Source organism: Patiria miniata, unplaced genomic scaffold, assembly GCF_015706575.1.
Source record: "Patiria miniata isolate m_02_andy unplaced genomic scaffold, ASM1570657v1 HiC_scaffold_3, whole genome shotgun sequence".
In the NCBI taxonomy this organism is placed as follows: domain Eukaryota; kingdom Metazoa; phylum Echinodermata; class Asteroidea; order Valvatida; family Asterinidae; genus Patiria; species Patiria miniata.
The window spans coordinates 6178920-6437169 of NW_024037069.1; the positions used below are offsets into that span (position 1 = coordinate 6178920).

Consider the following 258250-nt stretch of genomic DNA (forward strand, 5'->3'; position numbering starts at 1 on the left):
AAAGCTTAGAAATAATTATAAAAAAAACAACGGAAACCTGTTGCTTATTTGCTTTTGTTATTATGATCACGAGCACAAAATTAGATCGCGTTCAACAAAACTAGATATTCTATGGATAAAGAATAAGGTCACAGACATAAAATACCTTTTATGTTGGTGACTCAAGTTTGTATCGTGTGCCTGTGAATGGAAAGTTTACAGTTTTGCGACTCCCCCCCCCCCTCCCCCCCCCCCCCCTCCAAAACAAAATAGAGACTCAGGCATAATTGAAAATCAGGAAAATCAGATTGAATTTGAATTAAAAAGAAAAAAAGTTATGCCTTTCACTTGTTCTTCTTGCATCCTGTATTCTGCTTCCTTTGACCATGCCTGTACCTAAGAAAGTACTCTTCAATTTAAAAAAAAATGGCGGTAAATGACAATGACAATTCTCTTGCTCTTCATACGTGCACAAAAAAAACCCCTTAAAATTTAAGCTATTAGGAACAGCAAGTTAAGATCGTGTGGCCTACGTGCTGCAAGTGGTATGTGACTGCCAATTTCCGCATGGGCGCACGTACAATGTGTACTGCATGTGCAATGCGTCTGTGTAGTTCCGGGTACGTACGTATGGCAGGCAGGGTGACCGTAAGGTTATAGCCAAATCCTGCTAAATGCGATTCAAAAATCTGTCAGATTTGTCACAAATCTGCCAAATTCCCCAGTATTACTCGAAATACACTATAAACACTTAAAATCACATGCAGATGTTGTAGTATTGCCTTGATTAAGGTTCAAAGTAAATTATAAACAGCTATAGTCACATAAAGATGTTATAAAATTGAGTAAATTTCAGGCAAAACGCGGTTGCATCACAACAAAGTCCGGTTCCCAGTGAACCTCAGCGCCTAGACCAGCCAATTATGCAAGGGTTTGTTTGAAAAGATTGAAGCTTTTAAAAAAAAGAGTACCATTTTTTTTTCGAATATGCTATGTTTTTTGGGTCAAATAACCATTTTTGCAGAATTCAGCTAGAAATTTGCTCCCCCCCGAAAAAAATCCGTTCTGTCAATTTTGTTGTCAAATTCGTTAAAAAAAAACCTGTCAAAGTTAGCCGAAAATCGGCTAAAACGGTCACCCTGGCCGCCCAGGGTACGGAAATAGTGGACACTATATAACTGCCGGGACTCGATCGTCGTGTAATTCCAGTAGCCGCAATTCCCGAAAAATAGGTGTCATTAATCCGGAGATAAAACGATGCCGATCACTTCTTTCACTTCATCCAAGTGTCAACAATGGCCACGCAGTCACGTGCAGCAAACAAAAGTGTGAATCGCTTGAGACAAAAGTTTGAGGAGAAAGATGCTGCCCATCAACCGACGGCCGGCGGGAGTGCGCCGAACTCGCCGCAGATGTGCCGCCCGGGGAGATTCGTACAGGCCAAGAGGATTGGACAAAAGTCCGGGGAGAGTTCGCAGATTCATCGGCGGTCGTCCGAGTCAGCAGCACTGCTGGTGAGCCGCAGGAACATTTCGTCTTCTTCGCAAGGAACAAGTGGTTCCGTTGCTGTAAAAAATGGGAAAAGTACTTTCCAGCCTCAGAAAGAATCTCCTCTGATGAGTCGTCGATACAACAGACAGTTGTCAGAGAATGCAGCAAATAGCAGAGACGCACAGGGAGTTTTCAAAGGAAACAAGTTCCCAGGACCAAAGCCGGCCTTGCCCGCAAAGCCGACCTTGCCCGCAAAACCGACGTATTTAACGGTCATAAAGCGTGGGAAGAGTGTAGAAAATCTTGTCGAAACACAACCGATAAGAAAAGAGAAAAGCAATGTTAAAAATGGTGAGTATGGATATTTGGATATTGATATTAATTTATTAATTTTTACGATTTTGCGACGGATTTTAAAATGTCTTGTTTAAACATATTGTTTAAATTTGATAAAGGGTTTACACCCCATATGAATTAATCTCCTCTAACGAAGTGTTTTGACTCTTAATTAAGCTATCACGGTAGAATCCCGTCCACACAGCTTGTGAAATATTGTCCAATATGGCATGATAGTTGATACAAATAAATGGACGCGGAGTGCGCAAAATCTGAGACAAACATAACTTGACGTACAAAATTGTCTAAGGGGCATGGCTAACTTGCAAACAGCGATAGGTCAATTCTGAAAAGAAGTGGTTTGACTTTGAGAATGGTTTTAACATTTTGGACAGTGCTGGTACACATTAATTTTTTTGGTTCCTAAATGTTGTATTATGGAGTTCTTACAAGTTGTAAAAGTTGACCCACGGTTGACTGAATGACATCGCATTGCAAAGCCGAGGGAACGTGTTACTGTTAGTCAGTTTCAATTTTCATGTCTCTTCAACAAGCAAGTACATATAAGTAACTCTACACACATAAGCCATACACTTAAAATTTGGCAAGTTTATTGCTCAAGGGGTCACACACACATTGCATTGTACATGTAGCTTGTATGGTGTTTAGGACTTTGCAAAGGGTTGCAGAGGAACTTCTCATTACAAGTTAATAAAGAATGCTTAAAGGCTTTAAGTCAGTTTTATTGCCTCAACAATGGTGAAAACATAAGGTGGGTCTAAGTGGGAAATACAAGGCGTATCTCGTGCCTGGAGAGATGATGTCATGCAAGCACAGTGTGTGGCCTCGTTGGCCGGCCTGGAACATTGGATTCGTGATCTGCGGAACCAGTAATTCTGCAAGTTGTGGGTTCGAGTCCTGCCTGGGGTTGTGGAGCGTGTGCCCTTGGGCAAGGCACTGTGTCACTCATTGCTTCTCCCCACCCAGGAGTAAATGGGTACCTGTGAGGGCAGAGATGGTTATTGTGATTGATTTTAGCTGCTCTGCGCCGAAATGACAGCATCGAGCTGTATACTCCCCAGGGAGCTGAGATGGTAGGCTATTTGGAATGTTTCATAGGGCCTATTGGCCCAATAAATACACATTATTAAACTTTAAAAACCCAATAACTAGCAAATTGCCCGCCTACTAAATGAATCTTCTTAATTTGAGCAAACTGCATTTGTCTACTTCTTTTTTCCTTTTCTTTAATGTGATATTTTGTCAAAGATCCATTTGATTAATTGATGGTTTACCGGTTATTGAACTAAGATCTCTAGTTTGCATTTTGTGGTTTGCTTATCAGGCCACTCTTCAACTCGAGCAGGAAATACTTTGAAAAAAATATCGGCCCATTAAAAAAGATATCCTGTTATATTTCCAGACCTCCATTGCATGCCAAAGAAATCTGATCCCTTTGAAATGTTACCAAGTCTGATTCAAGCTGAATTTCTTTGGTTTTATATACCATACAAATATGCATTGGACTTGGAAAGTTACTTCCTGGTATTTCCTGTACTTGTCACAGTTTTTGCAGCAAGGTGAGGCCCATCCTGGGCCCTATACAGACCTTGCATTATGTATGAAGCCCGACGAATAGCCCCATTGACTTTAAATACCAGTGAAGTAAACTGTTGACCCGGAAAATGTGAACCAAGTGACGCTGCATGGCACAGCAAACCCCAAAAATGTCCAAAAATCAACCACTTGTTGACGAATACTTTGGTTTGCGTTTTGTACTGATTAAGTGATACAATAAACTTGTGGACAAGTTTTAAACACGCCCTGTGCAAAGTTCCATCAGGTAAAAAAATATGTAAAAATTGTATTTTCCCTTGAGCTTCTTTTGGGTTTGGCAGGAAAAAAAATGTCTCCCCCTTTTCCCCGAGCCTCGCCCAGCTGTGAACTCATGAGATTGTTCTACAGGCACCAGGGTATTTCTATCTCCCGATAAAAGTGCCTCAGCAGAAAAGCATTTCCATCTAAAATGCGTGAGATTTAGTGCATGGTTTTGATGCGAGTCGTACTTTCCATGTAATTGGGGCAGACAGAAGTTGAACTGGTGTTAGGCCATTACGCCCCATCTCAGTTTGGATAGTCCGGGACTACGGTATAGTTAGTGACAGTCCTACAGCATTTGCCTTGTGCTGTGGAGAATAAAGGTCATTCAAAGACCAAATCTGGTTGTTCGTAACAATAAACAACCCAAAGAGTATATTTGTATATGTTCAACAATTGTAAACAACTGCATTTTTATGTTACCTGGAACTATACTTGTTAACCTTTCTTTAGAACATAATTTGCGCCAGGAGTGTCATATTGACAGATATGGCGCGGTATAAATGTTCACTATTATTATTATTATTATTATCTGACAAAGTCCAATATATTTTACAGACCATACCACCCACCTACATGTACGGTACTTGTATTGTACAGTTGACGTCATGCCTATCATGTTTTTTATTTTGTATTTTTTTATGATGTCAACATTTTTATACTCGCCCATTTCAAGTGATAATCAATATTGTTTTCCTTCCGTTTCATAGTGAAAGTTAGTGGTGCGTGACCACAGCATGGCTTTTTCTCGTAAACAAGTGGGATGTGGTCTACATGTAGAGTGTACAGTCTAATAATAATTCAGTCAACCTTGTAAACGTCCATGAAACCAATTCCTCATCCACCCCTTCAAAAAAGAAATTGACCAGTTAAAGTAATAATGAAATTTCACTCTGATCTGTAAGGCCAAAAAAAAAAGTCTCCGATTTCTGGTATGGAGCTTGCCCCAAAAGTGGTGCGGCAACGCGTTTTTTTTTTTTTTAACTTTTTTTTCTTAAAATGTCGGCTGATGACTGCAAATTGTGTCCGACTAAATTTAGTGCGAAATATATGGGAGTCCAGAGAGGCCACATAAAGCTTATACTCGATTGTAACCCCATCTAAAAACACGTTAAAATTGTGCAGCAGCAGGATTTCAATCAAACCAGTGAGTTTGGCAGTTTTTAGACATTGAGACAAAAGTTTTACATTGAAAAAAACAAAACTTTTTCATTTTGCCGACACGCACGGCTACGGCGACGTGTGCGCATACCAGAAACCGGAGACTTTTTTTTGGCCTAATGGGGTGTGCATTTACAGGTTGTATGGGAACCAGGTACCCGATTGCAAAAAAACCCCATGGGTAACGAGGTACCCGTTCAAGAAGTTGCTGTTCAGATTATTCACAAAGGTCCGCATCTGTGTGTCAATACAGCAAGTATACAAGTGTGTAGTGAGCTTATAGCTTTACGTGTAAACTGCAACTGTCGTGAATGTTATAAACGTGAAATATGTTTTGTTTTACCGTGGATGTAGCCTGGTTTTCATTTTCAAAATCCCCCGCAAATGACGTTCAAAACCATTCTTTTTCATTGTCTGAGAAATTATTAAGTAATTTGTAAAGTTGTTTACGTGTGCCTGGAAATCGGTTCCTGACATCAGCGGTCGGGTACTTGTGAACCTGATTCCGATGCACACAGCTCCAATCAGTAGTGTAGACCATGTAACAATATAGGTTGGCAGTGCACTGGGATAGGTGGAGATCAGACATGCTCCAGAGCACATAACCTTCACCACGCATTGAACTTTTACCCCACCAATTAATACAACAATCTTAGTAATTGTTGCATGTAGAGTTGTTTTGGACAAACTGTTGAAAAAAACCCATCAAGTTTTGTGGTTTTAATAAGATTATTTGTCCATCCTTTTTTTTCTGCAGCACTTTTGCAGTCTTTGAAAAAGTAATTTTCAAGAGAATTGTATCGTCTAATCTAGACTGATTTTTTTTTAAAGTGTTTGTGGGAGACAGGTTTTTTTGGCAGTATTTTCCTCACCTTCCATTCTGTAACTGGGGTTCACATCCCACCAAAATCAAACAAGCTGAATGAGTTTTATATCCCTGCCTGATTCTTTTTGTTCCCTGGGAATATCACTCCAAATTTTGTCCTCCCACCTGTAAATTTGATTTCTTCATTTTATTTCATAGGTTTCTTTTGTTTCCAAGTTTCAGTTCCTGTGGCACTTTGGAAGGAGTCGTTGGCTTAGGTCAATCGATTGCCAATATCTCGACTCCCGTGTTTTGGGCAGAGAGAGAATGTGTTTCACAATTTAATCCATTAGTTCTTTTACTGCCCAAAACCGCCTCAGCACTTGGTTTTTATTCACAAGGGAATAAATACAATGTATACTTGTGCTGATGTGTTAACCACTGATCTACATAATAATGATAATATCGGAGTCTTATATAGCGCACGTATCTACAACAATTAGGTACTCAAGGCGCTGGAAATTATGTCTATTATTAAAGAAAGGTAAATAAAGTTTATGAGAAATATGAGACCCATTATGTAGCACCTTATAATGGTTTACAAGGTGCTGCGGCCACTGCCAGAAACACCGGGGCAAACCCCTTCTCTTAATAGCGATAAGTGTTACTGGGTTCTTTAACGTACATTACACAACACACGGGACCTACGGCTTTACGTCCCATCCGAAGGAGGAAGCAATAATGGTAAAGTGCCTTGCTCAAGAGCACAAGCACCATGTTCCCACGGTCAGAATTCGAACCCATGTACCACGGCACACGAGTCGAACACCGTAACCATTGGACCACAGCACCCCACAATGTAAACATCTGGATAGCCCATTAGCTGTTACAACTTAGAAGTGAAGTCAGCGTCTACCATATTGCCGCTCCAAGAACTTGATAGATTTGTAAAAAAGAAATAAAATTTAATCAACATGTAGGCATACACTTTTTCCCCAGCGAATTATTATCAAAATCAAAATTAAAAATGTAAATCAAAACGGTAATACATTTTTTTTTTTTTATAAAATGTCCCTTTAGAAAATGAAAACATTTCATATACTTTTAGACGACTCTGTTTAAATTATTTTGAACAATGGGAGTGGCTGGGGCTGGTTCCCTCCCTGCTTTCAAATGGAGGGATCGGGAACCAGTGCGTAGCTTCACATTTTATACAGCTTGGAATGGCCAATGAACTATCCAGATTTTTACGTGGAGATCAGTGGTTATAGCCAAACTCTTTTCCATTTCCCTGTCGATGCTTACAGATTCTGAGACTGGTTCCCAGACTCCAGAGGAGGGGAAACCATCCAGCGTAGCAGAGAGGGCCCGACTCTTCTCGGCCGAGGAGCCCAGGGCTGGCGCCATCCGTCAGCGCAAGCAGTCACCTGCCGGTGCCGGTGCCCTGACATTCAAAGCATGGGAAGAGAGCGGGGACCAGGGAGATGACGAAGACAATCTCTGCGACAGTAAGTCAACTTTTAAAAGTTCGCTGGGAATTTTGTTTTTTTCTTTTTGGCTGCAGCAGCTTTTGTGACATTGGAACTTATTGCTCAATTTGCGCTTTTCAGTGCTTTCAGCTTGAGTGCGGGGGCGTCCAACTTTTTTCCAGTGTTTCAGTCGAGGTGCTTGTGCTGGATCACAAGTGAATCACAAGTGAATCACAAGTAAATCACAAGTGAATCACAAGTCATTCACAAGTCATTCACAAGTCAATCACAAGTCATTCACAAGTCCATCACAAGTCAATCACAAGTCAATCACAAGTCCATCACAAGTCAGTCACAAGTCAATCACAAGTCAATCACGACTCTATCACAAGTCAATCATGACTCTATCACAAGTCAATCACGAGTCATTCACAAGTCGATCACAAGTCAATCCCAAGTCAATCACAAGTCAATTGCAAGTCAATCACAAGTCAATCACAAGTCAATCGCAAGTCAATCACAAGTCAATCACAAGTCAATCACAAGTCAATCGCAAGTCAATCACAAGTCAATCACAAGTCAATCACAAGTCAATCACAAGTCAATCCCAACCCTATCACAAGTCAATCACAAGTCATTCACAGGTCATTCCCAAGTCAATCCCAAGTCAATCCCAAGTCAATCACAAGTCAATCGCAAGTCAATCCCAAGTCAATCCCAAGTCAATCACAAGTCAATCACAAGTCAATCACAAGTCAATCGCAAGTCAATCACAAGTCAATCACAAGTCAATCACAAGTCAATCACAAGTCAATCCCAACCCTATCACAAGTCAATCACAAGTCATTCACAGGTCATTCCCAAGTCAATCCCAAGTCAATCCCAAGTCAATCACAAGTCAATCGCAAGTCAATCCCAAGTCAATCCCAAGTCAATCACAAGTCAATCACAAGTCAATCACAAGTCAATCACAAGTCAATCACAAGTCAATCACAAGTCAATCCCAACCCTATCACAAGTCAATCACAAGTCATTCACAGGTCATTCACAAGTCAATCCCAAGTCAATCCCAAGTCAATCCCAAGTCAATCGCAAGTCAATCCCAAGTCAATCCCAAGTCAATCCCAAGTCAATCCCAAGTCAATCGCAAGTCAATCACAAGTCAATCACAAGTCAATCACAAGTCAATCACAAGTCAATCCAGTCTAAGTCAACTCACAAGCTACATATATGTTCAAATAAACTGGGACAAAGACATTTTCTTTTTTGCTTTTCATCCCCTGTTTCTTGTGACTGTACTTTTGAAGGGACTTGTGATTAACTTGTGACCTATTTGTGATGTTCTTGTGTTGCATCACCAGTGCCTCAATGACAACCTGCTTTGTTTCAGATCTCAAGTGTTGGACAATTCATGACTTTTTTTTATCATTGTACTTATCAACAATTCTGGGCAAAAATCATTGAAACACTTTGTATTTTTGTTATATATAATATAAAAACACATTTTTCAGGAAATCCCCCAAGTTTGGTCGTGAACATTTTGAACTTTAGTAGCAATTTATTAAACCCTTGATTAATTATTTAGAAAATAGTAAGCTATTAAATAACAAGCTGCAAAGTGGTTGTTAAGTACCCAAAAAATCCCAATCTTGCAGCTGGACTTTGAAATATGTCAAGTAGTCTGATGTCCATAAACTAAATAAGTGAACAAGGAACTAATCGTTTTGAAATATGCGAGCCTCATTTCCTTTTTTCCTTGACAAACACTGTCATTTCTACACCCGCAAAGTGTTTAATACCTGGAAATGTCACCTCACTGGGTTCAATGGGAAATCCGTGAAAAGTTGGGTTTTTCCCTATATCGCGGACAGATACTCTCTTTATTTGTCGAACCTAAAACTGCTACGCCATGAATTCCCTAGCCGCAATTTATCAGCAGATACGGTACATTCTTGGTCTGAAATTTTCCTGCTTATATTTGAAACTGCAATATCATGGATTTTGTAATATCATGCATTCTTGCCTTAGTTGAATCAGCAGATAAAATGATATGCTTGACTTACAATTTACAAAGTTCTTGATCAGTTTATGTAATCACGCAACCTTTTCAGGTGGATCGTTCCAATGCATGCCAGCCAGTAATACTAGGGTGCCTGGCTGTCTAATGGACAGTAGTTTACTTTGTTATAAAAATGTGTGATTTGCACGTTATGTAAAAAAATATTTTTAAATTGAACTTTTTCCGGTTTACATGTAACAAATTGTGACACCAACCTGTATTTCAACTTCTGGCTAGAACCTAAAATCAGCTCAACCAAAAACCACAAATACTTTCTTGATGTATGACCCGATGTCAGTTGGCTGGTGTGTACCGGTAGCTTTGCCTTTATGCAAACACACTGGATCAAATAATACGTTCATGAAATGCCTGGATGTATGAACTCTTCTTTGTTGTATGTGCACGAACGTGTGAAGGTATGGCACCAGGAAGTTTAACGAAAAAAAAATATTCTGTACTCCAGTTCCCAGTATTTTCCCAAGAATATTTCTCCATTGCCATACTTTTAAACATACATTTGAAATCGTTTTGAGAAGATCTGAGAAGTTGTAAAGCTGTTTTGGTCGGAATATTGAAATCAATTTCAAGTAAAACTTTCAACATACATGTACTCTTAGGCTTATGAAGAAAATTACATTTTCTGTCCCACACAGCAGCTGTAAAAGCACTGCATTTGCTTACATGGATGTTATCATTAATAGGTTCTAGTATGCAATGCATTCAAGAAGCAAAATTCATTTGTTAGGACAAAAATTTCCGGTACATACTCTGTGTGGGCAGGTCATTCTCACCATTATGACTTCAAACTATTTTTCGTTTGGTAGAAGTTTGCTATTCATAATCACTAACTGAGGATGACTGCATGCATTAAGGAGTTTATAATCAGAATTATAAAATCACAGATCTGAGAAGTTGGATTAAGATTTTGTGTTTTGGAATTTTGTTCGCATTTCTTGACTAAAGTCCATTTAAAAAGGGATTTCTTATTATGGTTCCTTGATCAACAAGACAAACATATGAGAAATAAACAAATTTGGGGGAGAAACAGATCAGATTTTTGGTTTCCTTCCCTCAAACTCTGCATATTTTGTATCGACCTAGGGCAGGTGGAATTGCATGGATTATCTATCTTTTGCTCAGAATTTTTTTTACAAACCAACATTGTAAAATACTACAAGAAAACACAAATGTATGAACTCGACTGATTGCTTAATTGTTCAGCTACATAAATGTTAATATTAAAGTAGCTTTTCCAGTGCTATTATCAAGCCTCACCCCCCTCCCCCTCCAAAAATAAAAAAGTTTGCTTTGGAATTGCTATTTTATAACAGTACAAAAGTTATTCATCACTTAAATGAGACATCAAACAAAAAATTTCGCCTACGTTTAGCTTTGGAATATTTAGGCCTACATGCACTATACAAATTTTGAATGATTTGTGGGCGGACAATAAAATTCAGGCATTTCTTTTGTGCTTGTGGGCAAAACAACCCCCCCTTTCCCCTCCCCCCCAAAAAAGCTTATAATTATAATATGTTCAGAGGATTGAAAACATTTGAAATAGGGGAAAAAAAAGACTTTTTTTGTGTGAAAATATAAAAACATTACAGATTGAGAAAAATTTTGGATAAAAAAAATTGAACATGTTGAAGAGCAGGGGTAGAGCAACTTTAAAATGAATAATAAGTTGATTTCCGGCTTTGGATTTGATATGGAATATTCCATGGAAAAGTACACTTGCACTTGTACACATGTACGTAATGACAATAACTAAAGCCTTTTATTCAAAATCTTTGAATAAAAGATATTCTGCACATTGTACTCGGAGGCGGAAGTACCGGTATATGTGCATGTACATGCAGACTCTGTAGTATTTGTATTCCATATTGCATGGCTTAGGCCAAAAAATATTGTGGTAACCAACCGTACCGGTACCTGTGTTTTTTGGCAACCAAATTGCCCACCTCTAACTTGTTAACATTTGTCCAAAAATTGAACACAAAAAGTAGCTGAAAATAAAAAAGTCTTCCCTATGCAAGTTTTATTATTGATTAAACATTAAAACAGGTTAATTATACAAAATAATGTGGAATGCCCTAAAGTAAACAAGTTAAGTTAAATGAATGACCGAAAAACATAAAAAAGTTTCCAAATAAAATTGATTTTCTACCTCGATAATTTTTAAAGCGTTGCTGTAAGCACACAATATTTTTGGACCTTATACAAGATGCATTTCGCCCCTTTTTTTACTATCCTGGTATATGAGCAGCAAGCTAGGCCATGATTGATGTTTTGCACCAACATTTGTAAATTTGGGCGAATGCGAACGTGCCAAAAAATTTTTAAAAAAGATTTCAGATTTTAACTTCCAAAACTTAAACATATGAACCGCTTTCTCTGAAAATATAGCCATTGTAACCCATGGAACAGTACACACAGCTCATATAAATGATGTTTTTGATTTCTGCACACTTTCATGATTTCATATACTGTAGTCCAAAATTCCTGTGCCCAACTACATTTTGTGTACATCCCACAGTTTTTGTATAGCCCCCTCTTGTGATTATTGTCCTGTATGACATCTGTTCTGTCCCATATGTCATATAATTTTTTTGGTTCGGAAAGGAAAGTAGTTCACAGCAGAATATCACTGACAATTCTCTTACCACATGAACCGGTACATGTACATGTACGTGCATAGTGTCAATTTCACGATAAATATACGAGTGGTAGTGGTGCGAATATTGGGTTTTGCCCTTCACCGACATATTTTTTTTTATAAACCATGTAGGCCTACCGTATACTCAATGTTGTCCCGAATGATTGTGGGAAAAAAATCACTGGGGTAGGCTCGAACCCACGACCTATTACTTACTATCGCAGACATCTTTAAGACCACTGAGCTTGTCGGAGTTAAGGCTGGCTGGTTTGAATCTGATGCATGTACTGGTATATGGTGGGCAAGTGGTAAGACGTCTGCAATAGTAATTAAGAGGTCGTGGGTTTGAGTCCCACCGGAGTGATTGTCTTCTCACAATCATTCGGGACAACACTGAGTATACAGTGTTTATAAAAAGAAATACGTCGGTGAAGGCAAACCCAATATTGAATTTACATCACCCCAACGCAAATTCCATCGTATGAATTGTAGAAAAATGGTCCGAAATTACTTCATGCGTACACATTGAAGCAGGTGGTAATGTGTACAGCACAGCAGTATCATGGTTTGAATTTCTGAAGTATTGAATCCTTAGTTGCTTTGAAACCTTCACATGACAAAAATCCAGATTTCGAAATACTGACTGTAACTGTGGTGTTTCTACATTAGAACCATAAAAAAACAGCTGAAATTCTATTATCATCCTAAGAACAGTAGAAATAAAACAAGTATAGTCGCGTAAATTTCATCATGTTGTGTCAAGTACATGTATGCGGAGAATTAAAGAAAAGGACCCTGAAATGGCTATAAATCTCAAATTGTGCATTTGTTGGACATCAGCAGGTTCATTCAATTTGTTATGTTACATTGCCGTGGATAAGCAACTTTGCCCAGCCTAGAAAATCTAAAAAAAAAAAATGTTGTGCAATGTGGTTTCCCTGCATTTTTTTCCCAAGGGTACACTTTTCAAAATACAAAATTAGCTACATGTAGTTGCTTGTAATTAATTTGCTTGCATGGTTACTACCTTTGACCAATTTGGTAATTTGTTATTTCATTGAATGTTTGTAAATTAAATTCCACAAATTACTGGTGTGTTTCTGCATGCACCTGTACTTGTGTGCATGTTTGCATGACTAACTAGCAACTTTGTCCATGCATGCTTGTATCTGAATTTTTAGAGCCCACCCCTGCTTCGGCAGGCCCCATTGGGAATAGAAAAAAGAGAAATCTCTTTGGGAACCAACCAGAGGCGGGTAGCTCCGCACAGCCATTAAAGAGTGGGAAGAATCAGCAGGGGCAGGATACCAGTCTACCGTCAGCTCCGAAGGGCCTGCAGAAGATAATCCCGAGATGGTTTTGGAGGAGTCGGTTCAAGTCGGGTGGTCGGAAGGATGCTAACACTGCCGGGCAGTGTCAAGGGTCTTTGTCAGATGGAAAGGCAGAGGTATTGGAGAGTACGAGTGCAGACTTGTGTCCTGGTTTGTCTCAGCCGGATGCTTCCATGAAATCTTTAAATACGTTGTCCAAATCCACTGGTTGTGTAGCAGCATCCAGTCATTCTTCGTGTCGTTCTGAGTTAACGGAAGATTTGTCACAAAAGAGTGCCTCGCAGAAAAATTTGGATAAAGCTAAAAGATTTGGGACTTTTGTTGCCAATTCAAGCTCTGTAATGTCGTTGGAGGTTCAGCATCCGGGTGATGCGTCCCCACAGCTCTTAATTCCAGAAATGTCTTGGCCATCTCAGCGACCTCCAAATGCTTCAAAAGCCAGACAAGTATCCTCTGAATCTGAAAACAAACAGGAATGTTCGACATCAGGGAAACAACACAAAATTCTTCCAGACCTTCCCTCGAAGGAAGCGGCCTTCCTGAGTGCTCTTCCAGAAGTAAAACCAGCAATCCAAGAACGGCACCAAGAGCCTGTCAGACAAGAACATCAAAGGGCTGCTAGGCCTTTACCCACAGTTCCCAAGGAAGAGTCTGGAGTGTCCGGGATGGTGGAAGCTCTCAATCAGACACCTCAAATCTCTCACCGGGAAAGAAATGAGTCTGTAACATCAGTTTGGAAAGTCACCAAGCCTGTACCCATGGCTCCAATCAGAGAAATCCCCTCCAGAACTGCCTGCGTGAGACAGGAGGAGCCATCAGCTAAAAGAACCAAGCCTGCAAAGGGTCTTATCCCACAAGTGTCTTCTCAAAAGGCGGAAGTAAATCTTGTCAGTCAGCTGAAGGAGAAAAGTGCCTCAGAAGCCGATGCGCAAAAAACAAAGGGGTCCTGTTCCCAGGCTTCTGCGTCTACTGAGAGGGACCTCTCCCAACCCAGCCCCTCCAAGTTGTCGAAGCCTCTCCCAGAGGTCCCCAGAGATTGTGGGGATAGCATGGTTACCTCAGAGACCAAGGAAGCTCAAAAGGTTTTGCCAGAAGTTGACCAGAATACTGAGGGACATCGCTGCCAATTAACGGGAGATTTGGGTCGTTCTAAGTCAAGCAACTTGAAAGCTCTTCCAGATATTCCTCAGTCCAGTATCTCCTCAGAAACTATAGGGATCAAGAAGGCAACGAAGCCAGCTGTAGTCCCTCGTCAAGCGAGGAGACTACATGTAGCTGTCACGCTTGTGGATGGGCACTTCTTAAAACCCCTGCCAAATGTCCCTGAGGAGGGAGCAGAGGAGGAGGAGGAAAAGCCGGCAACTCCAAGCACTCCGAAACCTCTCCCAAGAGTTCCCCGGCAGCAAAATCTTTGCCTGGCATCACGGAAGGAAAGTCCTGGCGCAGCGGATCCAGACTCCAAATTGTCAAAAGAGAATCCGGACATTGTGAGTGAAGACCCAGCTATCAGCGATGAAACTCTTAGTTCTGATCATTTGGGCAAAATGGCTGAGCTCGCCACCAAGGAACAAGACACCGTCTTGACATCCAACAAAACAGTCACAGAAGGTAGACATTCTGGATTTGAAAACAAGCAAAAAACACAGCAAATGAGTTCATAGTTTTTTCTGCATTTTCTATTTTTTTTTTTTAAATTGAAGCAGAACACCTATTAACCTTCTTAGGGAAAATTGAAGACTTTTTGTTTATCACAAAAGAATTAGAAACAATTCTGTTTTGCACAAACTGCACCTTTGGTTTTCATTTTTGTTTTTATAATTTGTATAAAACTGCAGATCTATGCAAATGTTTTTTGTAAGTTGTGGTTTGATTTTTGACTGAAAGAAAATGAAATTGTCTGAAATAACGGAAACAGACCCTGTGCTTGAGGAAGTTTAAAACCAAAATGATTTTCGTTGAATCCACAGTGGGATTAAATTCCCTTCACTTCCTTCTGACTTTGTTTGGTTATCATGAACCTGGACTGTCAGTGACATAAACTGTTTCTTTGTTTGCGTGTTGTCTAAGATAAAAAACCAACAGTTCAATGACTGACAACATGATAATTTTATGAACTCGGAGTTGATATCCTGAAATCTGCGATTAAAGATTTGATTGTATTACTTGAAAAAGGAACGAAGAATACTGGAAGATTTTAAATTAATTTGGAAGAAAGTTCCGTCATGAATTAACTAACTTTGTAATCTTAGCTCTTTTAGAAAGTTAATTAAGCTAATAGATGTGCAAAGAATATTGATGTACTATTGCAAATCTACATTCATTTATAGTTTGAAGTGCTGCATCACTTGCCATTATTTTGAAAAAGAGAAGTAGCTTTAGATGTTGATGTAGAAAAATAGAATTAGTAAAAATCTGAAATGGTTACATAGAATAGTCTACAAAGCAAATTTAGCGTTGGAATAAGTGTTGTAGTATTGTCATGCAAATAAAAAGTACAAAGCTATTTTATGCATTAGCAGGTTTACTTTACCGTGTGTGCCAACAATAACAGGTTTATTCTAATTGACTTGGTATAATGTTGCATGCTTGTATTTGTTCATTTATTTATTTATTTATTTTTTACTTCTGCAAAAGAGTTTACACCTGTATTTACACGTGTTCTGAGCTCCCTTCTGCCCTGCACCGAATTCACCTTTGTATTTAAAACTTCAGGAAAGGTGGTTTTCACATTCTAATGATTTTAACACTTTTCATTTCATTAACTAACAAATATGATCTAACCTTTAAGTTAAATTTTGATAATGATTACGTTGGTCAGACTCTACATTTGGAATGTCCCTGGTCTGTTAAAAAAAACGAGTACGGTTCAAAACATATATGTACTGTGTTTCAAGTTGGAACGAACCATCAGTTCAAATAGTCTTGGTTTTGCCATAAACAGTATTTTACATACCAGAACGCTTCAATTTCTGATACTGTTTTCAGTGAGGACAACTTGTGCTCACTTGAAAATGGTGGTATTCTCAACAAAATGTTTGAAGCCTTCCAAATTATGAGTCTCCCACTTGCTCTAACCACTCCAAAACATTTATTTATGTTGAGTTTTGTTTTATCACCATTTTTTGTTTGTTTGTTTTCATTGCATGCACTCACAGGTACTAATCAGAAACAGGATGTTGAGCAACCCAAGTTGTTAGAAACGAGGGTTGCTGATACCGAAAGAGGCGGTAATATTAGCTCGTCAACAAAGAAAGTTTTGGCGGAATTTAGTGAAAGTCTCGACTCTGATAACGAGCATGGATCATATAATGTGTGGGAAGGTAGGAATAAAAGTGTGACCTGTCATGGTCAAATTTCAATTGTCCTTTGCAGTCAACTCTGGAATTTCTTCTGGTCTAGCCATAAGTCACCGAGGTCAACACTCTGGTCAAGTCTTAAGTCACTTGGGTCAAGTCTCAAGTCACTCTGGTCAAGTCTCAAGTCTCTCTAGTCAAGTCTCAAGTCACTCTGTTCAAGTCTTAAAGCACTCTGGTCACGTCTCAAGTCACTCTAGTCAAGTCTCAAGTCTCTCTGGTCAAGTCTCAAGTCACTCTGTTCACGTCTCAAGTCTCTGTGGTCAAGTCTCAAGTCACTCTAGTCAAGTCTCAAGTCACTCTGGTCAAGTCTCAAGTCTCTCTGGTCAAGTCTCAAGTCACTCTGTTCAAGTCTCAAGTCTCTCTGGTCAAGTCTGAAGTCTCTCTGGTCAAGTCTCAAGTCACTGTGGTCAAGTCTCAAGTCTCTCTGGTCAAGTCTCAAGTCACTCTGTTTAAGTCTCAAGTCACTCTGTTCAAGTCTCTCTGGTCAAGTCTCAAGTCACTCTAGTCAAGTCTCAGGTCACTCTGGTCAAGTCTCAAGTCTCTCTGGTCAAGTCTCAAGTCACTCTGTTTAAGTCTCAAGTCTCTCTGGTCAAGTCTCAAGTCACTCTAGTCAAGTCTCAAGTCACTGCACTGGTTAAGTCTCAAGTCGCCCTGGTCAAGTCACTGCACTGGTTAAGTCTCAAGTCACTCTGGTCAAGTGTAAAGTCACCTTGGTCAAGTCGAAATTTAGTCACCCTGGTCAAGTCTTAAGTCATTCTGGTCAAGTGACTGTGGTCAAGTCTCATGTCACTCTGGTTTAATTTGCTTAACATTTTAGTGACAACTGTACAGAAAAAAAAATGAGAACAGAACCTAGAAAAAACACAAAGTTGACACCACTTTCCTGTTTTATGATTTATTTTATTCTTTCACATCCTGTATGCATAGAGCAGTGTGTTCTGCTTTTGCCTTTTGGATTGGTATAAACTAGTCTGCCAGATAGTCTAAAATCAACAGTGGTTTTCCGTTACAACAATTTCCTGATTTTTGGCACCATATATTTTTACTTGAAGCACACTATTTTTTTTGTTTTGTGCACACACTTGTGATTGCACTGCCGCGTGTTTTCAATCCATCGAAGTCAGTCCTCAGACAAAATACTCATCGATGGTGCGATTTGGAACATAACATTACAACACAAGGAACCACAAACTAATCCATAATGTTCACGTTTCCCAACGTGTGGTCATACCCAGGGTCCGACGGCGAGGCAAGGGTCATCCCGCTGCGACCCAACAAGCTGCTGCAGAGTGAGTTTGCACCGACGACCGGTCGCAGCGATCTGCGACGCGCCAGTTCCTTAGAAGACTTGCCCACCATCTCGGTATCCTTCAGCAACGCCCGGGGCTTGTTCCAACAGGCCCAGTTTATGAAGTCCTGCGAAACGGTGGATACAAGTAAGCAACTTGAGATATTTAGTCATCGTTTTTTTTAGGAGTGGTCCAGTTGTTTTTAACGTACTTGCTGGACTCCTTGTATGAATGGTAGATGGTGGTTTGTGACAACTCGGGAAAGCTACATGGGAGGGACGTATGGGGTGCATGCAGGGGAACAGCGCGTACATGTTCGAAGCAAAGTATTTACAATCAATTTGATTCTGAACGTTCACAAACCCATATCGTCTTCATGTGAGCGCCAGGCACACAGTGGCAATGTCTTCAAATCTCTACTACGTTAACTCCCTTCGTAAGTGAGTGAGGGAGGAGTTGTGTATCGATTATTCCGGATTATGGGTTGAAGTTGTGATTCGTAATGTCACTCCGATTGGCTGGCGCGCGGGGTTGAATAAAATTGATCAGACCTTTGTTCGTGTGGCTCGATCTGCACCGTGAATGTGTGATCTTCAGACTACTTGTATTCAGGGTTAGCACAGAATTTGAGAGCTACTGTACTGTAACAAAGGAGCGATGAATGTGTATTGTGCAGAATTCCGCGGTTAGCAAAGCAGTGAAATTTGACACAGGTCTTTCATGACCTTTACTTTTGAATTTCAGTTTTCTAAGGTGTACTGTACAAAGTTTTGGTAATCCTTGTGTAAGCATTCATAACTTACATGTAATGCATATTAGTTATACTTCCTGGTTTGGTGCACTTGGAGCTGCCAGTGCTGCGCTCAAGTTGAACGTCATGAAAACTTTGTTACGAGGAAGCTAAATGCAAACGAGAATATGCTCTGTACATTGCACATTAAAGGCACATTTCTGTTTTGTTTGGCCAAATGTGAATTCCAATTGCGAATCTCAAAGCATATATGGCCAAAGTTCATTATATTGGAGCACACAGTATGTAGCCTGTACGTACAATGGTAAGTTTCCTCCTTGTAGCTCTTGGTTTTTTTTTTGGTTTTTTTTAAAGCAGCCCAGACATTATCAAAATTCAATGTAGGAAAATTGGCATCTTCATCTCACTTACACCTTTTCCCTCTGAGACTGTTAATTTTTTTACCCTAACAGTCCCGAATCCTCCAATTTTAATATTTTATTTGGTTATTTCTCATTTTAACTGGGTCAGTGGAATCCACTGGTCGCCCATGGGGCCCAGTAAAGAGATGACAATATGTGACGAAATTACAGTTTTAGAGGTGGGAGGAAAACCCTTGGAATATTCTGAGGAAAACCCACGGAATCAAGTAGGGACTGATAGCCCAATCCACATATCGGCCCAGGCAGGAATTTAACCCGGGTCACAGCGGTGGAAGGCGAGGAAAGTACCGCTACGCCAACCTGACTCCTGATATAATTTTTCGCGCACACCCTATGTGAAGGGAGTTGGGTTAATGTGTATAGGGTACTGTGGTGATTCTGGTTATTGTTTAAACATGTCCGACAAAAACAATGAAAAAAGAAAGAAAAGGTTATCCTACTTCTCAACAGAAATTCTACCTGTTGCTAAGTAGTTGACAGAACTCTAAAACTTGGCAGCACTAGGTATAGTGTGTACCGGTACATATACATATGTACACAGGTACCGTTGAGCAAATAGGCACGTTAGACTAAAGCTGATTATGTCATTGGTTATTTGACTTGCATATTGTACAAAGGGGATAAGCATTGTAAAAGTGACTGATAATAACCCGCACACCATCATTTCGTCAGCTTCAAAGTTTTGGAATGTTGTATTTCTTCTGGCGTCTCTTCCGAGCTGAAAGCTTTCAAATGGTTTCTGTAGTTAGGGAACAATTTGAGGATCACTGAGGAAGCATTTTGTGCAGTAGCATGCATCAGTATGTTATAACGGTAAGTGCACATGTGTGCCCTTGATATGAGATGCGCAATGTGAAGATGCTTGATAGCAACATGATGTGAATACGTCATGTGCTGCAATAGATACTGAATACATTAAGATACATGTAAGTTATACTTTAACAAAACTGGCCCTAATCAGGTCCAAAGTTCAGCTAACTGAGGTTTTTTTTAAGCTGAGGTTATGCATAAGAAAGAGAGTTGAGATAAAACATACGTTCTATCTGAACAAATAGGGCCTACTTACTTTGAAAAAGGCATAGAAATGTAAGTCAGGAGAATAATGAAAGTAGCTTTGTTTTAAAAAATAAAGTTGAAAATTGTTTGACCTTCAATTCTGCAATCAGTCAAGAAAATATTTAACATATATAATGTAGACGATCATGAAAACATTTTACACAATATTTTTTTGTTAAATATCACAGTATCCGAACTGCTGTGCATTATTGGCCAGTTTTGAAACGAATACTCTTCCCTTATCAGCTTTATAATCATTCAGACGCTTTGTCGGGAAAAAAAAACATTTCAGATGTTTCTGGTTCCTTGTGAGGGTACTTGGATTCCCATGTAATACACTTGTTTTTGTCTGAGCCAATTGATAAAAGTAAAACCCCAAACAAACAGACAAACACTGTTATAATTGTGCTGCCCTATACTTAATTGTCAATGTGGAGTAACCATCCTCATTTCTGCCATTTGCTTTCAACCTCCCCCTTCCGTGTCCGGTACCTCCCTCTTCCCAGCACCCATATCAAGGGTCTCTTACGGTTTGGACCTACGGTCTCCACTCTGAGTCCTTGCTCTAGTCCACAGTAATGATGTGCGCCGGGTCGGGTTGACCAGGCCAAACCGACCTGAAGACATAAACCGAATCCGAACCGAAACCGATCTTAACTCCCTCAAACCGACCCGACCCGACCCGACAAAAAATAACGTAAAACCGACCCGAACCGACCCGACCCGAAAAAACCTGAAAAAACCCGAATACCTGGCTTGGACAAAGTGATCACTTTTTTGTGGCTGTCCTTACCCACGTGGCATGAATTCTTTTGCAAAACCATCGTCTCTCTCTCTGTCACACTCAGTGGGTTGATCGAGAGTAAGTCCGCTTATTGAACAAACGCATGGTCACCATGCGGTATCATGAAAACGTTACAATGTATCTATTTCGCTGTCAGTCCGGACCCGACCAAAGAGAAATTAATACCGTGGGAACTTGATACCACTCGGTGGCCACATCACACACAATGGGCTGCGGTCACAGTGACTGTCAATAATATTGTATCACCTGAATTTTTCAACTGATTCGGTTTATTTCGGTGTATGTCGGTTTTTTCAAAAATGGCTAAACCGACCCGACCCGACCCGAAAATGTAAATGCATAACCGAAACCGACCCGACCCGACTGAAAAGATGGACAAACCGACCCGACCCGACCCAAAGTTGGTTTCGGGTCGGGTCGGTTTCGGTTTCGGGTTGGGTTTGCACACCATCAGTCCACAGTCTGTCAAAATGTCGAGAAAAAAACTTGCAGGGCGGAGGGACGGGATGTATAGCCTCAGATTCCTCTAGTTAGCCTGAAGATTAGGAATGTATGACTAATGCGTATTGCAGACAACGACAAGATCCTTGTACACACTAGGCCCTTCCAACTTGTGAATCATCGACATCCATAGGGTTTGTCGCACACTCAATCCAGTGCCTAGCTCACACTTGTCCGGTAAGAGTGGGAGCGTGCCAGTTCCTAGCTCTGCTGGCTCCGTAGCGTAAGATCCTCTCAGCCCGTGGATTTATCATTTGACGGCTTTCAAAATGGCACAGCCAAAAGTCAGATTTCCGGCATGTAAGTACATTTTCATTAGAAGAACATTTGCCCAAGGCTTTTTTTTGGGTGTGTATCGTAAAGAAATTTAGGATTGTCTTTGAATTTGTGCTACATGTAGGGTAGGTGTCACACAGTTCCTCGTTCATGGTCATTGAGTCACAGTGTGTGTCCTTGAATCATACTGCGTGATATTTTAAAAAGATCAAGACTTTCTTAAAATAGGCGTTGGATTCTTGGGACTGTGCCCATATTGGGACTTTCGCCCTTTCATGTGATGTGGGTGGTACAATGACAATCATGTGTTTTGTTAATGATATGTCTACCAACTAGACTATTCGTTTTGTGAAAATGTACTTAAAATGTAGGAATTCCACCATTTTTGTGGGCATGTTTTAGGAATTAAGTGCAGTTTTTTATTAGGCTTGCAGTGCCAGTTATGTTTTATACTGACAGTGTTGGTTTGCACAACATGATAAGTTTTAGGCGATTCGTTCGAAGTAGAAACTAATTTTTAGTTGAAAATGATTTGTTAATTTTAGAAAAATGACTATTAATGTAAAGCCTTAATTCAAATTGAGAATTGAGCACTTTTATAATTGCAGATGTCCTTAGATATTTAAAAATTAAAAATAATGAAAATACTGACAGTTGAAGTAGTTGACGACACACATTGGCAGATGTTTAACAGATTGGAATGGGAAAAATTCTCCCGAAATAGATTTGGTATTGCAAGCTGCAGTATGTGAAATGTGAGCATGGCATTCTCCTTGCTGAATCAATGCATATGGATCTCATCGCTGCTACCGGTACATTCATCAAACGTCCGGCCATGTCTGAATACTAAGCTAAGGCTGTGTTTCGGCGTTTGACATTCAAGGGGCATTTGGCCTGAAATCCCCAACAATTTCATGTTTTAGATTGTTTACTAATATACCATTTAAAAGGTCTTGTTGAAAAGAAACTAACCTAATGTCTTAACGTTCCTGAGAAAAGATGAAAGAAAACCTGGTTGTTTACATTGGACATAACGGAGTATGTATACGTGCGATACACGTTGTGTGTGTCACATAAATTACACACAGTACCGGTACCAATACACAAATGTTGTTTCTTACACGTCCGCAGAAGTTGACCACTATGCCACTAGCATTAGAACTAGCACTGGAACAGAGCGATTTTTCAGGATGAAATTGTGACCCCCGAAATTCATTCTCGCTCTTTTTTCGCAAGAAAAACACAAAAAAAAACCAGTTTTAAAGGATGGTTGTGTGGATGATGCTCTTTCTACGTAATGTCAGTTAGTGATACCGCCTACATTGACCTGCCCACTTCACACAATACCCTGTTTAATATTTTTGTGGTAGGACTCTAATAGCTAAAACTTACTCATACAAGAAACATATATGGCTGTAGAAAGTTTTAATAGTGAGGTTTTTGGAGATAAATGAGGCTGCAATTTAGTTTTATGTCAAAGAAGGTACTGGTTGTTTTTACCCCGAGACCCCTGATTTTGCCCGGGGTAAAAACGCCCACTCAAAAAACATTATTAAGCAAATATAAAAATAGATTTAATTATTTTAATCATTTGTGATTATGTAATTAACCCCTCTTAACATATATCAACTAAAGACTAAAAAAAAAATTAAATCCTTTTTTTTTTATAAAATAATGTTAAGCGATATAGGCTAAACCTTCGACGGTCATTTTTTAAAACTTTTTTTTTTTCAAAAATGTTTTCAACAGCACATACGTACCTTTCAAATATGTTAATGATTTTAATTCTTTTTATTATTATTTGCATTGTACTTATTAGAAATATATTCCATTTAATAATTCACCCCATGGGCATTTTACCCCAGTTTACCCTATTTTATAATTTTTTTTGGGGGGGGGGGGTCGCATGGAAAAATCACAAGGCGTGGGCAAATAAATGAGTCACAGGGCTGAAACTTCAACATGTTATCGTTTCGGTTTGCGGTAACACCATGTGGTAATAACTACTGCTTAGAAGATATTAGTTCTGAGAAGAACTTGTCCTGCTTATTATATCAACTTTGCTAAGTAGTTTTTTGTTCTGTTTAGAACAGTCCTGCTGTAAGTTCTAAAAGAACTTGTCTTTGGTCTCAACGTTTTGAGAACAAACAGAACAAAAAACTACTTAGCAAAGTTGATAATAAGCAGGACAAGTTCTTCTCAGAACTAATATCTTCTAAGCAGTAGTTATTACCACATGGTGTTACCGCAAACCGAAACGATACCGATACCCCACCATGCAAAGCCTCAAATCTTATTTCAACATGTTAGTTGTAAGGCTCCCCAATTTAGATTTTGACTGCACTTTTGTTGTTTCAAACGAAAACATTTTTTTTTTTTTTTTTTTTAAATATTCAAGCAAATGATCCCAAGTACATTACCTTAATTTGAAAAGGATTTGTCTCATGCATCTACAGTAGGACATTTATGCAATGGATATGTGCACCAAGGGGGTTAAAAATGACACATATCCTACATCACAGCAGTCAACAATTGTTATATTATGCCAATAAGTCACAAAGATAAATGGTTGTAACTTGCTGTGCGAGAAAAAAAAATCAAATCACTGCGATGTAACCTTTGATAACTGCAGGCGTTCCTGCCAGAAACAAGACTTAGTGGTCGCTTAGTCGCGAGCGCGCGGGCAGGTTCTAGTGCGTACACAATGCGCGCAATGAGCGCAGTGTCTACATGTAGGCCTACATGTATACATATTTTTTATAGACTGGACGCATTGTCGTTCTAGACCAATGAAATTAGAGTGTCCAAGCACGATACAAGCACTGTAATGTACCGGTATGGTAGGCAGATAAGAGTGTCATCAAAAGTACATTTGTAAAATTTACATGTAGTTTAGGAATAGGATGTCGTGTATAGTGCTGTGTGAAACATTCAGAACTACTTCCCTTTTCAGCTGAAGAGCTCCTACTAAAATGTTACGTTCTTTCTCCTTTCTGAAAACAACCATGTACATATACATATGTACCGATAGTCCTAAATCTATCAGAACCTTTGACCATTGCTTTGGCATTCTGGGAACAAAGGTAGCATTTCAAGGAAAGTGATGGATAAGATATTGCTGTGCCCAACATTTTCAATCATTTGACAAAAATTTACTTACTAAAGTGCTCCGGGAGAGCTTTTGAAACAACCAGATCTACCGGTACCTGTAGTTGGCATACTTCCAAGGCAGCTACATGTAGGTACAATATCATGGAGTACTTCGTTTATTTACTAATTCATGGAATTTTACAGCACAAATGACACCAACATATTTTAGGAGTTAGGGTGGACGAGTTGGCCGTAGTTACTAGTAAAGGATGTCAGTATGCCAGTGAGATATATATGCAGACCTGTACATATTGTTGACACAAAAACTGACTGCTTTTGTTCGTGGTTTACAAGATGTACACGTACGTATAGTTCACATCAGTGCAAAGAAAATATTTCTGCAATTGGGCATTTCCAGTGTTATGGAAGAAAATATAAAGTGTGTGACAGAGCCAATTATCTAATTAATGATTCAGAGATATGATCCCAAACTCCTACTCTGTAATCCCCTTGGTCATTACTAGATGATATGTATAAGATTTGAAAATACATTTTCAGGTTAATTCACTGAGCTCTTAAAGTACAACAGAGGAGTCTGATTTGTAATGTTTGTGATGCTGGAATATTGCCCAATTGCATGTCAACCTGGATTTGAACATTGATAACAGTTGAGTTTTTTAATTAACCACATTTGAGAATTTGTAATAAAAAGCCGTATCCTCTCTGAGTGATCCCCGTTTGCTATTTCCCGGGACCCAATTTCATAGCGCTGCTTAACAGCCGACTTTGTGCTTACCGAGCATCCATCTATTTCATAGGGACCGTTAAGCAGTAAGCACAGCAAAAGCACGCTTAACCCCAGAAGAAAACTTTGCTTAAATCAGTGACGTAACAATAGAAATCTCCATGCGCGCGCAACCGTTAGCATGAAATAGTGCTTAAGCAGCAGCATGATTTTCTGCTATAGTAAGCACAACTTTTCTGCTTACTGTTAAGCAGTGCTATGAAATTGGGCCCTGGTCTGCATCGTGACTTTGGGCGTGATGCCTGGCTGCATGGCATAATAGGTTCATGGCTTCTGACTAGCGCCCCTTGAACAAAGATATTAACAAATTGGGGAACCGCCAACGTAGGGCTGGATAGCTCAGTTGGTAGAGCACCGGAACGTTAATCCGGAGGTCGCAGGTTCAAACCCCGCTCCAGACAATTTCTTTGTTCAACTATTTAAAAGTAGTTGGGTTTTTGATCTTTAAAAAAGTAGACTGAAGTAGAGAAGTTTATGCCAACTACTTGCAGACTCCCATGTGTGTGTCTCACTGTACGGCACAGTCATAGAACTTCGCGGAAGCTAATTAATTTCTTCCCGTCACAGGGTGACGAAAAGTACGTTTGACAAGACGATTATGTGAGAGTATACGGACATGGGATTTTATTTCCCTGTTCACTTTGAGTATTAAAAGACCGCATCTTCCGAGATTGTAGCGGACACGGACTGCGCCAAGTCAGGGTTCAGAGAACCTTTCTGAAGGGAGTTGTATGTTAATTCAACATATTTTTGGCTTTACAACGCGGTGACATTTGAAATAATTTACCCACGTTAGTGTAGTTTCACTACCGTTTTGGTTTTCAATCTACGTGCAGGTCATATGGTGTGACTCGATCAATTCAATTCAATTTAAATTTCAATGTATTTATTCCCATGATGTAAAACATAAAACTCGACTTCTCATTCTGCATTAAAATTTACATTAATTTAATTTCACAATTTCACATTCACATTTAAATTTCACATAAAAAGCATTTCCATATATAAATAAAAAAACAAAAAGTGCGGTGGCTATACATGAAATACAAACAATATAACAAAATATAAATGCATGCATTTGAAGCAACAAAAGTGCTCAAAATCTAAAAAGGGGTGCTTTAAAACAACTAACCTGATGAATTTTTGCTAAGTGAATGCTGTATATTCCGAGAAAAAAATATTCTAGGATCTACATTTCAATTCAAAAGTTGCCAAGTCATGTTTTGAATTATGCCCGAAATCAGCGTCTGGGACGTGTTCTTATTCAGCCGATTGCAGCTATACGATGTCACGCACTGAACCAATAAATTGTAGCAAGTGCATGTGCGTGTGCATCGTGTCAACGCTTGCATGCACCAGTCACCGAATTAAATACGAAGCACTAGCGGGAATTTCACAAAAGGCGTCTTTAGACGCATCGTTAGAAATGACCGCTTATTGTTTTCTTCAAAATGACAGCATGCCAGAAAGAATCATTTCACAGGGAGTTTAGTGCCATTACTATCTTTAAACCAAACTTTTCAACAGTAATTTTGTCAGTTACTTTTTGGATAGCTGCAAATGATGTACCGGGTACTCTACATACCTAGGTTGACAGAGCGATCATGAACAGAATGCCAGTGGGATAGGGATGGGAAAGGGAATAATGGCAAGACAGTTGGGGGAAAATAAAAGAGTGGAGAAAAGGAACAGGGTCGGGCTTCAAGCAGGGAGAAAGGGAACAATGAAAAGATTGGGGTAGAACAAAGCAGGGAGAAGTGACAGGACAAAGATTGGAATTTAGGCCTATGAGAGATATGGAATTTTAGAAGCTACATGTAATATTTGGTATATCAGCAACCAAATATCCGAATAGAATTTGGAAAATGTAGGCCTAAGCGGTCTTGAAGAGATAATGAAGAATGTCCACAATAATATTTTAATCATATGGTATAAGTCGTGTGGTTTTATTGTTTGTCAATTGCCACACTTTTGTCAAAAGTCAATTTGCCGCATGATATGAGAGAGCTTCCATAAGCAAAAATTTCTTGTTTAGAATTGAGCAAATAACAGCTATTCTGCTACCTATTCTGTGTATAATCTAAATACATGTGAGCTCTTTATCAGTTTTGAAAAGCGCAAGCTCACAAAAATCCCACGTGTTAAACTTGAACAGCGCATTTTGAAATCAAACATTCAAATATTCAATCAAGTCCAATTTGGAATAATTAAATACTAAATTATTTGAAAATGCCTGAAATCTGGCAGTAGTGCCTGAAATCTAAAATTCATACATACGTTCCCACTCATTAGATGTCACAGGGAATTTCTGACATCTCATAAAAAAATACAGAGATTTGAGACATTTTTCGATTAATTTTTTTTGAGCATTGTTGGCAAGAGACTGACAGCAGGAGGATAGATGGGGGAAAATTGGGGGCCGCCAAGGGGCCTATTTATAGTCTTGTTCTCGTTATAGAGGAAGTGACATCTTCCGAGAATGAAATACTGTAACCCTCCCCACCCTCCTTTGCCTCTGAGGTCATTTTACCCTGGATCAAATGAAGGCGTGAATCACTGGGGACGATAATGGAAATCACTCACTGGTGCAGCCAGTATGTTTTGGACGGTTTGTTTTGGACGGTTTGGTAGTGGAGACCTTTCGTGACCTCTTAATTTTGATCAAGTATGGACATTTTCAGAGACAAAAAATAAGTGAAATACATGTGTAAATAGTCTTTACATAGTACATGTACCGGTACACGTGTAGATCATCATTATTTGATGTAGTAATACTAGTTAACTATTTAGTTGCTGTTTAATACTGCCCTCCTCTTTACTCCTTGTAGCGTCTGAAACTGCCTGATCACCTTTTTATCAGGGTCAAGATTTTTTTTCAGAATTTTCCTGATTTCATGTTTTTGTTTTGCAGGATTTTGCCTGAGTTCATGATATTAAAGAATCCCTTTTTGAAATCTGGAATCCCTGAGGTTTTAACGAAAGAGCGTTTTTACCTTTAAAGGGGAAAGAACAAATGAAATGCATATTGTGAGGAGTGCCTTAAAGGCAAATATAAAAATATAATATGTGTGCTCTAGCGACCCAAAAACCATCCACCGATTATTTCAGGGATTTTTAATTTTCCCCCACTCTCAACATTGCTTTATAGATTGACCAGCGAAGTAATCATACATGTGTACTGAAGTTTTTAACATGTCTAATGGGTTAATTGTGAGGTGAATAAGATTAAGATTGCCTCCTGAGATTAACGTACAGGGTCTTAGCTGGTGTAATATAGTCAGTATATATAATTTTTTACTTCTTTCTTGCAGCTGCGAAGCCTCCGATTCCCAACAAGCCTCCAGTTTTCAAGAAACCTGCTTTGAGCAGCAGTCAGGATGGTTTAAACAGCAAACCTGGCGTACCCCCCAAAAAAGCAATCGGCAGTCCACCGAGAACGACGCCCAAGCCTAAAATCGCCCTCAAACCCTCCGAACAGTCCAGAATGGATAACATCTACGATGAAGTTTACCATGAGGGGATGGAGGGGTCTGAACCAACTGGGATCAGAAATGACAGGGCACCTTCTAAGAAACTGGAGAAGTTTTTTGGTCCAGATTTTGTTGCCGGCAAGCAGGCTGGGTCTGGGGACGAAAAGAGTACGAAAACTGGGAAGGGTGAGAAACCTGTAGTGGATATCAGATTCAGGAAGATCTCTGCCCCAGCCCGGTCAAAGACAGTCGACAGGGAAGGGCCGTACGCCGTGACACCACTCCCGGATGCAGACAAGACTGAGTCCAAGAAGACCAAGAACCCAGCCGAGCAGAAGACTCGAGAGATCTCGGACGGGAACGGCAACAAAGTGGTGTTGCGGAACTCCGGCGGCATGTCGAGCGGCGACTCGGGGATCGCGGGATTGCACCTGGAGGCTTCCGGGATGAAGAGGATCATGAGCAAGAGGGAGAGACGCATGTCACGCCGGCTGCTCAGGCAGAAGATCAAGTCCATGGACTCGGATTTCACGGAGGATTCGGACGATGAACCGATCGGTGCCGACTCGGACTTTGACTCGGATAGCTCTCTGGAAGAGCCAAATGTGTTCCTGGATGACACCCACCAAAAAGCCTTTGAGGTGCTCACGACGGAACGGACATATGTAGGCACTCTACATCTCATAAGTGAAGTAAGTTCATGATCATTTCCAGGTATGCTGTACTCAGTTCAACAGAGGGAAGTTTAAAATGGAACTTGGATGTAGACCTAGGTTAAGTGCGTAACAGTTGTGATTATTAGTTACCCAGGCTGACAAGAAAATCTTACTGGTCAGAAGGCTAGAGAGTTTGGGAAGTATGGGACCAAAGTGTGAACTCTACATGAGTTACCTAGCTTCAATAGACCTCATGGCATTTAACAAGGTGAAATGAGAGGGCAATGGTTTTCTGTCTCTGGGATGAAACCTTTTATGTAACCATTGTTAAGAAATTTAAACAAAAACATCAACTGAGACACCCACAACGCTTAAGGTCTATAGAAGGGGGAGTTCTAGTCTTATCCTTAAAAGCCAGTCACAAGTCAATTAAAACGAGCCAAGTGAGAAGCTATTGATGTACACTGCGACACAGGTATTCCTTTTGCCCTTGTTCATCCCATGTTACCAGTGACCTTACTCATACTATTGACCCAAGAGTGACTGGTGATCTTTCTTGCGCTTTGACTTGTGATTTACATACATATATACGGTACATGTATGACTGACTTGTGATTAAGATTTTTGATTGGCTTTTGATTAACTTTACTATGATTGACTTGTGACAGATTTTTGATTGGCTTGTGTTGACTTGCGATTGACTTGTGATTGATTTGTGGTAGACCTGTGATAGACTTACATGTATGATTAACTTTTGACAGACTTTTGATTGACATGTGTTGTGACTTATGATTGACCTAGCTTGGATGGACTTGTGATTGACTTGTGATTGATTTGTGGTAAACTTGTGATAGACTTATGATTGACTTTTGACAGACTTTTGATTGACTTGTGTTGTGACTTATGATTGACCTTGGATGGACTTGTGATTGACTTGTGATCGACTTGTGACAGATTTTTGAGTGACGTGTGTTGTGACTAATGATTGACCTTGGATGAACTTGGGATTGACTTGTGATTGGTTTTGGAGAAACTTGTGATGGAATTGTGATAGACGTTTGACTAATTTTGATGAACTTTTCATTTGACTTGTGTTCTGACTTGTGATTTGACTAGTGCTTTGAGTTTGACGAGTAATAGCCCAGAACACAGCCATGGTAGTTCCAGGTTGACTGATGGTATTCCTACGTTTATGATTATTATTGCCTCGTTCATTTCTCGCCAGATATTTATGAAACGGATTGAAGAAGAGAACAAGGAGAAGGCCTGGTTCAATCATTCGTTTATCAATGAAATCTTCTCCAACATAGCATCCATCTACCAGCTTCATTCGGCCGTGCTGCTACCGGATCTGGAACAGACGTTAAAAAATTGGTAAGCCCCACTGACCTCTAAGTTAGGAGCAAGTTCAAGCGAGAACCGGGGTGGCATGGGTCGCGCAGTGCGTAAAGTGCTCGCCTCTCACCGCTGTGCATGGCCCGGGTTCGATTCCCGGCTCAGGTCATACGTGAGTAGAGTTGTTCCTTGATTCTCTCCTGTGCCACTAGAGTTTTTCTGCGAGTTCCCTGGTTTTCCTCCCTCCGCGAATATCAGCACTAAGGCACCTTTACATGCCTGACCATGCTCGAGACCATGGATGGAAATACATGTAGGTCAACAGCCGAAGACACAATTTTATCACTAAAAATGGAAACAGGGGTGGGGGAAAGGGGGAGTGGAGGGGGAGGGGGCCAGCTAATAGGGGGTTTAGTAGGGGGTAGGTGGGTGGGAGGGTGTGCATCCTATTTAGGTCATGTTTTTAACTCCTCCAGACACCACAGGTCTAGGGCTTGCTTGCATCTCTAGGGGCATGGGGGAAATCAAACTTACTAATCTAGTTAGGAAGCAGACACCTGAAGTGCCTTGAACTGGCTCAAGTGACTTGTCTGTGTTCAATCAAGTAGCCTTTATAGAGGCCATTTATGTCTACCGGTACATGTACCTGTGTAAATTTGTCAAATTATCAGTAGTCCAGAACTTTCTTCACATTTTTGAGACCTTTTTCATCTGAGAAAAAAAAAAGCTGACTAAAAGCCTGGCTTTTCATCTTACCGGTACCACTTCTTCAACAGACGATTGTTTGTTCTATTTTGTACATAAAAGTGGGAAGAACACATAGAGTCATTTCAGTTCATATACGGTTTGTGATTTGGCCAGACTCTGAAATGGGTCAAATTGATTTATAGATTGCTGTATCATGAAGTAATTTGTCTGATTTGGATTTTGATCAGGGAGAAGAATCCGTGTCTGGGGGAGGTGCTGAAGAAGAACGCTCCGTTCCTCAAGCTCTACTCGGACTACGTCAGTAACTTTGATCATGCCATGAAGCAGCTGAAAGATTTGACGTCCAAAGCGCCCAAATTTGCCGCCAAGCTTGTGGAATTGCAGGTGGGTTTCTAGTGCCACGTTAGGGGACACCAACAATGGATTCTGAAAGTTCACCCCCGGTGGCGCGCTTCTGGAACCCTTGAAGAGGAAAATGAATGTGCAAAAATTCTAAAATTTGCAATTATTTTGGATGCATTGATTTATTAAGAAAATCACCCTTGAAAAAGGCCATTGTAAACTTGTTACTAGCATTTCAACCTATGGAAACTGAAAAATCACCTGACGTGAAAGAGACAAATCGTACCAAAAATCTATAACTTCCGAAAATCTCAATTACATGTGGACTAGTGGAACACAGTGTACTCGTACAAAGATGAAAATTTATGAAATAATTTTGTGGTGATCATTGGGTGAAAACTGAAAGTGAAATACCGGCAGGAGACTAAGATGTATTTTACCCGGTAGGTTATACAACTTTTTTGAATAAACTTGAAGGATTCATTAGCATTTACATACAAAATCTAAAGCGACCGCTGATAAGGACTGCATTCAAACCAGCCCGACTAAATCTAGAACCCATCGGCTGTAGGTAGGTAAATTTTTCGTTCTCATGCAAATACGCGATGTAAAAACAAAACTCGAAGGAACAAGGAGACCTAGGAACAAAAGTGCCGGATGTGAAAGGTCGTTTTTACCGATCTCCAAGTGATTTCTCATTTTGTCTTGAGGAATACCAAGGTAAAATTAAAACATGAGTGTTTCTTGGGGTGATTACGGTTAGACATCATTCTGTCAAAAATTATGGCAACAGAAAGGGCAACCCAGTGTTAAAGCGCATAGGCAGGCCACGCGAGGGTTCGTGAAGCTCGCCTCGTGACCTTTTACTTCTGGCTCTATTATCCACAACCGTATATTCCCTGTTTGCATTAACAACCATATTGTTTGATGAATGATAACATTTCACTTTCAGTTCTACGTATTGATACAAACTTATTATTTTTTTTCAACAGCAACATGAACTGTGTGGAAATCTTGCGCTTCAACACCACATGCTCACCCCAATACAGAGGATACCCAGATATGAACTTCTCCTAAAAGGTAATGTTGAAAATCAAATGTGATTATACTCAAGAGACATCCACGGAAAGCATTAGGGCGTCCCTTTGTAATACGACAGTTCTCATTTCCGACCGACCCTTTTTTTGGCTCCTGACCGAAGAAAAAAACCTCTTTTTTATGTCTTGAATTTCTTACCTAAAGAAAAAAATGAAGAAATATGGATGATCTGTCCAATTTCGTGGCAAAAACGCCCAACAGTTTGGCGTGGTAAGGATTGAGCTGAGGTACGGTGCCAGCAACAGGCTTTGTTGTTAGCACTATGTACGATGTTCGCTGGTCCTCATTACCCTGTTGTACGCGTCAGTTTGCGTCATTTTATTTAGCCTTTTGATGTCCTATTGTTTGTACCCCATTTTTTTTCTTTCGACCGACCGACCCTCTTTCAGGGCCAAAAAAATATGAGATCCATAGAATTACAGAGGGACGCCCTTATATAAGAATAAAGAGGATTAACAGAAATGATCGGATCTGAAATAACTAAATATCTATTCACCAATATGGGGCTCCATGGACTGGTTGAGTCATAAAGAAAGTGACCTGGAATAATGATAATCGTTTCCCCCTTAAAAAGCAATTAAATGTTTGACACACCAACGAAGCATATATTATTAAACGAGCATGCTCTTCCACTCATTTGAAAAAAGGAATTACCGAAATCGATCCATGCTATGAGAATTTATGCGTATTTTACTGAAAGAGTCCATTTTCACAGCTGTCCATGGTACGCCATTTGAAGCTATTGAGCTGAGTGAGAACCAGGGATTACGCACAGGCATTCAAATACAAATATAATTTTTGTCAAGACTGAAACATTATTTTTACTGTCAGATTTTGTGTTTTGAATATGAGGAATGTTTTTTTCTGAAATAATAATGTTGATTTTTGTCTATTTCCTGTGCTAATGTTCGTTCACTCATGAAGGCAGGAAAATGCCCTCGTTTCATTGTACTTGCATGGTAAATAATGTTTGTATTAAACTAGACATAACTGTGAACATAGTGTGCAAATTCCGTGAAATTTTCACAATTACTGGTAAAAATGTACCACATTTTTTTAAAAATATTCTTTTTTTATTACATGTAGGTCACTTTCTTTTTGACTCGCTCTGTAGAATGGTTTTCTCTACCAACTGAGCTATCCATAAGCCCGCCTGTGGCCGATAATTATGATAATTACAAGCCACCACTTGTTTGTGATGTTTTTATCTTTCTTTTTTGGTTCTCTTTCTACCCAGAGTACTTAAGAAAACTGCCAGATGAATCTAAGGACAAGGCAGATGCAGAAAGTAAGATGTCCTTTTTATTTCGGGTTATTTAATCATCCTTTTTGTGGAGAAATTCAGATATTTACTTATAACTTTAATAACTGAGTGTTTTATACATGTACATGTATACATGTATGTACCTGAAAATGTTAACTATTTTGGGGGGTAAATAAAAAAGTACAAATGAAATTTGCCGCTGAAATATTTCAAAACTGCAGTGCTGTAACCCAACTACATTTTAACCAAATTTGAGTCTAAATATAAATTATTTAACAAATAAATAATATAATATTAAATTAAATAATCAAATATTCAAAGTCTTCTTTTAAGCAAATGACATCTCACATTTCCCGGCCGTTCTGGAATGTCAAGAAATTTGAAAATAAATCTTTTTTGAAAACAAAATTTCTATAACCTTCTTTAATCTTTGTATTGTGTTTTTATCATTTGCAGAGGCTCTGGTTATCATATCGGGGGCAGCACAACATTCCAACGACATGATGAAATCCATGGTAAGCATTTAAGCAAATTTGAGCACTAATTGAACAAAGAAATTGACTGCTATGGCATTTGAACCTGCGACCTCCTGATTACCGTTCCGGCAGTCCAACAACTGAGCTATCCAGCCCTATGTTGGTGGTTCCCATTTTGTCAGTGTCTTTGTTCAAGGGGCGCTAGTCAGAAGCCATAAACTTGTAATATGCCATGTAGCCAGGGATCACACCCAAAGTCACGATGCTAGCCAATGCTGCAAACCTGAGAAATAGCAAACAATAAAACTAATTATTTGCTATTTCCCAGGTTGGCAGCATTGTTGCCAGCATCGTGACTTTGGGCGTGATCCCTGGCTACATAGCATATACAGGTTTATGGCTTCTATAACTAGCGCCCCTTGAGCAAAGACATTGACAAAATGGGAAACCAGTTGGTGGAGTCCCAGAACGGCAATCCGGGGTCACAGGTTCAAAATCCGCCCCAGTCAATTTCTTTTTTTCAACTTTCAAATGATTACTTTGCACCTAGTCAGTTTCCCTTTGTGGTTTATTTGTGAATTGGAGCAACTTGGATTCAGGAAATCGTGGTTAAGCACGACTCCGCTGACTTTCATGGAATGCAGGCTAGTCAACGATGGTTCAGACCAGGTTATTGATGTTGGACTCATTCCTAGTTATCAATAGATGTCAAGCAGTGTCTAGCAAGCAGTGAATTAGTCGAGTCCGTCACAAGTCCTGTCCATGGATATAGGACTTTAAAATAAGCACCTTGATAATTTCTCTTGATACATGATGACCTCATCATGACGTCACATATTTTTTAAGTCTTTAACATGCCCCTGTCTATGTACATACCAAGTTCCATTACCAAGTTCCAAGTTGATATGCCAATGTCTCCCTAATGTCACAGCTCCTATTTAGAGGCAAATTGTTACTGTCGTATATAGGCTAGATCGATTAGTCGTGGTCCAAAATATAAATATACCAAAATTTGTGGGGTAGGATAAGGTAAAATTAGGGTTAGGGGTCATAAAATTTGGGAAAAAAATTGTGCACAAATCTATGAGAATGACTCCCTAGTGACCCATTATCGGTTATGTTTATTATTAAATATTATATATTTCCGGTAATGAAACCAAGGATTCCTAAAAAATGCCTTAGGCACTGTAGTTCGCAAGCCTGAAGAAACCTGTAGAGAGAAGACAATGAGAAGAAGTTACAGTTTTTAGAGGTGGGAGGAAAACCCCAGAAGAATATTCTGGGGAAAACCCACGGAATCTTGTAGGGACTGAAAACCCAATCCACATGTAGGCCAGGGCAGGAATCGAACCAGGGCCATAGCGGTGGAAGGCAAGGAAAGTAACCACTGCGCCAACCTGACTCCCCTCCAAAAAAAGGCATCACAAATATATAACAATGGCTCTTTGTTCACAATTTGGAAAAAGGATGTAAAAAATCGGATAGATACATGTACGACGTTTGGTAAGAAAAAAAAAACGTGGAAAAATCCCATAGGCCTTATTTCAGTGTTACTGTGGAATGAGCTATCGCGCGTGGATTATTCAATGCATCTTGAGCATATATGACTCACAACAGCTTCCTAAACTCAGTACATCCTCACACCACACTGTGGCAGGTTTGCGGCAGATGCACACGAAGAGAGACGAGAACTTCCCTCCTGTTCGGGGTACTATTTAGTGGTCGCATGGTACGCAGTTTGGACTCCGGAGGGTTCCTGAGCTAAATCAGTCTCGGTTGTAAGACTGCAACGTTCACCCTTCACCCTAAAATGCGAATGCGAAGGGAAATTGAAGTCACAAAATATTTTGGTAAAACTGAATGAGTTGAAATGTGTTCACTTCTTTCCACAATGTCACAACTTCGCATTTCTTTTCATGCCAAGCGTGAATTGGGCTTTAACCAGTTGACGCCAGAGGACGTGTAAACGAGATCTGGCCCATCAGGTCGACGTAGGACTGGGTAGCTTAGCGTGGTAGTATCGCAATCTGAAGGTTGCTGGTTCGACTCTCAGTCATAACTTTCCTTTGTTCATTCCAAAATTGATATCAACTTGTGGTAGGCATGCTCTAACAAACACATAATTCATGACTCAAATATTATGTTGTTGATAAACAAAGGATGCTTATTTAATTTCTGGATTCGGGAAGATCAAAATACATCAGCTGTCTGAGATTTATACCATTTTGATCGGTACATTTTGTAAATGCCACTCACTACTGCAATTAAATGTGGATAATTGACTTGTTCCATTACCGTTCTTATTGAAATCACTCATTTTCAGTTTGCCTGTTTGCTTTGACGACGGTATTTCCCAATAAGATTGGGCACCCAGAGATGTGTGTGAGCCCAATTGGAAATGATATCATAGTTTTCACAATGCTGTTGTTTACTTGGGCAAATAAAGGCTAATATTTTCCTCGTTCGTTTGGCTCACCCTGTGCTTTTGGGATTAAACATTATTTGGTTGGGGGGAGGAATGCAAGAGAAGAAAGGGAGGCAAGATTGTTTGGAAACTTCAGACCAAGAATTCTGATGAATGGATACAAAACAAAACGTTGTTACTTCTGTGTGTAACACAAGGGAGTAATTTCAGTTCCCAAATGTGTGCATCAGACAGCCATTGCCGTCGCTTCCTAATACAGCATGATGACTCACTTGAGCAGGCCCGAGATGAGGCTATATTTAGCGATCTAGCCAAAAGACCCCTATATGGTCCTCTGACCTTGATACCCCACTGCATGTCAAACTTAGTGAGACAGAGGGAAGGGGGCAGGGGAAGGGGTGTTAATGTCACTAAAACATAACAGCACCTCCCTTGGTGGGTAGGGGATACGATTTCTTCCCGCAGATTTTTTCCTCAACCTGTAAAATCCACTCATGTCCTGACTCCTGAGAAATGGAATACTGGTGATTTATTTTTACAAGATTACTACCGCCGTGTCTCAGGCACTGACTACGTGTCTTTAGAGGCAGGAAAAGCGGAATTTCCTCGACAAATTGTGACCTTCCTGGCTGGTGTGGTCGTGCCTCTTGACATTACTTCGCTGTCCCCAAAAGGAGAGAGGGGGAGAAACCGTAACCCCGCTGGATTGGGTAACGATCCCCCGTGAAGGCTATATCTAGCCGGGGTATTTTCTGTCTGCGAGATATGCTGCATCGGGAACTACGTTTCCTGCTGTTTTTTTTTTCCTTTTTCGTCGATTTGCCTACAACTGTAGAAAGTGACAGACCTACTGTAAGGTGTTCAAAAGGTCGTTTCCAATTTTATTTTTGTCCTTTTGGAAAGTGTAATCATTTGGTCCGGACTGATTTATAAATGAGTTTGATATTTGGCACCGACTTGATGTTGTGAGTAACATTTAATCAATTTCCTCTGATTTCAAAGTTCCCAACAACTGAAGTTCATTTCTTTTTATTAATAGGCATCGATGCAAAAGTTCATGAACTTTTGAGCTCACGATAGGGCAAACTATTTAGTGGATATGCGGTCACCTTTGATGGTTACTCATGAAAATGCACACACAGTCAGTGTGAATACCATGAACAAAATTTTACTAAGAGTCAAGGTACATAATTATCCAGTCAACTTTTGGTAACATCATTTTTAAGACCACTCTAACCTAACAAAATCAATAGTTTTTGTCGGTAGTTATATTACTTTTCCTTTATTTGTGTATAATCTTGCAATGTGTTGTGTACTATTCACCGTTACTGTTTAACTTTAGAATATATTTTCACATTTTTTTTTCGGGGGGGGGGGGGGTCTACTAGAAAGAAGCGTTTAATCTCTGAATGCTTAACTTGAAGTTAATGTACGTAATTCAAACACATGAAATTAGTCCAGAAAACCTCCATGTAGGAGATTGATTTCTTAATCTTTCGTACAGGATTTTTTTTTAAAAGGAGGAGGTGGTGTCCCCGTTTTTTTCCATGATAGCAGATTTTCCAAGATGGATTCTTCCACTTTGATTTTCAACTCTTTTGCCAATACTTTTGCCAAATTCAGGAGCAGTTTGAGAAGCTGTTGAAGATAAATGAGAAGATCGACGAAGTCAATGTCATTGACCCAACGAGGCATCTCCTGAAGGAAGGCAAGATGACCATGATAGTGGCAAAGAACAAGGAGGACCGATACATCTTCCTGGTAAGTATTACAGTGGCGTTACTCCGTCCTTCTGATTTGCAGGCGTGCAACTGTTCCTCGGATCTGCTGATTTCCTCATTTTGTACTTCTCATGAATGCCATTACAAATTGAAAACTACTGTGCAAAGTCTTGTGTGATTCGAAGTTTCCTCAGTTTTTCTAAATTCTCAGTTGCATGCCTGAATTTGAAAATCACAGGCGTGTGGAAAAGGGCACACCTGTTGTTTTCTAGGCGTGTGATTTTTCCAGGCGTGTGATTTTTCTAGGCGTGTGATTCTTCTAGGCGTGTGATTTTTCTAGGCGTGTGATTTTTCTAGGCGTGTGATTTTTCTAGGCGTGTGATTTTTCTAGGCGTGTGATTTTTCTAGGCGTGCGATTTTTTCTAGGCGTGTGATTTTTCTAGGCGTGTGATTTTTCTAGGCGTGTGATTTTTCTAGGCGTGTGATTTTTCTAGGCGTGCGATTTTTTCTAGGCGTGTGATTCTGTGGACCAAACTCGGACTGAACAATCTGGTTTTTTTTTCATTTTCTAATATTCATCTTGGTTTAAAGAGCTCACAGATGTATAATTACGCTGTAAATGTATGCCGAGGTGTGAGGGATCAGAGGGATTCAGGCGTGCGATTCACACTTCTGGGGGGGGGGGTGGGATGGGGGGGGGGGCCCTTTTGAGGGCAGCACACCTCCCCCTTTCTTGTGTACCCTTCTCAGAATTTGGGGCAAGGCAAAAATGAGCCTTCTAATAGTTTTGAAAACCTCTTGAGTGCCCCCTCTAGCAGATGAGCCCCCCCCCCCCTCCATTGGATCTCAAGGTTGCACAGAGCTATTGCATGTAACTCAGACTTTGAAAAATTTCTATTCGCAGTTCAACGACATTCTCCTGTGCTGTGAAAAGAAGCGTTTACTGACCTCCACGACCTACAAGGTCAAGTTAAAGATGGAAGTGGACGACGAGATGAAGGTGAGCGTGAGTACAAATTTCTGCATTTCTTTTTCCCCCAATTTTTTTTTTGGAAGAAAATTGCGCAAAAAAACCCAGAATATTTGCTAAACTGCTAAACAAAATCTGGCATAACTTGTAAGCCCAGTATTTTATTTCTAATTCCGCTTTGAATGCGTAATTCAATTATTTTTGCACTGGAAATTTCACAGAAATTAATTTTGAAGAATATTGCGCAAAAAAAATCAACAGAATTTTTGCTAAACTGCTAAAAAAAACTGGTTTCAGTTTTAAGCCCAGTGTTACTTTGAATGCGTAATTCAATTATTTTTGCACTGGAAATTTCACTAGCGCTCCAGTAACGATATTGTTGTAAAAAAATATCAAATATTCACATTTCTTTTGCTCAATTTTTTTCAAGCTGTGAAGATTGGTCGTTAAGTTCAATTGCACCGATTCTGCAATTTAACATTAATTTTCAAATTTGAAAGGCGTGGGGAGGTAATGCTGTTGTTGGCAACAGCTTCACCAACAAACTCCCAATCTTTTGATATTTTAGCTCCTATTTTGATGTTATTTTAAGTGGATTGATTTAAATGCATGTCCAATTAACTTTAGTTTATCCCCTTTTTTGTTTGCCCAAGAAAATCCGGCTGAAAGGACGCTCGGCAGCAATTGATCAATATCTGCCAGAGGTTGGAGTGTCCCTTTAAGTTGGAATATCATGAAAAACATACCTGTAACTGCAAGTTACTGGTCCTAAAATAATTAACCATATAAAAAATAAGACACTGAAGAGCATTAAAAACGTTTGTTCCGTCGGTGAAGAGAATGGACAAAAATCAAGTTTAGATAATAGTTTTAAAAATTATCATAATCTGAAAGAATTCCGACCAAAAGTGACTGTTTTTTTGTCTGTGAGTTCAAAAGTGTTTTTTTTTAAAACTGCTCATTTGTTTTGCTCAAATTGACAAATTGACAAAAAAGGTGGCCGTTATCAAATTCAGTCCAACAGTAGATATTGATCAATAATGATGGCTCTGCATGCAGTTGTCATGGAATCAGGGAAGATCGGCCATGTTTTTTTTCCCAACAGCATCAGTAATGTACACACGGATTCATTGTTTTGTGTTAGCACTTCAATAAATTACTCTTAACAGTTAGCAGAAAAGTTGTGCTTAATACACTGTATTGCAGAAACTTGCGCTAACCTTAAGCACTATTTCATGGCATGGATGAACGGTTGCGTTCGCATGAATATTTCTCTTGTTACGTCACTGATGCCTAGCATCTTTTCCTCTGCTTACTGCTTACAGTCTCCATGAAATAGACAGAGGCCCTGTGAGCAGAAAATGGTGTGCTTAGCAGCGGCATGAAATAAGCCTCTGTGCTGATGATGTCACACTTTGTTTACACGTGTGCTTTCTTATTGGAGCCTGGTGGGGACGACAGTATCGTAGCCCCATAGAAAAGCGCACAAGTAAACAAAGTGATGTCATCAGTACAGGTAGGCTGATATTGGGCCCAGGTATGCAGAAACCGTTTTGTGACCTGTTCGCGCTAGCCAAATTTTCCAGCCAACTTCTGATATACAGCCAAATGCCACAAATACTGATTCCCAAGAGTCATTTCAACAGTATTTGAACGATATTTCTTGCCAAAACCTCATGTTTCAATACTCCGGGGTGTGCACTGGCAGACTTGAGCGTAAATTGTAAAACAATAGGCTGTGCACAACGGCCAATTCAAGATCAACACACGGTCTGCCTCCACAGACTTCACGGTTTTTGTGTGTGTACAAAAGGCATGAGGGATTAGCGTGTTTAGCCAGCACCCGGAGGCAAGTAGAGGCAATCTTGACATCTTAACCCGCCAGCCGTGCCTGTGTATAAAAACAGCCAGTGCATGTTATCATGTCCTCCGACGCGAACTGGTTAACAGTGCCGTTAACTCAGGTTACATTATCCCCAACCCGGTTAATAATGCCGGTTAATCGCCTGGTTAATCCTGTGCAGGTACTGGACAGTGACAGCTGCGGGTTCATTGTCGTGAGCAAGACCAAGAGCATTCAGTTCAAGACCAACTCGGAAGAAGACAGGGAGGAATGGATGAGAGTAAGCTGAGTTTTCATTTTTAGTATTAGAGCAAGTTTGGTATTTCACTGTGCATATCCGGCTCGTTAGTAAAAACGTCATACACGCGCACGCACCACTGATTACTAGCGCCCATTGGCTGCAAACGCTCGAACTGCGTTAACTTCCGGTTCCAAACGGTGCAGAAAGTGCTGGAGGTGACGTCACACTAACGAACCGGATACACATCAAGATGTTCCTTTTCGGGAAAAACCAATCCAATGTTTTGCATGCAAAATCTTAGTGTAAAAAAAGTCTGTCCTGAGCCAATGTGGCCCATCAGGCCGGCGTTTATCTCCGGTTTCAGTGGCATAAAACGACTGAGAATATTTCTTTTCACCCTGAATGGGATGCCAGTCCATTGCAGGCTTCTTCCCAGCTAATGCCGGTTCCCATTTATACTCCTGGTTCGAGAGAGGCAAATGAAAGTGTATTGATTGAACGAAACCAGTCCCATTCTGTGTCCTTGGGCAGGACCTTTTTCACTTATTGCTTCTCCGTTGGGTACCTGTGAGGGCAGAGATGTTTTGGCTGAAATGGCAGCACTAGGCCGTATACTCGGGGTGGATCTAGTTTTCAAGAAATGGGAGGGGGGTTGTGTACATGTATGGCTTTACAATAGAGGAGAGACACACAAAGAGTGAACAAAAGATCTTTTCAGTCCTCGAGCATTGGGTCTTTTCTCGATCGTACGGTTATGTGCTTAGTCTATGGGAGAGTGTTATATTACAGGGACAAAGGGAAACACAAAGCATTGTCCTCGGGTATATAGAAATTCATGACTGTGTGTGTGTTATATGAAGTAGGCATTGAGTGAAGGCGTGCCCGGCTGGGGGGGGGGGGCAACACCAACAGAAAGTTTTGAAATCTACGATGCTTTCTCCTGCATTGTAAGCCACTTTGAGAATAAATTTAGGAACTTCGGCATTCATTGTATTGTTTTTTGATCCCATTTTAATAGTATCATAACATTAGTCAGTGGCTGAACCCCCTTGGCCAACCCCTCCCCCTCCCCCCGCATTCACCACTGGAGCTGAGATTGTCTTTGGAACATATTATGGGCTCAGTGAGCAGAGGGAATATGGATGTAGCGCCTTGAGCCACTCATAGAGGATATGTGAGATATTTTACCCTATTCCTACTATATTTTTCTGTGGAAATGTCTTGTGCCTTGTAGGTGCTGTTATCAGCCATTCAGGAGATGGTTCGGAAGATGGATACTTTCAGGACAAACAACGCCGCCGCACGGAATTTGAAGGTACATTATTGATACTACTGTCAACCTATTTTTGGTGTGTTGTTGTCCCAGTTATAACCGATCAGACCATTGGTGCTTGGTACTTGGTTGGTTGTTCTGCTGAAGACTCCACAGGGAGTTTTAACTGGAGGCAAGAAACACAGGGGCAAACCCCTTCTCTTAGTGATAAGTGTTACTGGGTTCTTTTACCTGCATGCATTACACAACACACGGGACCTAGGGCTTTACGTCCCACCTGAAGGACGAAGCAATAATGGTTAAGTGCCTTGCTTAAGGGCACAAGTGTCCAGACCCGGGCTCGAACCCACATTCTGCTGCCTCTGAAACACCAGAGCATGAGTTCGGTGTGATGCGTTTAACCGCTAGGCCCTGACACTCCATGGCAAACTTGGAGAAGTCTATACAGCGAACAATACAAAACAAGAAGACTTTTTGACGTAGACAATTTGTGTTCATTGAGGTGTTTTATATTATTTTAATAAATAGAAATGATGAATGCACAAGTGTTCTGCTCATGCGTGTCCCCGTGAAACAAAAGCTCACACTTCATTTAGAAGGAACTATCACAACAAAAAGTATTCAAGTTCACTCAACTGGAGGAACAAAAGTCAAGCAGTGACCTTACAGTTTGTGGATGTATCCCCCCCCCCCCCAGGACCAGTTTATACCAGGGAAAACGGAGCCCCAATGGATTAAAGATGACGAGACATCCATGTGCATGAGGTGTGGAACGGACTTCAAGCTGACCAAACGGAGACACCACTGCAGAGCGTGCGGTGCGGTGAGTGTTTGCTCCATGCATGAACATATCCTTTATCAGAGTCAATCCTAGACAACTTTTTATGAGATTTTTTTTTTTTTTGAATGAAAAGAGCACTGAATTGTTGATTTCTAACTCTTCATTCTCGCGGTCTGCTACCCAGGTTGCGTGTCACAAGTGTTGCAGCTTTGAAGCCGAACTAGAGTTTGATGGCAACAGAGTCTGCAAAGTATGCGTCAAATGCTCCGACGCCATAAATGGAAAAAAACGACGAATCGGAGAGAATCAGTAGTACTATAAGACAGGTAAGTATCACAATACATGTTTTGTTTTTTAATGTTCATCCTTGCATTAACACCAAAAACACTCTGATGCCAGACTGTGTTTTTCCTAACTTGCATAACTGTCCGATCCGTGCAGGTTCAATTCCCAACACAGTCAAATTCTTTGAATTCGAAGAGGGTGTTTCCAGGATTGCAGGAAAAATCAACCGGTTTAGCTTTGCAAATCACCTTCTTTGTATGACACCTTGATATGGAGAAAAGGAATAATATACATATTTGTTTCATCCCCATCTGTGTGGCAGTCGTTGATCGATATAGATGAAGACAACTCATTTGGGAGTTTCCTGTATCTCCACCAGAGAGGGGCGTGGACTAAGTTTTGGGTGGTGGTCACGGAGGAGAACTTGTTTGTACTTAAAGCGCCCAAGGTTAGTGTCGTGTCAGTTGCATGTTACAGGCAGCATAAAAGAAAAACAAAGAGCATTGAGCTCTTGGCATGAACTGTAGGTAGTGCTATGGTCGATCACGAGTAAGCAGATTGCTTGGTTCAGGCAAGGACTTTTTGTCATCTAGTGGTGCGACAATACAGCAAGATACAAGTGTGTACAGTAAGCATAGCCTTACAGTGTAAACTGCAACTTTCCTGAGCGCCAGAAACGTGAAATATGTTTTCCCACGTTGCCTGGTTTTCATTTTCAAAATTCAAATTAGGTTTTGCCCTTCACCGACGTATAAACACTGTGTACTCAGTGTGTTACCTCCCGAGTGAAAGTTGGAAAAAAATCACTCGGGTGGGACTCGAACCCACGACCTCCTGCTTTCTAGTGCAGATGTCTTACCACTCGACCACCGAGCTAACGGGATCGGTTGGCTGGTTCGAATCTGATGTACATAGCAGCGGGTACCGCATTAAGTATTTATAAGATAAAATGTTTGCGTCAGGTTGATGTAAATCAAATTAGGTTTTTGCCCTTTATACGTCGGTGAAGGGCAAAAACCTAATTTGATTTACATCACCCTGACGCAAAAAAAACTCATCTTATTTTCAAAATTCCCCACAAACGATGCTCAATACCTTGCCTTTTCATTGTCGGAGAAGTTACTAGGTAAATTGTAAAGTTGGTTACGATTACCCAATCCCTTGATCTGGAACCAGTTCCTGACATCAACGGTAAGGTTCTCCGGTACCTGGTTCCGTTGCACAGCCATATGTGGGATATAAGTTATGGATGCCTTGTTGTCGAATTGAACCCCGCTTTCGAGTATTAATTTCCCATGTTTTTTTCTTCTTTTCTGTCTGGCAGGACGTACGGGCTGTGATTACCGTTCCTATCAAGCGGTACTCCATCAAAAGCCTTTCAGACACCGATTCCGATAGGGCCCATGTATTCAGACTCAGTTGCAGTGAAGCAAGAACGGAGAAATACACATTGTCAGCTGAATCCAAAGAACTCAAAAGAAGGTGTGTGTGTGTGTCCAGTTTTGCAAACTTTTGAATGGAATGTTTTGTTGGGGGGGGGGATGTTGTTTGAACGACATCGAACAGGGATGCGATACGAGAAATATGTCAAGAAGTTGGCGGGGGCTGGACATTAGTGTATACTTGGGATCACTGTAAGGAGGAGCATTTTTTTTTAAGTTAGGGGAGGCAAATTTTCTTGCTTTGTGAAGGATTCCATACTTTTCTTATATGTAAGGAGAGAATAAATATTCTTGGTTGTTCCATGATAAATGCTAACATCTTGGGCAGAATTTACTCCTTGCTGAGCTCGTAAATATTAAGGATTCAACAATCTGATTTCTTATCCTGTTGTGAATCATGTTGAACTTGTAAAAATGATTAGAAAGTTTGTGCAATTGAAGAATAAGGCCCGGTTCATACTCCACGCGAATGCGAAGCGAATTTGACGGTATGAAACGTTTGCTGCGAAATTCGCCCGTGTTGAAATGTGCTCAACTTTTACGAATTCGCAGCGCGAATACTTGCCATGACGTCACAAATTTGCGTTCGCTTTGGCGCTGAGTGTGAACCGGGCTTTAGAGCTACAGATTGTTTTTATTTTTCAAACCTGTTGTAAGTTCTCAATGATCTTAAGAGGGTTTGGATCAGGGATATTGAGTTCAGCAATATGACAATGATGTTTCTGGTAGGTTAGTTGCTTACAAGTGTCACTGGTAGGAATCACACACAGCTCGGCCAGGAGTCGAACCATGCACCACCAGTCTGCAAGTTTAATCCCCTCTGGTTTTCCCCACAGATGGATGGCCGTTCTGACTCAGGGCGTTCAGGAAATATCCAAAACAATGACGTTCTAACAATCTGCCTGCATCATGCCAATGAACCCACCCCACGAGGCCACACTCAAAGGAGGGCCACGCCCAAAGGAGGGCCACGCCCAAAGGAGGGCCACGCCCAGTTCAACCCATCCTAAAGGGGTCCTCGCACTGATGCCCAAAGTGACCACGCCTCCGTAAGCCTGTTTAAACCGGGTCCACCTGGATTGAGCTGTCACAAAAGGGGGCTGCCCTCGGTTAGACCTGCCCAAAGAGACCACACCCAAAGAGACCACGCCTTGAATGACATCTTAAGCACCACACTATTGTAAACCTGTTCGAAGGTCCAACTGGAATGAGCTGTCACAAAGGGAGGGGGGGGCGCCCTTTAGTAAGACCCGCCCAAAGGGAGCCCGCCTTGAATGGACACGCCCTAAGGCTAAGGGGCATTGCCTTATCGGTCCGTTTTAGAGACCACATCTGCAAAAGGAGCCTCCTGCATAAGCTCGACTCCGCCCTGAAGAGACTGCACCCTGATGGAGATATCACCGGAGCCACGCCCTTGACACGCCCTTGACACGCCCGTACCCATTGTTGCCTATGTTCAGATAGACCGTCAGTTTTGGGCGTACCAAACATCTTCTAGGAGCTATTTCACTGTGGCACGCCCAGTCATCAGATTGCCTCATACACTTTCTTTTCTTAAATACCAAGTTATCAAAAGCATAAACTAAAAACATTGAAAGAGCCGAGACTAAGTAATGCAAAAAGCTTTAAAAAATTGTAAGAACACTTGACCACTCTTGACAAAAATTGAGATAATAGTGTGAAATCACACTTTTTTTTTTTTTACCGTAACCCCATTGTTTCATGAGATACTTTTATGGAGGTCACGTTGTTTTATCAACACCTTCTGATGTAAATATGTTTTTTTGAATGATTTCATTAGCAATGCGAGTCCAGTATGTCTGTGTATATTGATGGAAATATCTTATGTACATACATTTTTGTATCTATATATTTGTGTATCCATATATAAAAAAAATTATCGATGTTTTCATTTTACAGAACTATGCAGACTTTTGAGAATATGCAGATAGAAAGAAATTATTTATAAACTATTTTTAACATATGTACCCTTTTTTAGAGTAAAAATTTGTACAGAGATCGTCATTTTGTTGTAATGTCAAAAGGGTTTTCTTTCTTATTTGCGAATATACATGTATACATGTACACAATATGAAGTTTTAAGAATAAAGCTTTGTTCTATGTGACAAGTTTTTTGCGGAGGAATTTGCAGAGTTGTAACCACAATTATCCGTGTTTGACATCCGAGATGGGACCCTGTCTTTATCATGAAGACACCACAAAGGTTTCTTAAATTGAGACAAAATCTTGGATAATGAGTTTTACAATCCAAACACATCCTCCAGGGCTTGACGAGGTTTTATAATATAAAACTGATTTTTTGTTTAGTTGTAAATAACAAACTATAGATCAGGGAAAAAATGAGATAATAATTTGCAGAAGAAAAACATTGTAGATTTGTTTTGTGATTTGGTTTTTAAGTATGATTTGCCCAAGTCAAGCTATGCCACGTTAAACTGTTTTGGTTTTTTTTGGGGTACCGATCATAACAATTACACTTTCACAGTTTAAAAAAAATTAAAGTATTTTAAAGGGAATATACAACATTTGCTTTTGCTGTAATTTTCAGAAATGGATGGATTTGGGGGATTAGCATTTTATAGCAAATATTGTTACACTGACTTGGTTCGCAGATGCTGGAAAAACCAAAGAACAAATAAAAACAATCATGTTCTTGTAGTCTGGTTCCCTGGCTCCACTTAAGATGAAACGGAGTAATTTATAGACGTCGGGGAATTGTAAGGTCAGGGAACCAGTGTAGCTGGATTGTACCCGTTCACAGGTGTGTGATCAATTGCAAAGAAAATGCGGACTAACTAAATTTGATAAATTGGGAGCAGTATTTGAAAAACACACCATTGTTTTCAAATGCTGGTCGGCCGACCAGCATTGGAAATTGATACGAAAATACCACTTTTCTTGAAAATGTCAGCACACCAGGTACCAGGATTTTACAGGATGCTTCACTGTCATTCACTAAACAGTCCAGTAAGGTATTTCGTGATAATTTGGTAGTTTTTTTTTATGTTTGCAAATGTTGTATAATCCCTTTAAAGCCTTGAATTTCCTCATGTTTGTGACTATCAATTACTAATTAATATCTTCTTGCCTTTAAGAATTCAATTTATGCAACTCACATAAAGCCCATCAGAAACTATTAGTAAATTATTAGGTTTATTTTTTAGCTCCCTGTAACTTATTTCACATCATCTAGAAGAAGCAATATTTTCTGTCACTTAATATTTTCAAGGGACTTTGAATATTATTTCTACAGGGTTTAAACCAATACTTTTTTTAAGTGTAACATGTACAGTTGTAACATGTGAAATAACTTCAGTCTGTTTCACCCATCAGAGGAGCATATGGAATAAAAAAATATAAACATAGAACAAGCCTTTATCAAGAATATAGTTTCAAAAGAATGCAGTATCCAGATGCCACTTTTTTTAAAACATATTTAACCTCAATGATGGTTATTAACAACAATTTTAAGGAAAAAGAAATTTTAAATGAAAATTATTTCTTAAAATTATTAAGAAAATGTTTAGGACTCTCTATAGACTTTGTAAACAACTACCAAAGTGGTTTTGCGGATTCTACATTCTTTCCTTTATTTTTCTTCACATATTTGCTGTTTTGTTTCTTAAAAATGGGAACATCTGAATACTAGAGAGACAATCAGCAGGGTTTTGTATATGATATTTCAAATATTTGTTGTGGTATTTTTTTTGGGGGGGGGGGTTGGGGGGTTGGAAAAACTTTGTGAAAAGCTAACCCTGAAGTTGAAATGAATGTTTTAAATGGAATATGAGTCTCTAACTGGATTCTAAATAACTCCATGAGTTTTCTCAATGGACAAAACAAATGTCCCCATATTTGCCATGAGAATGATTTCTAAAGATAAAAATCATCACTTTCGTACCTTGTATTTATTTAGTATTTTTTTTTTTTGTAAAATTGAAATGACTGGTGCATCTACTTTTATTAATTTTTATATCTAATTTTTTTGATCAAATCGATTTGAGAAACAATTTTATATTTAATTTTTAATTAAATGTTTATGCAAGAAACAACAGGAAATGATTAATGTGTAAGCAGGTCACTGCTCAGTCAGTATGCCGTGGTACAGTGATTTTGAGAAAAAAAAATCAACTACCATTTCTTACAAAAAAGAACTTTATTCAAATTTATTTAGTCATTTTAATCACAAGATGTATTAGCAGAGTAGTTTTCCATTTACAGACCTAAAAAGAAAATAAGTCATGGAAAAAAACCATGGTAGCATATTGTGAAGAAACAAATTTGAAAGTCATGTGTAGCTACTCAAATGCACTCAAAGATTGACAACAGGGGAAAAAAATATTGCCCCCCCCCCCCAAAAATTGTATCAAATAAATGCGAGGCGTTTTGGCAAAACGAGACAAAAATTGAGGTCGAAATGAGGGTTTGCGGGTATAGGAAAGTGTAAAATTCTCCTTGTAATACTGTTTGTTCCACTTCAATCGGACATTTCGTCGACAAATTATGGCTATTTAAAGTTGCACTTGTCAAAAAAGTAAAATGTCAAAAAGTAAAATGCTGAGAAAAGGGCCTTAAAAGTTTTGTAGTCGTGCAAATGAAAGAAGCCAATTGGTTTTCCTTAAACACGCTTTCACTCCACAATTTTTATACTATTCTTTAATATATGTGTGGTAGACATATCAAAGGTTGTTAATATCAACAGATTGGAAAATCGAAAAAATAAATCAACCGCATTCAGGTTTTTTCCCCTTTTTTTCCCACTACATGGCCTGTGCCCAGTTTCATCTCATTTTGCCAGAGGGCCTCACAAATATGCCTGGTGTACATTCGTAGCTTTGTACATGTAAAACATGAATTGACAAAAGCTGTTTGTTTATTTTGTCCTCAGAAAAATCATGCATAGCTGGTTTATTACAGGGCCGATTATAATACATGGAGTTTCTTTGTTTTTGGCATATTTTACATTTTAAGCAGAAAAAACTATTTTTTGTCCAAATGTTTTAAAAATGTTATCGAAAACCTGTACACAGTCTTACATTTCTTTGTACAAATTTTGTAATATTCAGCTGTACAAGTGGTATATGTGTGGAAATAAAACGGCCATTGTTTGGCTGACTTCGTACATAAAGGAACTTGATGAAAGTGCCTTGCCTATTTTCTATGTGTAGAATGACAGCGTCAAATAAACACACCATGCAAGTGGCTTGGTGTTCTATTGGTTCAATAGGCCTTATTCACGTGTCGGCCACATTAAATTGAAAGCGAGATAATATCTTTATTTTTGGAACTTAAGAACAGAAATGAAAGTAATGAAATAAGATAATTACAAATTAATACCAGTCTGCTCTGATGGATAATTCAAAATTGATGATTAATGATACGCTAATGTTTGAAGCCAAATTATAAAAGAAATTAAAAGTGAGGCTTGGAACGCATAGTTAGTCTGGCACCATCCCATTCAACAGTTTACAAGGCCAAATTACGACTATGTCGGGCAGCAATGTCGCACACGCGTGCTTGTAAACGAACCAATACACGATATGATGCGAGATTTTTAAAAATTATTGGCGTGATAAGTCGTACGACTTTGTCACGTAAATGTAAACGCGCTCATTGATTAATGCGTGTATATATACATGCGATATATACGTGCGACATTATCGTGCGAAAAAATCACGTATGTGTAAATAAAATTCAGGGAACTCGATCAAAAATGGCTTCATCGTGAACAAGGTATATAGACTCTGTGCATGAACAGCTGATGGTGTTTTGTGACCACTTTAAAGATCCCTACTGGGAGGACACATCGCGTGTGCGCACAGTCGTGTTTTACATAACTCTCGAGGACAAGGCATTGTCTTTCCTCTGTCCTTATAATATAGCACTCTCCCATAGACTAAGCACACAAAAGACCGTTTGCAACACAAGATGAACCCTCAAGGACAACAAAGAATCTGTTGTTCTCCCTTTGTTTGTCTGTCCTCGGATGTACGTAATTCACGTACACTGGTTCACAGGTATATGGCGCAGACTAAGTGCTTCTAATGTTATCCTGAATACGAACAAAACCCATAACATCTTCAGATGCATCAGGCACTGTCAGCAATGCGTTCTAATGTCTCTCCCAGTGCACGGTCTCCCCAACCTCTCCATCTGTTACCGAGTCACATCAATGTCTTGCTTTAAAAGAGCAGGAAAAATAGAATCCAAAATGCGAATGTTACACCATACATCAACTCGCCTCTAAAAGCGGGAGCTAGTTGCTATGGCAACAAGTTGGTGACCTCTAAGTGAGGTCATAGCATCAAAATGCAAATGTAACAAAAGTTGAGTATAAAAAAAGAGAAAGATATATGTAAAATACAAAGCAAGCAAACAGCTTTACTCCTTTTTTTTGTAAGAAAAGCTTTGGAAATATACAATCTCTCTGCCAGAAATATATGCAGTTATGAATAGGAATTCGGAATTTGTAAAAGTTTTTATTGTCAAAAACTAGCATTATCTCTCTGTCTGTTAATTAATGCCTAGGAACTCATCCGGCCATTTGCACTGTCACACAATCAGTGTGACAGCCATGTTGACTGGCCAATAATCCATTTTCTGTGCCACCCCCCCCCCCCCTCCCCAGCAGGCTTAGCCATTAAGCCTAGTATGGTTCCTAGATCAAACGTTGCTGACGACTCTAACAAATCAGGTAGCCACGACGGGTACAAATTAAACATGACCAAAATGTCCAAAAAGTTTACTGAATTCATTTCACTGACAATCAAATATGTTCGCAATAGCTTGAGTATCTCTGGGCGTAAAGTAGTTTTTAGTTACCTACAAAATACTTGTCGTGCTTGTAATCAGTTTTTAAAAAAGTGCTAATGCACAATAAGCTCTGGCCGTGCTGCAAGAAGTTTTGCACGACAGTCTTGTATGAAATTGATCAAAATGATCACTGCCAGAGATAAAAAACGTGATGCCGAAAAATGCGACATTGATGGCACATATGGAACACCATACTTTTGGTCAATTTTCGGGGACAGGCAGACAGACAGGCCGACAGACCGACCACCAAGTAACATGTAGAAGCTCCTGCCAGAGCTTAAGAATTTGAGTTCATAAATTCATTGCTAGCATCTAAAAATGTCAATATCTGCATTAATGTAACACTGTAGACGTTGTGCCTCAAGTATCACTCCAACGAGGCTCGGGCTTTCTGTGTCATCATGCCCTATTTTTTAACGTGAGGGCTACCAGACCTAAAATTTGTCGGAATCTTTTGGTCTGGGAACCGGAATACATTCAGCCTCACCCAGTGATGTTTTGACCAATTACGGTCGTTATTGCTCGACCAGATGTGTCCCAGATATGGGAGTTGAACCTCTAAACAGAAAAACAAAGCCTACCCTACCCCCAGAGCAAGTGCAATGTCAAACAGCTGGTACTTGACCATCTTGATACCTCCGAGGTTAACCAGTTTAGGAATCGAACCTCTAACCAGGAAATTATACACTGCTCTACATCTGATACTTGATGATATCAGTAATTCCAAAATTGAGCCATCAGGGATTCGAACCTCTAACCAGTAAACCAAACCCTACTCTACGTCCACAGCAAGTGTGGTGTCGAACAACTCGAACTTGATGATCTCCCTACTTTAGAGGTAGACGAATTAGGGATTCTGACCTCTAACCAGAAAACCAAATTCTACTCTACCTCCAGGGCTAGTGTGGTGTCGAACATCTCATACTTCATGATCCCGTACTTCAGAGGTTGACCCATCCGGGATTCGAACCTCTAATACCAGAAAAACCAAATTCTACTGTACATCCATACTGAGTGTTGTGTCGAACAACTCGTACTTGATGATCTCTGTACTTCCAAAGATGACCGTTTAGGAATCGAACCTCTAACCAGGGAACCAAACCTTACTCTACGTCCAGAGCGAGTGTGGTGTCAAACATGTGATACTTGATGATCTCTGTCCCTCCGAGGTTGTCCGGGTATGACATGATGCAGCAGTCCAGCCAGGGGTGGCTGGTCAGATCGTGGACGGACGTCGTCCCGTCGCTGGACTGGGAATCGAACCCTGTACCGGCCGGGTAAGGACACAGTGTGGCCATGGCTTCCTCGAGTTTGTATCTGGCTTTAAGGGAAGTATGGAGGTTGGTGGCTCGGATACCCTGGAAAAAGGTTTGCTAGGAGAAAGGAGGGGGGGGGGGGAGACAAGAAGGAATCTCAGTCAAGTCTAAAATGATTAAAGTTTCAATCTGGCCAAAAAAATAAAATTTACTTCTGTTTCCAGTTATCCAACTGACCCTATTGTTATGGCCCAACCATACACGTGAAGAGTTTATTTAAAGAATATAAACAGTGTAACAGCTGTTTCTACACTTCATTTTTCGCTTTATTGTATTCTTAAATTGTGTTTAACTATACAACAGCTGTCGAGACTGATTTTAGGCAGCCAGGAGAGAGTGGGATTCTAAAAGGGAACAAAATGGCGTATAATGCACTTTGGAAATAAACTCTTCCTTTTTTATTGGCAAATTAAAAAAATATTCTACATAAAAATGCGTTCACGGCGTCAATCATTCTGTCTCTCCATACCCAATATGGTTCTCAACAACCCTTTTACATCTAAAATCATAAAATATTTCTGCTGTCCATCTTTTTAACATTTGCTCATCGATGAATGCCAAAAGTCATTCCTCGAATGAAAAATCCAACTGCTATTAAATTGAATCATTTTTTAGAGAATGAGAGTAAGTTGAACATATTCTGATTGTTACCTCTCCAAAAGTATTGTCACATTCCGATTTCAAAAAGGCATGGGGCTGAAATGAAATTATGAAATTTCTATTTATAACAGAGATGTTTCATTTAGATCAATAGCAATTATGATGAATTGATCATATTTGAACATTAATTCTGTACTGCACGCGCACAAAATGCGTGTAAAAACATTAACGCGTGATTCAGCCCGTGAACCAACACGCTCGCGTACTCCATTCGTTTGCACTACACTTTCTGGTTCTTAATGACGTCATACTTTGGTACTCTATGCCAGATGGAATGTTAAGTTTGACGAGTTATTGAACATTTTACAGACAGATACATACTGCGTTTTGCCTGTCAAGTATGACCTCAATGCGGCCGGTGCCATCGTCCAGACAGAGCTTCAAGCAGTACTTGTACTGAAGGAGAGGGGCATCGTCTGAAAGGAAATACTAACAATTATAACAACTGACCACGCCAATAAACAATAGTATTGTTTTATTGTTGTTGGTAAGCAAATGTGAAACGTTAGTTCATTTGTCCTGTAATTTGACATGGCGCTCGCACTTACTCTAGAGGGAGTATAAAATAACGTAATCCAAACAGATTCAGTCAGTATGTTAAAATGCTGGGCTTGAACATTGTCACTGTGGTTTCATATGCAAGGGTGGTTCACCAGCTTTTCGCTGATACCTTACTTGCACCCCTACAGTATTGGATGACTGAGCACCGCTGATTTCAAAACATCATTTCAAAACCTTTAGCCAAGTTGCTCCGATTTATTGATAGTGTGAGCTGGCTAAACAATGCACACCCCTGTGAACTTTATGGGCTCCCCTTTCCAACACACAGCTCACAGAGACGGTAATTGTTCGGGCAGCTCATCTCACTGCTCAGAATCGGCCAAGTTTGACAAAAGACAGTTTTTGTCCTTCGGTTAAAATTAAGGGTTCTCAGTCGTTGATGAGTGCAGGATGCAAGTAGGACATCAATGGCAAGCTGACACACCACCCTTTAAGATGCACCCACACTGACAGTGTTCACATACCTAATACATGTAATAAGTAAAGTCTGTCCCGAGCCAATGTGGCTCATCATCAGGCCGGCGTTTATCTCCGGTTTCAGTAGCATGAAACGACTGAGAATATTTCTACTCCCCCTGGATGGGATGCTAGTCCATCGCAGGTTACTCCCCAGCTAATGCCGGTACCCATTTATACTCCTGGGTGGAGAGGGGCAAGTGGGGGTGAAGTGCCTTGCCCAAGGACACAATATATGACCAGCGGCTGGATTCGAACCCCAGACCCTCTGATCATGAGTCACGAACCCTAACCACTAGGCCACACACTCCCTTCACATATGTAATACTAACCCATTATTTTGAATTACCTTTTTTCATAAGGCATTTTGTTGAATACAAGTTAAAATTTAATTTAGCACCCTTGGCGAAGCCCAGGGAGATCGGTACACAATATGACGGAATTGTTCATTTGATGATAAAAGCATGACATTTGGCACACAGAGTATGTCATGGAAAAGATATTTGGCTATAGGGCCATCTCAGATTTGTCCTTTGACAAAAATATCATAGAATTACATGCAATGGCCGCCATTTGGAAAATTTAGAAAATTGCTTGCTATTCTCTGGTATTTTTTTCAAAGGAGAAATCTGCGATTGCTCTATAGCCACATATCTTTCCCATGACATACTCTGACTGTGTGCCAAATGCCATGCTTTTATCATCAAATTGAACAATCTTATCACCAATCTGCTGTACTTAGGGTGCTGTGTGCCCGGCCCAGTGAGAGTCAAAAAATGACATATCCCACATCGCAGCAGTCAACCATTGCTTTGTTATATCGTGCCAGTATTAAGATCAAGGGTTTTAACATACTGTTCAAGAAACATATCAAATCATGGCAGTGTAACCTTTGACAGTGAGCTTTCCTGCCAGACATGATATTGAGAGGTTCAAGTTCTCTGTTGCGAGGCGGGCGTGCCCTACACATGCACCCTTCACGCGCGCGCAATAATATGCAACGCAGTGTCATCAGATAATTTACATGCAAGGCGGTGTATACATGTACGAGATGCAACGCAGTGTATATATGGAATCATTCAGTCATAACCAGTGTTCTAGCCAGGGTGAAATTATAGCGTAGGGGTAATTTTGGTTCGGCGACTAATGCGAGCGCGGAGCCCTTACGGCGTGGGGTCCGGGGCCCGCTTAAGAGCCCCCAAAAAATTTTGGACTCTAGATGCTCTGTGGTGCAATCTGAGGCAATTCCCTGCCACTTTCCCCTGATTTTTTTTAGCAGAAGTGTTTAAAATTATAAGAAATTTTGTTTTATTTGTTTCAATGATTAATAATACTCTTGCTCCTGTAAAGTTTCTTCTGTTTTCAAATTTTAGATTACGTTTACAATGTATAAGTTGTTCCAAGATCCATGCTTTCTGATGTTTAACCATTTTTAATAGTTCCTCAATGTTTTATAAAAAATTGGGATTTACTTTGTCAATATAAAGTGTGAGAACAAATCGCATGAACATTTCATATTTCAAGAAGCCTTGTGTTGTGTAGCACTGCCGTAGTAGCAGTAGTTCCGATTTTAAATTTGTAAATAAAACCATCCGATCGGCAGGGAGAGAAATTGTAAAACCATGGAGGTCTCAGACATAAAAAGTCGTCGGCGATTGCAATTTCAATATGCTACAACACAATGTGAAGGAGAAATCTCATTTTTGTTATGTTAAAAAATATAATTGTAGATAATGACGATGAGAAATAATCACCGGGAATTGCTTCCTATCCCGGCCGTGGCCGGCCCCGGCCGGCCCGGCGTGCGGGCGCGGCGCAAGCCAGCCCACACCGGCTACGCAGGCGAACTACGCCGCGAGGCTGAGTACGTGACCAAATTTCCCTCAGCATTTGAGAAAGCTACGCATTCGTGGAGCGCTAAAAAACTTGTTTTGTTGCAATACTTGCTGATTGGTTTTGTCCTAAGAACAAACAGATCCGTTTTTACTACCAAACTTATTGAACTGTTATTATCAGCAACGAGTAGTGTAGTCAAAAATCCAAATTTTCGACAGCGACATTCTTCGAGAAGAATTCTTCACGTGCGGCCATCTTTGGGGACGGATCCATTGATATCGTAGGGGTGCTTAACCTTTCTTTGGACATCGTTTCTCTAATAAATCCTTTACGAAAATTATGTTCCGACGTTTGAAGGACTTATTTTCAAACAGTTATATGTTTCGGACTTGATAAAAAGTCTTTTTTATAATTTTAAAACAGTTGAAATGCTTGTAAATATTGACCTCAGGAAAGCACACCCGATAGCGCAAAATGGTGTGGTCCACGTACGTCCGTACGGAGCGCTGTATCTACGCAGCACAAAACAGCACGTGCTTATTGCTATCATAGCGAATGCGTGTGGTGCAGCATCACGGTAGGGGTATCGTACGGGGTACGTGCGGTGGGATCGTTGTTTATTTTTCGCTGTGTCGTACGGCCAGTGCGCAATGCTCAAAGTCGCTGTGCTTGTATACGAACAAACGGCAGATATTTTTTTATCGCAACCAAAATTTATAGCGTAGCGGTAGCGTAGCGGCGCGATTTAAGCGTAGCGCTTATTTCCGAAAGCGTAGCGGGTGCTAGCGCTATTTGATGCCTGGCTAGAACACTGGTCATAACTGTCATTTTTATAGACTGGGCATGTGTCCGTTCTAGACCAATGATATTACAGCATCCAAGACATGATCTAACATAACAAAAACGATTTATGGAAAAGTACCGTCGGGGTCACAAACGTATACCTTGGACAGCCTGCGAATCACCAACTGTTGAACACCGAGGGCAGAGGTAAAACACCTGACCGTCAGGAGACTGATGATTGGCTCCCCGAATGGTCAGGTGACCATTACTGGTCGGCACGTCAGCGTGGTGGATGAGTCTCATTCCAAGGCGTACCATCAACAGTGCTTCCATGGGTGTCAAGCCTGTGGAATAATTTTTCATGAAATTGTCTATTTTTAGTAATTTTCTAACTGGATGATGAAATCAATTTCGGGTACATTGCACGGATATATCGCGTGCTACGTGTCACTGTGAAACACACAGTATATGTTAAGAGTTCTGGCAAAAAGAGGCAGAACTGGGCAAGAGTTCAAAATGAGGGTTTGCGGGTATTAGGAAGGAGAACAAAATTCTCCTTACAATACTGTTTGCTGTACTTCCATTGGACATTCAGTTGACAAGTTATGGCAGTTTAAAGTTTGCACTTATTGATATGTTTAAAAGTAAAATACTAAGAAGGCGGCCTTTAAAGTTTCAAGTTTTATAGATGTTCAAATGAAAGGTGCCATTTGGTTTTCCTTAAAAACACTTTTATTCCACGATTTTAATACCATTTCTTTATAACATGTGTAGTAGATATACCGTAGGTTATAAATATCAAAAATTCTGAAATTTGAAAAAAATATGCCCATTTGTTTTTTTGCATTTTTCTCCACTATGGCCTATGCCCAATTCCGTCTCATTTTTTCCAGAACGCCTCAAACATTGTCAATTTTTACCCTCTTTGTTGTTAATTTATTTAATCACGTACGATTTACTTGAAAGAGGATCAATGTTGTGAATTACTACTTATAATGGTAACAGTTCTGATAACTATGCGAACACGATGTGAAACAATGAATTGACCGATAATGGTATAGCTAAATGTCTCCAATGATGCTAAACAAGGATTTTTTTCAAGAATGTAATAAATTTGTGTTCGTACCTTTACCAGCTGTTTGTGAACAATGTTAGAAATATCACTCAGAGCCTTTATTGATTTATATTGCAGACAGCAGTTATACTCACTGTCCACATCCACCTTGATCTTCCGTCTCCTCCTCAAATTAACTCCCAACGCCACCCCCTCTACCGCCGCCTCCTCACCGCTACTCTGCACCACTGCCGTGATGCTCCGTCCGTAGACGTCGGTCTCTGTCAACCTCTTCCCCAGATCCTCGGGTGCTGCCTCACTGATCTCGCCAGCATCCTGCTTGCTGCTGTCCACAACCTCTATCCCACCGTCCTCTCTCGCCGGCGGAGCCGTCCCTTGGTCCGACACGGCGGCCATCTTTGAGGTCCCCCGGCGGTTCTTTCGGGGCCTGGAGTTGGTTGGGCCTTCGTCCTCAGACACCCCGGCAGTCGCAGGACGCTTCCTCAGAGTCAAGAACCTCCCAGGTGAACTTTCCTCAGCTGATGAGCCTCCTGACGCTGGGGGCTTGCTGGGCCGTCTTTGGGCAGGGCTCTCGATACCGGCCCTTCTCCTTGGACTGTCTTTTTGGGTCCTCTGCGCGGCGCTCCTGGTGCAAACCCCTTGGGTCGTCTCTTGTTTCTTGGCCTCTGCTTCCTTGGAGGTGTTGCTCCTCAGGTTGTACTCGTTTTTCCTCACCGCATCTTTCGTTGGTGAAGCTGGCTTTGCAGAGCTAGCTTTCTTGGGAGTACCAGCTTTTTCTGGCGTTTCGGGTTTTTGGGATGGGGGTACTCTACATCTGGATGGGGAAGCAGTAAATCACAATTGTACTCTTTATAATGTCTTGAGTAGTCACAAGTCATCACTAGTCAATTACAAGTCATCTGAAGTTATCACTAGTCAATCACAAGTGCTCACAAGTTATCACAAGTCATCGTAAGTCAATCACAAGACATCACAAGTCAATTACAAGTCAATTACAAGTCAATCACAAGTCACCACAAGTCATCACAAGTCAACTACAAGGTAATCACAAGTCAATCACAAGTCAATCACAAGTCAATCACAAGTCAATCACAAGTCATCACAAGTCAATCACAAGTCAATCATAAGTCAATCATAAGTCATCACAAGTCAATCACAAGTCATCACAAGTCAAGCACAAGTCAAGCACAAGTCATGCACAAGTCGATCAAAAGTCAATCACAAGTCAATCACAAGTCAATCACAAGTCAACCACAAGTCAATCACAAGTCATCACAAGTCAAGCACAAGTCAATCACAAGTCAATCACAAGTCAATCACAAGTCAATCATAAGTCAATCACAAGACATCACAAGTCAAGCACAAGTCAAGCACAAGTCAATCACAAGTCAATCAAAAGTCAATCACAAGTCAATCACAACTCAATCACAACTTAATTACAAGGTCATCACAAGTTATTCAGTCCGAAGTCGGTCCCAAAGTGAAACTAATAAAATTTTGTCTTCCGGTGAATCAGAAAAATCAGCACCTGAATTTGCACTTGGAGCAGTAGAGATGAATGATGTCGAGGATATTGTTAGGCAGATAGTCCACGACTTTGGCTCGGAGACGAAACTTGTTGGGTGCATCGCTGCTGATGACATCTGCGATGTGAGATGTCCTCTGATGGAAATGATCAGTTATCACTGTTGGGGGTGGGGTGGAATGGGGGGGGGGGGGGGGGGTTAACATGAACAATGAACAATGTTATTAATTCACCCCAAAACAATATTTGCATTAAAAAAAGCATCACATAAACAAATTACAATGACAAATGTAGCAATAACAAGCAATTATGGAGTATTTCAAAATTTTTTAACTTGCTACCATTCAGTCATAAATCCCACTTTACCTGCAGTGCATTGTGGGAAATATTAACATCCATGTGTAGATGGTAAGGCTGTCCATTTCCGAATAAATTAGTGTTTGATTTTTCGAAACTGCATTCAACCATATATTCAAATATTTGAAATCAAGTTTTACATTTACCAGCTGCAACAGCATGCTGCGCTGTTCAAAGTTGTACGCAAAGCCTGCTGCGCTGTTCAAAGTTGTACGCAAAGCGTGCCGCGCCGTTCAAAGTTGTACACAATGCATGCTGCGCCGTTCAAAGTTGTACGCAAAGCGTGCTGCACCATTCAAAGTTGTACACAATGCATGCTGCGCCGTTCACAGTTGTACGCAAAGCATGCTGCGCCGTTCACAGTTGTACGCAAAGCATGCTGCGCCGTTCACAGTTGTATGCAAAGCATGCTGCGCCGTTCGAAGTTGTACGCAATGCGTGCTGCGCCGTTCAAAGTTGTACACAAAGCATGCTGCGCCGTTCACAGTTGTACGCAAAGCATGCTGCGCCGTTCACAGTTGTATGCAAAGCATGCTGCGCCGTTCGAAGTTGTACGCAATGCGTGCTGCGCCGTTCAAAGTTGTACGCAAGGGTGCTGCTCCGTTCAAAGTTGTACGCAAAGTATGCTGTGCCGTTCAAAGCTGTATGCAAAGCGTGCTGCGCCGTTCAAAGTTGTATGCAAAGCGCGACAGTTAAACATTGTGTGCTGCATGGATATTATGTTTTTGCAGTAGGCCTAAGCATGTGAGCTGTCAAAAGCTTTAACCTGCTAAAAGGATGGGAGCAATGAACCTTTTTTGACAAAAAAAGTAACCGTCGCCAAAAACGTGGCATCTGACAATATAGCACCGCAACTTTACAATTAAAACAACATCAGTCTTGTGTGTACGTGCATAGATTGTTTTGTTTTTTTTCAAGAAGATTTGAATCTCTCACCTGATGCGGATCGTTGCATGCACCTGCTGGGCGTGCCTGCTGCGCCGCCATTGGTCGATTGCAGACCCCTTCCAGTTCCATCTGTTGCTTGATTGGCCGATGGGGACCCTGCTTGATTCTGATTGGCTGTTCCGCTGGTGCTTGGAGCATGGTTGACCAATAGTGACCCTGCTGGATTCTGATTGGCTGTTGCACTGGTGCTTGGAGCAATTTGAACTACGTCCTCCATACGTCTGGGATTGAGAGGACGAAAATTGGGTTTTCAAAAAATGGCTTTAATGTAAAGCACAATATTCTGATGTTTTTTTAATAAGATTAGTTACATTTGTGATAAGTGGAGATTTATAAATACATTTGTTTTTAATGAAGTTTGTAATTTTTGTATTTTGCTTAAGTTTGATTACATTTAATAAAACTGTTTGACACTCCAACGTTGTCACAGAGAGACACATTTTGTGAATAAGAACAAAAACTATTAGTTTACTGGCAGCACATGCCGAATCTTGTTGATGATTAGCTCAAAAATGCAGTTACGACTCTCCAACCTTGCCCTTTTTTTTTTTTCCCCCATTTTTAATAAGGGAATAACAGTGTGAGGAGCCGGTCTTCACTGCGTGATAATGACCGGGTGTGGGGGTGACCGCTGTTAATGGACCGAGACGAAGTTGAGGTCCATTAACAGTGGTCACCCCCACACCCGGTCATTATCACGCAGTGAAGACCGGATCCTCACACTGTTATTCCCATTAATAAATACCTTTATAACGAAATAAATAGTGAAAATGCTCCAATTTTGTGACTTTTTTCCGGCGATATTTCCAGACTTTTTTGTGTTCATGTTCATGGGCCATATTAGCTTAACAGCTATAACGACGTAAACTCAACAGAAACTGCTGCCGTAGCGAAACAAATTACAACAATGTTTTCATATCTTTACCTGATGGAGGAAGCTGAAATCTCGTTTACACATTCCTTGAGTCCGGAATTACAAAGATGCTTGGTTTAGGAAAGGTAAATATGTCGGTGGGTGAAGTGTTTCAAAGAAAATAAATCGTAGATCTACGCTTTCGTCGTAAACATCCTCAGTATATCCGGTTCGTTAGTATGACGTCACCATGCGTACTTCACACGGTGTAGCATAGCACGAATGGAACCGGAAGTTAACGCACCTCGAACGTTTATCCAATGGGCGCTAGTTATCAGTGGTGCGCGTGCGTGTGTGACGTTTTTACTAACGAACCGGATACTGCACTGCTGTACGATGTCGTTTCAAAACTTCCTTACGCGCGCGCACGCACGCATCCCTAGCAACTGTGTTGCGTACGCGCGCGTCTCACGCGATGGGGGTTGAGTGCATGTGCAGTGCTCAATTGTTACAAGCTACCGCAGGACTGTTACTATATTTTGACCAATCATTGGCTTGCATGGGGCTGAATGGGGCTGGATCAATGCTGGTTCAGGGGCCATTTATTCGCTTGATCTTTGAAGCCGGTCCATTATCACCGTTAATGACCGGCCACGTGATTGAGTCTCGACCAATCAGAAACCATCGACTCTCCAAGGTATTTATTAATACGATTTCTTTTTGTTACATGAGAAGTCAGTTGTTACAAAGAAACAAAAATTCAATTGGTAAAAAGAAATTTGAAAAGCAAATCTTGCAAAAAAAAAACACTCCAATTCGTATATATTCATGTTGAACCGATGTGGAATGGAACCCCAGTAACTTCAATAGAAAGCACTCGAGTTTACGTTACAGAATTTCAAAACTTTTTTTTTTTTTTTTTTTGGTAGAAAGACAAAGATATCTCACTTGATCATATCTTTGACCCCTTGTTCCCATTCCTTCAGCGCAATGATGCCTCGGCCGTACGATGTCCCATGATGCAACACAAGTTCCACCATCTCCGCGGTGTTGTCTGGCCTCCCAGGCAGCAGAAACTTGGCCACGTGCAGGTTGCAGATTTTGATGAACTGACCAGGCTGGACAAAAATTACTAAAATTAAAATACTAACCCCCAAAATCCATCCATTTCTGAAAATTACAGAAAAAGCAAATCTTGTATATGACCTTTATAGACTGGGTTGATGTTGTTGTGACTAAGTTGTTGCTGATTGTGAAATTGGCTTATTCTTGTTTCACGTTTTCGGCTTGTAGATGCTGGAAAAACCAAAAAAACTTATCATGTTCTTGTAGTCTGGTTCCTTGACCCCACTTAAGATGAATCGGAGCAATTAATACACTTTGGGGAATTGTAAGGTCAGAGAATCAGTCTAGCAGGCTTGTACCCCTTCACAGGGTAATCAATTGCAAAGAAAAGGCAGAATAACTAAATATGATAAAATAGGAACAGTTTTTGAAAAAAGCCAGTTTTCTCCAACGCTGGTCGGCCGACCAGCGTTGGAAAAATACAGTTTTTCTTGAAAATGTCAGCATACCAGGAGCTACAGTTTTACAGGATGCTTTAGAATGTCAGTCCCTAACAATTGAGGTATTTTGTGATAATTTGATCATTTCGTTTTTTTGATGTTTGATGATAAATTAGAGGGCATACCTTTAGTTTGGCACCAGTCTCCATGTGGTTGTCATACAATGACACGTCGTAAGCCAGGCCACCAGACTTCCTGACAAGCTCATCATTGCATTGATTGTTGACACTGGCACTGGTATCCATCACGCGCACAGGTCTAAAAATGAAACAAGAACAAACGGCTCACAAGTAATGCTAACAAAGAAATGTGGATCATTCCATAAACTAATGGTCATTTTTCCCATCCCTGCTACCTTGGTACTTTGTAGATGTAAGTAACCATTGTAGTATTATCACTAAGAATGACTTCACACAGTTTTATTTGTTGGGTAGGTAGTTTGCTATTCACAATCACTCTTGGAGGATGACTGCATTAAGGAGTACATCAGAATTATAAAATCATAGATGTCAGATGTAACAGGGACGGGACAAAAAGAGGACCCCAGTTTTATAGAATGACCCATAACAGAACAATTTGTCACTTTTGATATGTTGCTTGTCTACCAACTCGCTGACCCAGGTTTGAACCTCACCCAGGCCGACATGTGGATTGAATTGTTCAGTCTCTATAATATTCCCGAGGCTTCCGAGCTACAGTGCCTGTGCACTTTCCAGGAATCATTCACTAGTAGAGAAAATTAAATTAACTTAATTTTGAAGCATTCTGTCAAACCAGACAACCAAAGGAAAAAATGTTTTCAATGTTATCTTGTATTTTTTTTAAAACAAAACTGTTATCCTGTCAGGCAATAACGTTGCTTCTAACGGTGATTATTGGATGACGTCAAAAGGCGATTCCCCTGTTTTCACCTTTATAATAATGGCATAGTTTTGCCAATGAAAGTCTGTTTTCAAAACTTTAATCCTCATTGTATGAACAGGGACAAACTTATATCACCGCTACAATACAAACTGCAAAGGGTGTACAAGCTTTCACTGTGTGGACTTCTGAACAAAAGAGGTGCACATAAACCAGGTAGCAGTGACGTTGCTTGGACTTGCCCACGTCCTCACAGTGTTTCCCCCTCTCTAGACAACAGGTTTAGAGGCATTTTTGGGTTAGGTTTATCCGTGGTAAAATTAAGAGAAACACTCAAGGGAATCACAGAAAACAAATTGGGTTGAATCATTTTTCAGTGTGAGTAAAATGATTTTTTTCACAGGTTTTTCTCAACTACACGAAAACAAAGGAATGTCCACACTAGGTATATGACGTAAACATGTATGGGTGTATGTTTGTGTGTTCACAAGTTGTTCATAAGTTGCTCGTGCGCTTCGGGTGCTATCACCTGTTAAGTGGGCAACCTGCACCAAAGCTGTCTCCCCTGCGAAGCAGGCGAGGCAAAGCCTTGTTTTAACAATATTTGAACAACTTATTTTCAACCAGCTGCCCAGGAGAGTCTGTTCTGGCAGAATGCATCACAATTTGGAAAATTGGGTTAGGGTTAGGGTTAGGGTTAGGGTTGGGGTCAGAGTTTAGATTTAGCGTTAGGGTTTGGGTAACAGTTTTGATTTACGGTTTTGGTCAGGCTTGGGATAAGGTTAAGGGTCGAGGTAAAGGTTAGGATAAGGGTTAATATTAAGGTTAGGGTTGAGGCTAGAATAACGGTTATTTGACAAAATTTCTCTTGATGGGCTTACCCTCTGTATTTGGTCCCATCCCAGACTCGGATCACTGCACACTTCTCTGCCGGCAACACAGCCACTGACACCACCTGGCATGTCAGATCAAGGTACTGCCCTGCGTACATCTTGGATAGGGAACAGCCCCGGTTGTCTAAGGCAAGTTGAGTCCGACGACTCGACCACAATCTCAGCTCCTTGACCTTAGGGTCAGACGTCACAGGTAAGAATACAAATGTAAATTAGCAGAAAACAGGGACTGGCCTGCAAGCTAGGATGTTCACCAGGACAACTGGAACCCCAACTCTTCCGAACCCTTACAAATCCACCAGGAAGTTTTTGAAGATGAACCAAACCTTCCTCATACTTTACATCAGAACCCAATTTCAGTATCGCACTTTTGCCCTTCACCGACGTATTTTATAAACACTGTGTATTCAGTGATTATGAAATAAATTCACAAACTACACGGGTGGGACTCAAACCCACAACCTCCTGCTTACTAGTGCAGATGTCTGACCATTCGACAACCAAGGTGGCCAGGGTCAGCTGGCCGGTTCAAATATGATATCGAATCAGGTACCGCAACCAAACTATTTCTTAGATGGACACAAATTCCATCTTCTCTAGTTTTATGCCAACGAAAGGACCCACTAATCACAATCCTGTGCTGACTGTGCCAACATAGAAACCCTGAATTAACCAGTAAGCACAGAATACATGTTTAGTTATACAGGGTGTCCCCCCCCCCCCCCCCCTTTCACAGCTTTTTAGAAATTACATCGCAAATGTCGATACATATTTGGAGAGTATAGTTCATGAGCTTTTCAACAGCAAAAAAATCTTTCCAATCGGGTAAACATTTATTGAGCTATGGCCTCTTTTACGGATGCCAGTTTCAGCCCGTGTTCTTAGTGCGGAAATCAAATATCAGTCCCCATGGACAAAATGAAAAAAGCAACATTTGTTTTCAATTGCCCATAACTCAATAAATATTTAGCTGATTGGAAATATTTTTTCGTTTTTGAAAAGCTAATGAACTACACTTTCCAAATATGTATCGACATTTGTGATGTTTTTTTTTTTTTGAGCTGTGAAATAGAGGGGGCTTTGAGGGAGCACTGCAATGTCTCATCAAGTTTAGTGGTGGGATTGAAATCCGGATTCGTTTTAAATTCGGTTTGAATTCCACTATTCGGTTTAGATTTTGGAAACCGGATATTGGAAACCAATTTTAAAAAATCAGGCCTTCCATTTTTTTGTGACAAAAGCTAAAGAAACACAACTGGAACATTCCCCAATATGCTCCATGGTCTCTGATTGTAACTGCATTCACTCGCTATAGCGGTCTTCTTGGTATATGAACAGCCGGGCTATTTAGCCTGATCAGCGAGTTCCCACCCCTTTTTTTTCCAACATAACATCTCTGGAGTCTTTTTTCTGGTAAAGGCCAAGTGGTCATTGAATCCCGCAAACTATACCAAATCGTTGCGGACAGAAGTCCATGTGACACCTCACTCATTGGCATGACTGTGAACTGAATAGGAACTTCCGGTGAAACGGATAACCGTTATTCGGTTTGAAACAAAGTAGACTTTGAAATCTCCGATTTCTCCCACCACTAATCAAGATGATGCAATTCTACATACCCTTCGTTTGTCATCATCAGTCAGCGTGTAATTGGGGCTGGAGGATCTCGGCTCCATAGAGGCGTCTACCGCTCCCTCAAACACAAGACAATGGAAGCCGTTCCCCTTCTGTCCCTGTATGGCATCATTGAACAGGCTGATCTGTTGTAAGAAAAAAAAAAGCCATTCCAACCATTTTGAACCATTCAGAGAAGTTGTGCATTACCATGTGAAATGGTGACTCTAAAAGAGAAAGTGTGTATCTATGAAGAACCATAAGTTTTAAAGGTACGGTAGATCATTTGTCATTTGTGCATTTTTTGTTTGAAGCAGCAAAAGTGCTCAAAATCTAAAGGTGGGTGCTAATTAACAACTACCCTGATGAAGTTTGGCTCTGTGAATGCTGTATATTCCTAGAAAACAATATGCTAGGATCTCAATTTCAATCCCAATGTTGGCAAGTCATATATTGAATTGCGATTGAAAACAGCATCCTGGACACTTTCTCATTCTGCTGATTGCAGCCACACCGTAGTCACGCACTGAACCGATGAAAAATAGCAACCGCACGCATGTGTGCGTCGCGGCAACGCCTGGGCGAAACCATACACGGATTTGCCGAATTACAAACCAACTAACTATGGAAATTTCCAAAATGCGTCACTTGACACATCTTTGGAAATGACCTTCTTTTCTTCGAAATTTCGTTTCAAATCATTCGTTGGTTTAGTGCATGACATCGCGTAGCTGCAATCAGCTGAATGAGATCGTGTTCTGGATGCTGATTTCGGGCGCAATTCAAAACTTGACTCGGCAACTTTTGAATTGAAATTGAGATCCTAGAATATTGTTTTCTCGGAATATACAGCATTCACTGAGCCAAAACTTCATCAGGTTTGTTGTTAAGCATCCGTCTCTAGATTTCGAGTACTTTTGTTGCTTCAAATGAAAAAAAAAATGAACAAATGACAAATGATCTGCCCTACCTTTAATTTGGACTTTTGTCTACGAAATGTATGTCAATCGAATTAAATAAATCATATCAGATTAAATAAATGAGGAGATTCCTAAATAGTCTCGAAGCATGTTAAATATTAATTTGAACCTCTATACAATTGAAACAATTGTATATTACAAACTCGTACCTTCAAACGATGAAAGCGAACAATATCTCCTATGGCGTGTACTTGGGGTAGCGCCATGATGTCATCACGGAACAGTTGACATCGAAGCCCACGATGGTCGGGGTCAAGGGTCGGGTCAATCAAGGTCACCGTCATGCAATAATCTGTCGGTGATGAAAAAAGGTCTCGACCTGAATTATCGTCCACATTGTTCATTTATTCATAGCATAGAAAGTATGCAATTGGGGTAAAAGTTCCAAAATGCGTTCCATGGAAGTGTCTGATAATACAAAAATATTAGCTTATTTATGTTTTCACGTACTGGCCATTTCTGAATCAGCTAATTGACTTTACAATGAATTCAACTGCAGACGTTTATTGTTAACTTTGGGGCTATTTCAAAAGTTTCTTTTCGGGGGACGTTGCATTGGTGATCAATTATTAATTACAGGCTAGAATTTTTCCCCTTGACACCTGCAGTATATTATGCATCAGAAACCTCCTGTTTCTGCTTTTTTTGGTCAAAACCTCTAAACTACAGTGTTTTGAATGTTCACATTCTCTTTTTTTTTAGGGGGGGGGGGTTGAGAAGGGGGGTTGGGGATAGGAGAATGGGGCCAGATTTCATTGAGCTGAAATACTGCTTAGAAAATGTATGTGTTAAGCAAAAATCAGCATGGAGCCAGTCATGGACAATGATACACTGCATCACATTCTGGTCGGTAACCTGCATCTAATAAGCAAATATTTTCAGTGCTTAGTACATTCTTCTTCTCACCTGGTCCCCTGGTCTTGTATGGAGGCTTGAAGAATTTGACGACCCCAAAGACGTTGACTTGGGCGGCTGCCTTCAGGTCCTTGAGGGGAGTGTAAGTGTAACTTCTCTGGAACAAGTGAGGAAAACAGGCAATAAAGGTTTTTTTTAAAAGAAAATCAGGTTGTCTGACAGTGCAACAAAGTGGGGCGGGGGGGGGGGGGGGGGAGGGTCCAAACTTTCTCTGACTTTGGCTTCATTGTTTGGTTTCTTCCTTAGTGGGTGAGAACACTTACCTCAGTGGGTGAGACGTGTTCCCTTAGTGGGTGGGATGTATTACCTAAGAGGGTGAGACGGTCTTAGTGGTTGCGACGTCTTACCTTAGTGGGTGAGACGTCTTACCTTAGTGGGTGAGACATCTTACCTTAGTGGGCGAGACGTCTTACCTTATTGGGTGAGACGTCTTACCTTATTGGCGAGACGTCTTACCTTAGTGGGTGAGACATCTTACCTTAGTGGGTGAGACGTCTTACCTTAGTGGGTGAGACGTCTTACCTTACTGGCGAGACGTCTTACCTTAGTGGGTGAGACATCTTACCTTATTGGCGAGACGTCTTACCTTAGTGGGTGAGACGTTTTACCTTAGTGGGTGAGACGTCTTACCTTAGTGGGTGAGACGGTCTTACCTTAGTGGGTGACAGGCTGACATCGGGGATCGTCCACGCGTCCATGGGGTGGCCTGAGGTGGTGACGGCGTTATCACTCCACGGCGTGTCTCTGTTTGGACCCGCTGCCTTTCTGCTGCTTGTTGATGGAACTGTCGACGCAGCGCTAGTTGACGGACCGACTTCTGGATCAGACCTCACCCCTTCATTGCTACCATCAGAAGCATTCCGTCCCACAGCAGGAATCTGTCCATGGGCTGCGGTTGAGGAGCTTGCGGCGCCCGTGGACGCAGGTCTGGGAATGGCAGATGAAGCAGCAGTGTTTTGTCTGGCTGCTTTTGTCGTCTGACTTTTTTTCTTGGCTGGTATCACCTGAGAAGCAATCGTCGTTGAAGAAAAAAAGTTTACATTCCGCTGACACATGGCAATAATAAGAACCAGAATGGATGTGGAGAGAATTGTACCCAAATCTGAATCAAGTATCTAATATCAAGCATAACTTATGAACTTGGCACAGTTATATTTAGTTAGCTTCTACATGTATTCAGTGTTCCCAACTCTCCATGCAACAGGGCTTGAACCTCGGACGAAATTCCTTTTCTTTGAATCTATTATTTACATATGTCCCAAATATAAAGGGGAGTCCATATTTCACTTGAATGTCAAAACAAAGCAAATATCATGATGTCAACAGTACAAGTTTAATTGATAGGTTTTCTCATGATAAATTTGCTTCATTACCAAACAAGGTCACTATGGATCTTCCTTTGTTCTGGCTCACAACAATGCTGAACTCATTCAAAAAATCTTAGTTGCTTCAAAATCTCCAAGGAGTTTTTTTTTAATTTTTTTTTTTTAGAATTTTGCAGTATTAAGCCCTTTTTTATCAGTCACAGACAGTCAGAAATTCAATCCTGTTTCCCTGCCTTGCCTTTTACACAGGCTAGTCACCAACAGTCGGACCATATTTCTTTTAAGTACCTTGACAGTCAAATTCCATCTACACACAAAAGCAAGTAACTGGTAGGCACAGCTGACTTATCAATCGTCTACAGTCAAAACATTGCTGTATCAAGTTTCATAACAGTCACAGCCAGTCAATCTGAATGAGCCATTTTCGGTTCCTGCAAAGGGGAATATCTTGGAAGATTCACGTAGGTCCCTTTCAAAGAATATATCTCGCCAAGTTTTCTTAGCCTAAAGTTCCTGTTGCTGATGATTTCTCACAACAAAGGACCATTCACACCAATGGCATTTACTCACCCAGACTGATGGTCTAGATCGCGTCTTCTCAACTAGGATGTTACACGGATGGATGGAGTCTTTGACGAAAGACGGCGACTTCTCAATCAACGCCTCACTGATAATTACCATATCCTTCAATGAAAATATAAACCAAAGACATTATCCCTAACCCTGCCAGACGCAACAAAGTGCATCTGGTGTAAAGGTCTGTGGAACCTTGCTGCATTGAGCCATCAACACCAGTGCATAAACAGCCAATTCTGAAACAATGAGAGCTAGTCCCATTGAACAATGCCACAGTTGTATCCTGCTGCATTCAGTGACCACAGACTCTGAGGTAGTCTGGCCTTGAGAGTTTTGACCTGATCGATCTTGCTACACTGGGCAGGCTTGTCATTGAGACAAGTGTTACATGTTGCTGCGTTCAGCAGGGTTTCTAGCCCAAAATACCCTGGAGGGTTAGGGTCGTTGGGTAATCACGGCAATTGTTGACAAAACAATCAAAATTTGGTTTCTTTGCACATCTCAATTATACAAAGTTCTATTCAGAAACTATATTATTGATCCCAACTAGTTTTTATGCTTCAAACCCTTCAAGTTTTGCCTGTACACTTTTGCCCAAAGAGTTACTACACACCATATACAATCCTTCAAAAAGATCCTCTATCTAGTATGCAGTGCTCTTCAAAAACCTTTTACATTGTTTTGTGGACATACATTGTGGATCTGTTGTCATGAGCTGCAGAGCATTCAACATGTCAAATACTCATTGTATCTCTATAAAATAAATACACAGTAAACTAACAGTTCAAGACCTTTTACAAGAAGGTTTTCAAAAGCTTAACATATTACATGCTTCAAGAGCCAATCATAGTACTTGCCCCGACAGAAAACTGAATGAACTCCTCTGCAAAATCTCCCATGAGGAAGACGATAATCCTACTTGGGGGCGGGGCATCGTTGGCAGCCGCCTCCTCCCCCTCCTCAAGAATCGTCTTCATCCACTTGTTCTTGCCGGCGGAATGAAGGGGCCACATCTTAGCAATCCTTCCCTGCAACAGCAACCAAGGAAAACAATGAAACGATATGGGTTCACAGATTATTTTCAATAAACCACACCAGATTTAACAAAGGATGGTATTTTGCCAAAACGCACTAATAAGCCTAGGTTGGAGTGCATACTGAGTTGCAGTGTTGTCGTCAAGTCCATCACAAGTCCATCACAAGTCCATCATAAGTCGGTCAAAGTCTATCACAAGCCTGTCACAGGTCCAACACAAGTCGATCCTAATTCTATCACAAATCAGTCACAAGTCAGTCAAAAGGCCATCACAAGTTAATCACAAGTTAATCACAATTACATCACAAGTCTGTCACAAGTCTATCACAAGTCTGTCACAAGTCATCACAAGTCCATCACAAGTCAATCACAAGTCTGTCAGAAGTTCCATCACAAGTCCATCTTAATTCTATCTCAAGTCCATCACAAGTCCATCATAAGTCTGTCACAAGTCTGTCACAAGTCTGTCACAAGTCCATCAGAAGTTCATCACAAGTTTATCACAAGTCTATCACAAGTCAATCTCAAGTCCATTATAAGTCTATCACAACTCTGTCACAAGTCTGTCAGAAGGTCCATCACAAGTCCATCCTAATTCTATCTCAAGTCCATCACAAGTCTATCACAAGTCTGCCAAAAGTCATCACAAGTCAATCACAAGTCAATCTCAAGTCCATAACAAGTCTGTCACAAGTCTATCACAAGTCTGCCAAAAGTCAATCTCAAGTCAATCTCAAGTCCATAATAAGTCCATCGCAAGTTCATCACAAGTCTGTCACAAGTCCATCACAAGTCTGTCACAAGTCATCACAAGTTACTCACAAGTCCATGATAAGTCATCACAGGTCCACCACAAGTCTGTCACAAGTCCATCACAAGTCATCCAGTCTCAAGTCAAGTCACAAGCCACTCACATGAATTTTGACAAAAGCATTCCTTTGGCATTGTTCACCCAATTACTTGTGACTGGACTTGTGAAAGGACCTGGATTTACTCTTGACAGGACTTGTGATGTGATGGACTCGACTACTACAATGCATGCCGAGTTATTTTTTTTAGATGCAAGGATAAGTTTTGAAAAATGTACAAAACCTCTGTCATCCAAATAGAACACTCATAAGTCTTCTAAAAAATAAGCTGGAACCTACCTCAATGTACTTAAAATTGAAGGAGGAACCGAGCTGAACGTCAGCCAAGGATAACTGCTGCATCTTTGATAAACTTGGTGGCCGACAAGAACATACTGTGACTGCCCTTGAAGCCATCTTGTCTGCCTGAAAGAAAAGGGAAGAATTTGGTAACTGCCTAATAAATTGCTCTTCCAAGCACCCACAAGTTGTACTTTTATTCACTCAAAATGGTATGGATTTGTGGATACCTCCCTCATACTCTGCTACACATTGGTCAATAGCGCAAACATTAGCTGATGTTGTGATGGAGTAGGATCCTAGGCCTTTGGCAATATAAGTGATCATCCAGGACAATCAACCAGATTTTACAAGTGGGATCAACCAAAAACAATAGTTTGTATGGCCGGCCGCGCCGCACGCCCGACAACACGATGTCATGAACTGTACAATGCATATTCATAACCTTGCCCAAGCGCGCCCGCATCAATGCATACATAAACAACGAGCAAAACCAGTCCACCATTTTGAAATCCCATGGAGGAACATTTGTGAGATGATATTTGTGGGAGCTGCAGGCTGATCATCATTTCTTAGCCAGATGGATGAAGATTTTTAGATATAGGAATTTGTTTAGAAAAGATACAAGTTCTTCTACGAGCAGGTACCCTAACTTTGGAAATCTCTGTCCTGGATGAGAAGATAATCTTGCTCAAAGTTGGTAGCAAATTTGCTACATGACCGTATGTTTTTGCCTAGTTACGGATCGCGCGTGCACTTACGTGCTTTCGTGCCGTTGCCCTGCAGATAAACGTTTCAAAATCATTTACATGTTTCTCTTTTATCAATTTGCTGGAATTCTCTAAAATGAACTTCTTTGGGAGAATTAAATAATACTTTATCAGAAATGTGCTTGTTCGGGGTTTTTCTGGCTAAAAAATGATTTTCTTGCGTGATTTTTTGAAACAGTGTTTGATCGATTTGGAACTGGTTGAACCAATCCGGAACTAGGAAAAAGGGCATTGGTACGGTACTTTTGACGTCATAAAGTCAAATTAAAAGGAGCTTAAATTTGGAAAATTATTGTGTAGTATCTCCATCACTCAAGGTAAACTTTTTAATCAATGTCACTCGAGTTCAAGGAGTAGTTGAGCTGAAAGCTGCCTGAGTGATGTTTGCTATTCGGAACTAGGAAAACGACTGTAACTGACTACACGATCGCCCAATATTATTGTTGTCGAGCACTATTTGAGACTCCCGCGCAAGTTCGTGCACCGAAGTTTAAACTTGTGCGTGCATTAATTTCCTTGCTACAAATTGCGCAGGCAAGTTTAAACTTGCACACTACACACATTTTCCCTATGCATGCAAAGCCGCTAAACTAATTTTTTTCCGGGTAAACTCATGCAGATATGTAACATCATTTTTAAATCAGATTTTTCTCCCATTAATAGCACCACTGTGCTTCCTGAGACCATGGAGGAATAAGAACACTCGTCCATGGTCAGACAATACCTAAATGCCTTTTTTGAGACATTTTATTAACAGTATTATGCTAATGAGGTTGACTGTGTAGAGAGATGCGAACAATTTATGCACTTTGCATCATGATGATTATTATTGTTTATGGCTCATTAGAATTTTTGTTTAATAAACTATCCCTACCCATCCCTACTCCAACCCCATAAAACTAAAAGATCAAACCAGAAGAACATGCACATAAGTACCGTACACACATGAATGCTCCCCCAAAATGCATAGTGGATATATGTTATACCTGTAGGTATATACATGCACATGTTCTCCCACTATACATACATTTTAACAATTAAAAACTGTAACATTTTCCTTAATCAAAATTCCTCAATAAAATCATAAAATTAACTGCAATGAAATGAACCTAATTGTAAGTTACAGAGATGATACATATGTAAACTGTATTTTATTTACCAAGTTAGCTAGAACCAAAAACTTCAACAGACGGAAGGAAATTGGTATTACAAAGGCTCGCATCTGCTTCGCAGCTCGCCAAAAATGCGGAAAAGCCTGTGTTCTGTTAATCGAACTGGCATAGCTCTATTTTTTTTCTTTTTCAGTCATTTTGCCCATAGCATTTGTAAACGTTTTTTTGTTACCGGCTCTTTGGGCACTAAAATTATACTCGGCACACACTTAGACCAGCATCTGAAGTTGTGCGCCAAACATTGACCTCATCATGACGTCATCATGACGTCATCACGAGTCACGTGGCGTCACATTATATGCGATTTTTCTGAATTCTGAATTCGGCTAGATCTGACAGATTGGGCTACATGTATATCTCCAGAACTACAGGGCCGATTGGGTTGAAAGTTGGTATGTACCTGGACTGGGATGTCTCATAGATTAAAATCAACTTGACGTCATGATGACGTCATCATGTGACATATGACGTCATATAAAATAAACATATTTTGAAGGCCTTTATCTCCTGAACTACAGGTCCGATGGGGTTGAAAGTTGGTATGTACCCATACCAGGATTTGTTATAGATGAAAATTAAAGTGACGTCATGATGACATCATCACACAACATGACGTCATCGTAAAAATACATATTTTGAAGGCCGGTATTACAAGAACTACAGGTCCGATTGGGTTCAAAGTTGGAATATACTTAGACTAGGATATCTTATAAACAAAAAAAAATTTATGTCATGATGACGTTATCAGGTGACATATGACGTCATAGTCAATAAACATATTTTGAAGGCATATATCTCCTGAACTACATGACTGATTGGGTTAAAAGTTGGTATATGTAGCGAGACCGGGATGCGTTATAGATGAACATTGTAGTGGCGTCATGATGACGTCATCACGTGACATATGAAGTCATAGTAAAGTTGCATATTTTGGAGGCTAAATTGAAAAAATGGTTTCGCAAAATTGTGCACAATTTCTGTTGATATGACTACATGCGACAAGTTCCATTCGGTTGACAAATATAGATTGCCTTTATACCTGACACACACTTAGACCACCACCCACAGATGTGCGCCGAACATTGACGTCACCATGACGTCATTACGAGTCACGTGACGTCACAATATAGGTGCATATTTTGAAGGCCCATATCTCCATAACGACAGGTCCAGTTGGGTTGAATCTTGATATGTACCTAAAGCGGGATGTGTTATAGATGAAAATTTAAGTGACGTCACGATGACGTCATCACGTAACAAGTGACATCATATTAAAAGTGCATACTTTGAAGGCCTATATCTACAGAGCGACAGGTCCGATTGGGTTGAAAGTTGGTATGTGCTGTTACGTGCGGGGAACGCACGGCAGAAAGAAATAAGTAATAAAAACGGGAATCATGACTTTTGAAACAAAGGCAAAAAAGAGACCAAGATATGATTAATCAACAAAATTTAATTAATTCTCCCAAATCAATCAACAGGTCAATGTGTGATACAACAAACATTCTCAGTTAGTCTGTAACTTTAAACTTCATGTAAGAACCCCAAAGCATTAGATACAGGCAAAGCAAAATAAATTACGAAGATATTAGCAAAGCAGCAAATTATACAAACAGGCAAAATACAGTAAAGAGCAAGCCAGCAAAATAGAGTCAATAAGCAAAACAACAAAGGCAAATGGTATTCGGCCGAATATAATTACTTATAAAGAACCAGTAGCAGGAACAGGCCCCGCCCAGCCAGTGCCCACAACGGTATTAGTGTAGCCGTCGAACCAAGCATCTCCGCACCCAGCCGTGGATCAGCCAAGCCACAGGTTAGTCGGCATTGAACCCCGAAAAGTCAGCCACATCAGGCGGGCCACGACAGTCCAGGTCTCTGTCCGGTAGCACCATCAGCCTCGGCCACGATCCAGCATTGAGGGGTACATAGCTCGGTAGGAACGGCGGGAGATGCTGGCTCAACGACGTGCTAATGGAAATCGCACATAATGGTTGTACATGGGCACCAACTGAGACCGAATAAAAGCCAGTCAGTGCTTATATAGGGTGTTTACCAGCGCATAGCCACCATAACAAACATTCATTAAATACCAAAAATTCTAGTGTGGGAGCAAACCCTACTAAACAATTACAGTGGGTAAGTGGGTTTGTAACAGTACCTTGACCGGGATGTGTTATAGATGAAAATTTAAGTGATGTCACGATGACGTCATCACGTGACATGTGACGTCATATTACAAGTGCATATTTGAAGGCCAATATCTACAGAACTACGGGTTGAAACTTGGTATGCACCAAAACCGGGATATGTTATACAAATTTGAGTGACGTCACCATGACATCATCACATGACATGTGAAGTCATTTAAAAGTGCGTATTTTGAAGGCCTATATCACCAGAACTACATGTTTGATTCGAGTGAAACTTGGTATGTACCTAGATTAAGATGTGTTATAGAAGAAACTTGAAGTGATGTTACAATGACATCATCACGTGACATGTGACGTCATATTAAATATGCATATTTCGAAGGCATTTATCCAGAACTACGCATCCGATTGGGTTGAAACTTGGTACACAATGTATGTAACTAGACCAGGATGTGTTACAGATGACAAATGAACTGACCCCACGATGACGTCATCACATGACATGTGACGTCACATTAGAGTTGCATTTTTAATCCTATATCGACGGACCTATTGGCCCTGATCATTCTGCATTTTTTTACTGCATTTTTTTATCAGTCTATATCGTGACATTTAAGGCAGTTGTGTAGTGTAGGGCCCGGTTCCTATAAGGGAACAAAATCCACTTTAAAATAATTGGACCAACCAAACTAGTTGGCGACATTCTCAATAAACAGGTATGCCATACTCATAGATAGAGGGCAGGGTTTTGATTTTTTTGAGGGAAAGTTGGGGGTAAAATGACGACATAGACGAAAATAAAGATGGCGATCACCGCCCGATGTACCGTGAGCACGCACGGCGCACTGAATCGCAAGGCACAAACCGCGCAGGATAATCGTGATTTCTACCCCAAGAATCTGTTCAAAATTGCAAAACAGGTGTCACTAGAATTAAGAAAAGACTGCTTTTGATTGTAAACATGATTTTTGAGCAAAATTTTTGACTCTAATTTGATCAAAAGAAAAGGGATCCTAAAGGAAAGGATTACCAATTCATGCCATATAGATAGTGGATATTTTGCCGGAGGTAATGACGGCAAACTAACGATTACTAAAGGTTTGCCGGCGGCAATCCATATCAACAGAGGGCGCTGTACTCTTTAAAATAGGGCTGAATTATAAGATGTATTAAATTCCCACCAAAACTTGTGTAGCACGTTTGGTGTAATGGTTAAGTAAAGGCTCTAGTAAGCGGGATGACTCGCATTCGATTCCGACCGCACCACGTTTTAAAGAGTTTTTTTTCTCATCCCCAAAATAAATAAGAACATTCTTCTTTTAATAAAAGTTTTATTATTTTAACATGTCTCAAACATTTTTTGCAGAGTATTACATTTTCTTTTTTCAGATTTGTGGCTCTGGAGGATTTGTTTTAAAAGGGAAATAAAGTCCGAAATTATAAAATGGTCTGAATCCCATCTTGTGAATACGAGGTAACAACGATAATTTTGGCATGGAGCCAGACTAAAACTTGTCACCGGAAAATGTTTTAGTACAAACAAACCAGTAACTGCGCATGTTCAGCATGTTCAGTGCATATCCAATGTCACGGTCTCACTTCTCCGGCGTGCTAGCTTCTCCGGGTCGATTTGGTGGATAACTGAGCACGTTACAGTGCACGTTACATGAGCACGATTCATGCTCATGTGTCCGCTGTGCTTACTTTTCCTCGGGTTGTTTTCTGAAGTCTACCAAGCCCATTACAGTGAGGGACACCCAAGAATGTGTTATGTAACGCTTCCTGTGGGTCAAGTCATTCCATGGTCTTGCAAGCATTCTGATTTGTGTTCCCAGCGTCATGCATGTGTGTGTTCATGGAGGAATAATTAAGAACGAACTCCTTGGTCCGTGTTCCTTGGTCGTTCGTGGTCCATTTTGTCCTTATTTTTGCAACCACGGCTTAAAATAAATGTGCATTTCAAATTCAAGTCTTTAATATTGGGAGTTAATAGTGCGCGCCACGAAAATTCTATGCATACAAATATCTTACCATGGAGGTCCTACCTCCATGATCTTACGTACACAAGTACAGCCCCGAAAAACTCAGCACACTAATACAGTGACGAAAATGTACACTACTGCGCAATTTTGTGCATGCGTGTTGAAGCGAAATTTCCGTTTTGGAGAAGCTAGCACGCCGGAGAAGTGAGACCGTGACACCGGCAAACTAACGTTTACTAAACATGCTAAAGGTTTGCCGTCTCCGGCAACATATACACTGCCTAATATATAATATTTTTAAATTGTCACTTTACTGCCAATAGTGCCATTATAAGTTTTACAAACATAAACTCGTAAACAAACCTTTCAACGCGATCGCGAGGCGGGCAACAGGCAAAATGACACTTGACAGGAAATGCTGAAACGTAAACGAGAGCGTTTGACAGTTTTGAAAAGTGCGCCCTCACTGCTCGCCCCACTATAATAATAGAGATCAAACATACATAACCAGAGTGAACCTGGCCGCGTATTCGGCCAGATACCACAGCCGCGTATTCAGCCGTGTATTCAGCCGCGTATTCATCAAGTACGGAGGCCAATAAACAACATTATTGATGTGATAAATTTTATATATTTAATGCGGATTTCATCGAGGAGTGTACCGAAAATGAAGGACGTCAGTTTTATGTTTGATGGTCAGTTATTGAGGACTAGAGGCTTCCTATCAATTATTTTGGTTTCATATCTAGGGCAGCTATGAATAACGTGATACTCGTCCTGATAAAAATCGTACTTTAATAGCATTTTGCGGTTGTACAACATTAAACTTTAACTTAAACTTCGAGACAAAGTGTACCAAACAGTGAAGGAGAAAATCGCCGATGTCATCTTAAAGAGTGGTGTCCCGCCTACACTTTATTTTGGTTTCGGGTGTATGGGATGTGTCTGTCACGTGACAGTGGCATAACTTAATGGGCTTTCACCGCCAAATTTACTTTTTTTTAATATATTTAATGCGGATTTCAGGAAAAAGTGTACCGAAAATGCAAAATGTCCGAATTATGTTTGATGGTCAGTTATTGAGGACTAGAGGCTTCCTATAAATTATTTTGGTTTCAGATCTAGGGCAGCTATGAATCACGTGATACTCGTCCTGAGGAAAATCGTCCTTTAATAGCATTTTGCGGTAACGTTGTACAACATTAAACTTAAGTTAAACTTCGAGACAAAGTGTACCAAACAGTGAAGAAGAAAAAGTCAAATCGCCGATGTCATCTTAAAGAGTGGTGTCCCGCCTACACTTTATTTTGGTTTCAGGTGTATGGGATGTGTCTGTCACGTGACAGTGGCATAGCATATTGGGCTTTCACCGCCAAATTTTCTTTTTTTATTATTTAATGCGGATTTCAGGAAAAAGTGTACCGAAAATGCAACATGTCCGAATTATGTTTGATGGTCAGTTATTGAGGACTAGAGGCTTCCTATGAATTATTTTGGTTTCAGATCTAGGGCAGCTATGAATCACGTGATACTCGTCCTGAGGAAAATCGTTTTTTTAATAGCATTTTGCGGTAACGTTGTACAACATTAAATTTAAACTTCGAGACAAAGTGTACCAAACAGTGAAGAAGAAAAAGTCAAATCGCCGATGTCATCTGAAAGAGTGGTATCCCGCCTACACTTTATTTTGGTTTCAGGTGTATGGGATGTGTCTGTCACGTGACAGTGGCATAACATAATGGGCTTTCACCGCCAAATTTACTTTTTTTTATATTTAATGCGGATTTCAGGAAAAAGTGTACCGAAAATGCAACATGTCCGAATTATGTTTGATGGTCAGTTATTGAGGACTAGAGGCTTCCTATAAATTATTTTGGTTTCAGATCTAGGGTAGCTATGAATCACGTGATACTCGTCCTGAGGAAAATCGTACTTTAATAGCATTTTGCGGTTGTACAACATTAAACTTAAACTTCGAGACAAAGTGTACCAAACAGTGAAGAAGAAAAAGTCAAATCGCCGATGTCATCTGAAAGAGTGGTATCCCGCCTACACTTTATTTTGGTTTCAGGTGTATGGGATGTGTCTGTCACGTGACAGTGGCATAACTTAATGGGCTTTCATCGCCAAATTTACTTTTTTTATATATTTAATGCGGATTTCAGGAGAAAGTGTACCGAAAATGCAACATGTCCGAATTATGTTTGATGGTCAGTTATTGAGGACTAGAGGCTTCCTATAAATTATTTTGGTTTCAGATCTAGGGCAGCTATGAATCACGTGATACTCGTCCTGAGAAAAGTCGTACTAAACTAGCATTTTGCGGTAACGTTGTACATTTAACTTAAGTTAAACTTCGAGACAAAGTGTACCAAACAGTGAAGGAGAAAAAGTCAAATCGCCGATGTTATCTTAAAGAGTGGTGTCCCGCCTACACTCTATTTTGGTTTCAGGTGTGTGGGGTGTATCTGTCACGTGACAATGTCATAACATAATAGGCTTTCACCGCAAAATTTACTTTAAAAATAAATTAATTTATTTATATATTTAATACGGATTTCAGGAAAAAGTGTACCGAAAATGCAACATGTTCAAATTATGTTTGATGGTCAGTTATTGAGGACTAGAGGCTTCCTATGAATTATATTGGTTTCAGATCTAGGGCAGCTATGAATCACGTGATACTCGTCCTGAGAAAAATCGGACTAAAATAGCATTTTGCGGTTGTACAACATTACACTTTAACTTCGAGACAAAGTGTACCAAACAGTGAAGGAGAAAAAGTCAAATCGCCGATGACATCTTATAGAGTGGTGGCCCACCTACACTCTATTTTGGTTTCAGGTGTGTGGGATGTATCTGTCACGTGACAATGGCATAACAAAAATGGGCTTTCACCGCCAAATTTACTTTATTTTATGTTTAATGCGGATCTCAGGAAAAAGTGTACCGATAATGCAACATGTCCGGATTATGTTTGATGGCCAGTTATTGAGGACTAGAGGCTTCCTATAAATTATTTTGGTTTCAGATCTAGGGCAGCTATAATTCACGTGATACTCGTCCTGAGAAAAGTCGTACTAAAATAGCATTTGGCGGTAACGTTGTACATTTAACTTTAAGTTAAACTTCGAGACAAAGTGTACCAAACAGTGTAGGAGTAAAAGTCAAATCGCCGATGACATCTGATAGAGTGGTGTCCCGCCTACACTCTATTTTGGTTTCAGGTGTGTGGGGTGTATCTGTCACGTGACAATGGCATAACAAAATGCGCCTTTACCGCCAAATTAACTTTATTTTATAAATTTAATGCGAATTTCAGGAAAATGTGTACCGAAAATGCAACATGTCCAGATTATGTTTGATGGTCAGTTTATATTGAGGACTAGAGGCTTCCTATGAATTATTTTGGTTTCAGATCTAGGGCAGCTATGAGTCACGTGATACTCGTCCTGGGAAAATTCGTACTAAAAAATAGCAGTTTGCGGTTAAATATTATTATGCCCAACTTTGAGACAAAGTGTACCAAATAGTACCTGGCTCATTTTGTCAAGGTTACCGCGGATTCGGCCTGATTTTAGCCGCGTATTCAACCGCGTATTCAGCCGCGCATTCACCAAAGTAAAAAAATCTATAATATATGCTGCAAAAGGTGATCTATATGCTGATAGATAATTTATTTTATTCAACGAATTTTTCAAAATAAACGACAAAATATCAATATTTTTCTACGCTGTATCACAGTTCACAATATAAGCAACCATGTCGTCAACGAGTTTTGAAAATTTGATGCAATAATTACTTAGAAATTAACTGCTTAATGGGAATCATCACATTTAACGTAATTTTCGAACGCTTTTAGAGATGTTGAAAAGTAAATGCATCATTTAAAACAAAGTGTACCTCACATGTTGTCGAAAACTCATAATTTTATTGCATAATCTACGAGATTATGTGACTGGGCACGCTTAATTTTGGTATTGGCTTCAGCCGAGCACTAATTAGTGCCTAATTAGCCCCTTAAAGTGACCCCATTTTCCAGGCACTATGAGAATGCATTCTTTTCAACTGCGTATATCACTGCTTCTTTAAAACAAAGTGTGCCTCACAAATTGTCAAAAACTCATAATTGTATTGCTTAATCTACGAGATCATGTGACTGGGCACACTTAATTTTGGTATCGGCTCGGGCCGAAAACTAATTAGTGCCTAATTAGCCCGTTAAAGCGACGCTTTTTTACTGCACTATTGTAATGCGTTCGTTTCTGCTGCGTATATCACTGCTTATTTAAAACAAAGTGTACCTTACATGTTGCCAAAAACACGCAGTTTTATTTCATAATCTACGAGATCATATCGCTGGGTACACTTTATTTTGGTATTGGCTTCATCCAAGCACTAATTAATGCCTAATTAGCCCCTTAAATTGACCCAATTTTCAAGGCACTATCAGCATTCATTTCAACTGCATACATCACTGGTCCTTTAAAACAAAGTGTACCTCACATGTTGTCAAAAACTCATAATTTTATTGCATAATCTACGAGATAATATCACTGGGCAAACTCAATTTTGGTATTGACTTCAATCAGCCAAACACTAATTAGTGCCTAATTGGCCCCTTAAAGTGACCCCATTTTCCCAGCACTATCAGATTGCATTCTTTTCAACTGCGTATATCACTGCTCCTTTAAAACAAAGTGTACCTCACATGTTGTCAAAAACTCATCATTTTTTTTGCATAGTCTACGAGGTCATGTGACCGGGCACACCTAATTTTGGTATTGGCTTCATCCAAGCACTCATTGGTGCCTAATTGGCCTCTTAAATTGACCCCATTTTACCGGCACAAAATGCATTCTTTTCAACTGCGCGTATATCACTGCTCCTTAAAACAAAGTGTACTTCACATTTTGTGAAAAACTCATAATTTTATTGCATAATCTACGGGATCATGTCACCGGGCACACTTAATTTTGGTATTGGCTTCATCCTTGGACTAATTAGTGCATAATTAGCCCCTTAAAGTGACCCCATTTTCGCGGCACTTTCAGAATGCATTCTTTTCAACTGCGTATATCACTGCTCCTTTAAAACAAAGTGTACCTCACATGTTGTCAAAAACTCATAATTTTATTGCATAATCTACGAGATCATATCACCGGGCACACTTAATTTGTATTGGCTTTATCCAAGCACTAATGATTGCTTAATTGGTCCTTTAAAGTGGCCCAATTTCCCCGGCACTATCAGCATGCATTCTTTTCAACTGCGTACATCACTGCTCCTTTAAAACAAAGTGTACTTCACATGTTGTGAAAAACTCATAATTTTATTGCATAATCTACGAGATCATGTGACTGGGCACGCTTAATTTTGTTTAAAAGGAGCAGTGATGTATGCAGTTGAAAAGAATGCATGATGATAGTGCTGGGAAAATAGGGTCACTTTAATAAGGGGCCAATTAGTCACTAATTAGTCCTTGAATGAAGCCAATACCAAAATTAAGTGTGCCTGGTCACATGATCTCGTAGATTATGCAATAAAAAGATGAGTTTTTGACAACATGTGAGGTACACTTTTTTTTAAAGGAGCAGTGATATACGCAGTTGAAAAAATGCTTCTGATAGTGCCGGGAAAATTGGGTCACTTTAAGGGGCCAATTAGGCACTAATTAGTGTTCGGCTGAAGCCAATACCAAAATTGAGTGTGCCCAGTGATATGATCTCGTAGATTATGCAATAAAATTATGAGTTTTTGACAACATGTGAGGTACACTTTGTTTTAAAGGAGCAGTGATGTATGCAGTTGAAAAGAATGCATGCTGATATTGCCGGGAAAATTGGGTCACTTTAAGGGGCCAATTAGGCAGCACTAATTAGTCCTTGGATGAAGCCAATACCAAAATTAAGTGTGTCCAGTGATATGATCTCGTAGATTATGAAATAAAACTGCAAGTTTTTGGCAACATAATATGAGGTACACTTTGTTTTAAAGAAGCAGTGATATACGCAGTTGAAAAGAATGCATTCTCATAGTGCCTGGAAAATGGGGTCACTTTAAGAGGCTAATTAGGCACTAATTAGTGCTCGGCTGAAGCCAATACCAAAATTAAGCGTGCCCAGTCACATGATCTCGTAGATTATGCAATAAAATTATGAGTTTTTGACAACATGTGAGGTACACTTTGTTTTAAATGATGCATTTATTTTTCAACATCTCTAAAAGCGTTCGAAAATTACGTTAAATGTGATGATTCGCATTAGGGAGTTAATTTCTAAGTAATTATTGCATCAAATTTTCAAAACTCGTTGACGACATGGTTGCTTATATTGTGAACTCTGATACACCATAGAAAAAAATTGATATTTGTCGTTTATTTTGAAAACTTCGTTGAATAACATAAATTATCTATCTGGAAAACAGATCACCTTTTGCAGCATGTATAACATTTATAGGACGCCTCTATGATCTAGTCCTCAATAACTGAACATCAAACATATTAATTCGGACATGTTGCATTTTCGGTACACTTTTTCCTGAAATCCGCATTAAATATATCAAATAATTGTAAATTTGGCGGTGAAAGCCCATTTTGTTATGCCATTGTCACGTGACAGATACACCCCACACACCTGAAACCAAAATAGAGTGTAGGCGGGACACCACTCTTTAAGATGACATCGCCGATTCGACTTTTTCTCCTACACTGTTTGGTACACTTTGTCTCAAAGTTTATTAAGTTTAATGTTGTACAACCGCAAAATGCTATTTTAGTACGATTTTTCTCAGGACGAGTATCACGTGATTCATAGCTGCCCTAGATCTGAAACCAAAATAAATCATAGGAAGCCTCTAGTCCTCAATAACTGACTATCAAACATAATCTGGACATGTTGCATTTTCGGTACACTTTTTCCTGAAATCCGCATTAAATATAATAAAATAATAAAAGTTAATTTGGCGGTAAAGGCGCATTTTGTTATGTCATTGTCACGTGACAAATACACCCCACACACCTGAAACCAAAATAGAGTGTAGGCGGGACACCACTCTATAAGATGTCATCGGCGATTTGACTTTTACTCCTACACTGTTTGGTACACTTTGTCTCGAAGTTCACTTTTAAGTTAAATGTACAACGTTATCGCAAAATGCTAGTTTAGTACGACTTTACTCAGGACGAGTATCACGTGATTCATAGCTGCCCTATATCTGAAACCAAAATAATTTATAGGAAGCCTCTAGTCCTCAATAACTGACCATCAACTTAATTTGAACATGTTGCATTTTCGGTACACTTTTTCCTTAAATCCGCTTTAAATATATAAATAAAGTAAATGTGGCGGTGAAAGCGCATTATGTTATGTCATTGTCACGTGACAAATACACCCCACACACCTGAAACCAAAATAGAGTGTAGGCGGGACACCACTCTATCAGATGTCATCGGCGATTTGACTTTTACTCCTACACTGTTTGGTACACTTTTTCTCGAAGTTCAACTTTAAGTTAAATGTACAACGTTATCGCAAAATGCTAGTTTAGTACGACTTTTCTCAGGACGAGTATCACGTGATTCATAGCTGCCCTATATCTGAAACCAAAATAATTTATAGGAAGCCTCTAGTCCTCAATAACTGACCATCAAACATAATTCGGACATGTTGCATTTTCGGTACACTTTTTCCTGAAATCCGCATTAAATATATAAATAAAAGTAAATTTGGGGGTGAAAGCCCATTATGTTATGTCATTGTCACGTGACAGATACACCCCACACACCTGAAACCAAAATAGAGTGTAGGCGGGACACCACTCTTTAAGATGACATCGGCGATTTGACTTTTACTCCTACACTGTGTGGTACACTTTGTCTCGAAGTATGACTTAAGTTAAATGTACAACGTTACCGCAAAATGCTATTTTAGTACGACTTTTCTCAGGACGAGGCACGTGATTCATAGCTGCCCTAGATCTGAAACCAAAATAATTCATAGGAAGCCTCTAGTCCTCAATAACTGACCATCAAACATAATTCGGACATGTTGTATTTTCGTTACACTTTTTCCTGAAATCCGCATTAAACATATAAAATAAAGTAAATTTTCCGGTGAAAGCCCATTTTGTTATGCCATTGTCACGTGACAGATACACCCCACACACCTGAAACCAAAATAGAGTGTAGGCGGGACACCACTTTTTAGGATGTCATCGGCGATTTGACTTTTTCTCCTTCACTGTTTGGTACACTTTGTCTCGAAGTTTAACTTAAGTGTAATGTTGTACAACCGCAAAATGCTATTTTAGTACCATTTTTCTCAGGACGAGTATCACGTGATTCATAGCTGCCCTAGATCTGAAACCAAAATAAAAATCATAGGAAGCCTCTAGTCCTCATACAATAACTGACCATCAAACATAATTCGGACATGTTGCATTTTCGGTACACTTTTTCCTGAAATCCGCATTAAACATTTAAAGTAAATTTGGCGGTGAAAGCCCAATATGTTATGCCACTGTCACGTGACAGACACATCCCATACACCTGAAACCAAAATAGAGTGTAGGCGGGACACCACTCTTTAAGATGACATCGGCGGTTTGACTTTTTTTCCTTCACTGTTTGGTACACTTTGTCTCGAAGTAGTTTAATGTTGTTCAACCGCAAAATGCTATTTTAGTACGATTTTTCTCAGGACGAGTATCACGTGATTCATAGGTGCCCTAGATCTGAAACCAAAATAATTTATAGGAAGCCTCTAGTCCTCAATAACTGACCATCAAACATAATTCGGACATGTTGCATTTTCGGTACACTTTTTCCTGAAATCCGCATTAAATATATAAATAAAAGTAAATTTGGGGGTGAAAGCCCATTATGTTATGTCATTGTCACGTGACAGATACACCCCACACACCTGAAACCAAAATAGAGTGTAGGCGGGACACCACTCTTTAAGATGACATCGGCGATTTGACTTTTACTCCTACACTGTGTGGTACACTTTGTCTCGAAGTATAACTTAAGTTAAATGTACAACGTTACCGCAAAATGCTATTTTAGTACGACTTTTCTCAGGACGAGGCACGTGATTCATAGCTGCCCTAGATCTGAAACCAAAATAATTCATAGGAAGCCTCTAGTCCTCAATAACTGACCATCAAACATAATTCGGACATGTTGTATTTTCGTTACACTTTTTCCTGAGATCCGCATTAAACATATAAAATAAAGTAAATTTTCCGGTGAAAGCCCATTTTGTTATGCCATTGTCACGTGACAGATACACCCCACACACCTGAAACCAAAATAGAGTGTAGGCGGGACACCACTTTTTAAGATGTCATCGGCGATTTGACTTTTTCTCCTTCACTGTTTGGTACACTTTGTCTCGAAGTTTAACTTAAGTGTAATGTTGTACAACCGCAAAATGCTATTTTAGTACCATTTTTCTCAGGACGAGTATCACGTGATTCATAGCTGCCCTAGATCTGAAACCAAAATAAAAATCATAGGAAGCCTCTAGTCCTCAATAACTGACCATCAAACATAATTCGGACATGTTGCATTTTCGGTACACTTTTTCCTGAAATCCGCATTAAACATTTAAAGTAAATTTGGCGGTGAAAGCCCAATATGTTATGCCACTGTCACGTGACAGACACATCCCATACACCTGAAACCAAAATAAAGTGTAGGCGGGACACCACTCTTTAAGATGACATCGGCGGTTTGACTTTTTTTCCTTCACTGTTTGGTACACTTTGTCTCGAAGTAGTTTAATGTTGTTCAACCGCAAAATGCTATTTTAGTACGATTTTTCTCAGGACGAGTATCACGTGATTCATAGTTGCCCTAGATCTGAAACCAAAATAATTTATAGGAAGCCACGAGACCTAAATAACTGACCATCAAACATAATACTGACATCTTTCATTTTCGGTACACTCCTCGATGAAATCCGCATTAAATTAAAAAATTATCACATCAGTAATGTTGTTTATTGGCCTCCGTACTTGATGAATACGCGGCTGAATACACGGCTGAATACGCGGCTGTGGTATCTGGCCGAATACGCGGCCAGGTTCACTCAGGTACATACATAAGGATTTTATGGGATGACAAGTCAAGTACTCAGTCTTGCTTGTGCATGAAATCAATTTAGAAGAGCAAAGGGTGCCATACTTTATTTCTGCTTGTCCTCTATCATCTATGGCGTGTGAAACGTTGCAATATTCAATGTTTTACAATATATATGTTAGATGTTCAATATGTGTGTTATCTTTTACATTAATGTGCGATGTTCAATATAAGTGTGCGATGATTTTTATGATATGTGCGATGTTTAATATATGTGTGCGATGTTTTACAATATACGTGTGCGATGTTTTACATTTATGTGCGATTTTCAATATGTGCGAGGTTTAACGATATATATGTGCGATGTTTTCAATATATGTTCGACGTTTTACATTTTTGTGCGATGTTTTTCGATACAATTGTGTGCGATGTTTCACAACATATTTGCGATATTCTCAAGTATGAGAGACATGTTTTACAAATATATGTTTGATATTTCGATTTTCGAGCAATACATATTTGATGTCTCATCGGTATCTATTCGATCTCTTGATGTTTCACTTTACATTTGATGTTTCATTAAGAGTCACAGTCTGGTTAGTAGACCGCGAAAGTCTGACTATTTTGCCTAAAGTCAGTGTATGAGACGCCAGGGGATCGCGTAAGTGATTAGAGCCAGACCTAAGCAGTAAAAAACGGAATTGTGGGTAAGCGTGCGCTATGCATTCATCATTGTTTGGGCACTACCCCCAGCAGCTGTGCTTGTACTATTATATAGTGCTATGTACATTATCCAAGCTACTACGTATATGTTATGTATGCATTGAGGAGTGCATGACACATGGAAGCTCCAAGGCCAAGTGTCCACCTGTCCCATTTAATGATCCAGTTACATGATAATTTGTTTACATAAGCTGATAGGCGACCAACAGAGTTACGTAATTCATTGGCTTATGTGGCACACGATGGAAGTTCACGGTGTGACATTTTGGCCGAAGATATTTTCTTTTTAAAACTTGACTATTAATATTCAGTGCAAGTAGTGAAGTACCAATTTAGACTTATTCTCAAGTTGCACTCTTTTTTATAGTACAAAATGTCGAATCCGATGAGCGTTGTAAAGTCGAGTCGGGGAGCGGCGCCGAGAGGGATTTAGACCATGATATAATACGGCCGATACCGACTACAACCACACAAAAAAGTTAAAAAGTCTGAAAAATTTTACCACTAATATGATTGCTCAGGCTTACATCCTAGAGCAAGGGGCTCTGTGCTTATCGGCGAAATGGGTGCGTTTTGGGCGAGCACTGTGTTCGGGTACAAACCCCGGTCCGTTTGCTATTTTTGCAATATTTTGCCATCCAAACCAATAGCTGAACCCGATATCGGCCGCGCAATGGCGTAGCCAGAAATTGTTGGGGGGGGGGGGCGCTGGGGGGCTGGAACATTTCATGGGGGCGTCATGTAGATCAATGATAATTTTTTTAGAAACTCAAAATCTCAGTGGGGGCACTGGGGGGCGACTGGGAGGGCTGTCGCCCCCCCCCCCCCCCCGTGGCTACGTCACTGCGGCCGCGGCTGCTTCATCGGACCTCAACGGTGTGCGGGGCGCAACGAACGGCACGTGCACTCCCATCCGCGGACCGCGCCTGCCAGCACCGGCCGGACACTCTCGATCTCCGGGCCCTCGGCCTCAGAACGTGGCCCTTCCCGACCCGATTGCACTGTGGATTTGAGGGAATTGCAAAAGGTCAGATCTCCGTTTTTAAATTAAATTAATTGGGCTGGGCTTGCCAGTGTGTCGATTTTCTCGGGGCAGAATTCTATTTCATTAATTCCCCCTTTCGTAAGATGATTTAACAAACAAAAAAAACCCCCAAATTTGTCTCATGGAGCAAATTCATTTCAAAGCATGGAAATCCGTAATTCTGATGAACCATGTATGTTTATAATGTTTTGCCTGGAAACCTCAATGTGAAATTAGTTGGGCTGGCGCGCAGCGCCAAAATCGCTCCACGTCTGTGGAAAAATGAGGAGGGTGTCTTCCGCCGGGTCGGACACTTTTCGTCCTAATTTTCCGGTACAGACCGGCGATCCGTTTCGTCGATTTTTCGTGACTGCATTTTGCACAGGAATTTGCCGTCGTGTGCGCTTTCACGTTGACTGCGAGTCTAGACTGTGCGAGGTTAGCGGCTTCAACGTAGGGGTTCCGTTTACGTGTTCTACTTGGCCGTTCTGCAAAAGTGTTCACCAAACGGTTGTATGGGGTGACCTTGGCAAAATATTTTTTGTCCATGGTGCGTGGCCACCAAGTGTCCCTATTCTTTCATATGCTTTGCTTGCCGCCCCTGCGCTGAGTACACATTAGTATGCCTTGCGCGGTCTGACCAATCGAAAGTCTACACTGCGTAGTACCAAAGATACTATGCGTAATTTAACCGTCGATGGCAACGCGCACTGCAGCCTACTCCACACCCTGGAAACGAGGTTGGGTCTACGGTGCTCGCTATTTGAAGAGCAAGCATGTGACGTGATATAGTGATAGAGTGCTCTGTTGTGGCCGAAACAGCGGTGTGCGTCCACCAAGGCTGAGCGTTGTGAGTTCGCTGCCCGCCACTCATAATTCAGTGTCACACTATAATTTCGGGGCCTGCTTGGGATCAACGAAGGATCCATGCATTGTCACAAAAAACATCGACGAAAAAGTGTCCGACCCCGCGGAAGACACCCTTCACATTTTTCCACGGACGTGGAGCCATTTTGGCGTCGCCGGAGACCGCGGTCTCAGATCCTTTCAGGAGCAAACATTTCTCGGAGGCCGAGTAAAACTTGCTCTTCAAGATGGTTGAATTAACTTGAATAAAAGTTGAATCGACTTGTTCCTCGCAGACGGTCTCGCAAATTGTAAAAAGTTCAAGTTTACGTTTGTTGAAGAGTCCAACACTGAAACTTAATTATGACCTTCCTCCAGCGGATTCAGACCGTTTGTAATTTTTATGGTAACACTAAAAAATTTCGTTTCAAATGACACCTTCACGTTTTTTTTTATTGCATAATGATTTATTGTCAAAACTGTACAATCAGCCTTCGCCTGTGTACTACAGTAACCTTTTCACTGCGTTTTCCAAATGCGACTGCCTCACAAAATGCCAATTTAACAGACCAACGGGAACATTTACAGACAGTTGCCATGGTACATAATTATCACGTGCGTAAATCGACAGGGGACAGGGCCCCCCCCCCACATTTTAAAGCGGGGGACATTGTTTGGTCCTCCCCACTTTTTCTTCCCCGAATACAAATTGTAGCCTACAATAATTATTCTATTGCTCAGAATACATGTAGCTGATTCATTACTCAAAACTCAAAACTTTAAAAGATGATCTTTTGCTCAAATTGGTTTTAGTGGTCAGAAATTGCCTCAGATCACACCACAGAAATTGATTTTCTATGACTGCATGTCTCCCCAACTATATCCCCCATTTACATTTAACTCCCCACAATTTCATCCCCAACACTAAGCCCTACCCGATAAATCAGCTTGTCACATATAAATGTAAAAGATAACACACAAATGTTGAACATCGAACATATATATTGTAAAACATTGAATTTTGCAACGTTTGGCACGCCATAGACCTCGTGGGTGCAGCGGTGCATTTGATGCGTAAAACACAGCTGTGTAAATAGTGTAATATGTAAATTTCGTGGAAATTGCTGGAATTTATCGCCGGTATGTCCTTATCGATCATGATCCGTCACCATTTTGTTTGGCCGAAGGCAATTATCTGATGTATTGTAACTAGTGTAAGCAAATAATGCACCTTTCTCCATTGGCATTGAGTCTTTGGGATCTTTGGAAAATCCAGGTAAGTTACGACGACTACGAGCACAAAATCTTGAAGATTTAAGGGCCTAGACAATAAAATTAATTATGCCAATTTATTTGTGGTGTTTTTCGGGTAATCCTTACTTTTAGTTTTAGGACACCTCTATTTTGTACGACTACGAGTTCTGTCATGTCTGTCAGTCTGTCCAAAACTGACTTTCGCAGATGACTGTCCAACAGTACCAAAGTGACTTTTGCAGGCTACAGCAGTCTTTTTACTTCAGATAAACTCATGTTGGTTGTAATTTTGAAAGCACTTTCAACATGTTCATATAGAAATATAGAATGTCACTTTTGAGTAGTCAGCTGTTTTAGTGAGTCTTTTAACCTTAGGCGAAGTAAATAAAAACCCTAACTTTCTCGTCCCCGCCCGCTTCCTTTTTGGAGGCCCGCCTGGATTTTTATATTATTTTTTATTTTTGAAAAATGTAGCCAAAAAACACAGAAAAAGTCCACAAATTCATCGGAAAACAATACCAATACAACTCTAAATGACACTGTGGGAAAAATTCCATACTGGGCCATGACTTTACCTGCCGCTAAACACATCAGTGTTCACCTCACCTTGTGCATTCACCCAAGAGGAATCCAGGAAGCTGTGTTAATGCGAAAAAAAATTAGGCAAAACGTGTTTTTAGAGCCCATTTTGGATGTGTTGTGCCCATTCTTGAAAATCACGCATTCTCGAGAATGGGCATGCACATTCTTGAGAATGTGCAACTGGATCCTTGCTCAATCTTGGCAAAAAAATACCGGGAAAATATAGGAGACATAATAATACTAGTGCAAAGAATTCTGATTTTTGGGATAATAAAAGGGGGGGGGGGGGGGGGGGGGGGGACGTAAGAATGAAGAATGTGAAGAATGAGAATGAATACTGCTACATCCCATAGTGCTAATGCTATTTCCCATTTAAATTGCCACCAATTTATTTTTCACATCCCACCATAACGTCGCAGAGCTGGATTCTATCTAGTCAAAAGAGCAATTTTGGCAGCTTTCTGGACATCGTTTTTTTTCGCATAATTATGATACATGCAGGGACTTGTAACTTGTCTAGCCTAAACAAAGCACTTCCCAGACTAGTTCCCAGTCCTCCGTTATTACAAAACTTCCCATAGTGGGCAGAAAAAAGCAATAATAACAGGTTTAATTTGATTCAAATTATCGTAGTTATACGAGTACAGAAGCATAGCACATTTTCTTTCCTCTTTATATGAATTGTTTACCCTTTAACCGCTATACAATTCATTTAACATAATTATGTCGTGCAATGTTTGTTAAGATTGGGCAAAATTCATAAATTGTGCACGTGATATTCCCACCCAATCTTAAGAATGAGCGCTCATTCTTAAGAACGCGTGCTCGTTCTTAAGAATGGGCGCTCATTCTTAAGAATGCGCGCCCATTCTCGAGAATGTGCATGCCCATTCTCGAGAATGCGTGATTTTCAAGAATGGGCACAACAGATGCACACGTCATGCGGAACTAAGTTGAACTTAGCAGCTGGTCAAAACTGATTGAAGTGTGGCTGACAGACAGCGGTACGCATGACGCATGACATCGACAACCATGACGTCGCATGAGCCGGCCAATGATAGTGCAATACGTCATTATGAATATTTAAATATTCATAATATTCATAATATTCATAATTTTTCCGACTGTAAATATGTTCAGTTCTCTTGTCCAACTTGTCTTTTATTTTAAAAGTCTCTTTGAACAGTTGTCACAACCAACGGTTGCAGGAAATGTTAAAATGGCGGCCATCTTGAAAAAAATTAAAAATTAAAAAATAAAAGGCCCCGCTTTCTCCCTTTTTTAAAAAACCCCGGACAAGAAACTTTTTTTTTTTACTTCGCCTTATATAGGAAAGGGATCCTCGTGTCCTAAAGGTAAGGATTACCGTTTTTCGGTTGGCAGTGTATATTTTGCCAGAGACGGCAAACCTTTAGGGTGCAGTGATCTAGGCCTAATTTAAGTGAGAATTTCTAAGCTAGCCGATTAGCATAAAAAGCGACTAAACAGTTTCTTTTGAAAACGGAGACTTTTGGCTTTAAAAACGGTGGAATTGTGTACCGGTAAATGTAGCCAACGATAAACTCCCTGGTTTTTGGGCTTCCATCTGAGGGCAGGCTTGATAAAATTACGGTTGAAAAATGGGTCCTATTTGCCTGAGAAAGTGGAAGGATGCCACTTGTAAAACGGCTACATGCAGTTTTCGGGAGGTGATTTTGTTTTGTGTGAATTTTTCAAAAATGTTATCGGCTAATCCTACCCAAAATTGAAAATTTGGCCCTGAACTTTGTTGATTTTACACTGTTTTCAATGGGGCTTGAATTGGTTCAGTGCAGCAGGGAGATGGGCAGGTACTATTCCAAAACCCCAATATCTCCCTCTGTCTCGGCCTCAGACCAAAACCCCCAATATCTCTCCCCTCTCTCTGTCTCTGAGTTGTTATATTATAAGGGGCGGGTACGGTGCCAAAACCCCAATATCTCTCTGTCTTAAAGATGATAAACATTTTGGTTTTATTTAAAAAAAAATTAAATAATTATTTTTTTATCTAGTCCATATTTGAAGAGATAATATCTCTATATATTAAATGAAGACCAACTCAAAACCATCACCTAAAGGGTATTCGTGGTGGGTCAAGGCTGCATTGAAGAGTTACATTGATCAAAATAATATAGTGATCGATGAACGAGAAAATTATACTCGTCGAGACTATATTCAGGCTATAAGGGCTGAAGAGAGTAAATATAAAAACTTGAGTAAAAAGACACTAGATGAACTCAAACTAATTGTAGACGAACAAAATCTAGAATACGTACCGACGGGTTATAAAGGTCGTTTTTTAAAAAAGGATCTTATCTCAGCAATCAAGAGATTTAAATCTCCCGAAGATTTTTAAGAGGCTGACTTCAGAGGTACCAGAAGGTTTAGTAATAACTTTCGAAACTGGGAACTGATTCCAGTTTAATAATGACGTTGAACTGTTTTTTCACACTCACGCGCGGCAGATCGAAAGCAAAGTCGTATCAGAACTGAGAGAACTCACTAATATGAAGCTTCAAATTGCGATAATAGTGAGGTACGTTAAAAATGTACCTGATGGAGAACGGGTGACTGCTGAATTTACCTTTATCAGTAACAATGTGGTTATTTTGAGGGAGAGTCAGGTAAAGCAAATTCTTAAAGAAGCGATCGATCAAGTAAAAGAAAAACACGCGAGTCATACAAATCCAGGATCAGGTTGGGTAGTCGATAAAATACTCGCGTTTTACATTAACGTAAACCGTTATGCTCAAGCAGGAGGAAGTTCTTACATAGAGCTACCTGACTACCGGTATCTCAAAAATAAAAAGGCGATTATCAACATACAAAACAAAGACAACGAATGTTTGAGATGGTGTTTGAGAGCCGCTCTTCGGACAAAGTAAAAAAGCGAATCAAAAACAACCCAAGATATCAGGTCCACGAAGAGAGAACTACGATATACAACACGAACGATGGATTGAAATTCGAAAATATAGACTTTCCCACACCAGTGGATCAAATGTCTAGGGTAGAAAGACAAAATAATCTATCGATAAACGTTTTTGGTTATACTGAACAAGAGAACATGTATTGGCATTATCTAAAAACACAGATCTCACCGTTGAGGCTATCGATCTGTTGTTATTTTCCAACGGTGATAAGAGTCACTACTGTTGGATAAAACAATTTTCTAGATTATTTTATACCGTAACGGCAGTTCAACATAAGGAATATTTCCGTCGAAGATGTCTGTCACACTACAGAATGCAAGAAAAACTATGGATGGACACAAACAAGATTGTGAGGGAATAGACAAGCCTCCGTCTAAAATCGTTTTTCCTGAGAACAACGTATTAAAATTTAAAAACCACAGATTTGTACAGGAAGCACCATTTGTCATTTACGCAGACTTTGAATCGGTACTAGAAAAAACTCTGCACGATATAAAGGAAAAAACGCAAAAGACAAACATTCACAAAGCAAACGGTTATTCATTGGTAGTCGTTAGATGGGGAAAATATGTATCGAGAAACTTACAGGGGCAAAGACGCCACAACTAAGTTTGTAAAGAAGATGTTACAATTACAACGCGATATTAATTGCATATTTGACGATCCCATACTGTACCCATGGAATTTACTGAGCGAGATAAAAAAATCATGAAAAAACAAACGCGTGTTGGATTTGCGAAGAACCAATTTATCTCAATTACTCGAGCAACTGTCAGTGCCAGAAACCCAAAGAACCACGACAAAACAAATAAAAGAATATCAGTACGAAAATAGTAAGGGATTTATCGAGTCTAAATGTCTCGACTGCAAAAAGAAGATTAACAAATTTAGAAAGGAGAGAGATCACTGCCACGTCACTGGTAAATATAGAGGTACCGCACATGCCTACTGTAACACCAAGCTAAGGGTTAAACCTGGTTGTACTCCGATACCGGTCATATTACACAATTTACAAAATTACGATGCGCATTTGATCATGCAAGGCATTTCTGTTTGCAAAGGCAAAATAAATTGTATCCATAGAAATTCAGAAAAGTATATTTCGTTTTTAATCGGAAATCTACGATTTATAGACTCGTTTAATTTTATGGCGTCATCGCTTGACAACTTAGTTAAAGCTTGTCCAAAAGAGTCCTTTACTTTACTGAGAGAACATTTTAAAAATTCAGAGAGTTTAGACCTTTTACTACGAAAAGGAGTTTATCCTTACGAATATATGGACTCGTTTGATAAATTTGAAGAGACCAATCTACCACCAATCGAAAAGTTTTACAGCAGTCTAAAAGACGAAGGGATATGGCGTGAAGACTATGACAGAGCTCGACGAGAAAGAGTTCAAGGTCAAAAAACTTGGGCGAATATCACGACTTGTAAGTGACTACCGACACATTATTACTAGCCGGCGTGTTTGAGAATTTTAGACGTGTGTGTAAAAAGAATTATAAGTTAGATCCGGCTAATTATTTTACCGCACCCGGGTTATCGTGGGATGCGCTGTTAAAACACTTTCAGATAGAACTCGAACTATTGCAAGACGTAGACAAACATTTATTTTTTGAGAGAGCGAAACGAGGAGGCATGTCAAGCGTCGGTAGCGCGAGATATCACAAAGCAAACAATAAATATCTGCCCGACCAATGAGTTATGTGACGTATCTAGACGCTAATAACCTATACGGTTGGGCTATGAGTCAGTACCTGCCGTACAAAGATTTTAAGTGGTTAAAGCCTAAGGAATTTAATAGCGAGTATATCATGTCGATCGAGAAAACGTCAGAAATGGGCTATTTTTTAAAGGTAGATCTAGATTATCCAGCTGCTCTTCACGATTGGCACAACCATTACTCGTTAGCATCGGAAAACACAGTCATACCCGAGACCGACCTGTCGGAGTATCAAAGAAATCTGTTGTCGACAGAACCTACATGTAGTAGCAAAGTACCCAAATTAACCGGCAAGCTAAAACCCAAATGCAAGTACATTTTGTACTACATCACATTACAGCTTTATATCGAGCTCGGATTAAAACTCAAAAAAGTACATCGCGTCTTAGGGTTTAAACAGAAGCCTTGGATGAAGTCGAACATCGATCAAAACACTCAACTCAGAACTAAAGCGACCTTTAACTTAGCAAAAGATTTTTTTAAACTCGTGAATTATAGCATTTTTGGAAAAATGATGGAAGACGTTAGAAATAGAATGGACGCAAAGCTACTCAGAGAGGATGAGCATAACAGATATGAAATGATAGTGTCTAAACCAAACTTCAAACAGACATTGATCTTTAAAGAATGCGAGCTGTCATTTGTCGAAATGTACAAGACTAAAACCGTGTTAAACAAACCGATCTACTGCGGAGTGAGTATCTTGGATCTCTCAAAGACGCTGATATACGATTTTTATTACAACCATTTGAAAGACAAGTACAAAGACAAAATCAGGTTGATGTACACAGATACAGACAGTTTGGTACTAGTAGTGCACACGGACGACATATACAAAGATATGCAGCAAAACGAACAACAATACGACCTTTCGAATTATCCGACGGATCATCCTTTGTACGACCCAACCAATAAGAAAGTGATTGGTAAATTTAAAGACGAGTTTGGAGGTAAAATAATCAAAGAAGTTGTTTGCATAAGGCCTAAAATGTACTCATAGGAAGCTGATTTCATCTTCCCCACCGCACTTTTTGCATGGTTTATGGGACAGGGCATCAGCCTTCTGATGGACTTGGCCAGGTCTGTGTTCCATTGTGAAGTCATATTCACTAAGAACCTCTTACCATCTTGCCAGTTAACTCTCTGGATTACGGAAGTTTGTCAAACAGCGAAGCGCTCCATGGTCAGATCGGATTGTAAACTTCTGTTCATACAGATACTGTTAAAAGGGTTTCACGTACACCACCACAGCCAGCAACTCGCGACTTTGTGACGCAGTAGTTGCGTTCAGGCTTTGTCAAGGTACGTCTGGCATATATGCCACTACCCTCTCTCTTCCATCCTCCTGCTTTTGGGAGAGAACAGCTCCGATTCCTACGTTACTTGCGTCTGTGTCTACGATGAACTCACCCTCCGCCTTGGGGTATGCGAGCTTTTCCTCGAGTCCCGCAAAAGCCTGGTCACATTCCTCCATCCAGATGAAAGCCCGATTCTTTTTTGTTATTCTGTGAAGAGGTTTTGCGATGTCAGCAAAGCCCTTGATGTACCGGTACCGTCGATAAGAAAGCCCCGTACACCCTTCACGGACTTCATGGTTGGCCACTCGAATACCGCCGAGACTTTCTCTGGGTCTGTGGAGACTCCTTCTTTCGTCATGATGTGACCCAAATAGGTCACTTGTTGCTTGAACAGACAGCACTTCTTGGGCTTGAGTTTCAGGGCAGCCATCCGGAGTCTTCAGAACACTTCCCCAAGCCTCTCCACTTCTTCCTCCACACTCCCAGCAAAGACCATTACATGTACATGTATGTCGTCTAAGTACAACAGCATCACATCCAAATGCAATCCGACGAACACCCTCTCCATTAACCTTTCAAAGGTTGCAGACGCATTACATTCGGCATGACGTTCTATTGGAACAGCCTAGCCCTTGTCACAAAAGCTGATTTCACCTTTGCATGTTCATCCAGCTCTACCTGCCAGTAGCGGCTAGCCAGGTCAAGAGTCGAAAACCATTCAGCCCCACCAAGGAATCCAAACTGTCGTCTATACGAGGTATGGGGTAGGCATCCTTTAGTGTGCACTCATTCAGAGCTTGGTAATCAATGCAAAACCAGGTGGATACGTCTTTCTTTGTAACCAGAACCAGCGGTGATTCCCACGGACTACTGAAGGGTTCAATGGTACCTCTTTCTAGCAACTGTTGCACCTGTATTGCAGCCTCGGCCCTTTGCCAGATAGTGCCCTGCTCCGCCCGACTCAATCTTGTGCTTCACCAGGTCAGTTTTTCCCAGGTCATCGTTGTCCTTTGAAAATACGCCTTTCAAGTCCTTCAAAAGTTTCTTGACTTGCTGGTGTTGTTCCTCCAGTAAGTTCTCTATGCTCCTGGCATACAAATATACTAGATGTCATGGCAGTTCATTCTGCTCCACCCCATCATGCCGTTCAATACCTGCCATGCTACCGCCACTCCCCTGCGTCTTGATCTCCTGGTCGTCTATCGGTACAAAGAGACCTGCTGTAGTCCCCTTGTAAATTGTGACCACCCTGTCTCCAGGGATGAACACTCTCACCGGGTATAGGTAGGCCACTGCCCTTACCAAGGTGCTTGCAACTACCAATCCCTTTTTCCCGAGCTGAGACTTGTTACTTGGTTCGACGATGCCCCATCCACTCAGTTTCTCTTTTTGCCTCACTACTCCTGTAAGGACAGCCTCGTGTCCCGGGGAACCTGTACCATGTTCTTCATCACCACCCGGCAGAAAAACGAGCTGGAGATATTGCCATTGCATGGAATGGTTTGGTCGCCTATTCTAAGCTGTAGCTGATCTAGATCCAAGATGCTACCCGACGTTAGCAGAAAGTTCATCCCCAGAATGCCTTGATGGTTTATGGACCACACAATGACTTGACAATGACCCTGGCGCAGTGTCCCCCAATCTTCACCTTCATGACTGCACTTCCTTCCACCGGCAAAGGAGTGCCATCGGCCTGACAAATGATTTCTGTCATAGGCTGCAGGTCAGGTCTTCTGGTCCCTTCTTTTCTTTTGAATTCCGTGGTAGAAATTAGTGTTTTGGTGGAACCGGTATCTACCGGTATCAGGAATTTAATAGTATGTTCTCCTATTTGCCCTTGGACGTACACCTTCTGCACTGGATTCCCTCTGTCTATTGGTAGGAATTGTGGCCTTCCCCCTTCTACTTTGCTTTTGCTATGTCGCTGTCTTTCTTGGGGTCTGTCTGTGTCGACCTCCCCACGACCCTCTGGGTTGGTCCAGTGGCGCTTCCCGAAACCCATGTTCCAAACCTCTGCAGTTGTGGCAGGCCTCATCTTCCCGTGATTTCCTGCCTCTCTCCTGCTGACTCCATTTCTTGTTAGCCACAGTTGCTTCGCTCCTTGCAGCTGTGGTTCCACTCCGCATGGCTTTTTCTAGACCAGCCATCATCCCATGTAATGCGGTGAGCTGCTCCGAAATAGCTTGTATCTGCCGGTTGAATTCCTCCCTGGAGACAGCTTCCACGTACCGATGGGCCCTTGGATTTCTGTCCTGCCGACCACCTTGGCCCCGCTGTCTCTGCCTCTTGGAGTTGAGGAACGATTCTGTTTCAATCGCTGCCTGTATTGCTTCATCTAAGGACTTTGGGTGGGCCCTTAAGATTCCCACATGCACCTCTGTGTCTGGGATGGCATCCATGAAATGCCTCCGGGTGAGTCTTTCCTGCGAATCTCTGGGGAGCTCGGGTTAGGCCAATCCCGTTATCCGCCGGATGCTGTGGCCGAGTGCTGACTCCCCTTGTTGTGCCCCTCAATTCCGCCAGGAATCTCTCAGCCTGCTCCCCAGGACCAAATCTTCTTTCCAACCTTGTAGTAACGTCGTCCTAGCTCGTTTGCTCGCCCTGGACCCCGTCTCCAAGCACTTGCTGGGCCTGCCTTCAGGCTTGCCGCCAAGAAAAATGCTTTCTCTGCAAACGTCCATGTATTGATTGTGGCACAAGACTCAAAATGAGCATTGTAATCCCTCCAAGGAATGTCCCCTGTAAATCTGTCTGGAACAAAACTTGGCTTTCATTGTGCCCTGTGAATCTTCTCATCCCCTCCACCTGTCTTTTTCTCTTGTTCCGCCATGGGCCCCTCTGGTCGCTTACTTCCAATCTTCACTCCCTCCAACCCTTACTCCAGTCCCTCCACCTTCACCAGTGAGGAAACCTTTGGTAGCTGTGGTTGACTCAACTCCATCTTGGTAGCAAAAACTGGACCCCCTGTGCTTGGCCGTTCACTCAAAATTAGTACATACTCGCTTCCAACTCTCCATTGTGCTCCATCATAAGGTCTCCCTTGAGTAGAGGCCATACTCATGCTTGCTCCTCTTGCGGACTGCCCGGCTGCTGCTGTGTACCCTGGGGATGTCTGCATTTCTGCTGTCATGGTGCTGAACACCATTTTGTAAGTTTTAAGCCACGATGGACACACTGAATCACTTTACTCACATCTGCCTCTTATCACATTTTTTTCTTGAGTATTGAACATGTAGTAACGATATACAAGATTCACATAAGTTTGATGATCACGAGCTACTCACAATATCGATAGTCTACCTGCGTTCACAATGTTTGGTCACAAAGATCACAAAAGGTTCACAAATTTCACATTGTTCTTAGGGCTCCTGAAGCTCACTAAGTTCCCGAAGGTTTGTCCATTGTTCACAGGTAAATATCCACTGGTAAATTGGCCTCAATCCATCCGCCGAGCTCATGAATAAAAGTTATAACCTCAAAATATTCTATAGGATTAAGGAGAGTTCTGAGAGCCATAACATTGTGAAATTGAAGACAAGGGCGGATCCAGGGGGGGGGGCCAAAGGGGGCCATGGCCCCCCCCCAAAACGAAACCAATTTTTTTTTTTTAATGTGACATCGCAATAAAGGCAGGCAATGAGTACACCACCATCTTTTCCTCAAAAAAAATTGGTTAAAGTGGTCAGAAATTGCCTCAGATCGCACCACAGAGCATCTAGAATCCAAAAAATTTTCGGGGCCCTCACGGGCCCCGAACCCCACGCCGTAATTTTTTAGACCCACTTTTTTTGGGGGGGACCAAATTTTTTTTTGGCCCCCCCAAAAATTGTGTTCTGGATCCGCCCTTGATTGAAGAGATATATGGCAATGAACCTCTGGCCCGGACTTGGGGCTTCCGATTCTAAGCATTTTGGATGCTGTTGGGCTCAAAAGTGGCACTTTTTTGCCATGTTGTGGAGGGATCGTTTTTTCAAGATGGCTACCGTTCCACTTTGGGGAAAATAGGGGTCGTCTTCTTTGGGGGAGATTTTCTCGAAAAGTTAATGGTCAGCTCACCCCAAAATGAAAAGACAATGAAATAGTATCATGTTGATCATCTTTTTTTCTGTGCAGCTTAAAAACCTGTGAGAGTTCCGAGTATTTTTGAAAGAATTTTGAAGTACATGTATGGGCATTTAGCACTTGTGTCTAAGGGAATTTTATGCAGGTGTGCACCTACAGTAGAATTGTGCACTTTTCCTCACAATTGTGTTTCTGAAAGCATTATGAAGGGAAAGTTTTGTTTTATTTACAAAACTCATGCCTGTTTTTGAACTTTATGAATGTAAAAATAGTAGATAATTTGTTCACATTCATACTAATGGTATGTACTGTGAAGCTGCAAAATTTGGCCAAATATATTATTGGGCCATTTTTTTTAAAAAAGTACTCATTTTTGGTCCACAATATGATTTTTTAGATGTTGGTACCGGTATATTGGTACAATGTATGTATCTGAGGGAAAATCCTCATCCATGGAGGCAAGTTTTAGATCAAATTGAGGCTCCATTAATTCACAATAACCATTGTAAGATAACAAAATGTACAGTTAATATGCAATATTTAGTAAAAATGTGATTCTTCAAAATCGTGTTCGTAAAGGCAACGCAACTGGTGAAATTTAGCTATTTAGCAAAATCATGCCTTTTTCTTGTAAGCAAAGCAAATGTGAAAATGGTTGACAGATCATTTGCACCAGAATTTGAGTGCAGCTGAGTGCATTTTATGGCCATTTGATTTAATAGTTGAAGACATCTTTAGAGCAAGTCCTATCCATGGAAGCAAGTTTTACAGCTACTGGTAAATGTATATGATCTCCCATAAATTCACTACAGGAAAGTGGGGTGCTGTGGTCCAATGGTTACGGTGTTCGACTTGTGTGCCGTGGTACATGGGTTCAAATCCTGACCATGGGAACATGGTGCTTATGCTCTTGAGCCAGGCACTTTACCGTTATTGCTTCGTCCTTCGGATGGGACGTAAAGCCGTAGGTCCAGTGTGTTGTGTAATGCACGTTAAAGAACCCAGTAACACTTACCGCTAAGAGAAGGGGTTTGCCCCGGTGTTTCTGGCAGTGGCTGCAATATGCGCCGCAGCACCTTGTAAACCCTTATAAGGTGCTACATAATGGGTCTCATATTTCTCATAAACTTTATTTACCTTTCTTTAATAATAGACATATCTCCAGCGCCTCGAGTACCTAATAGTTGTTAGATACGTGCGCTATATATACATGTAAGACTCCGATATTACTATATTATTATTACTAAATGTACATTAACTATAGGCACTATTGAGTCAAAGTGGTTTTTCTCAAAATCGTATTCTAAAAGCAAAATAAAAGTACCACTGCTCAAATGTTTTATTTAGGCATGAGATGGAACTGATGAGTGAAATTATTTTGACAAGAATATAATTTTGATTAGATATGATATTTTTTTCTAGCATAAACTCTTATCAGTGCTGGAGGTTTCTCTGATATAAATCTAAAACAGTCCCTAACTTGTAGCAGTGTTGAAGATGTGGCAGGTCTGTTTAGTTCACAAGACAGAAGAAGATGATACAAGAATGTGTCTGCATGTTTCATCCTCGAATGCAGCTCGGTACCAAGGAGTGAAAGGATATGTGGCCATCAAGTCCCTTGACACATGGTTCTCGCAGCCAACTACTTTCCCAGAATGGAATCACTGGATTCTAACTTGTTATACATGCCACTCCTGAGTTCAAGTGGCATTTAGAAAAAAAAGCTGGCTGCCATCTTGAAAAATATTCCGGTCGGGCGACCATATTGTAAGGAAAAAAAAAAGGGCCTCCTTCCTTTGTTCAAAAAGGCAGGATGCTAAACTTTTTCATTTTTTATTTGGCCTTACTACACATTTTTCCATAGAGTGGTCAGTCCTTTCAAATAGTTGGACCATGGTTGGACAGTACCAGTAGACTTTAGCCTCATTTTGAAATCACTTGAATTCCCTCTCATGTGCAAAATATTGAAGAAAAGTCTCCTTTAAGAATTGAATTGAGTCTTCAAACTTGGTTGGTGAAAAACTGAGGACCTTTTCTTTGCCAAATTTTGGTGAAATTTGCTGGCTTAAGAGTGAGTAAAGTTGGCCTGATTTAGTTTTGCACGTTTCAGAACACTCTAGGTCTCAGTCTGCTTTTACCCTTGACTAGGCCTACACGCAGACACCTCCATAATGATCGTTCACCAAAAAAAATTGGGGAAAAAAGTCCCTACCTACATGTACCTTTCAAATGCCATGTTACATGTACATGTATAAGTCGGAAGCAGAACTATTTGTTTTGGCCTAAACTGTGGATTGCTAGAGTGTTACTCCGGTAAAGTGTTTGTTCCATTGACTCCATAGTCCATTGTTATTTTGAATAATTTGTCCCTTTATTGCATTTACATAATGCGTAAACAAACCTTTCTTTCAGCTTCACTCTCAGCTGTACCTACGCTGACTCCATGTCAGAGGTGGCAGCAAGTCATTTCTTGCAAGTCCAAGTCACGTCACAAGTCATTGTTTGCAAGTCCAAGTCAAGTCACAAGTCATTAGGTCCAGTCACAAGTCAAGTCACAAGTCATTAGGTCCAGTCACAAGTCAAGTCACAAGTCATTTGGTCTTAACACAAGTCAAGTCACAAGTATCTTTGTCCAAGAACACGTCAAGTTGCACATTGTAATAAGTTACAGCTGTAATAAGCTAAAAGAATTAATCTGGCGTCAACTTACGAGTTATTTTAAACATGCCTCCTTAATTCCCCTTTTTCAATGTGTTGCAATTACATGTACTTTTCTTGTAGTTTATCACATATCTGTCGGATATTAGCCCTTTGTATACTTTAGGCCCTAATAAATTTACTTTACATTTTAGAAATAAATGTTGAGATGACCGTGAAAAAAAGACTTCACTCACTCGATTAAATATAGTATACTAACACTTTATTGTTCAATTTTCATGTATAAACGCCTACCAATGGGTTAGGCTATCCGGTATTTTACGTGCAATTGACAAAGGCCTGCTTTCTTTTCATGAAAGGTTCCTTTCAAAGTTTGTTCAACCAGTACATTAAGCAAGAGACAATTGGTCATTGAAAACTGTAGTTTGTTGTGACAGTCTTATTGAAAACTTTTGAAACTAGTGGGAACTATTCATTTTACTGGATTCAGTCACTGAGGTCTATTTTCTGGAATGAAAAAGCTAATTAAAAGTATAATAGCTTGATTAAAGTGTATTGGGTCGCTCGAGTAGCGTCTGACTTGGGTTGGTTACAAGTCATTTTTTGCAATCCCAAGTCAAGTCACAAGTCATTGTTTGCAAGTCCAAGTCAAGTCACAAGTCAAAGCTTGTATATACAAGTCAAGTCACAAGTCACAAAAATAGCGACTCGAGTCCGACTCGAGTCCAAGTCACATGACTCGAGTCAGCAACTCTGCTCCATGTTGTGCTGTGCAGTTTACTGAATAACATATTGCTGTATGTTCACCGCCCATGGTACAACTGTGAGCCAGTACATGCGCACTGCTGTATTGTAACAAGCTACCATAGGAGTGTTGTGTTATTATGAGTGTTGGTTTTTTATGCCCCGCGGCGAAGCCGAAGGGGCATACTGTTTCCGCCTTGTCCTTCCGTGGGTGGGTGTGTGGGTGGGTGGGTGGGTGGTTTGAAGTTCAACATATGAACTTCAAATTTGGTTTGTGGATTGTCCTTGGTAATCCTAAGAAGCCTTTTGCATTTGGGGCCGAAAGGTCAAGGGTCAAGGTCACAGTGGCTGAAACAATAGAAATTTTGTCAGCGCGATAACTTGAGAAATACTTTACATATGAACTTCAAATTTGGTTTGTGGATTGTCCTTGGCAATCCTAAGAAGCCTTTTGCATTTGGGGCCAAAAGGTCAAGGTCACAGTGGCAAAAATAAAAGAAATTTTATCAGCACGATAACTTGAGATATACTTTACATATGAACTTCAAATTTGGCTTGTGGATTGTCCTTGGCAATCCAGAGAAGCATTGGTTCGATCGCATTGGGGGTCGAAAGGTCAAGGTCACAGTGGCTTAAACAATAGAAATCTTGTATTTATTCTGAGATCATAGGGATTAGGGATTAATTCATATAAAACCTACAGAAGACACTAATGCTGTCAATGAACGTTCCATGTGACCAAGGTACATGTAAGTTGATGTTAGAGTGGTGTTATGTCATGGAAACAGTCACGGTTGCGGGGCATTTGTGTTTGTAAACACACCTGACTTGTTTTATAATAAGCCAATCATTGCTGTTGTATGAGGCGCGTAAGCATACGCACACGCGCATACGCAGAGCGCGTCTGCACTGTGCCTTTAAATATGACTGATTTTCAATTATTTGGGTTCTGTTTTCTCTTGGAGCAGACCACGCAAGACCTCAAGGCATGCAAATACTCGTTTTTTTTTACCAGTTTTAATGCAGCATAAAAGAATACAAGAAATGAGGCCATCGAACGCAACCAATGCTACCACTGAATTGCTCATATTTTATTGAAATCTCAACTTAAAGGGAATGTACAACATTTGCTTTTGCTGCAAGTTTCAGAAATAATTGGATTTGGAGGATTAGTATGTTATAGCAAATATTGTTAAACTGACTTGCTTCACGTTTTGGGTTCGGAGGTGCTGGAAAATCCAAGAAAACCAACCATGTTCTTGTAGTCTGGTTCCCTAAGATGAAACGGAACAATTGATAGACTTAAGGGAATTGTAAGGTCAAAGAATCCGTCTAGCAGGTTTGTACCCCTTCACAGGTGTGTAATCAATTGCAAAGAAAATATGGAATAACTAAATATGAAAATTTAGGAGCAGTTTTTGAAAAAAGCTAGTTTTCTCCAACGCTGGTCGGCTGACCAGCATTGGAAAAAATACAAGTTTTCTTGAAAATGTCAGCACACCAGGAGCCACGATTTTATAGGATGCTTTGAACTATCATTCCTAACAATCCAGTAAGATATTTTGTGGTAATTTGATCATTTCGTTTTTAGATGTTTGCAAATGTTGTTTCTTCCCTTTAAAAGATAGGGCATTCTGTTAAAGATTGTGCGGTTTATTTGAGAACCAGAATAAAAGTTCTTTTTTAAGAGTTGATTGGTAAAAGACTTTTATTTATTTTTTTTAGATATCTTTCTTCTTTTGTTCTTCCTGCATTTAATCTCATTGATCGAAAACTCAACTCAAGCTTCTTGCAGACAACTGGGACCATCTTGGGTTTTTAGACCAGATTAGCTGTATAGGCATTGCCGGAATCGTTACAATATCAAGCGCATTGTTGTTATTTAGTCAACCAGTTACCTTTAAACAGTGATGTAGCCAGGAATTTTTCAGTGGGGGGCGCTGGGGGGGGGGGGGGAGGGGGGGGGCTGGAACATTTCATGGAGGGGCGTCATGTAGATCAATGATAATTTTTTCAGAAACTCGAAATCTCAATGGGGGGCGACAAGGTTTCATGGGGGGGCTGTCGCATCGTTGGAAATTTCCGTCAGTAGTTCTTTTTTTATTCAGCAATGTGCGCGCAAGCGTTGACACGACGTACACGCGCGCACGGTTGCTTTAATTCGTCGGATCAGCTGCAATCGGCTCAGTGAGAATGTGTCTCGGACCCTGAATTCAGGCCCAATTCAAAACATGATTCAGCAACTTTTGATTTGAAATTGACATCCTAGAATGCTGTTACAGCTGAAGCTGAGCTGAAACTTCATCAGGTTAGTTGTTCAGCACCCTTCTTCAGATTTTGAGCACGTTTGTTGCTTCAAACGAACAAAATGCACAAATTATAAATGATGGACTGACCTTTAAAGCATTTTAAAGAACGGATGTCGTCGAGCTACCACAGTAGCCTAGTGGATAGCGTGATGAGCTATGGATACAAAGATCATCCCTGGTTCCAATCCACGTCGTCGCTGCTCATTTTCATCAACTATTTTTCTTCTCTGAATTTATCGTTGAGATAATTTTATTTTAAGGGAAAAAAGAGAACGAGAACCTATAAGTGTCTTGCAACGATTCAAAGGAAAACTGAATTATGCATGACATTTGAGCAACCCTGGCCTACGGAAAAAGTGTGCCGTCATCTCAATTCAACCATGCGTACTTCACACGGTGTAGTAAAGCACGAATGGAACTGGAAGTTAACGCACTCGAGTGTTTATCAAATGAGCGCTAGTAGTCAGTGGTGCGCACGCGTATGACTTTTTACTAATGAACCCATTGATCTCCATTAGTAAGTCTTATAGCCCCTAATGGAGTAGTCTGGTTCCCAGACCAAAAGATTCTGACTATTCCTGATGAAGGTTCCTGATGAAGATTCTGACCAACCTCGTCCCTTGGGCAGTACGCGCCCACCACTACCCATTGGAAACGAGGTTGGAAATAAAGTAAGCACTGGGGATGAAGTTGGATTCTGACTATTCCTGATAATCTTAGGTCAGGTAGCCATCTAAAGCACCGAGTACAGGTACATTCAAGGCTGAGTACTGGGCTGAGTCGGAGTACCTAAGAAATATCTGCATAGGATTGTTGCCTTATTATTGGCAGTATCTATTTTTTGTTTAATTTCTTTCCAGCAGTGACGCTTTCCACCATGATCCAAGCACACAAAGCAGACCTGTGGATGGTTCTACTTCTAGGTAAGTGGCATCCATTGCGTGCTTCAGTCATGCAGGCGATACGAATGTGCAATTGTATGCGCCAGTTACTCAAAATTTGAACTATATTGTCAATTTTTGAAACAAAACAAAGCCTTTTTTTTATTTAATGGATCCCGGATACTCCTAGAACTATGAGGCTCCACGTCATAGGTTCAGAACCCCGCAAAATTGTTGTCAGCACAAAACACTAATTAAGTACAAAAACGTCCATCCCAACCAAGCCGTTTCCCACAGAACCGCTGCACAGTTTGCCCCTAAACTCCGTACAATACCTCATGACATACTCACGTTATGTGCACCGAACAAACATCGGTGGATTCTGTCTGTTTTCGGCAAAAATGATGAAAAATATGCCCTTTCCGCACTGAGCCAACCTAACACTTGAAACGAGCACGCGCACAGAATGATCGCAGTCATTTTCGGGTTCGATCGCTCGGAGCGCGCCGCGGGGGGTACGTACTTGCACTTGTACGCATGCGCATACTATCGTTCCGCTCCTACACCATACCCCCCGCGGCGCGCTCCGAGCGATCGAACCGAAAATGACTGCGATCATTCTGCGCGCGTGCTCTTTCCAAGTGTTAGGTTGGCTCAGTGCGGAAAGGGCATATTTTTCATCATTTTTGCCGAAAACAGACAGAATCCACCGATGTTTGTTCGGTGCACATAACGTGAGTATGTCATGATGTATTGTTCGGTGCACATAACGTGAGTATGTCATGAGGTATTGTACGGAGTTTAGGGGCAAACTGTGCAGCAGTTCTGTGGGAAAAAGCTTGGTTGGGATGGACGTTTTTGTACTTAATTAGTGTTTTGTGCTGACAACAATTTTGCGGGGTTCTGAACCTATGAGGCTCCACTACGTGGAGCCTCATAGTTCTAGGAGTAGATCCCGGAGACATAAAAAAAGAGAGATCATTACGACTTATGAAAATGCTCTACTTCCCCGATACAACTAAAGTTCCATTTTCTATAAGTTTCAGTCAAACGGAGTCTTATGGGGTAGATTGCATTAATCTGTTACGTTAATTTTACACCATCAGTAATCTTTAAATAAAATATGACTTATTTAATAATATCAGTTGGTATACTTTCCCCATTATAGTCATTATTGTGGTGGTGACTCGCATCCAAGCAAGTAGTAACGAGGATGGAACCATCTTCCTGGAGCGAGGCAACCCTGGCATCCTGTCCTGCCCTCCCGTCGCATCCGGACGAATCCCACTGGGTCAGATCATCGCCATGTACTGGTACTTCCCCCGAGTACGAGATGAAGACATCTTGATCTCCTACTTCTTTGGGAATGTCGGTCCACAAAACGGCATTCCAGAGGGCGTGTATGACATCAATGGAAACTTCTCTCTGGTTATTGAGAACGTCACCGACTCAGACGAAGGGACCTACTACTGTAGGGTCAAACCGAGGTTGAGAATGATGGTTGATGGGCACGTGGCAATGCGTGTCAAAGGTGAGTGGGTTGTTGTCAAATTATTTCTATTTTTTTTATGTCTCGTTTTTATGCCAGAGTTTTTTGTTCGTTTCGTTTCGTGTTTCCTTTATCTTTCACTCAACCCCGAATTCACGCAGTTTATCACACTTCGATCTATATACTTACGCAACAGTTTTTAAAGAGGTTGTGGAATGCTCGAAGACATTTCCGTCATTTTTCGGGTAAATGTAGCCTAAGGTGTGATGAAATAAAAACGACTATTGTTTCTGTCATGAAATGAGTACAAAAGGTATTTTTGAGAGCTGTTTTTCAGGTCCAGTTTCGACCCGAACATGCAACTGTGTAAAAGTCGTCGTTGCGGGCAGCAAACAAAACACAGTAAATCGTGACGTAATAAACAGGACTCCCGATGCACAGTAGCATACACGAGTCCTGTTTATTACGTCACGATTTACTGTGTTTTGTTTGCTGCCCGCAACGACGACTTTTACACAGTTGCATGTTCGGGTCGAAACTGGACCTGAAAAACAGCTCTCAAAAGTACCTTTTGTACTCATTTCATGACAGAAACAATAGTGGTTTTTATTTCATCACACCTTAGGCTACATATACCCGAAAAATGACGGAAATGTCTTCGAGCATTCCACAACCTCTTTAAACACGATGTCTTCATGGAATACGCACCTGATTGGTAGCACAGTCCAATTATCTCTTTTATTCGACGGTACCAGTAGGAATACGCCCCTTGTAGAAAATGGTTATGGTAATTTACTGGCCCTTTCCATGGTAATTTGTTGTATTTTATATGTTCTTGGAAGTCCAGGTGAAAGCACATTTTTTTTTAACGTGGTATAAATTTGAAGCGTAAGGTAGAGTGTGGGAGAGAACCATTTGTGCGTTTGGGAGAGAGAGGTGTCAAGGAGTTACTGTGTGAAGTTTTGTTGGGTCGTCGCCACCTGTAACCAGCAGGCGAGTGGAAGCAGCCACCGCAGGTACCGGGCCGGCCAACTTAAACTGTTGAGGCCGAGAGCCACGTATAGTCAGAAGTACATGTAAAAGTACTTGCTTGACACTCTCTTCATCTGTATGACCAGACGCCACACGGCAGTAGCCTGACCCCAAGAGTACATGTACACTCTCCAAGAATTACTGTACCAGTAAGTTCCTGATTTTTGAGTCATGTTTGGTTGTAATCTGAATCCACTAGTTTAGACACCATGTGAGATCAATTTGTATTTTCATGTGTGATTCCAAAAGAACCAAGATTTGTAGTGTTTTTGGTTATTTTACATTTCACAGATAACCATTTTCCCTGGTGGGAACAACCAACCCTATTCCTATACTGTGAGACCAATCTGTAAAATGGCAGGGACCCCACTGTAGCCAGGCGGTGACTGATCAACACACTGATCGAGGCAGAGACGACAATCCAGTCAACGCTAGTGTCACCCACCTGAGCCTATTTACCTGCCATTTTACAATTCTGTATCTGGGGAAGGTTGCAAATATCTTAAACATAATCTAGAATCTGGAATCTAAAACCCACAAATTGGCTTTGATTTAAATTGTAATTTGTAAAACTTAAAGACCGGTTGCTTTGTTTTCTTTACTTTGTTTCTTTTAATGTAACAACTAAGTTGGCTTTATTTGAAGATTTGGATTGATATTTCTGTATTCATTTCTTGGCTGGATCAGCAAATTTTCCGTTAATATTTGTTAAAACTCAGATGAGAAATTGCTGAATTATTTTGTTGGATTGAGCTTTCATATTTTTGTGTTGTTGCAAAGTTGCTAATTTGTATGCCGTGCTTAAGTTAACCTGCTAAGTTAACCCGTGCTAATTCAACCTGTTGTGACAAATCACGAACTACACTTTTTATATTAGTCTCCCTTATCTCAACTGTATGAGCCAAATAGCACTGTTAAGTGGGTGTGTCTTTAGTCACCTACTGAAATCTGATTGGTCAAATCCTTTTGTATTGAGTAAAGCACACGTGTACAAGATTATAGGGATGTTGGCCTATAAAAGGCAGAGCTGATGAAATAAAACTCACTTCCTGATCAGGTGGGGCCGAAGAAGTCAAACCAATCTCCTGTGCCTAATTTATTGTTGATTGTCTAATTAATTATACTCGGTTAAAGGGTGTGGTCCACAGTGATCCACATTAAATCCACCCGTGATCCACCCAAATCCACCCGAATCCACCCAATCCACAGTGATCCACCCAATCCACTAGGTCACCCCGCCCCCAAATCAAACCACAAGTAATCCACACTACCACTGAGGCATAGAAGGGCTCAACAAGAAGTATCCCGGAGCTGTGGCATTCAACCGCAGGTGCTGACGTCATTAGACCTGGCAGGGCTAGGGAAACCGATTGGCTACGCACGTTACATTGGTGGCAGCGGTGGGATGACAAAGGATGTCCAGTTGGACAAGAGGTCACAGGAACTTCCCCCACAGGTCGCAGGAGGGGCATCATCAGTAATCTACCCATCATTATCGTCTCCTTGGCCGGGGTATATGTCCACACCAGTGGATCCGGGACCAAGGCGGGTGGAGGCGCCGGCTTATCAAGGTTTTGTGGGTCGGTCCCAAACCGAATCCGAGCCGAGCAGTGCATCCTGGCAGAGACAAGCTGGCCCATTGCTACAAGATGGTTTTGCAGGTTCAGCTTACAGTATGACTACAACTCCGAGCGGCAATCCGTTTTTGACGGATGAGGTGAGATGTAATTTGCAGCACCAGTTTCACGGAACACCACAACAGCCTTCGGTTACCGCACCGACAAGGACGCTAGCGGGAATCATGAGCACGGGGTTGCAGCAGCAAAGTCAGCCAGCGATTTGGCAAGGAGCAGCAGGGCTCTCATGGAACCCTCCTGACAAGGTCCCAACGGTGTCGCAGGGGGTGGAGCTACCCAAATCAGCTGTGGGTGCCAAGGTGGAAGGCAGAGTCCACCGCAAACCAAGCATGGTTCCTGACCGATTCGCGGGGGCTATCCCATGGAGAGACTACAGGGCCCATTTTGAGTCTTGTGCGGTCATCAATGGCTGGTCGGCTGAAGAAAAGGCATATTTCCTAGCAGCTAGTCTGAAGAGTCAAGCTCAACAGGTGTTGGGAGACAGGGTCTCCGGTGATGTGTTGAGCTATTCGGAGCTCACAGAGAGACTGGAGAGGAGATACGGGCCTGGTGAGCAAGCCGAAACGTTTTTAGCGGAGCTGCGAAGCAGAACAAGAAAAACAGGGAAAGGTTTGCAGGAGCTTGGGCAGGGCATACGTCGACTGACAGAGCTGGCGTATCCAGAGCTCCCGAGAGACAGCAGAGAGCGCCTGGCACGAGGGCACTTAGTGGATGCCATACCGAATGCAGAAATTCGAGCTGGAATATTTAGGGCTCACCCCAAGACACTGGACGAGGCTGTTAGAGCAGCATTGGAAACGGAGTCATTTCTAAATGCGGAGAGACAGCGGCAACAAGCCCAGGGTGGACGGTTAGATAGAAATCCCAGAACAACAAGACAAGTGGAAATCGTCTCGAGAGAGGAGTTTGAACAGCAAACAAGGGTAATGTCGGAACAGTTACAGACATTGCATCAGTTGATGTCGAGATTGACTGAAGCGATGAAGCAAGAGGCTCCCCAACGTGTCAAGTGGGAGGGGGAGCCACGACGGAGGCTAAGCTGTTTCAATTGTGGAGAAATTGGGCACTTTCGGGAAACGATGCAGGACCAACCCAGCGGGTCATGGGGAGGTCACTAGCAGAACCAGACCCAAACAAGGTGGTGGTCGTGGAGGCAAAGAAAAATTAGGGATTGACGAGGATGGTTCGGATGGAGAAACGGTTCAATCGCATCCAAAAGAAATAGGAGCACTTCATGGGGTGTATGTGGAAGGGCAAATCGGCCAACACTCGTTGCCATTTCTGATCGACACAGGATCTTCAGAGACACTGATTAGTATCACAGAGTATAACTCGATGATCAGAGGAGTTCGTCCCAGTTTGGTGCCGATTAGTGATGTAATCCGCCAGGCGGATGGTAAGCCACTAACTGCCAAGGGGAGTACAAATAGGAGCCCTGATGGGGGTACAAATAGGAGGATACCGTGCTGAAGTGGACGTTATTGTCGCGCCAATTAGAAATAGGGGCATACTTGGAATGAATTTTCTGCTGACCACTGCCTGTACCCTGGACCTGAAAGAACTTCAACTCAGAATAGCAGAGCACACCGTGCCCCTTTGTGATGGCAAGAGAACCAGTTCATCTTGTTATAAGGTCCGTGCCGAAAAGACATCCCGGATTCCACCAGGACATGAAGCCATCATCACGGGAGTCCTGGAACAACCGATGGAACTCCAAGGTTTGGGAATGATTGAGCCCACTGACAGGAACGTCTTGTCCGAAAGAGGGTTACTGGTCGCCAGAGTGCTGGTGGATGCGGGAGTTGACAGCTACCCAATTCGAGTGTTTAACCCAGGTGCAAGCGTAGCGACAGTCAGTGGAGGATGTATAGTAGGGACACTCACAGCCATACATGAGGAAGACGTAGAATCCCCTGGGGTGTCAGTAACAATAATGGAGAGGGCAGACAAGGGATCAAGGGAAGTACCGGAACATCTTGTTGAACTTTACCAGCAGAGTGTAAGCCAACTGTCGGATGATGCCGACAGAGAACGAGTCAAGAAACTACTGATAGATTATCAAAACATATTTTCCAAGGGTTTGGGTGACCTGGGCAAGACAGATATTGTCCACCATAGCATCCGGGTTGATGAAACGATGCCAATTCGTCAACGAGCAAGGCAACTTCCCATCTGGCAGAGGGTGGAAGCAGATGAGCAAGTTCGGGAAATGGTGCAGAAGGGGATAATTGAGCCGTCTAGCAGCGTGTGGGCATCACCGGTCGTACTGGTAAAGAAAAAAAACGGCTCTACCCGGTTTTGTGTGGATTATAGATCCCTCAATGCTCACACCCTGAAAGACGCTTACCCCATACCTCGGGTTGACGACAGTTTGGATTCACTTGCTGGTTCCCAGTGGTTCTCAACGCTTGACCTGGCAAGTGGATACTGGCAGGTGCAGCTGGACCATGATGCCAAGGCGAAGGCGGCTTTTGTGACTAGATCTGGGCTTTATCAGTGGAACGTAATGCCATTCGGCTTATGTAACGCCCCTGCTACTTTCGAACGGCTGATGGAGAGGATTTTTGCTGGTCTCCAGTGGAGGACCCTTCTCTTGTACCTGGATGACATAATAGTCTTTGCCGAGAGTGTGGACGATGAAGTAGACCGACTGTGGGAGGTGTTCCAAAGGCTCAGGGAGGCCAATCTTAAGTTGAAGCCCAAGAAGTGCAGCCTTTTTCAGCAGTCAGTCACCTATCTTGGCCATATTATATCCAGAAACGGGGTATCCACAGATCCGGGGAAAGTCAGAGCGGTGGAGGAGTGGTCAGTGCCTCAGTCTACCAGGGATGTGAGGAGCTTCATTGGGTTGGCATCCTACTATAGACGCTATATAAAAGGCTTCGCCAAAATAGCTCAACCATTGCACCGGCTGATGGAGAAGAATCGGGTCTTCCAGTGGACAGAAGATTGTGATGAGGCCTTCCAGACACTGAAACGATCACTGACAACTGCACCCATCCTTGCGTACCCTAAGGAAGTAGGGGAGTTTATCCTAGATACTGACGCAAGCAGCACTGGTATCGGAGCAGTTCTCTCCCAAAGGCAGGATGGAGAAGAAAAAGTCATTGCATACGCCAGCCGCACGATGTCAAAACCTGAAAGAAACTACTGTGTGACCAGAAGGGAGCTTTTGGCGGTTGTCAGGTATGTAAAGCATTTCCGCCATTATCTCTACGGACGGAGGTTCGTTATCCGGACTGACCATGGTGCATTACGATGGTTAATTAATTTCCGCAATCCAGAAGGGCAGCTTGCAAGGTGGATGGAGATTCTAAGCGAATATGACCTTGTCATCCAACATCGAGCTGGGCGTGTGCACCAGAATGCAGATGCATGATCTCGTAAGCCGTGTACCCAATGTGGCAGAACCGGCACTGAGTCAGATGAACTCCAAGCGGAGGAAACCCCAGGTGAGAAAGAGTCTGAGGAGCATCTCGACCATGGCACCAGAATGGTCACCATCACACTAAAGTGGACTTTGCAGCAACTACGAGAAAAGCAGTTAGAAGACTCCACAATTAGACCTATACTGAGGGCCAAAGAGGATGGTGACAACAGACCGAAATGGGAGGGGTATCTACTGACTCAGCGCCGAGCAAAACATATTGGGCACAGTGGGAGCAGCTCAAAGTTCGTGAAGGAGTCCTGTGTAGGCGACATGAGTCGGACGATGGAAGACGGTTCAAATGGCAAGTCATCCTACCAACAGACCTCAGAGAGGATGTCCTCGCGGAACTTCATGACAGCAAAACCGCACGACACCAAGGGGTCCGCATGACCCTTGTAAAAGTTCAGAAAAGGTACTACTGGTCAGGGATGTCAGCCGACGTGCGTTCCAAGATCCGTAAATGCACAACATGTGCCAGAAGAAAATCGCCAGGAAAGAAATCCCGGGCCCCACTTCAGCAGTACACCGTGGGGGCAACAATGGAAAGAATCGCCCTCGATATTATGGGCCCTCTACCCAGGAGTGAGCGGGGCAATGCATATGTGCTCGTAGTAGGTGACCCGTTCACGAAGTGGATTGAGGCTTACGCCCTGCCGGACCAGAAAGCTACAACTGTGGCGGTATGGTTGCCCGAAGGAAATCCACAGCGACCAGGGGACAAACTTCCAGTCAGCTGTATTCAGAGAGGTCTGCAGACTGCTAGGAATGGATCAAACAAGAACCTGCCCTTACAATCTCAAGTCAGACGGCTTCATCGAAAGATTCAATCGGAGCCTCATCAATCTGGTTGCCCCATTCATAAGACAAGATCAGCGAGACTGGGATGCCAACATGGCGTATTCGATGATGGCATATAGGAGTGCTGTTCAAGAAAGTACGGGGGAATCACCATGCTTCATGCTCATGGGACGTGATATATCCTTACCTCTTGATGCACTGACCAAGCTTTCCAACGATTGTGATGACCATTTGTCAACAGATTATGCACAGAATCTTCGGCAGAGGATGACCCAAGCCCATGACCGAGCGCGAGAGCATGAAAACTAACCTACGACCGCAAAAGCGCAACTACGATCGCCATGTGGCCGGCCATAAAATAAATGTTGGGGAATTGGTGTGGCTGCATAACACATCACGCAAGAAGGGGTTGTCTCCAAAGCTTCAATTTAAGTGGCTGGGACCATACCTGGTGATAAAACAACTATCTGACGTGACTTTCAGAGTACAGGAGAAGCCGAGGTCGAAGCCAAAGGTCGTGCACTACGACAAGCTAAAGGCTTACACGGGTCCACCGCGGCAAGCATGGCAAGTTGAACAGAGGACGACGAGCCCCACGGAGGAGAACGACGAGGAAAAAGAGGATGTTACTGGCGAGATGGATCAAGAGAACGATCTACAAGTCATACCCACAGAAAGCGCAAATAATAAACCCACGGATGGTGATTCCCCAGCACTTGCTACCGGTACTCCGGTCAATCAGCCAGAATCAACCCCAGTAAAAGCAGCCGACAGTGCCAAGGTGACGACGGAAGGGGAGCCTGAAAATCCTCCAAGTTTCGAGGAATCACAGCGCCGATATCCGCAGCGGCGACGTAGACAACCGGCTGGATTACAAGACTACGAGGTTTACGGCTGTGAGATGCAGCCATTAATCATCACGGGCGCCCTCAGTGGGCGAAACAATGCTAGTATCCACATTTCGTCTAGCCCCCAACCCTTGGCACGTATTGTGTAATGGTAATCGTGCGAAGTATCTATCTACACTACCTTGTGCAAGCATGATGCGTACGCGCTGGCATAGTTACGCTGAACATATCGCACCAGTTAGTTTTTGATCATCGTTCGGTAACATCATCGTTTTGAGTCTTCTCCAAAGCCAGCGTCATCCACTCATCCACTTATCCACTCAGCCACCTTCTGCGATCCACCTGTGGATTAAGTCTCAGCGGATTAATCGGAATTTGACATTTCGGTAGTCATACGTTCCTTACATCACCATGCCGAAGGAGGGGAGCGACCGTCATCGTGACCAGGGCAGGTCATCGAAAAAGCACACCGACCGTGGCGATAAGAGAAAGAGGCCGGATGACAGCGGACACTACAAGCACACGAAACAAACAAAGGAACAGAACGACCGCCGCCCAAGTGCTACCACCAGCCAAGACCGGCCCCAACATCAGCACCAGCGCCAGCGGACCAAGGAGCAACCGTCAGCCACCAGCAGTGGACAGACTCAAAAGCACACCTGCCCGGTTCCCGACTGCGGAAAAGAGTTCTCCCTGAAAGGCAACCTGGTAAGGCATGCAAAGGAGGCCCATCATCGGGGCGACGGTTCCTCAGGATTCACCTGTAAAACCTGCGGCGAAGCATTCACCCGGAACGCCAGCCTTCACCGTCATGAAGAACATCACGACACCGGCCGCAGGCCCCTCCCTCATCCATATCCAGTCTCCATGCCAGCTGCTCCCCCCACCGAACCCAGCGACCTCCCTCTACCACCGGAACCCACCCTGGAGCTCCTTCCACCCCCTTGCACACCCCCATCGACCGCAACATCCGGTGGTCATCCCAAGACAGGGGGGAAATCATTAAAGTTGCTGCGGCAACTGCAAACAGAGAGCACAAGAATCAGCTCGTCGACTGAGAGTGAGGAGCCGGAGGAGGGGGAGGGGATCGAGGCAACTACCACCATCAAGGTATTCCGCGGTGGCATCCTCTTCCACCAAAAACAGTCCAAGACCGTTGTGGACATGTAATTAAACCCTAGTTATTTAAGTTGAAAAGTTTACCCTTGAGAAAGTTTTTGTTAAAGCTGACCATAGAATTTTGGTAGTCAAAAACAAAGAAAAAAAGGAAAGTGATATTCAAAGATTTGTTGAAATATAAGGATCAAAAGGCCATGAGCTATGTTTTCGTATTTATTGATGTAAGAACATATTGGAAAAAGAGAAGAATTGTTCAAACCTTTATAAGTTTAACGTTAAAAGTTAGTGTAACCGAGTTTAAATTTTAAAGTTGTAACTTGTTCGATGTGTTTAGTATTAACCAAGTTTATACTCAAAGTTATGACGGCATACATGTACAATTTTAATAATCCACTGAATCAGCTAAAGCGATTGTTAGGCGTACAAAACAAAGGATGTAACTGGAATAGGAACATTTTCTGTTTTTAGTTTTCATTTGAAGCAAAGTGAATAACATTGTAAAATTAACAATTTCAGGGACTGAAAAGTCTGGGGGAGGGTCATGTGACAAATCACGAACTACACGTTTTATATTAGTCTCCCTTATCTCAACTGTATGAGCCAAATAGCACTGTTAAGTGGGTGTGTCTTTAGTCACCTACTGAAATCTGATGGGTCAAATCCTTTTGTATTGAGTAAAGCACACGTGTACAAGATTATAGGGATGTTGGCCTATAAAAGGCAGAGCTGATGAAATAAAACTCACTTCCTGATCAGGTGGGGCCGAAGAAGTCAAACCAATCTCCTGTGCCTAATTTATTGTTGATTGTCTAATTAATTATACTCGGTTAAAGGGTGTGGTCCACAGTGATCCACATTAAATCCACCCGTGATCCACCCAAATCCACCCGAATCCACCCAATCCACAGTGATCCACCCAATCCACTAGGTCACCCCGCCCCCAAATCAAACCGCAAGTAATCCACACTACCACTGAGGCAGAGAAGGGCTCAACAAGAAGTATCCCGGAGCTGTGGCATTCAACCGCAGGTGCTGACGTCATTAGACCTGGCAGGGCTAGGGAAACCGATTGGCTACGCACGTTACACTGTGATTTAATTTGCTTGATTTGAGAAGTTTCTTTTGATTTGCCTAAGTCAAATTCTGTTTTGTCATCTTCAGAGAAACCCTGAATTCTTTGGATCGTTCTTAAGTTGAGTTCTTGAATTGTGGAAGATCCTCTGATTTAATTTGATTATTTTGTAGATATTCTTGTAAATATTCCTCTTCTTTTTTTCATTTGATTTTTCTTTAAAATAAAATTGTGCTTTTGCTCTTGAAGTTAAAATCAAATCCGTTTATGTTTGCCTTATTTACTGAGTTGAAGACAGAACTATCCCATTTATCTAAGGTCTTGAGAAAATACTTGACAGTTGGTGATTAGTACATTATGTCATCCATGAGCTGCACAAAAGCAATGTTGCAGTTTGTTAGACTCGGTTATAGGTTGGACAGAAACGTTTTTGTAATGATTGCTTTTTTTTTGTTTAGCCGACAGCACAGTGATGCTTAAAAGTGCAAAGTTTGACCAACTTTCTGAAAAAGGCGGGGAAAATCATGCCACTCATAAGCGTGCAACTGTGCATGTACCTGTGCTTGGCTGGGGATTTTCATTTTATAATTTAAGTTGAGGAGCTGTGAGATCAATATTTTCATATTGATCTCACGGTTCTTATAGACAGTTTTTTTTATTGATTGTCCCCCTTTTAACCAAGTTTTTCACGCAAAAAAAACCTTCCACAAGAAGTAGTAAACATTTTTATGAATAATAAGGAAGTTTGAAAGCTTTCTTATATTTTCCAAGCAGTTTTTTTTCAAGGACTTAACAACTTTCTGTGAATGAAACCTGTTAAACGTTTTCCATGAGACTGAAATATAGTTGTCTTAAAATAGTTTTACCTATATAGTACCGAAGTGTAGTGCAAATGAATGGAGTACGTACGCGTGTTGGTTCATGGGCTGAATCACACGCTAATGTCTTTTACACACAAATTTTGCTTGTGATGTATTCACTTCGGTACTCTATAAATGGTGGTTAATGACTGTCAGAGTTGCCTGTATTTCTAGTCCTAGTCTTATTCCTCCATGGTGGAAATAGGAAAGTCTGCGGTTGTTACATAAGCCATGGTCGGAATGTGAAAAGGGTGTGTGCTCTTTGTTATGCATGAGTGATTTTCTTTGTTGCATGAGTGTGTGAGCTAGGAGGAGGAAAAGCGCGCGTTTCAGACAGACACGAGATCCGTGTGGTGAAAGCAACATCAGCGCCGGGTGGATTACCGTTTCGTCACAGTACCACCTTCGGTGTGTTGCGAGCCGTATTTTCTATGTAGAAAATCAAAAGCCTGTTTTGCTGACCGTAAGTTTTTCCCTTAATTATTGTGAATATATATATTCTCTGATGTTTTCAATAAGGAAAAGAAGGTAGAATTATCCTCATGGTGTTTTCATGCCTGAAGTTAACACTCACAGTTATGTATGTTAGCATTCCAGTTTCAAGTGGGCCTTTTAAAGCTAAGTTGGGTATTTATATTGATCTGGCAACGGAATACTTTAATTCTTGTTGCATAGATGGCTTTTTGGAGCAGGGTTTGACCATACCCACTTCAAGTGCACTAGAGGTGCTAAAGAGTGGCCAAGAGAGGGCGCTATTGACGGTCACAGGACAAAATGGCGCAGACGCTACCTGGACCATACTGATTGCGTGAAGCAAGTGTGAAGCGACCCTGGGCCCTAGCGGAGTTGTGGTTTCCAAGCTCAGTCACCGCTGTATTACTACCCCAGTCCTGAAGATTGTAGCTAGACGGTGGGACCAAGCACTAGGTTGGTGTGGGAGTAGAACTCCCCCCATATCCTTCGGGAGTACAGAGACTGAACACTTCAACCGCAAGAATGATCAGCTGATCAAGAGATCAGAAGAGATCAGATATGACATGTACTGTTGATTAAAAGTGGGCAAATATTTACCTGGTGGTGGGTTTCAAAAGCAGTAAATTGTTGTAGGCCTGAAGGACGGTTGAACCCTAAAAGCTTACTTTTCTGCAAATTCTATAATTGTGATTGTACTATAACATTTAACTTGTAAGTTGTTTCATATATTCGCCAGGAACCAGTGTATTACTAGGCTGAAATCCAAGGTATGTACCTGACTGGAGTCACTCAAGCTGACCTGCATGTGCATGTACTATTTACTTGATTTGTGTATAATTACTGTTTGTGATAATTAACTTGGAGTTAATAGATTTTGCTTTATTTGTTCTGTTGCTTAATTTTAAGACTTGCATGGTGCATGCTTGGTTGAGAGTTGTTTTTGCATAATTCAAGATTTTGCATGGTTGCATGAAAGTTACTTGGTGGACATGGGCGTCGCCAGGATTTTTTCTAGAGGGGGGCAAAAAGGCAAAAAATTGTTTGCCAAAAAATGCTTGTATTTCTCAACACATTTTCGATTTATCAGTTTTAGAGGGGAGCAGGGACATTTTGCCCCCCCCCCCAACTCATTAAATTTACACCACTTTGTCTTCGCGCCTCTTTGTCTTTTCTTTTTCTTGTTTTTTCTTCCTTTATTTTGGTTTTTTTTTGCTTTTCCAGGGGGGGGGGGGGCAAGTGCCCCCCCCCTTGCCCCTCCTCGCGACGCCCATGTTGGTGGACTTTCATTGAAGTTATTATTTGGTTGATTGGTTTTTGTGTATACCTATATTTTGGTCTTGGTTACTTGTATATATATATTTTTTGTTATTTTTTTTTCTAGTTCATTGTAATAAATAAGTGCATATTTGTTATTTATTTAATCCTTTTGTCTGGTGTGGAATAATTGTGTGCATCACCTTGGGTGGGCTAACGACCCTTGTTTAAATTATTTTTTCTTTTTTTCCTTTGCTTGCTGCATTCGCCCATGACAATGACAGTGGTGCCTCCAGGATTTGGCTGTGGGAGGGGGCTCACAATTTTTTGTTACAAGTTAAAAAAATTTCAAAAAATGTTGCCGAAAATTTTTGGCCGCAGAAAATATATTTAGTTTGATTATTTTTTTTTGGGGGGGGACTGACTATTTATTTTGATGTTGGTGGTGCCATTGACACCCCTGTTATACTACTCGAAAATATGCCCCACATACATATCACCACTTGACCAAAAAAATTGGCCTAAAAGAAACATAAATAAATAAATAAATTGATAACCCCCCTGAGGACCCCTTGGGTGCACCACTGGTTAATGAATCTATGCTAGAATCTAAAGCAGTGTCGCCAGTTGTGCAAAAATTGTGGTGATATACTTTGAAGATTCGTATCCTATTTTTTTTCAACAAAATTATTTTTGTTGATATGTTGTGTAGTATCTCCTAAAGAGCCATTTCCCGATGTAACTCAATGCACTGAACGTATCTCCGAGACTGCGTGCGAAGCAGTCTTGCCGAATGACATCGAGAAACCAATGCTGACCTGCATCGTACGGGATGCCAAGCCTGCCGTGGCTCTCCGATGGCTGCTGGAGAATAGTGATGGCGGCACACAACTCATCAGCGACAGGTTCACCGTACAACCGAGTAAGTACAGGGTTGCTGGATCAGAGGGTGTCCCACTCCCTGGTCCCCGTAACATGGGAATGTATAACATAAGCCGGCTGTAAATTCTTGTTGCATGTGTTTGAATTGAAAAACTTTGCACAAGCCATTTTCTTCATAATTATGTCACGGGGCTTATATCGATCTCCTTTCATTTGGTTTCATATGAAAGTGTGATACCAAGGTTAAGGCCCGATTTCACGAAGCTGTATAAGTTAAGGGAAAAACTTTCTCAAGATTTTCTGTACATGTAAGACATTTTCCAAGCATGGTCTACATGGCTCTCAAAATGTCCTGATTTGGCTCATAGTTGCTGTTTGCCTGTCATTCGCTGCCAATGTTGGTTTGGTAATTGCTGTGTGCAAGGTAAATTGGGGCTCGGGCCATCTATGTACCCGTATCTGTATTTTTGAAACATTTCTTGCTTAGCAAGCTCATGCAATTGGCTTCTGATCTTAGCTAGAGAAATAATAACCACTGCTTTTTCTGGTGTATTTTAGGTGAGTATTCAGTGAACACCTTCACCACTTCAGCATCAATCCCAATTGTAGCGAGTGACGTGGACACAATGTACAGATGTCAGGCATACGGGGAGGCGCTGGGCGCCAGGAATGGTAGCCACGTGACGGTGACTGTCACCACAGCTCACCGTACCCTGCAAACACCACGTGAGCATGGATATTTATTGTTCCAGTCTAATTCTACAAATCTGTTTGGTAGAAATTCTGCTGTCCCTGCTCTACACGCCTAGACTCATAGAACACCCTTTGTAGTTTCCTATACTATCCGCCAAATTATCTGCCCAAAAATGACTGCTGTCAATGACATATTTATTTTTTTATAAAACAAATAAATACATTTTCCCTGATATTTCCTTTCCTGAATTACCCCTATTTTTCTCCCTGACAAGTAAAATCAATCCGTTCAAATTTTTCTTTCTCTTTTAACTTTTTGTTTTCTAATCTATTGCATGCATATATAGTGCTTATAATGTACGATGGGATTTGAAATAATATTCATGGAAGTACAAGTAGCTTGTGTGGTACACAGCCTTTGTTTGACATTTCAAATCATTGTTCTATTCATTAATAGTTTTGGTTAAAATGCTTCGGAATGCTATGGCTTTTCTAAAACAAATCCCATTGTAACGAATGGTGGCGCGGTTAATGCTTTGTAATTAAAAAAGAAGAAGTATTTTTTTCACTTGCCTATGCCGCATAATTGATGCCATGCAAGATTAATGATTTTTTATGGTATCATTCAGGTGCTTTAGTAAAAATATGCCTTCATAAGAACTTTTTAAGACCAATGTGGGACTGACCCAAAGTTCCTGTTCTATCAAATGGAGGTCTTATGGGGTAAACTTACATTGCCAAAACTGCCCTACGAGTTGTACTGGACAACGACCATATTTAAGGGTAATATGCAACAATTACTCTTTTGCTTTATACATTTGTTCCGCGGTTAATTTCCACCATTGTGTTCTCTAGAACGTGAGGACTGATTCATAGCTTTTAATAAAATCCACTGGTATATATTATCCCAATCATAGTTGTTTCTGTGGTGGCTACTGGCATCCAAGCAAGTAGTAACGAGGGTGGAACCATCTTCCTGGAGCGAGGCAACCCTGGCATTCTGTCCTGTGCGCCTGTCGCATCCGGGCAAATCCCGCTGAATCAGATCGACGGCATGCGCTGGTACTTCCGCCAAATACGAGAAGAAAACCTCTTGATCTCCTACTTCCTAAAAAAAGTCACTTTACAAAACGGCATCCCGGAGGGCGTGTATGGCATCAACGGAAACTTCTCTCTGGTTATTGAGAATGTCACCGACTCAGATGAAGGGACCTACTACTGTAAGGTCACTGATAGGGGGAAAAAAGCGCTAGTCAATGGGAACGTGACTATGCATGTCAAAGGTGAGTGGGTTGGTGATTAGTGAATAAATTTATGGACAAAAGCAATTTTGCACTTCGTTTGACTCAGTTATAGCTCCAGTTTTTTAACCAATTTTCTGAAGTGTGGAAACATTCAACGAAATGATAATTTCTTTTAACCTCACAGCCCAGTTGGTGTTTAGAAGTCAACTCTTGACAAATTCTTGGAAAAAAGCTGTGCCTTTGCATGTGCTTGGCTCGGAATTTTCTTTTAATTTGTTTCAATTCAAATAATGATCAGTTATTTCCATATTGATCTCACGGTTCTTGTAAACTGTTATTTGTTATTGTCCCATTTTCTATAAGTGTTATGCACACAAAAACAAAATACAATGCAAATGAATGATTAAAAGAATAACAAAGTCTGAAAACTATGTTTTTTATTTGTATTATCAAAGATTGTTTTTTAGAACTAGTAGCTTTCGCCCATGAAAAGCTTTAAAGTTTTCCATGACAGCGGTATAATAGTTGTTGGTTGATAATGGTTTTAAATTTAACTACTGCTGGTTGATGAACTACATTTATGTTAGAATCTGAAGTAAGAAATGGTGCTAGCAGTATCAACAGTTGTTATCTTATGAAAGATTGCGATGACACTTTGAAGCTTCGTATCCTAATTTTTTTCAGCAATTTTATTTGTGTTGATATGTTGTGTAGTATCCCCCAAAGAGCAGTTTCCCGACATAACTCAATGCACCCAACGTATCTCCGAGACTGCGTGCGAGGCTGAGTTGCCGAACGACATCAAGAAACCAAGGTTGACTTGTATCGTACGGGATACCAAGCCTGCCGTGGCTCTCCGATGGCTGCTGGAGTATAGTGACGGCGACACACACCTCATCAGCGACAGGTTCACCGTACAACCGAGTAAATATAGGGTTACTGAATCTCAGGTGCCCCACTCCCCCATAAGATGGGAATGTAACATAAGCCGGCTATGAATTCTTGCAGCATGTGTTTGAATTGAAACATCTTTGCACGAGCCATTTTCTTCATATGTCACCTATCAGGGCCCCCCCCCTCAACTTTTTCCGCGATAGACTTGAAAAAAAAAAATTGTTTGCGACCCGAGCTGTTTTGACTTTTTAGCCTCGATGCTTGCGCATCTTTTGGTACCAAAAACATAACATTTGGACCACGGGTTGCTGCGCTTCGAAAAATTTGCAGGTGCTATGCGCCATGAAAACTGAATTTCCCCATATACGTACACAATGCAGAATTACCAATCATGATAAGATGTTCATGATAGATGTTTTATACATGTACAGAGTTCATAATTTTTCGTCACTTGATGGCCGAGATCTTAGGCCCTCTCCCCCCCTGTGAGATGGTCAAAATAACCCGGCCCTTTTAGGGTTAAAGGGAATATACAACATTTGCTTATGTTGTAATTTTCAGAAATAGTTGGATTTGGGGTTTAGTATTTAATAGGAAATATTGTTACACTGACTTGTTTGAAGTTTTGTGCTCGTAGATGCTGGAAAAACCAAGAAAAAATAAAAAGTTCTTGTCTGGTTCCCTGACCCCACTTAAGATGAAACGGAGCAATTTATAGACGTCGGGGAATTATAGGGGAACCAGTCTAGCTGGCTTGTGCCCGTTCATATATGTGTAATCAATTGGAAACAAAAAGCGGACTAACTAAATATGGTAAATTGGGGGCATTATTTGTAAAAAGCCGACCAGCGTCGGCCAACCAGCATTGCAAATTGATACAAAAATACCACTTTTCTTGGAAATGTCAGCAAACCAGGTGCAACGATTTAACAGGATGCTTAAGACTGTCATTCACTAACAGTCAAGTAAGGTATTTCGTAATAATTTGGTAGTTTTGTTTTTGTTTTCTGCATATGTTGTATATTCCCTTTAAAGATCTCCTTTCGTTTGGCCACATATGAAAGTATGATACCAAGGTTAAGGCCCCGATTTCACGGAGCTGCTTAAGTTAAGGGGAAAACTTTATCAAGATTTTCTGTACTGGTAAGACATTTTCCAAGCATGGTCTACATAGCTTTCTGTATTTTTGAAACATTTCTTGCTTAGCAAGCTCATGCAATTGGCTTCTGATCTTAGCCAGAGAAATAATAACAGCTCTGTTATTATGTGTTTCAGGTGAGTATTCAGCAAACACCTTCACCACTTCAGCATCAATCCCAATTATAGCGAGTCCTGTGGACACGATGTACAGATGTCAGGCATACGGGGAGGCTCTGGGCGCCAGGAGTGGTAGCTACGTGACGGTGACTGTCACCACAACTCATCATACACCACGTGAGCATGGATATTTATTGTTCCAGTCTAATTCTACAAATTTGTCTGGTAGAAATTCTTCTGTCCCTGCTCTACATGCCTTGACTGTAGAACACCCTTTGTAGTCCTACCATCCACCAACATAATCTGCTCCAAAAATTTCTGCTGTAAATGACAATTTGAAAAGAATGTAGTGTCCAGACACCACTTCTTTGTCTGTGTACAAAGTCTGTGAAGAGTCGAGTAAATTCAAAGTATTTCCTAACAAAATTGGAAATGTTTCTCAGTCCCAGATCCCTGTCGTATCAACATTTTTACAATGACTGACCTTCACTGAGGTAATATATTATGAAAAAAGTGGTGTCAGGATGCAACATTCTTCACTTCACATTTTTGGCGAGCTGCGAAGCAGATGCGAGCCTATGTAATACCAATTTCCGTCCGTCTGTCCGGGCGCCCGTCTGTCCGTTCTGACCATACCACCCTTGTGGGGTGATGTTCCTTTCAGGACACATCACCCCACTTTTTTCACAATAGAAAAACATCACCCCAGAAGAGAATCTTTAGAAAAAGGGATAATGGGAACACAATGCTATCACCCCACAATTCCGTCTGGCTGGAATGTCCGTCCGCATTCAGATAAAAATGTTGAAGTTTTTGGTTCTAGTTAACTTGGGGAAAAAAATTAAATGCAGTTGTCATGTATCATAGCTTCAGTTAGGTTCATATCATTGCAGTAAATTTTATGATTTTATTGAGGAATTTTAATTCAAGGAAATGTTAAAGTTTTTAATTGTTACATGTACATGTATACTGGTATAACATGTACGTGTGTGTATACCGGTATAACATGTACATGTACACTATGCATTTTGGGGATGTGCATGAGCTTCTGGTTTGATCTTTTAGTTTATGGGGTTGGAGTAGGGATGGGGTAGGGGAGGGTGGGGTGGGGTGGGTTGGGGGATAGGGTTGGAGTTAGGGTTTGTGTGAGTAGGATGAGTAGGGGAGCTAGGATGGGTGGGGCGGGGTGGGTTGGGGTGGGGAGAGGGTTTGGAATACTGGGTTTGGGTGGGGTGGGGATTTGTATAGGGGTGGGGTGGGAACAGGTAGGGAGAGACAGGTAGGGGGAGACAGGTAGGGAGAGGATGGGCATGGATGTAGGGGTTGGGTTAGGAGGGGGTTGGGCAGGGGGCGGGATATAGGATTGGAGTAGGGGTTGGGTTGGGGATGTGTAGGGGTTGGATAAGGGGAGGGGGCAGTATATAGGGATCGGAGTAGGGGTTACATGGGGTCAGGTGGGGATGTATGGGTAGGGGAATGGGGTGGGCGGGATATTGGAATTCGAGTAAGGGTTAGGATGGGGATGTGTAGGGTGGGTAAGGACAGATAAGGGAAGATAGGGTAGGTGGGTGTAGGGGTTTTGGGTAGGGGAGGGTACGGGTCAGGGGAGGGGGAAGGAGATAGGGATTGGAGTTTGGGTGGGGTTGGGATGTGTAGGTGATAGGGTGGGGATGGTTAGGGGAGGATGGAATGGGTGTGGGTAGGGGGTTGGGTGGGAGAGGGGGCGGGTTGGGGATGGGGTAAGGTTTTGGGATGGGGTAAGGTTTGGGGGAGGTGGTGATGGTGCTGTGTCTACATGTACATGTATACCCATTCTTGTTATGCATTTGTGGCGACTACAAAAGAGTTTTCCCATGGTAATACAAGTATGGGGACCAGAAGACACTGTTGGGGCTGCAAAAATCCACAACTGGGTCCTAATTACCCTAACAATAGAAAACTCCCCCATAATACAGTGACGGCTAACCTAGATATACATATGTATTTATTAGGTAATCTGTTAACTTTTGATGTTGACATTTAAAAACTGACCCCAACACCTAGGCACATCAACAAGAATCCTGATCCCCTTCCATCATTCCCATCCTCAACCCTACCTTCAGCCTCCCTTCCTGCCTTGGACAGCGAGCCATGACGGCTTCGCCGTTCTAGTTTTTAACAAATAAAAGCATTTCCCTAATATTTCGCTACATAATCGAATGATGACTCCTCTTTTTCTCGCACAAGTACAATCCCCCCCCCCCCTTTATTTGTTTGTAATCAGTTACATGTAAGTGCTTATAATGTACGATGCAATTTGAAATATATAAATAGCTGTTGTGGTACACAGCCTTTGTGTGAGATTTACACTATGTTCCCGGCGGCAACCACATTTCTGGCCACCGTGGACAAAACTGTATGGACGTGAGACAACGCGGGGGAACGGGATGGGCAAACGTGACAGTCTGTGATTGCCGTGGATGCCGGGCCAGATTTTTTAACTCAAAAAAATTGCCGGGGCAGTCACGGTACGGATGACAAACCTAGTAGGCCGTAGTAAAACGGGGTAAACGCAACAAAACGTGAAAGTACGCGTGAAAGGCCGTAACAAAACTTGGAGACAGTCCGTAGTGGGACGGGAAGCATGTGCATTCCCCGGCATCTCACCGGTCCTTTCAAGTTTTGTCACGTTCTGCCACGTTTAGCGTGCGTTTTGTCACGGTTGCCTTGGTTTTGTCCCGTTTTGGCAAGCTAGTGTGTACGGTAGCCGTTTCGTCGCGTTCAATCACGGCGTGTCCAAATGTGTGACGGTTTACAGGCCCGGTGCGATGCGGCGCGATGCAGCACGTTGCGTTCTACTATGGTCTGATACGGCAAGCGCGGTCTGGGAGGGGGTATAAAAGCATACAATGATTGCTATTGCTTGGGAGGCCTTCTTTTCATACCGTGGGCACAAACTTGCTCCGAAGCTGCCCGGCGTACAAGTTTCATCCGTAGAAAGCCTTGGCAGATCGCGAAAAACATGTCAGACTTTGATTAGAACGTGAGGAACGTGAGGGACCCCAGAGGGACCCCATCAGAACGTGACAGGCCGGGAGGGAACGTACTGGCATCCGTGGTAGTGCGCCTTTGAGCCTCCGGGACTCGGCAGCCCCTTTCCCCCACAGCCCATCACAGATACCGTGATAGACCGTGAGAAAACTTATCAGGACCTAACAAAACTTGACTACGGAGAAAAAATTGCCAAAATCCCACGGCGCACTACATTTCGGGCAAACAGGGCTGCCGTGACCCCCGGGAACATAGTGTAAACCTAGTCTTACACTTTCCTATGTCAAAAGCAATATGACAGTAAGTATCAGTCAGGTGTTTTAATTAAAATATGTCTACATAAGAGCTTTAAAGCCCCCCTTTATTCGATTTTGAGTTTTGCCGGCCAATTATTGCATTTGACAAAAGGAAGAATTTGGCTGAGTTTCAAAGCGAAATATTGTTTACTTTTGTAGTTATCGTAAACAAACATTTGACAAAATGCCTAAATTCCATGTTTTTCTGTTTTCACGAAGTGACACAAACTTACCTCGTTAGCAGGGCCAGAGGAATAAAGCATTTCTCTACACACACTTTGGGATGGGATTGGACGCGCACGCTGTTAACGATGTTGATAAGGCCCCCCCCCCAAAAAAAGTCTCCGGTTTCTGGTATGGAGCTTGCCCAAAAAGTGGTGCGGCGACGCGGCTTTGTTTTTTTTTTACCTGTTTTTTTTGCTTCAAATGTCGGCTGATGACTGCAAATGGTGCCCGACTAAACCTAGTGCAAATATATGGGAGTCTGGAGAGGCCACATAAAGCTTATTCTCGATCATAACCCCATCTAAAAACACATTAAATTGTGCAGCAGCAGGATTCCAGTCAAACCAGTTTTTTTTTTTTTGCCGACGCGCATTGTTACGGCGACGCGCACGCATACCAGAAACCAGAGACTTTTTTTTTTGGCCTAAAGAACAGACGCCGCGCGCTTCAGTGAGTCAGATGCGCAAACGTTTTATTTTTTCACGAAGTGACACAGAGTGTGTACAACCTAATGGGACAAAATAGTGAGGCCTCTGTGTTTTGCTGTTTTCACGAACTGAACAAAACTTTTATTGATCTTTATTAATGAATTACAGCTTAATTAAGAGAGACTTCTAATAAACAACTTTGAATTGGCACAGAACAAAGCATACGTTACTTGACAATGCAAGAATTTCTGAAATCCATAACTAAAAACTAGTCGAAAAGGTGTTTTGAAAAAATGATCAACTTCAACGGTGATTATCTCGGAATGACTTTTTTGCATGATATTGAGGTTTTTGTCACTTCGTGAAAACACCGACGAAATTTCAAAACTGTATTTGCAGAGTTCCCACCAGTTGCACCTAGCTCAGCTGTAACGATTAAGGAGGCTCCATGTACTTTGCACAATGCGGTGATTGGGCCTGCAGACACTCCAGATGGCTATGGATATGCCTTTATTGGGACTGCAGTTTTCCTTTGCCTTGTCATCGTTGGTTTGGTTATTGTTTTGTGCAAGGTAAGTTGGGGCATGCGCCCGATCACACAACATGTTCTTTAAAACACATGGACACTCTCAAGTAATCAATTATAAAGTAAATACTTTGTAGCCAATATCCATATCCTTGCACAAATGGAGTTTTAATATGTACAGAAGCAAGATATGTGCGCTATTGTCTGAGGTGTCATAAGTGTACAGCTTGGGTATCAAACTTGAATCACAAAAGTTTGTAATGACACATTTTGAGAATGGCACAACTCAGAGTATTGCAACATATGTCTAGGCAAGAAATGTGGTACAAATACTGTTGAAGTGACTCTTGTGAATCAGTATTTGTGGTGCTTGGCTGGATATCAGAAGTTGTCTGGAAAATGTTGCCTTTTGAAAATTTCGAAATTCAACGTGTTTGCAGACTTTCTTGGAGACAACTTTATCGGGATCGGGAAAAATAAGCCGCACTGTGGACCTCTGGGAAAACAAAAGGGAAATTCATCCAATAGGAAAATTTGTTGCGTGCCATCGCCACGCATGCAAGAAGTCCATAGAATACCGATTGCTGCCAATTCTGTGCAAGATTGATTTCACATCAAAAAGAGATACTAAGTTTATTTTCATTTGGATATCTTCATGAAGAAACAATGTAAGGAACTGCATGGCCTTCTGTGTGGCAAAACTAGGGGGATAGAATAACCTGGAGGGGGACAGAATAAACAGGCTGGGGGGGGGGGGGACACCACTTCTGCCAAGGTAATTCTGTTCCCTCAGACAGTTTTACCAGGGAACAGAATTACCCTCTACACGGGCCTCTGTGGGCAGTTTTATTTGAGATACTGTTGCGTTCCCTAATAGCAGTTCGTGAAACATTTATTAGAGTCAACAATAATTCAATAAGTTGGAGGGAAACAGAGCTTTGGGGTGACAGTCACAGTCACACATGTCAATACACTGATTTATTCATCTCTTCACTTTACATAACTTTGTTAGATTTCATCAACCTATAGGGTTTCTCATTTTGGTAGTCTTTGGTAGCGTTATAGAGATAACAGGTTGGCGTCTACAAAGTCTATACATGTACTATGTACAATGGCAAAACCATGTCAACCAATACGAACTGAGTGGGCACCGGCACGGTACGGGTTATCGACGGTCAGACCAAAGCGGGAGCGGTCCGCTGCGGTGACCGGGGAGGCAACGGTAACTGGACGGGGCCAGCAAGTGTACCAGGCCGCACTACAGTTCGAACCAAAGTGTGCATGTGGCGTATCGGGTATCCAAGGTCAATCGAGGCACTATGCACCAAGGATAGTGTTTATGACAAGACCGGGCTAGCATAGCTGAACTACGGGGGAAATGGCTACAAGGAGCCGGCTGGCCACAGCGGGAGCGGTCCGCTGTGGTGACGGGGATGAACTAGCTCTGGCTGGGCTAGAACACCAGACAACCGCACAACATGTTCAAGCTAAGACTAGCAGTCCAATGGCCATTCGAAACCGCACAGCACCATTGGGACTAGTGTATTACTATTTCACCAGCTTCTACACACTCCTCGAGGGATCTAGGAGAAGGATGCTTCATAATAACACTAGTACTAATGATTGCACTATTACTTCACCGCGCCTCAACCACTAAGGGAGGCCGATACTTCGTAGTGACAAGAGTCGCACAACAATCGGTCTGTCAGAGTCGGGTTCGCCGCACATCATACGATTTACCGCACAACATATAAGTTCGCCGCACAACTTTGGGTTTAGGGTTCGTTCGCACTACATTGGTTTCGTGGTTCGCCGCACTGCCGAAAGTAAGGAAAACCTCCGGTATTTATAGGCAGTAGAAGTCTCGGGATTAAATAATGCATGAGCACTGATTTAGGAATTAACCAATAGCAATCTTCCATGTCTAAGGGTCACATGACTAGTCACACGGCTTACTAAGAGTGCCTAGTGCAAGAGACTAGAAACGTGTGCATTTACATAAGGAAAAACATGGAGAGAGAAGTGTGCAAATACAGAGATAGATGTGTGCAAATAGTTAGATCAGAGTGCAAAAGTGTTTACGCAACATCTCGAGCAACCTTGATGGAGTGAGTGACAAGCTAAAAGGTTACTGTGTCACAGGTTATTGACACCGCAGGATGTCTTACCACGCCCAGCTACGCGACCACGCAAGGGTAACATTCCATTCCCTCGAGCTAAGTACGGGACTGGAAAACTGGACCGAGAACTCCAGTTAGTGTTCATGGGTAACACACGGGGGAGAGAAACGCTCCGTGCTGCTGAGCAGTCTCTCGGAGAACGCCAAAGCACGCATGCTATGGGGAAAGGAACTTAGCTCGCTGGGGCGAAGGGAGGTGTGGTCAGTCGCGCACATGTACATCGCTACATGAATAATGCATACAGTAGCGCGCGTGGTATTGCATCATGCGCTGTGCTTGGTAAGAGACCCTGGGAATAAAAGTGCAAGTTGGCAATTGACGATAATTAGGTAAAATAAGGAACTATAAAAGACAACAAGAAGATTGTGTACTTCATGGACAGAGTGATCCAGAGGGCGCTAGATTTCCATAATCAAGCATTCTGGGTTCGTAACAATACTTTATATATTGTTTTGCTTCCAAAGTGAGCATTTTAACCTTGATGGGAATAACAATTCAAATGTATATCGCCTGAACTGAAAGAGGTTGATAACCCAGGATCAATGAATGCATTGAATGACTTTTGCTATTCTCTCTTTTTCTATTTAATACTTACAGAAGCACAGTAAGGCGGATAATAGCAGAGAAAATGGTGCAGCAGAAATGCAGGTATGAGAAGTTGACGGCAGGTCACAAGCTTTAAAGTGTCACTTTCATAACTGGAAAAGAATGATTCCAGTTTTCAAAAAGCTCGATGGTAGGATACATAGATGCCGGGAGGCAATCCAAGCCTCTCTGAAGTAAAGACTCAATGCAAAGTAACAGTTCACACTGCCGGGAATTGATGCATTTTAAATTTCCAACTTTCGCAAAATTTCAGAACTTTCCATCATGAAGAATGATGCGTGAACAAATTACAAGATTCTTTAAAATTTAATCACGAAGCTTTCTTTTGCAGGATCCAAGGGTGAACTCTGGGAAATGGACCTGGATTCGGAAGTCCTGGAGCCACTTAACCAGAACGGACATGGTGTAAATTGATTTACAACACGAGTACTAAGCCAATTGTGCCTATGAAAATTGCAATATAAATGATGAAATTTGTACATGTAGTTATACACATGTGCATTGTAATTATTTTTTTTTACATTGTAAATTTTTTTTGTACATTGTACCTTAATAAAACATATTTTATTGAAATTTTATTTTTTTTATTGTAGGGTGATTGTTATTGTAGAATGACTTATAAATTGGTTGAATTGGTTAGTGGAATTTGCCTGTGATACAAAGAAACTAAAGAGTAAACATTTATAAACAGTAATCAACAGTAATCTAGTTTCATGCTGAATAACATGAAACTAGTTTTATCAATATTAAAGGGAATGTACAACATTTGCTTTAGCTGCAATTTTCAGAAATAAATGGATTTGGAGGATTAGTATGTTATTGCAAATATTGTTACACTGACTTGTTTCACGTTTTGGGTTTGAATATGCTTGAAAAACCAAGAAAACCAATCATATTCTTGTAGTCTGGTTCCCTGACCCCACTTAAGATGAAACGGAGCAATTTATAGACTTTGGGGAATTGTAAGATCAAATAATCAGTCTAGCAGGCCTGTAGTCTTCACAGGTGTGTAATCAATTGCGAAGAAAATGCAGATGAACTAAATATAAAAAATTAGGAGCACTTTTTGAAAAAAAGCCAGTTTCTCCAACGCTGGTTGGCCGACCAGCGTTCAAAAAATACATTTTTTCTTGAAAATTCCAGCATACCAGAAGCCACAACTTTACAGGATGCTTGAGACTGTCCTTCCCTAACAATCCAGAAAGATATTTCGTGATAATTTGATCATTTTGTTTTTTTGATGTTTGCAAATGTTGTATCTTCCCTTTAATAGACAACTTATTAGCTTTAATCCAGTTTGAAACATGAGTGAGCTCCCGGTTAACTTTATCAATGAGATTGTCTACGTTTTTATGGGAATAAAATAAATTTGAATCATCAGCAAAAAGTATAAAGGAAAGAATCTCAGAAAATTTATCAAAATCATTAATATAAATAGAAAACAACAAAGATGCCAGTGGGGACCCCTGTGGTACTCCACACGTTAATTCTTTAAGGTTAGATTTCTTGTCATCAATACAAACAAACTGTTGACGATTAGTAAGATAATTCCTGAACCACTTCAAGGCAATACCTCTAATTCCATAAAAGTTAAGTTTCGATAAGAGAATTTCATGATCAACAGTATCAAATGCCTTGTAGAGGTCCAGGAAAATTCCCAGAGTATGGCAAGACTGTCCGCGTCCTGTGGTAATTTTGTCAATTACAGTCGACTCTCGTTAGTACAAACTCTGTCAATACAAAATTCTGGTTATAACAAACATAAGGCCTTGGTCCCGACTGTGCATCTATGTGCACAATAAATGGGACTGATGTTCCTCTTAATACAAAATTCTGATATAACAAACAATTTGGCTAGGTCCGAAGGAGTTTGTATTAACAAGACTCGACTGTAGTTGCAGGATAGCATGTGAGGTTGAGTGATTCTCTCTGAACCCATATTGAACATCAGATATAATATTGTTTTTCTTTAAAAACTGAGATGTGCGAGTATAAATAATACGTTCAAGAATTTTCGAAAAAGAAGTTAAAATAGAAATGGGTCTATAATTACTCATCAGGTGGGGGTCACCTTTCTTGAAAATAGGAATGATCCTGGCTATTTTCATAGACTGTGGAACTATGCCAGTAATAATTGACTGATTCATTATATAAGTAAACGGCCCAGAAATACTGGAAATAATATCTTTGATAGTAAAGCTGTTAAAAGAATCATGACCAGAACTTTTCTTATTGGGTAAGCTCAATATGTACGATTGCATGAAGTTCTTGTTCCGTCACAGGAGCAAAAAAAAATAAAGGATTTGGATTATGAAGATAATTTTGATAATGAGTAGGACAATTGCGATTTTGAGTTGCAAGTTTGGGTCCAACATTGACAAAATAATTGTTAAAGTGCTCTGAAATTAAATAAGGATCTTTAACACTAAAGTTGTTAACATTAATACTAGAAGTCTTTCGAGGAGTATTGTTTTTGAGAACAGAGTTAATAATTGTCCACGTGTTCTTAATGTTGTTCTTCTCCTTTTCAAATTGGTTGGAAAAATAATTTGTTTTTGCAGTACGTAATACAGTTGCGAGTAAATTTCTGAAACGGATATATTTATGTCGGTTAGTGTCACCGGGAGAACGAATATATTTATGATAAAGTTTGTTTTTATGATTAGTAGATTTTAATAAAGCTTGGGTTATCCACGGAGACCTAGAATGGTACTTTTTATTTGTGTGATTCGCTTTAACCAAAGGAATATTTTTATCATACAGATTATTAAAAGTATTCATAAAAAAGTTAAAGGATGTATCAGGATTATCTGTATTAAAAATTGCAGACCAGTCGGTGGTTTCAAATCAGATTTAAAACAACAAAGATTTTCGGGGGAGGTTTTGCGAAAATATTTGGAATGGATGGGGTGAATATTTAAATTGTATGGAAGTTTTGTAAAAATGGGAAAATGATCTGAAATATCGGTAACTAAAATGCCTGAGCTAAGAGGAGGAGGGATATTACAAAATATATTATCAATAAGGGTAGCAGAAGTAGTCGTAATTCTGGTAGGTTTATTAATTAATGGAATAAAAGAGTGGCTAAACATTGAATCCATGAATTCCTGAGTTTGATTGTGATGGTCGCTATTTAAGAGGTTGATGTTAAAATCTCCCGAGATAAGGCACGGTTTATTCCCATTGGAAAGTAAGGTTTGAATTTCCTGAAGTGAAATAAAAAAGTCATGAAATGAAGCGGAAGGCTGTTTATAAACAACAACTACAATAATATTCCTATTCTTATGATTATTAATTTCGATAAAAATAGACTCAAAGGAATCAGTTAAACGGGATAGATCAGGCCTTATGATGTATTGGAGATCAGAAGATATGTACAAGGCAACACCACCCCCCACTTTATTGGTTCGACTGTTGGCCTCAAGATGATAACCTGGCATAGTATAAATATTAAAAAATATTAAAAATTATTTTTGTAGCTTAATAATGTACATTTCCATTCATTATTTAATGGAATTACAGTGACAGACCTTTATAAATCATATTTCTTTTCATTTTCACAAATTGGCATCGTTGTACATGCCAATGAAATGGTGGCCCTTCTAGATGGATACCTTTCAAAACCAATTTAAAATTGACTTTTTTGTACATGTACTTGTATCCAACTACCAGAATACCGGAAATATCCTGAAAAAAAAACCCAGAAGAGTTGGGCCATGCACAGATTGACTTTATGATGAAATTCCTAAATTGATCAGAAAAGGAATATTCACCCCAGCTAGCGATCAATGCCTTGAGCAAAATTCTAGGCATGCTGGCGTTCAGGACTTGACAAGGATATAACTTATAAGGTAGATGTTGGTGGCTTCTACTGCCATCCAGGCCATGGAGGTTAAAATGAAGTAGTGGATCAGAGCAGCCACAAGGATGCAACCCGGCCTGGAAGCCATATGGCCTCAATACACAGCAAGAAGATGAGGTAGAGAGCCAGCAAGGCAACACACAGGCTGATCAGGATCTGCTGGGGATGCTTGGTACGGAGTTTCCTACGTATTAACGGTGAAACACACTGCTTGATATTTTGTGAAGAGCTCAAAGGATTGCTTGAAACAAGTTTCTGTATACCAACAATATGTTAATATATTATCCCTGAAACTTAAAATGATTTACGCAAACTGCAACATTAAATGATGTGGTGCAAAGTATCTAGACTAATGCCTTGATAAATTGACTGCTCTAATTAGATAAGCATTCAAATCAAGTGGTTTTATTTGCTAGAGAGGTACGTAGTAGAGCCACCACCTGAAATCAATATTCCTTTGGAACCGCTTTTGAAAAACCCGTTCCTGATTTACAATCATTTCCATTTATAACAGGCATGCAACTTTTTCTCAGATCAGCTGATTTCCTCTTTTTTGATCTCTCATGTGCCATTGAAAATAGAAAAACACTTTACAAAGTCTTGGAAAGATTTAAATTTCCTCTTTTTTGTGACTTCCCAGATGCATGTCTGTTATAAGAGATAGCACTGTTTATAGATTATTTGAATTGACCAAGAAAGAAATATGTATTTCTTGTGCTTACCACAATAACAGCGAAGCTGGTTAGATGGTCACACAGACACCTGATGATGCCATCGGGTAGCGATTCATGCCTGCGTCCCTGTGTGGACCAATCGCCACGCCCGTCAGTCACAGTGAAATTCCAGAACACGCACTCGGCACTACCGACCGTCTCATTCTTACTCTGCTCACCTGGAAAAGAAAAAGAAAGATTTTCCTCCGTAAAAAGATTATTCAAAAATGGTTTTGTCAATTTTTTATGCATGCCTCAAAGAGTTTAAGAATTGAATAAACACAAAAATGAGGTTTATTCTACAAAGGTTGATGTATGGCGACATTAGCACAATGTAGAGATATAAACAATAATGTCAGTGATTATCAGAAGTTTTGGCATATTTTCAATGAATTTCTTTTGCGCAGTGTTTTTGGAGAGAATGTTGCAAGCTGACGCCACTTCAGCGGTTGTGTACACAGTTTATGGAGAGTCAAGAAAAAAAATTGGAAATGTTTCTCAGTCCCAGATTCATGTCTTATCATCATTTTTGCAATGACTGACCTTCATTGAGATGATAAATGAAGACAAAAGCGGCGTCAGGTTGCAACATTCTTTCCCTGTTTTTCCCTTAATATTGAATATAATCGGTGCATTCTAATTAAGAAGTAGGTTTTCGAAACAATTGTTTAAATCTTAATAATCAATAATGATTTGGATACGTACTAATTACATGTGGGTGCAGTTTCCGAGCAGTTAAGACGACAGCAATGTCACCAACAATGGTGTAGCCTATTTTTAACATGTAAAAACCAGAATCCACCATGGACCTCAAGTTGTTGTGTATCTGCATTTAATAAGATGTATTCACAGGTGTTTTTAAACACGAGCTTCTCTCCAGCTTTGAACCTAATATCTGGCTTCAAGTGTGAAACCCATAATCTCCAAATATTGACCTCAAACTATAGTATTCAAGGTTTCTAATGTAGAACATGACCCACATTGAGCCCAAGTTTACCAAGTCATAAGGTGTCTGGTATAGTTGGAGACGAAGTCGAAGTTTCGACGAGCTCCTTATAAGGGCTGAAGACACTGATAACAGGCATCATAGCAGCAATGATGCGGCTACCCAACGTGCCCCTGAATCTGTCCTCACGCCTACCTGCATAATTCAGTGTGGGAGACGAAACAGCCTGCTGTACGTTCTGATACAGGAAGATACTAGCTGGAACCTGATCGCCAGCGCCTGTTTGATGAGACACAGAAAAGCTGTAAGTAAAAAAAAACATTGTCACGATCATTTGGCTCCTTTTCACTGATCGTTCGTTTGCATAAGGTTATTGGTTAATTGGTTTTACTGAACCAGTTCAAATTCAATATTCTTGCTGTTGCAGCGTAGGGACGGGCGAGTAAATCCATTCATTGGCATTACCGGGAAATCCTACAGCTCTGCCCGGTCCACTAGCGACCGTCAGTGAGTCAATATGTCTGTCAGTCAGTGTGATATGTGCAAGGGAGACTACAGCCTGGACCTTTTGGGACCATGGCAAAGGTGCTTGGTTACCTCCAGGGATAGCAATCATAACTTTTATTTAGTTAGCTTCTACATGAATTCAGTGTTCCCAATGCAGCAATTGAACCTCAGAACAAATTCCTTGTCTTTCAATCTATTATTTACATACATGTATGTCCCAAATATGAAGGGGAGTCCATATTTCATTTGAGTGTCAAAACAAAGCAAATATCATGATGTCAAAAGTACAAGTTTAATTGATAGGTTTTCTCATAACAAAATTGCTTCACTGCCAAACAAAGTCACCATGAATCTTCCTGTTTTTTGGGCATACAACAAGGCTGAACTCATTAAAAAACTCTTAGTTGCTTAAAATCTCCAAGGAGGTTTTCTTTAGAATTTCGCAGTATTAATCCTCCTTTTGTTTGATCAGTCACAGACAGTCAAAAAATCAATCCTGTTCCCATGCCATGCCTTTTACATAAGCTAGTCACCAACAGTTGGATCATATTTCTTTTAAGCACCTTGACAGTTAAATTCCATCAACAGACAAAAGCAAGTAACTGGTAGGCACAGCTGGCTTATCAATCGTCTACAGTCAAAACATTGCTGTATCAAGTTTCATGAAAGTCATACCCAGTCAATCACAGCCAGTCAATGAGCCATTTTCGGTTCCTGCAAAGGGGAATATTTTGGAAGATTCAGAGTGGTCCCTTTCAAAGAATATATCTCGCCAAGTTTTCTTAGCCTAAAGTTCCTGTTAACAAAGGACAATTCACACCAATGGCATTCACTCACCCAGACTGACGGTCTAGATCGTGTCTTCTCAACTAGGATGTTACATGGATGGATGGAGTCTTTGACGAAAGACGGCGACTTCTCAATCAACGCCTCACTGATAATTACCATATCCTTCAATGAAAATACAAACAAAAGACATTATCCCTTACCCTGCCAGACCCAACACGGTGCATCAGGTGTAATAGTCTGTGGGACCTTGCTGCATTGAGCCATCAACACCAGTGCATAAACAGCCAATTCTGAGACAATAAGAGCTAGTCCCATTGAACAATGCCACAGTTGTATCCTGCTGCATTCGGTGACCACAGACTCTGAGGCATTTTGGCCTTGTGATTTTTCACCTGATGGATCTTGCTACACTGAGCTGGCTTGTCAATTAGACTAGTGTTACATGTTGCTGCGTTCAGTAGGGTTTCTAGTCAAAATACCCTGGAGGGTTAGGGTTGTTGGGTAATCACAGCAATTGTTGACAAAACAATCAAAATTTGGTTTCTTTGCACATCCCAATTATACAGCTCCACTATTCAGCAACTAATCAGAGCTACCAACATTTGCATCTTGCCATCAGGGAGATTTTGTACAACAATCAGGGAGATACTTAGAATTACATTCAACATAATAGGGAAAAAGTTTCCATAATCAGGGAGATTTTCAAATTTGTTCATCAGAACATGGAAAGGTTGGTTTATTTTCAGGGAAATTTCTGAAGAATCAAGGAGAGTTGGCAGATCTACAACTTGATCCCAACTAGTCTTTACGCTTCAAACCCTTCAAGTCTTGCCTGTACACTTTTGCCCGTAGAGTTACTAACACCACACACAATCCTTCAAAAAGATCCTGTATCTAGTACGCAGTGCTCTTCAAAACCAATTTACATTTTTTTTTGTGGACATAAAGTTTGGATCTGTTGTCACGCTGCAGAGCATTCAACATGTCAAATACTCATTGTCTCTCTACAGAATAAATTCACAGTAAATTAACAGTTCAAGACCTTTTACAAGAAGGTTTTCAGATGCTTAACATATTACATGCTTCAAGAGCCAATCATAGTACTTACCCCAACAGAAAACTGAATGAACTCCTCTGCAAAAGCTCCCATGAGGAAGACGATAATCCTACTTGGGGGCGGGGCATCGTTGGCAGCCGGCTCCTCCCCCTCCTCAAGAATCGTCTTCATCCACTTGTTCTTGCCGGCGGAATGAAGGGGCCACATCTTAGCAATTCTTCCCTGCAACACCAACCGAGGAAATTGATAAAACGATATGGTTTCACATATTATTTTCAATAAACCACACCGGATTTAACAAAGGATGGTATTTTGCCAAAACACACTAATTAGCCTAGGTTGGAGTGCATACTGTGTCGCAGTGTTGTCGTCAAGTCCATCACAAGTCCATCATAAGTCGGTCAAAGTCTATCACAAGTCTGTCACAGGTCCAACACAGGTCCAACACAAGTCGATCCTAATTCTATCACAAATCAGTCACAAGTCAGTCACAAATCCATCACATGTTAATCACAAGTCGATCTCAAGTCCATTATAAGTCTATCACAACTCTGTCACAAGTCCATCGCAAGTCTGTCAGAAGGTCCATCACAAGTCCATCCTAATTCTATCTCAAGTCCATCACAAGTCTATCACAAGTCTGCCAAAAGCCATCACAAGTCAATCACAAGTCAATCTCAAGTCCATAACAAGTCTGTCACAAGTCTATCACAAGTCTGCTAAAAGTCAATCACAAGTTCATCTCAAGTCCATAATAAGTCCATCACAAGTCTGTCACAAGTCCATCACAAGTCTATCACAAGTCTGTCACAAGTTAATCACAAGTCCATGATAAGTCTATCACAAGTCCACCACAAGTATGTTACTAATCCATCACAAGTCAAACACAAGTGTGTCACGAGTCTGTCACAAGTCCATCACAAGTTATCCAGTCTCAAGTCAAGTCACAAGCCACACAAATGAATTTTGACAAAAATGTTCCTTTGACATTGTTCACCCCATTACTCATTACTGGACTTGTGAAAAGACTCGCGATTTACTCTTGACAGGACTTGTGATGTGATGGACTCGACTATGACACTGCATGCCGAGTTGCTATGTTTTTAGATGCAAGGATAAGTTCTGAAAAATGTACAAAACCTCTGTCATCCAAATAGAACACTCTTAAGCCTTCTAAAAAGTAAGTTGGAACCTACCTCAATGTACTTAAAATTGAAGGAGGAATCCAGCTGAACATCAGCCAAGGATAACTGCTGCATCTTTGATAAACTTGATGGCCGACAAGAACATACTGTGACTGCCCTTGAAGCCATCTTGTCTGCCTGAAAGAAAAGGAAAGAATTTGGTAACTGCCCAATAAATTGCTCTTGCACGCAGCTGTAGTTGTACATATTTCTTCACTCAAAATGGTATGGATTTGTGAATACCTCCCTCACACTCCGCCACACATTGGTCAATAGCGCAAACATTAGCTGATTTTGCGATGGAGTAGGATCCTAGGCCTTTGGCAATATAAGTGATCATCCAGCACAATCAACCAGATTTTACAAGTTGGATCAACCAAAAACAATAGACCATCATGGATAGTTTGTATGGCCGGCCGCGCAGCGCGCCCGACAACACGATGTCATGAACTGCACAATGCATATTCATAACCTTGCCCAAGCATGCCCGCATAAAAGCATACATAAACGATGAACAAAACTACTCCGCCAATTTAAAATCCCATGGAGGAACATTTTTGAGATGATATTTGTGGGAGCTGAAGACTGATCGTCGTTTCTTGGCCAGATGGATGAAGGTTTCTAGATAAAGGAACATGTTTTGGAAAAGGTATGAGTTCCTCTATGAGCAGGTACCCTAACTTTGACAAATCTCTGCCCTGGATGAGAAGATAATCTCCCGCAAAGTCGGTAGCAAATTTGCTACATCAGTTTCAGGCATCCAGAGGACGTTTGCCGCTCTGGCCGTACTATAGAGCTTGTGAAAGTGTACGGCCAGAGGCATTCGGGCTAAGTGCGTGCACACACAGGCCCAAAAAACGATGTCGCCGTGCATGGACAGCCATGCCAACCGGTGAGTAGGTGAACAGCCCCGGCAATAATCCCTCATCATCCGTTTCACAGATTTTATATTCCAAAATGGGCAAATATTTGGAGCCGCAGGAACGAGTTGACTCGGGTAAGCATGGTAGAGTTTAGTCCCATAAATGTGCATGCACGCCGGCGCACGGCACTTCAGACCAAGAATGGTAAATGGGCGAAGATTGGTCACCACTGTTAGCGAGCACGGTGCTGTATACGTACGTTATAATAGACACACACATACAACGTGTATATCGTACACTGAACGACAGGAAAAACATATTCGTACCGCGACATGCATGACATGTCCGATGTAAACAACCAGGTTTTTTTTTCTTTAATCGGGAATGGTAAGACATTAGGTTGGTTTCCTTTCAACCAGATGTTTGAAATAGGATAAGTAAACAATCGAAAACATGAAATTTTCGGGGGTTTCAGGACCTAGTGCCCCTTTCTTATTACGCAGTGGCTATCGTTATGGCAGCCGTAACACATTTCCCTTTTTCTATCGTTACGGCACTGCAATTGCACAATGACATGTCAGATCGAACCACGCTTCCGGCCGGCCGTAACCCATTTCCCATTTTCTATTACGGCACTGCGCAGGCGAGATGACATGGCCGATCGAACCACAAAGCTGGCGATGCAGCCGGCCGGCAAATTGACTCGGACTATCCACGAAAGCAAGAGCTCTAAACAATATTGTTAAATGTAGAATATTTATTTGTAAACAACTGAAAATAACTCCAAAAAATCATTAATCATTCCTCACAGTCCTCGATCCATTATTAAATTAAACCAAAGTTTGCACATACCGGTACCCTAGAGAGTTGAGGTAGTTAAAATAAACATAAATGAAAATAAATCAGGTATTATTCGTCTGTACAGCATCTCGGGCATGAAACGGCATGGCAATGGCACGCACGCGAAGTTGACCTCGTATTATTTCAAGGCGTCGCTGACGACTTTGTTAGGGACCCTTTTTTTGGCCGATTTCACCGTGTGGGAGCTTCTTACATACAGGGAGGTATATGTGGCCTTTTCCCACTCTGATACTGACTGGGACAGTGCCTCAAAAGAGGCAAATTCTGTGCCCACAACGAGAGAATTCGCCATGTCTCTTGGGCACTCGTCCGACCTCGACCGAGACGCCAGAATCAGAGGCCTGTACTGGACATACGTACGTATTGCATGGCCACCTGTGGTGTATGCCCCGGCCGGCTGGGCGCACAGATCCCCGGCCCCGCGACGCGCGACGCAGGAAGCGCCAGCTTCTTGGTTCGATCGGCCATGTCATCGCGCTTGCGCATATGCAGTACCGTAACGATAGAAAATGGGAAATGCGCTACGGCTGCCGTAACGATAGCGACTGTTAACACACGAATGATAATTATCATTCGTGTGTTAACTAGATCACTACCGCAGTATTATCGTTCCGTTGCATGTTTTCGATCGACACGTATTTTCGATCCCCGGTGACGCCAGGATACTATTACTATTAGTCCCATACGTGGCCAATTTACTGGCATGACTAGCATGACTCCGTAAATAAAGGCCACACTTCCACCATGTACAAAAAAGTTGAACTTTGTCAAATTTTTATTTTCACATTTAGGCTTACCGGTAGTTTATTTTTGCTTTAGAAGCATACTCAACCTCTTTATAGACTCATCAGAAAGTGCTGCCTTTTAGCTTTTTGGATATTATTTTGGATATTTTTACACCTAAGCATCCCAGAAGGGTCATTCCATGTCAAATCACCCAAATTTTTTTAAAATTTAAACCCCACCCCCTTCAAATTGGTTCATATTTAGTTTATTGGGTAAGTTAGGCTGAAAAAGCTTGAATTTTAAGTTTTAGAGCCGTCGGATAAACAGTTTCTGTGCTACGGCCCGCCATTGTTTGGCAATTTTGGTCAAAATGGGCGTGGCTGCCAATTTTCAAATGACCATATCTCCATAACCTGTAAGCCAAATTTGTTAATCTTGGTTTCTTTTGAAAGGTAACATCATAAGGAATCCAAATTTACCATTATTTTTCATGTCAGGGTTATTTGAAGTATAATGACCTTTTGACCTTTACTTTGACCATGAATTTGACCTTGTGGATCACCCGTCTTTGAGACGAACTTGGATGAAAATTAAACCCCACCATGTTTTCTACAAAATATCAAAAGAATGGGGGTATAATATTTTTTGTTTGGTTTCTAGCTCATGTCAAAGTTGGCAAACGTGTTACAAATGTGATATCCCTATGCAGTGTACTAGTGGATTTAAAGTAGGGATTTTTTTTGTCCCTGAAATATGTTCATGTATAGGGATATCACATTTTCAACACGTATGCCAACTTTGACATGAGCTAGAAACCAAATAAAAAATATTATACACCCAATTTTTTGACATTTTGTAGAAAACATGTTGGTGTATAAGTTTCATAAAAATTCATCTCAAGGTCACGTGATCCACAAGGTCAAATTCAAGTTCAAAGTAAAGGTCAAAAGGTCATCATACTTTAAATTACTCTAACATGATGATGAACAGTAATGGTAAATTTGGATTCCTTATGATGTTACCTTTCCAAAGAAACCAAGATTAACAAATTTGGCCCACAGGTTATGGAAATATGGTCATTTGAAAATTGGCGGCCACACCCATTTTGACCAAAATTACTAAACAATGGGGGGCGGTAGCACAAAAACCGTTTGTCCGATGGCGCTAAAACGTAAAATTTCAGCTTTTTCAGCCTAAATTACCCCACATACTAGATATGAGCAAATTTGAAGGGGGTGGGGTGTAACCCATTGGGTGATTTGACATGGAATGACCTAGCCCCATAAATGTGGCCTAATTACTGGACTGCCTCCGTAAACATAGGCCACACGTCCACATATACAAAAATCGTGTCGACTTTGCCAAATTTTGATTTTCACATTTAGGCTCAGTTTGTAGGATTTTTTTGCTTTAGAAGCTTACTCACCCACTTTATAGGCTAGTCAGAAAGTGCTGCCTTTTTCAGATGTATATTTTTCGTGAAATTTCCAGATTCATTTTTACACGTTTGCGTATCAAAATCTCAACATGAAATTTCACAAAAATTAGACATCTAAAAAAGGCAGCACTTTCTGACTAGCCTATAAAGTGGGTGAATATGCTTCTAAAGCAAAAAAATCCTACAAACTAAGCCTAAATGTGAAAATCAAAATTTGGCAAAGTCGACACGATTTTTGTACAGGAAAAAATTCCGTACTCGGACGTCACTTTTTTCAATTAATTTTCTAGCGCCAAAAGTTACATCTTTTATGGTTATTCCTCCACTTTCCCTCCTCTACTCTCACCCTCTCCTTTCCTTAATTTCTATTTATTAATCAGTCAGTTACTTCATCGGGATTCGAACCTCTGACGCTTGCTTGATACACGAGACTCTTAACCGCTAGGCCGCGCACGATCGCTGTTGCAATAATCAATCTTTGGACGTATTTGAAGTATCCATTGAAATAAACTAAATATTCATGAGAAAATAAATATTCATAATGACGTTTGCACTATCATTGGCAGGCTCATGCGACGTCATGGTTGTTGATGTCACTTGTATAACGTACCGCTGTCTTTCAGCCACTACAATCAGTTTTGACCGGCTGCTTCAAGTTAGTTCTGCACGACGTATGCATCCAAAATGTGCTCTAAAAACACATTTTGAGTAAATTTTTTTCACCTTAACACAGCTTCCTGGATTTCTCTTGGTTCAAATGACAAGGTGAGGTGACAATAATATGTTTGGCAGCAGATAAATTGACGTCCGAGTATGGATCTTTTCCCCTAATTTAAATCAAAACTGTGACTTTCACTTTTTATTAGGGTGTTGGCTCCCTTGCCATGGAGACATAATATGATATTTTTAATTTGTCACTTTATTGCAGTTATAAGTTATGATAAACTCGTAAACAAACCTTTCAGTTTCAACGCGAGGCAGGCAACAGCTGCAGAATTGAAGTAAGAAGTGAGAACTTTGACAGTTTTGAAAAGTGCGCCCTCACTGCTCGCCCTTACCACATAACGTTAAGTCGTCGCTTGAGGGCGCAAACCTAGACCGTAGCTTTGTCCGAATTCCAATCGGCCTAAACGCGTCGAGCCCAACCTCGTACCCAGGGTGTCGAGCAGTACGCGCCCATCACTACCTGCTCTCTCACCCTGGTATTGGATCATTTGCATGTGCAAGATTTTTGCACACGTATGCAAATAATACGGAAGCTTGAATTGCCTTCCGCGATACCGCGTTACCGCGATAATTTATCACAGAAATCCGGAATTCAAAGATAATTCCTTCCGCGATACCGCGTTACTGTGATAATTTATCACGGTAACGCGGTATCTCTGAATGATTTATCTCTGAATTCCGGATTTCTGTGATAAATTGTCAGGGTAAGGCCAAAAAAAAATAATAAGTCGGTCTCTGGTCAGCGCGCGCGTCGATTTTAATCATGCGCGTCGATCTTTTTTTTTCCAAAATGTTCCGCGGTAGCTCCAACAGCGCCCTCTATTTCCGCACCTCCTCAATTTTTTTTTCACCAAAGAGCACCAAGGAATGGGAAATTGCACCAAGGCAAATGATCGAAAGCACCAAGGCAAATTATGGAGGACACTAATGTACATGAGGACACCAAAAAAGCAAAATAGTACCCACCTTGTCTGTACAATCCAAGCTTGAAAAAAAAAAAAAAAGCAAAAAAAAAAAAAAAAAGCCGCGTGGCCGCGTCAATTCCGGAACTTTGGTCTGACCAGAGACCGAATTTTTTTTTTTTTGGCCTAACGCGGTATCGTTGAATGATTTATCTTTGAATTCTGGATTTCTGTGATAAATTATCGCAGTAACGCGGTATCGTTGAATGAATTATCTTTGATTTCACGATTTCTGTGATAAATTATCGCAGTAACGCGGTATCGCGGAAGGCAATTCAAGCTTCCGTAAAATAAAGAACAGTCTGGTGTCTGGATATGCGTTACACATTAGCGTTTGTTTTTGTATGCGGTGTCTGGGGTAAAAACAGAGTCAATTCGTAGCAGCGCGAGCACGGCGTGAGTTACGAAAACACGATTTTTGAAATCAAACTGTTACGATCTTATCGAGACAACATGCAGTATCATATTTCATATTAATATGAGCAAATTGGAAAGGAAATTAGTATTTTTGAGAAGGCGTGGACGAATGATCGCGAAAACACGTACTGCACGTTGTGAATATATAGCACCAAGTACACGATAAAAATCCATTACTAGCCGGTATCCAATCAGGATACAGGAAGAAAGTTTCCTATCCAGGGTTTAGGAAATAAAGTAAGCACTGGGGACGAGGTTGTGTTGTTTCCCATCATGCCTTGCGCGATCCGGTTCGTTAGTAAAAACGTCATACACGCGCGAACGATAGAACTGCGTTAACTTCCGGTTTCAATAATCGTGCAGAAAGTGCTGGAGGTGACGTCACACTAACGAACCGTATGCAGGAGAACCTGATACAAAAAACGAGCGCCAAAATGATTCCCGCCAAAATGTTACAGTGGCGCGCCGTCGTTTCAGCGCCCACAACAAAGCGCTGTGCATACGCATCTGGCAATAATACGACATTGTGTGACTTTGTTTTTGGATCAAAATTGTTTGTAGCTCAGCTGAGAAGGGGAACTTCATCCAGGACGGTGACCAAGATCTTTTTTCACAGGTATTTTAATAGAAGACATTAGGAAGCCATTAGGAAGCGAAAACATGTCCTATAAATATAAATTTACAGGGAAAATATTGAATTGGAAGCATGTAGGGCCTAGCCCTAGGCCTAATGAGAAAACACTTGGAAATTTTCAGACCAGTCTCTAGTCATATAGGGCTTTAATATTACAGGTACTTACATGTACTTATAGGTCCTCTTCTGATGAAAGGCCTTTTGTGGCCTCTAGTATCAGATCTTCATAAAAACTAGATTTGAATTCTGTTGTGCGCAAGCCTAGTGTGGAGGTGGATACTGGGGTGTCTTTGTCATATTTAAAGGGGTGTGAAGCCCACACCTTATCCAATCTGCCCTCAAAGGACTGTGTACTAGGAGCTGAAACCACAACTTCTTGGAGGCTATTCCATATGTCAGTACATCGATGCACAAAGGAGTACTTTCTGACATCCAACCTTGTCCGGACCTTGTTTATTTTATACTGATGGCCTCTGGTCACACTAGAGCTTAGGGGGATGAAATTGGAGACTTCGTTGTCATACTTTCCGCTAAGTATTTTGTACATTTCTATCATATCTCCTCGTATGCGCCGATAGGCCAAGGTTGGTAGTTTGAGATGTTTTAGCCTTCCCTCGTATGACATGTCCTTAAGACCTGGGATAAGTTTGGTCGCTCGTCGCTGTTCATTCTCCGTTTCAATTATATGTTTCTTGTGACATGGTGCCCAGACTTGGTTGGCATACTCGAGATGCGGTCTTACCAGAGCTTTATACAACAACAGGAAACTATCCCCATCCAAATGGTCGTACGTTCTTCTAATTAAACCCATGATTGAGTTTGCTTTATTTATCTTTGTAGACATGTGACTTCCAAAGGATAGTTTATTGTCAATGATGACCCCAATGTCCTTTTCTTCATTAACTTGCTTCAGTGGGTATCTGTTCTCTCCCATGGTATATTGTTGATCTTCTACTTTGGTCTTCCCGATCCTCATACTAGTCATAGTGCTACATTTATCTGGGTTGAATTTAAGCAGTGAATCCTCTGTCCATCCCACCAGGCGGTTTATGTCATCCTGGAGTTTGTCACAATCCTCCTCGGTTATAGCCTTGACCAAGGCTATCAGCTTGTTCCCATACGAGCTTGTTCCCGCTACCGCACACAGCACGCCGCGACACAACCACGAGTTGTACTATACCGTTAGCCCCAACGACCCTTTGCTGTGCTTTGTGTGCATGTACGTACGCCCTACACACACTTCCGCAAACAGCCGTACAGTAAGTCGAGGCGGAAGATAGCCTTGACGCAACTGTGTATGCTGAATATGATAATTAGTACGTGCTATATCAAATAGTCTTCTCTCATTGGATAACGGCTGACAAACAAATGAATATTTATTAAATTGCATAATACGATCAAAGGTTTATAAACCAGACAGCCTGTGGTAACAATAATTATTGTAAAACACCCCCTTAAAATCTTAAATAACAGTAGAATAATATTCATAAAGTTACACATAGTTTGGGTCGAAAATGAAATGAAAAGGATGAAAAATTAAACCTTCAAAACACGGCAAACAGTACAAACCGCACGCCGGCAAAAACGATGTCGCCATGCACAGAGGCCATGTTGGGCCGGTCGTCCACTGTAGGCACCGGCCCGGCTGGCGCCATGCAGTAAGACATGCTGCACAGTCTTTCAGCAGCCAAAAAAAGGGCTCACACTATTGAGTATATCTACCGCTGACTTTTGGGGGAAGTACTTCTATTAGTTCTAAGCTGTCAAGGGTATATGGAAAAAAATTATCTCTCCTTCAGCAAACTTATTCCGTAAGACTGATTTTAACTTGTATGAACAACTTATAAGTTATAAGTCGTATACGACTAATATATTGACAAGGTACGACATATGTCGACAGGGTACGACTAATATATCGACAGGGTACGACATATGTCGACAGGGTATGACATATCAAACATATGACATAATGTCGACAGGTGCCGGTATGACATATATGTCGTGCGTATGTCGAGTCGACAGGGTACGATATATGTCGCATACGACAAAGTCATATATAAGTACGACTTAATAACTCATGTGTACAAAATATGAATTTTAACTCCTATGTTCGACTTGTTTGTCGATTATGTCGTATCTCCATATGTTCAAAATGATGCGTTTGACATACATTGATTGTATATGGACGTAAGTATGAACATTAATTTTATGTACGAGGACACAGGGGATACGACATCATAGTGACATGTAGAGAAACAACACTGTGTACAGATCGGTATATGCATCATCGTCTGTTTCGTGAAATGGTAACAGGACTCACTGCATTGTATGTTGCCAGGTAGGCAGGCTAGCATACTCTACTTTTGTAGGCCATTTCACGAAACAGTCGCTGATGCATCCTGATATGCACGCAGAGTTGTTTTTCTACATGTCACATAAACATCGTGTCCCCTGTGTCCACGTACATATACATATAGGCTACTGTCAGTGTTGGAGTCAAGTCCTCTAATCCGAGTACAGAGCACTCCAAGTACACTGTGACGAGTGCGAGTCTAAAGCACCGAGTACAGGTACATTAAGGTTAAATACATGGCTGAGTCCGAGTACCTAAGAAATATCTGCAAAGGATTGTTGCCATATTATTTGCAGTATATATTTTTTTTGTTTTAATTTCTTTCCAGCAGTGACGCTTTCCACCATGATCAAAGCACACAAAGCAGACCTGTGGATGGTTCTACTTCTAGGTAAATGGCATCCATTGCGTGCTTCAGTCATGCAGGCGATATGAATGTGCAAATGTATGCGCCAGTTACTCAAAATTTGAACTATATTGGCAATTTTTGAAAGGAAACAACTCTTTTTTTTTCAATGGAGCCCGGAGACATATAAAAAACAGAAAGATCATTACGACTAATGAAAATGTGCTACTTCCCGATACAACTAAAGTTCCATTTTCTATAAGTTTCAGTCAAACAGGGTCTTTTGGGGTAAAATTGCATTAATCTGTTCCGTTAATTTTACACCATCAGTAATCTTTAAATAAAATGTGACTTATTTAATAATATCTGTTGGTATATAGGTACTATTCCCCTTGTACTTGTTTCTGTAGTTGCTATTGGCGTCCAAGCAAGTCATCTCGAGGATGGAGCCATCTTCCTGGAGCGAGGCAACCCTGGCATCCTGTCCTGCCCTCTCGTCGCATCCGGACGAATCCCGCTGGATCAGATCGAAGTCATGTACTGGTACTTCCCCCAAGTACGAGATGAAGACATCTTGATCTCCTACTTCCTAGGGAACGTCGCTCCACAAAACGGCATCCCGGAGGGCGTGTATGACATCAACAGAAATTTCTCTCTGGTTGTTGAGAACGTCACTGAATCAGATGGAGGGACCTACTTCTGTAGGGTCAAACCGAAGTGGAAAGTGGTGGTTGATGGGCACGTGACTATGCGTGTCAAAGGTGAGTGGGTTGGTTTACTGAATTATGTCATCCATGAGCTGGACAAAAGCAATGGTGCAGTTTGTTAGACTCGATTATAGGTCGGGCGGAAACGGTTGTGGAATGATCGCTTATTTTTTTGTTTAGCTGACAGCTCAGTTGGGGTTTAGAAGTCCAAAGTTCAACAAATTTTCTGAAAAAGGTGGGAAAATTATGACACTCTAAAACTGTGCAAGTGCACACGTATGTGCCTGCGCTTGGCTTGGGATTTTCTTTTAATAATTTAAGTTTAGGAGCTGTGAGCTCAATATTTTGGTATTGATCTTGAGAGCAATACGAAAATATAAACCGTTTTTATTGATTGTCTCCCTTGTAAATTAGTCTATGTAACCATGGCGAATATAATATTTGAGCAGATTCGCTGATTAATTATGCAAGACAACAGCATCTTAACCTCAAGATTTTGACCAATCAGTGGGCGCTTTCTATATCAGGTCTTCGGTCATTCACCCATTGTGGCGTCTTAGACATGGATAAAAAACCTAGACACAGCAAACAAAGGCTGTTTCGCGCGCTCTGTATTATGTTATGTAATGCGCACCCGGCCATTGTTGTATTACAAAACACTGCATTCGTATTGACCAATCAAACATTTAGTCCTGATTTGGGAATGAAATGACGTCACGATTTAGTAAAGTCGACTCTGATTGGCTGAGGTGCGGAATCACATAAATCTGCATGCTTAGATATATCAAGACGTTAGAAAGGAGACTGGGCTTCATGGATATATACGGGTGATACTCAGACTTCTTGTAAATTTGCACACAAAAATCCTCCACAAGAAGTTGAAAACATTTTTATATAAAAATAAGGAAGTCTGAAAGCTTTCTTATATTTTCCAAAGGATATTTTTTCAAGGACTTAGCAACTTTCTGTCAATGAAATGAAAACTGTTGAACGTTTTCCATGAGACTGAAAATTTATGTTATAGTTGTTGGTTAATAATATTTCTACCTATTTTGATGAATCTATGTTGGTATCTATGAAGCAAGGTCATCAGTTGTCATCTTGTTAAAGATTATGGTGACACTTTAAAGTCTTGTGTCCACATTTTTGTCAATGGTATTTTTTGCTGATATTTGTGTAGTATCACCCACGGAGCTGTTTCCCGACGTGACCCAATGCACTGCACGCATTACGGAGACTGCGTGCGAGGCAGTGTTGCCATACGACATCAAGAACCCGTGGTTGATGTGCATTGTACGGGATACCAAGCCTGCCGTGGCTCTCCGATGGCTGCTGGAGTATAGTGACGGCGACACACAACTTATAAGCGACAGGTTCACCGTACAACCGAGTATGTACAGGGTTACTGAATCTCAGGGTGCCCCAGCGATTGTAACATATGAGCTGGCTGTCAATTCTTATAGCATGTGTTTGAATTGAAACATCTTTGCCAGCTATTTTCTTATTTTGTCACGGGCTTAAAGATCTCCTTTCATTTGGCTACATATGAAAGTATGATACCAAGGTTAAGGCCTGATTTCACGGAGCTGCTTAAGTTAAGGGAAAAACTTTCTCAAGATTTTCTGTACAGGTAAGACATTTTCGAAGCATAATAATAATAATAATAATAATGAGATAAGGTTTTTGGACAGTGACAAGGAAACTCTTGACCATTATGAAAACTAGCACTTTTGCTCTAACAAGCGCTGTATCTTTAGTGATTTTTTTAAATCACTGATTCAATACAAGTTTTTTCAAAAGCATTTATCAATTTATTGAGTTTTGTGGATGATGGGTATTAGAACCTGTAAACTCTTTTGTGATGGGTGTGAGGGTGCATGGGGAGATTTAGACACATATTTAAACATATCAATATTTTGAAAGTAAAAAAAAAAAAAAAAATCTGATTTAAATAAAAAAAATCTGATTTAAATCAAATAAATCCGATTGTTTTTTATTTTTAAACAAAAATTCAAAAAAATAGCCAACCCTGGTCTCGAAAAACTGTAGTCTGCTGGCTGATAACTTAAGCTATGTTAACTAGAAATAATAACAGGTTCTTATATAGCACTTTAAACTGAGATCAAAGCGTTCTACATTATTATTACCCCTGATTGTTGGTATGGCACCCCGGATGCTGGCATGTAAAAAGACTAGCACGAGCGGCGAAGCCGCGAGGGCCTTTACTATCTCGTGGAACTAATCACTTATTCATTTATTCACGTAATATAAATCAAGCAATATAAACCAATCATCTAATGGTGGTTTGCGGTTACCAGCAACAGCACGCGCACCATGGCACACTTGCTGTCTTGCGCCAGACGACGGCTGATTTACGTTAAAAATTCTGCATTTTCATTGGTCAATTCACAACGGGTAATGCATTATGCATGTCTACCAAATCGGTAGACAAATGTAAAGAAAAACATGCATAAGCGTTTTCCACGAGATGGTAAAGGCCCTCGCGGCTTTGCCGCTCATGCTAGTCTTTTTATATGTCAGCATCTGGGGTGCGTCATGTGTCCGGGTATAAAGCGCGTGGGACTTGACATAGGCTTACCGAACATGACTGCTGTCCAACGTTGCAGTCCAATAGCAGTTTCATTATAGCATACTGCATAGCATGCGAATGCTATGAATGAATGCTATCAATCCAATAGCATTCTCATATAGCATTCATTGAGGTATAGCAGTCCGATAGCAGTCCGATAGCATGTCAGGAAGCCGAATTATTTAAATGAGCTATGCGCATGCTATTAGGAATGCTTTTATATTCAACTGACTGCAGTTTTCAAATTTCCCACACTGACCGTTAATCTGTGGAATGGAAGGTCATCACTGTGTCACGTGACTTGTAGTCCATGATACGATAGGCTTGGAATGCTATTTGCAGGCTATGCTTAGCCACGGAATGCTATACTTTAAAATTATTTTACAACTGACTGCTAAATTGGAATGCTATTTGCAGTCCTCCCACTTTCACTTGCATGCTATGTGGAATGCTTTGAAGCTTGCATATGCTATTTGGAATGCTATTTTCATTCTGCATGCTATCGAGAATGCTGGACTGTTAAAGTTAGCATTCATCAAGTCATCATCATCTGTGAATGCTATGTGAATGCTATTTTGCACATGCTACTGGACTGCTATTGGACTGCTATGCACATATACGTCGGTGAAGGGCAAAAACCTAATTTTGATTTACATCATTATTGTGTCATCATCCTGACGCAAATTCCATGTCATGAATTGCTTATACATGTAGTTGTCGTTTGCCTGTCATTCGCTGCCAATGTTGATTTGGTTGTTGCTGTGTGCAAGGTACATTGGAGCATCTGGCAATACCCATATTTGTAGGTTACCCTGGTAAAACATTCTTGCTTAGCAAGTACATGTACATGTAATTGGCTTCTGATCTTAGCTAGAGAAATAATAACAGCTCTGCTCTTTACGTTGTGTTTCAGGTGAGTATTCAGTGAACACCTTCACTACCTCAGCATCAATCCCAATTATAGCGAGTAATTCGGCCCCCTACATGTACAGATGTCAAGCATACGGGGAGGCTCTGGGCGCCAGGAATGGTAGCCACGTGACGGTGACGGTGACTGTCACCACAGCTCATCATACCACGCAAACACCACGTGAGCATGGATATTTATTGCTCCCGTCTAATTCTACAAATATGTTTGGTAAAAATTCTACTGTCCCTGCTATACCCGCCTCGACTGGTAGAAACGTTTTGTAGTCCCCTACCATCCACCAACATTATCTGCTCCAAAATTTCTGCTGTAAATGACATTTTGAAAAGAATGTAGTGTCCAGACACCACTTGATTGAGTGTGTACAAAGTCTGTGAAGAGTCGAGTGCATTCAAAGTATTTCCTAACAAAATTGGAAATGTTTCTCAGTCCCAGATCCCGGTCTTTTCAACATTTTTTAAATGACTGACCTTCACTGAGGTAATATGTGATGAAAAAAGTGGTGTCGGGATGCAACATTCTTCACTTCATTTTTTTTTAACAAAAGCATTTCCTTATTATTTCCCTACATGATCGAATGATGAATCCTCTTTTTCTCGCACAAGTACAATCTTCCCCCCTTTATTTGTTTGTAATCAATTACATGTAAGTGCTTATAATGTCGATGCGATTTGAAATATTCATCAAAATAGCTGTTGTGGTACACAGCCTTTGTGTGAGATTTTGATTGTTCTATTTATCATAAATCCCCACTGCGCTGTGAATGCATTGAAGCTTTTAAGAAAGTGTTTTGTTTATACACTTTCCTATGTCAAGAGCAATATGACAGAAAGTATCAGTCAGGTGTTTTAATTAAAATATGTCTTCATAAGAGCTTTAAAGCCCCCTTTATTACATTATGACACAAAGGAAGTCATCAAATTAATGAGTACATTGACTGTATTGAGTTTTAACAAATTTCAAAACTGTATTTGTAGATTTTCCACCAGTTGCAACTAGCTCAGCTGTAACGGATAAGGAGGCTCCATATACTTCGCATAATGCAGTGATTGGGCCTACAGACACTCCAGATGGCTATCGATATGCCTTTATTGCGACTACAGTTGCCCTTTGCCTGGCCCTAGTTGTCATCGTTGGTTTGGTTATTGCTGTGTGCAAGGTAAGTTGGGGCATGTGCCCGATCACACAAAATGTTCTTTTTAAACTTGTGAACACTCTCAATTAATCAATTATTAAGTAAAAACTTTGTAGCCAATATCCATATCCTTGCACAAATGGAGTTTTAATATGTACAGAAGCAAGATATTTGCGCTATTGTCTGAGGTGTCATAAGTGTACAGCTCGGGTATCAAACTTGAATCACAAAAGTTTGTAATGACACATTTTGAGAATGGCACACCTCAGAGTATTGAAACATATGTTTAAGCAAGAAATATGGTACAAATACTGTTTAAGTGACTCTTGTGAATCAGTATTTGTGGTGCTTGGCTGGATATCAGAAGTTGGCTGGAAATTTTGCCTTTTGAAAATTTCGAAATTTTCGGCAAAAATAATCTCAGCGGCAAGTGGTTAACATGTTTACAGACTTTCTGGGAGACAACTTTATCGGGATCAGGAAAAATAAGCCGCACTGCGGACCTCTGAGAAACCAAAAGGGAAATTCATCTAGTAGGAAAATTGGTTGAGTGCTATGTTGGGAACATTGACCAATCAATGTAGGCATTATATTAATGCGGCCATCGACACGCGTGAAAGAAGTCCACAGAATACCGATTGCTGCCAACTCTGTGCAAGATTGATTTCACATCAAAAAATTTTACCAAGTTTAATATTTTCATTTGGATATCTTCATGAAGAAACAACGTAGGGAACTGCGTGGTCTTCTGTGTGGCAAAACTAGGGGGACAAAATAACCTTGAGGGGGACAGAATTAACAGGCTGGGGAGGGGGGACCACTTCTGCCAAGGTAATTCTGTTCCCTCAGACAGTTTTAGCAGGGAAGAGAATTACCGTCTACACAGGCCTCTGTGGGCAGTTTTATTTGAGATACTTTACATATTGTTTTGCTTCCAAAGTTAGCATTTTAACCTTGATGGGAATAACAATTCACATGTATATCGACTGAACTGAAAGAGGTCGATAACCCAGGATCAATGAACAGTTGAACACATTAAATGACTTTTGCTATTCTCTCTTTTTCTATTTAATAGTTACAGACGGACAGTAAGGCGGATAATAGCAATGATACGGTTGCGAACCATGCAGGAAACTTGAAGAGGTTCAGTGGAAATGAAGGTATATGATAAGTTGAAAACAGGTCACAAGCTTTAAAATGTCACTTTCGTAACTAGAAAAGACCGATTCCAGTTAATCACAATGCTCGATGGTAGGATACATAGATCGATCCCGGGACGCTATCCAAGCCTCTCTGAACAAAAGACTCGATGCAAAGTAACAGTTCACACTGCCGGGAATTGACGCATTTCAAATTTCCAACTTTCGCAAAATTTCAGAACTTTCCATCATGAAGATTGATGCGTGAACAAATTACAAGATTCTTTAAAATTTAATCACGAAGCTTTCTTTCGCAGGATCCAAGGGTGAACTTTGCGAAATGGATCTGGAGTCCGAAGTCCTGAAACCACTTCACCATTGCTGAACATTTAACATTGCTGAACATTTATTTCAACGTTGTTATGTCACTAGAGATATTAAATCGTTATGTTAACATTTAAGCATACAAAATATAATACGAAGTAATTTTACACAACACCGTTATTAACATACATAATCCACATACATAATCCACATAACAACACGGGGATAGGGTGAAGCGATCGCTTTTGTTTCCTGATCCGTTGGACACTTAAAGACTGACAATTAAGTACGAACTAAGGACAATGACAGACAAACAAACAGGAGTATCATTAAGCTATTGTTGTATGTTTACAAAGTATCAACAGACTACGAATAAAATGTAAGAAGTTGTGTTTTTAGTTTTTTGGTAAATGTAGATAGAACGGACATGATGTAAATTGATTTACAACATGAGTATTAAGCCAATTGTGCATATGAAAATTGCAATATAAATTATGAAATTTGTAGTTATACACATGTGCATTGTAAATGTTTTTGTACATTGTAATTATTTTTTTTTATTAGGCCCAAAAAAAAAAAACTTCCGGTCTCTGGTCAGACCAAAGTTCCGGAATTGAAGCGGGGACAGGGCTTTTTTTTTTTTTTTGCTTTTTTTTTTTCCCTTCAAGCTTGGATTGTACAGACAAGGTGGGGTACTATTGTGCTTTTTTGGTGTCCTCATGTACATTGGTGTCCTCCATAATTTGCCTTGGTGCTCTCGATCATTTACCTTGGTGCAATTTCCCATTCCTTGGTGCTCTTTGGGAAAACAAATTGAGGAAGTGCGGCGCTGTTGGAGCTACCGCGGAACATTTTGGAAAAAAAAAAGATTGACGCGCATGATTCAAATTGACACGCGCGCTGACCAGAGACCGACTTATTTTTTTTTTTGGCCTTATTGTTTATTTTGTTTTGTACATTGTACCTTAATAAAAAATATTTTATTTAAATTTTATTTATTTTATTTATTGTAGGGTGATTGCTATTGTAGAATGACTTATAAATTGGTTACATTGGTTAGTGGAATTTGCCTGTGATACAAAGAAGCTAAAGAATAAACATTTATACACAGCAATCGACATCTCATTGACTCACTGACTAAACATTTGTTAGGCACCAAGCAAACTTCTACATTGTTTTGTTTTTTCTTTTTTCCGCTGCGCTTGTGTGATGTTATGACACATTAAATTAAATGCACGTTGTGGTGTGGTATACGATGTGTAGTAGTATTGAGCAGTTCCCTGGTTCTACCTGTTCCCAATATGAGAATCAGAACCGCGAGTCAAATCTTCTCAAGAACTGGGTACCCGCTAAGGCTTGGTTCCAGCTCCAAAAGAATCCGTTCCAGAAGAAATTGCCCATTCTCTGTGCACAAAGCCCAGAGCCGAGAGGATTTCAATCGCGTAAACGCCCGGGACATTCACTCTGGCTAGTCGAAACAATGGCGGGGAAAACCACACTGACTTACACACGTTATATGGAGAGTCGGAGACAAACCGATCAGCTGAGCCCTTTAATTGCGGCCACGAGGCATAGAGCACTGAACCCGATACTGGCCCTGTACCATGGATAATGAATGTACTGAATGACCCCATTACTCTGGGTATGGGGCATGGCTAGACTGATGTGGACTCGTCCTTGATGATCTTCACGATGTGCATCAGAACGAACCGAGCCAAAGTGCTCAGGATTTATTGATGTTCAAGCAAGCCTGGTAGATCCGTGATTCATTCAGAGCCGGGTATTTTGTACCTGTACCCGGGCCCATCAGAGCCGGTTCCCACACTCAGCGCTGGTTCCAAGTATGCCCACAGTATAGTGGAGATTCAGTGTCACTCACATGAGTCAAGCTTGCTCAGCCCGCATGCAACGGGTCACTCATGCATGCGCGTACTGTGACATAATGCACAGTTGTGCAATGTTAATTAATGGAGCTATAAAATATTAGCTCCATGGTGCAATGGAAGACTGGGTAGTGTGCGTGTACATGTGTGCAAGGAATCATTCTATTTTACTATGTCTCATTTACTATACCATATTCATGATCTCGAGCCCAACTCTCGCTGGTCAATTCGCCATCACGTGCCAGATGTTATTTGCTGTTTACCAAGCGCGCGTGCGAGGATTCACGAACAGGGTAAATACGAATGCATAGTAGACTGTCGCACGGGTTGCAGTCTACTACACATGCGCTTTACAAAGCAATCGTGGAGCTGTCGCATGGGTGTAGTACGCACGCGCGAACATCGCCCAAACGAGCTACACGAAGAGACGGTTGCGTAAATGTTAATTTCCCGAGCTCAATGATGTCGAGCTGGAGAAAATTTATTGACAATAATGATGCCTCCTGTACAAAGAAAGTTGTCCACAAACAACTGTACAAGTTACTCTGAAGATTTTGTTGTAGGTGCATACTGCAACGGAAATAAAATTGGCAGCTGAATATGTATGAGGTATAGTAAAACAAATTAACATGGTTTATTTCGGGTGGACAGTCGGAAGTTGGTATTGGAAGTTGACAAACTAGTTCCCTCCGCTTCGCCTCGGGAACTAGTTTGTCAACTTCCAATACCTTGGGGAGCGAATATCAACTGTCCACCCTCAAACCATGTTATATTGGTATACTACATGGTTGGCGGCCGTCATGGTAAATAAAATCATAGAAAAGGAACAGAAACTCAAGTAATAACGCTAAGTTTGCTTATAATAACACAATCTCCATAGTTTCACAGGAAAAAAACACTCATTTGAAACCAATATGTAGTGAAATTAATATGTATTGCACTGAGTTGCTTTACGCGTAATTTCAAGGGCTTATTTTTTTATTGAATTTTCTGGTTCCGGTTCTCTAAACAGAACCAATTCTGGAACCGCCCAACAGGTAGTCGATTAATATTGTATTTTACAACCCAAAGAGCAGGCATGCAACTGGGAATTTAGAAAAAAACAAGGAAACTCCGAACCACATAAGACTTTGTACAGTATTTTTCAATTTGTAACGGTATTCATGAGAAGTAAAAAAAAACCAAAAAACAAGGAAATCAGCGGATCCGAGGAAAAATTCCATGCCTGAAAGAGAAAATGTCCTTTTGAAATATCCAAGTCTCACTGGATTAACAGCTGCGACATTTGAAAACTGGGCAGTTTTTCAAAGCATGAACATTACATTTACAACAATACTCACAGTCATTTAGCAAAGTACATGTACTTATTTATTGGGGTTTTCATAATTAATGTACATGTAATCAATGAGCAGAAAAACAACTGCAATCAGCAATGGAAGACCTAGACAAAATTGTAAAGAAACATTTTCTTTCTGTTCAGAAATAAAAAAAATCCTTCAATATTGATAGTCATTTAAATTGACTCAATAAATAATTGCTTAAAATCGGACAAGAATTATTAACGAGAAGATAACCACAATAAACATATAAAAGCTGTACATTAGTGTTGTGCAAACCCGACCTGAAACCTACTTTGGGTCAGGTCGGGTCGGGTCAGTTTGTCCATTTCAGTCGGGTCGGTTTTGGTTTTCCATCTGCGATTTTCGGTTTGGGTCAGGTCGGTTAAGCCATTTTGGAAAAACCAGAAATAAATCGAAAATAACCCCAAAAAGTGTAGAAATTCACACGGTGTACTATTTATTGTAGAGTCACTGTGCCCGGTACGACCAAATGGTTTGCGGTCTATCACGCACGATCTATATAACATGTAGGCCCACCAGTAGGTCCCGTTGTGAGTACCGCACGGGATGATTCAGTTACTGAGAGATGACGATTTTCACGCAACACGGCTAAGTTCAGGCACAAAAAGCAGCCACAGTTGCCCAAGCCAGATATTCTGGGGGTTTTTTGTCGGATCGGTTTGGTTTTGGGTCGGTTTTCCTTGAACTTTTGTCAGGTCGGGTCAGATTCGGTTTATATCAATAATGTTTCGGGTCGGTTTGGCCTGGTCAACCCAACCCGATGCACAACGCTACTGTACATCAATTACATGGTTATTTTCTTTTCAATTCACAAAGATGTGTGGGACCCTCAATCTTTGTTTCCAAAATTCATATTTTTCTTGAAGCATCCTTTCCGCTCTTTGTGAGTTATCATTAATATAATTAATGCCCCTCTCTTAACCCTGCGAGCTGCGAAGCAAAAAAACTGACGCCGAGTTCCCAAGGTGCTCACGCGTGAGGCAGTTTTGATTTCGGTGTCAAATACCATTCTGTGTACACAATCCTTTCTCTAATGGTCTAAATAGGTTCCCCAGCTGTCACTGGGCCAGGATGATTGATGACAATGTTTTGAGGGCACCTCAACTAGGCGGTAAAACACAAAGAGCTTTTGTTGTGCACAAGTTAATGTGCTGTTTTTGTGCACAAGTGAATGGGCTTTGGCTGGAGGCCCAACTTTCCCAGGGGCGGCTGACCCCCCAAGTGAACTCCTACAAGAAAAGCGACCATACCATCTCAAACCACAAGGAACACATGTAGTTTCAAGGGAATTGGGCGATAGCTTCATAAAAAAAGTTAAGAACCAAAAAAAGTGCCTAGCGCGTGAGCCCCTTCACAGCTCGTAGGGTTAAATGTTAAAGTGGTTCAAAAACACCTGATCTTTCTACCCGAAGAGATATGCATCAAATTGAAGGTTAAAATGAAGTAGTGGATCAGAGCAGCCGCAAGGATGCAATCCGGCCTGGAAGCCATGGCCTCAATACACAGCAAGAAGATGAGGTAGAGAGCCAGCAAGGAAACACACGGGCTGATCAGGATCTGCTGGGGATGCTTGGTACAGAGTTTCCTACGTATTAACGGTGAAACACACTGCTTGATAATTTGTGAAGAGCACAAAGGATTGCTTGAAACAAGTTTCTGTATACCAACAATATGTTATTATATTATCCCTGAAACTTAAAATGATTTACGCAAACTGCAACATTAAATGATGCGGTGCAAAGTATTTAGACTAATGCCTTGATAAATTGACTGCTCTAATTAGATAAACATTCAAATTAAGCAATCTTATTTGCTATAGAGGTACGTAGTACAGCCACAACAGAGACAGCACAGCCCAGCTTGCTGCTGAGGTCCAAGAAAAGGCCGTCTTGTATCCTGTCCGATGAGTGGGCACAACGTCACGAAATCAATATTCCTTTGCAACCGCTTTTGAGAAAACCAGTTCCTGACTTACAATAATTTCCATTGATAAGAGATGGCACTGTTAATAGATTATTTGAATTGACCAAGAAAGAAATATGTACTTTTTTGTGCTTACCACAATAACAGCAAAGCTGGTTAGATGGTCGCACAGACACCTGATGACGCCATCGGGTAGCGATTCATGCCTGCATCCCTGTGTGGACCAATCGCCACGCCCATCATTCACAGTGAAATTCCAGAACACGCACTCGGCACTACCGACCGTCTCATTCTTACTCTGCTCACCTGGAAAACAAAAAGAAAGATTTTCCTCCGTAAAAAGATCATTCAAAATGGTTTTGTCAATTTTTATGCATGCCTCAAAGAGTTTAAGAATTGAATAAACAAAAAAATGAGGTTTATTCTACAAAAGTTGATGTATGGCGACATTAACACAATGTAGAGATATAAACAATAATGTCAGTGATAATCAGAAGTTTTGGCATATTTTCAATGAATTTCTATTGCGCAGTGTTTTTGGAGAGAATGTTGCAACCTGACGCCACTTCAGCGGTTGTGTACACAGTTTATGGAGAGTCAAGAAAAAAAAATTGGAAATGTTTCTCAGTCCCAGATTCATGTCTTATCATAATTTTTGCAATGACTGACCTTCATTGAGATGATATATGAAGAAAAAAGCAGCGTCAGGTTGCAACATTCTTTCCGTGTTTTTCCCTTAATGTTGAAGATAATCGGTGCATTCTAATTAAGAAGTAGGTTTTCGGAACAATTGTTTAAATCTTAATAATCAATAATGATTTGGATGCGTACTAATTACATGTGGATGCATTTTCCAAGCAGTTAAGACGACAGCAATGTCACCAACAATGGTGTAGCCTATTTTTAACATACATGTAAAAACCAGAATCCACCATGGACCTCAGTTGTTGTGTATCTACATTTAATAAGATGCATTCACAGGTGTTTTTACACACGAGCTTCTCTCCAGCTTGGACCTAATATCTGGCTTCAAGTGTGAAACCCATAATCTCCAAATATTGACTTCATACTATAGTATTCAAGGTTTCTAATGTAGAACATGACCCACATTGAGCCCAAGTTTACCAAGTCATAAGGTGTCTGGTATAGTTGGAGACGAAGTCGAAGTTTCGACGAGCTCCTTATAAGGGCTGAAGACACTGATAACAGGCATCATAGCAGCAATGATGCGGCTACCCAACATGCCCCTGAATCCGTCCTCACGCCTACCTGCATAATTCAGTGTGGGAGACGAAACAGCCTGCTGTACGTTCTGATACAGGAAGATACTAGCTGGAACCTGATCGCCAGCGCCTGTTTGATGAGACAAAGAAAAGCTGTCTATAAAAAACCCACTGTCACGATCATTTGGCTCCTTATCACTGATCGTTCGTTTGCACAAGGTTATTGGTTGATTGGTTTTACTGAACCAGTTCAAATTCAATATTCTTGCTGTTGCAGCGTAGGGACGGGCGAGTAAATCCATTCATTGGTGTAACCGGGTAATCCTACAGCTCTGCCCGGTCCACTAGCGACCGTCAGTGAGTCAATATGTCTGTCAGTCAGTGTGATGTGTGCGAGGGTGACTACAGCCTGGACCTTTTGGGACCATGGCAAAGGTGCTTGGTTACCTCCAGGGATAAGTCCCAGGATTTTAGGAGGCAGAAAAATTGATGTTTCTGCTTTAACTGTGGATCCTCTTGGGTGCTGAACACTGAAATCCAATTCTCGTTTAAGTCGTCATCCGTTTGAGAGTCGGGCGTGTGGATGCGAAGCTGAGATCGCTGGAGAGAGAGAGACCTCGGGGGTAACGAGACTGCAGTTTATGGCCCCAAAGAGCTGCCTTGCGTTGATAAACATCGTCGGTCTCATCAAAGGTGGCTTCCTCATCGATTTGTAGGATGTTGTTAACAATCACAAAGAAGCCTGCATTGACCTACAATGTACCAAACACAAATATATTTTCGAAACACCTTTGAAGTTCCTTGAACACCTCTCAATTTCCTTGACCATTTTCCTTTCAGTAAGAGATGTCATGAAGTCTCGTTAGTGGCAATCATGCATGTAAGCTTCTTTTCTGTTTTATATTTCAAATGTGTGCAGCTGCTAACAAGCAAGATTTATTGACCAGGCATCATTAAAGTGTGTCATAATGATAATTTAAAGGAAATGTACAACATTTGCTTTTGCTGCAATTTTCCGACATAAATGGATTTGGAGGATTAGTATGTTTAATAACAAATATTGTTAAACTGACTTGTTTCAATTTTTGGGCTTGTAGATGCTGGAAAAACCAAGAAAACCAACTACGTTCTTGTAGTCTAGTTCCCTGACCCCACTTAAGATGAAACAGAGCAGTCTACTTCACTCTACTTACCTGTAGAGCAATACTACTTATGCATATTCCCCCTACCGGCAGGTATTTTCCGCTGAGAGTTATATACAATAGCGCCCTCTGGCGCCCTACCCATAATACCCCGCGGCATGCGTGCCTCGTGAGCGTCCTCTTTTCTCTTAGCGGCAGGTCGGGTAGGACATGCGTGAAATAGCTCGCTGTTTGCCTCGTCATTTACTACCCTTTTTTGCGTTTAAGAGAAGTATTTAATAAAAGAGTTAGTAATCATTAGTTTGTAGAGTTTCATCATCTTCTTGGTTTCATTTATTTCATAAATATGAAGTGTTTGGGGAGGGCCGATCTGTCACTAACCGGAAGGGATAGTTCTCCCACGGGACGGACCGAGTTCTCAAGGGACTCTGCCGTTAACGCTCCGACGTTACCGCGGCAGCAGTCTCTCGTCCGGCACCCTCAACCACAGTCGGCTGGGGGAGTTGGCAGTTCCGCCGATCAGTTAAGGGGACCTCGGTCACCTTCTCCGGTCAACTCGGACGGAACACCCAAACTAAAGGCACACTCCGGCAAGGTTCCCCTAAAACATATCTCCTGTGCCGGAGCAAAGCCCAAGAAGGGCCGTCAGGGCAAGCGTGGCTCGGCAACGAGCGCCGCTTTGGGAACCTAGCCCTCCCCCGATCACGGGGCAGCCCGAGGGGACTAGCCGTCACACTTCGGTGGGCTCTAGTCACCCGTGCCCTCCCGACACAGTGCCGAACACCACTGGTTGTCAGGATGGGCTATTGCACGGGCTACCGGTCCGTCCAGCGCTCAGCCCACGGGGCCTGAGGCGCTGTCGGCCGGGTGCATTATGAGCGATACGGAGCCGGTCGCCCCGGGGGATCCCGGGCCGACGGCCCCCGTGCTAGCTCGCTCAGAGGGACTACTCTCGTCATCGGATTTTTTCCGTTGTTCGGGGGTCCCGGTGCCCCAGGTGTCTTCCGATTTTTCCTCGGACACACCTCGGGGCCGTTCTTCTAAAAAGAAGAATAAGAAGAAGAAGGCTGACGACTCCTCTGACCGGTCCCGCCGGGGCAAACGCTCCCGGGGGGAGGACGCGGTTTCTAGAGTAGATTTCCTGCTGGCTTTTCAGTCAATTTCCGATACGCTATCGGCTATGTCGGCAGGCCGCCGGGCGGGCCCTATTGGGGGCCCCCCTGCAGCGGTGGACTACGGCCCACAGCCATCGGTCGTTGGGCCTGCATCACAGTCTTCAGTCACCGGTCACGCTTGTGTGGCCCGGGAACAGAGGGACATACCGCACACAATTAGTCGTGCTCCGGCGTCCCCGCCTGCGGTGAGGGCTTCACAGTCGTCGTGCGTTGGTCATGGTTGGGTGGCCCAAGCACAGCGGGACATATCGCACGTGGTTGACCGTACACCGGAGGCCCGGCCTGCAGCGAGCGTCTCGCATGCATCGGCCGTGGGCCACAGTTGGGTGGATCAGAGGCCGCGGGACCTACCGCGTACGCTGGGATCCCCGCCTGTATTGAGTATTCATCCATCTATGCAGTTTGACTCGGAGGAAGTTGTCCAGCCACTACCGCGTGGTTCGGTACAACTCGCCCCTCCAGACGGCGTTCGTTCACCGGAGTCAACTCGGCCCTCACAATCGGCTGAGTCATCCGATGACGACGAGGAACCAGACCGTTTACAGCGGCTGTCTATCTCTGATACGGAGCTCCGTTTAGTACAGAGGGATATGATAAGAGTACTTCATTTACCCTCTGCTGATGAGCCCCCTCCGCCCGATCATAAATCTTTCAAGCGAAGGATGGGCTCCGCATCTAGCAGCGATAAGATATTCCCCGTACTTCCTTTAGATCAAGTATGCGTGGAACGTATCGACAGCATCATGTCAACTGATAAATGGCAGCCGTTTCTCAGTCGGGAACGGGATTATATTCGTTTCCCGGCTGAAGATCATGTGAAGTTCTTCACTCCGCCTGGCATCCCCGACACCGCAAAAGATAAACTTGCTGCCGATGAGAGTGGTTCGTCTTCCAAGCGGCCCTTTGTGGACAAAACATGGGGTAAACTTGAAGATGTTTTGAAGAAGATGGACGCAGCTTCACGCTTCTGTTTGAAATCAGCGTCTTTCTTACTTCTTCTCACGGAATATTTGGCCGTGGGCTATGAAGAGGATTCGCCGATTCCAGCAGATATGCTGACTGCGGCCCTTCATTGCCTCGACCATGGTCTACGCTCAGTGCTTGATCAATTTAACGCGTGTCGACCCTATCAACGTCCACCCGCCGGGGTAACGTGCTCGATGCACTTTTCCTCCCGTCGCAGGGTGCTCGCAAAAGACTTGAAGATCTCCCCTTGACAGGCCCGGATCTATTTGCCGGTAAATTCGAAGATCAGATGCGAGATGAGGCCAAACGTCTGAAGGCTATGGAGAAAATCAACTTCAAGAAGCCTCCAGCACCGGCGCCCAAACAACAGCGGGGTAAGGGCAAAACATTTGTCATTCCCCGCCGCAAACCTCTGAAATCTGGTCGCGGTGGTTTTCGTGGCCGCACGGACAATACTTCCGGTGCGCGCGCCACGCAGGCCCGCACGTTCTCTGGACAACAACGGCTCCAATCCGGTCGTGGTTTCCAGGCACTGGCCACCCGCTATCCCGGGGGCTGGCGCAAGTGACTTAGTAGACTCGTGGCGGCCTCCCGCCGTCGGACCCGTGGGAGGCCGTCTCTGAGACTTTGCGGGGTCCTGGGGTTTAATTACGTCCGACCGGTGGGTGCTAGACACGATCGGGTGCGGCTACGCACTCGAGTTCTCGAGCACCCCCCCGTCAGACATGATCGTTCGACCGACGGTAGTTCCGTCCGATCCTACCAAACGTCTCTCCCTCGAAGGGGAGATCAGTTCCCTCCTCGGGAAACGGGCAATTCGCCCGCTCCCTCCGGGGGAGACACGGTCGGGCTTCATGTCGACCTTCTTCCTGGTACCCAAGAAGGAGGCCGGCATGTGGCGCCCGATTTTAAATCTAAAACCCCTCAACAAATTTATTCGGCCAAGACGTTTTCGCATGGATACGCTCAACATCATACTCCAATCGATTCGTACTCCTGCGTGGGGAGCCAGTCTAGATCTGAAAGATGCGTATCTACACATTCCTGTCAGACCAGACCACTGGAAGTTTCTTCGTTTTCAGTACGAGAACGTCCAGTACGAGTTCATGGTTCTTCCGTTTGGTCTAGCCACCTCACCCCGGGTCTTCACGTGTGTGGTGAAGACAATCGGGGCCGCATTAAGAAAACAAGGTGTGATGATCTTCATGTATCTGGACGATTGGATCATTATTGCTCAATCTCAGACGGCCGCATCGGCGGCACTCAATCTGACTTGGCGTCTAGCGGCCGATCTCGGGTTTATTATCAACGCCGAGAAATCCCATCCACATCCATCCCAATTCCCAATCTTTCTGGGAGCGTCGCTCGATCTCCAGAAGGGATTGGTTCGTCCTACGGAGGAACGAATTGTAAATCTCCAACAGTGTGTGTCTCTGTTTCTCCCGACGACCATGGCCCCAGCGCAAGCCTGGCTAAGGTTGCTCGGTCTTATGGCCAGTATGGTAGATGTGGTGAACTTTTGCAGACTAAGGATGCGTCCCATCCAATTACATCTGCTGTCCTTCTATCGGCCCAGTCGTCACCAAATACGTCATCTGGTGCCGACCACACCTTGGCTAATACCGCACCTCCGTTGGTGGCTCGACAATGCCAATCTCACGGAGGGGCGCGCGTTTCACAATCCCAAGCCGTCAGTGACCATCACGACAGACACGTCACTATTTGGCTGGGGGGCCACCCTCCACCCGCGCCAAGTAGCGGGTCGGTGGGGGCCCGAAGAGTGCTCGAAGCACATAAATGTGCTGGAGATGTTGGCAGTCATCAATGCTCTCCAACGTTTTCAAGCATCAGTGACAAACCAGGTAGTCAACATTCGATGCGACAATGCCACAGTAGTGGCCTACATCAATCGACAAGGAGGCACGCGATCCGCCCAACTATGCGCGCTCACGTAGAATCTCTTCCATTGGTGTATGAGCCACAGAGTATCACTCGTGGCAACTCATCTCCCAGGCGAGGAGAACGTCACAGCCGACGCTCTCTCCAGGGGGTGAGTCGTTCCGACGGAATGGACACTGCGTCCGCAGGTTGTCCAGTCACTCTTCCTACTGATCGATCGACCTCATGTCGACCTGTTCGCCTCTCGGAAAAACCACCAGTTACCGGTATACTGCGCAAGACACAACGACCCTTGCGCTTGGCAGACAGATGCGCTGGCGATACGGTGGGACAGGCTTCTGGCATATGCCTTTCCCCCGTTCTCCCTCATACCTTGAGTACTGGCCAAAGTGGAACAGGAGGACTGCAAGATCCTCCTCATAGCTCCTTTTTGGCCACGCCAGCCGTGGTTCCCGAGACTCACCAAGCTCTTGGTTCACCGCCCGGTGATTCTTCCGCAGAGGGCGGACATACTGTTCCAGCCCAGCTCGGGTTTTCTTCACCCGGCCCCGGAGGATCTCCACCTGACGTGCTGGGTATTATCACGCAATCCCTCCGCACGGCGGGCCTTTCTGAACGAGCTGCGGCCATTGCAGCCTGCAGCCGACGGGAATCTACCAGGAAAGTTTACAACAGTAGATTACACCATTTTTACAAATGGTGTAGAGCCAGGTCTCTGCGTCCCTCCGATACTTCTATAGGAGAGGTTGCAGACTTCCTGGTAGGCCTCTTTGAAAGTGATCTTGCTACAGCCACAGTTAAAAATTATCGGTCGGCTATAGCAGCTATTCATGGAGGATTCTCTGACGGTTCCTCGGTGTCAGATAATCAGAGTCTTAGCCAACTTGTCAAGGGGATGTTTGTGTCACGCCCCCCGACACGTAGGCTATTACCATCATGGGATCTCTTTGCCGTTTTATCAACCTTATCGAGACCCCCATTTGAACCAATGGGCAGCTCAACCTTGTTGCAGCTGTCGGTTAAAGTGTCATTTCTGTTAGCAGTGGCTACGTCTAGACGACGTAGCGAACTGCATTCGCTTACGGTGGAGACAGGCCATATCCGGTGGGAACCAGGGGGTGTACGCCTGGTTCCTAAAACAGGTTTTCTGACTAAAAATCAGTCGGAATCATTTTCACCTCCTGATATTTTTGTGCCGGACATAAAATCTTTTTCGTCTGTCTCTCGTGACAAGCTTTGGTGTCCGGTCAGGGCCCTGAAATGGTACGTTGATAGAACTAAACCGCTCCGAAGCAGCCATTCACAGCTGTTTATTACAACGACTCCACCATACCGACCGGCCTCGCGTGATACGATTTCTCACTGGTTGGTTACGGCCATCAAATCAGCAATAGACTCTCCAACGACAGATTCCGTTGGGTCAGTCCATGCACATGAGGTCAGGGCGACTTCTTCCTGGGCCTTTTTTAAGGGTGTTTCTGTTAAAGATATTACACAGGCAGCGTGTTGGAAAACCCCCAACACCTTCACAGAGTGCTATTTGAAGGATGTCCTCCAGACAGAAGGCAGAGCCGGGAGAGTGGTGCTGAAGGCGGCGAGCCGAGCATCATCAGGTCCACAGGATCCTCTCCTACCTGGGACTTCCCTAGAATAGGTGAGTATCCACATCCTGACTATTTGCATTCATACATCTCATTGTGTTGAATATAAATGTATAGCTAAACACTCTTGTAAACAAGGTCATTGATCTTTGACAAATTACCTTTTTTGTATCAGTTTCCTTGTGCATGGGATTGGTTTGAAGTGCCGTAGAACTTGCTTTCAGAAGTGTCATGTACTTACGGTACTCTTCTTTGCAGGGTTCAACTGTATTATATCATAATACTTACATTATGAGGCGTCCCCCCTTACAAGGGCTGACGTCCCGGTTAACATGTGAGGGTAATTAATATCCTTTACATGTAGATTTATTGGTTCTTTCCCCTGTCCGCCTTTGGACGGAACAGTGGGAGCCATCTGGGGTTACATTTTCATGTTTCGTGCCCCTGTGAGTAAGCAATAGCATCTCGCATGACCCACCTCCTTGACGGTGCTAGTCTATGCATAAGTAGTATTGCTCTACAGGTAAGTAGAGTGAAGTAGACTCCCCCCCCCCCCCCCCACAGAAGTGTGGTTGGGGTCTACGAACGAATACTTACCTGTAGAGCATCCCTCCCCCCTACCCCACTCTTCTCGATGCCTTGGGTACTTTGTTGTATTCCGACTTAGCGCTCGAGAAAAGAGGACGCTCACGAGGCACGCATGCCGCGGGGTTTTATGGGTAGGGCGCCAGAGGGCGCTATTGTATATAACTCTTAGTGGAAAATACCTGCCGGTAGGGGGAATATGCATAAGTAGTATTGCTCTACAGGTAAGTATTCGTTCGTAGACCCCAACCACACTTCTGTGGGGGGGGGGGGAATTTATAGACTTTGGGGAATTGTAAGATCAGAGAACCAGTCTAGCAGGCTTACCCCTTCACAGGTGTATAATCCATTGCAAAGAAAATGCGAAATAACTAAATATGAAAATGTAGAAGCAGTTGGAAAAATACAACTTTTCTTGAAAATGTGAGCACACCAGGAGCCACGATTTTACAGGATGTTTTTGACTTTCATTGCCTAACAATCCAGTAAGGTATTTCGTGATAATTTGATCATTTTGTTTTTTGATGTTTGCAAATGTTGTATCTTCTCTTTAAGCTCAATACAAATTTCATACAAACAAACCAATAACATAAAACAAAAAAAGACAGCCCAAAGATGGCTGGCTTACTTAATAAACGAGTTTTGCATGTTTTGACAAGCAGACACTACTGACTTACCTCAGATATCGTGGTGTAACAAGCTGCCACGTTTTCCAGGATTTTATCTACTGAAGATATTGCCATTGGTTGGATTGTGCTGGCGTTTGACGTCACAAGTGCTACTTCCTCGACCACGTCTTCAGCAGTTTTCGGCGTCACTGGCATCTGTTGGTTCACAATTAGTGAATTTTTTGGGTACATGCAATATTGCTTGTGACTGGTTCTCAGTTAATTTTTGCTTAGCACAAAATTTTGCTAAGCAATATTTGCAACTCCGCAGCTCCATGGGATCTAAGCCCAATTTCATGGTTCTGTTAACCACAAAATTCTGAGCTTATGATCACCATTCTGTGCTGACAGCCCTAGCAGAAAAAAAATATGCGCTAATCCTGTAAGCACAGAATCTTTAGTTACGGGATGTATGCATGCGGAGAAGCCCAGATTCCTCCCTAAACCGTGAAATACACTATACTGTAAACACAGCACTTTCTGTTACAGTAAGCAGGGATTTTTTCCGCTAACGGTAAGCAGAGCCATAAAATTGGGCCCTGGTCTCACCTTAATGGGCGAGTGGCTGGCATTGAGGATCCTCCATGCGTCCACGGCGTGTCTCTGTTTGGACCTACTGCCTTGCTCCTGCTTGTTGATGGAGCTGTCAACGCAGCGCTAGTTGAAGGACCGACTTCTGGATCAGACCCCACCCCGTCATTGCTACCATCAGAAGCATTCCGTCCCGCAGCAGGAATCTGTCTATGGGCTGCGGTTGAGGAGATTGCGGCGACCGTGGACGCAGGTCTGGGAATGGCAGATGAAGCAGCAGTGTTTTGTCTTGCTGCTTTTGTCATCTGACTTTTTTTGCTTGGCTGGTATCACCTGCAAAGAAAATGGAAATTGGAAAGCAGTGGTCAAAAACCTGGACCAATCACCAACCTAGTCAAGGAAAAGTTGTTTTTATTGTTTTGGGGTCTTCTTTGATGAAAGGGGGATTGAGACCCAGGAACAAAATCATTGTCTCTGAATCTTCTTCTTCATATGTCTCAAAAGTAAAGGAGTTTAATCTTTCATATGAACATCAAACCACGGCAAATTTTATTACAGCAGCATTAGAAGGTTTTCGTGAGGTGAGCCTTTACCCTAAAAATATGGTTCATTTTCAAGTCAAGTTTACTACCGAATGTGTCATATGTATTTAACAACACTGAAACCCTTAAAAAAAAAACCTATCAATTCCTTCAAAATGTACAAAGAGATAATGGGGGCCTCTGAAAGACGGGGTTTAGTAAATTTTAGTTAATTTTATACTGGGCTTAATGTCCCTTGAAACTTCAATAAAAAATAAATGTGCCAATTCAGTTCCTGCAGAATTGAATATTTTGGAAGATTCAGGATTGTCCTCAAAAAAATATCTCATATACTCATTGTCTCTCTACAAAACAAATACACAGTAAACTAACAGTTCAAGACCTTTACAAGAAGGTTTTCAAAAGCTTAACATATTACATGCTTCAAGAGCCAATCATAGTACTTACCCCGACAGAAAACTGAATGAACTCCTCTGGAAAAGCTCCCATGAGGAAGACGATAATCCTACTTGGGGGCGGGGTATCGTTGGCAGCTGTCACAAGTCAATCACAAGTCCATGATAAGTCTATCACAAGTCCATCACAAGTCTGTCATAAGTCTGTCACTATGGCCATCACAAGTCAATCACAAGTCTATCACAAGTCCATCACAAGTCTGTCACAAGTCTGTCACAAGTCCACAAGTCTGTCAAAAGTCATCCAGTCTCAAGTCAAGTCACAAGCTATTCAAATGAATTTGTAGCTGCAAGGATAAGTTTTGTAAAAATGTACAAAACCTGTGTCATCCAAATAGAAACTCTATGTCTTCTGAAAAATAAGTTGGAACCTACCTCAATGTACTTAAAATTGAAGGAGGATCCCTGTGGTAGCTGCAGTCGTCCAGTGAAAAGTAATCAGAGATCTCTTCTCTGTGAAGACTGCAACAAGTTTTGGCACCAGAAATGCATCCCTGAAATGTCAATCACCCAGTACAATGAGTTAATATCTAGCACTGTGGACTGGTTCTGCCCATACTGTGTGTACATGTACAAGCTGCCATTTTCATCATGCTCTGACACTTCATTCCATGAGGAGTTTGGCAGCGATCATGAGCTCAATTCTACAGTGGAACCTGATAATAACTTGAACAACTATCCTTTGGACTTCCCTGCATCTTCAAAGACTTACAGGAATTCCATCTCCGGTCTACTTCTCAACGCTCGTAGTATCTGTAGTAAGCAACAGGACATGCAGTCATTTCTGGAGCTTCATCCTGTGGACATTGTCTGCATCACAGAGACATGGCTGTCAGCAAATAATGTTCTTAACATACCTGGATATTCCACTATCCGACGTGACCGGAATAACCGAAGTGGTGGCATCATGGCAATAGTGAAGGATTCGTTGCTTCCGGCTCATCTTGACCACCTTAGCCCCACTGACATTGAGGTAACTTTCTTATCACTGACCCTAAGACACTCAAAATGGCTTGTTGGAATTGTGTACCGTCCCCCAAACTCAGATGTAACATTTTTCGATAAACTTCAAGATGTCTGTGACAACCTCCAATCAGATCTTCGTAACTTTGAAGGAATGATACTGCTAGGCGACTTCAATATACATTTGTAAACTGGTGTACAGAATCTTCCTCACTGACGAATTTGCAAGGAGTAATCAACTCGATAGGCCTCATTCAACTGGTTGATGAAGTGACCCGCCCATCAAATAATTCTTCATTGTCTGGGACTATCATCGATCTTATTTTCACAAACCGGCAGGAGAAATTCCGTTCAGTAGAAACAGTAGCAAATCCAGTCAGCAGCGATCACCACGCAGTGTTTTTCTCATTTCTTGCAAACAGAACTCCCCCTGAACCCAAAATCCTCCGCTCATTTATGCAATACAAGAAAGCCGACTTCTCACATTTGGAGACACTTTTACATCTTGCGCCATGGACTGCATTCATGAAGGACAGTGATCCTACGGAGTCATGGGAGGGGTTCATGGACATACTGGATGCAGCAATTCGAGAAAGCATCCCCAGGAAGACATGCAATCGTCGCATGTCCCCATGGATAACACCTGCACTGAAACGCCTCATCAAACAGAAACAAAAGCTCTTCGTCAAGGCCAAATCGAACGGTGACAGCAGTGACTGGAGCAGGTATAAACTTATCCGTAATGAAGTGAAAAACAAAACTAAGAAGGAGTACTGGAAATACATCAATGACTTGTTTGCTCTACCGGACAACAAACGTAGCTTTTGGAGCTTTGTTAAGGACCAAAGGAAATCCAAATGCCCACCTGCGTTCAGGACAGCCGAGACACAGCTCCACAAGCCTGCCGATATTTGTCATGCATTCAACAAGTTCTTCACCTCTGTCCATACTCCAACAGGGGTTCCTGCAGAGACCCCACCATCTTGTGACTTCCCAATTCCAGAGATTCACCCCACAACAGTGAACCTTGGCTGGCTTGTTAAGTCGCTGTCCAACTTAAATCCTCATAAAGCACCAGGTCACGACGCTATACCACCAAGGATTTTAAAAGCGACTGCATCATCAATTGCTCCGCCTCTGATGCGATTGATGAACTCATCCCTAACTACTGGCGTTGTCCCAGCAGATTGGAAACTCTCACAAATAACTCCGGTTTTCAAGTCTGGCAGTCGTACCGATATCAAGAATTACCGTCCAGTAGCGTTGACATCAATCATCTGCAAGTTGTTGGAGAGGGCTGTCACTGACAACATCAACGACCATGTAACATCACTCTGCCTCGGCAACCCCCAGCAACATGGTTTCACTGCCTCCAAATCATGTGTCACCCAGCTTGCAAACACAATCCATGATTGGGCAACTATCTTGGATAAACCGCACCCTCCTCGACTCGATGTAATTTTCCTCGATTTCAGTAAGGCTTTTGATGTTATGCCTCACCATATGGTACTTAACAAACTTGCCAGCAACTTCAATATTCGTGGATCGACATGGACCTGGATAAAGTCCTTTCTAATAGGTCGTCAACAACGAGTTGCGTATCGGGGATGCTTCTCCGAGTGGGCACCAGTTACTTCAGGTGTTCCTCAGGGCAGTGTTCTTGGCCCCCTCCTGTTTAATTTGTTTATTAATGACATTTCTCATGACTTATCCACAAACTGTGCACTCTTTGCGGATGATACACTCCTCTATCAGCCAATCCACTCACCCCAAGATGAACTCGCCCTCCAGTCGGACCTGACTGCACTTGAACAATGGAGCAATCTCAATGGTATGCAGCTGAATATCAAGAAAACCAAGGTCATGCACATATCCAGATCCCGGAAACCAGCAGTTCTTCCAAGTTACATTCTTCATGGTCAATCGCTCAATGTTACACCCACATTCAAATATCTTGGGGTAATCATCAACGACTCACTGAACTGGAACGATCACGTCGATGCCACTGTCTCAAAGGCCAATAAGACATTAGGCTTTATCTGGCATATTGCGGGTGGTGCTTCGACCAAGGCTTTGACATCCCTCTATCGTTCACTTGTTTTGCCCGTACTGGAATACGGGTTGCCAGCTTGGTCCCCATACACAGCATCCAATGCAGCCAAACTTGAGAGAGTGCAGAGAAGGGCAAGTAGAATGTGCCTCAAACAGCCCAAAGGTGCAATGTCATATGAAGACAGATTGCATGCTTTGAATTGGATGACTCTAGATTCACGTAGACAGAAGCACATAGTTTCCTTCACAGTTAAAGTCCTGTTTAACTTAGTTGACTGCCAATCAGGGAAGGCCAACACAGTAGTGAACACTCGTCACCAGGATTGTCTCACATTTAGTCACCACTATGCTAGAACTCAAACCCTGAAAAAGACACCTAGTCATGTCTTCCCCCGAATCTGGAGTAGTTTGCCATCGCATGTAAGGGACTCTCTATTAATTGATTCATTCACACTGTTTAACACCCGATTATCCGCCCATTATTACGAGTGTTAAAACCTTGAGCTGGAAATAGGCCCCCACCCCCAAGTGTTTAACTCTTTTGATCTACTTTAATCTTTTTAAACTGCCATCATTCTTTTATTTCATTGTTATTTTATTAGCTGTTCCCAATTTCAATTGGGAACAGCTCTTGTTTTCGTTAAAGTTTTTTTTTTTTTTTTTCTTTTTTTTTTTTTTTTTTTTTCCACTTTTCCCATAGGTTTTGTACACGTTTTTATTCTACAAGCCACTTTGGCAATTATTTCAAATCCGATCAACTTTAAACTCAGCATAGTTATTAACCATCATCTGAGGATGTATGCCGAAACTTTTCGTCATGCTGACGTCATCACGTGATTTATTATAGAATTTTGAATATTTAATTTTTCCCATAGACTTTGTACACAGAAATTAAAAAAAAAATGTCAATTTTCAGAGGGCATTTTTGACTCTTTGCCAGTTATTCATTTACACCAATCTTTGTCCAAGCAAAGACCCTAATTCAAACAACATTGTGTAATGATGACGTCATGATGACGTCATCCGTTGTTTATTTATAGGCAATTAAATTGTGACAATTTTAATATTTAAAAATGCATAAGAAATCAACCGTACGCGTCCGCAGCATTCTGTTGCCGGCAAGTGGTAGAATAGGTTAAGGTCTTTATTTTATTCAGTGTGCGTGAAATCACGTGACCTTTGCTTCCGGTCGAAAAAGGCCAAAACCGGAAGTGGCTTATTATTTAAAAGTGGTAATAGATATGAACTTGCTTTCAACGGTGTTAGTCTCTTGACTGATAGTATTCTTCAAATCATCTACCGATGACGTCATGCAATCTTCGAGCGCCCTCTAGCGACAGGTTGAAAATTTTCAAAAATGTATTTTGAATAGATGTCTGTGGCGAAGTTTGTCGGAATCCCCTAAATATTGGTGTATATGATGACCTTGACCCACTTAAGACGTGTGCAAAGTTTTAGGCGTATGACGTCATCAGACCGGAAGTTATAATGAAAAGACCTTTTTTCCTTAGAAAATTCCTGAAAAATCAATCCGTACAGATATAATCTTGAATCGCCCATTAAATGATAGCATAAACATTTGCCTCAACAGTGCCAAGTTCCCAGCTTGTCAAATTGTTCACACAGTTGACGCGACGTCGGCAAAAAATACCCTTGCCCAAGTTGCGGTAGAGAGCTTTAAAACATGCGCAGGACTTCCACAATGTGTATAGCACGTACACGTGGCTTTGAAACGTCGTTCAATGTACATTACGTCCCTTCATTCTCGCCAAAAGAGGGCAGTACATAACTTTAACGGTTGTACTTAAGGCACAGAGCCTTAAGTTTTATGGGATCAAAATAAGGACAGCTGCGCGTCACCAAAAAAATATAACGGCACACCGTATAAAGTGAATGGCGCCCCCTTTCGCCTATCAGTAGACTTGTCTCAGTGATTTTTGTTCTGCTTTAGGGGAAGTTGGACACATGCATTTTCAAATATATATCACACGTTTTTATTCTACAAGCCACTTTGGGAACTATTTTAAATCTGATCAACTTTAAACTCAGCATAGTCATTAACCATCATCTGAAGATGTATGCCGAAACTTTTCGTCATCGTGACGTCATCAGGGGTCACGTGACATCTATTTATAGATTCAATTTTTACAGCCTTATAACTATAGAACTATTTGACCAATTGATCTCAAATTTGGTAGTTATACAGACAGGGAAGTGTTATAAATGAAAATTGATATGTCAAGGTCACGTGACCTTCACTTCCGGTTTTACCGGAAGTGGTTATTTTAGACCCCTATATCATATCTCATGAATTATTAATCTGATTGGGTTGAAACTTCACATTGATACAAAGCTATATTGACAGATAATTATATTGCATTATTATTTATACTCTGCACTTAATTATTGTCATGTTATGACGTCATGAATATTTAATGAGGCAATCTTTACAGTCCTATAACTATAGAACCATTTGACCGATTGATCTCAAACCTGGCAGGTATACAGACTGGGAAGTGTTACAGATAAATATTGGTATATCCGGGTCATGTGACCTCTACTTCCGGTGTTACCGGAAGTGTTAAATTAAGACCCTAATTATCATATCTAATGAATTAGAAATTTAATTGGGTTGACACCTTATATTAGTATTAAGCAACATTAAAGGATAAATATGTAGCATTATTATTAATGGGCAGTTTAATGTTTTCATGTTATGACGTCATGAATATTTAATGAGGCAATCTTTATAGTCCTTTAACTATAAAACTATTCGACCGATTGATCTCAAACTTGGTAAATATATAGACAGGGAAGGGTTATAAATGAAAATGTATATGTCAAGGTCTCGTGACCTTTACTTCCGGTTTTTACCGGAAGTGCAATTATGTAAGATAATAATTTCAATTTTAAAAGTTAGAGATTTTTGCAAAAATCATTACATTATTTTCTATTATCCAATAGACAATCAAAAACAAGTTGGGAACAGCTCTGTGGTTGTTCAGTTACAACCACATCTAGTTTTATATTATTTTCCTCTTTTGTGGTTAAGTTTATTTATTCATTTATTTATGTCTGAAATAATGTTGGTTTTCAGGCCTATTTTTCCGGTTGCTTATCATTTATTATTACTCGTATTTATTTTGTTATTGATACTTTTGTTGTTGCTTTTCTTGTTCATTGGATGGATATTTTTTTTTGACGTAGTTTTTCTCGCATGTCGACTGTATTTTTTACTTTTCTCTATCAGGTTTTTATTGCTTATTATTTATTTTTTATTTCATTTTAAATTATTTTGTTTACTGTATCAATCTTTCGTTCTGTGTTTTTATGTTGTAGTGTGGTTGTTGTTGTCTTGTCTTGTCTTGTTTGTTTGTTTGTTTTTTGTTTTGTTTCGTCTTGTCTTGTCTTGTTTTGTTTTGTCTTGTCTTGTCTCTTGTCTTGTCTCTTGTCTTGACTTGTTTTGTTACATTTTGTTAAGTCTTATCCTGTCTTGTTTTGTTTCTTTGTTTGTTGGGGTGTTTGTTTGTTTGTTAGTTTTGTTCTGGCTTGTTTGTCTGTTTTTCCACAGTCTTGTATAATCTGCAGTTGTTAGGTTTTTATGCCAGCTATTCTTGCCTTTGAGAAAACTGTTGTAACTGTAATCTTTTAAATCTAATTATCTTTTTAAGTATTATTTTTAAGGCGGTCTTATTTTTCATTGAATTTTATACCTAATTTTTAATATATTTTGTATGTTACATGTACCATTCAAGTTAGGATTGACAGGCTTTCGAGTCACAGTGTTTTATTATACTTTTGTCAATCCTGGCCAGCTTGGATTGGATTGTTTTTGTTTAGTTTTTTGTTTACTTTTGTGAATTGCTTGTTGTACCTTGTAATTTGGCCGAATAAATAATAATAATAATAATAAGCTGAACATCAGCTGCATCTTTGATAAACTTGACGGCCGACAAGAACATACTGTGACTGCCCTTGAAGCCATCTTGTCTGCCTGAAAGAAAAGGGAAGAATTTGGTAACTGCTCAATAAATTGCTCTTGCAAGCACCCGCAAGTTGTACTTTTATCCACTCAAAATGGTATGGATTTGTGGATACCTCCCTTACACTCTGCCACACATTGGTCAACTGCGCAAACATTAGCTGATTTTGCAAGGTAGGCCTATGGTCGATGGAGTAGGATCCTAGGCCTTTGGCAATATAAGTGATCATCCAGGACAATCAACCAGATTTTACAAGTGGGATCAACCAAAACAATAGACTATCACGGATAGTTTGTATGGCCGGCCGCGCAGCATGCCCGACAACACGATGTCATGAACTGTACAATGCATATTCATAACCTTGCCCAAGCACGCCCGCATAAATGCATACATAAACAACAGCAAAACCAGTCCGCCATTTTGAAATCCCATGGAGGAACATTTGTGAGATGATATTTGTGGGAGCTGAAGACTGGGCGATCAGGTATCTACGGGCCCGGTTCCTATAAGGGAACAAAATCCACTTTTTAATTAGGCAGTGTATATTTTGCCGGAGACGGCAAACCTTTAGTAAACGTTAGTTTGCCGGATATGCACTGAACATGCGCAGTTACTGTTTTTTTGTACTTCCAACATTTTTCGGTGACAAGTTTTAGTCTGGCTCCATGCCAAAATTATTGTTGTTACCTCGTATTCACAAGATGGGATTCAGACCATTTTATAATTTCGGACTTTATTTCCCTTTAAAAAAAATTCCTCCAGAGCCACAAATCTGAAAAAGAAAATGTAATACTCTGCAAAAAATGTTTGAGACATGTTAAAATAATAAAAGAAGAATATTCTTATTTATTTGGGGATGAGAATAAAAAACTTTAAAATGTGCTGCGGTCGGAATCGAACGCGAGTCATCCCGCTTACTAGAGCCTTTGCTTAACCATTACACCAAACGTGCTACACACAACCTTTGGTGGGAATTTAATACATCTTATAATTCAGCCCTATTTTAAAGAGTACAGCGCCCTCTGTTGATATGGATTGCCGCCGGCAAATGGTTAGTAATCGTTAGTTTGCCGTCATTACCTCCGGCAAAATATCCACTATCTTTTAATTATTTGACCCACCAAACTACATGTAGTTGAAGACATTAAGAACATGCAGGTATGTCATAGGTAAAGGGCAGGGTTTTGATTTTTTTCAAGGGAAATCTGGCGGTAAAATGACAATGACAATGACAAATCGCAACACGAAAATAAATATGGCGATCGCCTTGCAATGTACATGATGAACAGTCTGATGCTCCAGTGAACGTGCAAGACGTATGTGCACACAGGCCCGACAAAAAAGATGTCGCCGTGCACCGACAGCCAAATTAACCAATCCCAGTGTACAGTCCCGGCAATAATTCCTCATCATCCGTTTAATTAAGTACTTTCACATTAGCTGGAGTTACCCAGCCCTGAGTTTTATCATTGGGTTGTCATCTAGGGCTGGAGCGTATTTTTCTCGTAACTTGTAGTATATTCAAAAATTTTTGGAAAATGTTAAATTTTGTCCCCGTTACACACTAATTGCAACTGCAACTCACCCCAAACTTGCCTGGAATAACCATTACACAGGTCCTTGAAGTAAAAAACGATCCACGATGAAGATTCAGCCTACAATTGCAGTGAAAACAGGAGGAATAACCGCTAACTTGACAACCTTGCTGGATTGGCCAGGACCGCAATTGGTTTGTGCACAAAAAAAATTGTGTACAATGAATGGCGGTCGATTAACAGGCACAGAGAGCGATCGCTGTCAACTACTCGGTTTTGCCGGCTGCGCTGGCGGTTAGCGCATGACGTCACGCGGAAGCGTATGACCCGATGACTGTTTCATGCACTATTGGTTGCGGTTCCAGTACCAAAGCTGTGATCCGAGTGGTAAACCTTATACTAGTGCATGAAACAGTCATCGGGTCATACGCTTCCGCGTGACGTCATGCGCCAACAGCCAGCGCAGCCGAGTAGTTGACAGCGATCGCTCTCTGTGCCTGTTAATCGACCGCCATTCATTGTACACAATTTTTTTGTGCACAAACCAATTGCGGTCCTGGCCAATCCAGCAAGGTTGTCAAGTTAGCGGTTATTCCTCCTGTTTTCACTGCAATTGTAGGCTGAATCTTCATCGTGGATCGTTTTTTACTTCAAGGACCTGTGTAATGGTTATTCCAGGCAAGTTTGGGGTGAGTTGCAGTTGCAATTAGTGTGTAACGGGGACAAAATTTAACATTTTCCAAAAATTTTTGAATATACTACAAGTTACGAGAAAAATACGCTCCAGCCCTAGATGACAACCCAATGATAAAACTCAGGGCTGGGTAACTCCAGCTACTTTCACATTTAAATTTTTTTTTTTTTTTTCGAAAATGGGCATGCAGTTATTGAAGCCAGGGATACGAGTTGACTTGAGTACTAAGAGTTGACTCAGGTACTTGACTCGGGTATGACTTGACTCGGATACCACTTGACCCATTTCCAGGGAACCAGACTGTCGACTGCCGTAACGATAGCCAATTTATCACGAATTAGACGCTGCAACAAAAATAGGTGAATTTTCACACAAATTTTGACCGGTAAACCATCACCACTATCATGCACAACTTTGGATCAAAACCGTGACTGTGACCTTTGTTAGGGTGTTCACTCCCTTGGCGATTCAGATGCTTTTTTAATTTGCCACTTTATTGCATTTAACTAGTAAACAAACCTTTCAACGCGAGGCAGGCAACAGGACATGACAGCAGGAGGACCCCCAGCAGGAGAAATGGAGAACGTTTGACAGTTTTGAAAAGTGCGCCCTCACTGCTCGCCCAAAAATTGGCCATGTATCCAACCCACCGCTAATGGTAAAATACATATTTTTTATGGGACGACAATCTTAGGTACCAGTCTACAGCAATTTTAGTCAGGTCCTTAGTCTTGCTTGTGCATGAAATTTAAATGGAAGAGCAAAGGGTGTCATACTTTATTTCGGGTTTTATTTGTGCAGGTCGTTTGGGCGAATTTGGGTAAGGACACGTACGATTAAAGGAAGGGGTTTAGTTAACTTAACTTCCTAAAATCTTCATGAAGCATTCGATAATTTAATGATATGTGTGTACATTGTGTTAATTTAAGATAGAGAGAATCTCAAATAAGATACGCAACGTCAATTTCTGTTATCTCAGTCGGGTAATTTCAATTTCAAACGAGTCGACAATTTTTGTTCATGAACACAGTCAGCTGGTCAGTGCAGTGGCAATCGTGGCAATACATTACATTCTATGGCATTCAACATAGTTACCAAGCATGCCAAGACGCGGGGGCGGGGAAAAGGAAGAGTCTGTTGTCTGGTAACTGTTTTTGTTTGTGTAACTGTGATGGGTGTGGTTTTTGAAAACCAGAGAAAGAATGTAGTATCCAGATGCCACTTCTTCGATTGTGTACAGAGAGAGTCGAGTGCATTTTCAACTCAAGTATTTTCTAATTTGGAAATTGGAAAGAATCTTTTTGTAGGGAAAGAATGTTGCAACCTGACGCTACTTTGGCGGTTGTTTACAAAGTCTGTGGAGACTCAAGAATTTTTTAAAAGTATTTCCTAACAAAATTGGAAATGTTTCTTAGTCCCACTCCCAGATTCATGTCTTAATTCTTATCATCATTTCTGCAATGACTGACCTTCATGGAGATGATATGAAGAAAAACGTGGCATCAGGTTGCAACATTTTTTTAAATGTAGCCCCATAAATGTTGCAAATTTACTACGTAAATAAAGGCCACACTTGGAACATGTACTCGAAAATGTAGACCTTTGTCAAATTTAGATTTTTACATTTTGACTGACTTTGTAGTTTATTTACGCTTTAGAAGCACACTCACCCTCTGTATAGCGATGGAAAAGAAGTCCCGCCTTTCTCAGACGTCTATTTTTCGTGAAATTTTCAGTTTCGTTTGCACACGTTTGCGTATCTAAATTCCAACATTGAAAAGATCACGCGCGTGCTGGATTGTCGGTCACGTAGACTTGAGTCAAGGCGCACGTGGTACCCGCACATGAAAAAAGACCATGCCAGTGGCGGAGCTCGTTGGCTCCCTGCGCCACCACTGCACTCGCAAAAAAAGGCAAGTTGGGCAAAAAATTCTGCGGTCACGTGCTCTGTAACGATAAGTTACGCGATATGCCTGCAATAATAGAGCCGGCCAATCACGGTCGTGTCTAGGTTTTGTAGATCTATGCGCGCCCGGCCGTTGTTGTATTTCAAAAACGCTGCATCCGAATCGACCAATCACAGTTTGAGTCCTGATTAGGCCTCAGTCCCAGTCGGACAGAAATACACTGTTGGTGAAATTGTGTTTTTTCGATAAAGGAAATATACTTAGGACCCAGATTTCTGAAAAGAAAATGCATGCATTCATAAACCTAAGGTCCCCCTTTCTTGTTACTTTTCAATTACACCATTGTTCTTTTCCCCAATTTACTCAGGATTACATGAATTAGTTGCATTCATTCCAAGCACCGTGGTAACACCCTGTCAACCATGACTCTTCAGTGGACATTCGTCGCTGGGTTCCTCTACCTAGAGGCAGCTATCCTTCTCCTTCTCTTGTTGCCTTTCATCAAGCCGTACATGTGAGTCATTGGTAAACCAAGATCCCAAAGTGCAGGAAAAAAAACATGCATCGCATAGTCAGGCTGACATCTTAACTCACTCTTTTGTGGTTGAAAAAGTTCTCCAAAGATTCCATTAGGGAAAGATGAGGGTAGGACATAAAACTTTGGGACAAAAGTAATGGTGACTGAGCTGTCCAGCACTGAATCAAAGTCCAGTCCAGTCCTATCCTATCCGGTGCCGTCCTCTGACAGTGGTTGGGTGGCAGCCAACTTAGCCGTACGTCTCCAGGATTGGCGATCTTTGGCACATCGCACAGCTGTCAGTCCAGTCCAGTCCTGATGTTGTCTTCCCAGGTTGCGTTGGGTCGGCCTCTTGATCTTTGTCCTCCCCTTTGCCTTCTAGGGTTGTTGCTCCTAACTCCCTGGCACTTCCCTAGGCCAGATACCCAAATTAGTACAGCTTCCCCCGGTGGACAGAAACTAGGAGACGTTCTTTGGGCATAAAGTCCAGTCCAGCAGTGTTAAATATTGGCTCCTGCCCTTCACCCATATAACATCGGAGAGAGAATATTTCACACATTGCTCAGTTGGGACTCGAACCCACGACCTCCTGCTTACTAGCACAGACATCTTACCACTCGATTACCGAGCTTTGGGATTAAAATAATTTCACGTATGTAAGTGTCTTTTTGTTTGTTCATCCTTCAGGTGGCAGAAGATATTCAACTCTTCCATCCTGAAGACAATCAACTCATTTTCTTACATCTACTTCAATGTGTTTATCGGCGTCCTGGCCCTGCTGTTCTTTGGTGAGTTTGAAATTGATGTTTTTTAGACAGTTGCCTCAACAGGCAGACGTCAGACATGAAACCAAAAGAGTGACCTAGTTCAGGCATGCAACTTTTCCTCGGATCCGCTGATTTCCTTGTTTTTAATTCTCATGAATGCCATTACAAATTGAAAAACACTGTACAAAGTCTTTGTGTATTTTGGAGTTTCCTTCGTTTTTTCTAAATTCTCAGTTGCATACCTGCTAGTTGCTATGGCCGCCGAGTGTTAATAGTTTTTTTTTTTTTTTTTCCTGTTTGCAGATGCCATCCGAGATGTGCGGAAATACTCAGCAGCATGGGATGAGATTGACATTTCCGTTCCAGGGGCGGAGACGCAGCTCAACATGAAGCTGTTCCGATCCCAGAGGAACCTCTACATCGCCGGGTTTGCCCTCTTCCTCTGGCTGTGAGTCACTCTCAATGATCCTTTAAATTATTTTAAGATGGAATTTTTTTTTTTTTTGCGCCGGGGTGATATAAATCAAATTAGGTTTTGCCCTTCACCGACGTAGTAGTAGATCCTTTAAATGTTAACATTCCCCTTATGTAATTCCCTTACTTCATATGGGCACATCCCTCCTGTCCTCCATGCACTTCACTGGCTTCCTGTACATCAGCAAATTCTCTTCAAGATCTGGGTCCTAGTCTTCGGCTCGCTCCATGGCACATCACCCACCTACCTCCAAGAGCTGCTACAACGCCATGATCCACACCGATGCCTTCGTTCCTCCGACACAGATCTTCTTCGAGTACCCCGCTCCCATCAATCCCGGGGAGACCAATCTTTCTCCCGGTTTGGTCCTTCCCTGTGGAATTCACTGCCAATCCACCCGAGAAAGGCGTCTTCTTACCTCTCATTCAGTAATGAACTCTCTTTCAGTAGGATGTATCGCCTTGGTTAATTTGTGTAGGTTTGCACTCAGATGACAGCAAAGCAAGAGGGATATTTTCTGCGCCAGGAGTGTCACTTTGTGACAGACATGGCCCATTACAAGTCTCCTTTATTATTACTATTATTATATTGGCTGATCTGTTACCAAGGGGAGGTAGTAAACTTTAACCCTAACTCCCTAGGCCTTTTTGCTAGGATGTAGCCTCAATCCTACAAAATCCTCTAATTGGCCTCATGGAAAAATAGCATATACCCTCAATCCTGCAAATTCCTCCGTTGTTTCTTGAATATGGTCCATGGAGGGGTGACCACTGCCTGAATCCTGCAAAATCCTCCCGCTATGACTGTCAATAGGCTGAGGCAGAGGCAGTGACATCCTGGAGCAGTGCGGAGGATGTCAAGTATAATCAAGGACTAAATTTATGCACGGCTGAGCATAAACAACACAAGGTCCGGCCCAAGACCTTGACACAGTGCGTACTCCGAAATCAGCAACGCACTTTGGCCATGTAACCTCAATCCTGCAAATTCCTCCAATTTGCAAACAGGATTTTGGAGGATTCAGGGCGGTTAGAGTTAAGAAAAAAAAGGAAACAAATTTATGATTATCATAAGCTTACTTCATCATGCTTAACCTATTTGTTGCTTTAGCGTGCTCCAGAGGGTCTGCACCTTGATCTCAACCGAAGCCAGACTACAGGCCTCCAACGAGGCCTCCATCAAGCAGGCCCAGGGGGCATCGGACCACGCCCAGAAACTCATGGCGGAACTGAAAGAACTCAAAGAGGCCAAAAAGGTCAGTAAAGATGAGTAGATTAAAGGGCAAGGAGACTAGAACTTCAATTTACACTAACTCCATGAGCATGTTGTCCAAAAGAACATTTCTGTATCCTCTGACATCTATAAGTGTACATGAAGCCAGTGACATATTTACTTCATACTTTTATCTTTCAAAGGATATCAAGCTACACGTATATACAAATATTGAGTGGCTCAGAGTGGAATGGGAGGAATATTATCGCAAGGTAAAATCTGGACAGTCCAGATTTTACCGAGCGATAATATTCCTCCCATTTCACAATTCAAAGCCACTCAATATTTGTTTTATATAACTGACATATAGATCCTTGTAATTTGATTTACAGTTAAAAATGAACTTCTATTTCAATACAAAATTGGTGGAAAATGTATTTCTCTCTTCCAAACCACCCCTTCACGAAATGTTTGAACCCAACTCTGTAGCCACTGGCTCTTGGGAATAATACGCGCTATGCTCAACGCGCACACCAGCATGCATTTGCACACAAATACCGCGTCATGGAACAAGGATGATCCCAACTGTTGAATAGTATGTCCCATTCCCCATGGGCTAATGGGACTTTTTGAGCCCCTGCGTAAATGGGAGCAATAACGAATGTCACGTGATGTGAGTTCCACCAATCAAATGACAAGGATCTGTATGTCAGTTATATAATAGTGGCTGGACTCTTCCTTCCATAATTTTCCAAACTGTTGGACATTTACATGCATATTGGATCATTTGCTTTTCATGCATTTTGTTTGTAACCAATAATAACACCACTCAGAATCCAAAGAAGACTGTTCAAAACCTAACCTGTTGAAGTTTCAGCTCAGTGGATATTACACTTTGAGAAAACAGTGAAAAACCATGCACAACCTTTTCATCACGAAACACGATTTTGTTAATAGTACTTTTATTTCCAAAAATCAGTCAGTTGACAGATCGTTGGAAATAACCCACATTTATTGAAAAATTTCACAGGGTGTTTAGTTAGTATACTGGTACGATCTTGAATCCAAGTACGATTTTTGAAAATAATTTGGTTGATTACTTCTTGGATTAATGCAAATGATTACTGCAAATGATTATTGCAAATGATTTGCCTTCGGTTGACTGATCGTTGGAAATCACCTACATTTCTTAATTTCTACATTTCTTGATGGAATAATTTCACAGGGTGTTAAATTAGTATACCGGTATGATCTTGAATCCAAATAAGATTTTTGAAAATAATTTGGTTGGTTACTTCTGGGATTAATGCAAATAATCCTTTATGCCTTCAAGGACATGGAATGATTAGGGTTTCAGAAGTTGATTCTTTGCATGTCGGCTGAAGGGGATCAAGTCTAGTCCCATGCAAAGTATTGGTAGCTAGGCACTTTCCTTCTCAGCTTCAATCCTGCAAAATCCTCCAGAATGCTCTTGGTAGACTTTGAAAGATCTAGGAGGCTAGGGGCAATTCCAGGGTTACTCATGTTACATTTTTGATGCACTTTTGAGTTTCCTTGGGCTGTAATTACCTTACTGAAAAGGTTTAAAAACTGCTATCCCCATGGTAGATAGAGTAGACCTAGACCTACCTAAGCACCAAAGATGACATACAGAAAAATGTGTTATGTATGATAAACAAGACGCACAAAATCGGTTACTCACGTTACATTTTCATAACGTGAGTAACCGATTTTGTGCATCTTATTTATCATACATAACACATTTTTCTGGATGTCATCTTTGGTGCTTAGGTAGGTCTAGGTCTACTATATCTACCATGGGGATACAGCCCAAAGAAACTCAAAAGTGCATCAAAAATGTAACTAACGTAACCATGGAATTGCCCCTAGGGCAAAGTCTCACAATGTAAGTTTTACTGCCAATACGGAGGGGGCCAAATTCTTAACAAGACAAAGGGATCCACCAATAGTTTATGCACATTTTTCAGAAAATTTATAAGACGTTAATGTGTTCGCATCAGTTTTTCTCCTTGGAGATTGCCCGGAAGCAGTTACCTGTGCAGCGTCTTGTGAGACACAGAAAACGTGTAAACCTTTGCTGACTTGGTTTTCACAGGGAGATGGTTCCTCGGTGGATGAGATTCCAGATAACGAGACCAACGAGGAGTTGATAAAATGCAAGGAGGAGCTGGAAGCGGCCAAGAAGGAGCTACAGCAGAGCAAGACAGACCTGACATCCATCAAGAAGCAGGCCGAGGGAGTCAATATGGAGTACGACCGCCTCCTCAAGGAACATGCCAGGCTGCAGGTAGGAGCAGATCAAGGGGCAAGGATCGAGGACTGTTGGTTGACTAGAGTAGCTTAGGGCCCGTCTCAATTCATATTCGGGACGAGTTCTGGACAAGTTGCCGGTAGAATCACTTTGTTCGGAAGAAGCTTGGCATTTGTTCAAAGATACAACCGACACTTGAACGTCATTCCTGGCTTGCATGCCAATCATGTCCACAACTAGTGGGTAGACTTCTGTACTCATATACGAAGGACTTTTATGTTTAGTTTTAAAGGGCCCATGAAATGTAATTTTTCTTTAATGCAATGCACCTTTGTATCCCTTTACCTTATTTTCAATTTTCATTTTGCCATTTTCAAGGGTATTTTGGTGCCTTTTTGGTTTTTATGCTAATGGAATTTCCATATTCATGAGCAAAAGTGTGATGTCATATCAGGCAGAAATCTCAATGTTGCAATATTAGTTTATGCACAAAAAGTTGCCAAACTTTTGGATATATTTCGCTGTCGTAAACTATCTGTTCATTAGTGATTCATTGTTGTGTCAGTTCATGGCAGTAGGCCAATGAGCAAACTTTTCTCACAAATGTTTTCAATGAGCATTTTTTGGGGTTCACTATTTCAACAGAAAAACAACTAATATGAACAGTGTCTCCCTGAAATGGTGTCACGACAACGGCGCCCTCAGTTGCCCAGAAAAGCATGGAAAATGTGAAATGTTTAAAAAAGTGCACTTTTTAACAAAATTAACCAAAAAAGGAATATCAATTAGTTTTCATACACTTAAGGGGATTAGAAAGTAGCACAAAATATGTTCCTCAGAAATATTCACTTCATGAGCCCTTTGGGTGATTTTGAACACAGCACATTGATGTTGAGGGACTTGGGAGCTTGCTAAATATAAAATCTTGCATCTTTTCTTTTTCTCTTCCTCTTTGTGTTTTCAGCAAACTGTGGAGGAGGAAAACAACAAGAAAGATAGCTAGACAGTCTCATCAGTGATTTCGACAGAGTTGCTCACTGCGGTCAATTCCATATCTGTGCTATGGTGGGGTTAACATGGTGCTAGCCACTTTCTCCTTTCATTTCACTGGAATAAACGAAGTTGGCTTGCACCATGTGTGCAGAAAGTTGTGAGCCATTTCACTATTCATACCAGATATTTGCGCAGACCAAGTTTTACGTTTTAGTTCCCACGGGTAATAGTGCTAATCTGTGACAAGCAGGACCCAGTTTAATAGAGCTGTTTAGCAGAAAGTATAACTTTAATGAATAAACTTTTATGAGGGCAGTGGTAAGAATAATTTCATTAGGTGACAGATGGAGTGTTCCATGTCACCGAGTGAAATAATTATTTCCATTGCACGAATGTGAAACATTCATTATTATTTGTGATTTATATGCCTGAATAAAGCCTCATCATCAGAGCCATGTTGTAGTGTGACCAATAGTGTGACCATGCAATGGAACTTTTATTTACTGTTGAATGGAACTGCTATTTTTGCGGTTCTTAAGAGTCCGTAGAATGTGTGAGCTTGAGTTCAATGTTAATATAATGATTCTGGGAACTGCCTGGTTTTGCCATAGGGCATCACAGTTGTAAGTTTTGTTTTTATTTGGATAATCAACTCTAACCCTGCTGCAAGTAATTTGTCGAGACCCTGCCTGATGCGATAAGTTCCAACTCGGCCCAATTGCATGGCTCTGTTTAACAGTTAGCAGAAAAGTTGTGCAAACTATAGCAGAAATTGATGTGCTAACTCTGTTTAATGGTTAGCAGAAAAGTTGTGCAAACTATAGCAGAAATTGATGTGCTAACTCTGTTTAACGGTTAGCAGAAAAGTTGTTCAAACTGTAGCAGAAATTGTGCTAACCTTAAGCACTATTTCGGTGTGGATGTGCTAACTCTGTTTAACGGTTAGCAGAAAAGTTGTGCAAACTATAGCAGAAATTGATGTGCTAACTCTGTTTAACGGCTAGCAGAATAGTTGTGCAAACTGTAGCAGAAATTGTGCTAACCTTAAGCACTATTACGGTTGGGATGTGCTAACTCTGTTCAACGGTTAGCAGAAAAGTTGTGCAAACTATAGCAGAAATGGTGCTAACGTTAAGCACTATTTCGGCTGAATGTGCTAACTGTTGCGCACGCATGGAGATTTCATTGTAGTGTCACCAAATTTAAGCAGCATTTCCTCTGGGGTTACGTGTGCTTACTGCTTACAATCTCCATGAAATAAACAGAGGCTCTGTTAGCAGAAATTGTGTGCTTAGCAGCATTACACATTTGGGCCCAGATATTAAAGTGTAAATGCCCGCCGAGTCCATCGGCCGATCTGGGTTTTTTTTCACAGCTCCAATCAATAAAATCCAACAGAAAGTTGCTGCTGTTTGATACCGTTGGTATCAGCAGGGCTGGCTTCAATGGAAAACCTGTAACACTTAAATCTGTACTCATATTTACAAACCCCTATGCCCACCGTCAGTCTCAACAATTTGTATTTTTAATGTTAAAAGAACATTTGTCCACTCGATATCAAGAAAAGGTAAAGAAATAGTAAGCAGTAGGATTTTTGGTCGTCGTCTTATTTTGTTTGTAATGCAATTTTCTTTGTTTGATTGCTCTGCTTTTAAAACTAATTTATATTATTGGTTTATAATTGGAATATCCTGAACACCTTTTGGCTCTATAGTGGAGAAGGTTGCTTTTGTTTTTAAATAATTCAAGTTGCACTCATTTTGAGAGATTATCTTTAATTGGATTGGTTAATTTAAAAATAATGTTCAGAATTGAGCATTGTTGATTAGTAGAATAGTTGCATGAGGTTCCGCAGCAACAACCACTCCATCAGACATGGCACAGCTAGATCTTCTTAAAATAGAGTCTTAAAACAGAGGCATAATGTTAATCTTAAGAAAATTAAGCAAAACAAAAAAGAAGGTAATTTTATTAACAGCTTTAATCTAAAAATGTAACCCGTTAATATTATTTCTACACTTATTAAAAAAACTAATTTTACTGTTGCCTCTGCTGTGGCATTATTTAAGTAGAGAGAATATTTCTTTAATGACACCGTGAACTGCTATGGTACAAATGAAGACTATGGGTTTGTGAATAACATGCATGTATATACATTAGGTTTGCTAGAGAAGTGAATAACATTTTTTTTCAATTCTAATAAAACGGCTAAGCTCTGAAAATGTTATATTACTTGAATATTTCCTAAACGTTTCTGCCTTGTTTTTGCTTGTTTTTGAGGGGGGGGGTGTTAAAATATAAAATTGCTGAACACTTTGAGACAATTTACACTCATGCTTCATTGTACAAATTTACACAAACGGAATCACCTCATGCGCAATTTGTTTCGAGTGTAATGAAATTTCCGAACCTTTGCCTTCAACTTTGGTATGGGCTCCGTGCGTGCACAACTACCCCCTCAATGGTAAGAAAGGGAGAGTTGGGGGAGACCACTGCACTATGACAGACATTCGACTGCATTGCCGACAACACCTGATGCTCGCGCAAAGACACTATGGCTTTGTGCACATTTACACAAAAAAGAAGTTGTGCGTACTTATGTGCGCGAACCAGTACGAGCACGAGATTCTCGAAAGTGGAAAACAAAAAGCGCCCCCTCTTGTTTGTGTATGGAGCCCATAACAAATGCTACAGCTTTCTCACCACTGAGGGCGCTCTTCACTGAAGCTAGAGTCACAGAACATACCTTGTTGGATAGATCCTTTACATTCACAAGCCAGCTTTGAGGTGTCTTGTTAATTGCATTCAGTTGCATTCAATGCACAAAAAGAGCTACGCATGGGTATCCCTGTAAAAACAAAACCCTTCACCTCAAGATGGCTGCAATGCAAAGAGTCTATTGGTATGCTCAGTGAATGTACAGATACAAAATATCTGGGTGCACAGCTGCAAGGCTAGCTAGTCTGTCTGTTGCCACCTATTGACAAATAAGCTTGCTGACTGGCTGGATGGCTGGTTTGCTGGCTTGCTTGCTTGCCCACTGATCATGCTAGTTGGTTAGCTGTCTGGCTGGACAGTTGTCTGGCTGGCAAGCTGTCTCCCCGGCTAGCTAGCTGTCTGGCTGGGTGGCTAGCTGTCTGGCTGGCTAGCTCCCCGTCTGGCTGGCTAGCTGTCTGGTGGCTGGCTGGCTAGCTGTCTCCCCGGCTAGCTAGCTGTCTGGCTGGGTGGCTAGCTGTCTGGCTGGCTAGCTCCCCGTCTGGCTGGCTAGCTGTCTGGTGGCTGGCTGGCTAGCTGTCTCCCCGGCTAGCTAGCTGTCTGGCTGGGTGGCTAGCTGTCTGGCTGGATGGCTAGCCGGCTTGCCGGCTTGCCCACTGGTCATGCTGGTTGGCTGGTTTGCTTGCATGCTGGCTGGCTTGCCCGCTGGTTGGCTGGCTGACTAGCTGTCTGGCTGGCTGGCTAGCTCCCCAGCAGGCTGGCTGGCTCGGGCTTACTGGCCTTTTTGCTGGCTGGCTGGCCTTTTTGCTTGCTGGCTGGCTCCCCTGCTTGCTGGCTTGCTCCTCTGCTTGCTAGCAGGCAGGCAGGTAGGGAGGCAGGCTGGCTGGCTGGCTCCCTCCCCATCTCCCCGGCTGGCTGGCTGGATTGCATGCTGGAATGCTGACCGATCATATTACATAAATTCTGCCTGTAATGGGATGGAGGAATAAGTCCAAATGTATTAAATAACAATTTATGCATTTTAGTGAAATATCCTTTTTATGTCTCATCGAAGGAAATAAAATTGCTGGGCAATATTGAGATGTTTTACAGACAAGTAAACAACGCACCACTTTTTAGGAGAACAAAAAATAGTAATACATTTACCCTTCAAAACGATTCATAAAACTTGAATAGATGTAACGGTAGAGAACAACCTTTTTTTATTGGGATTGTTACACAAAGCTACAACAGCTACTTGATATTGTTACAACTGGTTTTATGCAAAAACAGACAGATGTTAACTACTGTTTGCAAATCACGGGCTGAACAAGATAATATATTTGATAAAGTTCGCTAAAAGCTAGCTGACCATTTATTACCCCACTTAATAAGGTATTTATTATAGAGATAGTGAATGCGAGCTAGCAAGATAAAATATTCCAAAGCCCATCGGTGGTTAAAGGGAATATACATCATTTGCTTTTGCTGTAATTTTCAGAAATGGATGGAATCGGGGGGTTGGAAATATATAGCAAATAAAGTTACAATTATTTTTTTGAGGTTTTGGGTTCGAAAATGCTATAAAAACCAAGAAAAACAATCAGTTTCCTGTAGTCAGGTTCCCTGACTCCATTTTAAAAGAAACAGAGCAGTTTACATATATTGGGGAATTGTAAGGTCAGGGAACCAGTCTAGCTGGCTTGTACCCGTTCATAGGTGTGTAATCGATTGCAAACAAGTGCGATGGTCAACTGGGGCCAGTATTTGAAAAAAAAAGCCAGTTTTTTCCAACGCTGATCGGCCGATCAGCGTTGGAAATTCATACTAAAATACCACTTTTCTTGAAAATGACAGTATACCAGAGGCCATGATTTTACAGGATGCTTTAGACTGTCATTCACTAACAGTCCAGCAAGGTATTTCAAAATGATTTGGTAGTTTTATTTTTTAATGTTTGCAAATGTTGTATTTTCCCTTTAAGTTTTTTTTTTTTAAGTATAAGAAGATTTGGAACCTGCCAATCAACATATGCCATGCTTAAAGGGAATATACATCATTTGCTTTTGCTGTAACTTTCAGAAATGGATGGAATGGGGGGGGGGGGGGGGTGGAAATATATAGCAAATATAGTTACACTGACTTTTTTGAGGTTTTGGGTTCGAAAATGCTATAAAAGCCAAGAAAAACAATCATTTTCCTGTAGTCTGGTTCCCTGACTCCATATAAGAAGAAACAGAGCAGTTTACATACAATGGGGAATTTTAAGGTCAGGGAACCAGTCTAGCTGGCTCGTACCCGTTCATAGGTGTGTAATCGATTGCAAACAAGTGCGATGGTCAATTGGGGCCAGTATTTGAAAAAAAAGCCAGTGTTTTCCAATGCTGGAAATTGATACAAAAATACAACTTTTCTTGAAAATGACAGTATACCAGGTGCCATGATTTTACAGGTGCTTTACACTGTCATTCACTAACAGTCCAGCAAGGTATTTCAAAATGATTTGGTATTTTTATTGTTTGATGTTTGCAAATGTTGTATTTTCCCTTTAATGTTCCAAGCTAATATAGTTTTTGAGAGACATACATTTAATTTTCACATGCAATTTTTTTATTTTGAAAAATAATTATGAATGTAAGGATGCCTTCACTCCTCGAAAAGATACGGTTACAGGAAATATATCCTGAAGACAGAATTAAACATACATGTTCATTATTGTGCTGATATTGTTTATAATTGTACCATGTGAATTTATTGTGTAATGTGCATAGTAAATGTTGTATTGGGTTCAGATGCCAGTCATGTAGCCAGGGGGGACACCAGGGGGGGACGTCCAGGGGAGGGGGGGGGGGGAGTTGTCGAACGAGCCTTGAACAAGCTGAAAAAAAGTAGTGGATATGATACAGTTTTATATCATGTACTAATCAAACTGTTCTCTCCACACTACAGGTACCTACAATTTTGTTTTGCTCTGTCCCTTCAAAAGGCATGAGCAACTCCATTTGACTTGTACTTTTTGTCTTCGTGTTCCTCCACTGATTTATTGTATTAACCATTTATTCTCTCCCTTTCTACAGATATGAGTGACACCATTTGCACTTTCCAACAGCTCAGGAAGGCAAAGGAAAAGGCCTTACGCTTTTCCTACCATCAGGATAACTACATTTTTTACTCCCTCTCTCGATTTATCCCCAAAGGTTTGCAACTGTCTCACACTCCCTGCTTAGGAAACCTCCCACCACACCTTCAAAGGAGATGGAATCAAGTTCTACATGGTGCCTCTATTAAACTCATCAATATTCTCTCTCAGCAGTGTCAATTTTCATGTGAGGACCTCCATCAGAATATTTCCCACCTTGACTCCCAACTCAAATCCAGTTGTTCTGACTCCACGTACAGGAATTTCCATGATGAGATTGAAAGGGGTTTGTCTAACCTTGACTCTGTCCTACTCAACAGGAGAAACAAGAAGATTGGTGGCTTGCTTGCCAAGCAACAGCAACGCAGACACAGACGTTTCAGACGTCCTAGGTCCCCATCTACCACGCCACCGCCAGAACCCCCTGTCAACACTGTAGTTAATCTTTCTTCCTCATCAATATCTGACGCAGAGCACAAACTTCTCTCCAAGGGTCTCAATTTTTGTCCCGCTCCCCGTTCTGTGAACCAGGTTCAGCTCAGCCAAGATCTCACGGAATACTACCGTAGAATCCGCCTGCGTGAGTTTTTCCTGGACAGTGAACCGTGTGAGCCAGAGCCTTTTCGAGTCAAGAGTTCATGGGTACCCCCCAAGAATCGTGTGCCAGCCATAGAGACATACGTTCAAGTTATCAATTCCCAAGTCACTAACCCGGACAACTTCCCCCACAGGACTCATGATAATCTCCCCAGAGAGGAGCGCCTGGCTCTCAACTCCTTGCGCTCTCGCACCGACATCATCATCAAGCCAGCAGATAAAGGTTCAGCTGTGGTCATCATGGATCGTCAGCAGTACATTGATGAGGCCCACCGCCAGTTGGATAATCGCACTAACTATACCCGCCTTGACTCTGACCCCACAGGCACTTTCTGTCAAGATATACAACAGGTACTTGACGATATGCGATCACGTGACCAGTTGTCGAAGAAAGCTCACAAATTTCTTTCTCCCTGTGATTGTAGGACTGCCAGATTTTACCTGCTACCCAAGATTCACAAGGCTGGCAACCCCGGTAGACCCATCATCTCCGGTAATGGCTCACCCACGGAACGCATCTCCCTGTTCATTGACAGTTTTCTCAAACCCCTTGTCCCACAGATTTCGTCATACATTCACGACACCCCAGACTTCCTACGCAAGCTTGAAGGAATCAAGGACCAGATTCCCAGCACAGCCATCATTGGGACTTTCGACGTCTCATCTCTGTACACCAACATCCCACATGAGGAGGGAGTTCGTGCTTGCTCCTTGGCTCTGGCCAAGGCAGGACACACGACTCCTCCCATCAGTGATGTTGGCACCCTCATGAGACTTATACTAACGAAGAACAATTTTTCCTTCCTTGGTGAACACTATCTACAGGTACACGGCACTGCAATGGGCACTCGCATGGCCCCGTCGATGGCTTGCCTCTTCATGGGTGACCTCGAAGAACGCATTCTTGCCTCGGCCCCATGTCGCCCTTGGATCTGGTGGAGATATATTGATGATGTTTTCTTCATCTGGACCAGTGATGAGGACAGTCTCTTGACCTTCACTAACCACATCAATTCCTTCCACAGAACCATCAAATTCACATCGGAGTTCTCGGCTCACCAAACCCACTTTCTGGATGTCACCGTCCGCAAGCAAGGCAACTCACTAACCACTGACCTGTATTCCAAACCCACAGACACCCACCAGTACCTCCACTCCTCCAGCTGTCACCCCAGGCACAACAAAACTGGCATAGCGTTTAGCCAGGCACTCAGACTCAGAAGAATTTGTTCTAATGATTCCGATTTCTCCCGCCATACACAGATACTGAAGAACAACTTGGTGGCCAGGGGTCACAGCTCTCGCCAAGTTCATCGTGCCATTGCCAGAGCTAAATCTATCCCCAGAAATCAAGCTCTCACGGGAAAGGCCCCTGATGCCATGGCCAAACCCATGATTCCCTTGGTTACCACGTTTCACCCCAATCTCCCTCCCCTCCGCAAAATCACTAATGACAATCATCATATCCTCCATACTTCAGATCGCCTTGCCCGCGCCATCCCCAACGGCCCCACATTGGCTTACAGGCGTCCTCGAAATCTACGGGACTTGATTGTTCGAGCTGAAGTCCCATCCTTAGATGCATCCCCTCCCACCCAGCATGGTACTTTCAAGTGCAGTTCCAGATGTGTTGTCTGCCAGATTCATATCCAGGAGTCTGACTCCTTTTCTGGCCACTCTTCTGTCACTACCCACAGAACCATTGGTAACATCACTTGTAACACCTCTAATGTCATATATCTCATTTCTTGCAGGGTCTGTGGAGTGCAGTATGTAGGTGAGACTAAGAATACGCTCAAGAAGCGTTTCTATGCCCATCGGTCAACGGTCAACACCAAGAAACTAGACACCCCTGTTGGTCATCACTTCAACCTGCCTAACCACTCCATTTCTGATATGATTTTGCAGGGCATTGAATCTCTTGGCCATCGCAAAGAGTCAGTTCGCCTCAGCAGAGAGAAGGTGTGGATGAATCGTCTTCGAACTATTCAACCACATGGTCTCAACATCCAACTTGGAAATGATTAATCCTTTTCTTCCTCAATTGTCCTCTGTTACAGATAATCCATCTGGTCTTCCTTGTTTGTGTTAACACATCTCCCGCCATCTTTCATCCCTTTCCACCTCTATACTGTCCCCCCCCCCCATCATCCCTTCACTCTCACACTCTTTTGTCCGTTCCCACTCCCTGTGACCTTTGATCCTTCCCCTTTCTGGTCCCTCCCCTGTTTACACCAGACCCCTTGTGGTTTGCCATCTCCCTTTGTTTCTTTGTTCTCTCATCCACCCTCCCCTGCATCTTTCCACACCTTTCCCTCCTAATCCTCCTTTTGTGTTTCTTCTTTCAGCCCTGCATGTTTGTGTGCACCCCCATGTTAATGTATGTATCTCTGTCATTTCTGTTTTAGCCTCTGAAGAAGAACTTGCTAAGTTCGCAACGTCAGGCCACATTAATTTTAAGATTTATGATACAGTTTTGTGAGTTTTGTTTGTTCTTAATTTTTTATCCTCCAATCGAATGATAAATATCTACTTGGATGTTATATGTTATATTATACAAATAACGAATGTTTGTGAGTGCGATGGTAAGAATAATTTCATGAGGTGACAGATTGAATGTTCTATTCCACGAGGCGAAGCCGAGTGGAATAGAACATTCAATCTGTCACCGAATGAAATTATTCTTTCCATCGCACGAACGTAAAACATTCGTTATTTGTTTTATACAACACCTGAATAAATTCTCGTCATTTGATTGGTAACTTATAAACTACAATTTATTTTGATTTTAAAGATGTTGAACTACCCCTACACGAAAATGTTTGAACCCAACGCTGTAGCGCTGGCTCTTTGGAACAATACACGCTACGCTGAACGCGCACACCAGCATGCATTTTGCACGTAAATACCGCGTCATGGAACAAGCGCAAAGTGAAACGGTATAACGCATGGGTATAACGCATGGTCGCACCGTGCATTATACCGAATAATAATATGTCACATGATCTACAATTCACCATCAGATGACGGGGATTTATTCAGGTGTTGTATAAAAAATAAATAATGAATGTTTTGCATACGTGCAATGGTGAGAATATTTTCATTTGTTGAAAGATGGAATGTTCCATTCAACTCAGCTTCGAACGAGCCTTGAACAAGCTGAAAAAAAGTAGTGGATATGATACAGTTTTTGTGCGTTTTGTCTGTTCTTAAATTTGTATCCTCCAATCGAATGACAAATATCAACTTGGATGTTACATACAACAAATAAAACAACACCATTGAATCGCGTGCGTTGTTTGCACGGGCAGTTCTCTAAAAACTCTGCCAGTATGCAATCTATACGAGCGGCAAAGCAATTTGCGTTTCCCGAACAGGCACATTTTAGACGGGCACTGCACTAGTACAACAAATAATGAATGTTTTGCAATCGTGAGAAAATTTTCATTTGTTGAAAGATGGAGTGTTCCATTCAACTCGGCTTCGCATCATTGAATGGAACACGTTCAATCTTTCAACTCATGAAAATATTCTCACCATCACTCGAATGCAAAACATTCAATATTTGTATACTATTGATTCACAATGGCTCTTCACAGGAGTCTTTGCCTGCACATACCGGTATGTGTACACAATGGGCCGGATTTAGCACATTCATTGGTGCTTCAGGGTAACGTTATAGAGGCCTCTTCACATGTTGAAATCAACATGGGTCCATCGATCATAAGCAAAAACCAGGTCCCATTGAACACGGGAAGGCATGTGTGTACACGGTCTGGTTGTAGATTTGCGATTTTACCCGCCTAAAACCTTGCTCCCAACCAGTGTTGGATGTTACACATGTTCACCGCCAGACCTGTGTAGAAGACGCGTTGGAATTTCTTTGGTAAAGTTAAAGGTAAGATACAACATTTGCAAACATCAAAAAATGAAATGATCAAATTATCACGAAATACCTTACTGGATTGTTAAGGAATGACAGTCTTAAGCATCCTGTAAAATTATGGCACCTTGTGTCAAGTCATTTTCAAGAAAATGGTATATTTGTATACATTTCCAACGGTGGTCGGCCGACCACCGTTGGAAATTTTTTTTCAACTACTGCTCCTAATTTACAATTTTTTTCAGTCCAAATGTTGTTTGCTATTGGTTACATGTTTATGAACGGGTGCAGGCCAGCTAGACTGGTTCCCTTACCGTACAATTTTCTGACATCTATAAATTGATCCATTTTATCTTTAGTGGAGTCAGGGAACCAGACTACTTAAACTTTTTGTTTTTCTTGATTTTTCCAGCATTTTCGAACACAAAACTTCAAACATGCCAGTTAAACAATATTTGATCTATTATACTAACCCCTCAAATAGTTCATTTCTGAAAATTACAGCAAAAGCCAATGATGTACATTCCCTTTAAAAGGGTTCCTGATATCTCCATGTTGGACCCGGAGATTGTAGACAGTGTGATGAAAGGCCCTTAGGATAAGCAATGCCTAACCCACGAGTGTCAGTGAATCAATCAGTCAGTCCGTGAGGGTCGAGAAGACCCTCTCTAGAAACAGCCACCAAAAAAAAAAAAAAAAAAAGGAAATGAAAATTAGAGCAAAGAGATTGACGGCATGGGTCAAGTGCTTTCCTAGGGCTGTGTTGATTTTTCCCAAGCTATAGTCACATTAATCATGTACAACAATACCACACACATATCCCACTGCCCCATTTTAAGGCCAGGCTCTGTGGGGGGGGGGGGGGGGGGGATACAAAGCACAGTTTTTCCTGGAACAAAAACAAAATGGCATGTAAGAATTAAATGTTGACCTCCAACAAAAAAAATTGTTTTAGCCTGGAAACGCTTAAGCACAGGATGTCGGTGGGTAGGTAGTTGCCAAGCGTGCACAAAGGAAAATTGTTTGAAGTTTAGCGAGTGGTCTATATATGTAGTGATTGCTGCATTTTATGGAGACTTTTATTGGCCGATATCTCATTGTGGTCATGGTGTGTGCAAACATATAATTTGCGGTAACAATACATCTTTTATTTCACAGCCTCGAAAAGTGTACTTGTTCCTCCCCTTTTCCTTTTGTTTTGTTACTGTTTTGTTCCTTTTAATTTGTTTATCAATGACCATTTACTGGATGTTATATTTTTCGAATGAAACATAAAATTGACAGGTCAATCAATAACATTCACAATTATTTGTATAATGTATACTGCCATGCAGATCACTACTTTTAGAAAATAGTGGACTATCCAAGCAAACCCAGAGACGGCGTGTGATATCTAGTTTTTATGTATTTACCGTTACAATATCTGATACGTGTTTGTGAGCAAGACTGAAAAAGGACAAACATACACGTACCAAAAAGGTGAAGAAAGTGGCCCGAACAGATTTGGACAGTCTTTACAAGCTTTGCTGTAAGTTTTAAAGGGAATGTACATCATTGGTTTTTGATGTAATTTTCAGAAATGAACTATTTGAGGGGTTAGTATATATAGATCAAATATTGTTACACTGACATTTTTGAAGTTTTGTGTTCGAAAAGGTTGGAAAAACCAAGAAAAACAAAAATGTTTAAGTAGTCTGGTTCCCTGACTCAACAAAAGATAAAATGGATCAATTTATAGATGATGGAAAATTGTAAGGCACGGAAACCAGTCTAGCTGGCCTGCACCCGTTCATGAAACATGTAACCAATAGCAAACAAAATTTGGACTGAAAAAATGGTTAATTTGAAGCAGTATAGTTGAAAAATAGTTAGGTTTTTCCAACGCTGGTCGGCCGACCACCATTGGAAATGTATACAAAAATACCATTTTCTTGAAAATTACTTCACACCAGGTGCCATAATTTTACAAAATGCTTGAGACTATCATTTACCAATATCCTAGTAAGGTATTTCGTAAAAACTTGGTAGTTTTATTTTTCGATGTTTGCAAATGTTGTATATTCCCTTTAAACAAAAGGTCCAAGTCACACGGAACAAAATTCCTGTCAAGGGTAAAGAAACACTCTATCATCTCTTTGGTAAATTTTTTACCCCCAAAATGATTTCGTTTCCTCAGAAAAATGTTTTTGTTTGACTGCCACAAATAGACACCCTGTATATCGCGTTTTGGAAATTCTGCCTTTCGTTAGATACCAAGTGGCCCAACTTGAAATTCAAGTCCGTATACTTGATTAGCTGTGTGAGATGTCCAAGGGAGATGGGATAAAGACTATTGTGTGTAATATATCTACAGCGTGTGTCAATAAAAACGCAGAATTAGAAACAAAAATATTAAGAATATAAACCACCCCTATTCATCATAATGTAACCCTCTTTTCAAAGTACCTTTCCTTCTCTTCACTATGCTTTTTATCCCATCTCATTTGGACAATCCTGTCCAGAGATAGAGTACATTGAAGAAGGGTTATAAATTCCAAGCTGGTCTGATTTGTGAAATCACACATACCTAATGAAAGGTTTGAATTCAGTACAGGTGAAAGTATTTGTGGATCACAAAGAAGGACATGTGTGGCAGGATGAGGCTTACATAATCCTTTAGTCCACAATCAATGTTATTAGTCAATAATTCATGATGCTTTGAAACAATGATAGTCCAGTTATTAAATTTAAGTGATACTTATCATCAGTTGTTTCAAAGAAAGTTTTGTTCTGGTTTAATTGTCTTCAATGCATACCTGCATTGTACATAACTGGTCGTTGTGTTAAGGTCATTGAATCAGACCGACCCGCTTCAGAAGGGCTTCACAAAACTTGTCATAACTTTTGAACCAAAAGTCCAAATTCCACCAAACAAAAATCTCGTCAAAGATGAAATTATGGACAATCAAATCCTTATCAAATTAGGCACACCAGTAGCATAATTTTCTCAGAAAAAAAAATCGCTTTGAATCCTGCGTTTTTATTGACACACGCTGTACTACACTTTCAGACTCTATCTATACGTTTTGCAAAGAGAGAGTGCTAGTATTTTTGAAAAATTATGGACACCCTGAAAAACCATTTGAAAAGAAAGCGAAAAAGTTTTTACGGTTTTGAAAACTTATAGAACCACAGTGTTACAGCCGTTTCTAAACTAAAGTTTCGCCTTACTGTATTCTAAAATTGTGTTTAACTATATTATAACAGCCATCAAAACTGACTTTGGACAGCCAGAAGAGCGTGGCATCCTAAAAGGTGACATTTATGGCGTTTACTGCACTTTGCAAACGAACTCCTCACTTAATTGTGCCTGCACGTTGGACTTTTGTGCATACTTGTAAGACATTAATCACCATTGTGATTGGTATAGGGACATCAAGAGGCGGGCCTTCGCTGGATCGGTCCATTGAGACTGCGTGACAGACTTGAAATTATGATAACTTGATTACAAACATTTACAACTCAAATGGATTTTTTTTTTGGTAGTAAAACTGGCCGCAGACGGCAATCTGATCGCAATCGTATACCCCCCCCCCCCCATATTTGCTTGCAATACTCAAGTCCATATTCGACACTTGCCTTACGCAACTCTTGAACTGTGCAAATAAGAACCCTGAACAGGCAGCCTGCTACACAAGCAGATCGAGGTATGTTGTTTAATATATATTTTTTTTCTGAGGTCCAAGGTTCGTCTTTGGGTGCTGCGCTGGGGACTCTCCCTTCTAGTGCCAGGCCGTCCACTTGAATGGGCCTAGTGTTTGCCTATCCAGATTGCACTCATTGATTTCTTGAACTACATTGTTATTCCAAGCCTATAGAAATGAAATACACATTATGTGATATTCTTTAGATAGCTCAGTGGCTAGACCTTTTACGCTCTAAGCTGCAGTATATTTACCATTGGATTTTTAAACTATTTTCTGTGGTCAAATTATCGCGTTTCCTTTTTAGTTTTTCGTTAGATTTAAACTGTCATCGGTGAGAGGCTTGGCAATATGCCAAGAAACAAGTCGCTTTGGCATTACAACGCGGGATAAACAAGTGAGCGGAATTGGAATTATATGTTTTGCACCGCCTCTTTCTTTCTATTGAAGAATTCTATTGACGAAAGAAAGCTTGTTCGGTAGCCGTGTTTTATGCATGGTGCCGTGGTGCAAACTAAACACGCGGAATTTACGACTGTGCCACTCTTTCACTTTGGATTTAACTTGTGGGAGCTTGGATTGGCAAAATGATACTCCACATTGGATAGATAAGTAAGTCAGAGTTTATTACATTGTTTTATTCCTTCCCTCCCCCCTTTTTGTGGTTGCCATTCTCTTTCTATGAAACAAATTGACGATCTCTTTCTTTAAAGGGAAAATACAACATCTGCAAACATGGAAAAACGAAATGATCAAATTATCACGAAAAACCTTACTAAATTGTTAGGTACTGACAGTCTAAAGAATCCTTTAAAATCGTGGATCCTCGTGGGCTGACATTTGCAAGAAAAACTGTATTTTTCCAACGCTGGTCGGCCGACCAGCGTTGGAGACAACTGGCTTTTTTCAAAAACTGTTCTTAATTTTTCACATTTAGTTATTCTGACTTGTCTTTGCAATTGATCACACACCTGTGAAGGGGTACAAGCCTGCTAGACTAATTCTCTGACCTTACAATTCCCTAAAGTGTATTAATTGCTTCGTTTCATCTTAAGTGGGGTCAGTGAACCAGACTACAAGAACATGATAGGTTTTCTTGGTTTTTCCAGCATCTACAAGCCCAAAACATGAAACAAGTCAGTTTAACAATATTTTATATAACATACTAATCCTCCAATCCATTTATTTATGAAAATTGCAGCAAAAGCCAATGTTGTACCGGTACATTCCCTTTAAAACAAAGGGTCGACAAAGTTAAAATATAGTTTTGTCGTTTGCGTGACAAGTTAGCTCCTTTAAACCTCCTGGGCTGAGGGCTCCCTTGACTATACATGAATTGCCCCTGTTCGACACGGTCCATCGCATCTCCCGCCTTACAGTCAGATGACCTTCCTAATTAATGAAGTGTGACGCTATTATATACCGGTAAGTCCTATTCCACATCCACCACTTCAGATCGCTGCACCCGCTAAGCGTCTTTGTCAGTTGTCCATACTTGCCTTTGCCAATTTCCATCTGGTAGTTCCTGTTTGATATGTTGAGTCCAGACGAACGCAATTTCGATCCTGCATCATTGTTCGAAAAATTCAAAGGCTACTTCGATGAAAAATTCAAAGATATCTTGAAACCTCAAGATGTCTCTTCTTTGAAGGAGCTAAACATAAGCTTGAAGCCTAACAGCTGACTAAACCCAGGAACATAGCTCAGTTTGAGTTTCGTGGACAGCTAGATATCATCCTGGCATGCCTGGAATGAATCACAATTGCAATCATTTCAAAGAACGACGCCCGATCTGCAATTCATGACATCCAAGAAGCACAAGAACTGATTTCTGAGTGGAAGATCAGGATTACAGATGACAGCATCTTAGGCCAGTTGGATGACAGACACTCACCGTGAGCAGATCACGACAGATCACCTGTCAGCTGAGCAGCAGAAGACCGTTAAATCTGAAGAAGAAGAAGCCCTTAAGGAGATCCAAGGCTGCAAATGCAGGAGACATGACTTCACTCAAGATGCCACTTTCAAGCACCCATTTAATCACGCCAACCATCATCTATTTCGAGGTATATCTGATCCCCTCTCCCCTAAAGATGCTTTTGATTTTTTTTTATTCAATAAGCGTCTTGCTGTAAATAAATAATCTAATTAATCTTATCTTGTCTAATTATATCCCTTTCTTATCTTGTCACCGCAAAACTCAAACTGCTTTTCATGCGTATGAGCTACGCAAAGTAGCATGACAAATTTACAATGACAACTCGTGAAATACGCAGTTGTGCATTGTGTACCTTTTATTTTAATTTTAAGTCTTTCATATTCATGAGCACAAAAGTGATGTAGAGGGAGAATATTTCATCAGCTTGAGCAACAAAGAAAATAAATAGGCCAGAGTTTTGGAGGTTGTCTTTATTTCATCGTGTGTATTTATGGTTTACTTTTTAAAACATCAGGAAATATTAAAGAACTATTTTAAGGCTGAACAAAGAAATTGACTGGAGTGGGGTTTGAACCTGCGACCTCTGTATCGCCGTTCCGGTGCTCTACCAACTGAGCTATCCAGCTCTACGTTGGTGGCTCTTCATTTAAGCTAAATTAAGTGTTAAGGCTGAAAAGAAATTGTTTGTTAAGTATTGCCCTGAAAATTTCCAAGGTAGATAGGTAGGTAGGAAATAATTTCATTGTGTAACATTTGGTATAGTATGTCTCCGGGTCATTTTTACCTTGGCTCACTTGTTTTCTTTTAGATACCTTTAAAGAGGTTGTGGAATGCCCGAAGACATTTCCGTCATTTTTTGGGTATATGTAGCCTAAGGTGTGATGAAATAAAAACGACTATTGTTTCTGTCATAAAATGAGTACAAAAGGTACTTTTGAGAGCTGTTTTTCAAGTCCTGTCATGCCTGTTTCGACCCGAACGTGCAATTTGTGTAAAAGTCGTTGTTGCAGGCAGCAAACAAAACACAGTAAATCGTGACGTAATAAACAGGACTCCCGATGCAGAGTAGCATAAACGAGTCCTGTTTATTACGTCACAATTTACTGTGTTTTGTTTGCTGCCTGCAACGACGACTTTTACACAAATTGCACGTTTGGGTCGAAACAGGACCTGAAAAATAGCTCTCAAAAGTAACCTTTGTACTCATTTCATGACAGAAACAATAGTCGTTTTTATTTCATCACACCTTAGGCTATACATGTATATACCCAAAAAATGAGGGAAATGTCTTCGAGCATTCCACAACCTCTTTTTTATTGTTTAATGAACTAATTGATATCACACAAACTAATTTGTATATGGAAGAGATTTTTCTATTTTTAAATGTACGTTATTGGCCAAACTGATGCTGCTGAGATCATCAATTTAGCTGCAAACAAAATGTTAGGTACATGTAGGTATACATTTGGGGGCCTAAAACAATGACTAAGTGAGCCAAGTGGATAAATTGCATTTGATGAGAATTGATGAGAAAAACTAAGCAATATTTGTTTTATTCATTTTCTTTTTCACTTTGCGGAACACATTTTCACTATTACAGGCCTACATGTGAGTAAGGGGAACAAGATGTCAGCAGGTCACACAGATTCACTTGTTATGTATGTGAGTCATACACCAGTCAATGGCAAATGCATTGCAGGAAAGGCTCTTGGAGCACATAGCTGTAGCGACAATTGTGTGCTACCGAACTATTATTACACCATTGCTATGATGTCACACTATTGTTAAAAACGTGGCTTCGGATCTACGAATCTCTTACACTGGTCACACAGTGTGGATTCCGAACGACGAATCTTTAGTAAAGTGTGGATTCGGAATTACGAATCCACACTTTGAACACGTCGGACAATTGTTCTCCATAATGAGTATGAATAAGACCGTCTGTGTGAAAATTTGCTTTCCGAAAATTACCAATGCATCTTCACTGTCAGATTCTCAGCCGTCACTGCAAAATCTACTGTTAGTCAGAAAGAAATCGTCGTCTGAACTATCCATTTTGACGTAAGGAGCCTATACACACAAATTGACTTGGTTTTATGGGTGTGGCGATACACATGCTAAACAGCTAGGAAAAAATGTTGCAACCTGACGCCACTTCCGCGCTTGTGTACAAAGTCTATGGAGAGTCATTTCAAATATTTCCTAACAAAATTGGAAACATTTCTCAGTCCCAGATTCATGTCTTATCATCATTTTTGCAACGAATAGCCTTCATTGAGATGATAATGAATAAAAAACATGGCGTCAGGTTGCAACATTCTTCTGTTGATGCAATGGTTTAAGTCAAAGAATACACGAGAAAATGTGGATTCTTAATTTACGAATTCACGAGGCGCCAATAAATTACGAATCCACACTTTCTTGTGTATCCCCCTGGTGCAGAACACCAGCAAGAGACCAGCAGTCTCCTAATGACGAATGACGAACAGAGCACATTTTTGGAAACATCCAGTTAAAACAACTGGTTCTTCTCAAAACCACAAGACTCAAGAGAGAGAAAGTTTACATGGGTGTTACCACAAACCTTCCATACTTTGTTACGTCCACCAGTGTTGTAGTACTTGTACTCGGTACTCGTATTTGAGTACTATTCGATTCCTTTTTTTTTTTTTTAGAGTACTCGTACTCGTACTGGAATGTCAAAGTACTCCTACTCAAAATGACAGAACTCGTACTCGGCCAGCAAAGTACTCGTACTTGACATGTCAAAATTGTACTCGATCATCAAAGTACTCGTACTCCGATAATCGAAGTTTCCTGATTTTCCTCTGTGCACGTCTGGACAAACACATTTAACAGCTAGCCCTGAGTGGGTCTTATATCGGTCTGACTGGGCCTGGGCCAATTACGCACAATGAACCATTTGCGGTATGGGCGTATTTGGAAATACATGTACAAGTACTCGTACTTGTACTCGGATGTACAAGTACTCGTACTCGGAAGTACAAGTAGTCGTACTCTGAGACCTGTATTTGTACTTGAAAGTACAAGTAATCTCAGTAACCTAATTACTCGGCAGTACTTGGTACTTGGAAAAAAAGTACTCGACTACAACAAGTGCTGGTCCCTTGCCCTTAACCGGGGAGATTGGAGGTCACTACGACCCACTGATGGTCAAGTGCAGCCGTAGTATAAGTAGAAGTACTACAAAACTGATGTCCACCATGCAACCTACACGTGTAAAAAGTCTCATTTAACTGTGCTACCTTGAAACAAAATATTTATTTGCATGGGGGATCCAGGATTTTCAAAAATTGCGGGAACAATGTTTGAGCGCCAATTCCAAGTTGGATGGTTGGTAAATCTGAGTACGCAGTGCAAAGTCCTTTGCAATTTGATCGGGGCCATGAAAAATTCCAGAATCCAAGATTTGAAGAAAAAAAATGTTGTAATTTTTGAGTAACAAAAATTGGTCAGCATCAATAAAAGCTGTGGGATGCAGCAATAGCTGTGCGCCACTCTAAATCCACCCTTGGGGAAGATCAACCAGAAACAGCTTTTTAATTTTTGAGACACTAACTCAAATTTTTTTTCTTTAATAAATAGGACTTTTTTATGAGATTGTTGGTTTAAATATATTCATATAGATATTGGTTTAAATATATTCATATGGGTAGCAACCATTTTTACGGATGTGAATGCACCTGTACTTTCTGTTTCGTTGAGACCAATTCAGTTTCTTCAAATCTTTTTTGAATTTAAAGTTGCCCTAAAGACCTATTTGTTTCAGACCACTCAGAATATTCTTGTTTAGTTAAATTTAATTGTTTTGTTATTTCTGATTTGATATAATTTTTGTTTGCGCCATGAGCGTCATTTATGGCGGATAATGGCGCGGTATAAATTTCCGTTATTATTATTATTATTTCCTGAAGTGGGGTATCAGGTTTACCGCAAATAATAAATGTCAAAATTCAGGATTTCCTGAACAGTTTGGTAGGGTTTTTTTTCCAGGCAAACAAAGGCAGCTTTTCCCCATTTTGTTAAAACATAACAGATCTTTTAAAAATCTGACTGATCTGTTTTGAGTAACTTCCAGTAGTGTTTACGGGCTTTGAACAAATTCAGATTTTCCTCATTGGTTCGTTGGATCTGAAAATTGCCTTTCTATGGAGCTTGAATAATTCAGCCTCTTCACATGACTGAATTTTCAGAGACTCTCTGTGAATTCTTTGCCTCGGTTGTGTCCTCATAATGGATTACTCCTACAGTGACAAGCCTGGATAATATATCAAATTATTTCTGTTTTTGTTACCTTTACACACGCTTTAGTGTCGAAGGATTGACCTGAAAATGGGCGTCACTTTTTTCTTTGTGTTACCTCAACAAAGTGTTCAACTGTGAAGTTTGTTTGGACAGTAAGCTGTCTATAAATATCAGCCCAAGGGGAGTGATTTACCCTTCACTTGCCCTACTCTAAGGGCATCTCTTATTATTTCTTTGGTTCTCCCTTCAAACCGACGCTATTTTGGGCTCCAGACCAAGAAAAAAAACCAACAACCTTTTTTATTACTGTCAGTGTCAACCTGTAATGGACTCGATCACCCCAACTAACAAAAAATTCATAATGATGAAATAAAAAATACTGATTACAAAACTCAAACAGTTATTTGAAGTATCCAGTGTTATTTGAAAAACTATGCAAAAATATTACCAGATCTGTGCGTGAAGCACGGCATATAGCACTCGGTGCAATCTCAGGAAACGCAAGGGTGTTGCATCTCATCATACATACAGGGTGAGTAAAAAAAACGGAACCCATGCCCCCATATTAAATTACATATTTAAAGAAAATGTGTAGCACCAAAAAATAATAATGACTGGAAAGCCAATTTCAGAAACTACTTTTAGATGAACAAATTAACTGAAATTGCTCAATCCGTTCAAAGAATATCACCATTTAAATGCAATGACCCTAAAACCTGTTCCATCAACAACAACAAAAGCAATTTATTGTGTGATCTGCCTGTTTGGTACAACAAAGAAAATAACACAGAATATTTGTTTTAACAACGGCCAACAACTGTGGTACACAATATCTTTATTAACAACCCTGGTTGGGAAACAATACGATTTATAAATTCCACATTGTTTAAAAGAGGGGCCTTCAAACATGTCAAAAGGACTTTAATGGATATCTTTAATATTTCAACAAAGGTTTTATCGCTGGTGATGTTTGAAGACAATCGTGACGAAAATGATTGAAATCACTTTTTTGGATGAAAAGTTGTTTTAGGGTCATTGTGTTGAAATGGTGATATTCTTTAAACAGATTGAGCAATTTCAGTATTTTTGTCATCTACAAGTACCTTATGAAATTGGCTTTCCAGGCATTTTTTTGGTGCTACATATTTTATTAAATATGAAATATATTTTTTGGGCTGATTAACTCATTGCAATAAATAAAACTAGAGACAATACGCACTTGGCATCATGTAATTTAGACATCTAGACAGGTGCAACAGCAATTTTTTCCTTCAGATTTTTAATTTTGTCCCAACTTTAGAGGTAAACAAATATGAGAACCACAGAAATAAAAAGGGACGTGTCACAGAAAAGTTCTCTCCTCTCAAGTTTGTCAAAAGCCACCATTTGAAGAAAAAAAAAAGTTGCCCTTGCCGTGAATGAAAATCCCGGTGGCAAAACAGCAGCCATATAGCTATAAAATTATATTGTGGCTGCAGATTTGAATAGATAGGGTTGATTGGAACAAAATTTGACAGCTTTTTACCTCGGGCCTTTTATGATCACTGCGTGAGGTCTTTCTGATGGGCACTTCTTTTTCACACCATCGGACGTTTTATAAATCAAGCAAATCAGCCAAAATCACAACAAATTGAACAAATGTGTGTTGGCTACATGTGTATTTCATCGTTCCATTGGTGCATAACAGTTTGAATGTACATGTATAGGTCAGGGTCGATGGCCAAGAAATCGAAAATAGAAACTTGACACCCCCTCTCCCCAAAAGAGGGGGAGGGGCTAGGAATAAGATTCAAATTCTGCATTTTTTTCCAAACGATGTGGGCAAAAAATTGTTTCTACAGGGTGAGTAAAAAAAAAAAAAAAAAAAAAAAAAAAAAAAAAAAAAACTAAATCCATATGTCAGGACCGTTGTTTTAGTGAAGTTCTGCATGTAGCTTTTTCCAAATCTAGGATATGAAAGCCCAATTCATAAGCTTTCATTTAGTACAAGAATCATTCAAATCACTCATGTAATTTTCAAGTTACAGAATGTTAAACACAACCATAGATCACAAAAAGGTAAGTGTTCTTTCAGCAAAACGAAAACAAACCACACAGGGATGTGTGAGAAGTGTATTCGTTTCACTGAAAGAACGCACACCTTTTTTGTGATCCGTGGACAGAACTTTTAAATGGTGGTTATGTTTAAAATTCCGTAACTTGAAAGTACATGAGTGATTTGAGAAAGCTTATGAATTGGGCTTTTATATCCTAGATTTTGAAAGTGCTACGTGTAGAACTTCCATAAAACAATGGTCCCAACGTTTTTTTTTGGTTTTTTTTACTCAACCTGTATATCTGGAAGACAGGTTGCAGTGGGTAATTTTTGCACTGTTCCCCTTTTCGTTGAAAAGCGTTGAAGGAAGTGCAATACTTGTTCACAACTGTACAACCGCCGGAGTACATGTGTTGATTTTGTAATCAAATGGCGGGAATTTTTTCTGAATGAGTCAATGATATTGCTTCAATCAGTCTCGTAATGGGAATCACCGAAGGCCTTGAAAGGCTGACGATTTTTTATGGCCTGTTTGTTATGACAGCAGAATATATCAAAGCATTCAGTTAGGCCCCCAAAAAAGTCTCCGGTTTCTGGTATGGAGCTTGCCTCAAAAGTGGTGCGGCGATGCGTTTTTTTTGGTTACTTTTTTATGTCAGCTGTTGACTGCAAATGGTGCTCGACTAAATGTATTGCAAAATATATGGGAGTCCAGAGAGGCCACACAAAGCTTATTCTCGATCGTAACCCATCTAAAACCACGTTAAAATTGTGCAGCAGGAGGATTCCAGTCAAACCAGTGAGTTTGGCGGTTTTGAGACATCATCTTTCATTGAAAAAAAAACCTTTTTAATTTCGCAAGCGCAGACCAGAAACCGGAGACTTTTTTTTTGGCCTTAGCCGATGCAGCGTTTGACGTCACCATGATTTTCCTTTGATTCATAGAGTTTCCAGGAGAGTTCAGGGAGCATTGCGACACCCCAAGGCCCAACCCTACGGGAATATCCCCATATCTTCCATTGTTGTCGAGGTGAATAGGTGTCAATCAAAATGAAAGCAACTATAATACCAGTATTTATGAGGTCCTATAGGTGCTTCAAAAGTGAAACTACATAACTTCTGCATTCCCTCTTTTGAAAAGTTTCTCGACTAAGTAATTAAAATTTGATGATTTTGCCACATGCCTCAGGACTGGGTTTATAGAGCCATTCCAGAGTTCACAGACCGGTGCACAGACTACGTCATCCCTAAATCCAAGGGACTACCCGTGCAGAATTTACGCAAACTTGTTTCAGTTTTAGACAAAAGACTTGAATAAGCCACAATACGCAACATGGGCTCTTTTAAGAACTCTTTCAAAGAGTATCTTATCTCCCAATATGTATCATTGTGATTTTTGCTTTTCCGCTTCAAAGCGGAAAAGCATTGTTTTGTTCCGATTTTTTTTCCCTATTTCTTTGCTTTTCCAGTTGAAAGCGGAAAAGCATTGTTTCTTTTTTCTTTTTATTCCACCCCAAATCCCATAGACTTTGTACACGTTTGTTCCTCGTGGCATTTTGTACCTAAAACAAACTCGTATTCTAATGAAACTTGTCCCAGGTAAACTTGTAAAGACCCCATAGTTGGTCACGTGACGTCATCTTCAATATGCAAACTTTAACATCCTATATCTAGAGAACTGTAAGTCCGATTGGGTTGAAACGTGGTATATAGGTAGACCAGGATGTGTTATAGACGAAAATTGAGGTGACGTCATCATGACGTCATCGTGTGATTTTACATTGATTTTTGAAGTTTTGGACCTTCAAGCTATATCACACGAACGCAATATGCTAAATTCCTAATTCTTTTTGTATTATGTTTGTTAGGTAACAGGTATACTCACAAAATTGTGAAAATAATGTGACGTCATTATCAAAACTGTGATTTTTTTTTTAAAACACATATTTATAAGAGAATGTCCAATTGTCATGAAACTTAGTGGGTGGGTAGATAATAGTACTAGTACAAAAAATCTGAAATGATGTCACGATGATGTCATCAAAAATGAGATTTTTAAAAACACTTATAAGGGTAAGTCCGGCTGTCTTGAAACTTGGTGGATAGGTGGATAGTGTTAATAGTATTCAAAATCTGAAGTGACGTCATGATGACGTCATCACCTGTTTTTTTAATTAATTTATCAACTTTTTTACATTTTCTTCCAATACAAACATTTGACAAAATATTTTTTTTAAAGTATTTCTTTACACGTATTATTTAAAAAATGCGGAAAAGCCTGTGTTTTGTTCATCGAACCGGCATAGCTCTAGTTTCTCCTTTGGTTTGTTCTCCAGTGTTGCCCTCCAGTGTTGCCACCTCTCTTGCAGTTTTAAAGGTTTTTTTCAGTCATTTTTCTTAATTTATTTCTGGGTTAGGGGTTAGGGTTAGGGTTGTCTTTGACTTAATTAATGAACTATTTGATTATTTCATGTCTTTGTTTTCTCTTCTAAACTCCACTACAAGCCTTGGCATATTAAGATTGTGCCTCCACAATATTGTATTTTGCTTTCTGTTATGTTACTGTTCAGTATGGATATAATTGCTATTTTGAATTGAAAAAAAAAAGCGATAAATATACTAAATAACATGTAGGCCCTCATACACCAAAAACTATATAAGAACACATCAACATTCCACAGCTTTTTTATATGAAAGAGAAATTCATTAAATCACCCCAAAAAACCCTTATTTTGTAGTTTTTTTTTTAAAAATAAGCCATTTAATGCAATCAAAGATGTTCTCACAGAAGGACTATTGAATGGTTTTTATCTACTTAGTATCTTGAACAAAATTTTAAATCTTCAAAATTTTTCTGGGAAAACACAAAGTTTTACCCCCCAAAAACTGCACATTGAAAATGCACCTGTTTGGTAAAGTGACCCCTTGATGATGTCATTATGATTTCATTGACAAGAAAACCATCCAAGTAAATGGTCGATGCTTGTGTGAAGTTTGAAGTTAATCAGAGTTTTAAAAGTGCCCCAAATGGGGTACTGAAAAAACATGCAACTATTCTTGAGTAATGTAGAAAAAGAAAGGGGGGGGGGGGAATGCAACAACAAGATTACTCAAGAGGCTCATCTATTTTGGGCCTGCAATCTTATCAGCTTTTATAAAGCTGCTATGATGTTTATATCAATCAAAATCAATTCCAAAATCCAAAGTGCACGGAAAAGGCCACCAATCCGAATTCACTGTGTTTGCGCAGTCATGTGGGACTGCCATGTTTGTCTGCAGCTCATGAATGATATGCATGTACCCGCTGGAGAACAGACGATTTCTGTGACACAAGTCATTTTCAAAAACCGGTAATGTAACTGGATAACACGGTGATCAGTGCGTTTCAGGGCACGCACGTACATGTATGTATACAACTCCTAACTTGTGTGTTTTTTATTGTAATGATAATGTTTGCTTCCTTTTGTATCCTTGCATCAAACCCAAAAGCTTGGGGAAAATGGCTTTGAATGGGGAAATAATGCACACGTTTCAAATCAAATCTACCGGTCTGAGCGCCAGATCCTCAAATTATCTAAAATAAACAAAAGCCTGATAATACGCATGTATACCAGTATGCACGATACGTTCGCAACCCAACTGGACAGTACCCTCTCCTGAGGTTAATAACATTCGGTAAAATAATAGGAAACGTCAACCTCCCTAGCTATTTCGGTTCCGTTGTATCTGAGCATGCCGGATGCACAACGTGCAGCTTATGCTACCTGTACCGAAATGTTCCAGAACCAGAACAATACTGTCCTAGCTCTACCCTGCATCAACTCAACGAATCAAGAAGTCATATGTGACCTGTTCTGTCAAAATCAGACTTTTCTGGGCAGAAGGTCAAAAATGAGATTTTCGCATATCCTTTAAATATGTACATTTTCCTTTTAATAGGTGGTTTAATTTTTGAAAACTGTAATTCCTGGGCAATGTTATGCTATTTTGAAGTTCATTGTGTCGAAAAGTAGAAAACGGAGAAAATGGCCACAAACGTCACAAAACAGACAATTCTTTAACTGATATACCTCGACAAATCATCATAAATACTATATTTAGAGTTCAAATTAGGGTTTCAAACTTTTATTGTATATTTTAGACATGTTCAAGATTACTAAGATGCAAAAATTAGAAAATCGAAAAATATCACCCCCACAGCGTTTTTTGGCCTTATCTCAATTTCAACCTCTGCCCAGAAGCGTCTGCTTTTGACAGAACAGGTCACATATGTCCATTAAATTTCCGGCTGAGCAAAACAAATGCACTGGATTCAAATCACTGGATTCAAGACAAAATGTGTTTCCTCTTATTTTTCAGACAGGCTGCCACATTATTGCTGAAGCAGCTTGGTTTGCTACATTGTGTCCAAATCTCTAAAGTCCCTCGGACCAGAGACAGCAACCGATTGTCCTTCCGCGCAGTCGTAAGAGATATATTACCAGGCCGTTAGGACAGCTACCCTGCCTCATCAGACACCCCCAGCAGACACAACCCAACAGAAACGCCCAGTGGAAACACCCAAAGAGAAACACCCAGTGGACACAACCAACCAAAGCACCCATTCAACAGACACGCCCAGTGGAAACACCCAAAGAGAAACACCCAGTCGACACAACCAACCAAAGCACCCATTCAACAGACACGCCCAGTGGAAACACCCAAAGAGAAACACCCAGTGGACACAACCAACCGATGCACCCAGTGGATACATTGAACTAACACCCCCAGTGGATATATATGCGCAACTGACACGCCTATCGGATAACCCCATGAGACACGCCCACTAGACACACCCATTGGACACGCCCACTGGCTACGTCCAGAAGTAACGCCCACTGTACTGCATACAATGTTGATGAGATAGAGCATCCATAGAGCATCTGGGGAGGAGGATTACCAAATGAGGTAAGCTTCTTACAATGGTATCAACGGTAGAGTAGATCATTTGCAGCTATCCAAAAAGTAACTGACCAAACTATTGTTGAAAAGCATACTTGGTTTCGTAAAGATAGTAATGGGACTAAACTCCCTGTGAAATTATTCTTTCTGGAATGCTGTCATTTTGAAGAAAACCACAAAAGAAGGCAATTTCTAAATATGAGTCAAGTGACCCATTTTTGGAATTTCCCGGCAGTAGTTGGTTTGTAATTTGGTGAATCTGTGAACGGGTGCACGCATGCGTTGACACGATGCACACGCACGCGCGGTTGCTGTTATTTGTCAATTGCATGGAAATTTACTGGTCACATTGGGGGGGGGGGGGGTTGAAAAGTTTCTTCTCAAACTAGGCAACTTTTTCTGAACTTATAAGAAAGAATCAGGAAAAATTATTACAAAGTAAGTCCTGTTTAATTATGCTATTACGTTGTGTTGTGATTTTGCAGTGAAACATGCATTGCACATGCAGACATATATACACACTGCCAAATCCATTCATGTGTGACCAAATTCTTACCATGAAGTACCGGTGATGTTATGGTACATTCAATTTATAGACACATTCTTTTAATAACATGATCGGTCGGTGCTGGTAGTGCTTTGAGATTGTTGATACCATGGAAAGAGCTACATGTATAAGTGTTACCATTTTTTTTTTTACTTCTATCTAAAAACAAGGTTATAAAATAAGCAAAAAGTCACTTTTATCTTTCTATCTTAATTTTTGTTTTCAGTTTTATGATGTCATATGTAGCATTGAAAAAGCATTTTATTTTAGTTTGGTGATGTAAAGCATTGCAAAATCTATAACTTTTGAATAAGGGAAACCCTTTTAAGTGATGACAGCACCATGAAGTGCAGTGCAAGTGCACACTTTAAAAAATATATGAATTTAGGATTGAATAATGAGGATATTTTGACAGATTTTTAGAGGAACCCTCAAATTTGCTTGTAATTTGATGCCTGACGATGTCACATTCTTCATAACATAACTGATACTTAAGATTGTCATTTGCCCACAATCAATGAATATTGAGAAAAACATCAAATAAATAAAAACAAACAAACCAGGTTTTATAATAGGCCAACCCACCAATCGAGTGGCTTTCATTCTGTATCTCATCTATCCTGGAAATCATTTCTTCCATCTGCCAAAACTGTTTGAAGAATTCCAAGCTTGTTCTGTGTGCACTGATTGTATGTACTACCACAGGGGGTTGTCTTTTTGTGTTTGCCGCCCCACAATTACAGATCTATGGCTCCTAAAATAGACATGATTCATTAATAGCCAATTTGGGGAATTCCCCAAATTGCATAATGCCCCTTTATAAAAGGCCTTGCCAACACATGTACTAATTCGCTTTACAAGATTCTCCAGCATTGAGCAAACAAAATCAAGTAAATAGTTATCTGATAAAGTTGGTGCGATATCTGGATTCCTCCCTGGACAAATATTAACCAGTTGTTTTGACAAAAGCATGGATTTAACAATGGACCATCATCAGGTAAACTAAAGCTTGTATCTTGCAGTTGTTGTATGTAACCATTTTTCGTTTTAACCTACTTTGATAAATCCATTGTTGTTATTGCTTGTTTGCATGTGTCTGAATGCTTGGAGGAAAACAATTAAAAATCCATAATTCTATGACAAATTGTAGGCTTTTCTGTTTTCCTTCTGACCAGTACTAAACAATTCATGTATACATTGTAGGTGTTAACATTTTAAATGGTTGCAGGTGTTAACTTTTTAAATAAAACCTCTCTTTTTAGCAACTTAGTGAAATTCTTCCCTCTGAAAATGTGGAAGGAAGCTTGAAATTGATGGTGCAGATAATGCAGCAATAATACAATTCCTGTCGTAGTTTTTACGTCACTACTTCACATAGGCCATCAGCCTGGGGTTTTGGCCAGTGTCAAATCAGGGCATAAATGATTATAGTGCGCATGCACAAGGTATACCGCCCCTAGAGTGGTAACAAGCATTTTGATGGCCATTTTGAAAAAAAGGGTGATAACACCCAAAAAGTTGCCATCGCTGCAATGCTATCACATATTTTCCAACTCTGGAGGTGTATACCTTGCCAATTCGCGATCACGATTATTCCCCTCATTTGATACCGGTGGCCAACATTTTGGCAAGAGGCTGATGGCCTAACATGTTTGCCATGCCCGACAGGATGACTCATGCTTTGAGTATTAAATTTTGAACAAAGAAAGTTAAACTTGGTATACAATACAAAAGGAAAAATGAGAGGCATTCCGGCTAATAAACTGAGACGGAACTAGGCACAGTCTATTGTGGAGAAAAATGCACAACAAAAACCAAACTAAAAAAAACAAGAACTAGAGATTCACTTTTGTTGAGTTACAAACGCAGAGTGGCCGGGCAGACAGTCTTTTCATTATACAATGCCCAGAAGAGTTAGGATATACGTACATGTATATGGAACAAAGAATCACAAAATTAAATCCCTTCCAGTACAATCAACTATTTTGTTACAAAAATATATCTTAAACGGAGTAGTAAAATGATTCTGCATTTGAGTTATATTGGGATTTTATTACACTTCCGGTAACACCGGAAGTGAAGGTCAAGCGGTTTCGTGTCGGGGGACAAAAAATGTTTTTCGAGGCATAGTGTACAACCTCACGACAAAAAAGAATGAACAGACGAAACCGTTCGGAAGAAATTTTGGTTTGTATTGATTTCAAGCTAATGTCTTCATTCTGAATTCACCTAACTTTGACCTTCCGGTAGGAGGAAAGGTCAAACAACTTTGACTTTAAAATAAAAAATGTTTATCAAGGTATTGTCCATCACATCACAAAGTATGAACGTGATCGTTCATTTTGTTAGTGAGTTATAATTGACGGAAAATTGTCATATTTTGACCAAAAAATCGCTTGTAATTTGACACCCGATGACGTCATCCTGACGTCAGAGTAATATGCACCACTTGGGATGAGGGTCGATATATATTGAAAGTTACAAATTCATATCATAAACCATCTAGGAGAATAGCTGCAGAGAAGTATTGTCCGGGAAAAAAAAAAAGAAACAAAGATCAATCGGAACAACTTAAAAGAGTGGTCGGGTTGTGCCTGACCACTCAATTAAAAGGCGGTGACGTATTTTGGATTTTCAGATTTATTTTATTGTTGGTACCGGTATGTCTACTTCTCTTTTTTTTAAAGAAAGAGTAGAAAAAAATTGTGGAATAGATGTGTTTTCCACGGGCTATGGGCTATTAAACAATTACCTAGAGAGAATAGTTGCTTTATAAAATCAAACTGCCAAATTGGCAGTGAAATAACCTTTTGTGCATAAGGACATCTTGAGAAAAAAAATAGTACATGTAAATGTTGTGCTTATATAGGGCTCTCTAAAAAAAAAAAAGTCTCATGGTGCTTCAAAGTTATTGCCCCTTATCGTCAGGCTATCAGACCACCTTCTGCAGCAGCTCAAAATCAGCACAATGTGGTCTCCACCTTCACAAATACCCATTTACATGTGTACTCCTGGGTGGAGAGAGGCAATCATTTTAAAATGTCGTTCCCACAAAGACATGTATTCTAATTAAATCTACATGAACTGCAGATTTTGCAAAACAGTGCGTAACTACACAGGACTTTACGCAACAAAATTATTCTGCAGAATTTGGCGTAGCTGTGCAACATTTAAAACAATCATTATTCAATGGACGAGGATAATACAGTAACAGCATTTACGATGGCTGTTCGTGTATGATTTTGTTCGTTCATGAAAAAGTTGTTGAATGACCTCCGCCCGCCATTATGAAAAACAGTTTTGCTTGACTTTCTTTGGAATCATGCGGCAACTCTAAAAACTCTGTCACAAGTAAAATAGCAATACAATTTACTTCAAACGCAAAGCTGTGAGTTTCTTGTATAAACCTTGTTAAGTTGAACAATAACAGGCTCCAAGATGATCTCGAATAGCAGGTAAAACAGGTTATTTTCAGTTGCTCTGCCTCAACTTACGCCTCCAAAAGTGATTGCGCAAGTTAAGCCATTATTTTGTTGCGCAAGACACTAAGAAAATTACAAGAAACGGTCATAACTGAAATGTTGCGCAACTTATTCTGTCCCAGTGACATCAGTACTTTCTAACTTGCCATTCTTGCATCATTAGGAACGACTTCAAACAATTTCTTTATTTGTCAGCAAGGTAGTTTGCTATTCATAACCACTCTTGGAGGATGATTGCATCAGAATTATAGAATGACAGATGTCACAAGGACAAAAAAATAGTGGCCCCCCCCAATTTTTTTTATAGATTGCCCCTCAACTACACTAAATTTGGAGTGCTGTTATTTCTGTAAGTAACAGGAAAAGCATGTCTGAAATGCAACCGGTTTAGTGGGCCTTCAACTATTTTAGGGAAAAAATATTTACATTTATCACGTGCGTCTGCAAATATGTTTTATACGTCTTCTTGTCCATTTGATGTGTAGTAATCTGTGCCCACCCTCGATTATCGATGCCATCATATCATCATAATGTATTATCAGTGCACACAATGAAGTACCGGTACACACAAAATATACACAAAGTGCACACAATATGTACACATCCTGTTCTGCTACTGGGTTCAATCAAATTTGCAAGCTCAAATATAATCTTTGGAAGCAGATAGAAAGCCCGAATGGAAATTTTTATAAAAAGTACATTTTCAAAGAAACGTGCAGTTCATGTTTTTGTGTGTGTGGTTTGTTTTGGACACTTACGGCTCATCTACAGATTTCAGCAATCAGGATTTAAAGGTCCTTAAAAGGCCGAACAAAATTGTGTTTACAGTAACGCCCTAAAAATGATCCATGCAGGTAGGCAGGAAAATAACTTTATGTTTGTCTGTTAGTCTTTAAACATATACTTACTTTGTTTACTTTAACGGTATTTGTTTAATTAACCCGTCTAATTGTTAAGTTATGCAAAATCACACCCAAAAATGTGCACAAGGAAGATGTTTTTATTTTCAAAATATAGTATTTTAAATTTCTGGCCAAATGTGAGGTTAAAAAATTTGGCCTGAAACTAATCCAGGTAGGTTGGGTTACCGCTGCCATAAACACAAAATTGTTGGTTTTTTTTCCTTTTAATGAATGGGTTGAAAGCATGCTACGTTTTTGAAAACTGTTTCTCGCAGTAATTTCCTCTGTAGAGTGATACCAGAATCATTTGTCATGTAACTTTTGAAGGGATGCCACTTGCAACTACACTATACACCTGCAAGCTGGTTAGAACAACAGGTTGTAGCACTGACACAAAAGTGGAACAACAATGTTCCACTGAGTGTTTTCAAAGAGAGTTTTATATTCATGGAGGTAGGGAGTGGTAAAGTTGTTTTTATTCAATACATGTTCACTCGTGCAGAACCAGATACCTGTTTGGTTGCTACCGGTTCAAAACTTAACAATGACTACTAAATCCAAGTTCAAACAAAAATTCAACTAATTCTATGCAAAACTGTGAAAGAACTTGCGTGTCTTTGTGTGAGTGTCTGTCCGTTACATGCATTGCAATATTCATCCCAGTGGTCTCCCCCAACTCTCCTTTTGAAACTGTTTGGGTACGTGTGCATGCAGTCCATATCATTGGGTCTTTGTTCTTTGTCCCCAGATCACAGTTGCCCAAACACGGCCCCGGCCAGCATCATCCGAGTCCAACATCAACGTCATGCTAGTACATTCCCTACCCACACTTACAACCCGCCTCATGTGGAAGTCAGTCTTTGTGTTCCTGCTGATCCTAAGCATAGCGGCAACTCCCTCCAGGAACGGAAAACAGTGCTCCACCATCAGAAGAAGTGGTGAGGTATGTGTATGCAACCACTAAACTCATTGGAGACCACATCAAGGGAAGGGACAGACTCACTCAAAAAAAGAGAGTTCCGGTTCTTTTCAGAACCACACTTCTTCCAAGAAGAGATTTCCTTGGCGTTACCTGCAATCAAGTCATATATTCCCAATGCGATCAAGTCATATATTCACAAGACTAGTTTTGATTGAACGTGTTGATGGCGACTGCAATCCCCGCGGCTGTTTGGAGGTGCTCGTCGTATGTGGACCGGCCGCTTTAGGATGCTAAAACCCAAATCCCGTCTTGGACAAATTAAGACTAAAAGCTCGGGGGGGGGGGGGGGGGGTTCACACAAAAACTTTAATTCCACTTTCACAATCAACACCAATCCCCAAGGCATCTGGGCCAATAATTTTGACAATTTTTAAGCCGCTGTGAATTTAGTAGAAAAACTGTATTAACATCGGAAGAAAAAAAAAATTGGCTACTTTTGTACAGTGTTTGCATACTTTTTTCCGACATCACTGCACTTTGGGGTGCCGGTATGTAGCACTGCATAAAAAAAAATTGGGTTTGCAATAGAAAACATGTACGGCTACATGTAATTGTGTTGAATCGTATGGTTGAATCACACAAATCATGCATGCATATGCGTGTACAGAATGGCTATTGGGCAATACAGTAGTGTATAACTTCGACTAGTAATTTTGTTAAGAATTATAAGTGTGGTGAAAAATGTAATTGACGTTCACACAATGCTGCACAGTTTATTATAGGAAACTTTCCCAGGATTGGCTGTACTCACCCACTGAAAATATATTCCCACGGAAGAATCGCTTCACATGAAATAATAAAATGCTGGCAAACCAACAACTGCACTTAAAAAAAACCCCAGCACCGACAATAGGCAACTGCCCATGGATCAACTTTCTTTCTTTTTTTCACAATGGGTGACTCGCCTGTGTGTGTTCACAACATGAAAAGCTGGCACCATGGTTCAATGCAAAATTGTTTTACATTTTAGGTCAAGAAATGTAGACTGCGTGAGTGCGAGTCCAGGATATATGTCAGAGATGCTGAAAAAGGCAAAAAGCTGTGTTGTTACCAAGAACGTAAGTTTATTTTGATGTGTTTTTAAAAAAAGTTTGGGGTTTTGTTTTTGTTATGTTTTTTTTTTTCTCCTTTTGTTTCTTTCAATTTCATTGAGCGAAGATTTCCTAGGGACAAAACATTTTTACCACTGTCACCAAGACAAGCCACAGGCAGGAGCGACGCCAGGATTTTTACTGGGGGGTGGGGGTGGGGGGGGGGGGGGGGATGCACATTTTCCCCCAAAATGTTTGTACATTCTCTAGCATATTCTAATTTTATCATTTTTTGGGGGGGGGGGGGGGGGGGGTGGGCGGGGTGACATTTGCCCACCCCGCCCCCTTTGACACCCTGCAGATTCACATTTTTGTAAAATGTGTATTAAACTAATACATGACTTCAAATTTATTTATGACTTCAACCTCTTTTTTTTCCATCTTTTTTTCCCTCTTTTTTGTTTTTGTTTTTTGCTTTTCCGGTGAAGGGGAGGGGGGGGGGAGGGGGCCAATACCCACTTGCCCCCCCCCCCCCCTTGGGACCAAGGGGAATAAAAGACTTGTTGGTCTTTTCAATGAGAATTATATAGTTATAATTTATTACCGGTGCTGTATAAATATCCCGAGACAATACACAAGAGTAGAGACAACTCAATGCAACTTGTTGAAAAGTTCAGAGATCAGACAAATCTACCTTGCATAACACACCGGTTAAAGGGAATGTACATCATTGGCTTTTGCTGTAATTTTCAGAAATGAACTATTTGAGGGGTTAGTATAATAGATCAAATACTGTTACACTGACAAGTTTGAAGTTTTGTGTACGAAAATGCTGGAAAAACCAAGAAAAACAAAAATGTTCAAGTAGTCTGGTTCCCTGACTCCACTAAAGATGAAATGAATCAATTTATTGATGCCCGAAAATTGTACGGTATAAGGAAACCAGTCTAGCTGGCCTGCACCTGTTCATGAACATGTAACCAATAGCAAACAAACTTTGGACTGAAAAAGGGTAAATTTGGAGCAGTAGTTGAAAAATAGTTAGGTTTTTCTAACGGTGGTCGGCCGACCACCGTTGGAAATTTATACAAAATACCACTTTTCTTGAAAATGACTTCACACCAGGTGCCATAATTTTACAGGATGCTTTAGAATTTCATTTACCAACATGCTATTAAGGTATTTCGTAAAAAAATTGGTAGTTTTGTTTTCCAATGTTTGCAAATGTTGTATATTCCCTTTAAGTACAAACTCATGCCATGAGTTGGTTATGTAAATGTTTTCTTAGTGAGCCATATCTCCTTTTACATTAAACCGATGAAAAAAAAAAATAGCATTAAAAAGAACACAATAATAAAGCAAAACTATAAGGACTGGTAACACAATTGCCCACTTCTTATGAAGTACCGATTTATTTACAATGCAGAGGCCTAACCCAGGATTTCATTCGTGGGGGGGGGGGGGTGACAGTGCTATTAAAAAGGTTTAGCGCTGTCGGTACATCAGGACTTGTTTTCAGTCCAGTTAACATTGCCAAACAAACATTTTTTAAAATGTAAATTAGATTATTAGGTGTAAATAAAAATTGTGTGTAACTTACGGTAACCTGGATTTTTTTGAAGGCCAAATTGCCAACCTCCAACTTGTCACATTTGGCCATAAAATTTTTAAACAAATTATATTTTGAAAATAAAATAGGTCTTCCCTATACAAGTTTTTGTGTGTGTGTTATTGGTCAAATAAACACAAATCACAATACTGTTAAAGGCTAACAAATGAGTATAAAAGACGGACAGACAAAAACAAAATTAGAAGAATGAAACTGGATGGTTTTGAGGGTGTTTCCGTAAACACACAATTTTGTTTTCTCGGCCTAATTGTCTGTATGCTGTTATGGCCTATTCCAGACAGAATCAGTGTTTGGTCTTTGATTAATATTTTTTACTTTATTTTATTTTATCAAACTACAGCAGCTCATGCAGAGTACTCAAGACGGGCCTTATCCTTCAATTGCACTGACGCCAGAAGCCTGAAAGACTTCACTGTTAACGATGTACAGTATCTTGTGGTAACAGACCTCAAAAAAGGTATAAAATATGTGCATATATCACAACAACAAATACCTTTGGAGTGTCGCAAAGTGGGCACTTCAACTTTAAGTAGTACTCCTCATAGGAGTAATTCCCCCATATGTCAAACAAATTATTGAGTAATCTGCAGGCAAATTGCAGCCATCAATAAACTGCTGCCATGTTCATCGGTCCATCCCAACAGGATCATTTATGGGCCCAATGTCAGTCGGCAAATTAGCTTCAACACCCCCCCCCCCACACACACACACACCCACGTGTGTAAATGCCGGCAATCGTGGATGCCCCATTGTCCCTAATCCTCTTTCCTTTGTTTGTACTCTAACTTTTTAGCGACAGCTCTCATTGGTTTTGTACACGATTTGAGATCGTGGACGTTCGGTCAATCGTGGACGTATTGTTTGCGCCCCAATTCTTTTGTCCTACGTCCACGATTGCCGGTGTTTACACACGCATGCTTACACAGGCATAGAAGTGGGGTACTTCCTTCATGTCCTTTGTTCTCGTGTACTAAAATTTTGCAATGTCGCACACTAATTTCAAAATGCTCTTATTTTAACCAGAATTGATTTCCTGGGCTGAAATTCGGATTTAATATCCCTTTTCTAAAACTCTTCCATTTGCGACGGATCAACCCACCTCGGAAATTCCTAGTTTTTGAGTAACATTTATATATCTGTTTCGTGAAAAACTTGTGGGGTACCAAAACGGTACCCCGCAAGTCGGTGGGCATTCCTTGTGGGTTACCTCCCGTTGTTCTGGTACCCCATAAGGCAGTGTATACGTTCACCCATCTTCGTAAACACCAGCGATTATGGACTCCATATTGTCCCTAAACCACCATTCCTTTGTTTGTACTTAAACTTTTTAGCAACAGCTCTCATTGGTTTGTACACGAATTTCAATCGTGGATGTTCGGTCAATCGTGGACGTATTCTTTGTGCCCTAACCCTTTTGTCCTAGGTCCACGATTGCCGGTATTTACATACTCACACAAGTGTTTATTTACCTGCAATTGTGAACCCCCTATTGTCCCTCTTTTGTTTGTAATTTTTAGGAAGACCTGCCATATGTTTTGTACACGATCGTCAGTTGTGCACCTTCGTCAATTGTGCACCTTCTGGAATTGTGGACCCTATTGTCCTCTAATGCACAACTTCCCCTATTGAATGCAGAAACAAACGCACAAAGAAAAGTCTATGATACCCCCAGACTTCAAGTAAAGTTGGAAAGTTGACCATTACCTACCACTCTGAAAAATAGAACTTAAAAAAGGTCTCTCTCAAGAAGATGTCCTGGCATTGCTATTTTGAAGGACGAGTTTGCAAATCTTGGTTTGACATTTTGACAACAACAATTTTGCCACTCCAAGACAATCAAGACAGTATGGTCCAAGAACCTTGACTCCAGAGTGGAAGTCAGCACACTGGGTTCCAGTGCAACCCATTCATGGACACATCCAATTCTAAACAACACCTGACTTTTCTTGACAGGTCGAGTCACGTTACTCAGGTGGGACGAAGATGACAGGGAGTTCCGGACGCAGCAAATTCTGTACGTGGAGAAACCTTACAGTGCAGAGGTAGTGCAGCATCGAGGCCGGCTTCTACTCCTGGTGGCTGTGTTTGATGGGCAGCAATGCGGACAATGTGGCCTTCTCCGCAGCCCTGTATATCAGTGGGACCACGTAGCAGGCAGGTTCAATGAGACCTCCATTCAGGAACTCCCGTCATCCAAGTACATACGCTGGTTTCTGGACAGACACAACGGGGAAAGTACTGCCTTCCTTGTGATTGGACGCTGCACCTGCGACACGCTGTTGTACTCGTGGGACAGGCGTGCCAACCAGTTCCAGAAGATTGACCAGCCCGACTTTGGAAGGGTGCCCGATAGTTCAGATATCGTGGTTCAGTCGGTCCGACACCAGAGAACACAATACACTCTCTCAGCTCAGTTGAAGGGAGACTCTTCAATCGATCATGCAATCTCGGTCTCCCGATGGTCGCAAAGCCAGGGGATGGTTTCGCAGAGACATTTAGATGTAAGAGTGCATGGTTCTGCTCAGCAAGGATTGAGTGTCCATCAGTACAAAGGCCAAGTCTTCATGTGCACCATTACCAAAGGCAATCGGAGAGGCCTGATGACCACCATCTCCAAGTTACAGTTTGAAAGTGACAATGACTCGTTCTCAGTCAGTAAAACTGAGGTTGGTCGGACAGAAGACAAAAACCATTACCAGTCTTTCTGTACACTCTTTGTCAATAATCACGACAAGGAGCTCTACGTAGCCGTCGGATACTATACTCGGCCCACGAGTCTGATGAGATACAGCCTGATAACGGACAGCTTCTCAGATGCCGGGGAGCTGTCCCAGGACATTGGTGCATTCGACCTGGTGACTTTCCAAAACGGGGATGATTTCTTCATTGCCACAGTCACCAACACCACATCGTTAGGGTGCAGAGTTAATTTGTTCAGTGCAGATTTGTAAAACCAAATCCAAAAAAAAAAAACCCAATATTTTGAAGAGACTTCATGAGGTGTGCAGTGGTTGCTGAAAGAAATAACAGGACACCACAGGATCTTATTTGGGCCAATGAGCATCAGGCCTAGAACAATGGGCATACATTCTGTGAACAGTTTGCAAGGGATTTGAACTATCTGCGAAATTTGCAGAAATGCAGAATCAAGCATGAATCATTGGGCTCACTACAGGGTGGTGCAAAAACAAGAAAACCTGCTTTTGACAGCAATTTTAACCTACTAACTTAACTTATTTGAACTGTTTTTTTTTTTTAATGAAGTGAAGTATAGCTGAACCATACGCGTTGAAAAAAATCTTTAAAAAAATCCCAAGAATAGTGTAGCTAATTTGAATATTAGTCACCAAAATCACTCTTGTCCACGTGTAAGTCTAGTGTAGTTTTTTTGGTCTTCAAGTCCAGCTCCGGAGCTCAGTCAAGCGGATGGACTAAAGCCGTCCGTGGACAAACAGGTTTGGCACATGATATTTTTTTAACTAACATATCTCAGAGACAAAATGCATTTGCAAACATTTTTCGTCACTTGTGTTTCAAGATCAATACTTGAATACCATTCAATTGAAATTTCGAAATTTCCTCAACAAATAGGTGAAAATTGCTGTCAAAAGTGGGTTTCCTTCTTTTTGCATCACCCTGTATTTCCCATCCGGTGGGATGGTACTGTTGCACATGAGGTTTTACGAAACCACAAACTTGGATTTATGACCTAACACGCTAACACAGCCGAAGCATGTTTCCCTTTTCCAGGCAAATTAACACACGCTTTCAAATATCTGTGTGTACATTGGAAACGATACTACCCCCCTTTGAATTCCAATGCAATTTGCTGTGTTTTTCCATTAAGACATCATGTCATCTCTAATGACCAAATACTGCACTTTTTATCAAAACATTAGCCTTTTGAAATTATATGGCAGTCATAAAAGGAGGGCAATATTTTGTGCGGGTAAACTTTTTTGACCCAAACCACACAGCTGATTGCATTGCGACAACGTCACTACCTGTATTTTTTTTGTAAATACTCCCACGGCATCATTTTTTTATCTAACAATTTTTAACCTTCTCTGAATCCTCCCAAAAATCCACTGTACTGTGCGGGATTCCAAGATGGCATATTCTTGGCACTAATTTAGACTGTCAAGGAACATTAAACCCAAATAGTAATTGGGCTGCTCTTAACTGATTTTAGCCCCATAAATGTGGCCTATTTACTGGACTACCTCCGTAAACATAGGCCACACATCCACATGTACAAAAAAGTGTCGCACTTTGCCAAATTTTGATTTTCGCATTAAGGCTTAGTTCGTAGGGTTTTTTTGCTTTAGAAGCATACTCACCCTCTTTATAGGCTAATCAGAAAGTGCTGCCTTTTTCAGATGTATATTTTTTTTTCGTGAAATTTCCAGATTCATTTTTACACGTTTGCGTATCAAAATTTCAACATGAAATTTCACAAAAATTAGACATCCGAAAAAGGCAGCACTTTCTGACTAGCCTATAAAGAGGGTGAGTATGCATCTAAAGCAAAAAAATCCTACAAACTAAGCCTAAATGTGAAAATCAAAATTTGGCAAAGTGCGACACGTTTTTGTACATGTGGATGTGTGGCCTATGTTTACAGAGGTAGTCCAGTAAATAGGCCACATTTATGGGGCTTAACTGATTTATGCATAAAAATCTTTCAAACCCTGGTACTTTTTTGGTAGTGGTTTTTGAAGAATTTGGGAGGATAAGCGTTAGGCCAATTAAAACAAAATCATGTCTCAGGAGCCGTCAGCCTTACTACCAGATTTTGTACTTGCACACATCGCTTCAATTTTGCTGGAAACACATAAAAAAGGCAAAATATATGAAAGCAGCTAAATCTTCTTCTCAAAAAGTGTCTTATTGCCGGCTGTAATCGAATAATTTACCATATTAAAAAAAAACACTTTTTTTTTCAGTTTACAAATGCTAAGCAAATTTGATGTCATCCTTTGTCAAACTAGAAATGAGTTCCACTTATTGAGTTTAATAATGTCAAAGTTGCCATCTCAAATAAAAATAAGAAATTTACATGTACCTTATTTTTTTTTGGGGGGGAGAGGGGAATTTGTATTCGTGCACGTGTAAATATGTAAATATTTAAAGTTTTCCACAGAAAGTTCTCTATTTTACTCAGATACCTTGAAAAGGGGTTTATATTTGTATTTTAGAAGCGTATTTCAGCATTGATGTCAAAGATTTCTAAGAGAGCCGGTGTCAATTTGTACAAAAGTAGATGGAGAAAGTCTTGAGTCTTAAAATGGGTTAGCATGATTAATTGGGGCATTGAAGATGATGTAAACACATGCTTGGAAAGTTTTGGTGGCATATCAAAATTTTAATTTTGAATTTTCACCATTTTTAGACTTTAGAGACGCTTGCAAAGAACACTTTGCAAACATGAGTTGTAAGTGATTTCTTTTTATGCATCTGTTGAAGGTTTTTTCAATGCTTTGTGATAGAAATGATCATTTTAATCTTTGTGGTAATTTATTGTTAAACCGAAGAGTGGTTATAATTGAATGCAGCCAATAAGTGACTTTCATGTAAATATTAATGCAAATTTGATGTACAGTAGCAAGGTATGAATTTATGGTTTTAGAATACGTTTTGTTACAAATACTGGTTTTAGGTTTTCCCCAAACAAGTTTGTAAATGTAAATTTCTTTCTCAGAATTCCACCGCAAAAATACTTGGAATTAACTTGGACCAAAGCTTAGCCAAACAGCTGTGTTTGACAACTCAATGCGATGATCTCATCACGACAAACGTCTTGAAAGAGGCGTGGTCCGATAGTGTGCCAATGGCCACGTACACATTTGAACGATTCTGCTTGGCCATTAGATCTCTAGTTCCATGTGTGCACCTGCATGTCCTGAGAGATAAGAGGGACCATCAGAAACGATGCGTGTACAAGTGATGTATGCTGCTCAGTAAAAAGTTGTCTGATAAATGACCCTTTTATGTTTGTTGTTTATTGGGCACGGTATTAGGAGTGTGCAGTTCGCATCAAAATGTGGAGACATAGGTGCCAGGGGCTTGGTAAAATTCCCACATAAAAAGGTGAAGTAATCCGCAACTTTTTCCGAGCTGCATATATGCATCCTGTACATGCATCATTTCTAATGGTCCCTGTATCTAGGCATGATGTCTATATCCACAACAAGGAAAACCAATTCTTTATTCTCAGACTTTTAAATTTCGAGGGGCTTCAGGCCACTTGAAAAAGTAATAGTGGCAAAAAAGCAATCCTGCAAAATTACTCAACTGTTTAGTGCAGAAACCCAATGGCACCATGTTTGTACCCGATTCCATCAAAATCCAAACCCTTTTTGGAGAATTCCTGCGGATTCAGGATACCAGTACCTCCATATTGAAAAAAGTAGGGTTAAAAGAAAAATAGTAAAATAAAAGGTCCTTTTTTGTGAGAAAATAAATCAGTGCTTACCTTTAGCATTGTCACGTGTAAGACAGCAGATTGATCTCATAACTCCCATCAACCTAAAAGACAGCAAAGACATTTTTATTTGGTTTAAAATTGTGAAGACGAACTGTCCATGCTGTTTGTGAATTTGAACCTGAACAATTGATTTTATTTAATTGCTTTCAAATTTCAACAATACGAATGTTGTTCACTTTTGAATGAGACGTTGAATGAAAAAAAAAATTAGTTATGGATTACTTTACAAGTTTCAAATTTTGTGCGGCATATATTATTTCGTTGGGTGCACCATGAAGTGACTTGTTGTCTATGGACTTTGTTCACACAATGCCACTTTGTGGTGCTACCAACGCTTTGTGTATCTCTCCCCCTCCCCCTAAAACAAATTTCCATAGGGTTGCGGATACCCCCACAAATAAAAAAAAAATTGTTGAAATGAAACAAATTGATAATTTGAGAGAAAAAAAAATATGACATTGTTGAGAAGCAGGGATAATATATCTTTAAAAACCTTTTCTTTATGTCTGAGCCTACTTCTGTGAAACTTAAATAAATGAAACCACGGGACAGTCTATTTTTGCGGAGAGTGCAAATCAAATTGATTTGTTATTGTTAAATTGAATGTAAACAGTTCTTCACAAAAAAAAGCACCACCTATTAAAACGATCATCTTTAGTGTGTTATGGCTATCAACAATGATTAACCCTAGCCATGCTAACCCCCTAGAGTGATTCACTAGGAACCCTTCCTCATTCTTGCAAATTCCAACACCATATGGTAAACTCAACACCCAAACTGTTGGACTCTGATTATGGTGGTATGCCTGACCCCATGTCAAGCACATATCAGTTTACTAGTGCAGTCCTCACTCCAACAGATTCCAACAAAACATGCAGTTGGATTTTGAAGGGTTGGGGTTATAGGATACAATTCAAATTCTGATAAATGAAATGAATGGGACAAATGATATGGTCCCCGGTATGTAGCAGATACCTCATGTTGTACATGTAAATAATGGACACTGTGCATAAGTAACCCTCTCAATCCATTAAGTCCCGCCCACGATATTTTGACCAATCACAGGCCTGATTGAGCAACCAGATCTTCCAACAAAAGTTCAACATGTGCATGACGTGTATGGTTGAATCATGCAGTGTGGCATTGGAGAGGTACACATGTTGTTGCCCACACATTACGTGTGAAAATAAAACATGTCCTACTTTTGATCCTAAATAACTCTGTTGTTTACCAATGGAATTAAACCAAAATTTCACTTCATGTAAACAAGGCATGACAAATTTTATGGAGAAAGTTTCATCAGCCTTGAGGGTGAGATTTAAATGCCATACGAAAAAAAAAAAACTCCCTTTCAGAATCTGCTACTTTCGCCTTAATAGCGTCCTGAGCCGTCCTCCAATGTCGATACAGCGCTGGAGACAGTGGTGGAAGGCACGTCCTGCGGCCAAAAGCTTCTGAAGGAATGCAGGATCACTGCACACCTCTTCGATCGTCTGGCACAACACATGATCGAGGTGGAGTGCAATGACATCAGGGGTGATCCTGCATTCCTTCAGGAAAATTCAACCGCAGCACGCACCTTCCACCACCATCTCCAGTGCTGTATCGATATTCTGAAAGTGAATATTTTTTTTCGTATGGCGTTTAAATCTCACTCTCTTGCACAAAGCTGATGAAACTCGCTCCATAAAATTTGTCATGCTTTGTTTACATGCTCTAAAATATTTGTTTAATTCCATTGGTAAATAACGGATTTATTTAGGATCAAAAGAAGAACATGTTTTTTTGACAAGTAGTAGGTCAGTGTATGAGCTCCGTGTGTGAACAAGAGAGGGCGCACTTTCAAGCGCCTCGTGGACGGGACACACTGCATGCAAGTACATATCCGCGCGGATAATGTACGAAGTACGCAGGATTAATTTTATTCTGAATGTCCACAAAGCCATAGTGTCTTTGCGTGGGCGCAAGGCATCGTCAGCAATGCGTTTGAATATCTCCCCCAGTTGTCACCCCAACTCTCCCTTTCTCACCGTTGAGGGGGTACTTGCGCACAGAAGCCACTGTGACAGAGAGGCACGACATACACTATGAAGGTATTTTGCATTGGGGAGATGTACTCCTTCACGTCGGTGAAGGACGAAACCCGATATGAACACCATCTACTCACGTCATATCTGCCGAGTGATGTTTGCGTTTGGTTACTACGCATGGTCTCTGTCAGGGCCCATAGGTGCTGTAAGCCAGCTGTGATCTTGTCCACAGGTGGAGAATCCTATAAATTACAGAAAGAAAGAAATGTTTCCGTGTATTAGTCCCTTCCTTTACCAAAATGAGTAGTGTTAAGTGACATTTTTGCAGACACTTTGATGTATGGGGCATTCTGTGAATTTGGTGTCCACTTTTTTTTCCTGTCCCTGTTTCATCTGACATCTGTGATTTTATAAATTTGATGCACTCCTTAATGCAGTCATCCTCCTAGCAAACTACCTACACAACAAATACAGAAATTGTTTGATGTATTCTATATTAAAATTTAGGATCCCAAGTGTGATATTTTTCCTGCCCTGCCTTGAAACTTTGTAATTTGCCATTCAAGTATCATTAAGAACGACTGCAAAATTTTTGTTTGTTTGTTGTGTATACAAACAAGTATATGGAGCATTATCTGCAATATTGAACCCTAACCGCCCTGAATCCTTCAAAATCCTCTTTGCCAAAGTGGAGGAATTTGGAGGATTGAGGTTACATGGCAAAAGTGTGTTACTGATTTCGTAGGATGCACTTTGTCAAGGTCTTGGGCCGGACCTTGTGTAGTTTTTGCTCAGCCATGCATAAATATAGGCCTGGATTATGTTTGAAATCCTCCGTACTGCTCCAGGATGTCACTGGCCAAGCCTCAACATATTGACAGTCACTTTTGCAGGATTTTGCAGGATTCAGGCAGTGGTCACCCCTCCACGGACCATATTCAAGAAATAATGGAGGAATTTGCAGGATTGAGGCTACATGCTATTTCTCCATGAGGCCAATTGGAAGATTTTGCAGGATTGAGGCTACATCCTAGCAAAAAGGCCCAGGGAGTTAGGGTTAATAAAGCAGGAATTGTGTAAATTCAGGACTTACCGTACATCCCTGGAAAATATTGATTACATTCACTAAAAGAAATAAAATTGCAGAAAAAAAACTTGGCACAGTATCTACTACATAAAAATGAGTGCCCCTCCAGAAAATGAAGCCTCATTAAGTGCCCCTCCCCCTTCAAGCTAAACCCCATTTGCCACTCGAAGGGGTTCGAATCCCACCAGCTCACCTCTGCTTGTTTCTTTGACGCTTGTTTTGGGCTGGAGTCAGTCAGGTGCTGGTTCTCAAGTAGCCAGGCTGTGACCGAGGTCGACCTCTCGGACTGTTCAAAGTGAAGAAAAGGAGAACAACTTCTGAAAAGAGGGCTTTCTTTACATTGCTTTATTTTAAGCCCGTCACACATCCAAGACCAAAGACCAAGACCCCGCCAAGACCATGAGATTTAAAAATATCTTGACAATCGTACCAAAAACGTAGGAAATGTGGCGCCAAATTCAAATTTCGTCTTCTGAGCTCCAATCTGCAGACCATGATCAGAATGTGCTGCAATGTCGTCCCGAATACTTCGACTCCAAAATGACCTAGAACCGAATATTACGACTTCGCTAAGAATTGGATCCATTTCATTGATTTGTTTTCACGACTGAGTCTCGATCTCGTTACGAAATAACCGACAGAGTACCGACACAACTTATTGAGTACTGACATAAAAGAGTGACATCATCTTCGGAATTTCACGTCGTAATGGTCGTTTCATAGTCGGCTAAAAAAAAAAATCGCAAATACTATTGCGATGTCATTAAGACTTCTTTACGACAACACCGTTTGAGTACAGACAGGGAACAGACTCTGATCCACTTTGGATTTTTTTTGCCAACCATCACAATATGGTTCAACTGTTGAAACTAATTGTGGCTCCACTGCTGACCATGCACGACCAGTAGGATGCCGAAATGGCGCTCAAGAAGTCGCTCTGATAAAGTTCAGACGTTGTTCCGAGTTTCAAGATGTCGTCGAGTCTTGCGTCTCAGCACTGTCCTATCGTGATCGGGAGGCTACATCATGACAGTGTGACAGGGGCTTTATTCACTTTCCCTTCACTTCCCCCCGACATAAATTCACTTGCATGTTTCAATTTTTATTCTGCACTTGCACAATCCGATACTGTCGTTGCTTGAGCACCAGGCCCACAGAGGCAATGGCTTGTGCATAGAGTCGGTACAAACCTTAGTCTCTGGTGGGAGGACGGTCACTTCCTCGATGCCAAAGTGAGCCCAGACTGGGGAGGGTTGCAGCAGTACAAGACGCACTGCGGTCACTTCGGTTGGTTCAAACAGCATCTGGGGGAACAGAGAGGGAACAAAGCAAAACAAACAAGAGCCAGTGAGTGTCGTTATATTGCCCTCATGGCTGAAGTAGGCACTACACTGCGGGTTCAAGTAGTGCACAGTGTCAATATGTTGAGGCTTGGCCAGTGACATCCTGGAGCAGTACGGAGGATTTCAAGCATAATCCCGGCCTATATTTATGCATGGCCGAGCAAAAACAACACAAGGTCCGGCCCAAGACCTTGACAAAGTGCATCCTTCAAAATCAGTGACGCATTTTTGCCATGTAACCTCAATCCTCCTAATTCCTCCACTTTGGCAAAGAGAATTTTGAAGGGTTCATGGCGGTTAGAGTTAAAGGGAATATACATCATTTGCTTTTGCTGTAATTTTCAGAAATGGATGGAATTTGGGGGGTTGGAAATATATAGCAAATATAGTTACACTGACTTTTTTGAGGTTTTGGGTTCGAAAATGCTATAAAAACCAAGAAAAACAATCATTTTCCTGTAGTCTGGTTCCCTGACTCCATTTAAGAAGAAACAGAGCAGTTTACATACATTGGGGAATTGTAAGGTCAGGGAACCAGTCTAGCTGGCTTGTACCCGTTCATAGGTGTGTAATCAAATGCAAACAAGTGCGATGGTCAACTGGGGCCAGTATTTGAAAAAAAGCCAATTTTTTTCCAACGCTGGTCGGCCGATCAGCATTGGAAATTGATACAAAAATACCACTTTTCTTGAAAATGACAGTATACCAGGTGCCATGATTTTACAGGATGCTTTACATAGTCATTCACTAACAGTCCAGCAAGGTATTTCAAAATGATTTGGTAGTTTTATTTTTTGATGTTTGCAAATGTTGTATTTTCCCTTTAATATTTGCATGTAGCTGTTAGTGTTACGTCTGTTTTGTCCGTTGTACCTGTGATCTTGTGATGGTGAAGTAAGCTTGACTGTCCGTCTCAGTGTGTGGATCCGGCATGAGACGAAGCTGCTTCACGCAATCCCTCCATTGCGCTTCATCTGTAATGCACACATTGAAAAACAAATGTCACAAATATAGTTTAGTGCCAGATGCAAACTGTCTGCTTTTTACACAAAATATGATGTACATTGATGTTGGAGAATACGGCCAGATTAAAGCCAGAGTCCATCATTTGCAGCTATCCAAAAGTAACTGGCGTAATTATTGTTGAAAAACATACTTGGCTGAAAGACGGTAAGGGGACTAAACTCCCTGTGAAATTATTCTTTCTGGCAAGCTGTCATTTTGAAGAAATCAACGAAAGAAGGCCTTTCCTACGGTGCGTCTTAAGAAGCACCGTTGGAAATGTCCGTTAGTAGTTCGTTTTTTTATTTGGCGAAGCACGCGCAAGCGTTGACACGACGCACACGCGCGCGTGGTTGTTATAATTTGTTGAATCTGTGCGCGACATCGCGTAGCTGCAATTGGCTAGTGAGAACGTGTCTCAGACGCTGAATTCAGGCCCAATTCAAAACATGATTCAGCAACTTTTGATTTGAAATCGAGATCCTAGAATGTTGTTTTTCTCGAAATATACAGCTGAAGCTGAGCTGAAACTTCATCAGGTTAGTTGTTCAGCACCTTTCTTTAGATTTTGAGCACTTTTGTTGCCTCAAACGAAAAAAAATGTACAAATTACAAATGATGGACTATACGTTTAAGTACCAATTAAAATATTAATAATAACAATATGTTGGGCATATACAGCACTTTCTATCAAATTATTGAATAGTTGAACAAAGAAACTGACTGGAGTGGGGTTTGAACCTGCGACCTCTGGATTACCGCTTCAGTGCTCTATCAACTGAGCTATCCAGCCCTAATTCGTCAATGTCTTTGTTCAAGGGGCGCTAGTCTACCAAAGATAGATCTTAAAGGTCTTATTATCTCTGTTCATCAGGCCATGAGACCACTTTTCCGCAGCCGAGATCAGCGCAATCTGGTCTCCACCCTTACATGTACCCATTTATACTCCTGGGTGAAGAGAGGAAAATGAAGTAAAGTGTCTTGCCCAAGAACACTAAAGCCGTGTTCCCTGTCAGGATTTTAACCCACAATATTTGAACGCATCACATGGGTCGAACACCGTAAAAATTGGACCACATTGCTCTGCAGTGTGAAAATGGCCATTTGATTTCGAAAATTGAAATGTCTTTATTTGTCATTATCTGCTCCGTTTTCATTCAGCATCCAGCCTCTAGTAAAACCAGAGACAACTATCTGTTTCTTTATTATTAATTCCTTAAAGGGATTGTACATCATTGGCTTTTGCTGTGATTTTCAGAAATGAACTATTTGGGGAGTTAGTATGATAGATCAAATATTGTTACACTGACATGTTTGAAGCTTTGTGTTCGAAAATGCTGGAAAAACCAAGAAAAACAAAAATGTTCAAGTAGTCTGGTTCCCTGACTCCACTAAATACAAAATGGATCAATTTAAAGTTGCCGAAAAATTGTAAGGTAAGGGTACCAGTCTAACTGGCCTGCACCCGTCCATGAACATGTAACCAATAGCAAACAAAATTTGGACTGAAAAAAAAATGGTAAGTTTGGAGCAGTAGTTAAAAAATAGTTAGGTTTTTCCCAACGGTGGTCGGCCGACCACTGTTGGAAATTTTTACAAAAATAACATTTTCTTGAAAATGACTTCACACCAAGTGCCATAATTTTACAGGATGCTTTAGACTGTCATTTACCAACATCATAGTAAGGTATTTCGTAAAAATTTGGTAACGTTATTTTTCGACGTTTGCGAATGTTGTATATTCCCTTTAACTTAACTGGCATCCACACTCTTCTTCTATGTTAAACACACAATTCTGTTTCATGAATCATAGGCTAAGCTCTGTTTGAACTTAAAATAGTTGAAAGTAACCGGGAAAGAATGTTGCAACCTGAGGCTACTTCATCGGATGTGTACAAAGTCTACGGAGAGTCAAGACAATTTTCAAAAAGAATTTCCTAACAAAATTGGAAATGTTTCTTAGTCTTAGATCTTTTATCATCATTTTTGCAATGAATGCCCTTATATGATATATGAAGAAAAAAGTGGGGTCAGGTTGTAACATTTTTCGAGTAACTGTTTGCAAATCATGTATTTGTGCATTCAGTGAACCACCAAAGTTTGAGACGTGCTTTAGAGAGCCAATAATTTATTGTACATGTACAAACGTCTTACCACTCCTGTATGTCTCGGAATTTGCTTGAACCTTGCATTTTTGGGGGGATTTACGGTCACAAAGAGCTCAGTGTAACTTGGAGGAAAATGTTTCAACCTGACGCCACTTTTTTCTTCATATATCTTCTCAATGAAGGTCGTTCATTGCAAAAATGATGATAAGACATGAATCTTGGACTGAGACACATTTCAAATTTTGTTAGGAAATTTACTTAGAACATTTTCTTGACTCTCCACAGACTTTGTTAACAGTAGCGGAAGTGGCGTCAGGTTGCAACATCTTTTCCTAACTTGGTATTGAATATTGATCAATATAATTAAATCCCATGCATGTAACTACAAAACCACTAAGGCCAAAAAAAAAAGTCTCCAGTTTCTGGTATGCGTGCGCGTCGCTGTAGCCATGCGCATCTGCAAAATTAAAAAGTTTTTTTTTCAATGTAACATGACGTCTCAAAACCGCCAAACTCACTGGTTTGACTGGAATTCTGCTGTTGCACAATTTTAACGTGTTTTTAGATGGGATTACGCTCTAGTATAAGCTTTATGTGGGCTTTCTTGGCTCCCATATATTTTGCACTAAATTTAGTTGAGCATCATAATCATATGCAGTCATCAACCGACATTTGAAGAAAAAAAAGTAAAAAAAGTAAAAAAGCCGCGTCGCCGCACCACTTTTGGGGCACTTTTGGGGCAAGCTCCATACCAGAAACCGAAGACTTTTTTTTTTGGCCTAATGTATTTCAAAGCTAATGTTTCTTCTCAGTCTTTGCTGACCATGCAAACAACAACCTAAAAAAAGTACAGTTTGCAATCCTTAAGTTTACGATACCTTTCTCATTTGGTGGTTTGCACTTGACTTTGACAAGAAGGAAAGCTGTGTAGTTGTTTCTGAATGCGATACTTCCAAGCTGAAAAAAAAAACCACCATCAGATTTCATTTTGGGATTGTTCTTCCAACATTAGAACTCCCATTTTCTCCCAATATTTTGTCTTTATTCATGCCTTATAAAAAGGCACATGGCTGTCATGATTTCGAAAAATCTGATATTTGAATTTAAATAGAACAAGTGTGAAGATGCCCCCAACAAATTTTAATCACAATTTCCTGTGAAAATGGGTCATCAAAATGAACAGTGCCCTCAGATATTTAATATTTTATAAATATTGATGTTTTCACAACTTTTATGTGTTATTAATATTAATTTTTGTGCGATAAAGAATTTTTATTTAATACTAATAGTAATATAGGGGCCTATATATTTTTCAAATTTATGAAATGTTTAGCCGATAACTTAATATCATGTTGGGATGCGAGCAAACTCCAAGCCTAAAAAGTTCATTCTCATGGCCCATGCTACTCCTAGAACTATGATGCTCACGCGGAACATCATAGTTAAACTAGGAGTAGGCCCATGCAACATTTTCTACGCAGAGGAAAATGGAAAGGGTGTTGCAACATGACGCTACTTCAGTGGTTGTGTACAAAAAGTCTATGGAGAGTCAAGAACAGTTTCTAAGTAGATCCTAACAAAATTGACAATGTTTCTCAGTCCCACTAATATGTCTGATGAAAAATGAAGAAAAAAGAAGTGTCAGCTCTGGCAATACAGCTTGCAACACTATAAACAGTAACATTCATTGAATAGCGAAAACAAGTCATCAGCCAAAATGTCATACTTAAAGACTAGTTCTCATTTTTTTTTTCTTTTTTTTTTTACTCAGAACTTAAATTTGATCAGCCGCTCAGCTAAGTTTTTAGTTTACCCATCAAAATTATAACTATAGAGGGCGCTTTCACTGATATGCAGTGCGTGCAGCAAAATGCTCTTCTTACGTCAAAATATTGGACACTTTGAAGTGTGATATCGATGACAACAACTCCACTGCTGACATTGTCTTTCTGATCACTTATTCTTATTTCTAACGGCTTTTTGACTACACAATTTATTCCAACCACTTTATCGTTCATAGCTGCAAAAACAAGTTAGTTGGTGAGAAAAAAAATGCAGGACCAACGAGCTGTCACTGTCAAAACGGCCGCCATATGCAAAATAGAAATGCTAGGTTCTACGTCTCACGATAATTTATTAATTTCATTTAAAGTAGCACCATTTGCTTTTTTGTTAATTTGTAAAACAATATAAATTTATAAAATATTTTAGGACATCATAATGACATTTTATTGCATCTTTATTTGATGTCACAATTTATTCAAGTTGAACGAGCCTGCGAAGCCATGGTGATGCGAACAATTGCTCCATAGCAACAACAACCAAAGCTCGGGATATGATATCGACGATCGTCGGAAGTTTCCGGAAATAAATAGTCGACAGTTTGCACCAACAACGCACAAGCCATCGGACGTACAGCGCCTCATTTTTAGCAACAAACGACAAAGGTCCAAGTTTCTGCCCAGCCTAAAGCAGTATATAGACATTTGTTATAATAATGGCAGCTGCTGAAAACAGACTGAATCTTCCAGAGGAGGTAATTTGTATGTAATTTGCAGTGTGTTTTACCATCCCATGGAGGAATAAGAACGGAAATGGGTCAACTCGTACCCGAGTTAACTCGTACCCGAGTCAACTCGTACCCCAAAATTGACACCCAAGTCAAGTCGTACCCGAGTTAGGTCGTACCCGAGTCAAGTCGTACCCCAGTCAACTCGTACCCGAGTCAAGTCGTACCCTAGTTGACTCGTACCCGAGTCAATTCGTACCCGCAGCTCAAAATAGTTGCCTATTTTCGAAAAGAAAATCAGTGAAACGAACGGAAGTTCGGAGGGATATGGCCGGTTGTCCGTGCACGGTGACATCGTTTATGCCGAGCCAGTGCGCGCACTCGCCGGTCAACGTGGTCGTACCGTGCACAGTGAGGTCGTTTTTGCCGGGCCTGTGCGCGCACTCGCCGTTCCACGTGGTCGTCCGCGCACGGTGACATCGTTTTTGCCGGGCCTGTGCGCGCTCTCATCGGCCAACGTGGTCGTACCGTGCACGGTGATATCGTTTTTGCCGAGCCTGTGCGCTCACTCGCCGGTCAAAGTGGTTGGGCGTGCACAGTGTTTTTGCCGTCGCGTAGTTAGTGTCGGAACCTTCGCCGTTTTTCAACGGCATTAGGCCTTGGTGTAAGTTGTAGTTGTACATATTTAATACGGGGCTAATTTTCATACTTCAAATAAATGTTCTTCCCAAAGTATGCATGCTTTTATCACTTTATTTTATTTTTCTATTACAGATGATCCTGTGGTTTTCCGATGAACCATTTTTTGCTGCTCAAACCGATCGATCGGATTGTCTGTCACACAGTTCATGATGAATCGAATCGGATGTCAAGTTTTGAGGACGAAACCCGATTAGCTCAGTTTTGTTTAAGATAAAACTTTCTCTTGCACTTGGATTACAATTTGCTAATGTCAAACAATCTTTCACACCCAAGGATCAGCTAACAAGTTGGTCCCCTAAAACTTATAGAAAGAGCATCTCTGAGTGAAACGAGCCCCCATTTTCCTTTATCGTTTTTACTATAATTCCTTGATGCCTCAAATGTAAACAAATTATTAAAAATCCTGCATTTCTGTTACCAAAATAATATTCTAGTTGAAACTTTATTTGAGCTGCACAATATTTTTTTAAAGACATTTTCCGAACCAATTGTACAAAAAATGACCAACATATTAAAGAATCATTATAAATTAAATAACGATGTCAGTGTGACTCTTTTAAGTTTCCTGTAATATATTTTCTCTTCAGATTTGTACTTTCAGGGCCCCCAATCTTCCCAAAGAGATTCGTACCATGTGCAGTTATTATTCAATAAATGATGCCAAAAATGGAGTGAGTGAACGTTGAAAAATATTACTTTTACATTACAAAATTCATTTTTTAATAGCGACTTTCTTTTAAAAAAAATACTAAATTCGTAAAAAGAAAACTACGCCCTTAAAACACGTTCGACTGAGCAAACCGAACAAAAAAAAGACGTAGAAGTTCGCACAGTCACTCCGCAATCTCAGTGATCCAGGGTCTCTGAAAAAAAAGAAAAAAATAACATCATTAGTATTACTAAGAGAAAATACTATACAAATGTTAAAATAACACATCTGATGATCTGGATGAAAAGTGAAATTTACCGTTTATCAGCGAGGGCTCTGTCGACTCGCGAGTACCACACTGATGCCGTTTTGAAAATGTTCTCCGCGCGGTACCCATCGCGATGAAGCCCTTGCCGATGAACGGTACATTTCCCCTTTTCACCCAGATTGTGAGCAACATTTGATACCACCGCCTTCAACAAATCCTTGAACTTTATTTGTATTTCTGGCGGCGTAACTACTATTTCTCAGTCGCCGTTTTTGAGGGTAAAATCGGACGTTTTTGTTAACCATCCATCCGTACTTCCAAACTAAAACAGGAGGGGAGTACGAGTTGACCTGGGTGCGAGTTGACCCGGGTACGAGTTGACTCGGGTACGAGTTAACCTGGGTACGAGTTAACTCAGGTACGAGTTAACCTAGGTACGAGTTGACTCGGGTACGAGTTGACTCGGGTACGAGTTGACTCGGGTACGAGTTGACTCGGGTACGAGTTGACCCAAAATCATAAGAACAACTATAAGTTAGCGCCATGCGGCCGGCCACAGCCGGCCAGCACATGCAGTGCACCGTCTGATCTCTTCCTGAAGAACTTCAGAAATCTTCAAAAGCTCAATGAGTCCTCATCAAATTTAACTTGTTCCTATTGTATTGGCCCGTTTTATTGGCTTAATTAGGCTAGCACGACTAACCAAAACCTTAATTCAATAACTAATTAAGGATTACTTTTTAGGCCCCCCCCAAAAAAAATTAAATCCTAAAAATAAAATGTAAAAAAAAAAACATGTTTCTCGTCCGAGTTTTTGAAAAAAAAGGAGGAAGAGGGGCTTTTTATTTTTTATTTGTTTTTCAAGATGGCCGTCATTTTAAAATTTCCTGCAACCGTTGGTGTTTCCACTGTTCAAAGACACTTTTACAATGAAAGACAAGTTGGACAAGAGAACTGAACATATTATTAACAGTGTCATTTAGAGTGTACTTGTATACTATTGGTACTATTGGTATTTATTTTCTGATGAATTTGTGGACTTTTTCTGTGTTTTTTTACTGCATTTTTCAAAAATAGAAAATAATTTTAAAAATTCAGGCAGCCTCAATAAAGGAAGCGGGCAGGGACGAGAAACATGTTTTTTTTTACTTCGCCTTATATGCCAGATTTCTTGGCAGAGTATAAAAATAGACCAGTTTCTCATCCCCGCCCACTTCCTGCCTGCTTTGTTTTTTTAAAAGTTCATAATCATACATTTGCGATGTATTTTGCAAAGTATAATTTGTCATATTGTAGTTTTTCAATTCAGCCGTTTTACTAGTTCCGGATAGCAAACATCATTCAGGCTGCTTTCAGCTCAACTATTCCACGAATTCAAGTGACATTGGTTAAAACAATGCTTGAGTGATGGAGATACTACAAAATAATTTTCCAAACTTAAGCTCTTTTTATTTTGACTTTACGACATCAAAAATACCGATGCCACTTTACCTAGTTCCAGATTGTTTTAATCAGTTCGGAATCGATAAAAAAAGAAGCGATCCGGAAATAGGAAAAAACTGGAACTAGGAAAACGACTGTAAAATGTTTTTTTAAAATTATTTCCAACAAAATTGTGGCTGGGAAAGGGTAACAGCTCTTTTGGACAAAGGCCTTATTGTGCAGCAGCAAAAGAATCGAGAAAATAGAATAATCCAGCCACCTTCTGCGAAAATCCGCCATCTTGAGAAAAAAAAGGAGGGGGAGGGGCTGCCACCTTAAAGCCTACCTTTTTTCTCTCAGCCTTATCATAATTCAACGTTCGGTTATGAGCTTTCTGCAGCCATTGGATTAAGTTTGGAACTTCAAACAAACATTGACATTAAATGATTTTTAAGAAAAATCAAACTTAGGCTAATCATGCAACTCAGTAGCCTATGAAACCCTAGCTTGAGTAACTCATGCTCCAATGCTTACAGCATTCTAAATTAATGCGATAAGCATTGGAGCTGGACTTACTCAAGCTAAGAAAACCCCAGCTCCAATGTTCATCTGGAATAAATGAGTTTTTACAAATCTTTAACTTCTTCAGATGCAAAACCCAGCATCAGAGCAGACAGACCAAATGCCAGATACAACTCAAACAGCCCCCGCAGCCAGACCACAGGGGGAGCAGACCTCCGACTTCTACCGCACCGACAACATCCCTGACAGATTTCAAAATCCAGGTGAGTTCAACATTTACATACATGTACAAAAAAAACTAAAGCCCGGTTCATACTTCAAGCGAAAGCGAATGCGAAGCGATTTTGACGTCATAAAACATTCGCTGCGAAATTCGCCTGAGTTGAAATATGTTCAACTTTTACGAATTCGCAGCGCGAATACTTGCCACGACGTCACAAATTCGCGTTCGCTTTTGCTTTCGCGCAGAGTATGAACCGGGCTTTAGAGAGAACTTTCCAAGGTTGAAGTCAAGACAGAACTTAACCAGCTTGGTCACTGTCAACTTGGTCACACATAGCAATCCTCTTTTAGCCCCATAAATCTTGAAGCACAAGGGCCTTTTATGCCTATGTTTTTGAGGATTTTGAAAGAGAAGGGCCAAGATCAATAAGCAGTGATCTCACGAGGAATTTTCACTCGGGGGTGGGGAAATGTAAATTGTAGCCCCTGTACCGCCCCAAAGCGCCGTGCTTGTTACTGCTGAAAATCGCCTGAGCAGGCTGAGGTTTCATGAATTTTTCAAGGTGTACATTGTAGTACAATGTAATACAAGTGCTAAAGGGTTGAAAATATGGTAGCCTTAGACAAAGTTCAAGTTTGGGGCACAAGTTAGAATAATATTCACAAATACCCGAGACAGTTTATCAATTCCTATTGGTTGAGAACCCGTCACATGGGTGCTTTTAAACCGCTAGTAAAACACCGCTGTGTTCTGCACCACATCGCGCAGTATGCGGTAGCGCACATCAATTTCCATATAAGGAGATTTTTAGCACTTCACGCACGAGGCACATACCATAGACATGGCCAGCGGGATGCTTCACAACACAACAAGTAAAATTGTTGAACAGAATCGTTGGAAATTTGTGAATTTTTGACTTGTTTTGACTTTTTGACCGAAAGGTATTTGTGAGTGGGTGCTCCATTTATTTGATCATTGGGGGAATTCTTCACTTGGGAAGCACCACCCTTAGTTATCTCTCATGAGACCACTGTTGAGAACTCAGTGATCAAGAAAACGAATACAACTGCTGCAAAGTACTTGCTGACTGGATTGACCTGAAAACCAAATAGAATTAGATGGCCTAACATTTCGATCCCAGCAGAATCTTTGTACAAAGCAAAATGACAGGGGTACAGACTGCCAAAGTAGTTGAGTTTGGGGCTGGTAAACTATTTTGGGGGGACCAAAACATGATATGTACTATTTTTCTCCAACTATTGAATGTAATAGTTCATTTTATTTCTATATTTTTTTCCCGCTGTCTCTGACAGATTGCTTTGAAGGATATGGCAGCCAACCCCAGAATCCCATGTACAGAACAACCAACATGACCTACGGCAATAGGGACCCGACGGTCCACACCATGCCGACCACTTTCAGGGCGAGGTCACAGAAATTCTCAGTGGTGAGTTGCAGTCATCGATTACAATAGGGATCTCGGTATCCCAAATTATGAAACGGGGGAGGGCTTTGCCAATAGAGTGGCCAAAACTTCATGCCAGCTTGGTGATTTTGCAGAGTTTTTGTTTAGGTGATTAGCTCAGTAAAAATGACTATCCTCACCCCACGCTACAATAAAGAAAATAATGAAGAAGTAGCTAAAAAAAAGACAAAATTGTTGAATTGGGATTTCAGTATCCCAAATGCGAGAATGTGGGTGTGCTGATGGAGGGACCAAAAATTTCAAACAAACATGGTGATCTTTCAGAGTTTTTGATTAGGTGATTGCACAGCAAAAACAAGTTTATTGTTCGGTAAAGCTATCCTCGCCCCGGCTTGGAACAAGAAAATAATGCAGAAGAAGAAGGAAAAAAATTGTGGAAAGTTGAACTTTTTCAAAATGAGTACGCTATAACCTTTTCCACTCACACCTTTCAGCCATCATTAATTTTCTTGGTTTTTGATTCACTCCACAACTTACCCAAAAAGTAAACAAGTGCAACACATTAGTTCATTGTTGCTGTTGATATTTTCCAAAAATTGTACTGCTAACTTTGCCTTATTTTTTAATTGAACTTTTTTTATTTAATTAGTAATTTTGGTTCCTTTGTCTCCACAGCATCTAGGTACTTGCGGAATGTACCGCAACCAAGGACTTAACACAGCGCTGGATCAAAGCAAAGTCTGATGTTAATAATAAACACCACTTTCTTCAATATCAACCTCCTGTTTTCTACTGTACTCAGCTCAAAGCGAGAGTGAAACCATGTCATTTTTTTTTTAGTTTTTCAATTTCTTTGGGGATCACAAACTTAAAGCGAGAGATGGCCAACGAAAGCATTGTGGATGACATGCAGTACCAAGTGCCACCAAACTACAACCTTATTGGACACATTCAGAAAATCAAATTTTTGTTTTTTGGTGCTACATTTGTTCGATTTAGATTGTTGTAAAGCTTTATCTTGAACGAGCAATAACAGTCGTGTGTCATAAAACAATTTATAAACCAATATTAGGTGTTGCCCTTCACTGATGTATAAACACTGTATACTCAGTGTGTTACCTCCCTAGTGAAAGTTGGAAAAAAATCACTCGAATGGGACTCGAACCCACGACCTCCTGCTTTCTAGTGCTGACGTCTTACCACTGGACCACCAAGCTTGCACTCGGGAGGTAACACACCGAGTATACAGTGTTTATACGTCGGTGAAGGGCAAAACCTAATGTTGATTTACATTACCCCATCGCAAAATTCCATCTTATGAATAACAATTTATAACCACAAAAAAGCATGTTATTTACCGTGATTGCAAACTGTTTGTTTTGTGCTGAGTTAGGTTAGAAATGAAAGCAGTCCTGGTTCAATGTACATATTAACTACTTTCTTGAAATTATAGGACTAAAGGAAATGGACTGATCCTTACATGTACACATTTTTTTTTTTTCTTTAGCGTGAAGCACTTCTTCAATCCTCATCAAATCTTGTAATGTTTCAATTACACTGAGAATGTTTGTCATTTCTCTGAAGCCAATTTTTCATTTGAGTAATTTTCTACTTTAGGTAACTTTATTTAAGTTTAATATTTTAATTTGAGGTTTTACTTTTTTAATGAAAAATAAATTCTTGATACACTGTTGATCGTTGGGTTTTTTGGCATACGTTCAACATGATACAGCCAAACTGTTACTTTTTTAATACATGTTTTGTAATAGTATAAAAGGTAAAGGTAAAGGGGACGAACCTGTATTCACAGGAACGGAGTGCCCATCTCTCTTTCGTTAGCGATTGGGCCAGACTCGAGTCCATGAAATGTTGCTGTGGGGGATCGCCACACCTCCTCCACAGCGAGTCTGTTACCTTCCCAGCATTGAACAATGCCAGTACCCATTTAACACCTGGGTTGAGAGGAGTAATTTAGAGTAAAGTGCCTTACTCAAGGGCACAACACGCATGGCCACGGTAATAGTATGCGACTTGGTTTAAAGCTGTAGTTTATTTAATATAACTAATTTTTCAGCATTCAATTTGTAAGCATAGTCACTCTAGTGAGAGAAAATTTAGGTCATTTTAATCAAAAAATATATATACGATGGAAATGATTGAAAAAGTGCTGAAAGTCAGTCCCTGTTATTTTTCTTTGGTGAAAATTGGAAATGCGTTCATCAATTTTCTGGAATTCCTTTCGCTTTGTGTAATATTCCTCCTTGGTGAAATGTGTTTTGTTTAATGCAATAAAAAGAAATTCAGTTTGAGAGTAATTGTTTGGGTTGTGTTTGTCTTTAACGGCTTGTCTACATACCTCCAAAAAAAAAATTGTTAGAAAGTTGGACCGATCCCTGGACTATTTTTCAACACCCATTTGGTTTTTTTTTATAAAATGAATATATTTTGTATTCAGTATTAAATAAAGCCTTCTTTAAAAGATCATCTGTGTTTCATATGCATCGAAAAGCTACGTGTACATGTGTATTGAGCTCACTGTACACACTTGTGTCTTGCTGCATGTACATGTGTGAACAGTTTGCCCGTAGCCGCCCTTTCTAAAGTCTTCTTCAATTACCCTTTATTTCCAAACTTTGCCATTTCAGGCAGAATAATTTCAGAGGGTATTTGATACCAGTCCTATCTTAGAGCAAGGCTTTTTGTCATTAAGCTTGTAGGAATTTTTCCGAGTTATTGTAAATGATCCTAGGTGACTTTAAAATGAAACAAAATCCACTTTCTGAAGTGTTCTAAGCTGCTCAAACTCCTGGTAGAGAGACCCCCTAAGGGTTCCTAAGGACTACCCTGCTAAATCCAACAGAGTCCAACGCAAACTTCCTGCTCAATCCAACAGAATCCAACTGTGCCTAATTTTTAGGTGTCTGTTGGCTCCAACAGAGTCCAACTTGGCGTTATTTATCAGTACCCAACAGACTCTGAATATGTACATGTACATTTGTACAAGGGGTTTACTGCTCAATCCAACAGGCTCCAACGGGTATATGACATAGTTGGATCCTTTTGGATTCAGCAGGGCGAGGGTTAAAGAAAAAATGTTCAAAGAAGTTGAAAGGAAGAAGGAAATTCTTTCACCGGGTATCATTTATTGAGATCTGTCATTTAGACATACATCAGGAAATAGGTGAATAGTGTTTTATAGGAAACAACAGGCAACAGAGATCATGCACAATGAACTGTACTGAAGTCATTTTCAAAACACAGATTGCAAAGGTGTTTTTTTTTTTAAATACAAGACCATTTAGGGTAAAAAAAAAAAATCAGCATCACAAGAAAGCTAATTGATAAATACATTGTACATACATGTACGATACATGATTGTTCTTGATATGCTATCCAAAACATGATGTATTCTTACATGTACATGCATGTATTCAAAACCTTGAACCAAAAAAAAAAAATATTGGAAACAGTATTGTGCAAAACTTTTCAAATGACAAAGCTACATGTACATATTTGTATCCCCAAAAATAGCATAATACAGTAAATATCACTCATATGTGTATGCCCACTTAAAGGTAGAGTAGGCCATTCCCATCTCTCAAAAGTAACCGACCAAATTATTGTTCAGAAGTTTACTTGGTTTAAAGATAGTAATGACACTAAACTCCCTGTGAAATTATTTCTTCTGGCATGCCGTCATTTTGAAGGAAACAATAAAAGGAGGTCATTCCCAAAGATGCGTCAAGCGACACATTTTTGGAAATTTCCGTTGGCAGTCGGTTTGTAATTGGGCAAATCTGTAAATGGGTGCAAGTGTGTTGACATGACGCACACGCACGCACGGTTGCTATTATTAGCGAGAATTGCTGGTTCAGTGTGTGACGCCACATACCGGTAGCTACAATCGGCTGAATGAGAATCATGTCCCGAATGCTGATTTTGGGATTGTGTTATGACTCAACAACTTTTGACTTGAAATCGAGATCCAAAATATTGTGTTTTCTAGAAATATACAGCATTCACAGAGCTAACGCTTTATCGGGTTAGTTGTTAAACACCTGTCTTTAGATTCTGAGCACTATACGCTCCGTTCACAAGAACCCCCTCACCGGCAATTTAGAAAGTACAGTTGGGGGTGACCGACCGACGCCATCTTGCCTGACAGCAATTTTGCCGCGACGCGCGGCAGTACCACTGCGTGTACATGGTACAAATCCCCTGGTGTACGTGTGTCACACACAAGAAACGGTGCGCGTCAACTAGCTAAATGTCCTGCCCATGAGACGTCGTTGCTAGGTAAAAGGGCGCCCTCTTTCGTTGGCGCACAGAGCCCATTATCGCTTCAAATGAAAAACAAATGCATAAATTATAAATTTAGGTTTATTCTACCTTTATGATGTAGCTGAATACATTTTTTTCGGTTCAGTGCGTGTATTTCACACTCTTTTCATGCATATCTTCCTCAGCTTGGAAACTTTCTCTTTATACATTTATAGAATTATGAGGAGCATGTTAACAGCAAAAGTAAACATTTAATAAATCAATCCTTTATATGTCAAACATCTTCAGGCTTTGTCCAAAAATATTGGTCGCTTAATTACATTCATTTTTTTGAGTTCATCAAAAATAAATAACCGTCTGTTTATTTTAAACTTACAAGTAAACTCTTGATCAGTAAACCTTTTACCCGTAAGCAAAAGAAAAAAAAGAAAACACAAGAACCGCTATTGCAAA

General features: G+C 40.9%; 9 protein-coding genes, 1 long non-coding RNA gene and 1 other non-coding gene across 21 annotated transcripts; 7 read left to right on the forward strand and 4 right to left on the reverse strand.

Annotated features, from left to right (window-relative positions):
* Nucleotides 1-1140: 1140 nt before the first annotated feature.
* On the forward strand, nt 1141-48366 carry LOC119738676 (FYVE, RhoGEF and PH domain-containing protein 1-like). Its single transcript, XM_038213588.1, is given in 20 exon segments — nt 1141-1821; nt 6958-7158; nt 16324-16488; nt 17760-17960; nt 28831-29681; nt 30871-31019; nt 31916-32072; nt 33023-33110; nt 34366-34416; nt 34849-34907; nt 38917-39054; nt 39919-40020; nt 42009-42107; nt 43303-43383; nt 44039-44164; nt 44307-44405; nt 44407-44448; nt 44730-44855; nt 45732-45889; nt 46686-48366. Coding segments are annotated over 20 exon segments (3498 nt in total). The 5' UTR covers nt 1141-1274; the 3' UTR covers nt 46744-48366.
* On the forward strand, nt 25848-25920 carry Trnan-guu. The gene has a single exon. It is a non-coding gene; the product is annotated as a tRNA-Asn (tRNA).
* Nucleotides 48367-53089: 4723 nt separating the features above from the next.
* On the reverse strand, nt 53090-80491 carry LOC119738678. 2 transcript variants are annotated; one of them, XM_038213590.1, is made up of 17 exons: nt 80407-80491; nt 73967-74092; nt 72640-72810; nt 71777-71890; nt 70535-70885; nt 69873-69978; nt 69116-69258; nt 67992-68132; nt 66361-66545; nt 64744-64876; nt 64002-64171; nt 62189-62421; nt 60899-61055; nt 59505-60184; nt 58457-58639; nt 54981-55075; nt 53090-54056 (listed from the first exon to the last, which is right to left on the reverse strand). In XM_038213590.1, the coding sequence occupies exons 2-17, from the start codon at nt 74081-74083 to the stop codon at nt 53787-53789; spliced, it is 3249 nt and encodes a 1082-aa protein (XP_038069518.1). In that variant the 5' UTR covers nt 74084-74092; nt 80407-80491; the 3' UTR covers nt 53090-53786. The 2 variants fall into 2 exon arrangements, with proteins under 2 accessions (XP_038069518.1, XP_038069519.1); XM_038213591.1 differs by having other exon boundaries at nt 73967-74088; nt 80407-80454.
* A 13344-nt stretch (nt 80492-93835) lies between these two features.
* Nucleotides 93836-138298, forward strand: LOC119738161. 4 transcript variants are annotated; one of them, XM_038212905.1, is made up of 11 exons: nt 93836-93996; nt 111162-111224; nt 112351-112713; nt 125908-126117; nt 126636-126803; nt 127688-128053; nt 128729-128938; nt 130184-130342; nt 134544-134716; nt 137448-137498; nt 137788-138298. In XM_038212905.1, exons 2-11 carry the CDS (start codon nt 111179-111181, stop codon nt 137863-137865), a joined length of 1824 nt encoding a protein of 607 aa, XP_038068833.1. In that variant the 5' UTR covers nt 93836-93996; nt 111162-111178; the 3' UTR covers nt 137866-138298. The 4 variants fall into 4 exon arrangements, with proteins under 4 accessions (XP_038068833.1, XP_038068836.1, XP_038068835.1 ...); XM_038212908.1 differs by having other exon boundaries at nt 134556-134716; XM_038212907.1 differs by having other exon boundaries at nt 111165-111224.
* Nucleotides 138299-138616: 318 nt separating this feature from the next.
* On the reverse strand, nt 138617-151463 carry LOC119738164. Of its 2 annotated transcripts, none has more exons than XM_038212916.1 (7): nt 151361-151463; nt 146527-146652; nt 145382-145552; nt 144322-144435; nt 143173-143256; nt 142041-142210; nt 138617-141502 (listed from the first exon to the last, which is right to left on the reverse strand). In XM_038212916.1, the coding sequence occupies exons 2-5, from the start codon at nt 146641-146643 to the stop codon at nt 143182-143184; spliced, it is 477 nt and encodes a 158-aa protein (XP_038068844.1). In that variant the 5' UTR covers nt 146644-146652; nt 151361-151463; the 3' UTR covers nt 138617-141502; nt 142041-142210; nt 143173-143181. The 2 variants fall into 2 exon arrangements, with proteins under 2 accessions (XP_038068844.1, XP_038068845.1); XM_038212917.1 differs by having other exon boundaries at nt 143173-143279.
* Nucleotides 151464-152887: 1424 nt separating this feature from the next.
* Nucleotides 152888-162983, forward strand: LOC119738162. 2 transcript variants are annotated; one of them, XM_038212910.1, is made up of 8 exons: nt 152888-153123; nt 155823-155885; nt 156251-156601; nt 157728-157937; nt 160051-160227; nt 161043-161224; nt 162276-162360; nt 162657-162983. In XM_038212910.1, exons 2-8 carry the CDS (start codon nt 155840-155842, stop codon nt 162722-162724), a joined length of 1119 nt encoding a protein of 372 aa, XP_038068838.1. In that variant the 5' UTR covers nt 152888-153123; nt 155823-155839; the 3' UTR covers nt 162725-162983. The 2 variants fall into 2 exon arrangements, with proteins under 2 accessions (XP_038068838.1, XP_038068839.1); XM_038212911.1 differs by having other exon boundaries at nt 155826-155885.
* A 2706-nt stretch (nt 162984-165689) lies between these two features.
* On the reverse strand, nt 165690-170047 carry LOC119738165. The gene is made up of 3 exons (XR_005272432.1): nt 169100-170047; nt 167967-168136; nt 165690-167492 (listed from the first exon to the last, which is right to left on the reverse strand). It is a non-coding gene; the product is annotated as an uncharacterized LOC119738165 (long non-coding RNA).
* An 18572-nt stretch (nt 170048-188619) lies between these two features.
* On the forward strand, nt 188620-198219 carry LOC119738163 (B-cell receptor-associated protein 31-like). 4 transcript variants are annotated; one of them, XM_038212914.1, is made up of 7 exons: nt 188620-188664; nt 190119-190265; nt 190956-191056; nt 191339-191483; nt 192621-192765; nt 194839-195030; nt 195959-198219. In XM_038212914.1, the coding sequence occupies exons 2-7, from the start codon at nt 190174-190176 to the stop codon at nt 195995-195997; spliced, it is 714 nt and encodes a 237-aa protein (XP_038068842.1). In that variant the 5' UTR covers nt 188620-188664; nt 190119-190173; the 3' UTR covers nt 195998-198219. The 4 variants fall into 4 exon arrangements, with proteins under 4 accessions (XP_038068842.1, XP_038068841.1, XP_038068840.1 ...); XM_038212913.1 differs by lacking the exon at nt 188620-188664 and adding an exon at nt 188671-188734; XM_038212912.1 differs by lacking the exon at nt 188620-188664 and adding an exon at nt 188673-188827.
* Nucleotides 198220-210100: 11881 nt separating this feature from the next.
* LOC119737529 lies at nt 210101-234722 on the forward strand. The gene is made up of 6 exons (XM_038211956.1): nt 210101-210595; nt 222583-223170; nt 228844-229038; nt 230048-230135; nt 232079-232195; nt 233692-234722. Exons 3-6 carry the CDS (start codon nt 228901-228903, stop codon nt 234687-234689), a joined length of 1341 nt encoding a protein of 446 aa, XP_038067884.1. The 5' UTR covers nt 210101-210595; nt 222583-223170; nt 228844-228900; the 3' UTR covers nt 234690-234722.
* Nucleotides 234723-234728: 6 nt separating this feature from the next.
* Nucleotides 234729-247910, reverse strand: LOC119737530 (nicolin-1-like). Of its 2 annotated transcripts, none has more exons than XM_038211959.1 (8): nt 247679-247910; nt 246674-246752; nt 243559-243659; nt 242533-242646; nt 241536-241628; nt 240393-240497; nt 238214-238266; nt 234729-234752 (listed from the first exon to the last, which is right to left on the reverse strand). In XM_038211959.1, exons 1-7 carry the CDS (start codon nt 247811-247813, stop codon nt 238225-238227), a joined length of 669 nt encoding a protein of 222 aa, XP_038067887.1. In that variant the 5' UTR covers nt 247814-247910; the 3' UTR covers nt 234729-234752; nt 238214-238224. The 2 variants fall into 2 exon arrangements, with proteins under 2 accessions (XP_038067887.1, XP_038067886.1); XM_038211958.1 differs by lacking the exon at nt 234729-234752 and adding an exon at nt 236602-237640.
* A 215-nt stretch (nt 247911-248125) lies between these two features.
* Nucleotides 248126-254622, forward strand: LOC119737531 (UPF0691 protein C9orf116 homolog). Its single transcript, XM_038211960.1, has 4 exons — nt 248126-248331; nt 251995-252130; nt 253404-253537; nt 254192-254622. Exons 1-4 carry the CDS (start codon nt 248293-248295, stop codon nt 254258-254260), a joined length of 378 nt encoding a protein of 125 aa, XP_038067888.1. The 5' UTR covers nt 248126-248292; the 3' UTR covers nt 254261-254622.
* The last annotated feature ends 3628 nt before the right edge of the window (nt 254623-258250 follow it).

What these genes read in the sequence shown, in the direction of transcription:
- LOC119737530 (XM_038211959.1), bottom strand. Translation starts at nt 247,813, where the DNA reads ATGAACGATAAAGTGGTTGGAATAAATTGTGTAGTCAAAAAGCCGTTA. An exon ending in AAAGTGTCCAATATTTTGAC is followed by an intron (nt 246,753 to 247,678) that starts GTAAGAAGAGCA and finishes TTTTTTTTTCAG; the next exon opens with CTTGGAAGTATCGCATTCAG. An exon ending in CAAACCACCAAATGAGAAAG is followed by an intron (nt 243,660 to 246,673) that starts GTATCGTAAACT and finishes TGTGCATTACAG; the next exon opens with ATGAAGCGCAATGGAGGGAT.
- LOC119738678 (XM_038213590.1), bottom strand. Translation starts at nt 74,083, where the DNA reads ATGGCTTCAAGGGCAGTCACAGTATGTTCTTGTCGGCCACCAAGTTTA. An exon ending in GATGGGACCAAATACAGAGG is followed by an intron (nt 64,877 to 66,360) that starts GTAAGCCCATCA and finishes TTTCATTTTTAG; the next exon opens with ACCTGTGCGCGTGATGGATA. An exon ending in TGCTCCAAGTGCAAATTCAG is followed by an intron (nt 60,185 to 60,898) that starts GTGCTGATTTTT and finishes TTCCCCATCCAG; the next exon opens with ATGTAGAGTACCCCCATCCC.
- LOC119737531 (XM_038211960.1), top strand. Translation starts at nt 248,293, where the DNA reads ATGGCAGCTGCTGAAAACAGACTGAATCTTCCAGAGGAG. An exon ending in GACTGAATCTTCCAGAGGAG is followed by an intron (nt 248,332 to 251,994) that starts GTAATTTGTATG and finishes TAACTTCTTCAG; the next exon opens with ATGCAAAACCCAGCATCAGA. An exon ending in GGTCACAGAAATTCTCAGTG is followed by an intron (nt 253,538 to 254,191) that starts GTGAGTTGCAGT and finishes TTGTCTCCACAG; the next exon opens with CATCTAGGTACTTGCGGAAT.
- LOC119738163 (XM_038212914.1), top strand. Translation starts at nt 190,174, where the DNA reads ATGACTCTTCAGTGGACATTCGTCGCTGGGTTCCTCTACCTAGAGGCA. An exon ending in CCTGGCCCTGCTGTTCTTTG is followed by an intron (nt 191,057 to 191,338) that starts GTGAGTTTGAAA and finishes TCCTGTTTGCAG; the next exon opens with ATGCCATCCGAGATGTGCGG. An exon ending in AACTCAAAGAGGCCAAAAAG is followed by an intron (nt 192,766 to 194,838) that starts GTCAGTAAAGAT and finishes TGGTTTTCACAG; the next exon opens with GGAGATGGTTCCTCGGTGGA.
- LOC119737529 (XM_038211956.1), top strand. Translation starts at nt 228,901, where the DNA reads ATGCTAGTACATTCCCTACCCACACTTACAACCCGCCTCATGTGGAAG. An exon ending in CCATCAGAAGAAGTGGTGAG is followed by an intron (nt 229,039 to 230,047) that starts GTATGTGTATGC and finishes TTTACATTTTAG; the next exon opens with GTCAAGAAATGTAGACTGCG. An exon ending in GCTGTGTTGTTACCAAGAAC is followed by an intron (nt 230,136 to 232,078) that starts GTAAGTTTATTT and finishes ATCAAACTACAG; the next exon opens with CAGCTCATGCAGAGTACTCA.
- LOC119738162 (XM_038212910.1), top strand. Translation starts at nt 155,840, where the DNA reads ATGATCAAAGCACACAAAGCAGACCTGTGGATGGTTCTACTTCTAG. An exon ending in GTGGATGGTTCTACTTCTAG is followed by an intron (nt 155,886 to 156,250) that starts GTAAATGGCATC and finishes TTGTTTCTGTAG; the next exon opens with TTGCTATTGGCGTCCAAGCA. An exon ending in CGTGACTATGCGTGTCAAAG is followed by an intron (nt 156,602 to 157,727) that starts GTGAGTGGGTTG and finishes ATATTTGTGTAG; the next exon opens with TATCACCCACGGAGCTGTTT.
- LOC119738161 (XM_038212905.1), top strand. Translation starts at nt 111,179, where the DNA reads ATGATCCAAGCACACAAAGCAGACCTGTGGATGGTTCTACTTCTAG. An exon ending in CGTGGCAATGCGTGTCAAAG is followed by an intron (nt 112,714 to 125,907) that starts GTGAGTGGGTTG and finishes TATGTTGTGTAG; the next exon opens with TATCTCCTAAAGAGCCATTT. An exon ending in CAGGTTCACCGTACAACCGA is followed by an intron (nt 128,939 to 130,183) that starts GTAAATATAGGG and finishes TATGTGTTTCAG; the next exon opens with GTGAGTATTCAGCAAACACC.
- LOC119738164 (XM_038212916.1), bottom strand. Translation starts at nt 146,643, where the DNA reads ATGGCTTCAAGGGCAGTCACAGTATGTTCTTGTCGGCCATCAAGTTTA. An exon ending in TCATTCAGTTTTCTGTTGGG is followed by an intron (nt 144,436 to 145,381) that starts GTAAGTACTATG and finishes TTTTCATTGAAG; the next exon opens with GATATGGTAATTATCAGTGA. An exon ending in GATCTAGACCGTCAGTCTGG is followed by an intron (nt 143,257 to 144,321) that starts GTGAGTGAATGC and finishes CTCATCAAACAG; the next exon opens with GCGCTGGCGATCAGGTTCCA.